Here is a 243,842-nt window from a genome sequence, read left to right on the forward strand (position 1 = left end):
TCACTTGGTTTTTTCCAGCTTGCCTCGACAAAGCTCCTTACAGATAGTTTGAATGGTAGCTCTGACAGTGATGGAAACATGAAGGTTTTGGAATGATTATTATGTAAAGAATGTTTTGAAGAATCCTTAATGCTGCCAGTGTATTTTATCTAAATTTATTTTATATCTAGTTATTCTATACATCGAGGTGGCATTTTTTGGCCAAAATATTGACAGGAACGTGTCTCGCGTCTCCATAACTTAAAATTAACTTTACATCAGTTCATCAGCTTGCCTGTATCGCACCATATGGTACTCAGCTCAATCAAAAACAATAGTTACATGAACTCTTGACTTGTGTTCCCATGTGTTTTATATCCAAACCCAAGAAATCATACAAATTATAGCTGAAAGACATACTAGGTTTATTGCCAGAGCAATGCAGAGCATTCCCTGTAGGGCTTTTTCATGTGTGCTCTGCATTCTAACTCAAATTACTTGAGCAACAGATCTCCCTGTTAAGAAAGCTGTTTCGGTTTTGTACAAATTTCATGGTCAAGAAGCTTTTCCCACTTTGTCTACAATTATCCCACTATTTTTAATTATACTGTCTTTGCAATGCTAAGTAATTACTTGAATTTTGGAGTTTATGGCCTTCAGGTATTTCGAGATGTTTGTTATGTGCCATTTTCTAAGCTAAGACAGCAAAATCTACAAGCATACAGTATCTTTTTATGTGACTTTAATAATGCTGCTGAATAATGCTGCTGATTAATTTTCCTGCCAGTCTTGTCCTGGTTTTTTTTAACTGTAGTTCTGCGAGAAAAGAATTCAATAAACATGCTTTCATATCTGAAAGATTTCAGGAAAATAATTTCTCTCTTTCTGTGTTAGGGATCTTCCACATTTATGAATCATATTAGTTTACATTTAATTACTCTAAATCACTCTTAATACCTTTTGTTGTTTGCTTGAAGACAGCTTTAAGAGAAACCAGCTTATAATTACTGCTGTGCAAATGCAGAAATTTATTTATACTGGAGGATGTGCTTAAAAAGAAACTTTAAATTAAAAATAAAATAATAAAAATATTCTAAAATATTTTTTTCTAATTCAAGGAAAAAAAATGCTTTCAGTTATCACTATTTTGTGTGAATACAGAAGAATCTTGCTTCTTAAACAAGCCTGATTCTTTTTGAGTTTCAGTTCTTTCTGGAACAACTGATATTCATGATACACACAGCAGAGGAACAGAGGTTGGATAGCAGTCATTTTTCCTTTAGGTTTAGTCCTGGCAGCAATGAAAAATAGTACTGCTGTCATTGCTGTCTTGTTTTTCATTTTGGTGTTACATTAGCATACTGCTAAATCCTTGATTCTTAATATGGAAAAGTCATCCATCCATCTACACATAAATAGACAGGTGTGTATGTATACACATACATGTATGCTTGCATGCAATGGATAGTTTTTGTGGGCAAATGCACATGGAGCTTGTATATATTCTTTGGAAGCAAAAGGTGTTTGATTATGTATTCTATTTGGGAGATAAGGTAGTCTATTTGGACAGTATATTAATGAAATTTTTGTTTATTACTGCTGAAAATTGAACACTCAGTTTACCCTCATAGAAAGGTAAAATTCTTAGATTGGTAAAATTTTGAGTGTGTTTGCTAATCTGGAAATGTGCAAATTTTGGCAGATACACTACTATTACTGCGAAAGCTATCTCAGACATCTATCCCTCCAAGTTAGGCATGTGTGTGTAATAGAAAAAGCTGAAGAACAATAAAAAATCTTTGTACACTTGCTATAGTCATTCTCACTGTGGTTGTTAGTGTTATGCAGGCTTGGGGAAGTGTGTCCTTGAAACTATCAGGTCAGTTCATTGCTAGAACATAAGAATAATTGCAGAAAATATGTATGAATGTCCATGAATAACCATGATGGTAGCTACATCTGCCATTGCTTGTTGAAAATTAAGTATAATGTTGAATTAGTCTGGAATCAAGTGTTGGTCCTTTTACATACACAACTTTGGTCAAAAAGTCGATCAAGGCTTGTGTAGTTGGCAGTTCCTTCCTTCTCAAAATAAAGTCATTTTCTAATAGAGAGGCTGAGATGTCTCTAAAAAAGTTGCTCTTTATGGATGTTTTCAGTGTGTTTGGCATAAAACTGAAATTTTCTGGTTTTTTACATGAAACTGAATCAAGTTCTGTATATGTTAAACATACCTGTCATTCTTTCCTTAAGTGAAAAAAAGCTTCTGTTTTATTTTTGAATAGTAGAAACGTATATTTTCTTTTCTTAGAAATTGTAGCCTCATTGTTTAAGATCTGAAAGTGTTCGGAGAATAGTGGCTCATGTCATATCTGATTTGAAATTCTTTTTCTCATGTTTTGTCTTACAGTATGCTCCGTAACTTTCTCTCAGTAAATGTAGAACTACCTGACCTAATAGCCTGGTCTTACACCTTTATGTTTCTCCGTGTAAGAAAACAGGGTCTTCCCTCCAGACCATGCCTTTTTCCAGATACTACAAGTGTGACATTGGGAATAAAGGAAAATTCAAATTCATATCTGGCAGAAAAAAAAATTACTTCAAGGTAATGAATTTGTTTGTTTTTCCACATCCAGGGCCAGGTAAGACAAAGCTATAGCTTTGGGTGTGTTTGCTGGGGGTGCAATCCCTCAGTCTTTCGGCATTAACTTTTTGAATTCCCACACTGCCAAAGAGCTTGTGCTATGAGAATGGGCAAGAATGTTAAGTACTGTCAAGAACAAAGCAGAAAGCATCATGTATTCCAGATATTCATAATTTATGTTCTCTTAAACAGCCATGACCTAAACTGTCTTTGAATTTGTATTTTTAGTGTTGTACAATCAAAAGAACTCTTACTAGAGAAACAAAAACGAGCCTACTGTGCACATCCCTAGACTTTCTCTTTTCTTACTTGGACAGCCAAGTAAATGGGTGGAAAAATGGCAGGAAAAACATGAATATATGCTGCTGGAGATCCTAGTTAGTGACTTTTTAAAGCCCACTTCAGAAAATTTTCTATTGCTTTGAGAAAATACAGTGTTTCCTTAGGAGCAAATTTGACGTTAAACAGAATCAGATCTGAGGTAAGTTTCTAGAGTAGCATTCATCAGCCTGTCCTCAGCTGAGGTAAAACAAACCAGCATGCACGTCTCTGCTGCTTCCTGATGGTGCTTTAAAGCACTTCTGTGTGGTAGCATGCCTCAAAATTGCCTGCTGTGAAGGTTTTAGAGGTGTAAGTCTTTCAGGTGGTTGGTTTCCAAAAGCAAAGCACTGTGGACAAACGATATATACGTGTCTTTGAAGGAGACTGTACACATTAGTAAGGTGGGGTGTGTTAAGCTTGAGGACTGGCAACAAATAGATAAAGTCTAAGGAAAATGCATGTGAAAACAGTAACTGAAAATAAAGATATTAGCTGTTTTTAAATTTATTCATTTGAATATTAGGGAGAAAATATTCCACATATATATTTGTTTAGGGTAAGATGTTTGGGCTACGCTCTGCAGGTATGTAATGAAAAATGAACAGTGGAGCAGATAAAAATGCTTTTAAAGAACATTTAGTTTTATATAAGCATACCACATCTCCTAATATTTCAGAGATAAAATTTATTATTGTTGTTGTTGTTAACAACAGCGCAACAACAACAACAGTAATAACTAGTATTTATTGTTATATGTATTTTCCAAAGTTTTTAGTCCATATGAAACATGATTTTGAGTTCCTTTTGCTCAGGAGTAGATCTCTAACCAAGCAGTAGAGGGCATTCTTTCTTTAGGAGACAGCACTAGTTCCTTCAAAAGACCAGTACTTTATTCCAGAAGTTGGTGTCCTTGAGTCCTTTTCGTCTTTAAATACAGGCCACTCACACACATGGAGATACTGGACATAGGATAAAAGGGTAAATTCTCACATCAAATGTGCAATATATTGCTTAGGGTTGAGTAATTGAGCTACTAAAATTGTATATGTTTTTCATTATTTCATAGAGTGTTTCTCCAGGTTTACATAGTTGAAAGTTTACATACCTTTCATTCAAATTCCCACTGCAGCATTTTTCATAAATTCAGTTCTCTCTAAACCCAAGTTAATTCTTAGGTATGATCAATCAATAAATTATCCTAATAAATGCATTTTTAATAGTACTTACAGTGAACTGTTTACAATGCACCTAGGTATATACAACAACTGAGAGATATTATGGGAGCATATTCAATTGGAGTTGTTGAGGACCATATTAAAATTCCAAATAGCATTTATTTTTTAATGAGTTTTGACACATTTAAGCCAGCCTTGTTTGAAATTAAATTTAGTGTGGTGTGTTCCTTTTCTTCTTGGAAAATGCTACTTCTTCTGGGGAAAATGAGCATTGAGGGATAGACCCTTCCGATTCAACATCTGAAACCTCCCCACTCAGTTGTCTGGAGCCTGTCCAGCCGGAGCCCCACACCGAACAGCAGGATGCATGCTGTACCTGCAGAGCAAGTGTGTGAGGTGACCATGGATGACTCTTCTGGTGCTGTTCAGTGCTGCTTCCCCCAGACCCAAATGCTGGCTGCACATGGGATGCTTTTAAAGTAGCTTTTTAAGTGTTCCTCTGTTGTGAGATTGAAATTCTTTTCTTCTTTTTAACATGAAGTGAAGCCAAGGTGAGTAAATGACCATTAAATGTGGATGTTAGGCAAAGACAGATCCATTATATTCCAGACTCCATTTCAGATGGTGGCTGGCTGTCCTTGTGAGCCTAGCATCTTCTGTGTCACTGGACAGAGCAGAGCCACAGATGAGGTATGAAACAGCATACACCAAGAAATGTTTCAATCTATATGCACTTTAGTAGCATGAGGAAAACAAAAATATCTGATGGCAGATATTAAAATTACATATTAAATTTGGGGCTGCCTATTGCAGTTAGAATCATGATGTTGCAGCTGAATATGTTAAAATAAAACTCCTTCCCAGGGCATTTGCCTAGTGATTCACATCTGCTATTTTATAATTTTCCTCTAATGTTGCCTGGTCATCAACAGTGTGTAAGCTCACTGTGCGTTAAAAAGAAACACCATGGGAGAAATAATAATAAATATAAGAAGAAGCCCAAAGAGACAAACAACAGTGTGATCTGATATATGCTACTCTGCTTATGACATATGAGTTCATTTGAACTCTGGTGAGTTACTGTTTTGCTTTTGCACAAATTTTGCTTCAGAATCAAACCAACTGCTTTGTTTCTGTGTAGCACTCCTGCCAGACCCTTTTTAGAACAAAATTTTTGGTCTCTATTTCAGGATTTTTCTTCACCTTTATGAAAGAAGTTTTACAGATGATATTTTTTTGCTTTAAAAAACCAAATCTAACTAAATCAAGCACAACACATTAGTGATTATTAGTAAAAAATAGCAATCAGTTATGAATAAGAAAAAAACTTTTGTTTTCTGGAAAGGGGAAAGTCCAGCATGTAAGTGCTTTTTCAGCTGCCTAATAGTTCTTCTGGTACTACAAACCTTCAAATAGTTACTTAAGATAGTGTCTGCAAATAAAATACCTTTCCAAGTCACTGGACTACTGTTTGGCATTATATGTCCTGGCTATTTTGATTTTAAATAAATAGCTTTTGCTTGCTTAACTTATCAGATGCAGAGATCTAACTCTGCAAAGCAATCTTTATTTCCAAGGATGACTGTGAGCAGGGAACAAGCAAATTTGGGCATGCCTAGGTGCTAATTAAGTGTAAAATAATAAAATTATCTTGAAAAGTAAGTATCACAGCTTTCTTCAGCTGTGGAATTCTGAAGGTTATTCTGAGGATGGAACTTCTATCGTTTAGCTGGAATATCTGCCCAAAGATTTTCTTTCATATTAATGGCTTGGCAAAGACAACATAAGAGAAGGAACATTTAAGGTCACAAAAGAGTAATGGCAACAAAAGTTATTCCCAGCTCAAAACTGCCATTTTGGCAGAAGGTTCACAGATTTGAAATTAATGAGGGCTTTCTGCGGAGAAAAAGTCAGCAAAGCCCCAAATAAAATCTTTTTTTATCCTTTTCTTTTTTTTTTTTTTTTTTTTTTAATTTAACCATGAAGAAGGGGAATTATGCTTCCAAACGGTTCAGTGAAAAGCCCCAGTAAGAATTTGTGGTGCTAAGAAAGGTGATGGGAGTGCAAAGCAAGACTGGTCAGCCAACAGAAAGCAGGATCTCTTTGAAAAGTAAAGAGCTGTCAGTTGGACCATCTGACTTATCCTCTGGAATAATAAAGAATCACAGAATGAATTAGATTGGAAAAGACATTTGAGATCATCAAGTCCAACCTATGACAAAACACCACCTTTTTGATTAGACCATGGCACTGAATGCCACATCCAGACTTTTCTTAAACCCCTCCAGGGATGGTGACTTCACCAACTTCCTGGGCAGCCCATTCCAATGCCCAGTCACCCTTTCTGTGAAAAACAGAATATGGGTTGGTAAGCTTCATCCTAAAACATTAATCCCAAGTAAGGGAAAAAATGCTAAGGAGCATGGAAAGTTCCTTAGACCAGTTGCCAGACTGGGTGAGACACAGGTGAATTAGACAAAAGAATTCAACATTTATGGGTCTTGGCCTGTTCTAATATCTCTTTGCTTCATCTTGGCAGTTTATATTTGAATGAAACAGTTTTGTTTTCTTAGTGCTTGTATGGGTCCCTATACTGCTCAGTCGCTGAGCAGTAATGTAACATGATTTTTCTTTTTGTACTCGCGTTTTTTGATTTGTGCGCAGATAGGAGAACATGATCTTAAATTGGTCCATGAAAGTCAGTGGGCTGCAGCTGATTTGCTTAAAAACAGAGAAGTAGCCTGGGGTGAGAAGAATATTTAATGCAAGTGTCTCAGGTTCTTCATGTTCTGCTTTAAACACTGATCTTTCTCAGTTTAAATTGTGGCATTCTGCTTTTTTGCTTTGAAGCAGGAAGATTGACATCTTGACTTTGCATTTAGCTGCCTCACCAGCGAATTTAGTACTTTGTAGACTCCAAGCTTTGTGTGGAAAGTATTTAACAGATTAACCAGGAAATGGAAAATTCCCTGATAAAATAAGTTCGAGTCTAATGTTAATGGCACAGAACTTAGAATCATAGAATGGCTTGGGTTGAAAAGGACTTTAAAAATCATCTCCTTCCAAACCAATTGCCATGAGCAGGGACAACTTTCTCTATACCAGGTTGATCAGAGCTCCATCCAGCCTGGCCTTGAACACTTTCAGGGATGGAGCATCCACAACTTTTATGGGCAGCCTGTCCCAATGCCTCACTACTGTCCCAGTAAATAAGTTTTTCTTAATATCTAATCTAATCTGCTGTGTTTCATTTTGAAGCCATTGCCTTTTGTCCAATCACTGCATGCTCTTGTAAAGAGTCCCTCTCCAGAATTCTTGTAGGCTCCCTTCAGGTAATAAAGGCTCCCTTCAGGTGGTTGATTGGTAATCCTTTTTATATGTCAGCAGCTGTCCTCAGAAAAAATGAAAAAGTAAAAAACCAGATAGATTTACAGTTCTGTAGTGTGTCAAGGCTGGCTGCCTTGGGAATCAAAATATATTGTGATCAACTTATAAATAATATTTACTGATGATGAGTAATGATGTTATCTATCCTGAATGCTAACTCAAAATAAGATCTCTAATTATCTGGAAAAGGACAGCATTCTCTATGATACTTGTTTCTTTTTTGGGGGGGAAAAATGTCAACAGAAAACATAAAACATTGTATTTAAATATTAAACATCCTAGTGCACCATAAATTTTTAATGTGCCAATTAACAAAGAAATATCTGTCTCTGTGCAAATGTAAGAGGACTGCAAAGAGTTCAGCAGCTGCAGTGAGAGAAAAAGACAGCATTATAGAGCAAAACTGCAGTTCCCAGAAGAGACATTACTATACCCAAATAATGTTTTGAAGAAACAGGAAGCTTGGGATTTTTAAAAACATCTTAATTTTGGGAAATGCTTGAAGGATATAACAGATTTTAAAAAGCTGGAAGAAATTAGTGTTCCAGCTTGTAAGTGATACAACTTACCTCTAACATTAAGGAAATAAATGTTATAAAAAAACCAGAACAGCAAACTGTCTGTGCAGCTGTCTGTTTTGTTAGCTATTCACAAATGCAAGTGTATTTTCATAGGTAAATACTTCATTAAGATGTTATTGCTGATTCCTGTTGTTGGTACCTGCAGGCCCGTTTGTATGATTGTTTTGTATTGTAAGACTATTTTCAAGATACAGACTCCTTCTCAACTTGGCAAAGTACTATGAAGCTCTACCTCTAGAAAGCTATGCATGTTAAATGGCAGGATGTAGAAAAGCAGGAATTTCTTAAATTTGGCACAATTAACATGGAAATGCCCTGCCTCTAGCTCAGTCTCTTTGAGGATAAGTACTTGTGGAAGAGCTAGATGTTTAATAAGTTGAGCATGAAGTTTATGACAAAACTTGATATGGTAATTTCTGGGCAAAGGACACCTGTTTGGACTGCTTGACAATGTGTGCACATGGCATCATTCCAGGACTGTGTGTTTTCAGAGTTGGAGTTCTGTAGCATTTGGAGGCAAACACAAAGGTCGTAATGTGTAAGAACAGTTCTCTTTCCCACATAAACCCACAGCTTATAGAATAGAATTAAGAAAAGAAGGAATCCCTGGTATTAATTTGTTTATATAGATATATATTTTACCACTGAGTTGGGAAAGATCTGTGCCATGACTGAATTCCAGTAAAAATTGTTACATTCACTGGTGTTTAGCTTGCTAGGAGCGTAAGACTACAGATTTCCTAGTCTGAAAAGATGGTTGCTGTTGTTTATAACCATTTTTAATTCCAGCACCTTTTGGAATTCGCAAAGTCTACTGGACTAGGCTTTATCTAATCTTAGCTTTGAACTTTTTCCCCTTTGTCTCAAGTACACACACATACTATCCTCCTTTCCTAACATCATTTCCAAATAACCCTTCACCTTTCAGGCTGTTAACATTTTAAAGGCAATGGGACATTAAGAACATGAATCAGGTTAGTAGAACGATGCTAGAGTGTCTCTTTTCCTGAACATCCTGCATGAAACAGCCCTGAGAACAAACTGTTCTTTTTTCCTATTGGAGCACAGCTTTTTTTGGCTGGCTCACTGAACTACGCTGATGTTTTACAAGACCTTCAAAAATTCTTATTGTACCTGCTATATTTCTGTCTATGTATCTGCCACATAAGAGCTATAGACCTCAGAGCAGAGTTTTCTGCTGTGCTTTTCTGCTCAAAGCAATCAGTGTCTGCACCTCTCCAAACTGATATTCATTATGTATGAACAACACTTGCATATATATTGAAAATATATTTATTGAGATGGGATCTCAACATGTTCAGAGGGGAGATTTTTCATGTTTTCAAATCATAATTTGTTTAGATTTAAACACAGAGGAATTGACAGACTGGGCTCTGGTTGTACAAATTTTGTAACGTTTGCAAGACCTTCGTGGGTTGTATTCTTCCCTTTTCTTTTTGTGTGTGCCTATGAGATAACCAGAAAGAATTTTTAATTTGTTTCCTCCTCTCAGGTTGTGCTATTGAAATACAGATAGAATTAAGTAGAGATGAATAAGCATGACTGTAGAACCATCAATGTGGTTTAAACAGTTTGGGCTGGTAATTTCCTATTGTATTGATGCTTAGGGCTGACCATGGCTGGGCACCAGATGTTGACCACGGATGCTCTATCCCTCACCTTCCTCAGCTGGGCAGGGGGAGAGAATAAAATATAAGGATTGTGGGTCACAATAAGAACAGGAAGAGACTATTCACCAAAATTGACTCTATTAAGGGAAATTAATTTAATTTATTGCCAATCAAATCAGAGTACAGTCGGGAGAAATAAATCCAAATGTTAAAACAGCTTCCCTCCACCCCTCCCTTCTCCTCAGAATCAACTTCACTCCCAAATTTTCCACTTCTTCCCTGAAGTGGCTCATGTGGACAGGGAATGGGGGTTTTGGTCAGTTCATCACATACTGGTTTTGCTCCTTCTTTCTCCTCATGTTATTCCCCTGGTCCAGTGGGACCCTTCCACAGGATGCAGTCCTTTAGGAACAGACTGCTCCAACATGTATCCATAACGTGACTCAGCAGTCACAGCCTCCTTCCAGCATTAACCTGCTCCACAGTGAGTTCTTCCAAGGGCTGTGGGTGGATCTCTGCATGCCCATGGACCTCCATGGGCTGCAGGCACACAGCTGCCTCACCAGGGGCTGCACCACAGATCTCTGCTTCTGAGCAAGAGAGCAGAGGTGCCTGGATGACTCTTCCCCTTCCTTCTCCACTCACCTCAGTGTCAGAAGGGCTGTTTCTCTGACGTATTCTCAGTCCTCTCTTTTGGCTCCTTTTTTATTGTTTTTTTGCAGCACATTTTTCACCCCCCGCACCCCCCCCTTCATGAAAGTGTTATCCCAGAGGCACCATTACCATTGCTTATGGACTTGGTTCTTTGTGCCACTTGGAACTGGCTCTGTCAGACATGGAGGAAGCTTCTGGCTTCTCTTGTAGAAGACACCCTGTCTCCTTGCTACCAAAACCCCTACCAAACCCAGCATAAGCTGCAAGACATTCTAGCAGAAATCAGTGGTAAAGGTCCCATTACTGTAAACCAGAGATGCAATTCCAGCGTGTTGTTACTGTGATCACTGAGACATAGAACTGGAGTGTAAAGAATGGCATTCAGATGGATACTGTAATTTTCTATCTGTCTATAAATACACATGAGCTGACTGGTTTTCTCATATTCTTTCAACTGAATTTACTTAAATACCTTAGAGTCTCCATTTTAACTAGTTTTGCTCTAGTTATTCATGTTTATATCATGATTTGTTTCCAATAGTTGCTGGGAGTCAAACAGAGGAATCATTTTGTCTTCTATCACAGGTTACTACCAGAGACTTTCAACAAAGAAGTCAATGCTAATTCATTCTGAAAGTTGAAGTTAATATGGAGGACATTTATTTTAATCTTTCAATCAAAAACTCAGCCCTTCTTTTGAGCCTTGAAGCAGAAATTAACTTTCATCACTTTTGTCAATTAATCCACCAGAGTGTAATCCCATGAAACTGCTCGTATATCTCTAAGGTCTATGATGCTGTGTGCCACCAGAGTGGCAATATAAAGACAAGCAGCATGTCCTTCAGCCAAAGAGACAATGAGTCCTTCAGTCTACTAGTCCTAATTCATCCAGTGAAAAATTATTTCATTGCTTTCCCATCACATTTCTGAGACAAATACGTTTCTCATGAATTTTACATGGACTTCCATCACGTAGGCATTGTTACTTCTACTTTAGGAAATCTTGAGACAGAGAGATTAATATAACATGGATCATTTGAAAACACCAACACTGATGTTTTTCTTGTATTGCACAGTCAAATGACATTGTACAGTCAAACGACATGCCAGACTTAGATAATTATGGTACAATTTTTATATGGTGAAAGTGATAATTATTGCTGCTGCTACTGTTATTTTATTATATCAAAAGGAAGAGTAAAATACATTAACTGTGTTTTACTCTGTTATATATCATATCTGATGAATATTTTTAAATAGAAGGGGAAGGGCAACTTCAGTAAACAATACTTGGAATTGAGGCCCTTGTTCAAATAACATAAAAAGATGTGCTCGACCAAACACATGTATTCAATGGACTTAAAAGAATGTTAGTGTTTGTGTGCTTGTGAGATCTGAGCCTTACAAAGGGTTTGAGACAATATTGGTTCTCAAATATTAAAGTAAATGGAAGGAAATGAGATAACCTTTTGTCAGAGCTCAGTGCAGGTAAGGGAATAAAAGGGTAACACCTGCCAGATAATTTTTCTTTTTTTGGTGACTACTGTTATCTCTGATACTAGCAAGAAGGACAAATCACTAAGTGTTAAAATTGGTTATTGTCAGTTAAATCAGAATAATTTCCAAACAGCTACCATTTACAGAAATAACACCTGTTCTACATAAACTAAGATATTTTTGTTGAATAATAAAGAAATAAATTAAGATACGCAATGAGGCATTAGCTTTGGCATTCTGATGACACTTAAAAGCCCAAGGCAGTTTATGTCTAATTGGCTCTCCAAGGTAGAAAACAATTCTATATAGACAGATCCCTTAGCCTCTTATCCTTTATCTTACCCATTTGAAGGAGAGCTAGAGGAGAAGTAGAAGTACAATCTATCTGGAAAAGTGGATAGCTCAGTTTCCTGCCAAACAAATAATTCCTGGGTATCTTGAGATTTGCTATAAAAATCAATAGTGTATTCTTTCTTCTATACTCTGTCCTATTTGAAGCAATTAATACTAATTCAGGAAATGATCCTCAGAAAAAACAGTTGCTGAGATTAATTCAAAGTTGAGCAGCTTCAAAGAAGTTTTGCCCTCATAAAATGATCAGTTTGACTTAGTTTACTTTTACTCAGATTACAAACAGTTACTTTCCTACAGGAAGCTTCTGGACTGTAAATAAACCATGAGAGGCATAAGAATGCCTGTATGCTGTCTTCCAAGAATTACCTTTCTCTGATTCTGCTTACAGAAGCTTTGGGCTGTGAAAAAAAAATCCGATTTTTATGCCTGTAACGACACAGTTCAAATATCTCTTCTCTTCAACAATTGCACATGTTCTGGATAAATATGAGCTCTTCAGAAATTGACTATTGTAAGGTACAATTAGATGAGCAATGAACTGCCAAGGGAAAGGATCCCAAAGGAATCAGGAGCTATAATAACTATAAATATAAAGGAGACCATTTCTAGGACTCTCTTCATAGTGTCATGCACATATGAACCCATACACATGAGAAGATAGAATAATGCTAACAAAGGAAATCAGCATGTATAATTAAATGTTGAGACACTACAAGGAAGATACAGTACCCAATACCAACTTTAAGTTTAATTCAAAAAATGGGAACGTGGCTGTCCAAAAGCACTACAGTGTCTTTGAGCTCTGCTGAAAATGAGCATTTGGTTACTCCTGTATTCTCTTCCTCATTGCTCTATAGAAATGCAATATTTGTGGATTAGACAATTTTTAGGGTTGAAGAGAAAATGAAGATAGGTAAGAAGGAGGAAATCTTGCCCACAGTAATTTGTGTGGAGGAAATTTTCATGACTATAGGAGATGCAGTCATTCATCTTTTATTAAAAAAAAAAAAAAAAGGAAAAAAAAAGAAAAATCGTTGTTGAGAAAGCACAGTCATTTTGTCTTGGTGAGTTATTTCACTTTCAGGTGATAGAACAAAACTCTCCCTCATTCAAGGGAGAAAAGAAATGTAATGTAAAACATCATTTTCCCTTCTTAGAGTAAAAGGGATATCTATGCAGAAGCATAAATACTATCATATTCAGAGGGTCGTGATAAAAGTATATGCGCTCATTCTGCTTTTGCTTCTTAATTCAAAGATTAATTAGATCTGACATCCTCATACACTGATTAGTCTATTCCTTCCATACACATCACTCTTAGTGGTTATTTATTCTACAGCAGTGCAATTTGCCACTAAGATTCCTTTTAGGCTCAGTGTTGGCTCCACACACTACTGTAATTATTGCCATTTTTTAAAAATTATATTTACATTCATGTTTCAATTTTCTCCAAGCTGTAAATATTTATTACAAAAATTGTTCCTGCTAAAGTGAATGGAATTGCCCGATGAGTAAGTAAATAGACTGAACTCAGCATTCCGAAAACCTTTTGAGGTATATATTTAACTGTCTTGCATTTTAATCTTATGATTGCAACTATCTTGTGACTATGAAGTCACTGTTTGGATGCAGTTAGTAGATGAGAAGGGAACAACTTCTAATCTGGACTTTTGGTCTATTTTTATTATACACACTACAATGAGGATTTAGAGGATCCTAAGTACCGTTTTACTCTTCATAATCCCCTTAACCGCTCATTCCTTTCTTCCTAAAAAATTAGGGCAATCTTATCCCACCAGAAACTTGTATTTATTTACTAATTTGGCTTTGCTTCCTTATCATCTGTTTCTGAATAGAGAATAGAAATACTGCTCTATATTTTCAGTAACCAGTATATTTCACTGTACCTGAGTTTATAGCTTAGACTGGGAGATGCTGTCTCATAAGAGCATCCTGGATTGTCTTCCTCTTTCCTGAAGCAAATAAACATCCCCACAGAGAGACAATCCAGAGGAGAATGCACATAAAAGCATAGACCAACATTGCTAACAAAATGTATTCTATCCCTCTGAAAATATCACCGACCGTATGTCAGTTCACAGCTATAAACTCCCCTTGGGAAAGGGCCTAAACAATGTTTTATATTTTTAAAGGATTTTTGGATAATCACCAATCTTTTGAAACAAACAACAAAACAGATTGTTTCTCAAGACCTTAATGCTGTCTTTTAACATCCATTTTTCTGGAATTGTTTTGGAAAAAGCATATTCAATTATATTTCCTAAAAACAAAAGGTGGGCTTCATATGAGGAGAGACAAATGTGATCTTTTTAGCTGTATTAGTGGTCTCTGCTTAGCAATTCTGGAATCAATAATAAACACATTGCTCATACTTCAGCAAAAAGCACACAGTCAATGGACACTGAACTAATGCAAAGACTTTAAAAAATATTCTAAATACATTCTCCTAAAATATTATGCATACATTCATATTTGTTTCTTGATATTTTTTTGTGATTATCTTTATGACAGTTCTACAGTTCGTGTTTTTCTTTTTCTGCCACCATGCTGCCTAAGAGTAAAGCAAGCCTTTTATTTCATCTCTCCAGGGATGTCTTTTTGACATCAAATCTGTTTGTAGATTCTGATACTAGTGTTCTTTATCTTCTAAAAGAAAGAAATGAATAAAATACTCTTTCATATTCTAAAATCTCTTTTTTTCCTGTGGGAAATATACATTAAAAGTGACAAAGTTTTCTTTGCTTGTTTGACTGCTTTTAATCTTTTATTTTGTAATTATGTACTTGCCCAGGAGAAGCTTGAACAGGACATTTTATGATCTACCACAGTTCTTAGACCCTTCTCTACTTCAGCAGCTCTCACCCTTAATACAACTTCACGTATCCAACACCAGTGTTTACCTTACAGTACAAAGATCCACATTATTCTACTCTTTTCTCTATGAGAGTGTCCTTAATTGAAAGAAAACCTCATTTCCAGAGCTGCATAGGGAAGCTTCTACAACAGCTGTCTGCACTGTACTCGTACTGTGGGTAAGTAGGGGAGTTTGAATAAACAAAGTAATTAGGAACATAATAGCACATTTTTATTCCCTTAATAAATAAGACCAACATGAATCTTTTCTTAGCAGTGACACTGATGATCATTAATGGCCAAGCCTGTTACCTTTACAGTATGAATTGTAAGAGTTGAAAAGCCAAAGTCTTGAATACAAGACATACTATTATTGAAGCAGAAAAAAAATGCAAGTCCTTGGTATTAATCCCATTGGTTTATTAATAGTAAAATCATCCATAAAAACATAAACCACAAAAAACAGAAAATACTCAAAAACTGCAGTTTTCATTGGTTTCCATGAAAAAGTAATACATTTTTTTAATTAATATTGCTGCTGTTTCTTATCTCATTGGTGTTTTCAGTAAATTGTTCTTATATCAAGCTGTGATATTCACCATTTGTGCCTCCAATTCTCAGCCATCCTGCCATAGTGGGAAAGGGGAGGGAAAGAGGGAGTGAGAATGGCATTTGATTTTGGACAGTCTTGAGTGTGGGCACTGAATTAAGGAGCACTGTTCTAAACCATGACACTGCTGCCTAATGTCGGGCTCCAACCCACAACCCTGGGTTTAAGAGTCTCATGATCTACTGACTGAGCAAGCAAAGGCATGGGAGGGTACAGAAAAACCTCTGGGTCCTGGCCAAAACTATGACAAGTATACAGAATCAGCAACTGCAAGTCAGACTTGAAGGAAAGACTGTCTATTCTGAGTTCTACGCTCTTCTGCCATAGCCTGGTTTTTAGTCCAAACCAACATTACCTACACATGAATTCCTCTCGCTTCCACCTTCAGATCACTATCAGTTTGTAATTCCACTGTTGCATTTGTGTGTCACTAAAAGAACTGCATTTCTTTTAAAGAAAAAAAAAACCCAATGGTTGGAGGTAATATCCATAAATATCCTTTATTACCTTTTATTAATCATATAGAACACTTTTACTTGTATTTAGGACCTTCATAGTACTGTAGAATCAAAGAATGGCCCGTATTGGAAGGAGCCTTAAAGATCATCATGTTCCAATCCCCTCTTGTGGGCAGGATAAAGAAAATGACCACTCACTTAATTTTCTTATCAGTTTATCTGCTAAACATTCGGCATTGTCTGCAAAGCAAAGGTCCTATGAATTTGCTGAGTATGTGTGAATTTCAAAGGTCAAGGTAAGAACTGTATTCAATCTAATAACATGGTATTTTTTTTTTTAGTAATGTAACTGTAGTTAGCTATGTTACTTGTCTGTGGAATGAGAAGACCTCTCTAAAAGTGATTATATGGTATTCTACTAATTAACTAATTTCTGCCTTAAAAATTATGTCTAGCTGGTCTAGGATAAGCAGTTGCATATTCCGGTCAACTGGCAACTTCTAAACATCTCCAAATGAAAAAATAACACACATACCATATGCAGTTGATTAATGGCAATCTAAAGGGCAGAAGTTTTATGTACTTTTTACTCTGATTTTCTTATAGTTAACTGGAAAATGCCTTGTGCTCACTGCAGCAAAAACTTCTGAGGACTTTGACCCATGTACATGGGAAGCAAATGGTGTTAATGATTTAAGTGAAGTATCTTAAGCCCTTACCCCCTACTTTGACAGAGATTACCCTTGGAAACATGGTTTCTGCCTAGTTTAAATACTACTAGTATATGGCAGCATGATAGGAATAAATTTCCTTCAATTAACTTCCAAGAGATAAGTGGACAGGAGATTTGGTAATAGCTTAAACTGAGCCCATCTACCAGAATTACTTACTTGACCTGGGACTAGCTTCACACAAGTAGCCTGTACTGAGGCTGTGCAAATGACATAATTACATAATCTGTCATTTAGTAGACTGATCATTTGTACAGTTGGGGATGTATTCACATGGCACATGGAATTCGCCTAAATTATCGGCAAACATGGTGTAAGAAAGAGGCAGCAACACAGAAGGTTAACTTCTATAATAACCTGTCTTAGAATACAGCTGTCTTGAAATTTGATGAACAACTTGGGAACTCAGTTTCCATGGACATAGTGCTGATGGAAAATGAATCTGGATTCTGGCTTCTCACACTTAATTTCATGCTTATTTGGTACGAACTGTAGTTTGGGAGGGGACTAAACTGGCAGTTCTATTGTCCACCTTCAGCCTGTTCTTTCTCACACAGAAAGCCATTCAATCATGAATTGTTTGGGATACCTCCAGGTACATTTGATATTGATTCAATATTGCTTTTTGGCTTTGAATTAGCAGCTAGCCTTGGCTCAAAAATGCACACTCTGGTATCTTATTCAGTGTTGCAAGGAGAAACAGAACAGACAATTATTGTAACACAGGAACTGTGTGCTATACACATTTGGTCTTTGAAAACCTCAACAGATCTCTGTATCAGACTTTTAAGAGTCACCTCCTAGCCAGGCATGGCTTCTTTCTTTCCTTTGCCCCTCAAAAAAAGTAGAGGCAATTTCATTTTTCCACAACCAATATTCCACAAAAGAAATAGGGCATGTTATAAAGTTTTACTTTGAAATTTACCTTGAAATTTATTTTACCTTGAAATTTATTTTCGTAAATGAAATAATTGAATAAAAGTAATCCCTCAGAGGACAAAGTTTCTTAACACTACTTTGTTTACATTGGGCAAACTGGAAATGCAAAAGGGACAGTGAGTTCATTACCTCCATTTTCATGGTCACTTTCACGAAAGAAAGATAGGAGGTATTCACAGCATAGAGGTTTTATGCATTGTTGATGGACAGTCTTCATGTTTTGAGAAGAGTCTTCTGATATTTGAAATGGTTTATTTTTGTCTATCTTTATATGGTGACGGGCAACCAGTCACAAGGAGTGTTCCCCAGGGGTCAGTAGTGGGGCCAGTTCCATTTATTATCTCTGTCAATGATCTGGGTGAGGGGCTGACTGAGTGCCCCCTCAGTCAGATTTTAGATGACACCAAGCTGGGTGGGAGTGATCTGCTGAGGGTAGGCAGGCTCTACAGAGGGATCTGGGCAGACTGGATCGATGGGTCAAGGCCAGTGGTATGAGGCTCAAAAAGGCAAAGCACCAGATCCTGCCCTTGGGTCACCAGAACACCATGCAAGAGTGCTACAGGCTGGGGGCAGAGTGCCTGGAAAGCTGCCCAGCAGAAAAGGACCAGAGGCTGTTGGCTGACAGCAGCTGAACATGACCCAGCTGTGCCCAGGTAACCAAAAAGGCCAATGACATCCTGGCATGTATCAGCAACAGTGTGGCCAGCAAGACTAGCAAAGGGAGCAAATGACAGCCCCTCTACTCGTGTGAGGTCTCACCTCAAATTCTGTATCCAGTGCTGGGCCACTCACTCACTTCAGGACAGACACTGAGGGGCTGGAGAGCATCCAGAGAAGGTGAAAAGTCTGGAGCACAAGCCCAATGAGGAGTGGATGAGGTTGTTTAATCTGGAGAAAAGACTTGTCAATGCGGCATTTAGGGACACAGTTTAGTGGAGCACACTGGTGCTGGATTAATGGGTGGACTTGATGATGTAAGGGGTCTTTTCCAAACAAAACAATTCTATGATTCTGGGATCGGGGCAACTGAAACATAAAATCTGTGGAAATACTAAACACAGGAAGTGAAGACACTTGATACCAAAGACTGGATAATTGGTGATTCTAAGGACGTGACATATTGGTAAAGAAAAAAAACAGTAACTTTAATAGGTGTATCTGGAAACCAGAGTGACTCTAAAAGTAAAATGGCTTGAGTGCCAATGTAAATGACTGTCAGCCTACTGCTGCTACACACAGATTTGTTCTGTTTTGTTTCTTTGGGTGGCTGTCTAGAGAACCAGTCTTTCGGTAATTTGTGAAATCACCTTTTTCTTTTCAAACTTCTAAATAATATCCTCTCACAAGAGCTGAGAGCTGTGAACTTCTTTTGTGCTATTATTAAAATGATTATGTTACATTCTCATTCCATGGGCAGGAGCTATTTATTCTTACTGTGGTAATAAAAAAAGCCTTGCCATGGGAACCTCAGCCTTATTTAATATGAAAATGATTGTTAATACATTATTGAAGTGTTTATCATACAAATATATTTTGCTAGAAATGCTAGACAGCTAGATTGCTTTATCATGACAGCTCTTCTATTTCCTTGGTAAACTTAAAACTGCTAAACTGAGTTACAGAGTTTCGTTCTGAGTTGCTCTGAAATGTGTAATCAGTGGTTTTACTTCTCCATTATATAGAATAGAACGATCTGAACTGTATGCCTGGAGAATAAATAAAATGGATATGAACCACAGAAATTATGGAATATCACCAAAGCCTGTATTATTTGGTAGCACACAATATGTATGAGGATATAAGGTCTTACTAGGATAGTTTGTGCATCATACAAATTACTTTTCCCTGGATGGCCACATTGAAAATGGGAGGAGTTTCAGAAGAACATGGAGTGTAAGACATTGTTCATCATTACTAGAGTTACAGGGGTTTTTAAGACAGAGTAAAAAGACGTAGCCAAGTAACATTATATTTCCACATAATTGAATGATGGCTGGAATTAAAAAATGAACTTTGCCACGTGAACAGAGAAACATTTGCTTCCAAACCATACTCTCTGAAGAACCACGACATTATTTGTATTTCCCTTTTCAAAACAACAAAGACATACAAAGCAGAACTCTCAATTCATAGCCTAAATCCCTTCAGTGTGACAAGACATACCGCAAATGTGCTTGTGAACAAGTCAAACAAGTCAAACAAGTCAAACATTGTTCAGCAAGTCTATTTTTCAATAATTTGATTCTATGAATGAGATATTGAGAAAATTCTCACTTCGGGACACATACATGATTCCCACAGATTTAGTAAGGAGATGAGTTGCACACATCAAATGAAGAACACACCTTAGGAAGAGCCTCTGGATGATTGTGAAGTGGTTTTAGCTACTTTAGGAATGAGGATAAAAAAATAATCTGGGTCCTGATTCATCTCTAATTTACCCTTCAGTAAAGTGGAAGTAAATTAGTGGCTAGAAGTGGGGTAGAAAAGAGGAGAATAAGGCTTAGGAATTTCTATTAAATATTAAACAGGTACAAAGATTGGTACTCTGTCCATGGTTTTGCACAATAGGATATGAATAATTAATTATTCAATATGTAACTCATACAATAATTATGGAGGCAAAAAAGTTACTCAAAAAAGCAGTTTCAAAAGCTATCTAGTCCTAATGTTTTCAGGGAGCTCAGGTGCACTCTCTTTTGTTTTCAGTGCAGCTGTACTGAGGCCATCTCTGGAAATCCAGCAGGGGGATCACGAAGTATCCACACGTTCTTCTAGATTCAGTGAAGGACCACTTGGATACTACAATGTAGAGGTATATTTACACACAGAGATCTGTTCAGTGGATGTACAAAGAAGCAATTAATCATCACATTTTATTTACAGTGTATAAGAATGTGCTTTTTTGGTATGAGGCATAAGAACAAAACTTTCCTGCCTGTTCAGCAGGAAATTCAGCTTTTTCATTCAATTATTTGCTGTTCTGACGCTTTTTAAAGATTATTTTTTTAATATACATGCACCAAAAAATAACCTTTTTAAGCATCAATTTTCCAAACTTCAGTTTAGGTCACATAGCAAGGTGGATCTTTTGTTTCGCAGACTTTGCTGAAGTGAGAGATATACTTTACTCCTTTGCTTTGTGCAGGGCATATTGTTTTCATACGTTCCTAGTCAACCTCATCCCCACATCCTAAGTTACACAGCAATTTCTGTATTGTAATACTTCAATTTCAAGTTACAAGTATGACAGTATGTTGTGCAAAACCTGTAATTTTTCAGGAGACCTACTTTTCTGCAGAACAACCAGAAAACCCAAATTCAGACAGAGTTCTGAAATAAATTAGTGGGCAAACAGACAAATGCATTTCAGAAGAAGGAATGTTCCAGTAAATGAAACAGAATTATCTTTTTCCTGTAGAACACTGTCATTTAGAGTACTTTGCTTCATATAATTTGTCTACTCAAGTGTTTTAATGAAGATTTACTATCCAGTTTTAGAGGGTTATGATACAGATGAAGCTTTATTCTTTCTGTTCCCCAGAACAATTTCCAACTGGAAACATATGACTAGGCAGAGCGGATTGATTAGGGCAGGAAACACAGTAACAGGATCTGCAAAATATCATGGAAGAATTAACAAATCAAATGAGAGTAAATTACAATTATAAGAAAAAGTTTGTTAATAAGGAAGCAAGAGCTTTTAGCTCTTACAGTAATATCTTCAATGAGCTGCAAAAAAATACACAAGAGAGAAAAATCCCAGATCTCATAGCACTGAATTTATGAACAATTAGTCATCACTCACTCCTCAGAGAGGCACAATTTGACTGGAATAATAAAACTGCACTGTTCAGGTTAGTTATTTGGAGTGGGAAAAAAACCCACACTGTAGGGAATACTAGTGGTGTGAGAGCACTGGAGATGCTGCAAACCCTACAGTTTATTTTGTGGTCTACTCTGCACTTATTGCATGACCTCCCATTGACTTCTACAGTAGTGGATTCCAGCTCTTTGACGTTTCTCTTTATTTCTCTACGAAGTGGTTTCTAGCCTAGAAGGCTACTTTGTGAACTCTTCAATTGAATATGTATATAAAATGTGACTGTGGGCACAATATTTAGAAAAAATCCTAGGTTTGAGGCACAGGGCAGAGTTCACTGAGGCTTGACTGCGAAACACACAGAATCACAGAATGGCTTGAGTTGGAAGGGACCTTAAAGGACATCTAGTTCCAACTCCCCTGCAGTGGACAGGGACACCTTCCACTAAACCAGGCTCTGCAGAGCTCCATCCAAACTGCTCTTGAGCTCCTCCAGTGATCGGGCATCCCCAACTTCCCTGGGCGGTGCCTCACAACCCTCAGCAGAGGTTTTTCCCTAACATCTAATCTAACCTGCTCTCTTGCAATTTGAACCCACTGCTTGGTTCCCTCCAGACCTTTGACACCATGGGAAGGGGACACCGGAACGGTCACTGCCTCTGACCCCAATACCCTCGAGCCTTCCACTGATGAGTCTTACTAACCGTGAAGTGGGAACTGAGACACCGCCGCCCAAGCAAGCCGCAGCAGCCACCGGCTGATGCCTGTTGCTTGGAGCCCCTGCGTCGGGCGGGTCTCGGCGCGCCCTGTCCTTGGGTCAGGAATTCTTGTCAGAGAGCAAGCCGTCCCTTCCCGGGGCCGGACGCAGGGAGCACGGCCGGGTCCCGGCGCGCCGTGTCCGCTCCGCGGAGCTCCGCGCCGGCCCTTGCGGCACGGGCTGACGTCAGCGCCCGCGGCGGCCAGGGCGGGGCGGGGCGGAGCGGGCGCTCCGCAGCGCAGCGGGGCGCGGGGCAGCCGGGGTGCCGAGCGGGGCAGCGCCGAGCGGGCAGCCCGGCCGCGCTCCTGCCCTGCCCTGCCCTGCCCTGCGCCCGGCCGGAGCCATGGAGGAGTTCCTGCAGCGCGCCCAGTCCCGGCTGGTGAGTCACGGCGGGGACCGGCGGGCGCGGGACTTCGCCTGACTTGCCGGGGACTGCAGCCATCGGCCTCGCCCCCGCAGCCCCGGGTGCGGCGCCCGCGGGCGCTCTTCGAAACTTCTCGGGGCAGTGTTATGGTCCTCCCGGGCGGGCGGCGGGCAGAGGATGGGGCTGGTGACCTTCGCAGCCGCTGGAGCTGCGGCGTGTTTTGGGGGTGCGTTTTCTTCTCGCACCTTGCTGCCCTCTAATTCCTGCTGAATAATGCTGTGCTTTACGAGCCCACGAACCCGTATCTGACAGGCATCGAGGGAGGTGTCAGCGTGCCGTTTGAGGATTATTTGCACATTTCTTGGGACTTTGAGATGCATCAAGTTGCATAGTTGAAGGGAGGGGAATAATACGCGAAGTCGCTGAAGAAGTATTATTTCTATGGTCTAAACGGCACTAGCAGTAGGGGATAAGTTTGGGTGAGCAAGATATTAAATAACTGCACAATATGGAAAGATTACCAAGGTTCAGCATCATAATTGTGTCTCAGTTGTCGTCGGTCGTTAATGCCGTGGTAGGAATCTCGGAGGTAAACTGATGCCGTTCTCAAACGGCTTGTTGGTAGGGCTGTGTTGAAACTGCCGAGTATTTATTTTGTTTACTGGGACTGTTAATCTACCCCAGACAGTTGGGCTCTACCCCCTTATGTGGACTGCAAAAAGCAGGATGTTTTTAAGACTTAGGCCAACTCGTTTTCTATTTTGATTTTCTCTGCAAAACTCAGTTTTACTGACTTCTTACCTTTTATCTGTAGCCTGCATGGCCACTAGCTATCCAGCTCTAAGAAACGTGTTCAGTTGTAGGAGTAGCACTGGGTTTACCCCACGGCTGCTTGTTCTATCCCGTTTGTTTGGATATGTGGTACTTGTAGGTCCTTCTCAGTTTCATAGATCTGTAAAGAATCTCTGGAGGGGGAGCAGTCGTAAGCCCAAGATGCTCTTTCTTTGACAGACATAGTTCTGTATCTAAAATGATTTGTAAAAGATGATTCCTTATACCATCCGTTTTTGGCATGCGTTGTTGGAAACCAGAGAGTCAACTGATTTTTTAGAGGAGTGGAGAAAGAGATGAGAAAATGAATCCCTTGGTGGCTTCCTTAATATATAACTGTGTTGGCAAATAGTAAGGGTAAATAAACACGAAGTGTGTAATTCTGGTCACATGCCAACAGAAGTTGTTTTAGAATGTATTTTTAGGAGTTTTTAAAATTTTTTCTTATGTTTTCATATAGGCAGTTGTAGTTTCGGTAGACCTCTTAAAAGATACTGCACAATACAGTTATAAATTCTTGATATATTTTTCCCATTAGAATTTCATGTATTACAAAATTTGAGATGGAGATGGTGGTTTTGACTAACTTTCTGCTCAAGAACATCATAGGTAGTCTTATTTGGTAGACACTAATTGTGCAGCGATAATGCTTCCCGTTAGTAAGTAGCAAGCAGTAAAAACAATTTGTTTACCTCTAAAATCAAATATGACTCTAATCTTTCTGAGTAGCTTCTGATGATCAGAAAGAAGTTGTCTAGAAAACCAGGATTGAAAGAGGCCCATGGAGAATAGATAAAATTATTTCTTTCATTTAGATCAAAGCAACTGAACACACCACAGCAGCACCTTTATATTCCTGTAATGTGTGTTTTCAAAAGAAATGCAGAATTCTCTTTGTGCCTTCTGAATCGTGGGAAGAAAAGACATGTTTTGGAGGAGGCCTCCTCTACAGGAGTGGCTTTGTGGCAGGAGAGTGTCTTCTGAATCCATGTGTGGCCATGTCAGCTGGTAATGGCTGGGGATGGAGCTTCAGAGTGCTGGTGTGTTCAGTTCAGAACAGATCCATAAATCTTATGGGTTGTCTTCAATTTGCCATTTTACTCTGTACTACAGTGACTCTCTGAAAAGGGTAGCCCAGAGAAATTCAAGATTTGCATTCTGCAGCATGAGAGGCTGATGATGTGTTTTCCTTTCAGCTTGGTTATGTCTTTTGTGGGGAATTGTTCTCAGCTGGTAGCTAAAGGCTGAGTTGAAGCCAAGCAATGAGCAGTCTTTGTTTTAACACTGGTGTAAGGTAAAACTGTGCAGGGGAAGGGGTGAATGACTAAGGAGGAAGGAGTTGCTGCGTGTTGTGCTACTGCAGCCATATCTGTGGAAGATGCTAAAAGGACTACAGTTGTATCTGAGAGGCCTGGTGGTGCCAGTGTCACAGTGCTGGCATTTCACACCACAGGTATTCTTGTTAGCTTAAACAGGTTACAGTGCACTGCATACGCGATTGCTTCTCACCATGAGTAAAGGAAAATTTTCTCCAGAAGAAAAGTTGCTCTAGACCATGCAGGAGAACCTATTACAGGAAGTGCTTTGTCATTCATTTGGGTCTGGATCCAGCCACAGCATTAATCAATCTATTTATCTGCACAGAGGAAATTATAGCCTCAGACTGTGTTGCACAAAGGGCATGCTTGTTTTTTGTTTTCTAAGTCTTTGTATTGTGTACCTCCATCGATTGTTGGAGAGGAAAATTCTCTGTGTATTACCTATTAATAATAAAGTCTCAGCTAGACTATTCCTTCTTAAAAAACAATGGATTTTGCTTTCATAGCTCGTAAAACACCCTCAGTAATTTTCAGTACCAATCTTTGAAGTTGTTATGTATAATCTATGTAAAACCAAGGAGGCAAAAAGTTCTGAAGGCAATACATGACAGGATATAAGAAATGCCATACTGACATTTTTTCACATTTATGGTTCCGTTCTGCAGGCTTTTCTCCATTTTTTTGTAAGTCTGGTAATAAAGCGACAGTAGGTTAGACTAGATGAGATCAAAGATCCTTCTAAACCATTCTACCTTGTCTAGTAGGAGATTATAAACAGTAGACTACACAGGCTGATCAGGTGCTGAAAGCTTAGATCAAAATGTATAGATGAACTAACATGTTAGCCACAGCTAGAACCATCTTCCATACATTTGGCTATGTCATGTGCTTGGTTTTTTTTTTTTATGCTTTGGCTTCAACAAAATCCCTGAGACAGTGAGTTTTACAGTTTTATCCTGTGCTTTGTTTGACAGTGACAATATCCCTCTTTGTTTGCTTTAAATTGCCTGACAGTTTTGATGTGTGGTTTATGATGCTTCTACCTGAGTGAATATTTTATTTCACTTTCTCTCTGGCCTTAATAATTAAGTAGTACCATATCCTCCTTGTCTTCTTTCAGACATTTTTAAGCTAAAGTTTTCTATTGCCTCTTCATACATGAGCATAAGTCTATCACTCTGCTAATCCTTGTGCCCTTTCTCTGAAGACTTTATTTAACCATTTGAAAGCTGAGAGCCCAGAACCGCCTGTCAGGTTTGTCATAACACCATAAAAGACTAACAGTTGTACAGTTGTCTCCTCTGTTTTTTTTGGTTTTTTTCCCCATTTCCTTAAGGGTTCTTGCTATCCTAGTTATTCTGTTTTGCTGTCAGAAGGTATTTTTCTGATGCTTTCAGAGTATCATGTAATGTGAATTCGTGATGTTTTTGCTGCTTAGTAATACTTTTTTTAAAGCTCATCTGACAGTGTACAGTGCCACAGTACAGTTAAAACTGAAGATCGGTTGTTTTCTCACATTTTCCGTAGTCTGCACTTCCTGGCCCTCAATTCCATTTACTGTTTTATTCCCTAGTCCCTCAGTGTCATGAGTCCTTTCTTCAGTTCTTGTAGCCAGTTACAGATTTGACTCTCCTACATAATCTGGTACTGTCTGCAGCTTTTCCCACTCATTATTTGCCTGCCTTTCCTACTAGAAGTGATATTATTTATTATTTATGGAATTGAGAGACAGCACAAATCTAAGCACATACTCTTTTGGAGAATCCTTCATGATTATTCTTCACTGAAAAACTGACCATGTGTTCCTGTCCTTTTTTCCCTGAACTTTTAATCCTGTAGTATGTCATGAAAGGATGACACCCCTTTTTTTCTTGGGTGATTTTGTTTCTTTATTGGCCTGTAGGAAATTTTTCAGTAATATTTTGGAAGATCCAAATACTGTACTTGCTTGTTCTTCTCTGCACGCTTATTGAGTTATTTAAGAACTTCACTTAACTTTAAACAATTTTGTACAAAAAATGTCATTCTTTACTAACACTGTCTTTTCCCCACTGTATTATGTTATTAATCTCTTGGGATTAGACTCTTTCAGGTGCAGGCAAACCATCCAGCTGGAGAAGAGTTACTGATCAGTTAGTATAAAATTTGTATAATTTATTAAAGAAAACAAATCAAAAGCTTAAGGTTTCGATGGTGTAGCTTCAGACTGATTATCAGAGCAGTTATCAAGATGTTAAAGTCAATTAAATAGAGAACTAAACATTCAGAAAGTACTTCCTCAGTAATTCTCTGACAGGGAATACTGTACACTGAGGAAGGTACTTAAATTAGGTATTTTTCAAGTAATCTTATATGCTTCAGACTGTTACAGTGAAGTGGAATGACTGTGAGAAGCTAAATCAAGGGAATATGTCAAGAAAGAAGCTGTAAGAATTTTTAAAACAAATTTACAGGATTGCCTCTGAGATGCTGAAACAAGGACTGCCAGAGAGTGCTTTTTCCCTGGCTTTAGGTCTGTGCCTAATGGAGAACTTAATGCTTTTTATGCTGGCTTCAGGGAAGTCAAGAACAGGATGAACCCCAGAAAGGCTTAATGTACTGATGATATTGAGATAACCACATACTGCAGCAAAGTGCTTCAAACTAGTAATTGAAAGATGGTCCTCCTCCTGCAGAGAATAGCAAATTAGTTGGGGAAATAATCTTTCTAAATGCTATGTCATCTTCAGCAGTTAACAGTATTTGGGGGAAAAAGCCCCAAACCCTCTGAAAGTTGAAGTTCTTTTAATCCCTTGCTGATACAAGGAGACCAGAATGCTAGACCAGTGTTAGACCTGGCAGGGTACACATTGGACAAATGGAGTATTATGATCTCAGAAAGGTGTGCCCAAATAAATACTGGACTGTGTGACTGGACATTTTCCAGTCTGAGGAAAATATAACCGAGGGCCAGACCCTTGACCAGGGAGATGCCCTTGAGAATGCCTTTAAAAAGGCTTTTAAGGCACTGCTTTGATAGATATGAAAAATGAATGTTGTGCTTGTTTCTGAGGCACGGAAGTTCAAAGAACAGTTAGTGATGATGGCATGACTTGAGTAGATTTATGTGACCGCAGTTTAAAAACAAGCTGAGTCACTTACATGCTTATTCATAGTGCCTCTTATTTTCCTATCTGGAGTTTTTTTATCAATGATAGGCAGTGGTTACTTTGAAAATAGTATTTGCTTTAGTTGGAATAATTTTGGCTTTATAGGAAGTGAGAGACACTACAGAAGTGAAGCAGAAATTATTTTCCCAGAAACTGCTGAACATCTTCAAGCTGAGGAGTAAAAAAGCTTTTAAACATTTCGACAGGGAATCAAGTCTTACCCTCTCATGTGTCTTCTTTGCATTCATCCAGCAGCACACAAGGGACTTGACTCCACTTAGCAGGGCACTTATGCTATGTAAGAATTAAAGAGGATGAGTAATGTTATTGACTTCAGTTGGAAAACTCAGATATAGAAGTTGTGCATACACCTGAAATGGTTGCAGAATCAGAGTATTATGCCTGATAAACATTTTATTACTTAAATTTGTCAGAAGAAATCATGCAGCAGCAGCTTGGGAGTCAGTGTTTAGTAATAAGGAAAAAAGAGTAAACATTGCACAAATACAATTCTGATGTAAATTTTTAAACAAAGCAAAGTTATGAGCAGTTACAGTAATACTGAAGGGCTGGTTTTTGTTATCATGCTACAGTTTCAAGTGGAATACTCCCTTTTTTTATAGGCACCACATAATCAGAAATATTTCTTAACTGGAAAAGAATTCAGGGAATCATAATAAAATTATTTAAAGAATCGTGTCCAAAGGAAAAAAAAAGAACTAAACATAAAACTTGATTAAATTACTGCTGCACTGAGACATGAAATCAGTCTGGATCTATGAGGTTGCTAGAAGCAATGCAAAGAAAGGAAGGAATCGTTCATTCAGGTATATGGGAATAAATATATAATTGCTAAACAGTCATCAGAAGTTAAATAAAGAGAATATTTCCAGAAAATTAGGTCTATTAGCGAGGAGGACAGTTTCCTGGAGGAAGAAAATAAAACCTGAATTGGATGAACATACGTAAAACTTCTTTAAAAAGCAACATGTAATTGTAAGGAAAATATATTGGGTAATTTAATAGCCTTTTACGGTTTCTACTAAAGTAAGACAGACTACAAACATGTGGCAGAAATTGGGAATTAAAAATGCTTTTCCCCCAATTGTTTAAGAATGCTATTTCTGTCATCCCAAACCATGATTTTCATGGTTTGGGATGATAGAAATAGCATTCTTAAACAATTACCTACATAACATTTTTTCTTCCATCTCTGGCAGTGTTAAGTGAAGCACACCATATTGGCAATGATTAGGTCAAATTCTGTCCTGGTTAGCTTTTGTTGTGTTGAATCATTGCATATGTAGCTGACACACAAATAAATTCCAAAGGCATTTCATTGCAGTGTAGTAGGGTTTTTACTAGGGTATCACACAGCTATTAATATGTGCCTATTTATTGTTTAATTATTTACATTTAATCTGCTGTGCTAGATTAAATGTAAATAATTAAAAAATCGGTTCAGTTCCTGTCTTAGGGGTCTGTTGGACATACTAGATCGGGCGGATAAATCCAAAGTAGTAGTATGGTGGTAATAGTTGGCTTTATGTTTCCTCACCTATTAGTTAGCATTTTAGCAAATGGCAGTTTTGTGTAGGAGTCAGAAAAAACCAGAAAGTTGCTGTGGTTTGGAAACATGTCTTCAAGCATAAGGACAGCATCACAGCAAAATGAAATCTGACTACTCTTTCTGTTCCTCTGCTATAGACTGTCAGAAGATAAAGCTTACTGTTTCATTATTGAATAGGAAACTATAGATGAAGCAGAGGAGGATTTGAAAAGGTTTCAAGATGTTGTTGAGGCAGTATCTTGAACATGATGGAGCAAGGAGGGTGGGAAGAGGGAGGTCTGTATAGGGAGAGTTGGAATCACTGGCTAGGAGGGGAAGGCTTTCCATAGCATGGCTGTGGAAGCTGGTAGGTTACTTCTGCTGAAACCAAATAATGTTTATGTGATTAAACCATCAGGTCATGATAGCCTGAGTGCTAGCTCTGAGGATAGGCAGGAAAGATTAACGAGCTAGACAGGCCTGCAGGACTTTGCAGTAGGTAAGTAGTGCCTAAACTGAGCATGATGCCAGGATTGCAGGCTGGAGTTATAGGTAGGATACTTTGATGAGTTCCTTCTATATCTGTGATTTATGGTCCTCTGAGAGAGAGGTGTAGTAAAAGGAGAGGGAGTAAAACTTCAGTTTAACCATGCTTGGGTGGACTGTATAATTGTGTTCGTGCTGGGAAGGTGTGAATAGGTGTGGGATTTTAGTTTGGAAAGGGCAGGACTGGAGCAGCATGTAAGTCCTGTTTGCCAGCGTGGAGTCCTGAGGGAGATCAGTCTTAGGATTTAAATGGCTTTGTAACATAATGACTTCAAAGAAGGGAGTCTGTTTCCAAAAACAGTTGGACAGGTCCTTAACAAAAGGTATGATATCACTTGTTCTAACAAGATCCAAATAGATGGTGGCACAGTAAGGACAGAGGATTGACAGTGAAAAGACTGGGAAGATTTCAGAAAATGATGACATCTGGAGGACGTCAGATAGTTCTCCTTCCTTGCTTAATGAATCATTTGACAGTAACTGAATGATGTGTAATCAGCCTAATAGACCTAATGCACTGGCCCAGTTCCATCTTGCACAGTCATAACCTGCTTCTGTACATTTCCTTCTAGCTGTAATTTATTAAACTTAAGCCTCCTTATGACAAATACTGTCTAGACCACAGTTTGATTTTGAAGTGTACCTCTTTTGTTCTACTTTATGATGTACCTGTTTTGTACTACTTAGAAAATTTTGATCTTACTGTATTTTGATAGCAATAATTGTGTTCACGTCTGTTTGTAATTGGCACAGTTTTGGTTTTTGATTTAGTCTTGTGTGTGGAAGTGGCGCCGTGTGCAGCCCCTGATGCTAACTAACCAAGTTAGCTGCTAAACCAGCCCTTGCCTGTGAGACACCATCGTGCTGCAGCAACCTTTTCCCTAATGGTTAATCTCATTGTGCTACATAGCATAAAAATTATCATTCTCAATAAATACTTCTTTGCCCTTGTACAGTACTGATTACAAAATCCTAATCCTAGGGAAGAAGAGAACTCTGAATTTTTTTAGTACTGTCATGCTCTTATAAATCCTGGATATATGTGGAGACTTAAAATCTGGAGGGCTACAGAGACAGCCATGTTCTGCTTGGTGAACCTTGTATTCTAATCTGGAATCAGTGGGATGGGTAGAAAGAGGAAAACTTCCGTTTGATGAAAAACAGAATTCCTCTGGAATTCTGCTTTGAATATATTTGTCTTTTTCTGAAGCAGTGATAAATGGTAAACTTTTGAACACTTGCAGGGACAGTCCTAAATATAGACAGTTGGCAAATAACCAGTTGACTAAGCAGCCTTTCTTTGACTTAGAAAATGTTTCAGCATTCAGTCAAAGTCATTTGCAGGGCTGCCTGTGTTACAGCTGAGTCATAGGGAGTACCGTGGTGGTTTAACCTGCTGGAAAAGTAAGCTACTATGTTTGATTGTGCCTGGATGCAGTCCACTTAAGTTTCATGTATGTTTACTTAGTTTTCTTGCAGAAAACTGTCTCATCTGTTCCAGACTTCATCCTTAGCAGTCTCATTACTTAGAAGAACAAATGGCTTTTTGTGATATATTGGGTATTGTGTCTGCTAAGAGGGTGTTTAGGACTATATGAAATCTTGGAAAGGTTAGTCTGCAGGGTTCCTGCATGTCTGTTTTATGTGTTTAATTAAGCCATATAATGTTAAAAGACCAGATACTATTTACCTCCCCATTTCACTTCCAGTCCTTTTCTGGGTTTGGATTTGGTTCTGTGCTTCTTTGATTTTCTTTTTGAATTTTAAAAAAAATTTAGCTAACATAAAAATGGCAATAACCCATGCAATTTAAATAATTGTAGCTCAGAAAACAAACAAAATTTTCTATTTCTGCAAAGATGGACTTGACTGTTCTTTCTCTTGATTTAGTTGACCTAGGATGTGTGGGAATTTTTTGTCTAGCAAAAATACTGTAATTCAAGTTTACCTGAATTACAGATGTTTTTAAAATTCAAAATTAATTACTCAGTCTGTGAGGGGTTTGGGGACTGAATGGTGTCACTAGGGCATTCATTGTCTGTGGTAAAGAGATGATGTACTACTTCTCTACCACCCTCAAGGAAATTTGTGCATTTGTCTCTGTGACAGGATGGGACTGTAGAGGCTGATGATAGATAAATTGTGCAGTTGCTGCAAACAGCTTTCAAATTCTGGGACTTGGCTACTTTTTAACATAAAATTTATTTTTTTGTATGAAAGGAAGAGATATGGGATGTTTTTGTATGATTTTTTGCTTTCTGCATATTCTAAAAGGCAAACTGCATAAACTTACATAAAGGCAGTTCCATGCTACTGTGAGGATGCCTTCCCTTCCTTGAAAATTTTATGTACACTAGAACTTCAGCACTGACAGTCCTAGGACAAGAATAAAAAGGTTTCACTGATTGAAGTAGTATAACTGTGCACTAAAGCCTTCATTCCAGGGATAAGGGAGTTTTCTAGACTGGAATTCTGGTCCTTGATTTCCAGAGACACTTGGTTATATCCTGTTTAAATCACATGTGAAAATGAATGCAGTATTTGTTAACATCTTAAAGATCATTGCACAGTTTTTACTGTCACCTTTTGTGCAGTGGAAGAGGAGTTTCTGAGGCTGAGTCAGAGGTATTTTACTTGATTTGTTTTGCAAAGTTTGTACAATAGTTGTGGTATGGTATGAGCCTGTGTCAATGTCAAGGTCTTGAAGCTTCATTGGAAAAAACAATTAAAGTAGCCATCAACTTCCCCCACCCCCTTTCCCCATGTGATAATTAAACCAGTTGTAATCTCATGGCCTGAAAAGATCATCGGTTTATATATTCTAAGTAAAACAAAAGTTACAGTTGATAGAGAAAATGAGCTGAACTAAAGAAATATTTTTGTTTTAATTTAGATAAGTGTGAAGACTGAACTCTGCTTGACTAAAAATGCTGGAATCTTGTTTACATTCATACTGGAAATGTAAACAAGGTATATACTGGGTAAAACTGGGTATAAAGGTATATACTGGGTAAAACTGAAGAGAGTGGTGTTGGTATGCAAAAATAGAACACTAAATACAAAAATGCTCTCTTGTAATGTCGACAGCAATAAGCAGGTGAGCTTACCTTCTTGTGTCCTTTTTTCCTCAACTTCGTAGTTTCCAAAGAGGCTGAAGTAATGAGACACTTACTTATATTTTTATTTTGTTTTTCCTTTCCCCCATTTTTTTCTCGCTTCTCATTGTCCTTTCCAAGCACTACAATACTCAACAGGCAGAGCTATGATACTGCCATGTTGCTGTTAAGAGTGGAGGAGTGTACAGTGTGTGTGAAATTAGTATAGACTCTCAGTAAATTTCAAGGATTTCAGAACACTGCAGTGTAAGTACTTTGTGGTTCTTCATCAGTGCTGGTGATAGTGTAGTTTGTCTTTTCCTTCTGTGCCAGCTACAGATGAGCTACAGATGAGCTACAGATGCATTTTGTCATACATCTTATATTTTAGGATAAATTAACCTTTTGGGATGTGATTGTTTCTGAACTGCCACTTTAAGTTCTACCTTACAACATGCTGTCTTCTGCTAAAAAAACAGATCATCCTACCTGCTTCTGCATTTTGCTGCACTGAAAAATAAACAAAGATGCTGAACAGGAGGTGAAATGACATTCTACATAGTTCTACCTCTGCTTGTTTGCATGTGTCCTCCATTTTTACTTGAGTGCTTAATTACCTACCTCTTAAACTAGTTAGAATTTAAGTCTTTGCATATTTCAAATTTTTAGACTCCAAATCAGTGCTACTTGATGATGTTGTGGCAAAAGCGACCTAGTTAGTTGTCCTATTAAGCAGTGTTTAGAATTTAGCTACTTTTCTTCCAACCAGATAGTAATTAGTGATGCTGAATTACCAGCAGTCTGCTGGAGCAGAATCTGCTCTCTGCTTCCATAAATCAGGAGTGGTTATACATCTATGTTTCATATAATTGTTTGAGCCACAGTAAAATATCAGAAGCTACAGCTGGAGTAGTAATCTGATGTATTCTGTCCAATTTAAAAACTCAGAGGATAATTGAATTCCAGGCATTGTAAGGTATAAGCTTATCTCTCAGTTGCATGAAAATCTCAGTTGCAGATCTATTGCTTTGTGAGAATATGGTGCTCACTTTAAAGCACGGGTTTGGATTTTAATGTTTCCAAAGTGACTACATAAATTCTTTAGGAAGAGACTATAAACATAGCCAAAGAAGGCGAGACTGAGGAAGACAGAAAGGGGCTGCAAACACTGAGGGCAGCTGGCAACCTGGCAGGTCAGCCTTAGCAGTTTTACCTTAGTCCACACCATTAAATTACCACTTTCATATAGGTCACTTGTTACATGGTTTTCTGGGGTCCCAGGATGAGGGAAGAGACGAGACAGTTGACTTGAAGGCTTGATTTATTATGATATGATATATAAGATATAAAAACTATACTAACAGAATAGAGAAAAGGATTTCACTACTAAGCTATATCCTAAGAATAGAAAAGAATGTGTAAACAAAAAGTCTTCTCAGCCCGAGACACTGGACAGGTGTTCTGTGATAGGCCCCTAACTGGAAGCAGTCCGACGGGGCCAATCACAGACCTTCCCATCGCATTCCACAGCAGCCGATAAGAATTGTTTACAGTTTGTTCCTGAGGCCTCTCAGCTCTCACCAGAGGAAAATTCCTAAGTAAAGGATTTTTCATAAACTATGTCGGTGACAGTCACTTTGCACTCACACTCTCTGTCACTTGGACACACAGAGAGAAGCACAAACCCTAGGGAATCTGGGGAATCTGTTTCTAGACACTGTTGAGATACACAGGAAAATTCCTGAGGTGATGGGAGTAGAGACCTTAGTGAATAAGACTGGTCAAGTTGGAATCTTTGATATGTATTAGAAACTGACTGACTTCTTCAGTAAGTTTGTACCTCTAAGGAAGGAGGAAGCTAGGCTTTCCTTATGCCCATATGGCATACTATAGCTTTTGGTTTTCTGACAAACACTGTTCAAGAAATAAAGTACTGTTGATACTCTAATTTTGCTTTGATTTGAAGGAGAAATTTGAGGGCCTCGAGGGCAATACTTCAAAGTAATATCTGAGATCACTAGGTTTGGGTGGCTTGAGGGAAGAGAAGGCTGAGGCAAGACATGGGGGTGGTGGCAGGGGAGCTGCTGATCTCTCCTTGTGAGTGGTGATAGATCATAAGGAAAAGGAGTGAACCTGTGCCAGGGGATGTTTAGACTGGACATTAGAAAGGTTCTTCGCTTAAAGAGAGGGTGCTCAGTCACTAGAACAGGCTTCTCATGGAAGTGTTCGTGGCATCAAAGCCTCTCAGAATTCAAAGAGAGTCTGGGTGATGCTCTTAGTAATTTAGTTTAGTGTTGGGTAGCCCTGCAAGAATCAGTCAGTTGGATTTGATGGTCCAATGAATACCTTCCAACTTGAGATATTCAAGGATTTTATGATTCTGTGAAATATTGTCTTGGTTTGAAAGGAAGTGGTTTTTTTTTGGAGACAGTGGTTAGCCCAGTGGGGGCTCAGGTGTGAATATTGGCACCTGTTTGGGCCAATGAGGAGATGGTTCCGCCTCTGAGAACACAGGGTATAAAGGTAGAACTCCCAAGAAGTGACACTCTCTTGCCTGTCGGTCAGCAAAGAGATCAAGTCAGTCCTCTCTCCCCCTCCGGCTGTAGGCCGGGTGGGGGAGGGGAAAAGGCCACGAGGCGCCGTGAGCTAGGCCGGAGGCCTTGGATCTTGGAGAGAGAGAAGAGAGACCGGGGGGGGGAAGTGAAAGGATGGAGGGGTGGAAGTAGTGAAAGCACCGAGCAAATTCCCCCCCCCCTCACCCCGCTTCCTAGAGAGAGAGAGAGAGAGAAGAGAGAAAAGAGATAAGACGCGCCGGGCAGCTCCTGGAAGTCGGCCAAGAGTGAGAAGGGAGAGTCCGGCACCTAGAGATGATTTTAACTTTTTTTCCTTCACGATGGAAACCTTCCAGACGTTGATCCTCCCGGAGGACAGAGATAAGAACAAGAAGAAATGGACAAGTGAAATGAGAGGTTTGTGTGAGTAGGGAGTAGTGGAGTTAATGAGAAGAATTTACTTGGGAAGAGATAAACAGAGGAGCAGGTTTTTTTTCGGCTGTGGACGGACGAACTTTCTATTGTAACACAGAGACTGCGGTTTTGGGGGGAAAGCAATGGCTCAGACCCAAGAAAGGCAGTGAAGAGTAGTGGTAGGCAGAAATCAGAAATGAGAGGATTTCTGTCGTGAAGCCCTTGCCCCGGGGGAAATGGGGGGGATTTTGTTATCCCAAGCAATGGAGAGACTGTCGTTTTGTGGAACTGACCAAAGTATCCTTAAAAAGAGAAACCCCAAAAGCAATCTTCTGGTCCATTTCCATGGTGAGAGCATGGAATATGGAAAGGGGTTAGTCAAGAAATGGCACAAGGAGAAGACTGCTTCCTCTTTAATAGAATGTATTGATTGTTTGAAGAAGGATAATGGACTGAGAATTAAAACCTGGGAGATGGGGACTGAAGGAAGATTTGAGCTTGTATTGTATGTTGTAATGTGGGTTGAGAGGGGGAGGAGAAATGTGATTGAAAGATTTCCATTCTGTTCTTTGTGTGTGTGTGTGTGTGTTAATAAAGTTTTTTTTCCTTTTATTCCTAAATTAGTGTTTGCTTGCTCTGTTTCTGGTCACATCTCACAGTAGACACTACGTAGATGTGTTTTCATAGAGGCACTGGCATTGTGCCCAGTCCAAAACCTAGACAAATATGAAGAGCTTTTATTTCTTCCTTTGAAACAAAAAGCAGTATAGTAAACAATTTTTTCAGGCTCTTCTACAAAATCTAAAATAGATCTGGTTTCTTTGTGGTCATAGTTTGATATACTCTTGCATATATTTTCAAGCCTGAATATTAATAAGTATGTAATTAACAGATTCAGAGCATCAGAGATTCTTGAGAAAGCACTTTAAATCAACTGGCTTGTCATTTTTTGGCGGAAGGACAGGATAAGTTCCATCCCTCAGAGGTCTCGGCAGAATATGCAGCTGCAGTAGGTGATGGGATGACATTGAGACAGTTATAGCTGTAAGACTGTTTATCTTCACATTAAAATATTTAGCCCTCATGATAGACTGTTCATCTGTGGCAGTCCAGAGAAGCTCAGAAGTGGCATGCTTCCTTACTCAAATGTCCTTTTTTTTTTTTTCCCTTTGGAAGAGTAAATCTCCACAGCATTTCTTTTGAGGACTCCTTTACACATTGCTGAATGTTTAGAAAGTAACTAATTTTTGTGATATTTGGTGTGAACTAGTTTGGTATGTGATGGAATCATAGAAGAGCATATTGTCTGCACTGAGAGTTGGAAACCACTTCTGTAATAAAAATAAGCAGAAGTCTGTAGAAAGAGATAACAGACAGGGAAAGGGAATTTGCTTGCACTTTCTGCCTCTTAACAGAAATGCTTGGCTACTTAAAACCCCATTCTCTTCTGTTCGTTAACACTGATTACTGTTTTGAACAAGAACATGGTGTGACACATTTAAGTTAAGAATAGATGGCTGGAAATTATAGAACCTTATTTGACATGATAGGTGAGTAAGACACGGTCTAAGCTGGGGACTGAATATGCACTGAATATACACAGACACAAACACCCTCCCCCCCTCCCACCCAAACGAAAAACAACCAACCAAAGAAACCTCCTACCAAAACAAAAAAGTCCAGCAGAAATATCCCCGTACACTTTCTCCCTGCCCCCCCAACAAATACTTCATAGCAACTAATAAATTGAAACCAGAAAAAAAGATAAAAGTGAAAGTAGAATGGTAAAATTTATTGAATGCGGAAGTGTCGTATTTAGTTTCTGATTCTGTCAAAACTCTAAATAAACTATCAAACTTAAGCTGAATCATGGAAACTTATTTTTACTACACTTCCAATCTTTGTCTGTATATTTTGGTTACTATTGTTAGAGAGTGTTCCAACTTTACATAATTGCAAATGTTTCTTAGGGAATTGAATTAATATAAATCAATGTACATAAAGTTTAAAATAGCTCAAACTCACTGAGCTTTGGTAGCTGGGTCTTTTTCCTTGTTAACTCTTACACAAACACCTGCATAAATTAGATAGTGGTACTGGGAGGCCAGAGAACAATGTAAATCGAGGCAATCAAATAAAGAGTCATAAAGAGATGCTTCCCCTTTCTCTCACCTGTGGTTCTCATACCTTCCCCTGCTGAATGATCTGTGGGAAGAAAAGTTTTTTCTGTTGTTCCTGAAGCCGTGTTCTGCGTGAAGCTGTGTTTCAAGTTTCTGTGACCATGCTGAGCCACAAGATTGTTTCTGTTTTTGGCAGGGTAGTCTGTCATGCAGCACCTAATACTTTTCCCCCTTTTCCTTTCTCCCCTTTTCCTTGTGTTTCAGAATGTTTATACGGAGACTCTGCTGGTTTAATTTTTGGGTACTCTCTTAGTATCATCCATCATCAGATGGATGAAGGAATTACTTATGCAGAGGTGGTATCTGTCTTCTGTGTCCTACTGTTTGCTAAGTATTCCAATATATCCAAAACTGATACCAGTTTTTTTTTCTGAGGTGTTATATATTTATTAAAAATTCTTGTAATTTAAATATTTTGTTCTGCATTCTTTGAATATTGTTTCCAGACTGAAGCATTAAAATTCAGCATTTTATGCTGAAAAGAGAATTCCCTTATGAGGAGCAGTTAGGTGTAGGTTTCATTTAACTATGTTATGAAATTTCCTTGTATACTGTACATTTTTAAATAGAATTTGTAGTTTTGTCTTATTGTTAAATATTGCTTTGTACCACATTGACTTCACAGACTAATTGTCAGCAGGGTAAGAATAGCAGATTTTTTTGCTGGCGTTATGTTAAGCATATTACACAGCACAAATGCTTCATAGCATACCTTTCATAATAAAACAGGTAATTAAAGTCATGCTTTTAGTCATACATGTCATTAAAGCATGCATATATGTTGCTGTTGATATTGACAGGCTGGTTTGAAGTAAAAAATAAATAAAATTTAAACTTTTTATTTTGGTGCTAACTGTGATACTAGCTGCCATGATTGTTAACATCCTAGTTCCCCACATTAATGGACATCATTACAATGTATTTGTAAGGCTGGCCTCTAAATCACTGGATTGTAAAATTCTTGGGGTTTCAGTGAGTGTGGTTCTCCTCAGACAGACATAGCAATCCCTTTTTATAAGTAGACCTCATTCTCAATATTTGCTTCTCATATATTGCTGTGTGTAATAGATGATTCAAATCACCAACCCTCTGTGGTTTTCTCTAAATTTAAACAGCTTACTAAGATTACTTGTAATCTTGTAGTAGAGTATCTCAAATGTCTTTTAGTCAGTATGTTTTTTTATGCTGTTACATGCGTTTTTTTATTCAGAAGTGGCAATATATATGTTGGTGTTCATATAGATGAACTCTGTCTACAGCTGGGGATTAAATGTTCGAATATTACTGAATGTAATTAGGTTGCTATTGTACCAAATCCTCTTTGGCTGATGCTAAGAAAAATCATTGTTTTACTTAGCTGGTGAAAGAAAGGAAAGAATTACGCTTTGTTTATTTTTAACAGACTTTCCTAATTCCATTAATGGTGAACAGATACCCTTTCAACAGCAGTACAAGGCCAGTATATGCTTCCCATATAAGGGAAAGGAAGCTACATGTGGTTATTCCATTTGTCCTTTCAGTGAAAAATACTTACATTACACAAAATACTGTGTAATCGTCCTCTGATATTCTGAGATGTGTGCAATTAACTAAGTAGAAATAATAAGCTAAAAAAATACCAGACTGGGAGCAGAGCGTGACCTTACACTGCAAAGCCGTGAAATCGTCACCAGTTTCTAATGTTACCTACCGCTGCTTGTGTTCTTAAAAGTGTTTATCTGGGTGCTTGTCAGCATCTCCAAGGGCAGTGAATCCCTTTAACATCTTGAACACATTGATAGAGAACACAGGATATAGAGAAATTTTAGTTCACATGTTGTAGCATTCTTATGACTGGAAATACAGGAATTGTCTTATTGGCACAGAATGCATGCCTGTGAGTTGGAGTAAGTTGTGTTGCTAGTTGCTGAGGTGAGGTTATAATTTTAGGTGCCCTACCAGTGTCCTCAGAGTTTACCAGTAGGAAAATCAGCACCTGGATGCTGTGAGCAGCCGTGTGCATAGGTATTTTGGCTTGTGTATGTCCCTTTTATGGACATAGGGGTTTTGGTTTTGTTCATAGGTTTTTTGGTTCATTGCTTTGTTTTGGTTCATGTTTGTGGGGTATGTTTTTGGTTTTTTGGGTTTGGTTTTTTTTGGGTTTGACATTTTTTGGGTATTTTTTGCAGGGGCGGGGGGGGGGTGGGGTGTTTTTTTTGTTTTGGGTTTTTGTTTGTCTCTTAGTTGGTAGAAGGTTTCTTACCCCCACTCCCAGAGACTTAAGACCTAGGGAGGATGTTGTACATTGGATTTATTTACATTTGGAATCAGAGTTTAAGCAAGTTTGAGCTCTGTGGTTTGTTGGAAGTAAGCCAAGCCTGAGAAGAAAACCATTCTTTGCTAGCTTACATACCATTCCTTACCTTTGGATCATTTGTTCTTAAGTACGTGTAGGTGTAGAAATCCGTGGAGGTTTCTTTTCCTGACAGTGTCCTCTTTGATTGAAAACCAAGACCTTGACTGTTGAAGAAAATCTCACAAGTCTCTCTGTGGGGGAGAGCACCGATATCAGTGATTTTCATGGATTAAAAATACATGATAGTGTCTTCTGTGCAAAACTAGGAGATATTGAAAGGTGAAAGTTGAGATATTAATGTAATTTACTTTGTTCTCACCATATATTTTTAAAAATATTTATTGTCTTTTGAATTAGCTAGGGCAGCAGATTTGCCACGGATGATGAATTACCCATTTTGGTGTAAAGTAAGAGGATTCAGCAAAAATCAGTGAGAATGATGTCTTAATCAGTCATTAATGTCTCCTCATATGTGAATTTGTCAATTTATATCTCCTGTTTCCTTCTGCTTAATACATTTTAATTAATACATTGTGAAAACCTTAATGCAAATTAATGAAACTGAGCCAAATCTTAAATTAAAAAAACCTTCAAGTTATGTTTGTAGCTCTTATATTCTGTCCTTTATCAATTTTTATTAACTGAAATAATGTGGTATCCTTAAAAAAAGTTTTATAGCTTATAGTACAAACAATGCTTTAGTTTACCTTGTAACTACAGTTTAAATGTTTTTTTCTAAGATTTTCCATACTTCTAAAGCAGGAGTTGATATGCTTACCATAAAGATAATTTCTAATTCTATATGCTCTCTGATTCTATGGTTCATCTCTCTATAACATATCTCTTAGGAGATGAAATTGAACTACTGTGATGGATAAGAGTTTTTGCAATCAGTATCCTATTTACCCTTACTGCAGTTTTCCTTCCATTCAGGGGGGGATTTTTTGTAGTTAGTAACAATCTGCCTATAATTCTGTATGAGGAAGATGTGTTTATTGTATAGTGGCTCTTGACAGATCTTGGCTGTGCTGGAACATCACTTGATGACTGCAGAGTTAACTTAATTCCTTTTTTTTTCCCCTCTCTACTGCTTGTTCTAGTGTATTAAATTAAAAACTTGGCTCAGTTACCTATATATTCTATGTCAGACTAAGTACTGTGAAATGGAGGTGTGTTTCAGAGTGAAAATAATAATCTTCATCATAAATACTTTTTGCAGGATCATCATATGTGTGTCAGTTTAATGTGTCCTTGGCACAATACAAGAGTAGTAAGATAGGAGTCTTACCCAGAATATGTGACCTCAAGGCTCTTAATTTTTTTTGTAATCTTTCTTATGAGCCCTGTGGTGCCTCGTGGGATTCATGTACTGCAGTGCTGAACTCTGAAGTGAAAGAAGGAATGGGAAATGCAAGTTTGAGCATATTTCCTCTGATCTTTCCCAGCTTGCCTTGGAAATGAAGTAATCATGATTCTACCCTCCCGATAGCTTTTTGCCTTAAAGTGATTGTTATTTCTTCCAATTATTTCACTGGTTTTGCATTGTCAGTTGTGATAGACAGTTGCAAGGATTAGATTCACTGTTTTTCCTGATGCTCAAAATTTTCAGAGAAAAACTTTTAAGTCCCTGCTTAAACTTTTTTCCTTGAAAAATCATATATCTTCAGCAGCATTTGAAATGTTTTTCCTGAAACCCAAACATTCCATTTCAGTTTCCTACCTCTTTTTCATTGAATATTAAAAGAGGAAGTTTTTAAATGGAATTAGGACTAATGTTGCATTACTTCAAATAGGAATATTTGTGGTTTTTTTTTTTTTTTTTTCCAGGAGTGTATTTTACCTGCTTTATCTAATTAGAAAGAAAACTAACATCAGCACAGCAAAAACTAATGTTTTAGATTGCTATTGTATATTGCCTTTCAGCATACTTTAATTAAAGTGACATTTGTTTGTCCTATAATATCACCATTCCCTAATCGATGTACTGAGCAAGCACCATGGTGACAAGATAAGTTGCTTTGTTTTGTTCCATATGTCTGTGTTCCAAATTTTCTATAGTTTTAATTGGTTCCCTGCAGAATAACATTTACAAGCATATGGTATGGAAAATGCTGACTGCATTTATCATATATTTTAGTATATTGGTGGCACTATATCACTAAGCCTTTAAATGTGATTATGAGGTTATTTAATGCAGTCAGTAGTGTACTTAAAACACAGCAAAAATCTGCAGTGAGCCAAATGGTATCAAGGAAATATGTTTGAATATCTTCTTAATGCTTTAGGGATAGATGGGGAAGTCTGCTTCAGAAAAGGTTTTGGGTAATGTTTATGCTAAAACATACTTTGTCACCTGAGAGCAAGTCTGAAAGCTCTGTGAAGTCTACTAGCCATCACAAGAGGAATGTCTGTAGGAACTGCAGAGGCAAAATACTTGATATGTCTAGGCTTATTGTCTTCTGAAGAAATGCAGTGGTATAAGATGATGAAATGAAAGATCAGCTCCTTAATCACATATGTCTGGCTTTGAAGATATCAGTAGCACATTTTTGCATGATACTGCTTTGGAACAAGATGGCCAGTGCAAAAGGAAGGGATCATGAGTGACTGAAAAAACCCCATGTGAGTCTCTAGTTCAATAGTATTGACATAGATTATTCCTCTTTAGTTATGCTGAAGGGGAGGTGTGTCATGGTGGAGAACATCTGAACTGGATTCTTTGCTAAGGCAAATTGATCAAGGTGGTTTCAGACTGCTCCAAGAAGTGATCTGTGGATCATTGTATTAAAGACTTTGGATTTCATGAGCAGACAGGGCACTTGGACACAGCCCAGATGATCAGATGTTCACTCCATATGTGGATATTTCTGATGTATGTATTATATCCTTTGCCTATGTGTTCAAGAGCTAACATACAGTCTCTTTCCCTAGTGTGAACCCAGATGAATTCACTAAATAAATACTTAAAAATTTCTATTGCGGTTGTGTCATGTGTGTAAAAAGGAGCATTAGGCATTAAAGCAACATACTGTTATTAGTGGCTAGCCCTACACTAAAATCATATGCATGTTAAAAGTAATACAGGAATGTAATTATGGGTTTTCTGTTTCTCATTTGTGATATGTCTGTGGCACTGATATTAGTGTTGTAGTGAGGACAGTTCAGAGATCTAAACAGTGTAGACATAACTAATTACTGTATGAATGAAAAGTGCATTCTCATAATATTGCAAATAAAAAATATATTTTTTAAAAAGTCAGGTTTTATTCTGAGTGCACTGTCATTTTATTAATAATCACAGTATTACAGTTTTTATTCTGTGCTCAGCTTTTACTTCAAATCAACCAAATATTTATCTTTCAGAAGGACAACAGGAGTAAAACATAATACAATCATAGAATTCCCTCATGAAGAAAGAAGCTGCCAATGATAATAAAGGCTTTTTTGTGGAGTGATGTATAGAGCAGGCAGAGCAGAGCAGTACTGGCTGCTACGGAGGAATAGGTGTCTGGTTTTCAGTGTGGAATAAGAAAAAGCAACTGATATAATGCTGAACTTAAAAAATGACACAAAAAAAAAAAAAAAAAAAAGGCAAGCCAAAACAAAAACTGTCATCTTTTTAAAATCATTCTTACCAGAGAATGGGTAAAAAACCAAAGACACTTTAGAATTATGGTATGATAAAAAACAAAAAAGGCAAAAGTGGACGTGACTTTGGTCTGATCATCTCTTCCAGCTATGATTTTCTTGCTCACTAATGATTCTTCTACTGAGTTGTTGGCGTACTCCAGGCTATGGTTTCATGTTCAGGTTGGTGCCCATCACTTAAGGGTTACACTGACTTAAGAAAGATGAAGCTTGAGTCCAAAGGCTTCTGTAAAATGCAGTGTTAAAGAGCTACCTGACTCTTGGTAAATTCATTCTCAGTTGCAGAGTTACTTCTTTCATTTTAAAGAAGCAGCTAAACTTGAACAATCCAAGGTGAGATGTTAAGTCTGTGAGAGGCAGGTAAATTAATTACATTGTTTGGATTGCATTCCCCTGCTTCATCAAAACAAACCCACCTTTTCTTGCTCGAATACACTTTCTTTGCTCTGTATTATTTATTTAGCCTCTGCACTGTATGAGGTAGGGGTTTATTGCTACCTGTCACCTTCTGATCACCACCCGAGGGGCACTCTGCTCCTCAGGTAAGTGTACTCCTTTGCTTTTAGTAACTTGTGCCTAATATTTCAAAAAACAGTTTGGTCCTATAGTAAGCCAAACAATTCCTAAGGGAGATAAATACGATCAAGTCCTGTAAACTAGATTAGGCATCCCAGTCTCATTTATGCGTGTTAAGTGGCAGGTGGGGAAGAAGTGGAAAGAGGAGTTATGTAGCTTGAGATGAAAATTCAAAGATTTGCTGTGACTGACTTTAAGCACTAAAGATGACCTGGAATAGTAATATAATTTGCTCTTTGTTGAATTTCTGTGTGCTGAATTTCTAACCTGAATTTCTGTGTGCTCTATACTCAGTTATTAGGTGAGAGCACTAATCCTGTGTAAGACAGGTTAATTTAAACAACAAATGAATTAATGCAGCATAAATGAAAGGAGGATTTGATTTTTATTTTAGTAACTTCTATCATAGAGGATTCCATTGACAGTTTGTTGAAATACTACTCCTTTTTCAGCTGTAGGAGACCATATCCTGTTTTGTCTTTGCAGGAGTGATGTGATGTTCTTACTGAGCCTAAGGCCATTAAAATAAGAATTTGCTTTATCATTTTGTTTATCTTACATCATAAAAACTTAGGTTTCTCTAATTCTCTAAGACAAAACATATTTAATGACTTAAAGCATTTTTTGTCTTGATATAGCAGCGAAGATGGGATCAAAACATGTGATGTCAAAGTCACACTTCCAAAATATGTGTGCAGGTGGGCATATATCTGTACCCCATGTATGATTCAGTTTGAAAACCAGATACTGTTGGGTATTTCAGATTCATACACTCCATGATCTAGTAGGAGTGGTGTCTCAAAAGTTGATCCGGAGGGCAAAATTTTGTAGAAGCAGGAGAATGTGAACATGTAAAGCTTATAAAATGTGATGAAAAATCAATGCCAAACCAATTGGTGGAATAAATCTAATTTTAAAAGTAGACAGCAAGATTTTGATTGATGTACTGAGTTCTATAGTTCTTTTTTATATATTTAAATAGAATTTATGCATTATTTGATTACTCTACATATTCTTTTTCAAGTGAAAACCTGATATAGAAATCATTGTTTATTTCTGGATTTTTGTAATGGGAATGAATGTTCGTAATAAGCTAGAGAGGAGGTATTTCAAAAACAAGCAGAGCAGACTTGCCTACAGTTACAGGCTATAAAATAAACTAAATGTGGAAAAGGAATAAATGTTTGTGCTTCCTTGCAATTCTTTCTTGAATAGTGTTAAGTTTGTCTGCCTGCAGAATTCTGAGTCAGAGCCTGTTGGTAATGGAGAAATACTGAACTGCATTCTCATTAGTAATAGCTGACCATGCCAGTTCTTGATTAGAAATGACTGGAAAAGAGAGTTCCTGACCGGTGGAAATTCCAGAAACAATCTAAAGATAAGACTTCCTTGCCTGGCTGGCATGTCAGAGAGCTACCCTGCCTCATTTAGATTATTAATTTTGAGGGAATGTCACATTTCTGTGGAACATTGTGAATTTGGGAAGCAACATTTTAAAATAAAAAATGAATAAAATTCCTCCTTTTATCAAGAAGTTGACTCTTAAATATAGCTTTTAAAATACTAATTTCAGAAGAGCAGCTGTAATCATAAGGCTGTGTCCAACCTGCTGTGGGAAGTGCACTCATCATCAGAGTGCAAGTAGGACTGTATAAATCATGTGTACAACAGCTAAGGTGTGAAGAAGTTCTCCTAGTCTTTGTTATGGACTAATCATAGTCTTGTCTTAGCATATCTCATTCAAAGCAAAATACCAGATAAAGTTTTATGCCTATCCAGCAGTTTCTGAGGATGGTGTTAAGTTTTTGATCCTTCCATCTTTGTTCATCTTACTGGTGAGGCTGTGTCTCCCACACAAAAGTAGATGGTGTGGAATTAGAAAATTCCCCTTTTGTTTTAGATTTTATTCTGCTAGTGGTATTGGTGTTTGCTGTTACAGTTTTTTTTTTTTTTTCATATTTGTAAGTAAAGCAAGACTGTACAATGGTTATTCAATAGATAATGATTTAAACATGTCACACTTGAAATTTTTGTGGCTACACTTGTGTTCCTTATGGAAGAATCCTTATGTAACCAGGTATTCAACGCTAGTACTTTAGATTACTATCTGTCATATACTCTACATGATAAATGAGATACTACAGGGGCAGAGAAATGCAATAATTTTTTTGACTGACCTCAAAAATGGGAGAAAACAAGGATTCTCTCTTATATCTCTTTTTAGAATAAGAGACAATCTACTTTTTCCAGACCAAAGCTTTCTTGTGAAAAGACTTATGAAGTATTTAACTAACTGGAACTTTGCATGAAATGTTAAATTAACTTTGCTTTGGCTTAAAACCATTTCTTTGACAACAATAATCATGTTAAAAGCCCTCAGGCTGCTGGAAGTGTAATACTGCCTGTTACTATAAGGTAAATGCAAGTTGCACTCCAATGTGACTACTCAATAAATTGTACCTCTGGTTTGAAGGTAGAATTTCAGGTACAGAAATCCTCTTTTATGTGATTTGATTACTTTAAGTATTTAAAGACAGGTTTTTTTTGCTATCTCGGCCTTTGTCCAAACAGGATTTCTCCCTGTGCGCCTCCAGGAAAGCTGTGTCTGTGGAGCACCTGGCTGGTGCTTCAGCCACAAGGCTCAAAAAGTTTTCAGTGCTCTATCTGACCCTGTGTGTTGTTGTTTCTGCAGCTTCTTAGCTTTTAATTTGCTTGTTTCTTCTTCAAAGAATTGCTGTGCTTGACAAGTGCTGTCCAATTCCATGCAGTAAAATGCAGTGATTTCATTACAGTTTAAGGACAGAACTAGTGAAATTTGAGGCAAAAAGCAAATAATGACTCAGAAAGCAAGGCTGTGTGTGGCTGCTGAGTGTGTATTTGTGCAGTGTGTACGTGGGGGGGGTGAATGTGTATGGAGGAAATAGAAAAGGGTTTTTTTGCTACAAAATGCTACATTGAACATTTTGTAGGCATTCCTGTTAATACTAGGATGAGTCTTCAGTGTTTATTACCTTTCGAGGTCACCTCACCTTCTCTATTAACAGAAGAATAGAAGATAGAGACAATGTAATTTTTGACTGGAATATTTTAGTTTGATCAGTCACTGTAATTAACATTTCCTGATCAAAATATTTACAAACCCAATTGGCAATATTGCAGTATGTTTGAATGTATCGGCTGTTTGATGCAGATGGGAACCAGTAAAGGGTATTTTTACTGCAGTTACATAAAGATGCAGTTGTCATACTAATGCTTTTATGTATTAATAGAGAGCAAAACTGAACAGATATGAGAGCTTCTTCATAATAAATATCTGAGAATCAGACCTCTTACAGAAGTAGCCTAATGTTTACAAATCCCTTTCCTGAGCACAGTAAGTGAAAGTTAATCTATGCAAGTCTGATCTAAATTGAGTTATCCTGACTGATGCCATCTGAAAATGACACATAATTTCTTTAATTCATTTTATCCCAGTCATCCTGTGTTTGTGCATTTTACAATTTACCTTTAGTCTAGCTAAACAAAAACTTATAATCATGAAGAGAAATCCCTGATCTCCTATTTAGTTCGATTTAAGAGTTCTAGCTCCATCATTAACCTCCAAATTCTTTAATTCTTAGAGATACTGACAGTTCATGTTTCCTGTCAGGTTTAGCTGTGATAACTGCAGGAGGTAATCCAATTTTAGTCCTATTGTAGCTGAATCTTACTGGGCTTATGGATCTTTGTCTTCTGGATTGTGGTCTTCTCTGCCCAGGTTTTTGCTTGGAAAGACTTGGGAGGAAGCCTTACATCCCCCTGCCTGCTTTTCCTGAAGATGGCTGATTGGCATGCAATAGACTCAGCAAACTAGTTGTATCTGAGATGGTGAAAGAGGAAGCAATCTCAGTCATGTAAGATAAGCAGTATGCTTGGATGGCATACTCCAGGGTTGCATTTATGGACAAGGTATAATGGAGAGTATTTGGAGGGTTATTATTACTAAGTAATAGTGAGATGCTAAAAAGCCATTCACTTAGCTGCATATGGGGAAATGAAATATTGGTGAAACAGTGTATCTTGGATCTACAAGAGGGGAAGGAGAAGAGAAACAAATTCAGCTCAGTGAAGAGAAGAGCAGGAAAGGTGGGGAGAAAAGTATTGCTAGTCGCTGTCACTACAACAGAGAGACCTTGTCAGGCTTGAGAGATGGGCCTGGGTGAACCTCATGAGCCACAAGGCCAGATGCAAGGTGCTCCACCTGGGCCAGGGCAATGCCGAGCACAAACACAGACTGGGTGGAGAGGGACTGAGAGCAGCCCTCAGGACAAAGACTTGTGGGTGTTTGTGGAGAAAAAGTTCATTATAACCTGGCAATGGGTGTCTACATCCCGGACAGCCAGATGTGTCCTGGGCTGCATCCAGAGCAGTGTGGGCAGCAGGGCCAGGGAGGGGATTCTGCCCCTCTGCTCTGCTCTGCTGAGACCCCACCTGCAGGGCTGCATCCAGCTCTGGGGTCCCAGCACAGGAAGGACATGGAACTGATGGAGAGAGTCCAGAGATCTGTTAAGTCAGTCACGGGGCTGGAGCAGCTCTCCTAGGAAGACAGGCTCCGAGAGCTGGGAATGTTCAGACTGGAGGTGACTGCAGTAAGACCTTAGAGCAGCATTCCACTACCTAAAGGGGAAATATAGGAAAGCTGGAGAGGGATTTTCTGACAAGGACGCGTAGTGATAGGACAAGTGTGAATTTTCCAGTTGCCTTAAACTGGAAAAGGGCAGGTTTAGATTAGGTTTTGTGAAGAAATTCTTTACTGAGAGGGTACTAAAAAAAGGATGAGCTCATGAGCTTTATTTTTTTCTTTATTGTAGCAAAACAAGCAGAAATGCATGCTGCAGAAGAACATGTTAGAAAAATTATATTGGAAGGAGTTAATGGAGACAGTTTGTTGCTAGTGAAGACTTAGAGCATAAATTAACACATCCGTTCCAGTCATTGTATTCTTCAGTAAGCTGTTTTTCCTGGAAATGGAGGGAATATAGGGAATGGAGACTGTCTCCTGGATTTATTACCCAAATTTATTTTGATGGCTGTATTCCATTAAGGGAAAGAGAACCTAAGTTTATTCTTTATGTTCAGGTAGATCTAAGACTAGACATAGAGAAAAAAGGTTAGCTTAAGAAGAATTGCACGTTTATAATTATTAAGGGTAGTGTAATAATTACACTATGCTTCTGTTGAAAGATTAAAAGTTTGATACCCAGAATTCCAGTTAAAAGTAGCAGAAACTACATCAGCCTATACATGCCCACAACAAAAATACTTTCATGTGTTCGTTTATGAAACATCTCTTAGAATCAGTCACATATGTTTCGCCAGTTACGAAGCATTGAAAGTAAATAAACTGTAATGTTGCCATGCAGCTACCTTCACAGTAAGGATGTGCACAAGAGAACAACTTAATTTTATATTTTGTGTGTGTAATTATGGAAAAGGTAGATCCTTCCCTTCAATACTTTGCTTTCATACAGTAGGTTTGTCTTCTCTTTTCCTTTTGTTTGGAAGGGTCTTAATTTTATTAAGTGAAAACAATTCAAAACTCATAGTATTATGGCTGTGTTCAGCTTCTGAAGATTCAGGGTGAAAGATTTCTTTGTCTATTTACTGATTTCAGCTAAGTGAGGAAAAAAAGGTAAAATTAAAATTACAACTTGCTACATATTATTTGCTGTATTTCTACACTCTTTTGGACTGGTTTTCTAAATGGATTTGTGAGATGTTTTGAAAAGCTTTTCCGTGTATACCTGAAGTTGCTGCTTATCTGTTACTTTGCTGTGAAAGGGACTTCTGTCAGAGTCAGACCTCATTGGATTCTAAACTATGGTGTCTTAGGATTGGATTCTAAACTATTGTGTCATAGTTTAGGCTTTCTTAGGAGGTCTGAAGCCAAGAAATGTCCTTCCTGTGGACAGGAAGTCCATTCCTTCAGCCAGCAGTGAAAAATGCTACTTCTGAGTACAAAGCCTAATATTTAACTTGTCCTTTGAACTTTTCTCATTTGACTTTTTCTCATCATTTCCACTCATGGCAATTGTCTTCTACTGTGTTACAGAACAGGAGCAAACGCCTGGAAAAAGTCCATGTTGTTCTTGGGAATAAACCCTGTGATTTGGATTCACTTATTTCTACCCTGGCCTATGCCTATTTTCTAGACAAGGTAATGTAAAAATTGGACTGAGTGGTCTTAATTAACTTTTTGCAGGTTGTTACAGATATCGTATTGTTAAGTCAATTATAAAAATATTTTCCTGGACAATGATTTTGTTATTATCGGAAGTGAGTTTTTAAAAGATAAATAATCAACATTTCTTTCCATACAAAAATGAATGAGTGGTTATTAGGTGGCTTATTGAATAACATGAAAAAATCAGTCCTGTGTTTCATTCCTTATCCTTTTCCTCTCCTGGTTTCCAAGATACTCTGTAGGTGGCAAACAGTGACAGGTAAAGTGAAAAAAGTGTGTAATACCTCTTTTTTTTCTTTTTCTTTTAAATAAGTGAAGGGGAGAAAACCTGAAACAGACAATCTAGGCTGTTTCTAATTGCTTACTCTGTTAAAATACCATCCTGATGAAAGACAGGTCCAATTCTCACATATGCACACCTATGTTACAGGTCAGTCCTCCTGATGTTCTCTGCTTACCTGTGTTGAACATACCAAGAAAAGACTTCAGCTACTTCACTGAGACAAGATTTATTTTGGACGAGCTGAAAATCCCAGAGTCATTCCATATCTTCAGAGATGAAATCAATTTGCATCAGCTGAATGCTGAAGGGAAATTGTCTCTAACGCTTGTAAACAGCAACATGCTGACAAGGTATTGTGTTTTATGTACTCTGAGGTGGCTTATGTGAGTTTGATCTGTTTCAAAAATTATGTTTCTTCTGTATTAATATTAATATTGCGATTTTAACACCGACTCAAAAAAAGGAAACTAAAATGTTTTTTGTCTCCCTTTATGTTGAATAAGTGTAACAAGGTGAACGGTCATCATTGCATCACTTTTAATGGAACTTCCACTTTTAAAAACCTTGTGTTTCCACACAAGGTCTTAGATTAGATATTTTAACTTAGTTAAATAGTCTGGAAGTTTTCTGTGGCCAGTAGATAAGAGATCAGAGTGCTTTTTTCCTGCTTCTTAGTTAGCTTTCCTTTGAGGATCTTATATTGACTTGCAGGTGCCCACACACTAGGATATGTGCTATTAAGATGGCCAATGGATTATAGTGGTCTTTTCCAACTACAGCCTTTCAAAAGGCTCGGAGTTGATGTCTGGAAGATCACAGCCGATACCCATCCTTAAGAGGGACCATTTACTGGGCTATTGTGAATCTTTTATGAAGAGCCTCTTGGCTTTTAATGGTCTGCCTGTCTTCCCCAGAGTGAAGGATACTGTTTACTTCCAGCCGTCCTTAGAACTTCATTTAAGACAAGTAGCATCCTGCAGCCCCATTGTACTCTGAGAAGTTTATAGATTAGACTAAAAGTAGGGAAAATGTGAAGAAAAATAAAAATGTGTGAATCTCATGGCTGTTGATGTGTTAAGTGCTGTCAGCATCATTCACTCCTCAGAGCAAAAATTATCTGTAAGATCTGTTTTTTGTTTATTACTATCACTTCCTGTGTTTCTTCTTTCCGAAGAATTACAATTAGTATTTTATTATTAAAATTAGTTTGTCTTGGTTACTGCTATTGTAAACAGAAACATAAAGTACCTAAATGCAAAAAAAAAAATAAAATTTGTAAGTTTTCAGAATATTCAGTTGGGAAAATCCTAAATCTCCTCTATGTAAGGAAGGCTGTTTGCAGTGCATGTAGAAACACTTTTTTTCAATAGTTTTTAATAGATGCTGTACTTAGTGATGTAACAAGCAGTTAAAGAACTCTGTACACTTAATTTAAGAATCACTGATTTAGGACCTCTGTGACATCCTTTGGCTTTATAGCAGATTTCAGGTAACTATAACAGTGCCATTGTACTCCAGAATTTTAAAAAAATATGCTGCACTTTCTTACTGAGTTTTCTATGTAGCTATAAAGATAAATATATGTATAACTTCTGAATTTATTTGATAGTGAGGATAAAAGTTTGGAATCAGCTGTTGTCAAAGTCATCAATCCAGATGAGCAATGTGACAGGAGCCTGGAGTTACAAGCATGTTCTTCCTCTTTAGTCGTAAAAGAGATTCTTCAGAAGGCACCAGAGTTAATCACTCAGCAACTGGCTTATCTCCTCAGAGGTGAGAGATTACTCTTTATATTAAATACTGAAAGGTTTAATGGAGTGTTTCTGAATTTGCTCATGCAGAAAGAGTGTGATCCATTCTTTGGTTAACAATCCCTTTAAAGACCACAGGAAGCTTCATAAAAGAAGCAGGGAGTAAAGAGTTTGTTAAAGAGTAACATTATATTGAATATTAAAAATGTGCATTTAAAAATAGGCATGAGAGGTCTTTGCTGTATCACTAGACAAGAATATTAAATGAAGCTGTCGACATACCAGCTGGGTAGCTGGAAAAGCTGTGCAGTTCGTTGATTCCAGGGGCATTGTGGACAACAATATGGATTGGAATCTAATATTTACAAGTTAAAGCTTCTCCCTCCCAATGGTACTTTTTTATGGAATGATATTTTAATGGCATGATGCAAAACTTTTGCTGTTTAAAAACAGTGTTACCAAATCTACTTTGTGTTCTTCTTTTCTTTTGTAGTGCATGGCCAGCAGAGTACAAAGTAGGGGTGGGCTTCAACAATCAGAAGTATTTTCTTCTCTGTCTTGGAAGTTCATAATTTATATTCATTTGCTTGGTTTATTTGCTGCACATAACTTTCCAGCTGGAAATAAAACTGATGTTGAAAAAAACAGTCACTGCTTTTAAGTTACTTACTGTTTTAATAATTTTCAACGAATTTTATAGATTTTAAGTTTTAATGATATGAAACTGCCAAATGTCCTTTTAAGAGATTAATGTGGGCATGTTTAATGAGGATTATGAAAAGTTGTTTACATTTAGACTTCAGAAGCAGCAAGAATCTTGGCAAATTATTGTACTCATCACTGTGATAACCAATAAACATAAGAAATCAAAAAGATTAATTTTTTTAAATACTCCACAGAATAAGCATTAACAGTAGCACAGCATTTAGCCTGCCCTTACACTATCTTTCCATGCTAACAAGCTTTAGTTAACCTGCCATGAAACGTTTTTGTAAGCTCCAAATTTCTGTTGAGTAACTCTCCAGGAATCTAAGCAAATGACCAAGCATAAGAATTGGTTTTGGAGGCAGAACAAAAAAAGGGTTTTGAACGAATATTGGGATACTTGTTTGTTGGTGAGGAGTCAGAGGGAGAGGTCTGAATAATGTTCAAGAATATGTTTGAGTACTGTATTTGGATGTGTCAGCATGTTTTGTGCCTCTAATATGTATCCAGATTAAAATAAAGTGATTTTATTAGTGCTTGCACTAGAGATAGCACTTACAGTTTTGGGGAAAATAGCATCTAATTCTAATTTTTTTTTAATCAATGAGTAATTATATTTTGATTATTACATTTGGTAGAGCAAATTTGAGGAAGTTAGTGGATAAAAAGTCCCTTTTACATGGTATGAGAAGTGACTGGCAAAGCCTAGGGAACAAAACACAGCTGCACTTGAGACTTGGTGCTGTTCTACTTTTTCCAGCAGTGCAGGGACAGGTATAGAGGCTGCAAAAAGGTTCTATTGTGTTTTTCACATTTTGTTATGTTACTTCCAGTTTAAATGTGTATATGGCTTGCCTAAATTTTAGATGAAGTTCAGGACAGAAAGCCAAAGTAAAAGTTAGAGTGCTAGAGTTGGGATTTTATTTTCATAAAACTGCTCTTATCTGAGTCTCTGACCTGGGAGGTCTTCTTTCATTTTCTGACTTTCCAGTGAGTATTTTGCTAGGAGACTTTTAAAATAAAAGAAAATCTCATGTTTTAATAAATATCATGTGCTGACCAAGACAACCTAATTTGTTGACTGTTTTCGAAACTTTTTTCTTAAAGTCTGTTAGCAGTTTTTAAATTCCAATAGAAAGGCAGATGTTTATGTAAATAAATTTCACCTTTGAGCAAGCGTTACCTGCTTGTCTATGTTTAAAAAAACAAAAAAACCAAAACAAGTCAAGAGAAAAGACATTTCATGTGAAACTGAGCATTACTGATTTAGGCATTTTTATATTTAAAGATTAATTTTATTATTTTTTTTTAGATGAATGCTTTTCTGGTATCTCTATCTCCTTATCAGACATTATAACAAGCTAATTCTACCCTTGGGCTTTTGAGTAGAGCCTGCTTGGAGAATCGGTGTTGTACAGCCATATTTGCCTTAAGTTAGAGCTTGTGCTGTCCATGGATTCGTGCCAGAAGCAAACAATTACAGAACCTGCCAGAGTCCTGGGCCTGTATTATTTTATTTCCCAAGAGATTTTTATAAGGGGACTGTTGCCAAACTCAAGATCCATTAAACTGCTGAATCATTACATTCTCTGTTGCAGCCAGCTGGCAAGGATGTTATTCCAGGCACTTACTGTCAGGTATCCTGGGTCAATGCACTCTCAAAAATGCCTCCTTATGTTTATTTGTATAAGGCCTTGAAGGATGCCACAAGGTGCAAACCACAACATGTAAATATAGACAGATTTCCACCAAAAGCGTCAGCAATATTTTAATGTGAATCTTTTGCTAGTGATGAGCTGCATAGTTGAGGTCTTTTCGTGCCCTGTTGGGGCAGTCTGACTTTCAGTAGAGAAGATTAGTTTGTTATTCTAGCCACCCAGACAAATGTTAAGAAATGTCCTTGTAAGGACTTTGGGAATTAGGCCAGTTTTTTTTTTTGTTCTGTCTTGTACACTGATCAGGTGTTTCACATGCTCCTGCATTGATGCATCCTTAATATATATACCTGGAAGAAAGGATCATTTTGACCTGCACCAAACACTGCACTTACTTGGACTGACACTTCTTTTTAAAATATAGAAGTAGGTTTTTTGGAGGCAGTGCTTTTCCTCTCTTTTCCCCAATTATGTTTTATTCTAGCTTCATTGCATTTCCTGTTAATTACTGTAAAGATTGCTTAATTGGTTATATTTACAATTTTATTTTGGTTTGCAGGGTTTTTTGGGGTGGGTGGGGGTGTGGTGTGGTGTGTGAGGAGTGTTGAAGTATACTTCCCATAAGGGAGTATTGGTTTTCCCCTTTTTCATGTCCTTTATCTTTACAGGTAATGGAAGAAAGCCTTGACAGGAGAAATGCCTGTATTTTCATTGTACTGTTTCTCTCAGCCGTAAATTTATAATTCAGGAGATGCTTGTGCTGTTCTTAATGTTTTCCCAAAACGACTTCTGCCTTCATTAGATCATGTTTAATATTAATGCACAGCAATTGCTTTTGGCAAAACTAATGCTTCGCTTCCAAACTGCTTTGCAAAAAAAAAATAAAATGCACATTTTTAAGAGCCTTAGCCTATTTTCTAGTGACCTCTTCAGAAAAAAAATGTAGTAAAGTGTGATGTACACAAGAAATAATATTGAATCTTGTATTGCCTATTATATTTTTTTTTCTGCTTGTAAGCAGACAGAAGCCACCATTATGCTTTCAGAAACCCTAGGGGAGTTGCACCAACACTCAGTAAAATCTGCAGGAGATTTCTGAGACTGGGTATTGCTGTTACAGCAGGTATTTATAAGACAGCACATGACTAAATGGACTACTGACCTTTGGTCAAGCAAAAGTAACTTAAATGAACTCTTTTTCTTAACTACCTGGAATCTTAACCCTCACAGGAATGCTGAGGATCCCTGAGGGAGAAGAGGTATGCCTTTCTCCCCTGCTGATGAAGATTGAAGACTGATCATACCATTAAAGGACAAGTAAATGTCGATCTTGGGGCTTGCTGACACCCTAGTAATTTGAGAATGATCCTCTTCTGGCTTTCATCCTAGTAGAAAAGTTACCAGTGGCAAGCACTACAGTTTTGGTGTGACTAGTGAGAGCCTTTTAGAAACCTTTCTAAGGTGTCTGCCTATTGTGAATGAAGGTTACATCATGTTGACTTCCAAACTGGTGAGCGTGAGTGGATGTACAACTCACACCTCCTGTTCTTCTGCACCTGCCTGTATGTTTACATTGGGGTTTTGTCTTCTTGTTCTTACTCAGGTATTCATTCCCTGAAGCACACACAGCTGTGGTAGAAATTTCATACATTGTATATCTGAGGTTCTGTGCAGATGGACAGACTGCCTAATTCATCCTTATATTACTGGGAGGCTTTACAGGGTATGCTGCAGCCTTGCTCCAGTAGGTGTGATGAATTTGAGCACACATTGTAGATCCAGCACTTCTGCTGGAGTCTCCATTTCCTTTGTGTGTGCATGAACAATTTCCCTCTCTGTTTCTGGAGGAAGAAAAAAAAGCAGAAAATTGCTGTTGCTAAAATGCTTTATGCAGCCTGGTCCCTGAGCTGCCATTTATCCAGATGCAGCTGACTGAAAGTGTGTTGTGGGGTGTCTCAATCATTCTGGTCACCACTGTTTTCTAGAAAAGTGGAAGCTTTAGAATGTATTTCAAGAGTGTATATGTAGCACAAGCACTATTATCTACTATGGAGTTGAACAACAAATGGATATTTTTAGATGAATTATTGTGGCTGCTGCTGGTAAGAAACTTTCTTCCAGTTAAAGGGACTGAAACCCAGGCCTTGATAATGGGTATAGATATCTGGATACTTTATACATCAGTTATTTACCTGCCGAAGTCTGAAATCAGCTTGTTATGTTGTGTATCTAGTTTTAGAAATATCAGTCTGGATCAGTATGTGGGATTTTCATGCAGTCTGTATTTATTTTTTTTAATACTGTCAAACTGATTGGGAACATTGTCTTAAAGTGATTGAAAGACTGACATAAAGAGCTGCTGTGAATTAAAAGAACATTCGCAGTTACAATATATGTAATAGAAACACAGGATAGAACTTCATGTATTTATTTGTATTTAATTCCAGAAATTAGTATCTGATGGGGAGCAGCTTTTGGCTTGTTAAGCATTATTTATTGTTTAATCCACACAGGATTTGTTTAATAAGGGCATGTTTACTTAGCATGGCACAATGTTTTTTTGTTGCAAGTGGTTTGTGACTTTTGAAGAAATGCTACTTGTTATTTCATATGGTGATATTATAGGAGAAAAGGAAAATGAATATATAGTAGATGTTTGGATTCTAGCTCATCTGTTGAGATTGACGGTGGCAGAGTCAAGATTTTTCATTTACACTTTTTTGCTCTGTGCTGAAGCCTACACACCTTTTTTTGCAGTAACTCTCTTACTCACTTACTGTACTTCATTGCTCATTGACCCAGCAGGATGCAATGAAATCGTACACTTGTTTGAAATTCTTGTGCACAGTAGAGTAATAAATTATTTCAAGGCTGAAGTATAAGATTTTATTATCCTGAATTTACTGTGAGTGATTGGAAGCAAACACTGTCTTTGGATATATTGATAAATGGAATCCCAGTCTCCAGGGAATAAAAGGGGTGACCTGTGCAGCACACAGTTGTCTGAAAATACACGACACTCACTTCTGTATTGTAAGACAGTTCCAGTCACTATGAAGTTATTTACTGGGTGATGTTTCTCTTAAATTTTAAAATTTTGATTGTCTGAATTGGTGTTTTTTTGTGTGTCCGCTGAGAAGAATTATCCAGAGTTAGTTACACCACAATGACTAATGACTTTAATATCATTCAGTTTAAACGCCACTGCCATGAGTGGGGATACCTTTCTCTAGTCCAGGCTGCTCAGAGCCTGGTCCATCCTGACCTTGAACACTTCCAGACATGGGGCATCCCCAGATTCTCTGGGCAGCCTGTTCTGGTGGCTCACTATCCTGACAGTAAAGCATCTCTTCCTTTTCTTCTCCTTATGAACTCCATTGAAGGAGTTCAATGACACATGGCTAGAAGGAAAGTTGGCAGTGTGGATTTGCGTTTCAGAACACAGAAGCACTTGGTCTAATTCCTGGAGAGAGGAGGATATAGGCTGTGCTGCTGGCTGTGCCACACCACTGTGTTAGTGTACAGAAGCATGCTGCACACTGTGGCAGCACTGGCACCAGCCAGTTAGCTCTAGCACAGGCACTAAAGAGGCAGCCAGTTCTGATTTAGGAGCGTCATGTTAGGAAGATGTTTCCATGTGAAACTCTCAGTGAACTCTCAGTGGAAACAACCTCCAAGAAGCAATACAGTAAAACTTCTTGTTTCTGTTGTACCTCTTGGATATCTACAAGAGACATTGATTTTTTTGTCTTTCAATGTTTCAGGGAGCATTCTCTTCAAGTGCATGTCTTTGGAAGCTGACAAAATGACAGAGCACCAGGAGAAAGTACTGTCAGTTTTGGAGGAAAAGTTTCCAGATCTTCCTCCACGAGATGAAATTATCTCTGCTCTCCAAGAGACTCAGTTTAACACCCAAGGTAGCGCAACTTCCTTCCGTTTTTCAGACCTGTTGCAAATTTATTTGTGTAATTGCATCAGAATACTGTTTTATTGTGTATGGTGAAAATAGGTGTAGCATGCTATCTTCATTGACAATTAAGTGTTGTATATTAATTTTAAATTAAGCTCCTTACGTTCTAAATAATGGAATTGTGATTTCTTTTGAGGAAATACATAGCTCATACTACTTAGCACAATACAATCTTGTATTGTTTTTACAGATAAAGTTAACAATTTATTTTACATGTTGGTTTGACAAGTGTATGTTTATCAAGAATTTATGTTGATTCACGTGGACGCAAAAAATGTGTCAGCCCATGGGCAGAAACTGTATTGCAATTGCCTATATTGTGTGGAAGCAGATTTTATGATATGACCTAGATATACTAAGGGCTGTGTACAGGTGAAGTCAATTTGACGTCAGACTCAGATTAAGGAAGCAGTGGGAAAGTTGCAATTATTTTCCTTTCTTCTGAGTAGAAATATTCAGTGATCTAAAGTGGCAATGTTTGAACCCAAAATTTAGTCTCAGGCTTTTGAAGAAACCTGTGAAAGCTTGAAGAAAGCTTGTGAAAGCAGCAAATGCCAAGTTCTTAACAAAGAGTGAGTATCAAATTCCTAGGGGTATTTCTGTGTTAGATATAGCAGGTAAGCATGGGGTCCATAAAGACTCAGGGTCTTTATTTGTTCTCTATCTGCCCATATGCCAAAAGTAGTCATTGAAATTCAGACCATCAGCCTGAGACAGCTGCCCTCTCTGGTAGATAAGGACAAAATTTGAGGTGCTGCTTCTTTTGCCTTTTCTTTGAGTGAGATTACAGAGTAATTTAGTTCGTGTCTATAAAGTTTCACATGAATTCTCTTAAGTTCCTCTACTCAAGTAATCAGTACAGATCAGGAATGAACTGCAGTCTAGATTGGAAAGTGGTGGTGAAAGTAGCTTTTATGGAAGTCAGTTCTTAGTTCTGCAAGTTGCCAGGGAAAACGGTGTAGTACTGTTTGTCATGAAGTTTTCCGTAATAGCAAATGTGAAACTTGGACAAGTATATGTGGTGGGTGTAGTCTGCATAGTACTGGTTGCCAATAATTTATATATGTCAAATGAGGCATGGGGAGGGCACTGTCATTCACTCTTCTTTTTTTTTTTTTTTTTTTTGCTTATAACTCCTGTTTTCTGTGTATTACAAGGCACATATTTACTGTATATTCATATAAATATATTGCATGTGACATTTTTTTAGTAGGGTGCTGCTGAGTTTCAGGAGCCCCTTGTAGGATGTAACCTCTTCTGAGTATTTTACCTAATACACTCATTCTTTGAGGCAATATTAGGACAATGCAGCCAAAATCTTTCTCAGTTTCTGGCAGAAATCATTATTTATTGCCTGAATTAATTTTTTATTTAAAGCGCAATAGGTTGCAGCCCCCAGAAAATTAATAGGTTATATTCAAAATTTTTTAAATGACAGATATGTAAATGTTCATCTTGTCTGACTGCAGTAGCTGGACTCTGTACAGGAACAGTAATGAAAGGATTGATTTCTTTGACTCAGATTGGTATTTGTTTCCATCTTGAAAATAATTTGTACAAACACATGGTGGATCTTAAACTGCTATGCCTTAAAGGCTGGTGGACATTTTAGTTGTTACCCTGCACTGAGATAGGTGGCTTGCAGCATTCTTTGCATAGACATTTGACTATTGTGGCTGTGTTGCAATCATGTGATGTAGTTATGGTCCTCTACATAATACGTATTTGTTTTGAGAATCCTTGCAGCATATAAGGCAAACATGCTGCTTGTTTAGCATGTCCAATGAGGGAAACTCAGTCGCTTGGATTTTCAATACATTGAGCTTAAACATACCTATATGTCTGGTTGCAATACCTGTTTAACACCATTGTTTCTGGTGATCATGTTTCTATGGTACATAAACATATACTTAGTTCATTAATGATTTGAAGGACATAAGAAAAACACATTGGTGTTGTCAATTTGTGAAGAAGGTCAGAAAAGTTGAATGATTGTGTTTACAGAATATCTTAAGTTTCTTGCTTTTGAATTTTAGTCCACAGTTAGTCCACAGGTGCTTTTAAATATATTCATTATTTCAGAAGTAATTTTATATTTGTGATTTCATATTAAGCCATAGAAGTTGCCTAGCTATACATTTATCATCAGCTGGAATTACTTTCACTTAAAAACTTCAGTGTTCACACTGGAACACAGGTGTTGCAGTAGACTGTATTCTTCATACTTATTGTTAGTGTGCATCCTCCCTTAAATCTCTTCCTTTCTTAAAAAAAAAATCCCTCTAGAAACATTAAGCATTGAAATATTTATGTTATCTTTAATTTTCTCATATGATGTCCTGAAATACAGAAAGAAGGTTCAGCATTAAGGCCTGAGCTGTGTTTTTAATTTATGCTCATGCATCTGTCAACTGTAGATAATTGTATATCTGGAAATTTGTTTATTTTCTTAAACAGGTGTGAGCATTGAGGAGATTATGCTCAAGGATCTCAAGGAGATTTCAGATGGAGAAATCAAAGTAGCGATTAGCACCGTGTACATGACACTAGAGGTAAGAGGAACTTAAAACATGTTTAACAGCCTCATTGCATATGGAGATAGCTCTTTTGAACAGAATATGAACCAGTTACTTTCCCAATATTTTTTCCAGTATGAGCAGAATTTTCAGTGATTTAATTAACTTTGAGAGAAAAAGTAGCAATTTGTTATCTGACTTCCATTATTGTGATGCTATAATTATTCCCTTCCTTTAGATTGCCATTGTTAAACAATGGCATAAACAAGTTGGAACCTTTGGGTGAATTTAAGGTGTGAGCTTTCTACTTTGATCTGAAGAGAGTCACATGTTGCGGGATATTATGTAAAAATATTATTTTAAAAATATGAATGCTTAGATCACTGAACAAGTATGACATGATAGTTTTATTTCTGATTGAAGTTTGCATACTGGCATATTGATTAGTAATAAAACCTAAGTGATCTGAAGTAAATATCAATAGAAAAACCAGCTTTATATAGTATATATTTGTAATTTTCAGTCACTTAATTTGCATGAAAGTCACATATACAGAAGTATTTGAAATGTAGAAGAGATACTCATCTACTTTTGCTGTAAATCAAAACTTTTTTTTTTTTACATCAAATGCTGCTAAAAAAAATTTAAATCTCTTGAATGGTTCTCGCCTTGTATATCCTAAGAGATTTCTTATAATATATGTCTTGCGATACACTTTACAGAAAATAAGGTGCTTCTGTGGTTGAACAAGTTTTGGTTATAATCCAGCTGATAATGCCCATAGATTTCTGCTTGCATGCTAAAGTATAGAAAGAAAATTATGTAGCAAAGCTTCAAGAAATGAAGTTGAATCTGTTACTTTTCAATTAGTTGTTAGAATATTAAGCAGTCTTTACCACCAAAACAGCGCTGCTTTATGAACGCTAATTTGATCCTTAAAATTAGGCTGAGGCTGGGCGGAAAGAGTGTTGTAAGATAAATCTCCAGAAAAGAAAATGGGATTTAATAAAGTTCTTAATAAAATCCTCATCTTCTTTTGTTTTAAATCTTTCTCTTTTACTCAGTTTCAGTTAACAGTGGACAGAGTTAGGAGCTAACTTTAGCATTACATTTTCTTTTTGTTTATTTTACATTAAATCATGTTGGATAACTACGTAGAGTACAGACCTTGCGTTCCACAGGTTGAAGCTCCAGGTAAATCTGTTCTGACCTCGTCTTTGCAACTCTATATGCTCAAATTAATTGTAACTCAGAACTTTGTCTTCTTTTTGTCTGGATCTCACAATTTGACTTTGTCAAGGGTAGGTGTTCCTAGTTCTCGAAGTAGGCAAGTTTTCAACCTTTTTTCAGTGAAGTGTAACATGCGATGCTGACTTACCTGGGCAAAGAAGCGTTAAGATCTGGTGGTGTAGCAGTAAATGTTTCATAGTTGTTTTTCTTACATAGCTAGGAGGGCAGAGAAGATTAATTTGCCTGTAAGAATAAACTGAACAGATTTTACTGATGTTAGATAATTTTTTTTCCCAGTCTGTTAAGCAATTTTATTACTAGTATTTCTGATGGGATTTCTTTCTGGAAGTCACAGGTACCTTCCTTTGCTTTTTGCTCTATTGTTGTGCTGTGCATAGTTTGTGCCAGAAAGGACTATGTTTTCAGGGGTGTAACTGCTTTTTTTTTTCCCTAGGTTTAATGTTTGTAAAGTTACTGGGATGGAGATGTGTTTTGCATTTGCTACATTACTGCTCTTTGTTGAAATGAAAACACCCTAATTTTTGGTGCTTAGCCAGCAAAAAATGGTTTTTTACTCAGTTTTTTTAGTGGTAGGGATCACATGTAGTTACTTCACCCAGTGTCAGAAGCACAATACATACAAGAAAATGAATGACAAAACAATCCAGACCTTTCTGTTCACTTTAGAATTCTATTATGAACTCAGAATACAAAGACTTTAATTGAATTCACAATTTTCTCAGCAATGATAGTGGTAGTTTGTTATTCATCCTTAAAGTGCTCCACAGATGTTACCTGATTAAATATTAAGGAAACATGAAGAACAGGCTTTGCAACAAGTGTTGAATCTCTAGTGTTTGTGTTTGTGTTTTTGCTTTTTCAGAAGTATCAAAAGGTCACTTTTTTTTCCTTAATAATCAATAAATATGCAAAAGTATCTTCCATTAAAGTGCTTTCTATAGGGCAGTAATTTTGTGTGAATGTGTTTAGGTTTCTCTAAGAGTCCATATGCAGCTTTGCATTTGTTGAGATAACCACCTTTGGATCTGGTCCTCCTGGATTTAGGTGGCATTAAAGCTGTAAGTTGAAATCAGACCTGTGACTAGCTGTCGGAGTGTATGCTCCTTGAATTTTACATACATAACAACTTTATTTTTGAAGAGAAGGGCAAAATGAAAGTGATGCTTCCCAGATCACAGTTATTTTTGTAGCCTTTGCTGGAAAGTTTCTCCAAGTCATAATAATGCTTACTCATAAGATACTGTCACAAAATTCAATGCATGTGTTACAGTTAGTTTCTGTTACATTTATTATACCCTTAGAGTATCTTTTGCTGCTTCTCTGCTGGAATTCTTTTGGAAATGAGAAATGTCTTCTCAATGTGGCTTTCTGGGAAAGTAATATTATTCCCGAAAAATGAATACTTCTGTTGTAAAGCAAACTCTTTTCTCTGCTTTTTAAAGTGTAGTGCACTGAGAGAACAATCCAGGTTTCATGAATGTTCAGTTCAGCTGAAATGGCTCATTATAACACAGATTAATAATATGCTTGTTGGACTAAATATCTTATCCGTTCTGTCATGAAAATTCATTCTAACTGCTCACAGAACTTATGATTATAGGAAATCAATTACCACCTGAAGAAGCAGATCAGTCAGTTGAAAACAAGTTCTATGATTGTCTCCTACTGACTGTGGCAGACAAGGGGTGTTCTGAAGGTCTGTTGACGTTCATGCCTCTGGCCATGGCATCCACATACTTCCTAAAGACAGTTTCCAGGTAGTAGGGGTTGTATGCCACTTGTAAAAGCTTAGAGAACGTGCCAGAGCTGCAGTGGAGGCTGCTGTCACCAGTGTTGTTTCTTCAAGAAAGTGACCTGCATGTTCATGCTGCTGCAGGAAGCTTGACTGTCCTTAGGTAGCCTCCATAGTCCACATGAGTTTGGGATAGTACCAATAGGAAGTTCTATCTCTTGTAACAACTTCCCCCTTTGTGGCTTTATGCCTCAGAGGAACTTATAGTGGGAGTTCCAGCAACAGAAATTTAAGAATTGTAGAAGTGTTGGGGTGCATGGTTTATCATCTTCCTATGAAAAAATAGTCTTGTCATGGAGAGAGATTTTAATTTTAAAGCTATTTTGTAGTATAGATTTTTAATTTTACAGCTATTTTGTAGTATTAGTAAAAAATGCCACTGTTTCATAATTTGGACAATTTTAATTCTGTGTTTTGAAAAATGATGTTTTTAATACTTCTGTAAAGCAAATCAAGGACCTCTGTCTTAGCTGAACCATGTCAAACAAGTGCTAGGTAAACCATTACACCCAAATAAATGAGATTACAACATATGTCTTTGAAGATTTGTCTGTCTATAATGATTATCTGTATATATTTGGGAACTTTTTTCTCTTGGTATAAATATAAACGTATTTTAAATGGCATATTGGTCCATGAATTTGTTTTTAATGCAAAAGACAAAACAAGAAGCAAACCCCAAGTAAACATGTTAACATTTAATCTTCCAGTAATGGAATTGGAAACAAAATTTTCAGCAACTTACAATAGCAATGCGGTTCAAAAGTATTTTTCTGATGCCTGTTGTGAGAAGTTAGGGTATGTAAAATAAATGATGTATAGAGCTGTAGGAATGCGACTTTTGCAGACTACCTTATGTCTAAGGAACATTAAACATAGGGTTCTCGTTTAGCAAATAAATAACCATTCATTTCAATGGCTGCATAGTCTGGACTTCTGTGCATATTTTTGTAAAGATGAGAAGAGGCCATTAGGGATTTAATATAAAATAAATCGCCACGGGGTCTTCTTGTAGTCCTAGTCTTTCTGCCACATGGTGTGTCACTAATGTGCATAAATGGGCTTAAATGAATTTGTTATCTGTATTACATTTGCAGTATGTATATATTTATATATTATTTTTTAATTGTGTTTAAAAATAAAACATTAAATACATCATTTCTGAGAGTTGAAAACATACCATTTGTAAATAAATCAACCTTAATTAAGGTCTTAAAATGTCAGTGTGTGATATTGCCTTAGGAAAATTTATAACATATATAGTGCAGAAAGCTTGAACATACTTTCACTTGCTTTTTCTGAAGTATTAAGAGGCTAAAGTCATAACCTCATATAACTGAGTAATGCAGCCGCACGTGCATTAACATAAATACCATACTCATGCTTAAACATCAGACTGCTGTCTTCTAGATGACACTAGCTGTCCAGTTGATGCCTCAGGTCATCCAAAGTACTCCAGCTGTAATGAGTACAATCCAAGGTGTGGAGAGGTCAGGCAAGCTGAATTCTCTGTAGTGACTTTTCTCTGAAGATATGAAAGAAGTCTGGTGGGGCAAACTGTTTAAGTGGTGGTTTTGAGTGGTTGGCGTTGCAGCCAACTGGGAAATGAGCCAGGCCAATCAGAGCAGTGACTACTGTTCCTTAGCTGCCTCCCAAGATAAGAATGAGACCTGGCACTTCGCGTGCATTTATAAAAATGTGCAGAGCCAGGAGAATAAACACTAGGAGCTCAACACCCAGTCCGAAATTTAGGGTATCACAGGAGTAACTGAAACATGATAGGACAACTCCCATGGCTGGAGGAATATGATGGATGGCTATAGGCTGTTTTCCAAAGAGAGTCGGGGAAGAAGAGGAGGGGGACTGGCAGTTTAAGTTAAGGAGAACCTCAAATGTACGGAAGTCAGCTACAGTGACCATAGAAGCCCTATCAAATGCCTCTGGGTCAAGGTTAAAAGGGTCATCTCCAAGCAATATTGTGGAGTTTGGGGTCTGGTTATGCACACTGAAGTTTAGCACTAAGGCAGAGGTTTTAGGTTTTAGAAGAGCAAGCTTCAGCTTGCACAGAGCTCAATTGAAAGGGAAGATTCCATGGCAAATAAAGGAGCTAGCGACTGCTGTGAGTTTTTGAACATAGCTCTCATGAAAACACAAAACCAGTTCATCCCCTCAAAGGCAAGGGAAGTAGGTGGAACGTAAGATCCTCTTGGTTTAACTGTGAGCTTCTGAGTCTGTTCAGGACCAATAGAGAAGCACAGCAGAGATGGAAAGGGAGTTATAAATCAATGTATTGAGAACTGCAAGAACATGGCCAGGGCATGAGATAAAAAAGCAAAGGCTCAGCTTGAATTGAAATTGGCAAGAGATGTCAAAAACTACAAGAAAGGGGTCTTTGAGTATGTAAACAACAAGCAGAAACAAGAGGACGCTGCTGGCCAGTGTTTAATGGAGAGGTGAATTAGTCACCAACAGCACCAAGAAGGCAGACGTTCTCAGCACTTCCTTGACCTCTGTTGCCACCAGCACAGCTGGACCCCAGACGCTGGAAGCAAAAATCTGTGTTGATGCAAACCAGACCTGCTGTCAGTGAAAGAAAAATTGCTGTGTAGGCTGTTACAGGAACTTGTCTCCTGCAAATTGATAGCACCTTACAATATCCATGCAAGAGTATTGGAAAGCTGGCTGGGGTCATTGTGAGGCTGTTCTCCATAATCCTAGAGAAATTGTGGAGATCAGGAGATCCCAGAAGACTGGAAGAAGGCTAATGTCACCCCCATCTACAAGAGGTGGGGTGAAAAGAAAAGAGAAACCCAAGAAATTATTATATCCTAGAAAAGTTATGACACAAACCCTTCTGGGAGAATTCATTGCAAGTCAGATGTACCAGGTGATTGGGAAATGCCGACATGGGTTCACTGAGGCCAAATTGTGCCTGACAAACCTGATTGCCTTCCAGGGCAAAGTAACCTGCTTGGTTGATGGGGGCAAGCCATGGATGATGTTTGACTGTGTTTCTCCAAGGCTTTCTCTATGGTCTCCCACAACTTCCTGTCCAGCTGTTGTGTAACAGTGTGGACAAGTTGCCCGTGCAGTGGGTGGGGAACTGACCCACAGGCAGCACCCAGAGTGGGGGTAAATGGCTCCTTTTCCAGCTGGGAACTGGCACAAGTGGGGTCCCCCAGAGGTTGGTGTTGGGCCCAGTGCTGTTTCGTGTCTTCTTATATGGCCATCCAGAGCACTTAAAATCACTCAGGTGTCGAGTGAGCACTTAAAAGGGAGAGCCACGCTGGAGGAAAACCTGTGTAGGCTGGAAAAGTGGGCAAAGAAGAACCTTTTGAAGTTTAGCAAGGGCAGGTGAAAGTCTTACACCTGGGAAAACAAACCCAGGAGGGCAGCACAGGCTGGGAGCACAAAGCTGAGGAGCAATTCTGTGGAAAGGGACCAGGGAGTCCCAGTGAGCAAAAAGCTCAATATGAGTGAGGAGTGTGCTGCTGGAGGAAAGGAGCCCAGTGAGGCCTTGGGCTGCATCAACAGGAGCATCAGCAGCAGAGATTATCCCATTCTTGTCAGTGTTTGTCAGGGCACACCTGGAATACTGTTGTCTATTTTGATCTGTGCTATACCAAAAAGATATGGACAGGCTGGGGAGGGTGGAGAGAAGGGCCACAGAAATGATCAAAGGGCTGAGAAGCCTGACACGTTCAGAAAGAATGCTTAGGTGAGACCTTAACAGCTGGTTCTGGTTTTTAAAGAGTAGCTACAAAAAAGACAGAGACTGTTTTTACAAGGAGTCACATGGAGAAAATGAAGGGTTTTGTATACAGGTTACTTCTGAGGAGATTCTGATTAGACACAAGAGGAAAATTTTTCACAGTTATAACAATCAGTCATTGGAATAATCTCCAGAGAAGTGGTGAATTCCTCAACATTAAGCATTTTAGGGTTTATCTGGGCAGGGTGTTGGACCACCTTGTCAAGAGTGCTTTTGTCAAAAAAGTTTGGACTATGTCATCCTTCAGATTTCTTCTACCTGTTATTCTGTGATTCAAAAGAGTGCTTCCTAATTAGGTATGTGAAATCAAACGGCAGCAAAAATGACATACATTACAGTGATTAGTAGGATTGCTTATAGTTTTCATATTCCTTTCAGAAGGTGATGTGGGGGTGATACGAGCTAAAGTTCCCCCAGCCACTGAGATGCTTCTGCATGAAGTCATGTAGGATGTTACTATGGCTTCTTAAGATTTGAGAAGAATGTGAGCTTGTAAAACTGGCTAAGACCATTATATTTATGAATCTTCTCAAATCAGCATGTACTGATTTATTCAACGGTCATTTTTGCAATGTGTGTTTGATTATTTTATTCTGTAGTACTGTCATAACAGATAGTAAGCCAGAAGCATCAGAATTTTTTTGTACTTGCAGTATCGCTTAAAAAATGTGGGGGGTAAACAGTGGAATCACTGCAAGGTGCACAGTGGTATGTTTTTAGGATTTCATTTTTATTTCACTACGTTAATAAATTGGATAGATGTCATTGGTTATATATAATTTGTGTGACATCTGCTCTAATTTGGTCTGTTCTTGTGCTCACAAGTACATTGTTCAAAAAGATCAACTGTTTCCTTTTGTATATTTTATAAAATGTGTTTAAATTAAGATATTTTCTGTATGAATTACAGTGTAAAATATGCATTATCTTTCAGCTAAGTAAAATGCTATAATCTACCGTGTCATTATTGGCCTGTATTTCTGACTTATACAAAGCTGACTAATTTATCATTTGTGTACTCTTCTAGTTCTTGTCAGTAGCACTCAGCTTAGCTGCTTATGGGGCATAGACATTGACAGCGGGAGGTGCTGTTTTGAGAAACGTTCAGCATAAAGAGTTGTTTCTATGAAATTTAATGCACTTTCAAAAAAAATTCAGTGTAAAACCTAGCGTGAACATTTAACATTTTAAAATCTGGCTGTAATGCATAGGAATATAGGAACTGATAATGGTTAGGGATGACAACTGGAATATTACAGAAATTATATTTTCTGCTATTTAGGTTTTGTTTTTTCTTTGCTATTGTGTGGGAAACAAATCAATTAAAATGTTGAACTGTTGATCCAATATTACAGTGTAACTCTAGCTGTAAGTAAAAAGACATTTTGAGTTTGCTAGTGTTTGTGTTCCAGTACTACAGAAGCCAGCAATTCTGTGGACAAGATGCAGAGAGAGATACAGCGTATTTCTAAACAAAGATTCTTCTTGGTAACTGCTTTTCTGCTTTTAACTTAAAAATCTTAAAATCCCTCCACTTTTAAAATAATGTAATGTTTATTTAGAATAGTGATATTTTGATGCAGAAATTCCATGAAGTTTGTCTGATGTGTCATGAAATACTACTTTTTTCCCATTTGCCAAAGCATGTCCTAAAACATCTTCTGAACTCTAATGTAAAGGAATGCTTAATACTTGTAAACGTTACAGTAGCCTATGTTTCTGTCATGCCCCACTGAATTTTATACCTTCTACTACATATTAGAAGCCCAGACCTGAAACTATTGGGTATTTTAGGATGTAGGAACATTTTTGAATTTTGAATTAGGCAGATCAAGTGCTCTGAAAGATTTTTATGATGCACATGTGTTCTCTGTTTAGATGATGGTGGGTAAGATCCTTTTTTTGACTCTGTAACTGGGTACGCTCTCAGGACTTCAAGTCAAGTGTTTTGTTTAACACTTAAAGTTTTTATACATTTTTTTTATAATACAGAGATTTTCAAAAATTACAAAATAATTCAAGTTAAAAGCCTTCAATCCTTATTTGAATTTTCATATTTTCAAATTAGTTAAGAATACTAATTCTACCAAAGACTGCAAATTTCCTTTCTTTCTTGGAGACATAACATTTCTCAGAAGGATCACCACTTCTATATTCAGAATTATTCATAGCTTCTATGTGTCTCCACCCAAGTGTAGTTTTCATCATAAAGCTGCTGCAAGAATGGTATTCCCCCAAAAATGTAATTTCTTCTGCAACTCCACGGCGGCATTGTTTGGGTACATTAAATACTTTGTGTATTTAAATGAATACATATTAAGTCTAAGCTGCAGGCTCTTTGAGCCAGAAAAACCAACATTCAGAACTCCTGTGTATGTTGTGAGTACTGCAACATCTTACTTTTTTACAATTTTTTTTTCCATATAGACTTGATAAAATGTAAAATGAAAATTCCTTCAGAGTAGTCTTGCATTGCTTTCATGATAAAGACATTTATTATTTTCTCCATAAGAAATTCTGTGCATGAACATATCACTTTTTTTCCTGAAATTGCTGCATTTCTGTAATGAAACAATATCTTTAAGCAAAGTTGCTTAGTACAGATTGAATTTATTAATTACAAAAGAAAGAGAAAGTTTAGTGAGGTCTACATTTCTTGTTTCCTGGCTGTTTTTTTTTTGTTCTTAATTACTTTTTCAGTAGAATAAACCTCAGTATTTTGAGTTTTGTAACTTTCTACTTATTTGTGATTTGTGGTTAATTTAAAACAAAAATCAACCTTTGACTGAAAATTCAGGGATGGAGAGATTTTCATTTCTCATGGTAACATAATTTTTGTACAAAGCCAGTTTTCGTTACTGTTTGGACTAAAAAAAAACCCAAAAAACCCAAAACAAACAAACAAAAAAAACCCCCAAAAAACAACAACAACAACAAAAAAAAAAAAAAAAAAAAACAAACAAAAAAAAAAAAAACCAAAATGAAAGCAGAGCAGGGTACTTTATTGAGCTGTGATCATGTAGTTCTCAGTGTGTCTGAATTTTTTATGCCTATTTGGTGTCTGCCTTCCAGAATTCTTACTTCTAAACAGAATATAAATACAGCCCTTAGGCTGTTGAGGAAAAACCTATTGAGGCCACCAAGTTTATGCCAGAGCACAACAGTAGCAGCTCTTTATTTTATCTTCCCCAAATATGAAAAAAATCACAGTTTTTGCATTAAAACTGTGAGGAATTCTACAACCTTTTCACACTTCAGGAGGATGAGTTCTCTCAGTTCCATGGGAAAGAATCAATGTATCTGAATATGGGCTGCTTTGTTCTGTGGCTCAGGTCAAACAGGATTATAGAGTTGGTAGTAAAACGAAGCAGAGAACCTGATAATTTATCAATTTTCATTTCTGGATGATTTTTCTTCCTCCTTTGCATGAACAACTGAAACCCTTGGAAAAAATCTCTCCTTCCCTGGATGCTACCTTTATGAACAAAATGGATCAGTTGGTATCTGTTACCAGTTCTGGCACTTAAACAGGAGGATAAATGTCACTGGTAGATATATTGTCACTTGGCTGCATATTATCCTTCCTGTCTTGCTGCTGTTGTTGCCTTAGTCACATTCTCAGAGAAATTTTATGAAACTTGTTTCTCTCTCCATCCTTTATGGGGGTCGGGGGGAGAAGGGATGGGAAGACCTAGACTTACAGAAAGAGATAGGTAAAAGTGAGCAAGGTCCACAAGGAATGATTGAACAATGAATCACCTACATTCCATTCTTCATTATTTTCCCCACTGCAAGATTGCCAGAGAGATCTGGTTAGCAATCTGTGCCTGAATTCCACTTGGTTGGTTTTTAGGTTTCATGGATGACAGCCCTCTGTGCCTGCTTGTTTCCTTGTCAGTGTTTGTCACAGTCTAGTAAGGAAAAAAGTTGAAATAGATTAATTTCATACCTTAAATGGGAAGTGTTAGGTCAGCTCTACAGTAGGTAGAACACCACAGATTTAGACTAGTTCTAGATTGTTTCACTGGAAGAAGGATCTGAGGATGAGTTTGAATAAATGGCAGCTGTACAACCAAGAACCTCTGTAACTGTATTTTAGAACCAAAAATCTTAACTGAACACTGATTTAAGTGTAATTTTTTTTTCCTGTTTCATCTCATATTGAATAATATTCTTCTGAAAATATATTGGTTTTGGTCTAAAAGGTATGTTACCTTATTCTTTCTAATATAAACAGTGTAATCTGGGTTGCTTCTGAACATTTGCTAAAGAAGACTTTCTAAATAAACAGGCTAGAAATAATTCAGATATAAAAAAGTGATTTTCCTTTCACATCTCTCAGTTGAGTATTTGCCATATGGGTTGCTCAGCATTACACTCTCAGCAGGTCTAATTTATGGTAAACACACAGTGAGTGAACAGAAAAAAAAGGCAATGAAAATATTCATATTCTCCTGTCATTCCATTTTTTTTAAACCAAAATCAGCTTATTCAGGTTCAGTCCATATAGTTGTGGCACTTAGTTGAGTATGTGTGTATTTCCCACTCTCCTGGGAGTTTGTGAATACTGAAATGCTGCACTTTTCTTGCCATGAGACTGTTTTCCTGGAGCTTGCATGGCAGTGTGTAAATTATACCTTCCTCGCTGTGGTCTGGCATGCTGCCAGCTGCCCCAGGGCTGTGCTTTCTCCATGAAGGGCAGTTGCTGGAAAACATCACTTTTGTTGCTTTGGTGTGGGGTGCTTTAGCTTTTCCCTGTGCTTTTGCAAGAGGATCACCAGCTAAATGAATGTGTTCCTCTTCTGGGCCACTGCTAGGATCAGACACAGAAGGAGGTATAAAATAAATCAAAAATAAATAATGGTAAGTTTTTTTCTCAACCACAGCCATGGAAATCCATAGCATCAATATTTTGAAAACCTCCAATTTCCAGTGAGCTCCTGGGCTTTCTCTTAGTATTGTGTACATGCTTGCTTTCTCTCTGTGGGTTCTCTTCTTCTCTAGGGACTTCACTGCAATTACTGTCCTTCAAGGACTCTTTAGAGCTTGGTCCACCCTAGGCCTTGTATGTATCAGCAACCCAAGTGACCACTCTTCAGTCAGTGCTTCCAGCCCAAAGAATGAGTTTTTCCCCTCAGGTGTGTCTGCATTGCTTTGTTATAAAATACCCCCAAAATACCTGTTTTACATTTTGGAGCAGGCATATCTGAGCAAAAGAAACTCAGTAGCGTAAATGGATGCATTTTTCTGAATAATAGAAATGGCTGCTATTATGCACTTCATATTGTGATTGCAAACAATAAAGCTACAAAAGGAAATACCTTTAAAAGCAGTGTTTTGTGTCCTGCCCTCTGTCATACTGTTATACATTAGACCTTGGTTATGAATATGCTTTTTTTTCTGAAAGCCTGGAAAGCATCTGCATGGATGCTGCCTGTTTCAGCAAGAGACCTGCACAGATGCAGATTCAATTGAGAAGGACTTGTGGGTGCTGGGGGATGAGAGGCTGGACATGACCCAGCCATGGGCACTCCCAGCCCAGAAAGCCAAACATGCCCTGGACTGCATCCAAAGCAGCACGGCCAGCAGGGCCAGGGAGGGGATTCTGCCCCTCTGCTCTGCTGAGACCCCACCTGCAGGGCTGTATCCAGCTCTGGGGTCCTCAGAACAGGAAGGACATGGAACTGATGGAGAGAGTCCAGATAGGGTTACCAAATTGTTTGAGGGATGGTGCATGTCTCCTGTGAGGAAAGGCTGAGATTGGGATTCTTGGGATTGTTCATCCTGGAGAAGAGAAAGCTTTGGGGTGACCCAATTCCAGCCTAAGAGAACTTCCAGAACCTAAGAGAGCTTACAAAAAATATGGAGTGAGACTGTTTACAAGAGCATGTACTGACAGGACAAGGGGAAATGGCTTCAAGCTAAAAGAGAGTATATTTAGGTTAGATACTATGAAGAAATTGTTTCCTTTGAAGGTGACAAGGCGCTGGAACAGGTTGGCCAGAGAAGTCATGGATGTTGTATCTCTGGAAGTGTTCAAGGCCAGTTTGGATGGGGTTCTGAGCAACCTGGTCTAGTGAAATGTGTTCCTGCCCATGGCAGGTAGCTTGGAGCTAGATGATCTTTTAGGTCCATTCCAACCCAGGCCATTCTTGATTATGTGATAATTCAGATTATGTTCATGATTCTGATCTAGAAGAAGGTGCATTGAACACTGAATAATCATGGTACCTTTCCCTATAGGCAACATTTTTCCATGTCTTCAAGATAAAATAGTTAGTTTACACAATTTGGAGGTATTTAGGTTAAGTAAATGCAAAACTGTTTTGTTGGATGCTGCTCAACGTTTGTCTGAGCACAGTCACCACAGATTGCTGGTGTGATCCAGGTTGCGTATTTGGCTTGTATATTAGTGTGTGCAGTTATGTTTGATTTCCCCTTGTTCCATCTTATGGATAGTAGTTAATTGGAATGACAAGGTTTGTTTTTCTGTTTGTTTTTGGGTATTTTGTACTGCTCTGGTGTGCTGGCTCTTGTTGGTCTTCTCCACAAACTAATCCATAAATACTGATACCTAAATAAATAGAAAGCATTGGTTGTTTTATCATCTATTATGAATTCTTCCTTAATGTATATCATTAGCTTAATTGTTTATAGTGTTTCAGTCAGTTACACAGATCCTCTGAGGTAATGGAATTTTGTTTTGTAGTATAAACAATATTTACTCAGAAGCCAAGCCTCAGCCTCTCTTCCAGTGGGATTGGGGTACTATCAGTGTAACTGTTACAGTAAGGTTTTAAAGATGCCCAGCTGAACAGAACCCTGGAGGTAGTAGTTTCATTACTGATGCATTTAAATTTCTACAAGTATCCACTGAAGTCTGGAGCCACTGGTATTCAGACTGTTCAGGAACTGGATTTTATGTCTTAAACTATTTTAGAACAATGTTAATTTAGTTCCATGTGTCAACTGGAAGTAGTTGTGAGGTTAAAGTAAATTAAGTGATGAGTGATCCTTTGTGTACTGTATACTCAGTCATCATAAGCTCACATTCTGAACACATTGAAAGTTACCTAGAATTTGGCTGTATTTTTTTAATCCACATTAAAGACTAATAAAACAAGCCTGCTTTCAAGTGGCCCTCTGCACTGTCAGTGATTACCTGTGCTTGATGTCACTGTCCTTCACAAAATGTGATAATAATGTTACCTGATAACATAAGAACCAAGTTTGACTCCACAGAAGCAGCTGGAAATGAATAACCACATGCTTAAATCTCCTAGGAACACATTGTTTGGCATATACTGCTAAAAGTTTCTCATATTTAGGAGTGACATACTTATGTTGTGTCTCAGCTGGTGTGCATGAGGGAATATTCATTTCTCAGTGGTAACATGGAATTTGATTTTATAAAATGTTTTTATATACATTTAATGGATTGAAACACTTTGAAGAAAACATACATTTCTGGTCTTAATCTACTTCAAAGGGGGTTTATAGTTCTGATGCCAGGCTTTTCTCATGTTTTATGTATAGGTAAATCAAAAGGTTATGTCTTGTCCGTGCTAGCAGAAGCAGTCCTTTTCTGTGACATCCAGGAACATGATCAGTTGAACACTAATAAATGGATGTTTATTGGGTGGATACTGCAGATGATTTGAAAAGGGATTATCTACAGTTTGGGGAAAAGGTTATGTTAACAGCAGTATATGCTAAAACTTTTTTTTTAATAGATGAAAGTTGCAAGGGAATGGTATATGAACCCCATGATATACTGAGTGCTCATGCCTGCAACTCTGGTGTACTTCAAAATTTTCAAGTAGAGTTTTTATTTTGCCATGCTCTTGGCATAGAATCAAGCAAGGTTCCTGCAGAAGAAGTCGGAGATAAAAGTAACTGACAGAAAGGAGCCTTCATGGATTTGGTGTTTGGTCAGAAAGGACATTCCATGAGTCAAAGAAAAAATAAGAAATTATGGCAGTAGAGGGGAGTGAGCTGCTATGGAACAGAACATAAAGACATAAAATAGTATAAGTGTGATATAAACCAGCTTGAAGCTTCCACCAGCATGTGGGCTTCAAGATTATGCCACAATATTTTTCTTAGAGGTGGGGCTGCTGATTTTATATGGCTGCATGCCATGTAAAAGTGTGACACAAACATTTATGCCTGTATGTATATATATGCATATGCACCAGATATATCTGAGACATATGAGCTGTCTATCTGCCATGTAATGTGAAGGTTTTGCTACATGAAAGATGAATTAGGCTCACTCTCTTTAATCTTCATTACCCATCTTCATTATTCTAATGCAGTTTGCTCAATTCTGTCTGTGAGAGTGCATCTGGATTTCTGACTCAAATACTGAGGAATAAATTTTTAACTTTCTGTTTTTCAGAATTGTTCTAAGAAGGTGCCTTATCAAAGTTTCTTGTTCCAAAGAAAGAGAGAAAGGCCAGAAAAGTCTCTGCTGATGTAACTGTTACCAACCAGAAGCACATTTCCCTCTTAATTTTGACCATTTACAAGCTGTAAAACTGATCCAGTTACATTCAGTAGTGAAATATTTTTCCAGAACAGCTTATTTTATGTATGATTTAGCTTAAACTTTGCAATTGACAATGCAGGTTTCAGGGGTGAAAAAAGTACTTGTGGTGAAAGTCTACAGAAAGAAAGGAATTTGCAGGTGCAGAGTGAGTTAACATATTCTGGAGGTGAGATATAGCCCAAATTTCTGTTGAGGAAAAGTATAAATGTAAGAAATGAGTGGCAATGCAGACATAGCCTAAGGCAGCATCTTGAATGGTACCAACAGTAAAATGCTTTAATTTTTGGGACAATGCAGAATGAAGATCAAGATGTGGAAATAACTGCATAATTCCACAGATTAAAAAAAAAAGTACAGGCAGATACAGAAGATATTTCATATTAGGACTTAGTTAATAGCGTTTTGAAATTACAGACAGTAAAGGTGAAACTCTTTACAGAACTGTGCATGATTTAGTTGCAGTGGGCAAATGGTGATTTTAACAGAAAAGACCTTATTTTGGGTCAGAAGATGTAAGCGGTTTTTCAGAAGAAAAAATTGCTTTAGCTTCCTGCTGTCTATATACTACTGGTTTTCTTGGTAGTTTTAAAGATATCCCACTGGTAAAGCTTTAAAAAAGAGAATATCTTGACCTCATGAAAAAGTTAGTTGTTTGGAATGTTGAATGCAATTATATTGACATATGGTGATAATGTGATAAAGCGTAAGGGTTAAAGGTTGAAGGAACCGTGGCTTGGCAATTAGCAATGTAAATGAAACATTCATTATCCAGCATGCTGAGAAGTTGATGAACTGTACAATAAATCTGAGCCCAAGTCACTACTGAGATAACTCATTTCAGACATAACGGTATTTATTAGGATTCTAGACATTGTTTTGCATTCTCTGGTGAAATATCGTGCTCTAGAAAGCATTTTCTCCATTAATTTATGTGAAGTAAATCAATACTAACAGTTATTCAAATAATATAGAATAAAAAACGTAGGAGCATGAAACACATGGAAACTCCTTCTGTCTGAAAAGATGTTTGGTTAGATAGATTGGTATCTCTTCAGTTCATTGGTATTGGTATTGCTCCAATCTAAATTGTCTCCTGTGACTTACATTATCTCATTTGAAGCCATTTTTTCTCATCTTCTGAGATACAGTTGAAATCAGAATCTGACCTAGTAAGTGGACAGGCAGTTATGAGATATTGTAAATTCCATTGATACATAAAAGAGGGCAATTTTGGTGAGAACACAGAACAAAGGCGTGTTTGAGAGATGAATGTAAACAATGTTTACTCAGCATTTATAAGTTCCTTGAAGATGAGGATTGAGTGTTATCCAGATTATTAGTTACCTGTGCTGATATCCCTCTTAAAATAAAGCTTAGTACCAATAAAATTAAGTAGCTAAATTTAATTACTTGATGAAAGCAGAAGTAGATTACCTCCAACTCATTAGATAGTTCTATGAACAGCTTTGAATTAGTTTCTAATAATTAAATAAATAGTGCATAATTTGATCAGTAAAAATAACTGGGAAGGATTTAGTAGAAATCCAAGGCAGAGAAATATGTGTTAGCTTATTTGTTGCTGGCCGCAGGATATATATTTGCTTTGTGTTAAAAAATGTGGAAGTTGTCTGTTCCTTTTAAAGGCTCCCAGTTTATCATGGCCATAGCAAGTAATGCATTATTTTTTTTGCTCCAGCTATGCATCTGTTTGGCATTGTCAGAAATTCTGACTTTTTTTTCTCATTTTACTTTACATATATTTCCGACTAGGGAATAGACAACTTCTTTGCTATTGAGGCAAAACATTTTACATATAAGCTCTGGAGGAGTATCATGTAATATGAAATTTTCATGCTTGTTCTTGGGAATGTTTTTCTTATGGATCATTATGAATCTTGACAGATCACATAATGATTTATGAATTTAGCTCCCAAAAAAATCAGTATTCTCTAAATATTGTCATCTATGAATATCTGATCCACGTAATTCTTATTTTACTCATCAGTGTCAGCAAGAAATGTAGTATTTGTTCAGTAGTACAAGGAAATATAATGCACTGTACAGAAGAATAAGTTAATATTATGTATTTTGTATGGAAGAGATAGCATTCCTAGATGTATATAGTATGATATATTTGGATACTATTCTGCTCAACAGTGAAAGTACAAAGAACACGCAAGGAAAACTCTAAAGAGTACTGGCTCCCCCTCCCTTCCCTTCATTTATTGTACGGAAAAATATTCCAAGAGTAAGCTGATGTGTTAGCACATCCTGGAGAGCTGAAAATTCCTTCTGAGTAGTCATCTCTCTGATACTTTATATCTTCAATTTCTCTTTAGAATCTCTTCGTTTATTTTTCAACTGACATTTCCTTAGGTTAGCATGGTACATGGGTTGGAGAATGCAGGATACCTTTGAGATTGTATGGGAAGCATGTAACAGTGGCAAGAATTAAGTACTCAGAGTTCATCAAAATTGCAATTTAAACTAAAAAGAAAAGGTCTTCTGTCTTCTTGGAATAATTGAGATGGCTGAGTATTATATAATCAGAAAATAGGTTGCAAAACAGTTTCTGTTGCAGGCACTACTTGGTTTCTGCTGTGGTTGTGTCAGAGCATGGCTGTACCTTAAAACCAGAATTATGTGAACGTAGCACTTGGTGAAGCACATCAACCAGAATACTTGTTATAAAGACAAATGCACATACTGTGTTTAGCAGAGCTCTGCCAGAACTGAGAGTGTAGCTACTTACTTATTGTGAATTTGTGAGGAAAACACTATGAAGAAAGTATTTAATAATTCAGAAGTTGTATTTATATCTAATTACCCAGCTTTGAAGGTCTTTGACTGTTTACATAAATTTCACTTCTGTGGTTACTGCTGTGCTTTTCCATAACAGTGGTATCAATTAGGTGAGTTTGAGGCAGCATACTCTAGAATATATTAGAGATTTTCCTTTACCCAGACTTCTAAAACTAAAAATTACCACAAATGAGTTTGTGTTCTGTTGCTTATCTTTACTTTTTGAATATTTCATTGTAACATCTGTAGTATAAATAAACTTGCTGACCAACAGTTTATTATATGACTAAACAGTGTTCTGAATTACGGTGTTTGTAAAGTCTTAATTCCCTGAATAGTTACAGTATTCCCTGAATACTACTGGCAGTACTGGGTCAACTTGAATTGAAGTGCCTAAGCAGTGGTGTGTGACTGTGTTTATGTACAAATATACTATATTGAAAAATACATATATGCATATGGACACTTTGGAAATATGAATTATTCAGTATGTATAGAGTTTATATATGGTATATATAAAATATTATGTGCATATATAATAAAAAATAGATGTACATCAGATCTTTTAAAAAGAAATTTATTTCCACAAGCAGCTCTATCAATAAACAAAAGTAGAGACCTCAGTTCTGAATGTTACCTTTATTAACTTTTAGGTGTTTTCTTTAATTACTGTGCTTTCAGTTTCTCACTTTGAAAACCTATTAAAATTTTGAAAGAAAGCTTTGTGGAGAGGTCTGGTGTTTCATCCCCCATCACACCCTTATTTTAGATTTCTTAAGCTTTCTTTGTCATATTTTTTGCTGCGCTTGACATTTCCTTTTGACTAAAGGTGGAAAATTGACCAGTCACGGTGGTGTCATTCACCAGTCTTGGTGGTGCCAACCCAAGACAAATAGTCCAGAAGACTCAATAGTCTTTGCTAACTTGCTAATGCAGAGACCACTTGTGACGATATCTCAGAATATGTCTCATTTATTGCAAGGTACTTGAACAAATCTTACGGAAAAATCATAGATGAGACCAAGAAAAATTAAGACATTGGGAAGCTTATGGCATACTAAGATGAAGGCACCTGCACATACACCGTGCACTTTTCAGATAGGTTAAGACAATGTTAATTTTTATGGCATCCAGTGAAATTACATAATGCTGTGATCACAGAAGCTCAATTCCAAATAGTTTCTCAGAGTTCCAAAACCAGCAGGTAACTAATATTTCTTCCAAATATTTGTGTATTTCTCAATGAAAACCAATCAAAGATATTCGGTATCAAATTCATAGTCATGTGGTCATTGTGTGATGTAGGGGGGTCCACATACAAACAGCAAAAACACCATTTTGAATCAGTATTTTTCCTTAAGGTTTTCTGCACAGACCTGTCCAAAGTATCACTGCTTGTTCTCAACAAGTAACTTTCCCATGAAAAAATAGTCTCTTTCCAGTATGATGCTCGTGAGTTATGAATAATCAGAGTGAGGCTTTAGATGATGTGTCTGTTTTTATCACAGAATATGTGGAGTTGGAAGGCGCCCGCATGGATCATTGGGTCCAGCTGCTGGCCCTACACAGGACATCCCCAAGAGTCACACCATGTGCCTGAGAGCATTGTCCTAATGTGTCTTAACTCTGGCTGGCTGGTGCTGTGACCACTGCCCTGGGGAGCTGTTCTAGTGCCCACCCATTCTCTGGGTCAAGAACCTTTCCTAATATCCAATGTAACCAGATACAACTCCCTTGGGTCCCGCTAGTCACCACAGAGAAGGAATCAGTGCCTGCTCCTCCTCTTCTTCTCATGAGGAAGTTGTAACTGCAATGAGGGCTCCCTTCAGTCTCTTCCAGGCTGAACAGACCAAGTGACCTCATCCACTCCTCATATGGCTTCCCCTCAGGGCCCTTCACCATCCTTGTTACCCTCCTTTGGATGCTCTCCAACAGCTTTATATCCTTTCTAGTATTGTGGCACCCAAAACTGCCCCCAGCACTCGAGGTGAGGCTGTCCCAGCTCAGGGCAGAGCAGGACAATCTCCTCCCTTGCCCAGCTATGATGCTGTGCCTGATGCCCCCCAGGACAGGGCTGGCCCTCCTGGCTGCCAGAGGGCAGCTGACCCATGTTCAACTTGCCACTGACCAGGACCCCCAGGTCCCTTTCCATGGCACTGCTTACAGCATTTAATACCCAGTCTATCCTTACATCCAGGGTTGCACCATCTCAGAATCCAGCACTTTCTCTTGTTCAGTTTCATATGGCTGGTGATTTCTCAGACCCCTGATTTGTCAAGGCCTCCCTGCAGGGTCTCCCTGCCTTTTGAGAGAGTCAGCAGCTCCTCCCAGTTTTTTGTTTTCTGGGAACTTGCTGAGTATTCCTTCCAGTCCTGCTTCCATGTAGTCTGTGAAGATGTTGAAGAGCAGAGGGCCAAGCATGGGGCCCTGTGGAACCCCACTAATGACAGGTCCCCAGTCTGATGTCACCCCACTCACTGTAACCCTCTGTGTCTGACTTGTGACCCAGCTGCTCACCCATCCCCGGATGTGTTTATCCAGCTGTGGGCTGCACATTTTGTCCAGATGGATTCTGTGAGAGACAGTATTGGAAGCTTTACTGAAATCTAAGATCACATTGACCATTGACTGGCTTCCCTTACTCAGCTGGGAGGGTTACCTTGTTATGAAAGGATATCAAGTTTGATAGAGTGGCTTCTCTCTTGAAGCCATGCTGGCTTTGACCAAAGACTGTGTTGTCCTTCAGGTGTTTTTCAATACCCCCAGAATAACCTTCTCCATAACTACCTGTCCCTGAAGTGAGACTGACAGGCCTGTATTTTCCAGGGTCTTCCTTCTTGGTCTTCTTGAAAATCAGCTTCCAGTCAGCTGGGACTTGTCTGGGTTCCCAAAACTCATTGATCAGGAATAATTGAGAGAGGCTTTGCAATGACAGTAGCTGTTTCAGAAGTATTGCATGAATCGCATCAGGACACAGATTTGTAGGGGTCCATCTGGGGCAGTAGGTCCCTCACAATTTCAGGATCCATTGGGAATTGATTGTCCTTGCAGTCATGATACTTCAGCTCAGAACACTGAGACTGCCTTGGTCAGTCATGAGTGTTGAAGACAGGAATGCATTAAACATCTCTGCCTTCTCCATCTACCTGTTTGTGAGATAACCATCCTTATCCTGTAATGGGACAATGTTATTTTTACACTACATATTGCCATTAGTGTATTTGAAAAAACTGCTTTTATTGTCCCCTACAGTTCTGGCCAGTTGTTTTATGAATATGAGTTACAGTCTAATCTCATTGGTGGTTTTCTGTTAAGCCCAGCTCTTCTACTGTATTGATTTAGAGGTAGAAAGTACTTTTTTTTCAGATGATCATACTTAGATTGTGTTTTCTAGTTGCTTTCCTCATGTCAACTCCATGGCCATAGACCTGACCATAACTCTCTTGGCAGACTTTTTTTTTTTTTTTAACTTTTTAATTCTTCTTCTACCATGAAAATTACTGCTAATAACTCAGCTGTGCAGAATAGATGTGAAAAATCAGAGTAAACAGAATAGTAATGGTAAGTCATGGTATGGTATTGAAATGACTAGGAGGAAAAGGTGGTGCATCTCCGTGTAAAGCACCATAAATGTCAAGGCATTCCAAGAAAAAAACCAACATATTCTTCTTTTAGTAATTTTCCTTACTGCTTGAGATGTTTAAGTGCATATCAGACTACAGAGATTAGCAGGCACAGAGGTAGAATCTGAATCTACAGACATTTACTATGAGCTAATTACCTAGGCAGTACTTGTTTTATGGTTTGTAAAGTGGCTACCTAACACGGCTCACAAATAGCACCCACGTAAGAGCTTTTTTATCCAAAACCTGCTTATTTCATAACAACTCCCCTGTTCTGTATGATGGAAATGAGAGTCCTGGCTGAAAATTTTAGTCATAGCCTTCTTTTGTGGAAAATTAGAGCCATCTGCTGTTTAAAGAGGGCATTTTTTAAGGTGAAGTGTGTGGTCTTTCTGTCTTGTCCTATATCCTTAAAAATTCTCAGTTGCTTGTTGTTAGTTGGGTGTTTGCTAACACCATGGAAGCAAAATTTTTTAGGTCTGGATGTTTCTAGAAAAAATCTTACCCATTAGTAGATATACCAAAAGGCATTTATCCAGACTTCAGTATTAACTGTTACTCAGAAATTTATGTTACATAGGCAGCCTGAGAATCAGGAAGAGAGCTGGACAAACAACCATCTCTAAGTGTGCAACATCAAAAACTCTCATTCAATAAATTTATCAGTTTTTCTTTCCTCAGTTCATAATTAGATCCATTTCTAGTTATCATCTGAATATCAATTTTTAAAAATCCCACTCACTTCACACAGTTCAGCTCTGAATATGACTCAATAGAAAAAGCATAGGGTCCGAGTTTCCTATTTCTTCCTGATTTTGTGTCTAATAAATATAAAAAAATACTTGCTTGTACACAAAAATACCCCAACCAATCAATGAAAAAATGCCCCCAAACAACCAAACTAAACCAAATCATCACAAACCTGGGAAAAAAAATCTTAGTCATGCTTTTGTGGGTTTTGTGTCCAATAGATTTTCCAGATCAGATCAAACTTCATAAGCCTGTAAGATACTTTTCATCTAATGCTTCTCTACCGCTTCTGCAGGCCACATTGAGCCATTGTCTGCTGGCCAGTTGCTCCAGTTATGCCCAGTTATGTGCTATGTTTTAAAATCTATTACAGCTGTAGCTACATGGGACTAAACAAATATGTCAGTTTGCGACATAAAATAGGCTGTAATCCAGGCAGCTCTTCCTTAGTTGCAATGAGCTGTTCAGGAGTGGGAAGAAAGAAACAAGTAAAGCACTTTAATTTGCTGCTAAAGTCAAAAGACACACACTAATTAGTTTAGTTTGTGAAGTTCTCCAGCATTTTCATTGCTGTGGTAGTTGCTCATGTCTTCTCCACATTCACAATCACACCCAGCACAAATAAGACAGCATTTACATGTAGGTTGAACCAAATGATTATAAATGAATTGACGGATGTCTCCTGGGATTGGACATAAAGGTCTTGTAAACTGAAAATTTTATAAACAAACAGCTGTTGGGAAAATACCATTATGTTGTAATAGCTGCTATTAAAATCCATTAGCAATCTTGATGGCCTGTTTGAATTTGATGCATCATTTGCTCTGACAGCCTTTCTTACTAAAGAATTTTGTAAAATATGTGTAGATTACGAAAGACAGTAGTAATAGACTAGGAGATTAACACTGAATACATGATTTACTTCTGTGTGCCAATCAAGCTTTGAAGAATGCTGTGTATCCTTGAATTTAAATGTCAGCAGAGAAACAGGAGCACATTAACCTGAGCAGATGCAAAGCTTTCTCCATCACTGTGGGAGAAATACACAGCTCTGCAGAGATGAAGTATTTCCAGGTTAGAAACCATGTTTCAGGCAACAAAATAAATCTCCAGTGCTTTCTAAGAGTTTGTGTGCTCTCCTAATTGATGCCAAACTGTCATTCTCCTGCTCACAGATCCAGACACCGCAACGGATACCAGCTGCCATAGGGGTAGGTATGGCCTGTAAATCATGCTGCTACTAAAATTAGTCAGACTTCTAATGAGATTTTGAAAAATACGTATGCCAAGAACTATCTGAAAAGTCTCCTCTTTTAAGAACAGTTCAGGTGTCAGTGATACAGCTAAACTGTCCCTTCAGATCCAGGTATGAGAACACATGGAATGATCTGTCTGTGTCTGTAGACAGAGGCAGAGATTGACTTAGCTTGTTCGTGGATGCTGCAAGGGCACCATCTGGTGGGTGGAAAAGAAAGATTAAGTCAGATTTAAACGTCTTTTAATCAAGACTTCTTCTCTGCTCCCTTTATTGATAATGCTCATACTCTGATTACATAATATTTGCTATTGTACATATTTAGTTTCCTGTTTTCTTCCTCTGCCTTGTATTTTTCAATGTTTTACTCAATGAACTCTACCTAACAGGGAATTCTCTACAAGTATTTTTCTGGTATAAACTCATGAGCCAGAGTTATTACTCTTCTCAATTTCTTTACCATATCCTCTCTGTCTTCCCTGATACCTGTGAGCATCTGTTTGCTAAGTCTGGCAAAGAATTACGTGTCTTGTACTATTTCCTCTCATTACTCTCCCTCTTCTTCCTGATGGATGTAGGGTGGTGAAGGTAAACCACACATAACATGTAAAATTGTTGTTCTGCTGAAGAATACAGCAGGACCATGGTCAGTTCCTTTTGTCCGAGGTAGGAACATCAGGGCTTGTGGTTCACTGTAAGGAGAGGTTAAGTCAGTGCCTTTTATGCTCTTTTAGGTCTGGACCATCGTGTCTTGCAATTTGGATGTTTTAAGTTATGTCTTTTTTAAGGTTTATGATACAGGTATATTTACTTAAGGAGCTGTAGGTCTGTGTTACTGCTGTTTATTCTTAACACAGTTGCAAGGAACTAAAACTATATTAATGTAGTAGATACACTATTAAATGATGCACTCTTTTAGTGTTGTTAGAAGAGCCTTTTCTTTATTACTACATGGTTCTGATAATACATTATTGCTGAGAAGTACCTATTTCTTAGTGCGCTAGAAAGATGCTTCAGTCACAATGAATGACTGCAGTCATGATGCAGAGAGTAAGTACATGCTTAGTCTTGGCTGAAGATTGAAGTTAATGGAAGAAAGCTGTAATGGTGTGAGCAGAGCCAGTTGTGCTAGCTGGAGTCACTAGTGCACATGGTTTAATTGTCAGTAAGTTGGTAAAGCCCATTTGAGACTTGTGTTATGCCACAGGGGCAGTACTGATACAGTTGAAGATCATGGAAATTAATTGACCTGGCTGCTGAACATATTGAAAAAAAATTATTTTGCATGCCACTTTTCCTGTAATATTAAATCTTACAGCACATTTTTGTTTACTGACCCCTACAAAATCCCCGTGTTATTGTTCATCAGCAAAAAACTTTTTTATTTTTTGATAAACTCCTAGTTATAATTTCTTTTAAACATTGAGTATTTCATGTTAGTATCAAGTAAAACTAGAATATGGAACATATTCCAGTTCTTTTGGGTGATTGTTTAACTGCATTTACATGCCAGTATCACCAAAGCAGTCTTGTGTCTCGGAGTGGTTAACTTCAAATAGATTTTAGGGTATGGTTTTGCTTTGCATCTCATTTTTCACTTCTGTTTGTCTAGTGAGATGGCAAAGAACAACTTTCTGAAGGATACAACCTGAAAAAAGCATGTATGTTGGAGAATTCCATCCTGTAGTTCCAAAAGCAGCCTTACAGAAAGCTTGTATTGGGTTCTCAGGAAATAGAACCATCTCAGTAGTAAAGCTGCTCTCTTAGTTACTAGTTTTACTTAGTTAGTAAAACAGAGACAAGAGTGTCACAGCTAACCTCAGCCTGGTGTAAACAAGTGTGAGTCCCCTGGCAGGCATCTGCAAGAAACTTTGTTTTATCCTGTTTTGCTTGTGTTGGTAATGACTGTTCTCTCTTCTGAAAGAGCTGACTGTTTAACAAACGAGTTGCCAAAGGCATTTTGTTTGCATAACGGTAAATGCTTATTAGAAGAATCCATAGGAAGTTTAAATGAATAACAAGAAACTGAATTGCTACTCTTATTTGTCTGGGAATTTTTTTAGGTGGAAAATTTTGGTGTACAGCACTTGACCATCTCTGTTCAATTTCTAGTTCCTAGTTCTGTCTCACTGCAGATGAGGCCAAAGTCAGTTGCATTGGTAGTACATTGATCCTTGTTTGTTCATGTGTTTTGGAGGAAGGTGTTCAGCTTCCCACAGCAGAGAGATAAATTGAATAAATAGAAAATTAATTCTCTTTTGTCTTCAGTTGTATTCCAGACAGTTGTTCCATATGGACAAGGCACTATGGGTGGTCAACCAAAGTGCCAGTGATATAGCATACAGTGCAAAAGTGATTTAATCAAAATAATTGAAAATGCATTTCTAAAATACTAAAATATTTAGCAGGGAACTTTTACTTCCAGGAAGGGCTTTTGCTAAACTTGAATGGCTATGCAATACCGTGAACAGCATCATGGATATGATTGGGAGAATTCTTACAGGTAGATTAGTGGCATGTGCTAAATCCTGTGAAACCAGTCAGAGGATTTCCATTAACTTTTAGGTTGTGGAATTCTGAATAGGCCTTTTTGTTCAGGCTTGCAAATTGAACAGCTAAAGGTGAAAATTATGGTTTGAATTTTCCCATATGAAGAGAACCTGTTTAGAATATCGTTTTTCAAAAACGTGGATCTGTGGTGCAGAAAGGGAACATTTGTTGTGAAACACAGGATAAAAGTATAAAAAAGACTGAAGTGTAATTAGAGAGCATTGTGCCTCAATGTGAAACTGTATTTTGCATGTAGAGAGATTTGGGATGATAGGAAGGAGAATAAGAAGTTGAAAGTGGGAACGAGAGTGTTCATGACAAGTAATAGCAAAAGTAAAAATTATGTAAGTCTAGAGTTTTCAGCACTGGAGGAATAAAACGTGTAGGAGAAAATAGTATTTTGGAGTCAAGAGCATGAATGGAAGAAGTAAATTTCTGAGAAAAATTATTTGCAGTCAAAAGACTATGAAGAATCAAACTGTAAAGAATCAAATCTAGCTACATCTGCTTTACAAGGCAGATGTAGCTAGATGAAAGAAAAAGCTTCACCAACTACTGAAATTTGATGAAACAATCCAAAAATTACATACTAACAACTTAGAATGTATTAGAAGTGATATAACTGAATCCTGCACAAGTGGCTCTTTAGATGTATTATCAGCTGATTTTAAAAAATTTTCTGTCAATTGTCTTGCAACATCATTTTCTTGTGAGTTGACAGGGAAAAAAAACAGATAAAGTAAAAGAAAAAAGTAAAATTGCCATGCAACTTTGAATGGCTATGTTGCTGTGTGAGGAACATTGCCTTCCCCAGCAGATTTTGTCATTTTGCCTTTGGTTTTTTTTATTGATAAACTAATAATTTCACAGTCAATACCATTCCCATCCAGAAGCAATTAATAATGCGAGATAGTGTCATCCCCTGAAAATATTTTCACAATTTCTTCTCCTTTTGAATGTTTTACCTGAAAGTTTTTGAGTTCCTTCCAAAAGATTTTTGCTGTTTCTGCAGTAATAATAGTGTTAAAAGCATTGATATTTTGTTATTAAGTGCAAGTCACACTGTATGATTTGTTTAGACTGCTGGAATGTAGGAGGTATCTGCGGGTTTCCTTCTACCTTCTATGCACAAATGAGCTCTCAGGATAGGGATATTAAGGAATTTTGTTGCTGTCAGAGCCGGTGCAATGGAATTCTCCTAGGCCATATTCCACCAGCATCAGGTGGAAACATTTTGTGGCTCTTCTCTTTGGATTACAACAGGAAGTCTGGCAGCATTTTTTCTCTCTGTTACCAGAGAGGGGACAGGCCTGAATGCCACTGTATTAGAAAAGAAGGAAAAAACCCCCACCTTTCCCCCTCAAAAATAACCTCAGAAATAATGATATTCTAAATATACTGTTGGCTGAAGACTGAGAGTTTATTTTTAGTTTGAGTTTAGATAATTTTCAGAGATTAGGAGAAAGTTCTTTCCTGTTATGGAACATAGGATATGTGTGATATCTGCAATATAGAGGGTATCAATGAATATATTTTAGCTTCTTGCTATTGAAAGCGTTTTTTATGGTACATCTAGTCTTGCTGTCTCAAAACAAAAGGAGTGTTGCTAAAAGTAGGAGAGAAAACACTGTTTCATCCCTCTATAGTGGCAGTAACTGAAAAGATCTAGCACTTCTTGCCAGACAAAACTCCATGTTAAGAGAAAATCACAATAGTATTGTCTTGTCCATGCTATAAAAAAAGCAAGTCTCCATTTCCAGTTTAAACTGCAAACATTAAAATTGCACTAAAAATAGCCTGCCATCCTGCCTTGGCATTTTTGGGTTTTTTATTATATTTTCATGAAGAATTAACATTTTGAAACAACATTTGTTCATGGATTTGCAGTGGTTAAATCAATAGTTAATGAGGTTCGTCGTATAATTTGAGCTTGTAGTTTGTTTATGCTAGACCAACTTTATCCATACTCCAAACAAATTATCTCTTATAATCACCAGCCTGAAGATAAATCTCTAAATGTTTTTCTGATGATAGTGCTGTGGTTGGCAGGTGTTAGAAGTGCCTCCCAGGGACAAAGATTGAAGATGGGCTTGTTCTCACAAATCCTTCAGGCGAGGTTGTTTAGCTTTCTATCCTGTCATCTGCAGACGAGCCTTGTATGGTGCCCTGCTAATGAAATCTAATAGGCAAAGGTCATATATCTTTATGAAGAAAAATGCAAAGCTGGTGAGTGATGAATGTGCTTCATGGGGTTCAATGGACGATGCGTAGCAATAAAATCCATGTGCTTCAAATGGCTTGGCAAATCTCTGTCTTTTGTGCCTTAACTACTTTTTATAACAATTCTCATTAATAGTGATGGGAATAGATAAATACAAAAACAGTGGAATATGCATGCAAAGTTGTCTGTGTAATTAAAGAAATAGGTGGGGGTAATTAGTTTTCAGTATTCATAGCCTAGTGAGGAAGATGGCTCACATAATAGTACACAGCAGTATTGTATTTAAATTTGAGAGCTCTGTTGAGTAGCACTAGAAGCATACTAGCTGGCATGAAGATTTGAAGATTTAGGTAGAGTATTACATGAGTTATAAATCAAAAATGCCTTTGTCAAATGTCAAAACGCAATATTGAAAATGTGGGCAGTACAACAAAATGTGCTGGTATAAAGTTGCAGATAGAACTACTAAATAATGCAGTGCCTTTAAGAAATTGCTAATCTGAAGTTAGAAGGAATCAAATAAACCAGATATTGTTGAATCACTGCTGTTTTTTAAGAAGTTACCAGTTCATTTGCTATAGTTACACTGCTGAGCTAAGAGACAGTTCAATAAATCAACTCAGGCTTGATGGATTTTACAAACCATTGCAATGAGTGCGTGAAAGAGGAAAGAAATCTCTTAGTATTCCCTCTTTGACAAAAGGATATGCAAAGAGCCTGAATGGATGAATGGTTGATTAATTTCGCCAGAAATTTTCTTGACAGCCAGAAATGTGTTTTTGCATTATCATGTTTGCATGGGGATTATTTTGTAAGGTATGAATTATTATGTATAACCTTACACCTGAGACTTAGCTGGCTAAAAGAGACTGCTCCTGGTCAGTATATGTATAGTTGTGATGTTTCTTATGTTTTAATTCATCACTCTGTCTATTCAGCCTTTTGCTTGTTACCACTTGCTAATCAGTCAACAGTGAAATCAAATATTGTATGTGACTAAATGAACCTTGTAACTGAAGTGATAGGTTGTGTCTTTTTTGGTATTTTTTAATTGATTTACAAGCTATGGAAAAATCAGATGCAAGTTCTTAACCTAGAATCAGAAAACAGAGTAATGTAAAGGAGAATAAAAAAGTGTATTGTAGGCTTAGTCCACATAGCCTATTGATTAGTAAAAAATAATGCATCTTTTTCTTCTCTAAATTTTTGAGGCAGATGATTATTAGATTGTATAAGAGATGCTGTACTTCAGTGTGGAGATATTTATTTTAATTTTGTACATATTTCGTGCATGTTTTCTGTGGGGGATCTTTGCTTATAAGCATGGTGCATAAGCAGTTGCCTTTAATTTTAGGCTTTGTATACTTGTGGTTTCAAAATAGAAAACTTTCCTCTCCATGTACTTTTGCCAAAAAAAAAAAGAAAGTTCATATTTACCTCAACCTTTAAAATTATCTGGAGGGAGTGCATTTCAACATACTACATTTTTCTGTACTTCTCTACTTGGAGCAAAAGTTGTACTTCTATGATTGCAAGTTTTCTAGTTGGTCCCTTCACTTATTTTACAGAGGCAGAGTTTTAAAGACAGATTAAAAAGGGAGGTGTCCTTTAAGCCTTTAAACTTGAAAATTACTTCTGTATATTTTAATTTATTTTGCATTTTTAGCCACTCAAAACTACTTACCCTTTAACTACCAGAAATGCCCAAAACTGGAAGCTTTATCTTTATCAGTCACGGTTTTCCTGTTACAGAAAACATCCACTAACAACAAGACAAATTGCAAGCACTTTGAATTTCTTCCCTTAGAGATGGAAATAAATGAGTACTTTAATCTCTACACCAGACCACGCAATGTACTTTGATATTCTCTGACTCCTGTTCGGCTGCAAAACTTTTTTTCTTCTAGATATTGAGGCCCCAGCAATCTAATATAATTTTTAGATACACGGGAGCGTGCAGACCATTACCTATGGTTTGTTAATGTCTTCAGGCTATGCACTCAGTGTTTATGTTGTGCAGTAGTGGCAGTGCCTCAACAGGGCTGGTTCCATCTCCAGCCCTTCTGAACTGCCCTGTATTTTGAGTACATGTGCACAAACCCCACTGACACTGGGCCGCATTTTTCACTGTTGTGTTTCAGAGAGTTAGTTGTACACCTCAGCACTCATGGAGGGCTGCCTTGCTTATGGATAAGAAATTGTGTTCCTTAGGTGGGTGGCAGTGATAGACACTGAAGGTAGGTATTCCAGCTCTAGGAGGAATGTTATAAGCCAAATGGGCCATGGTGATATCCTTATGTTACATGTATATCCTATTGTCTTCTAAGACACATGGAGATGCTGTACCCCAGCTACTAAATTCAGAGCTGTCTCAGCTGGTTCTGTAAGTGGGGAATAATGAAACTGCAGTTTGGCAGTACACCTGAGCAAAATTTTTCTACCTCAGGTTTTATGAATGAATTGAGACTTCACAGTCTTGCCCAGAAATCATGTGCTGTGCTAAATACACAAAAACCATGTGAATCTTTATAAGTTCCACTTAAACATAGGTTAAAACGGACAAGCCTGAATTTGAATATACAGAATTTGTACCTGTATCAAATGCAAGTAAAACCTGTTTAGCTTCAATTTGAATTAATAAAGAACGGATCATTGCTAGGACACTATGATGAAGTGCACCCATGCTGTAGAAAAGACATATTATGAACATATCTAAACATGCTTTAATTGAACAAAGCATACAATTTTTTAATTAAAGAGGAATCTCTATTTTTTTTCTTTGCTTTCTTTTTACTTTTTTCTTTTTTTTTTTTTTAGTTACTCTGCATTTAATGAAATACACTGTAAAAACACAGCCATCATCAGTACTAAGAGGTGTGAGTGCTCAGCAGGAACTCACTGCATTATTCAGTATGAGCTTTCCACAATGCTATAGTATTTCCAGTTCAAATTCATTTCAGCATAAATTTTGAATGCCTCAAGTTAAATGTGTGACTGGGGTAGTCATAGAGCAGGATAACAAGGCTCAAAGATGCCCATTCTTCTACTCTTTAGTTTAGGACCTAATACCTTTTTTGTTTTGGAAACTGTTGATGTAAGGAAAGCAGATTTTGCTGCTATTTTTGTTCTTTCTAGAAGAGTGATAAATATCAGTGCAGAAGAGCTGTATTTGGTACATTGAAATGCACAATAGAAAAATGCAGAGAAGGTAGGGATTTCTAATAAAGCATTTTTACCAGTGGTGTTGAAGGAAGAAAAAAAGGGATAAAACAAAAAATACGTTTCTTTGTGTTTCTGGAGTTTGGTAAACATCATACTGTTTACACTGTTGTTTAAATTTTTACTGACCTTTACCTGAAAACTTTTTATAAAAAATTGAGTATTTTTCTGTACTCTTTTGCCTTTCTTTTTAATTTTTTTTTTTTAATAAAGGAAGGGGCTTCTAGTAATTAGCTGGGTTTACAACAAATGGCACACAGCCTGTTAGCTCTGCATGTGTGCTGTATCTTTGGTGTTTACCCTATTATATTGCAATTTAAGTATGTCATAAAGTTTTATCAGTGATCACACAGAAATAAACTGGAATGCAGAAGTACCGACCATGAAATATTAAGAGAATGCAGTAGCAGTATGTATGACTTCTGTATTGTGATAATTGCATCAGTTGTGAAAATTGTAATGGGATACGATATTCCTCATTTATATTTTGTGATGGTTGGGTATTTTTAGCAAATGAGTTGTCAGCAGAAAGGCTTCATTAGACCCATCAGGGTATCTGCCCATGAATAACGAATCCCAAACTGTACTGACAGTTTCCTTGAGCCAAAATGATGGAGCACCTCTGACAAAAGCCATATTGTGCTCCCCATGTGAGAAGTGTGAAGAACAAAAGAGACAGTTTGTTCTTAATTTGGTCAGGTTAATATTGACACAGTTAGCTTAGAAGAGTCAGAAATGTGTGTAATGTACACTTGCAGTGATCACTTGCGTAATTGGCTGTTGATTTCGTGAATCAGTGTTGCAAGAGACAGAGAAGTTACAGATTCTGTTCAGATATTTCTTTGATATTTTGCCTCTTTAAAAGGATCATCCATGTTTTTAGTTACATTATCTGTTAAACTTAAAAAGAAATTCTTAAGAATCAAGAAAGAAAATAGAGTTTCTGAGAAAGAAATTTCCCAGCAAAATAGGACTTACATAAAATAGTATTTCTCAACAAAAATATATAATTACTAAACAGGTCATGTTCAAAAACCCTTCAAAAGTATTTGGATTTCTTCGACTTTCTCATTCTGCTCACCTAACTGATACGAAAAATATTTGTAAATTTTACAATGTTCATTATATTGCTGTGTTACAGCAGAAACTATTTATAGGCATTAGACAAAAGCACCATTTTATTACGTGTTATGATGCTAAATTACTCCAGTAGTTATACTGCTGTTAACTACACAAAATATAGGTACTACTAGATTCTATTTACTTCAAGTATATGTATTTCAAGTAGCTAACAAGTCATTTTTTTGTTTATAAGTTACTTAAAGGGCCTTATAGCAACTAATAATGTTTGCATGCATGTTTATCTGCTGTATACTATGTAAATATTACTTAATACTCAAGCCAGCACATGTTAGTAAAAGAAAAGGAGTGTATAAAAATTACCAGTTAACTGACCTTTGTAATTGTTTAGCTGTGTCAGTATATTTCCTGCTATACTAATTCATCAACAGCATATTTTAAATGCATGTAATTAATTTGGGATGCACTAGCTTAACTGTTGAAATTATTTGCATTTTTTCATTTCTGAAGCAAATTTTTCATTTTCTGTAAGTGTTTGTAATACGTTCTGCTTGTTAATTTGGGTTATCAAATTCATGGGAGAGCCCATATATCTATCCTGTCTTTCAGTACATATATTTGGTAGTTTTTAAGGCTTGTTTGCACCTGTCATTTACTTGAATGTTTGAATGCCTGTGAAGGGAGTATCTGAATTTTGTTGCTGGTACTAGTTTAAAAGAATAAACTTTATGTTGTTTACGTGAGTTATCAGGAATTTTCAGATGGTTTTGAGGCTGCTATATTTCAGATTTTTTATTTGAATAGATTTTAATTGTTCCAATTGCAGTTAGGAATGGGAACAATTGAAGTGACTTCTCCATACTCAAGGACATTTTGGAACTGTTTCTAATCTACCCAATTCTTGTGTCTTCAGAAGTTTTTACTGATTTGCATATTCAAAGCTTTTTCAGAATAATTCCTCACCATAAGCCTCTCTTCAGATTTCACATATGAGTGTCCACCAATAAACTGGCAGCTGACTGTGCATTAATCTGTGTGAATTTCACATAAACTTCATTTTTAGGTGCTATGCAAACATCAAAGGGAAAACTTCATCTCTACTTGCAGAAAGGAATCTACTTCCAAAGCATTTGACAAACAAGATTTTATTTTTTTTAAGTTTAACTTAGAGGGAGGGTGATGCATTTTGTGGACACATTTGAGTAGATTAATAAATAGTGTTTATATATTTGTAACCAAAACAGTAATTCATTAGGTAAGAGACCGATGCAGGGGAATAACATGCCAGTCTGTACATACAGTTGTGCTGTGTTCATGATGAACTGCTGTTTATTCAAGGCCCGTGTAGCTTGGCAGCATCAAAAGAAGTCTTGGCTAGAAGATGACAAAAAATTATTTTAATACAAGCAGCAGAAACATAAAGGAGAAAATGAAATTTCTATGTCTTTGTTGACCAGTAATTATCAGAAGTGAGGGCTGAAAAAAGACATTTATACTTTGTGCATTATGTTCCCAGTTGAGAAAGGTGGATGTGTGATTTATGTTTCAAGTTCTGCATAACTGGGCTAGTCCAAGCATTAATGAGAATGGGAAAAGTAAAATTTACCTCCTGTGTATTTGGAGTGGGGTGTGTGTGAAAGAAGATAACTTTTTTGATACAAGGAGTATAAAAATATTTTGCCTCTGTTCTTACTTGTGTGTGTGTGTGTGTGTGTATTTTTTTTTTTTTTTTTTTTTTTGAGATTTGCACAATTCAGAGAGCAGGAACAAGGGGATCTGTAGGAGCAATCTGTGGTAATTGAGATGCTGCCATAGGGTAACATCATCATGGGTACATATGAAGGGCTGCAAATTAAATTAGCTTGTGGATTTTGTTACTCAGTACTATTTTTGTATCATTTATTTTTTTAGATAAATTTTGGCATGACAAATTTCATAAAGTATTTCTTTTTCTGACAAAAACCCATTGTTTATTCAAGAAAAAGCAATAGACCAGTATCACAAAATCACAGAATTGCTAGGGTTGGAAAGGACCTCTGGAGACCATCCAGTCCAAGCCCCTGCCAAAACAGGGTCACCAAGAGCAGGTGACACAGGAGCACGTGCAGGGGGGGTTTTGAATGTCTCCAGAGAGGGAGACTCCACAGCCTCCCCAGGCAGCTGTTCCAGTGCTCTGCCACCCTCAGTGTAAAGAAATTCTTCCTCTTGTTGAGGTGAAACTTCCTGTACTTCAGTTTATGGCCATTGCTCCTTGTCCCGTCACTGGGCACCACTGAAAAGAGTCCAGCAGCATCCTCCTGACACGCCCTTTGAGATATTTCTATGTATTGGTGAGATCCGCTCTCAGTCTTCTCTTCTCCAGATCAAACAGTCCCAGCTCCTAGAGTCTCTCCTCATGAGAGAGAAGCTCCAGACCCCTGATCATCCTTGGGGCCCTCCACTGGACCCTCTCCAGTAGCTCCTTGTCTCCCTTGTGCTGAGGAGCCCAGAGCTGGACACAGCACTCCAGGAGTGGCCTCACTGGGGCTGAGCAGAGGGGGAGGATCACCTCCCTCCACCTGCTGGCCACACTCCTGCCAATGCACCCCAGGATGACATTGGCCCTCCTGGCCATGGGGACACTGCTGGCCCATGGACACCTTGTGATCCACCAGGAGTCCCAGGTCCTTTCCCACAGAGCTGCTTCTGTAGGAGGTCAGCCCCAGCCTGTGCTGGCACTTGGGGCTGTTCCTCCCCAGGTGCAGGAGCTGGCACTTGCCCTTGTGGAGCCTCACCAGGTTTCTCTCTGCCCAACCCTCCAGCTGATCAAGGTCCCATTGAATGGCAGCAGAGCCTTCAGGTGGATCAGCCACTGTCCCCCAGTTTGGAGTCACCAGCAAACCTGCTGGGGGTGCATTTGATCCCTTCCTCCAGGCCTCTGGAGGAAGGGATCAAAAATAAGATAAATAAGATTGGACCCAGTATTGATCCTTTGGGAATACCCCTGTCTTCAGGCGTCCTGCTGGACTCTGCTGCACTGATCATGACCCCCTGAGCTCTGCCTGCAGCCAGTTCTCACTGTCCATTCCTCTAACCCACATTTCCTGAGCTTACCTATAAGGATGTTATGGCAGACAGCATCAGAAGCCTTGCTGAAGCTGAGGTAGGCAACATCCACTGCTCTCCTCTTGTTGACCATCTTGCTATGCCATCATAGAAGTCTATCACATTGGTCCAATCTGATTTGCCTTCAGTCAATCCATCCTTACTACTCCTGTGTTCCTGATGACCTTGTCTTCTATATGCTTTTTGATGATATCCATAATGATCTGTTCCATCACCTTTCCAGGAACTGAGGTGAGGCTGGCTGGCTGGTAGTTTCCCAGGTCTCTGTGCCATTTTTGAAGACAGGAGTGACATTGGCCTTCCTTGAATCATCAGGCAATTCTCCCATTCTTCAAGATTTTTCAAATATGATGGAAAGCAGCAGATCAACAACATCTGCTGGCTCTCTGAGCACCTCTGGGTGGATCCCATGGATTTAAGGTGTTAAGTCTGCCTAGCTGATCTCTAACCCAACCCTTGACAGCCAAGGGGAAGCCTTCCTTTCTCCAGCCTTCCTCTCTTACCGCTGAGATCTGGGACTCAGGAGAGCTGGTCTCAACAGTAAAGAAAAGCAAAGAAGGCATTCAGTAATTTTAACTTCTCTGTGTCTTGCATCACCAGAACACCCATCTGATTCTGCAGTGGCCCTGCATTTTGCCTAATCTTTCTTTTGCTGCTGATAAAATTGTAGAAGCCCTTCTTGTTGTCCTTGTTGTCCCTTGCCAGACTCAGTTGCAAGTGGGTCTCAGCCTTCCTCATTGTATCCCTGCAATTCGATGTTCCTAGAGTCCTGTATGGCCTGTCCCTTCTTCCATGTTGCATATATTTCTTTCTTGAGTTTGAGTTTTGCTGGAAGTTCCATGCTCATCCATGCAAGTCTCCTGTTCCCTTTGCCCAGTTTCTGTATCATGGGTATACACTAGAACTTGGAATGCTTTTAATCAATGTTGCCAAAGCAGGTAGCAGGAACAAGTAAGAATTATGTTTCACCAGCAGATTAGGAAGGCAAAATCTGCATTTAGTATTCTAGTGTTCTTCTATTACTGTGCTATGGCACTGGTTCTTTATTTTTATTAGGTAAATGGTTGTTGTTTTGACAAGTGAAATGGAATTTTCTTGCTTGTTAGACCTGCTGATGTTTTTGAACATTTACAGCTATTTTCCCAACATATTTGGATGAAAAGAACCAGAAAAGTTGCTGACATTTCTTTTAATTTTTTGATGTTTTTCAGGACTGCATATTACACAGGAGTCTCATTGGTGATCTGAAAGCATTCATAGATAAATATGGGTTCGATGTACTTGTCATTTTGGCCAACTGTTTGACAGATGAGAAGCAGACAAAACAACAAATAGCAGTATACTCGGAAAACCTAGAGCTAGGCAATCAAGTGAGTACCTGGAAAAAGAATCAGATGTTTTTCCTGGAAAAAAATGCTGAGCTTTTTTTTAAGTAGTCTCTTAATCAAGATCTTGATTAATTAAGTAAGGTCAAAATGTAGCAACAGTGGACCAGCAATTGAGCAGCTATTTGAAATGGCTGCATTATTTATATGGTAAGAGAATGAAAGATTATACTATTTATTATTGCTTCAGACCAAGCTAGTTGAAAAAGGTTATGAGAAATACTGAAAGAGGCAAGAATTTTCAATTCAGTTAAAATGTTTTATTCCCCAGTTTTGACCTGGGTTTGTAATGTATATGTTATTCCTAAAGAATTTAAGCTCTGAAATCAAACCAAATTATTATTATTGTGTACATTTTTCCAGAGCTGGGTGCTTTCCATTTTTTAAAACTATATTTCTCCCCAGATGGAAGAGACTATCTCAGTGGCAACTTTTTGAACCTTTTTTCAGTCTTGAAAACTTCTGATTTTTGGAAGGCTAAGTGACTTCATGGTTTTCAAGGCCAATATAAATGCATTTATTTATTAATATAATTACCTCATTCTAGAAATACATTCCTAAATTAATCAATTTTACTCAGATTTCATAAATTTTACTCAGATATCTTAAGGAAACAACCAAACATTTTATTTGGATTTTCTAACAAGAAGTGAAACGAAAAGTCTGATAATTCTGACTGATATAATTTCTGTATAATGACCAGTATGATTTCTGACCAATCATATAACAAATATTTTGTCTTGATCCTCTTTTGTAATACCTCATCTTTTTGGGGACCGTAATAAGGATGCTACAGTGAAATGGCCAAACAGTAGGTTAATAGGAAGAGATAGGTATGGCTGTATTACATGATGAAGTAGTCATTATGTGCCTTATGTCCATGACTGCAGTGACTTCTGAAATACCCCATTTTTCAACAGATCTGCTGTGAATTAGAAGAGTGTCAGAATCCTTGTTTGGAGCTGGATCCTCTAGAATGTGAATGTGACCAAATTCTCATTTATCATCAAGAAAATTCTTCGGTGACCTGTGATCAAATTTTTCTTCTAATTAAGGAAGTTATAAATAGAAGGCAACCAGAAATGGTATCAAACAGTAGAACTTCTTCTACTGAAGCTGTTGCTGGAAGTGCTCCACTTTCACAAGGATCTTCTGGTATTATGGAGTTATATGGTTCTGATGTAGAACCACAGCCCAGTTCTGCCAATTTTATAGAAAATCCTCAAGATCTAAATGGGTCTATGCAAGCCCACATTGATGTTAATGTAGACCTTGTGAGTCCAGACAGTGGCTTGGCTACCATTAGAAGCAGCCGGTCTTCCAAGGAGAGTTCTGTTTTTCTTAGTGATGATAGCCCTGTTGCAGAAGGTGCTGCTTCACATCACAGTCTTTTGCCTGGCTTTGATTCCTACAGCCCTATTCCTGAAGGAGCAATAGCTGAAGAGCAAAAGTCTCAGTCAGGAAGCAATAGCGATAACTTTGATCTTTTCAATTTTGATCTAGCACCCATGGTTACAGCTCCATCTGAGTCATCTTCTCGTTCTGTTGATTGTTCCCCGGCAGATTACTATTTTCTCAATAGTGATTCATCAGAAGGGCATCAGCTAACTCTGAAGAAAAAACTTGATGAGACAAACCTATTAGAAAATGATTCAGGAAAGTATTCAACTGACTTACTTAAAACAAAAATTGAGGAAGACAGTCCAGCAGAATTTGGTGAGAATCCGGGAGAAACGTGTGAGAAAACTTCAAGTTTGATTGATTTAGTTGAAGGTGATTCTTCTTCACCAGAAGCATTGAAATCTGCTGATTCAAGAATTCCACCAACTCCTATGAATAGTCTTGTAGATACTTCACCATTAGATAATGGGGAACCTTTAATTTTCTCACAAGATGTCATTAAAAAAATTAATGAAATAGGTGGCACAAATTACTCTCCATCTCGTGTTAGATATGGGAGCTGGTGGGACGGCTTTGACCTAGATTCCAGAAATGCTGATGCATGGAGTTCAAGTGAACAGGAATCTGTATTTCAGAGTCCTGTCTTATGGAAAGATTCTAAAGAAAGTCCTTTGCTACGAGAACATACTGATAGAAGAGCCTCAGATTCTGTGTTCCTCCAAAAACAGCCCAAGCAAATGGAATATATGAAAGCAGGTCTATGGGACAATCAGTTTAAAGAAGATAATTGGAACCGTGAGAATCAAGAGAAAAACACTGAACATTCATGTTTGCAAACTGCTTCTTTAGATGAGACAAAGCAAGAAGTGGAGAGCTTTACAGACCTGTGGAAGGTCAGCCAACCAACACCTGTGATGTCAGATGCATGGTGTAGTGGTGAAGAAAAAGGTAGCCAGCTAGCTGGAGACTCTTACAAAATCTGGACCGAGTTAGATGAAGGAAATGCTGGTAAACCCTCAGAAAAGGTATGGAACATGCCCAAACTAGATGGAGAGTTAAAATCTGTGAATATTCCTGAGGAATGGGCCTTATCAAAATCTGGTTTATCAGATTCTTCAGAAATCACAGTGGACAATGAAATTGAAAATCCAGAAGTATGGGATAAAGGAAGGTACTATTCAATAGAAGACCATGGAAAACCTGAAAATATAACTTTTGTTTTCAACAATATGCAAAATAATTCCAAGCTGAACACAGAGGAAGAACTTTGTTTGGTGATCCTAAACATAGACAAAAACAATTTGAAAATATAGATACCTGGAGTATGTATGATAAAAACATCAGAAAAGAAGTAACAGAAGTAGTGGTGCCATGGGAGGATACCTTCTTATATAAAAACTCGGATCTTAATTCCTCAAATATAGCGGAAGATTTAGTTGTTTCTCCACCAGACACCAATTATTCAACATCTGATTCATATATATCACCTACATATGTGGAAGATGAAAGAGAAAATGAGGACAAGGATTTTGATGAAGGAACAGTTAATGGTAAATTCATGAACACAAACTTGGCTGAGTCAGAAGTACTTGAGAAATCAAGTAAGGAACCATTGTCTCCTGACAATGTGCCTTTGTCAAATACTAGAAATACAGATATCTGGGACACTCCCCTAAATAACATCACCCAGTTACAAGAAAGAAATTCTGAAATTCCAGTTCTTTCTGCATCTGCTAAGCCTTGCCTTAATTCAGAACAAACAGCTGATCAATGTTTTTCAACTGAAATATGTAGCAGTGAAAATAACTTTCCTGTATCTGAAAGCAGAAGAGTAATGCTGGCATATAGTCAAACAATGAATGACTTATCACCCTCACAGAATGAATTAAATACTAGACAGAGAGCAGCTGACGAGGCAGAAGCAGTGGGCAGTGTTCCTGTAGAAGGCACGAACGTCTCTACACCAACTTCAGAAAATGAGAAAGGTTTGGATCTGAAAACATGTGACTTAGGGAGTGAGATACTTAGTAAGAATGCAGCACAAAACACTGTTGGTATTGAAGAAGAGTTGGGTATTCAGGATTCAGTGCACCAGCTGGACTCGTGGGATTCACAGAGTGAGCAGGGGTGTGAGGAAGGCTGGGATAATGCCACTGTCATCTCTAAGGAAGGAGAAGAATGTAAGAGAACACATGTGACAAGTGGGCAGCAGATAATTAATGACATTTGTAATAAACCGGTGCAAGAGGGCAATGAATCTTCAGGTAAAACAGATTTGGAAGAAAATGAGCCAACAACTGAAGTTCCCACCTCCCCAGAAAAACTGAGAAATTGTGTTAGTTTGGACGTATTAATCACAGAGAATGTGTCATTTTCTAATCAAAGCAATCCAGTTAGTCAGGAAGAGAGAAAAGACGTATTGCAGAACAGTTTAGAATCTTCAACTATTACTGAAGGAGGCAGAGATTATGAATTTTTTGATGACCCCTTACCAAAAAATTACAATTATAGTGAAATGTCACAGCTGCTTTCTGAGGGGGCTGGAAAAGCAGCTGCTGTGACAGAGGATGCAACAAGTCCCAAGATGGAAAATATTTCTGAAAGTTCTGATAAGGGTAGTGATAATCCTGAAAATAATTCTTCTAAAATACTTGGAAGCTCAGGTGTCTGGAATGACTCTGGAAAGAATGATTGTGGCCAAGCCATATCAATTCCTTTGATGGATAAACCACAAGAACCTCTGGGAGAACAGCAAGAATGCTTACATGAAGTGACTTCTAACCATCCAGACATTTGTAATTCTGATTTACTATCTTTTAAAAATAGCTTAGAACTGATGAGGACCAATGAAAATCCTTTCACAGATGAGTTCAAGAAAAATCTTTCTGGATTTGTTAGTGTTCCTGATATTGCACATATGTCTGTGGTGGAAAATTCATTTTCACTTGAAATAGCTTCTGGGAGAAATGAAAACTGTGAAAATGTAGAACCTGCTACTAATCTTTGTGGAGAGCCATTTGCAGTGCCTAATGACAATTTTCCCCAAACTGCTTGGGATTCACAGCCACGTGAAGATTTGCAGTCTCCTGGAACAAGTCCTGAGGCAAGCGAAGTCCTTGAAATAGCAAATACCACAAGCAGCCTTTCAAAAGATATACAGATCAAAAGCTATTTGGAAGAAGATAATATGTGGAGTAATTCAATAAATTATTATACACACTCAAGTGGAACAAGTCCTGACTTAAGTGATACATCTGTGAATGTGTGGGGAGACCTTCCAGTTGCTAGTCATCATGAAAGAAGCAGGGATGTGTGGGAGATGAAAAATAATAAAAATCTTGCAGATTCCTTTAAAAAGCGGGAATTTGGGAATGAATCTGAAGAAGAATTTGAAACAAGTGGTGAAGAGAACAAAGTTCCTAAAAGCTTAGATTTTTGGAATGCCCATGTAGATGATGATACTGTATCTTCTTTGTCAAGTCCTGACATAAATGAGGATTCAGAGAATTCAGAGGCATGTCCAGAAGTGATTCATGAAGATTCAGTGTGTGAAAACAAGCAGCACAGAGCAGCTGAAAATGAAGAGGATTATGATCAGTCCAATGCAACAAGTCCTGAAGCTAATGAAGAGAGTTTAGGTGCAAAAACCAAGGTGGGAGAGAACGTCCTCATAAGCACCTTCAGTGAAAATTCTGAAACAATTGAAGCTGAAAAGGTATTGCAGGAGGATGGAACTAGTGCATTTACTGATCATAAGACTACTCAATCTACTACAGGCCACTGTGAAACACCTGATGAAATAACTCAGGTGACTGTTTTCAATGAAAAACCAGATAGTGGGGAAGACTCATATTTGTATCAAATGAGTGAAGATCCTGCGTCAACTTCTGCTGAAGGTGATAAAGAAGAGCATTCTTCAAAAGCTGTAGATAGGTGGAGTATGTCACTGGAAGCTGATTCAAGAACTAATCCAAAATCCACAATAGGAACATCTGATTTTCTAGATAACAGTTCAGAATGGTGGAGTTTCCAGCCTTGCGAAGAAAAGCAATTGGAAGATCAGTATTCTGGTTCAAGTCACTCTGTAACAAATCAGCTGGGAAATAGTAAGGAGTACTCCTCTGGCTCCCCTTCACAAGATGAAGAACTAAGAGAAGCACATTTCACAGATCCAGGTAATGATGGAAATCCACCTGCCCCCCTGTACTCTGATGAAGAAGAAGATGAAAGACTAGTACATTCTGTCAATAGTCCTGATGGTCAGATTAATGAAGACACTTCACAGTTCAATCAGTTTGACTCTTTCACACTGGATAAAGAAGAAAGAGAGTTGATAGAGCAGTTGTTTTCTACAGATGAGGGAAATCAACTGACTCCACAAAACTCTTTTTCAGATGAGGAACAAGGTATACCAAATACAGCAGTTGAAGCAATCACTGTACTGGATCCACCAAAAGACAATGAGGGAAATGCAAAAGTCACCCCTCAAAGACAGCAGGAGGACACCTGTGAAAGAGTAGAAGTGCACAACTCCATGCCAGGTGCTTTCACTGTAGAAGACTTATCTTTTGAAATGGCAGAAAAGTCAAGTCCAGAGTGGAATATATTAGTTCCCCAAGCTTCACTTATCCCAGATATTTTACAGGATAACACACAAGGAAGTAATCAGCAGTTTTCAGTGGAACCTGACCTGTGGACTAATGCTGAGGAGACTGTCACTTTGAAATCAGATGGTGAAAATCCTGATATTTTAAGTCACTGTGACCAAGACAATGGTTCAGAGTCATCAAGTAGTCCTGATGTGTGCCAGGAATATGGAGCTAAGCATGCCTCAATCCCATCTTCTCAGATTGCAGTGGAGCCTGAAGACAAAGACAGTCAGCCAATTCGTACAAGATCAAATGTGAATAAAGAGGCAGATATTGATTCAAAGTGTCAGTTAGTAATGCAGAGTGAGATGCACTCTGAAAATGGTAGCCTCCAGGACTATGAACCAGTAAAGACCAGTGAATTCTATCAGCTTATCTCTTCTAATTCTCAGGAGCTTCCTGAATTTCCAATTCCAGAAGAATACAGTCTAGAAAATAAGCTGGTTTTTGACCCTGTTGAGTCAACTGAAATTGCCAGTGAAGTTATAAAAGAGACATCCTTAGATGTGAAAGACATGCTCCATGGAAGTTTCACTGATGCAAGCCACCAAGGAGCACCAACTGATACAGCTCAAATCACGACCTCTCAAATGCATTTGCTTCCCATGGATTTCAATCAGCCTGATAGGGAAGAACAAAGCTTAAAAGAAATTAGTGCCTTGGGTGAAGTTGTAAAATATTCTGAAACTGACCATACAGCAATAACTGGTGTTGAGCTAGATAGGTCAGAAGAATGTGTGGATGACTTTGACATAGGGATAGAACATAGTATCAGGGACACCTCAGTGACTAATGTCCTGGCAGGCACATGTGGTGGAGTGAACATACTGACGTTGCTAGGCAGTGAGGCAGCAGAAGATGAACGGACACTCCTTCCCAAATCCTTTCTACCTGGTGGTAATGAAGGTGATGAGTCTGATTCAAATAATCAACTGTTTGATGACATAGCAAAAGAAAATGAAGCTGTAATTGAAAATGATGTTCCTGTGTTCAAGGAAATACCCAATGACCAATCACCAACAGTGTGCACTCCACTATCCTCTGCATCTTTTGATGCTGAACCCTCTGGCAGCAGAGAGAATGCAAACGGTGAGCTCCTGTTACAGCAGCCATTTTATGGCAGTGTTTCTTTGGAAAAACGATTGCCGCTGCCAGCTCCTCTGGAAGGTGCAGAGGACATCCTAATGACCGAAGGTAAGGTGTCTGAGACATCCACAGAGCGTCTTGAGGAAAATTTCACCTCAGTACCATCGCTCTCCATGTCTGAAGTAACTCCCCCAGATTCGGATTTCTTGACAGGAAAATCTGAAACAGACACAGCCGATCCCGACTCACCACCAGGTGGAGATAGAAGATCGTGTGATGGTAAGAAAATCTGCTTTCCAGGGCAAATACGCAGGACAGAGAAAGGAGGAAGTATTTCTATGAAGCCTGTGAGGAGGAGGCTTTGAGTGAAGTGTGGAGTTTGTGTGTCTCCCTAATGTACAGAACATTTATTGTGGAAAGAACTCTAGTGTGGCTCTTTCAGATGATGCCGTGAGAGGCTGCCTGGAACAGAGGTTAGACAGAGTTAAAGGAATAATGTAGATATTTATTAAAAGGCCTTCAAAGGATACATATTGGGCAGCACAAGAGCCTGGCCGTGGCTCCACCCAGGATGGACCTAAGATGGACCCAAAATGGGCAACTGGTCATGAGTTTTCTCACTTTTATAAGTTTTGGTCCATTTACATATTGGGGTGAATTGTCCAATTACAGCTTCACGTTATGAAGTGCCATCCTCCCAGACTGCTCTCCTCAATTTGCAGTTGTGGACACTTTTTGGGACTGAGGCTGCAACAGTGTCCTTGGTTCTTGGGCTGGAAAAGGATTGTTTTGTCTGACTAAACTGTGAGGAGAACTTGCTAACACTTTTTATGAAGTTCAGAGTTATACACTAATGCAGTACAGAATCTGGGAAATATGAAAGCTTAAACTTAAGGCATCACAGACAGATCTAAAGCTTTTAAACAGTGAAGTAGTAATATAATTTCTGTTGTTTGTACAGGGCCTAGCCTATGGGATACTGAATTGTTTGTGCCTTGGGAATGATTGCCTTGTTAATGTATAACCTTTAACAATAATGATGATGGTGATGATGTTATAAAATTCAAGTACACATTAACAGAGCCAAGCAAACTGAAAAGAGCTTTATCTTACAGTACTGATTAAAGCATACTATGGTGACTAAATCAGTAATTCAGAAATTAAAAAGAGTTTCTATTTGCTTCTTCTTTTAGAAGCTGGCACTGACTTCCTACTTTGTAGGGAGGAAAAGCTGACAAATTCCCATAAGAGCCCTGAACTAGAAAGTACAGACAGTAAAGAAGATGTGAGGATGCAGGTGCTCCCAGCTTCACTGGAGATGGATTACATCCTTGTTACTGAGGAAGAAAATACACCTGTAACAAATGATACCCTTGAAAGAAGCAAAATTAATTTTGCATTTCAAGAATCCCATGAGGGCTTTTCACCAGGGTCCTTGGGTGCCCTTCAGGCAATATCAGTTTCAAATGAAAGCAAAGATCATTTTGTTTGTGGGATTGGAGACGCTGTTCACTTAGAAGAGAAAAATTCTTCTGCTGTGCCTCAGAAGCTGGATGGTGAAATGAAATCACAGGAAAGCTGTGGGCAAGACGAGGGCTGGATTATATTGGGACAAAATGAAGTAAGTGACATATCACCTGAAGAAATTTCTGCCAAGACAGAGATGCCAAGATCAGGGTCCGAACATTCTGGTGAAGAGCTGCCACCTATTGCAGCGCAGGAATTGATTGACACTTGGACAGAATTTCAGGTAGAAACTCCCCTTCAGAAATCTTTTGAACATGAAAGCTGTTCTCCTTCAGATGGCCTGGCAGCTGAGAATGTGAGTTCAGGCATTGCAGGAACACCAGAGTTGCAGGTAGTTGGTGGTGATAGTACGTGGGAAGCAAATTCTCAGCAGAGGCTTGGGAATAATGTAGCAACAGAACAAGAAATGAAGGAGGAAACGGTTCTTCTCAACAGTGACAGAGAATTGAATCAAAAATCAGGGTAAGTAAAAATCAACCTATTTTCTTTCAAAAGTTTTCTGTTCATTTGTTACTTATGCTGTTGAAGTGTGTGCCATTATGGACAGACTTTCAAGTCTGAAGTATGCAAAGTACTTATTTACTTATCAATGTATTACTTCCTTTCTGTAAACAGATCGTTGGTTCTTCATTGCTTGATATGAGCCAAATTAGGGTTGTTTTGCAATTGATTTGAAGGTTACTTTCTTGCAGGACTAAATCTGTCTTACTTCTGTGAAGTCCCACTGATTGTATTACCTACTTTAAATCTGAAACAGATCTGGCCAGGGCATACAGGCCCAAGCCAGGTACTGATGATGTTGCCAGTATATGATGAGGTTATGGAGGAATCAAAGTGAAGTGCTATCTCTGCCCAGTGCAAAACTGCTGAGAAGGAAGAGAGGAGGAAGTCAAGGCCCAGAGTCAGAAAAACGTGCTGCTTGTAGAGGAAAGAAAAGCATGAAAGAAAGTTGTGGTCTTTGTGATTATTTTCAAGCTTTAGTCAGAGCAGAGGAGCATTTATGACTGTTGGAATTGAACTGGCGATTGAAGCAGATTGAGGGAGTACATGTGGACCTGGTTTTGGGTGGACATGCAGTCTCTGTGCTGGCAGCATTCCTCCTGCCAAGTGACTCTCTGCTGTGTCATCAGATGGAGTGAGGGGTGGCCCTCCTGACTCCATTTACTGTAGTGTAGTGGAGAGGGTGCTTCTGTTGTTGACCTCTCTTCCTTTGCAAACAGCAGGCTGCCATCAAGGGAGAGGAAAATCCTCAGAAGTTTTAGCAGAAGATGAGTACTCATCAGACCTGTAGAGCCTGAAGTAAACCAAATATCGAGTGCTTGACCTCAAAACTAGCCAAAGTATTGTGGGTTGGCACAGCATTTCTGTGGCACCCAATCCTCTCAGCTTCCAAATTCCACTCCAGAACAAAAGTAGAAATTTTGAAATTTCCTATTAAAGAGAAATCTGGGAGAAGCCAAACAAGCAAAATTTCCAAGCAGCCGTTTTGCATCCATGTTGTGTGGAAGGGTGGCTTAGAATCAGCAAATCTAGGAAAGCTAGATGTCCTTTGACTTGGAGGTGCTTTGTTTGTTAGCCCTGGAAGCCATTCTCTGGTGTTACCACTGCAGGGTTTCACTGGGAGTTCCTTAAAAACAACTAATTTCAATTAGTAGCAATGCTTTTTTGATAAACCATGCAAAAATCATGGAACGGCTACCAGTTCTGCTCACAGCTAGTAATGACCGGGACAGGAAACAGGAGGAGTTGTTTAGAGATGCTGGCTAGTTGCAGGCTTGCAAATCTGACATGAAGAAATTGTCTGTTATTTCCTCTGTCTCCCATAAAGCATTTTAAATTAAAACCAGGCAGATGCTGCCCCAGTCTAAGTCACACTGATTAATTACATGCAGGAAGCATCCTAGGGATTTGGCTTGTCATGCTTACATTCCCATGATGTATAGAGGAAAAGAAAACTCTAGGTATCTGATTTAGAATGATTTGTAAGTAAACCAGCACATTTTCAACTTGAGACAACTTTGATGCAGTAACTCTTAGTTAGACACCTCAGGAAGAAAATCTGATTTTTGAACTTAGACTGGTACTAGAAAAAACATTGCTATGATGTAGATTTACTGGGATGGGTTAACATCTTACTGCTATAAATTGCTATATCCGTTTTGAGAAGAGCTCTGCTGTTGTTTAGGAACTTCTGCAAATCCTGAAATACTACTCAACAACAGTTCACATTGGAATTTTGCATGCAGTACATTCATTATTCTTAGAAATTAGTGTATTTGCTTAGAGGAATTCCCACATTAAAATCCAAAACTGGACCATGTTAATGTTCTTGTGTTTTCAGTAAAAATTTAAATGCATGATGGAATGTGGTGCATCCTGCAAGAAAAAGATAAAATAATTCTTGGTATAGAATATATGTAATCTCTATAGTTTCTAGTTTAGTCTTTTCTCTTATCTTACTTAGAAGTTGTTTAATATTAAATGCCTTTTTAATCAATAGCAGTGGCTTTTTCTGTCCTTTACACTACTAATACTGATGCCCAGAGAAGCAAAGTAAGGAACTTATTCAGCTTCCACATTAACAATTAATTGTGGGAGCATGGAACCAGTAAAATCTACTTTGCTTTGGGTTTAAGTTTTCTTGTTAGATTCTTTCTTGGTAAGTTGTAAACTTTAATGGAAGTTTCTTCAGCATTAATTTTATTAAAAGTAATTAATCCTCTTCTATGAAGATTTTGTTTGTAATAGAGATTGCTTTTGTGGTGTGGGTTTTCCCCTCAGTTTCCCCTCTGCTTGGTAGTTATTCAGTAAACTTGTAGTAAGCTTTTATCTTTGGTCAGTTAGGTAACTGACCTAACCTAAAGACTTCAGACTTCCTAGGAGAAGAGACATATGCATCCCTGTGCATGCCCACAGCATGATCACAGAGGCCTTGATTCCTTTGAAACCAAATCAAACACACACACAAAAAAAATACTATGATGAAACACATACAGGAATCATTTTTTTTCTAGATGATATGCCCATTTAATGAAAGCTCTTACATAAACAGCTGAAAAACTAGCAGCTGACACGGTAGAAGTGTGTAATTAGAAATGCTTTCTTAATGTATTTAATTTACAGTTTTAAAAACAGAAGTTCCTTCTTAAAACATAACTGAATATGCAGCTTTTGACCTTTTTTGTCTGAAATTACCTGCCCTTCGTGGCCAGTGAAGTTTAAAATAATGTGATGCAGCAGAACTGCCAGCCTACAGGAGGTTAGTGAAGAAAAACTGGTGTCATCACATGAGAGAAAAAACTAAGACTTTCTGCTTATTGCAGTACAATTTGTGGAAGATACATGATGGTGCTAGTCATCAGGCTTTGAGTCTGCCAAAGATGTACATCAAAGTAGGATGTAAAGAAACTTCTTTAGTGTGAGGGTGATGAGGCACTGGAGCAGGTTGCCTGGAATAGCTATGAATGCTCCATCCTTGGAAGTGTGCAGAGCCAGGATGGATGGGGCACTGAGCAACCTGATGTAGTGGTACATGGCCCTTCCCCAGTCAAGTGGGTTGGAACCAGGTGATCTTTGATGTCCCTTCCAACCCAAATTCTGTGGTTCCAGCATCTTAGAAAAATAAAGAAATTTATCATTTGTATTCAAACTCAAACCCAACCAATGAACAGCTGAATTAGTTTATGAAGGCACTCATTAGTAACTGTCTTGTAATCCCGTTTATATCCATATTTATATCCCTGTTTAGGAAAAAAAAGAAAAGGTTCCTACTTGCACTGTGCTGAAGTAGGCTCCTTTTGTAGTGGAGTAAGGGTCAGTGAAGGATGCAGCTTGCATTGTTTCCTGCTTTCATCCAGCAGATGTCTGCCACTTCTTCTGATAAAATTGCCTGTTACACAGAAGAGATGATGGAACTCTGACAGCTGAAAACTTCGAGCATTCTGAATTTAAGGGTGCCAAGTAAACACCTTGTTTGACCTGAGACCTTGGAAAAGGCTTCGAAAATTGAGTGATAGCACAGAAACAGTGTGTGTGTAGTTTGGATAGTATTGTGTGATCTCACTGGGTGAAAAAACTTGGATTTGGGATTTTAGGATATGGTGATATATGGGAGCCAAGATGGAGAATTTTGGGTGTGGGTTAGTTGTCTTCATTGCACCTTTTTCCTTCTTCTTCATGAATCTGGGTGGGTTTCCCTGATTGGGTGAAAGGTGTCCGCCTTGCGGGTTTTGGGTGATAATAATTGGGTTGGAGCGTAAATAATATAGATGTGAACTGTTTATTGGATAACTGGGACTTCAATAGCCTCAAATAGAAACCATTTTAGCTGACTTTCTCAACTTCCTCAACTGTTAGAGAGAGCTCACATCTCATGAGTTTGTAATAGATAAGGATAATAAACTTCAGAGTGAGACTTCAAAAACAACCTCTCCTGAGTTTTATTTGCTCTGACCTTGGAGCAAGAAAGAACCTGGTATTCCAACAAAGAGGGAATTAGGGTTTTGAAACAGAAAGCATTAACAAAAACTAGAATGAAGAAGTGCCTTAAAATCTTGATGTTTGCTAGTCACTGCCCTTCATTCCAATGTCACACATAACAACTCTCAAAGGTGTTTTAAGGAAGTCTGTGGCTAGGGGTGAAGTTCTTCCATCCTCTCCTGTTCTATTACTGCAAGGAAAAGCTTCAGCAGGGAGTGAAGAATAAGGATATTTATTAGTATTAAAACACTGGAGAAAAGACATCAGCTTGTCTCAGAAATACAAAAACACCAAAAGTAACAAACCTTGGAGGTTCTTTGGACTCCTAAAAAAAGTACAAAAAGATTTGATAGCTCATTACTAAGGCCAGTCTTTCTGAAAAGAAACAGCTTTTTATACAGCATGTTAGGTGGGCAGGATTACTAACTTTGCTGCTGCTGGCTGGAGGTGTGCCAGCAGTAAAATTTATAAAAATGGGAGGTAATTTTGTTCTTGATAGAAGGTGTCTTGTCTTACAGAGCTATATGGAGGTTAGTGGTGATGAATTGGTCAGGAGACAGAAGGAGAACGCTGCAGATGGCTATGCTAGTTTTTACCCAGCGTATTTGTCAGTATTTTAGTGGCTGTGTATACCAGATCATTCTTCCTTTTACCTTTTCCTTATTAGAAGGAGTTAGAAAGAGCTGAATAAAATACTGTTAAATGATGTATTGACTTGAGGTACAAGAAACCGTGAGAACAGTAGAAATAAGAACAGAGATATTTGGAAGGTTTAGGGAAGAGCTTAGAAAACTGGTGGCAAAACTGAGCAGAAGACAACTAACTTCCTTTGAAGAACTGCCACAATGTATTTAGCCACTAGAACAAGACTTCAAAAGAAAACTTTGTTTGTCTTTCTGATAGCTTTTTCTCAAAGTAACAGGAATAATTATTTTCTGCTCACATGCATAATGATGTTTTGGAAAAGATAGTTCTTCCACTGCCTCTGTCTGAAATATACCTCTTTGACCACTACTATACTGCTGGCTATTAAAATTGCCCAGCAGAGGAAACAATCCAGTGTTTTATTATTAGGAAAGCCTGCTTTCATCACGTTCCCCTGTGCTTGCCAGTGAATAAAGATAATCTAATTTAATTAAAGAAAAATATGTGACTGTTACAAGATTAATAAGAATTCTGAGATGACTCTGCTGTCTCTGTGACTTAGCCAAATACAAATAAATCTCAAAGCCATTAATTATTTGAGTCAATATCAATGCCCAGTACTGAAATTAAATTCTGACAGACTGGAACCCAGGAAGAAATTCACATTGATTCCGATGACCAAAGGTTTCACCACATATTTTCTCAAAAATGTCTCTTCTGTCATCCCAAAGCTAAAACAAGGCAATGAGTTAGAGATCCCAGGTTTACCTTTTTCTTTAATGGGTAAAGCAGGTATGTTATATGTAAGATGCTTAAAGGCTTGAAAATCTATTGTAAGAAAAATGAAGTAACATTTACTTCCCTTTGGATACCTCTTTCCTTTTTTTCCTTGGAAACCTGTGGGGTTGCCATCTTTCACTTCTGTCAGAATTGTTTATTAATTGGCCAGATCCTCTGGAAAGCAGTTCCAGGCACTCTGTGGACCAGGCATGCTGGTTCAGTTGTTTCCAGCTCCTGCTGAACTACAAAATTATGGACTTGAAATGGAAATTGAACTTAGGTCTCCCACTTTGCAGCACAAAGCATGACATTTGACTTAAAACAAAGACCATGCTTTAAAGGTTAAAACCAAATGTAAGTAAAGGAGCAACAACTAAGAAGGTTGCTTGTAGGAAGGTCCTGATGATCTCATTTTTTGTAAAAAACAGCTTTAATATTTACACGGCAAATATCAAGACCTTTATAAAAATCTTTTAAGAAGAAAAGAACAGCATTTCACTGACTGGAAAACAACTTCAAAATGGAAAAAGCCCCACAACTTACTATTATTTACTAATTGTACTGAAATTTTAATTAAATTGTGAGATTGGCCTGATAGAACCACTTTCTTAAAGCAAGAAGACCTGGACTTTGTTAGTATGGTTTAGCAGTTAAATGAAAAAAAATCCCTCGTTATTAAAAATACCGCTGTTTTCTGACCTAATTACTTATATATTCCAATCAATGTGATCAATGACAAGAGATTGCAGCCTAAAGTGTTAACAAGCTTTGAAACTTTAACCCTATTCACACAGACCTGAGTTTGGCAGTGAGCCTCAGTGAGGTAAGGGGTCCCAGCAGAGCATCTGTTAAGGAGTCCATGAACTGGTTCTGGCTTTTGCACAGGGAAGGGCATGGGGAAATGTTGTGCCAGCAAGTGACTGGACACTCAAAGACACAGCAGGGGTGATGGCTCTGCTGGACAACCCCCAGAATTTTGCACACACAGACTGTGAGGGCATAAAAGCACAGAGTTTCCTGTGCAGAGGCACCCAGTTCAGGCTATTCTTTTGTTGTTGCACCATGATTAGGTTACTTTAAGGGTTGAGACTCTGCTATGGGGAGAGTGGGGCTGCACCGGTAAGGAAACCTGGTCACTGTGGAGTCCCAGCTCAGGTGCTCTGAGTGTGACTGCCAGAATGGCTCGTGGATGGTCAGAGAGGCCATAACATCCTAAAATAACAAAATATTCCATGGTGCTCTGCGCATGGAGAATTAAGACCTTGTTTTCTACCGAATTCACAGCTTCTGTAATCTTGCTACTAATAACTTCTATTGTACATGAATGCTTCATAGCTTTATTTCCTGGATACAGGAAGTGTGGGAATTACGGACTTCTGGGTGCATGATTGCTGGGTTTATGGACTTTTGATTTTAAATGAGATAAATCTTGGCCAGTTGAAAAAGTGCTAGAAACATCACCATCACTGGAAATTTTACATACAGCTAGGTGACAGAAACATCAAAGATTACGGGTCTGTGGCACTGTCCTCTTTGGAAGTGTGTTTTCATATCAGTGATGATTTTTAAATTTCTTGAAATGCTTCATATTTATCTGTTTTCCTTTAAAATAGCATCTGGGACTGACTTACCAGAACATGTGTTGCAGATAATGACCACTTGCTCTGTAGGATTACTAATACCATGAAGAACAAGGTGGGAGTCATCGAATTGTAATTTACACTGTGCTGTAGCTGTGCATGGAGCTGTACTGAAAAGAGAAAATGAGGTTAGGCTTTTGTTTGTTTTTAACTGTTTCTAGCTAAGCAGTCTGACATGAAAGCTTCTCCAGTTCTCGTTAATTTTCAGGAGGATCTGTGCAGTATGAAGAGAGAAACCAGATGAGGGTTAGGCTGTCCTAGGGTCTATTGCCTTGCTGTGGGGATTAGGATTGGAAGCTGTTTTGCATTTGGAAAGGAACCTGGATTTTTCAGGGACCCTACTCGCAATAGACTTTTATAAAAGGAGACTGTGAGACTGCACTGCCTGAGAAGAAGCATCCTTTCTTTCCCTGAGAAGCACAGTCAGGACCACAGGCTGTGGGCATTGCTTCCTGCTGCACATAGTTTGTGTTTTCAGAATCTACTGTTCCTTCTGAACTGGTGGTTGTTGGTGTTTTGGTTTTTTTGTTTAAATTTGCTCCTGCATTCCCATTGCTAAATTGCAAACTGAAAAAAATTATGCAAACCGTGTCTGAATGTGCATGTACTCTATAGCCATCAATGCAGACAGAAATGAAGGCTGAGATAAGTTGGATTCATAGGAACTTTTGTCATGCAATCACAGCATAAGCTTTCCTTAGGCAGTGAAATGAAGCAGCAGGGAGCTTTTTGCTGCCACACGCTGCTCGCTGCATCAAAGTTTGATGATGCTCCGATGAAGCTCCACGGGGAACGTGAAAAAGAATCGTAATTTTCACGGCCGAAGCACAGCTCAGCATTTGTTGAAGTGCGCCTGTAACCAAAGCCCAGTAGCTGCTGGTTCACACAGCCGGCTGTGTGAAGGCAGGTGATCACCCTTATTTAGCAGTACCACTGCCCACGTGACAAGAAAATGGTGGAGGATCTGTATTCCTAGTAAACTGCTAGGGAGCGAGGGATGCTGAAGTGCAGCAGTGAAGCATCTTCACTATTTTTGCAGTAGAGAGGCCTTTTCAGCTCTTCAGAAGGTAAGCGTCTCTTGGCTCCGAGCAGCAGATGTGCAGGAGATTTTCTGATTAACAGCTCTTTGTTGCAGTTACTTTAGACAGAAAAAGGATAAATGCTAGTCAGCATGATGCAAAGCGCTCCGGACCTCATTACTGAAAACAGGGCAGCTGTATTTTAATTCTGTTGCAGCTCTTTATGAGAGGAGCTTACATCAGTTCGGAAGGATTTCTTTTGTCTGAGCACAGGCATGGTATTTATAATTAGGAAACAAAACTTCACTGCACAGTCACCTAATGTGCTGGATTATTTTCGGCTTTTTTTGCCTAGCTCTGAGGATACAATGGGCAAAAAGGGATGAAAGCGCATTGCCAGCATATATCTTGCTTTTAAAAGTGCTAAATTACTGGTAGCTTCACTGTTTCTGACAGCTCTCATTGTAGGCTACTTGGCATTATAGTTTTGGGGTTTTTTTCCCTATCAACTGAAGCATATGATTTTTGAATTTTTTTCAGTGTCCTCCTAAAATTTTTGAAGGTTAACTGATGAAGGATGCAGCAGTAATCTCAGTGGTAAGAGATTCAATTACTGCAAAAGTTGGTTTGTGCAGGTAGTATTTTTTTTAATTTAATTATAGGAGCTTGATTCAGCTCATTCAGTTACTTGCTTTTCTGTCTGTGATGAAGGAATGAAAATATTCTTCAGTTCTAAGTATGATAAGCACATAAATGATAGTGATGATAGTGATATGCAGGAGGCATTGAAATATATAGAGTGTAAAAATATTGACTACTTAAAGCAACATTGAAAGGAAATTTATGCCGGCTTGTTTCTTTCTGCAGCCAGAATTCTTCTAAGGGGGCTGGGGAAGGGAAGGATGGGCAGGCAGAGATGTAATTTCTCTATTTAAGTATATTTGCTTGGAAAGCAGAGCTGTTTTGAGAAAGGGAGGATGCACACAGCTCTAACAGCACTATCAGGAGGCATTAAAATAACTGTGGAGGTCAGAGCAGGGAACAGTGCACGCCATTCCTTACCCTGCCAAACATTTCTTTCTTCCAGGGCTGCCATGTTTATTCTTTCACTCTCAGCAACACTCTTCACCCATATCTTATGTGGGGTAGGGATGTACAAAGATCCAAAATAGCCTTTTCTTTCCTGGCTTTGATTAGTCTGGTTTTTTATTTGGCTTTGCATAAATCTGGATAGTAGAAAATTCATGTAGTTAGAGACAAATCTAGTTTTTGCATACATTCACTACTTAAAAAAACTTAGATCCTGCTACAGGCGGTCTGTTGCAGTTTTGTGGCATCTCTGCATAGAATTCAGCAATAATAGTAGAGCAGTGTTATTTACAGCTTGTAATATATCTATAGGAAAAGGCAGATGAAAAAAAACATCTTAAAGCCCTTGTCTTTGTTTGGGCAAAAGTTGCAGCTTGCAAACTTAATAAGAGACAACGTGTAGGTGAGAATATATTTTTGAAAGCACCTCTGAGTATTGATAAGGCTTTTTTTTTTAATCACTGTAGTGTCTTCAGGATTGGAGACACTCCTATCACATCCTGTATAAATACCCAGAAAATGACAGTGCTACTGCAACAACAAATAATACTGAGGCAGAGGAAAGTGAGAGTGCCATTCCAGTTGCTTGACACATTTCATAGCTTATCTACTTTGTTTTTCCTTTGGACATACTGAAGGAAGTGGTTTCGCTGTTTACAGGATTTTAAGAATTAACTTATTATTAGTTCTTAGTGTATCTTGTAGTTTGTGATCTTACCTACAGCCTTGCACCTGTGAAAAACCTATGACAGCAGCAGATGGGACTTTTTTATTCTAGGCTAACAGATGAAACCTGATTGTGTCCTACACACTGGCAGCAGACTCCAAAGAGCTGTCTGCTGGGCAGTACAGCAGAATACACCATTGCCTGCTTGTTGAAAGTAGAGCATATAGCTAACCTTGCCCATATATTTCCCTAGCTGTAATATGTAAGTGCCATATGGAGGAAGGAGGAGCCCCATTTTCTCTCCTTCTGAGTATTTCTTACTCAGTCTGGCATTTCCTGTCACTCTGATTCTTTCACAGCATTTTTGCTGTGGCTGACATTGCTCCTCTTTCCCACACTTGGGCTGGTTTTTATCTTCCCACTGCTTCTTGTGGCACTTCCAACTCAGTGACAGAGTTCGGCTTCTGAAGATAACTGGTGGCTTTCTGTATCTCCCATCTCTCTTTGCACATGCCTTTTAGGCCTGCCAGCTGCAGGGTCTAACAGTCTTTCCTGTTCCTAAAACCTCTTGCCAGAGCAGGCTTGCATGTTTTCCAGTTTTACTGCTTCTGTAAAGCTTGTGTGCCCTGATTAGGAGTCTTCCCTGGCTCATGTTTGGGACTTACTTATTTTTCCCAAGCTGATAATTTCCCCATATGCATAGGAATTCATTTCAGTCACAAATATACACCCAATAGGATATTTCCATTTAAATTTTCTGGCTAAAATTCCCACTCCACATTCTGCAATGTCACTTAAATTCCCCTACTGTTAATTGCATCTCCACCAACTGCAGCTTTAAGGGGAACTAAAGTTTGACATTAACACCTTTTCAGAGCCTTTTCTTTAGGTCATCCATAGCCAAGACAGGGAAAATGTAGCTTGTAGTAGGTCAGCTAGGAATCTAAATTATTATGACAATGAACACTGTAAGTTTTGAAATCATTGATACAGTAATGTTGAAAAGATGGAAAGATAGACATTCGGCAGTACAGTGACAGAGACGTGAGAAAAGAAGACAAAGAATTTCACAATATTTAAGGTATTGAGGAATAGAAATATTTTGAGGATAGGGAATGAGATGATAAATGGGACCAGAGAAAAGCAGTATGAGGGGAGAAAAAGATAGAAGTCGTACAGTATTTAAAAAAAAAGTTGCCATGTATCTTTTCCTATCTATCAACATGTTATCCAAAAGCTGAGCTTGAAATCAGAAGAGTATTAGAAAAGTACTAATGCTTTAATGGATGGATGAAAAAAAAATCTGTACATCTTGATGTTAAGTGAATTCTTGTAATTAGCAGCTCTAAAAGTCACCATCACATTTTGCCATGTGAGCAAGACATACTTAACCTGTTGTAAGATGCTTTGTTGAAGCAATTCTGTTCCAGCCTAGTTTAGGTTGGTGATAAGTGTCATCAGTGCTGTACGTGTCATCATCTGGACGTGCAGAGAAACAAGTCCAGTAAGCAAGGCAAGAAATTGCCAAAATTACAGAAAAACCAAGCGGTGAAGAGAAATAGCCACTGAGGTTCTGGTACTAGCTCAGTTTCAGAACTGATGGTTATGAATAATGGTAAGGAGCAGTGTGAGGCATTTTAGCATGTTCTCATTTGGAAACATAGGTGCTTGATACAGTGTAGATTGTTATAGTTGTAGAGGATTTTCCACAGTCCAGTGGAGAATAGACAAGTCCAGTGGGGTATAAAACTTACAACTTTCTAAAGATTTTTTGGCTTCTTATCCTGCAACCTCTCCCCTATTAACTACTCTCAGATCATTAGCATACTTCCTGAAAGTGCAGATGGCTGCACTGGCTAGAAGGTGCACCCTGCTTTTTCAAGTGCTTCTGATATGACAGTTACATCATTTGGAGCTGCAGGTATTCTGATGGTTGGTCCTGACAGCACGGTATGTCAGGAAAATGGTCACTGTGAGCCACACATTCTGGAAGAGAAACTGGTTTAAAAGTTAGGAAAACCAAAACTGAGTTTTCTCAGGGAATAATTAATCACTCAATGAGAGTGGAAGGCAGGAATCATGCCTCTGGCATCCTAACAAATTTTAAAAGTATAATTTAAAGAGAAAATATATTCTCAGGTTATACTTACAGATATTTTTAGTCAGATTGATTTAATTTCTACTTTCTCTGCTGGTATTACCATGTTGCATTTGTAGTGTTTGTTCAAGAGTGGTTGTTGATTAACAGATCATCCAGATATGTGGAATATTGTCTGTAGAATACTAACAACATCTATTAAGAGGTCAGAAATATGCTTTCTAAATGCTAATACTGCTATGAACCTACACAGCATATTGCTGGACTTTATGATCTTTCAGTGTTGAGGGAGGAGCACCCATAAACTCCACATAAACTCCCCAACTTTGTGTTGTTAATTCTGGTGATTTTCCATTGTTTCAGTAAAGATTGAGGAGCATTGATCTAGGCACCTAACAGAGAACAACCTCTGCTCTGAGGGCAAAACTGTGTGGTGGTGTACAGGTGCAGTGCTAAGCAAAGAAATAGGTGTTAAGTGATACGTTATTTCTGCCTTAGGATTTGTTACTCTCTGCTTTTGCACACAGAATATTGTCTTAAGAGAATATTATTAAAATGGTAGTACTAGGAACCTAGCAGGTTCTGCATTTCTCTGTAAGAGGCATAGTTGGAGACAGTGTGGTTATTTGGATGCTTTCCAAAAGCACCACCTACATAATTGTCTTCTGTCAATGTTCATGCTGTGAAGTTATGTGGTTTTGGAGACTCTGGGATCTGCTGCTGGCAGCATCAGTCTGGCTTGCATTTCTAAGTCCCCATTTCGGCAAGACATCTAGGTTTGGAACTTCCAATTTCCCTCATTTTATATTAAGATGCATTTTTATTTCATGTGTCTGGAAGTCACATATAATTGAAGAAGGCTGGATCCCTGGCTCTGTTCCATAGGCCTTCCTGATCCATGGGCATGTTCATAAGGTTGATGAAATAGCCTAGTGAAATCCATTATCCCTGTTACTTGGATTTGTCCCTTCATGGCTCTCAGCATCCCTCCATGGCTTTTCCTGTTTCTCTTGTGCTGTGACACAGGGAGGGAGCTGGCAAAGGGTCAGGACAGATAGTATGTGCCTGCCTAGCAGCACTGAAAGCAGCAGCATATGCTTAAGAATCACAACTTTTTTTTTTAGCAGTCTTAAGCTGATGCAAGGAGCCAGGAAAGCCTACCACTTTGACAGGCTTCCTGGAATAAAAAGAGGCTTATAGTATAAGTTAAAAACGATGAACAAGGGAAAAGATGGATAGATAAACAGACACTAAACAATTGATTTGATTGAAGACTAGGAAATGTTTTAATAAAGAATGGTTAAAAATGTATTCAGTAGCTCTAAGTGAGAACTTTAACATGTTTTCAAATCTTGTGGCTGTGTAAGGAGTTTTCTACAGAAAGAATATTGCCTCTTATTGTTATGCCTAGCTTTTTCATTCAACTTCCACGCTGAAAATGGATCAAAATGTTAGCACATGAAAACTGAAGTATAAAAACCAAGGAACTTATGATTTTTGCTAATATTTAGCAATGGCTTAGTCTGTGGCTTTCAAAAATGACATATATTTCTGTAAAATATGATTATGAGCATGTAATCTACTAGGCAGCAAGCAGTATGACAATGATGAGTTAGCATTTGCACAGATGTTGATTAATAAACCTTTTGGCTCAAACAAACCACCACAGTTTTTTTATTTTCTTTTCATACAGATGTGGGAGTAAAAGTCTCATGCCATGCATATATTATAGTGCTCAATCTATAGATTTTTCCTAAACTAATTTGTGATTAAGAGCTACAAAATAAATAGCAATAGAAACCCCACTAATTTCTAGCATATGGTTGCTAAATTCAGGTCTTAGGAGGTTATAAAATTAATCCATTTTTACAAGTCACCTGTATACAGTATAATTATTTTACGCAGCTGTGAGTAAAAGTAATTACTTTTTTATAGTCTCAGATATCCTGGAGTGGATTCCTTCCAATATGCTCATTTTCTTGTTATGTGTATAGAGCTGAAGCATAATCTCTGATTGATACTGACTAAATCCTGCACAGTGTATGTCACTTTGATTTGTTGCATACTCTTCTACAGTTTAGGGATCATTAATTCTGCTGAACCTTAAAAAAACACACTGCAGTCTCTTTTATCTCTGAATATGTATCTGCATAAATTCTTGTTTATTGTCTGGAAGTTTTGTAGCAGGGGACTAGTTAGAGGAAGTAATTTTGGGTTTAGTGGGCACATATGCTGATGGGTTTCTTTATCTCTTGGTGCTCAATTCCTTTGGGCTTTTGGGGACTAATGTTCTTGCTTTCTTTCTCTATTTCTTCCTGTGTATTTTCATCAGAGTTTCTTCACACTAAAGCCCATTATTTTGTCAGTTGTTATTTCTGAAATTCATATATTAGCACTGTATTTTCTAAAGCATCTCCTTTTGGCAGTAGACACAGTTAATCCTGAAGTATGTCCAACATTTCTCTGACTTTGCAGAACTTTGCTACCCTTGTAACCTGGAATGACAAGCATCAAAACTCAAACACATGTAGATTATATTAGGATTTGTTGTTAGTCCAGTAGCATTAAAGGTCTCGGAAATAACACATCTCAGTTATAACAGTTTAGGGAGTTATATCTACAACTGGAAATTGATGGTCAGACTGACTTTCTTCTCTGAGCACTCCAAGTAGAAAAAGTAGGAAGTAAACATTTGCTTTCTTTTTAAAAATGCTGTTGTAGTGATGGTCTATAAACCTGTAATATCTTTTCTGAACAGAAATGGCACAGAAATTACAAGCCACAAGTGTGCAGTCTATGAAAGAACACAAAAGACGTGCTGATTGGATATAAATGTGAAACAGCAAAACAGTTTCTTATTTAAAAATGAAATAATATGTGAAGTGTTTAATTGTGCTAACAGAATGGGTTTTGTTGTTCTTTTATATGAGGTGAGGTGAATGTTGGAGTAGTGTCTTGGTTTTGACTGGCATAGAGTTCATTTTTTCACAGCTGGTACAGTGCTGTGTTTTGGATTCAGTATGAGAATAATGTAGATAACCCACTGATGTTTTAGTTGCGGCTAAGTAATGCTTACCCTAAGTCAAGGACAGTTTTGGTGTCTCATGCCCTGCAAGCAAGCAGGTGCACAGGAAGCCGTGAGGAAGCATAGCTGGAACTGCTGACCCAGGCTGATCACAGAACATCGTGCCTGGTGTGTGATCTGGGGAGCTGCCCAGCAAAGGGGGGACTGATCGTGGCTCGGGGATGGAGTTTGGCATGGCTGGGTGAGTGTTGAGCAATTGTATTGTTCCTCACTGAAACCCCAACTCTAACTTTGTGTTCTCCACCCCATCCCACTGGGGTGGGGAAAAATGAATGACTGTCTGTGAGATGCTTAGTTGCCAGCTCAGCTTAAACCATGACAGGTAGCTACAGCATGGGTGAATGCAAAACACCCCTCATAAGTCATGTATTTGGTAGCATATTTTGGCTCTAAATTTATATGCATTTCTTTAATTGTATACTAAAGAGGAATGGAGCAATTAAGAAAACATCTTGTGTAAACACATCCTTGATGTAAGTTGCAGTTTGTGGAACATTTGAACAATTGTTTTAGGTTCTTCTAACCTATGCTTTTAATTGCTTCTGAGTAGGAAGGAATTCTTGTTTTGTCTGAAAGAAGTTAGACATCTTCCATTTGTGGTGATCAGAATTATGTGAGACCCATCGAGCAGGCCAGAGATGGGTTTACAGAAGATACTGCATACTCTGGCAAAAACTTAACCCTCCTTAATGCTAAGGCACTTTGAGACAGAGCTGTGCTGAAACTCAGTAGACAGGCATTACTGGATAAATGCCAAAGGCTTTTTCATGCCTTCCAAGGAAAATAGTCTCATATCCAGTCCCTCAAGCTCTCCTTTCTATTTTCCTGGTCTCAGTACTTGCATAAGGGTGGTGTTTCAGGGTGGGGGTGGGATGGGTTCAAAGGAGAAGAACTTTGTGCTGCTTGTGTGCTGCAAAAGTAACTCAACGAGTTTAAGTTCCCCTACTTGCTTTTGTACCTAAAATTTCACCTCCTGCATTATTCTTCAATGCAGCTCAATTTTTCTGCATAATTAGTGAGAAAGTGGGCCATCATCAGGACTCTTACTTCATCCAAAACCAGGGTATACCTGCATAATGTAGGGAATTTGAGAAGATGAAAAAAGCCTAAATGTCTAGCCTCTGAATAACCTTTCCACTGCACTTCATCTCCCCTCTTCACATTTGGTATCCAAACCAAGCATATATTAATATACACAAAGGTGATTTCATCCATGTCATTTCTTTGACTCATCATGTTTTGAAACTTTATAAAAAAACTTTTAATATCTTGTGAAAATCTAAGAATAAAATTATATTTTTATGTAAAGGGAACAGCATGGAGGAAGCATGATTTACTTATCTAGGGAAAGTGCCTGGCAGTGGTGGGGTCCACTCCACATGAAACATCTGCAATGATGAGTAAAGAAAATGAGAAAATGTTTATATTTTGAAGTCCAGCTGGTGAATAAATTATGGTGACAGTCACAACTGGATTAATGTTAATCTCTTTTGCACGTTGTAGGTATTTATTCAGAGCAGTGCATTAGAAGCATATCTTGTTTTAGATGAAAGAAATAAACTTCTAGATAATAATAGCTGCAGAGCAACTTGGGAAACTGGTGATAGATCACAGATGACACAAGGGTGAGGCAACACAGCCCATAGGGATTATGACATATTGCTGTGAATATTCAAAGCTGCTCTTTCCAAAATAGCAGAATGCTGCTGTACCTAGACAAGTCAGGAAGGATAACTTTAATTTTGAGAAATACTGATTTGAGAGGGCATTAAGAATTATTTAAAGCTCATTATTTTATTGAGCTGTAAGAACATCTGAACCGAAAAAAGAGCAAGGAAAGTATTTCAGCCTCCTGCCTCTCCTTTCAAATGAATTTGGTATCTCTCTCTGATCTGCCTTTGAGAAATGAGGGGGGGTTCAGCTGCTTCTGAACAAAATCATGGACCTGAATATCAGAGCAAATAATCAGTAACTTGATTCCCAGTGCAGCTGATCCTTAAATGACTGGTCTGTGTACAACATAAAAGAAGTCATTTATGACACAAAAAACCTTAATTGACTTTGACCTCTGTTCCAAGATCCTTTTTTTATCAATCCAGTAAATCATACCTGATTAGAATGGGCTTTCTAAAGTAACTTAATTTATTTCTTCAATAGAAGCATTCATAAAAAGGGGATCAAAAAAAAATCTTTCTTTAATATTTTTGTCCACATCATCCATGTTACAAGCTGCACTCTTATGGCAAGGCAAAGACTTTTATAAACCAGAATTTTGAAATAGTCTGTGGGAAAGGAAGAGGAGGTAGTTGCTTATTTTAAAGTTTCTGGAGTCTGACTTCCATTGCTAGGGTTCCTGCTAAGATCTGTTGAGAGCTTCTGCACACCCAAAAATTACTCTGCAAGGTGCTGGGCTGCTCAGCATAAACCCATGAGCTCCTCTCAAAATCCATCAGAAAATGTGAAAGCAATCTTCATCCATATCCTCCTCCTTCTCTTAGTGACAGCAATTCTGAAGCCATATGTTGGGGCGCAATATCACACACATTTAAATATAGTTTTAAATATGCCGTATTTCCCATTAATTTATGAGTGAAATATTGACTGTGGCATATGAAAATGAAGGGCTTTCACTGAACCTAAGGTGTGTGTGTCTGGCAAGGAATCTTTAATGTCTGTGGGTAAAGCAAAAGTATTTGGAAAAACAAGACTAGATCCCAAGGCAGACTTTCTCTTCTCCAAAAAGCCTGTTGACTGGTTTTGACAGTACATAAGAACCTGACACAGTTAAAAAAAAAAAAAAAAAGAGAGAAAACAAAAACCCAGGACCTAGTCTCTGCTAAAAAGCTTCTGAAAGGCAATAGCATTTTCTGTGATTGAAGATAAAATGGAGAACCTTGCGTCAGCAATGCTTTTGGCAACTGGACTTTTTAAATTCCTGCTTTGGTCCAGCTCTTGTAGGACCAGAGAGTCTTACTTTCCAAATTTAATAACCCAGTATGAACAGTACAGATTTTTTGACATTAAAAACACTGTGTCAACAAAATAAAGTTAGAAATTCTCCAACAAATTCTGATGCTGTTTGACTGTAATCCAGTAGGGATATTTTTTGAGTATACTGCTTGTAGCTGAATTTTACAAGAAATTCAAACAAGCGTTTTACATGCAGCTTTTAATACCTAGAAATGTACTGTTCTTCACAAATATGATAAAAAATTCTGGTTTAACTCAGCTGAAGCAGTCCCATTGAAAGCAGAAAAATACTTCAAAATTTTGTTGTGAAAGTGTAAGAGGCCCTAGAGAAAGCAACAATACCAACTCAAGTACATATGTGTTGAAAAAAAAAGTAAAAAGAAGATGCCAAAGGGAGAAAAGCAGTCTTGAGGTTATCCTAGAAACATCATGATTTAGGATAATTCTATTGTGGGCATTGCCAAAATGTTACACAGCTCTAAATTTTTGAATTAATTACTTGTGGGAAATTGCTTTCTTTCAGGTTATAATTGTCACTGTTTCTGTAGGCACAGAGTACATAAAACTCAGTCATGCTTTTTTCATACAGAGGAAAATATGATCTGCATTCTTAAGCAATTATTTTGTTTTATACAGAGAAAAGTATCTCTTTTAAATACAGAAAGCCTGAAATTTCACTGTCCTGCTCTACCTTACTCTTCACACAGCTTTGAATATTTCCTTTCAAATAATTTCCTTCAGTAATTTCCAAAGGCTGTGCAGGTAAGGAATTCCCATTTGGTCTGATAAAGCAGTAAGAAATATCACAAATTAATTGTTTGAATGACAGTACCAAAATTCCATTATTTCCAACCAAAATATAAACCCTTGAGTACCCATAAGTCATCATCTGACTAGTCCTGAGCTGGTTTAATCAAAGAACTCTTCATGGTTTTATTTTTTAAAAGGTTAATAAAGCGCCACATAAAATCCAAATCTGAATTTAGAATGGGTTAGAAATATTCATATTCTCCCCCCCTCCTTTCCACTACAGTTATTTGTCTTAGCCAGCTGTTACTTACAGCACTTCTTTTTAATTAGGATTTCTCTCTAGTTAGATGAGTGTATCAGACTTCATTACACATATTTTACTATGGATTGTATAAAAACAAAAAAAAAGGAAGAAAAAAAAAAGGAAAAAAAAGCCAAATACTCTAATGATTTATTTGCATTATCTGTGTAAGCTGTGGTGGTATTCAGTACTTCTGAATACACATACTTGTACAGAGTAGGGGGAAAAAGAACTGGTACCTTACAGGCAATTTGTGCCTTCATTTTATTCAAGAACAGGATACTTTGATCAAATTTCTTCACTATTCTGTTGTGTATCCTAAGAGAAAGTGTTTCAAGCCTTCTTTAACAGTAATTAAACATATTCCAGAATTGATGTTTTGTAAAAATCATTAAGCTGTTCATCTCTGTGTTTATGAAAGACATATAGTATGTGGGGATAAAATCAAAATTAATAAAATCAGTTTTTATTGAGAGAGAAGTCTTGGTTGTAAGCTGAGCAGCACAAATGTGTTTGATCATAGCTTTAAACTCTGTTCTCTGTGGTCTCATGGAAAATTGGGAGTTCACTAGTTTGCTGGTCTATACTGGAAATTTGATTTCATGCAGCTTGAGGTAAAGATCTTTCCAACTTTAGGCGCAGTGGAGTCTTTGCCAGCCCTAAGCATGCACATTTATGTATAATTTATATGAAATTACTAGAAATCACAGAAACTATACTCCTACTTTGATACAGTTATTGACCAAAGGGTCTTGTCTGGACACAATCAAATAATGAGGGTAGTCCTCCTCACTGGGAAGGTGAGGGCAGGAAGAAACTTCAAGAGCAATAAGCCACACCTATTCAGATCTGTTCAGCTGAGTCACTTGAATCCTTCAAAACATAGCTAGCTGATGCTGTTGCAGGGAAAACTACCAGCTTTGATCTCCTCACAGTTCTGTTGGTCAAAGTTCAGAGGAGGGTCTGTTCTTCAGCTTTTGTGAAGAGAAAAAAAGAAAACAGATTTCGGAACAGTATGCAGAATAAAATGCTACAAGTATTATGATAAAGCAAATAAAGCTCTCTTGAAGTCATACATTTGCAGATAGTTTGGTAGCTGCTGAAAGAGTCCTGAAAATTTAAGATGTTCTTTGCTATTTGTAGTTGAACCATTCTTCCAGCAAGTATTTAGTAAAATATTTAAATAACAAGTAAACATTGAAATGATTCAAGTCAACTTGCTTTAAACATTTAACTATCTTTGTTGCTATTTTCACCACTTAGTGCCTTTTCCTTGTCTAATGTATGTATATAGGTAAGTATGTGTGTGTGTGTATGTATGTATGTGTGTGTGTGTGTGTGTGTGTGTGTATGTATGTATGTAGGTATATATGTATGTATGTAGGTATGTATGTATGTATGTTCAACATAATTTCTTCGTATCTTCCTAAAAATGGGGTCTAGGTAAGAAATATTCAACAATTTAGTCTTTGAAAATCTGTTATGTAGTTTTGGTTCTCACATTTTTACTTTCTGAACTTTTTCATTTATGACAGATTATGCATCAGTACTACTGGTTTGGATCAGAATTGCTGTAAGATACACATGATACCAAAAAAAGGGGAAACCTACTCATTTTTACAGTAACTGTGTGTACAGTCACGAATATACTGTTTTACAAAGAGTAGCTGCAGCTCCTTGCAATGATGTCTCCCATTTGCTTGATAACCGAAGACCAACTTCATTTGTGTAAAATGAGAAATATTGCTGTTTGCAACATCAGTTTTGTAATCAGACTTCTGAACTGGCTATGTTGGAGGAAATTTCTGTTCTGTATAAGATCATGAACTGTACATCTCTTTAAGATCTTACTTTGTATTTACCTTTCAGGTTAGTACAAGAGGATGTGGGAATGGACATCCCCTTAGCTGAGGGTGTACTAAGCCCCAGTTCTACAGAGATGAGACCTGGTGAGAGAAGCTCTTGCTCATTTTCTTCATTGTATCTTACTCCTGTGGCATTTAATTATGCAGTGAGAATGATATTTCTGTGCTGGTAAAGAATCAGTTCAGTGTTAAAAAGAAAAAAGCATTGAGTTTGCTTTATTAAGTCAATTTTTTTCCTCACTTGAGAAGTGATAATTACAGTGTGACATTTTCTCTTGGGCATTGTTACCACTTGTTTGGTCCTTGTAAAGTTTTAATAGTTTTTAATGTATTATTTATTTTATAATTGACCTCTGTCTAAGTAACTAAGTTCTTGAAATGTGCCGGATAAAGCAGAGGCAAGGAGCAGAGGCATATCTAGCTCTCGTCTTGTTGAATACTACTTCTATTTAAGACTGATTAAGAGACTCAGATTTTTATATTTGTTACTGTATTGAGTAAGTTATTATATAGTTAAAGCTAAAAATATAAGTATTTGTAAATCAGCACTGAATGCATAAGAAAATAAATATTTACAATGGCTTTTAACTCATACAGATTTTCCCAGAACTCAGAAATGTCTTGATTAATAACTCAAATTATTTGTATTTGCCCTTTAAACTCTCAAGTATTGTGGGTCAGAGCATGTTCAAAACCTCATTTTTGAAGTTTTGAACATGCTCTGACGCACAATATTGAAAATATTTAATCATTTTCTGATGATTGCAAAAAAGTGAATTTGGATTTAGCGTTAATTTAAGAGCTCTGAACTACATTTACTGCTCCTGTAGATTTTCGTTTCATTTCATTAAACATTAATGCTAATATTTGTGTTTTGTGTTAGATGGTCTTAAGTGTCATGGTGTTACTAGAATTGATCTGTCCCAGTGTGTTTAAAGGTAGTTTTCAAGTGCCTGGGAGGTTAATAGCATGTGGAGTAGACACGGTTTTTTTTCTGTTTTTTGTTTTTTTTTTCTTTTATTCAGAACCTCCAAATTCGCTTGATCTTAATGGTTCCCAGCCCAGAAGGATAAAGCTCACTGCTCCAAACATCAATCTCTCATTGGACCAGAGTGAAGGGTCTATATTGTCTGATGATAATTTGGATACACCCAATGAAATTGACATTAATGTAGATGACCTTGACACTCCTGATGAAGCTGACTCTTTCGAATACACTGGACAAGGTAATTTTCTAGATTGTAAATGTAGGGTTCATCAATGCTAGGCATCCAGGTATTCTTACTATCTGCTATTTTTTTAACTTTTATTCCTTCTGTGTAAAGTATTATCCTTCTGGTTATTCAGAGTGCAGAAAGAAATAGTTCAGCTGAATTAATAAAGTAAGAGCTACCTAGGGAGAATGAAATTCAGAGTCCTGTCTTTGTCCAGTACCATAGGACTTGTCTGAAAACAATTGTTCAAGAAGGAGAGAGCAGCTGACTGTTGCTGTAGCTAGCTGTAGCTCACTGCAGCTTCTTGCATCTCTGGCCAGCTCTAGGTTACAGTTATGTTGGTCATATTTAGGAATATAAATTTGTGCAAAATATGTTGGCTGCAGCAAAGATCTTGCAGGATATAAGTGAGGTAGACACAATGTACTGAGAGGTCTTCTGTTAGGAAGAAAGGTCTGCTCTTGATTCCCATGATTAGAAAGCTGAGATGTGGAAGGTATATGGATGGCATGATAAAGCTAGCTCAGGTGATGGAAGAACAGAATTCCTTGTTCCACTAATTTTAATATCCTTTCTCAGCAGGGCTAGCTGTGCAATATAGAAGCACCCTGAAGTGTGCAATGGAAACTTCACTCTTTCTTCACATATTAATGATTTTCTCTTGGAGAAATGTGATGTAGAAGTTTTACTCAGTTTACTTATTTTCATGATGTTCAAAATAGGGTGTTTCCTGTTCCTTGCTAGTACCTTATAAAACATAAACATGTAAGAATTGTAATTGCTGATGTAAATACAAACAGATCACAAGCTATCTGAGGGGAAAACAGGTGTGAACATTTTACAGCCAAGAGCAGAAAGAAACTTTAAAAATTGATCAGTTCAAACTGAATTTTCCCATGCATTTACTTTCACTAATGCTAGTGAGGTTGCTGGAGCATACAAGAACAGTTGCATTATTTTAAGTGGTTTTGCCAAAGAGGCATTATTGTGTACTCAATCATGCATTAGCATCCTAATGTTACTTCTCATGAGGAGGCTGACTTCCTTATGGGTAGATCAAGAGTGTGGTGATGAGTTGCTTGATAGTAAGAAGATTATATAGTGAAGGTTATAACTAACACACACAGGCTCACATGCTTTGGCTGTTGTCACCACCATGTGAGAGAAAAAGTCTCTCGTCTGCAGTAGAACAGATGTTTCCTTTAAACCCTCAAGTAATTAAATTTAACTCCAGTGATTTTGGTAGCAGTTGTATTGATTGCATTTCCTCCCAGTGGTTATTTTTTTTTTTCTTCTTTCTAAATGTGATGATTTGTTCGGTTCTTAAAGTCATACCAATTTCCCCAAACTCTTAAGTGAAGAGCTCAGGGTCCCTCTGGTTTTGGTGACATTTATACGGTTGTGTAGTTTTGTTTTAGATAGCTAATATAAAAATATCTTCCACTGAGATGAGCTATGAAAAGAATAGAAAAGACCAAAAAAAAAAGGAAAAAACCAAACTCAACATTTAATCAAAATAAGCCTGCAATAAAAGAAGTTGGCTATGTGTAATGTTAATCTGATAGCTAAGATTATAGTCAAAAGAACCAGTGCAGAATGGCTTATTTGCATGGTAAATAACCTTTGTTATCTTTGTACTCCTGTACACTACTATTAGCTGGTGTGCATTCATCATGATATTACCAGCAATCTCCCACAGTTCAATGTTTCTAACTGCTGCCAAACCCAGAAAAGTAAATACTGAGAAAAACATAGCTGCTGAGACCAGAAAGAACAGTGACTTTTGTCATGATCAGACTGCTGAAGGTCCCTTTGAACTACAAAAGACAACTGAGAAAAGCAAGACTGTTACCATTGTTCAGGATTGAACTACAAAAGACAACTGAGAAAAGCAAGACTGTTACCATTGTTCAGGAGTTCACCTCATCACTGAAAAATGTTTCTGTACCATAAGTTAGCACTAAGACCCATTTTGTCAAATGAATGGTGAAGAACAATTATCACAACTGCAATATGCATGAAATATGTGAGCAGAAATACTAAAGTACTTGTCTTGAACAAGCACCTGACTTATTCAGAGTTTGGTTGGTCATCAATTTCATGGGGTGGGGCTTTCTAGTCACTAATACCTTACATTCCAACATTCCCTTTACAAGCCATGCTAGTTTCTGAAATGATCTTTTTATGATTTATTGTTAGATTACATAAAAATTTCATTTCTGAAAACCATATGAAGGCCTTCTCTCCAATAACCATGTTTATAAAGTAATAATGGTTATTATTTTTTCTGCAGATATTTATTTCCTTACTGAATTTCACACTGGTGCTTCTTTTTCTGCAAAATCAACACTCCAGGCAGTAAAGGAGAGCTACTTCATCAGGAAGAGGCAGTCTAGTACCATTTCTATTAAAAAATAATTCATGTATCCAATTTCAACATTGTAAGTCTTATCAGGGTTTTAGTAATTTTTTATTGTCTTAAGTTTCACCTAACAAAAAAAAAAATCTCAACAACAACAACAACAAACTGACCCCAAAAAAACCCAAACAAAAAAACCCAAACAAACAAAAAAAAATCAAACACTAGATACAATTTCAGCATTGGTCAGCCACGTACATAGTCCAGCCTATTTTATTAAAGTTTGTCCTGCCAGCTAGACTTCTCTGCCTCAGTCTTGTTCTTTGTACTTCACAAGGAGTCAGCTGACCAGAGAGGCTTTGTAGGCTGTGTTGGTAATCCCATCTGTCTATTTTAAACGTACCTGAGCTCCATAACAGTGTCCTGTGGAGACCCTGGATAAGGATACAGGATACAGGAATGGGCTGCCCTGCAATGGCCTGTCAAAGTTTGCATAACTTGACTGTATGCATGTTATTTTCTCATTGCTTCCAACAGTACCTAGCAAAACTGACAACATGCAAACTGCATTAAGATACCTGGGTTTGGAGGCTGTGGGGTTATGCATTTTGTAAGGTTTTTCCCAGTGTCACAGAATATATGGAATTTCAAAGCTGAATGCTATTGTTAAACATCATGAGCGTTGTGCCCTGAGAAAGGCATGAAAATGTTCTTCAGTTCCTCATTATATAACCTGCTGAGCAACAGCTGTTAAACTAATTTGAAATACTATACTTGAAAAACCCCACTTTTTGTCAGACTGTCCTTTTTTCCAACCTTAGATCTCCTCAAACTCAATTGGAGTTCTTAAGGAAAAAAAGGCTTACATATATATTTGCATACATATATATATATATGCTTACATATATATATATATATTGCTTACATATATATTTGCACGTATATATGTCTTGATTTTCCATCCCTGTTTCCACCATTAATAAAATTTTATTTGAGTATGTTTTTAATTCATTGACTACTTAGACAGTGAGGAGAGAGGTGAAATATTCCTCCTTTCTTTCAGGATTCCATTAGGCAGGAATTAAGTAAAGCAGAGAATTGTTTATAGACTCAGATTTCATTGCACATGAGAGAATCTACCTTAGAGGGGGCCACCTTCTGTCAGTATAATTCTCTAATAATATTTTGTATTAGGGACAGAAAATACAAGACAGGCAGCAGTGGAAATTGAGACTTTTGTTAGTCCAGTTGTAGCAATAAATATGTGCTCAACCTCTCTTTTTTAGAAACTTTTTTTGTGGGCTTAGAGAAACTTGGTGTTTGTAACAGATCTGGTTAAATTATTGGTAGGATTTTTTGGAGAATTCAGTTTACCAGGTAATAGTACATGTATGTATACGTGCCTGTAGCTTCTGTGTAGATATATGTGGTATACACACAGTATACTATCATATTCCTGATTTCATAGGTAGCTTTTTTAATCCTTAGGACAAACTAGAGTGTCTTGAGGATCATATACTTCGATTTGTATTAGTAGTTCAAGAAGAAGCCTTAATCAGAGAGGCACATCCGTACATAACCCAACACATAGGAAGGTTTGAGAGCACCTATGAAACTTTGTGTTCATTCGTTCTTGTCAAATAAAATTGCTCCTTTGAGTTTATTCTTAATTCTCATAGATCTCGTCAGTATTTTCAAATAGAATGCCGGCAGCTTTTTATCTGCTCTTTTGTATGTCATTATGTATCTCACTCTATCTTTTTTTACTGTTACCTCACTGACTTGTAATTCAATTCTGTACTTAAAACTGCAGAGACAGAATAATGTTTTAGAAAGAACAGTTTACTTCAAATATGTGTCATTCTGCTCTTATTTATACCAGTGAAGTAAAAATGCAGTCAATTTCAGTCATCCATCTCAAATGTATGTAACAGCAAAAATATTTAGAGCTTTAACAGGAGGAGGTAATACATACAGTTCTCATTTTCAGAAGAGCAGACTGCTGCTAAGGATGCTTCCCAGGAGGAGTCTGAATCAATCCCTGAGTACTCTGCTGAAGAGGAGCGAGAGGACAACAGGTTATGGAGAACGGTGGTTATTGGAGAACAAGAACAGAGAATTGATATGAAAGTCATTGAACCATACAAAAAGGTCATTTCACATGGAGGTAGGAGCAGCTATAAGCATTTTTTAAATTGATGTAAAAAATTCATGCTTTATTGATCATGATTTATTTTTATTTTTGTTCCATTATCATATTGACAAGGGGAGAGAAAATTTATTTTTCAGCTTTGGCTGAAGTCAGCCAGGCTTTAAATTCAATGGGGCAATGACTAATAAGAATTTTATATTCAGAGCTATTTTGGAAGCAGCATGCTGACATATATGTGTCAGGAACAATCTGGTCATTGCAGGGTAAAACCGTCTGAGACAAGGAAAAAAGCTTTTGACCTACAGCAAAATAAAATTTTGAAAGCTTAATTTATTGAGTTCTGACAAAACCTTTTGTGTGAAGAAGTATAATGCTCTGTGATTTGCTGAATGATGTATGTGATTGCACAGATCTAAACAAGTAGAGTGGGAAAAGAAAAAATATCCTTTCTCTGGGGCTTCCATTCATATGCTACTCACCTTATGCTGTTTTTCTGCCATTTATAGTTGTCAGCAGCATTTCACCAGGAACTGGTTTATGGGACTTTTTACATGATTTGTTAATAACTATCAAATAACATACCAAAGAAAACATTTAAAGTAGGAAAATGGCCCCGTGTGCTTGCTATATTTTCTCATTTGCTTATCTGCTTCCCATCTTCCTCAGAGAATTCCTTAGAGAATTATAGTTTCAGTGTTACTAGTACACTTCCATATAAATTAATTCAAATGGATGAGTATTACTCTAAGTGCCTTTTCCTTGGTGTCTCGGATTTGGATTATCTTTGGATTCTGTGTTTTTGGGGGACACTCTTTGCTGTACGTTAAGCAAGGTATTAGGTTAAGATGAGTTGATTTATTCCTGCAAAAGCTGAAACAGGCAGCCTAGCATCTCAGAGGTAAGATTTATGAGTTTATATAAGGTTGCTTTTTTCACAGTCTTGTTGATCTGCAGCATCAGTTAAAGATACTAAAATATTGAAGTTGAAATGTTTTCAGTGTTGAGCCTCTGTCTGGTAAAATTACATAAATAAATGATGGTTAATTTTTACATTAAAAGCAGGTAAATGCTAGCCTACCGTATTCATGGTGGCCAGTGTAGAGAAGGTTTAACCAGAATTAATAAAGATGTTTAGGGCTCCATGTATTTTTCTACTACAACACTACCATCAAAGATTTATGAATGTGGTGACACCTCAGGCAGAATTTAGCAAACATTAGGAGACAAACACAAAATATTTTTGGGCCTTGCTAATGTTGTTTTTTTTGGGGTTTTTTTGTTTTTTTGGTTTTTTTTTTGTGTGTGTGCTGTAGTCAATATGCATTTGCAGTAAAAACTTGTATATTTTCTACTAGATGTTGAAGTTTATGTTTATATCAGCTTTTGTGAAAAAGCAGTATTTAATGGGAGACTAGGTAATTCAGCTCAGCTCTCACAGTATGATATAATATGAATTCAAATTTTACATGTCTGATGTTTTGTTAGATCACTCAAATGTAAGATAAAGAGCATTTAGGTTTTTTTTACTTTTGGAAGGCTGTTTTGCTATTAGTCAATAGCATTAGTCATTGTAAAACAAACAGTGTAAGATCTAACAATAAATTTCAGCCTGCTGCTGGCTAAACTGGAAAATTTTCCTGATATCTAGGCAAATCAAAATAAATTAAGGACTGATTTAAATTCTGCATTTATGGACTTGCAGATTGAAGACAAGGAAACAAAATCATATTGTTGCATCTAATGTGGAAAACTTTGGACAACTCAAACAGTTTCGACATTATGGCAGCAAGGCCCATTCCATATGAAGGTCCCTTTGGCAGTACTTCAGGGAGTGTTAGAGGGCCAGGAGTCTTTTCTTTAATCTCAAGAATAATAATAGTTTCTGACTAAAATTAGTCAATAGGAAGTCAAGTCAAGCATTTCTTGATGATTCAGAGATCTATTGAACATTCCTCCCTACCAAATGACAGATAACAGCAAACACAGAATCTTCAGGGTAGCTACAAAATAGGAAAGGGGAGAGTAGATTTGGCAGCCTAGATTTGAGATTGTCTTCAATATATCCTGATGGAGAATTTTTTTAGAGATCTTTTTCTTTGCTTAGACTAACTGAGATTTTGGGCAAATGGCTTTTATTGGCTTTTAATGATGAATGAAATACACTTGTCCCTAGGATGAACATTCCTTCTCTTCAAGCATGTGTGAGAAAAAGTGGCTTCGATTTATCTGTGGATTTTTCTCTGTGTGTTGTTAGTTAGCATCTGCACATAATTGTTTTGCTTTCCATGAACTGCAAACTGTGCTGTGTAATTTAGTGGATGCACCTGCCATAATGCTCTTACTGCCAAATTCCTGTGCCTGCCAGCTGGACAGATTGCTTTATTATAAAGCCTTTTAAAATTTTATTAAATTTATGGAAGGAAGGAAGGAAATGTCCTCCCTATTTGTGAACCTGAGCGGGAGAGAAATACTGCTTTTTCCTGTTGTTGAAACTCAGCTGGCAGCCAAGCCCCACACAGTCAGTTACTCACTCCCAAATGGTGAATCAGAAGAGTAAGAATGAGTCTTGGGTTGAGATAAGGACAATTTAATATATAAGGCAAAACCTGTGCACACAAGCAAAGCGAAATACGAAATTCATTCACTACTTCTCAAAGACAGGCAGGTATTCAGCCATCTCCAGGACAGCAGGTCCTCATCACATAAAACACTTGGGAAGATGAAGGCCATCACTCCAAGTGTCCCCTCCTACTTCCTCCTTATTCTTCTCCTGAGCATGAAGCCATATGGTCTGGAGTATCCCTGTGGTTATTTGGGGTCAGCTGTCTTGGCAGTGTCCCCTTCCCCTTCCAAGTTCTTGTGGATCCTCACCCTGCTCTCTGAGTGGTGAGGGGCAGTATGAAAAGCAGAAAAGGCCTTGGTGCTTTGTGAACACTGCACAGCAATAACAAAAACATCTCTATATTATCAGCCCTCTGGTTTCAGTGCTAATCAAAAATTCAGCCCCGTATTTGCCACTGTGAAGAAAACAAACTCTCTGCCAGCTGAAACCAGCACAGTTCCAAATAATCTAGATGAATAATAACATGTGCTGAAAACAGGACTTGAGTTCCATAAGCACTTTAGATAGGTTTGGATATTGCTCTCTAGTATCCAGAAAGCACTTAGAGTAAAAGTCTTAGAATCTCCTTTTGCAAAGGTTAAGTATTGTTAGTATTAGCCTTTAATTTTTGTCATAAAAACATGTTCCTGAGGGGAATTGAAGTTTCCTTCACAAATATTATGATCTCTCCTTTAGTGTCTGTTTTTTTCTAGACTCAGAAGGGTTTTGAGTGTTCTCTAAGTATATCTGTCTTCTGTCTCTGCATCCCTAGTGCTGTCTGCCTACAGCCATTCCTTCGGCATCTTTATACATTCCCTCCTTGTTGCATGTATCCCTTAAGCAAAACTTTCAACTGAAATGCAGGAGTGTTTTTATTTATTATTTATGATAAATACAGAAAATCCATGGCAGCTGCAAAAGATTGTGGTGAAGATTACCAGCATTGATCCACCCTGAAAAAGAAACATATTCTTTTGGTTAATAAGCTACTGTGTTGGGCCCTGGAGTGGTAGTGCTACAGCTTTGAAGATTACCAGCCTTCATTAGGCAGTGATGCAGCCCAGAGAATGCCAGTATTGGACAACTGGAGTATTGAGGGTTAAAAAGCAATTTATACAAAACTCGCAGCAAAGGATTTAACTGATCCCCAGGAGCTTTTAAGGGACAGTGGAGTGCAGTCATAATTGTAATGTTCTAGAGCCTATGGAGCTGCACAGGCCAACTGAGAATGGATTGCAAACTTAATTCAAGCTATGCAGTACAACAAATGTAGGATATTTTCTTTAGCCCCTTATTTCTCAGTCTGAGGTGAGCATTCAGTACATGATTGCCGTAGAGCAGCAATGAACCAGAAGTAGAAGCCTTAGAAAGGTTTTTTGCTGGTCACTATAAAAAGTTTGCTAGTAGTTTGCTATGTGTGGTTTTTGAGAATTCAGCTTAGCCAACTATCCAACTTCTTTATCACCTTATAATAGTTCATATATTTTCAAACTTTCAGTATGAAGCATTCTGGATTGCTTCAGCAGTAGACATAGTAGCTTTATTACAGGATTTAAAAAAAAAAATATCCTGTTAAAAGCCTTTGACAAAGATAAAAATGCTTTTTGGTTTTTTTTTCCACAGGATACTATGGTGATGGCCTGAATGCCATCATTGTGTTCGCAGCATGCTTCTTGCCAGACAGCAGTCGAACTGACTACAACTATGTCATGGAAAATCTCTTCCTGTGAGTGATATGTGAGCAATGTGGCAAAGTCTTTTGAGTTAGTACTCAGAATTATGCAGTGAGAGGTAACCTGTCTTACCTTAAGAGGTTATTTTGGCCATTAGAAGGTGAGTGACAAGGAAAATAGCAGTTTTAGATAAACAGCTCAGTGGAATATTATTTTGGTAAACTTTACCTACTCACCTTCCCAAATTAAGGTGTATTTGTCAGGACCAAATCTGACTATTAGTATCTCTCTAAAAGCCAAGGAGTGCAATATCTTCACCTTGTTGGGGCTACAGTCTTTACACTATTTCACTAATGATTTCCAGGTCTTGCTGAGAACAATCACCAGGGGCTGAGACTGTTTATCACTGTTCATTGTTTATTGTTATGATAATCCCTGAACATATTTTCAAAGTATGCTGTCTTTGGTTTAGGAGTTACTGGGCCTTTTTTTGACACTTACTTTTTAAAAACAGGATAAATGGCAATTGCTGACACAAGCATCTCTAAATATGCTTCCTGACTCCAACTGCTTCTGATTCTGCTAGAAGTGGCAGGGGCCAGTTGGGCAGGATGCAAATTTGGCCACATAACCCCAAATCTATCACAGGAAAATTATTCCTAATAGCAATTGGTTTGACAGCCCAAAATTTTGAAGGCAACTCTCACCTGAAGTGCCTTTAGCTACTTCCACTTACAGCTGTTAAAAAATCAATCATTCCAATGTTTTCTGTGCTAAAATGCAGTAAGTAATATCTAAAGCCAGCAGGAGACCCAGCCTTTGCCATTTGCATCTTACAAGCCACTGAGAGCACAGACCCAGGTCTCCTTAATATTCCAGCCTGTGAAGATGCACTTGTTGGCAGCCAGTGCCTTTAACATTGTCTCTGTGTGTGAAAATCAAGACTCGGTGTTTTAGTTTCTGGTCAGAACAACTGGTATCATTTGCCTGGTCAAGCCTCTAAGAACTCAGTGTCATCTACAGTAACTGATGCACACAATGCCCAGTGATTTAGAAGAGAAGAATGAATTACTTCAGTGGTTTTAACTTGATAAGTAAGGAACAAAGGTGACTGTAACCATGACTGACATTCAATAGTTGTTCTTTGTCTTCACCCAAGACCCTTCTTCAGATAGAACTGGTGATAAATTAACTTTGCAGAGAAAGCCTTAAGAGCCTTTTCCACATGGCTTAAGTATATTGCCAAAGTCAATTTTGTAAGTCACTTTTTCTGGAGTAGTAATATAAATGTGAGTTCCTGTTGGCTGTGAACTTGCAGCTTATTTTAAGGCTTGTAGCCATTGGGTCTCTCCAAGAAAACAAGAAAAATAATTAAGTTCAACTCTTTCTTTCCATTCTAGGTGTGCATGGAAATGGAGAGAGAGTACAGCAGTTTGTGAATATACAGTAACTGATATCTTTAAATACTTGGGAATTCTTTACTATTGAATTATATAGGGATCTGGAGAGACCTGCAAACCACTCAATTTCTTTTTTTATACGGCATGTTTCTGGTAGCATATAAGCTACCTCTAGCTTCTGATTAACAGCTGTCCTCAATAGCTCCTTTCTCATCTGAGTTCCTTTCACATTTCCAGTTATCCTCTTCCTGTTTTTTAAATTGACTAATTCTGTAACATTATCTTTGAAGGGTTGAATTTGTGGGAAAATGCTTGAACAGCTTCTACAGCAGTTTTTGTAGGTAATGCAGACCCACATTTAAAAAATCTACTGTTCAATTTGTGGCTGCCTGGAAGTCAGATTAAAGTCAGTCCACAGAATAAATTTTTTAAAAATAATCTCAATTTGAAAACTACCCTTTGAAAACAAAACCAGCTCTTTGCTTTCTGAGTGATTCAGTTGTTCTAGTCAATGAGTAAATTTCTGTCCATCTTTTCAATAATGAAGAAATTGCCATTATTATAAAATTATAAGAAATTATTAGATAGGTAAAATTTTCAAGGGAGCTCTTGCTCCCTTGACATTTTTAGACTGTCATGTTCCATAACTGAAAGTCTTATTGTATTTTAATACATACTTACACACAAACGTGTATGTTTCAGTGTTAAGTGCCTTTAAAGCACTAGATGTTCTGCCGTGGGGAAAGGGCTAATCTTACAACCTGTCATATAGTAGCTTTGTTGAAGTAGCTATTAAATGAAGCTTTATGCATTGGAATGTCCATGCAATCCATTGCTTTCCTATATCGCTGTTAGACATAAGCCTTCACAAATGTGGGGCAAAAGCAGGGAGTGCTTTGCCTTACTGCAAGGTAAGAATGAGGAATGGAATGCATTGAGGGCGTAGTGATTTGGATGGGGTTTACCAAATGCATGGAACTGGTCTGGTTAATGATGCCTGCTTTATGCCCAGGTAAAATATCACTCTCTGGTGAGAGCAATATTTCCTACAATTCTTCTAAAGACATTGCATCCTAAGGAATTTAAGGGTCAGATTAGATTGTGAGGCATTCCCATACAACTCTGAAAGGGGCCATTATGCTTAGGGATAGAGATGCCTTTTGTAGTGAGTGCACTCAGGCATTCAGGTTTTAAAAGGTGTGACTTGTGGTTTTGCATTCTAGTTTTTACATAGGCATGCCTTGAGGCTGGATAATAGAGAGAACAATTTGAACATTCCTGTGATGATCAGCTTCCAAATGGAGTACTAACTTCAGTGGATCATCTGCATAGATAGCCCCAAACAAGAATTTAAAACCATCTTGTTATTTGAATGACTAGTGTACTCACTTGGTAGAATGCATTTGGCCCCAAGAGCACTGTCTGAAATGGGTGCTGGGAGTGTTTTGCTCACAAAATGAAGTGATGTCATGGAGTGCTCTGTTCCATCAGATGTCAGGTTGATGGACAGGTTTTCTTGGGCTTGAGTGTCAAAGGATTTGTATTTTGCAGTCACAGACTCAATAGCAGGACTGTAAGGATCACATGAAGTAAAAACAAGTATCTTCTGACACCTTTTATTATTGAATTGAACGAAATTAGTGATTATAATAGTGAATAGAAGTTCCTCAAGAGTTAATTTCAGAAGTTCCTAGGACTTCACAGGATGTTCTCCCTTGCAAAATCTCCTGATTTCATTACTTTTTAAGAAAAAGCAAATTCACCAGTGATACTTGAAAACTCATTACAAAACTCTGTTGTTGTAAGGAAGCTACATATTTTTGAAGACACGGTTAATACTGTGGTTTTCTAGCTGTGTATGTACAGGTACCATGGTGATCAGTGCTAAATGTTTGCTCTTGTTTAAAGGAAAAGAAAAGCCTGTCTTGTCATAAACTGTTCAATCTGCCTTCATTTATTCCTAAAAGCCTGATTTAGTTTGGGATCAATGAAATAGTGTACAGTAAATGCTCACTGACATCTGTACTTTTATCAGATATGTAATCAGTACCTTAGAGCTGATGGTAGCTGAAGACTATATGATTGTCTACTTGAATGGAGCAACACCAAGAAGAAGGATGCCTGGATTGGGTTGGATGAAAAAATGCTATCAGATGATTGATCGACGGTAAGTAGTGTTTTCCTGTCTGATCCACAACCATTATTTTAAATAGTGTCCATTTCTGTAACTCTCCTGTATGCCAGGGTTTACAGTTTATGATCTTTCTTTATTTTTTGTGGTTTTTCTGTTTTTCTAAGAAACTGTTGCTTTTGTTACTTAGATTACGGAAGAATTTGAAGTCATTTATAATTGTTCATCCCTCGTGGTTTATCAGGACAATTCTGGCTGTAACACGACCTTTTATAAGGTATGTAGTAAATACCTGTGATTTTCTGTGTCCTTGAGAATACGTAAGCACCCTAAATCATCAAACCTGGCTGTTAATCTTTCACTGAATAGTGCCCATTTTACAGCTCATGTTGGGATTTTGGAAGTTGAATTTCACTTTCCAAAGGTGAATAGGGGAAAAAAAGTGATTTATGTGAGTATCTAGTTGGGGAATTCATAAGGCATGGTTTTCTAAACCTGTATGTCCAGAGAATTTAGTTCCTTAAAATAGTCTTTGTTCAGAATCCAGATAAAAGGCATATAGGAACAGGGACTGCATGTAATTATAAACACCTTATTTTAAAAATCCTGGCTATGGAACAAAATTAGGCTATGGTTCTGGGTTTTTAAAATACCATTGCTCCTCAAAGCACATAGAAGAGGAACTGCCTGCACAGTGAGGTGTTTGAATGCATTTGCATTCAAAAAATGTTTCATGCTCTCAAAAATAATGGCTAGATTAATAAAACAATTTTTAAAAAGTTACTATCTTCAAAGACCTCACATTTAATGCCTAAGATAGGCAAGTATGAAGTCAGGGAGAGCAGACTGGCAGGTGTAAAAAAAGAGTTGCTTCAGGCAAGAGAAGAAAGCTTCAGCTACAAAAGCCACACCTGTGTCATGACAGATCTTGGGGAGTTCTGCTCACAGTCTGCAGATGAAGACACTGGAGATTTCTGTGGAGATCACAGTCCCAGGGTGCTCTGTCCTGGTAGAGTGATGGGGTTGGGGACACACATGATTTGTCCCATTGCTACCAAAGTGCAGCAGGCAGAATGTCGTAACGGACCTTCTTCTTACCTGTGGTATCTTAAAGACCAAGCTGAAAGTTACTATTCAAAATACCAGAGTAAAATCAAAACATTATTTGGAATTATCACCAGTAGTTACAAGGATTTGGTGAGTTGCATTTCATACCTGAGATATTTCTGTTGCCATCCTGTTTGCTCCCAGAAATGACAGTTTGGTCTGTTTTAAAAGTCATGTCTGTTTCAATTCATTAGTCATTTATCCAAAGTAACCATATTAAGCAGCAGTGGTTAGGGCTTTTTCATTGTGAAACAGGATAAAATGTTCACTCTAGATAGTCTGGCAAAGCAGATTAGCAGTGTGGAGCAAGACACACTAGAGACCACCTCAGCCAGGTAGACTGAGTCTTGGTGCAAGAAGAAAGTGAAGGGCAAATAGAAGCTGAAAAAGGTGGGCAGGACACATGGCTAGTGTGACTTTTGTGTAGGATGACATGAGATATTTGGACCTTTTCCAAGGACAGAAGAACATTATGAGTTCCCTTCCCTTTCTTCAGGAGTTAAGGAGATAAAAACGTGATTGGATTGAAAACCAGTGACTATGGCTTAGTTTGCTAGCCCTCAGCTCTTCCCTGAACCCATGACAGGCACAGTGGGAATTTTAGAGTAAGAAATTAATTGGCCAAAAGGCAAGCAGAGATTTCAGTGAGATAGCTGAAGGCAAGCAACATATCTTTAGTTGTATATCAGCTGAGATGTGGGGTTAAACAGTAGAAATCAAAAACCTGAAAGACGACAAAATGTGAAGGGACAGTCAAGTGACTGAGTGTAGGCTACCTCACACAATTCTACCTCAGCTCTATCTTTTTTCTACCTCAAAAACTGGCAAGATAATTCAGTGGAGTGTGGGACCCATCCTGACTGACAAAGCATTGTCTGAATATATAGAATAAAGAGCTAGAAGTAGCAGATATAGATCTTAGATACTCTTTTAGAATCCCTATAAATATTCACGCCAAAAATTATTTGAGCTGTGTTAGGTAAGAAATCAGATTTCAAAGGGGTTTTTCAAGTGGTGAAACATGCTTGGCATTTGACAGAAATACTTAAATGATGGAAAGTTACCGCTATTGGCAGCATGCTTTCCCTAAAGTCTGAAAGAAACTGTGTCTGGGATGCCCATACACTGACTCCCACATGAAGGAATTAGAAATCTGTCACTGTAGGGGAATTAGTGGACCCAGAAGAATCCTCAGGAAGAAAAATTACCAATTGAAAGATTTCTTTTTTAATCCCTTCCCACCATCTTTAGAATCTTATGATTGGCTTACCATTTTCCATGTTACTTTAGATGGCAGTGTTGATGCTGTAGACTATGATAACAATTTGGATAAAATGCTAAGAATCTGTATGTTATGTGGGTGATTCTTGCATCTAAAATGTGACCACTCTGTGTGCCTAGTGATGCTAATTGGGTGCAGAGAGAAATTACAATGAATGAGCTTAAACAACTGTTCACAGCACCTTCATGTATTCCTGTTCATTTGTCTCACTTTGCGTTATTGGGAAGATAAGTCTGTTGAGGAGAGGGGCAGTAACCTGCTCAGAGCTATTTCAGAGGCTTCATGTTGTCTGGCTGTACCTGCAGGTCAGCAGTAAATAGAACGAATATGTTCTGTTTTTCAAGACCTCCTTAACATGAATAGTTAAGATGAGCTTGCCACTATTACTGATGTTATAAGACGATCTAAATACAACCAGGGCTAAATGCGAAAAATTGCTTTATAAGCCAAATGAGAAAGATTTCTCATAACCTCACCCTTATCAAATAACTTAGGTTAGACAAGTAAATAGCCTTGTGTTTTAAGTGTGTTTTCTGAACAATTTAGTCTTTTTACCAAGTGATCATTTTACAAGCGCAATAAATGAATCATATATTACAGCTGAAATAAACACATTATTTCATCATAGCAAGGCACTGCAGTAAGAATAGACACAATCAGCTCTGTGCTCTTCTGAATAAATGATGAAATTCAGTTTTATGTGTTTGATTGAGAACTGGTGTAAAATAGAAATGCTGAGTCATTACAATCCCTTGATAACTCTCTTTAGGCTTAAATCCATGTACAGTAATGCTTCCCATTTCTTTTTACATGTAAGTAATCTGTAAGGGGTTTGAATCTTTTCCAAATTTTTACACATCTCCTTCCAACTGTAAAACTAATCACTTTGTCTAGTATGTAGGAATTACAATTTATGATGTTGGCTTAATAATGTGATTCAGGTAGGCTCATAATCAGATGAACTGCGTTAAGATACGATTATTAAAATTATTAGATAACTCTGAGTTAAGGTGTGAACAAGGCCATATGCTGAAGCACAGACTTTTATTTAGCAGTAATTGTGAGGGAGAGGAATAGAGTGGGTGGGAGGAGAGGAGAAAGAGCATGACAAGCACAGACAAACTAAGTAGAAAAAATATCATCACTCTGTGATCCTGATGGCATCTCCTTGGTCCTCTTCTTCTGGTCTTCTTGGTGATGAGGTTTCCAGTCTTGTCAAAGTTATGGTCACTGTTTTCATGGAGTGGGGGAAGCCCACAAAGCACAGAGTCCATTGCATGTATATTCACTCAAGTTCAGGTGGGAATGCCCAGGTTCCATCTCTGAGATGTTAGAGCTGCCTCTTAAGTCAGTGAAGCTGAATCTTCGACCAGTTATGTCAGGGATGAATGCCTTTAGGCTGTGTGAAAGTCCTGGTTCTTCCCCACAGGGAAATTTTCACACCTGAGCCATTATGTAAGAGAGGACTGGCATGATAAAAAGTGTTATCTCACCTCACAGGACTTGCCTCTTACCAGCCTTATTTAGCTGCGGCAGGTGGATTGTTTGAGTCATTAATCATTAACAGTCCAGTCTCTCAGTCTGTAATTGAAATATCAATATCCAAATGCTTAATTATTTAATACATTCAATACATTTCTTCATTTGGTTTTCACGTGTCAAAAAAGACTGGGGGACAAAGTCAATTAATACCTTTTTTCCTGTGTTTCAGCTCTAAGTTCAGCAGTAAGATACAGTACGTCAACACATTGGCAGAGCTTCGTGAGATGATTCCAATGGAATATGTGCATATACCAGACAGTATTGTCAAGTAAGTGATGTACAGTAGCCTGTACTTGTTTTAATGGAAACTATTTCCACAAACTGGTAATAGTGTTAAAGACTGTAAGAAAAACAGAAAGCACTTTCCTGATGTTTTTAAAAATGATTATATGTTGTTCCTCAAACATTTCACTGTCAGACTCAGTGGCAGGAGACCACTGTGTAAGGTAAACTCAAAACACAGTAACTATTTACTTCAAGGGGGTGGGAAAATTGTTTGGCCTTTCCCATCATCTGTGCTGTATTTTTTCATAACTTTTACCTCTGTTTAAGTGGAAGTGTTTTCAAGTTTCAGTCATCCAGGGCTTTTAGCAGAAACATTAATTAAAAAATAGCCTAATCAATAGAAGACTAGTGAAATCTATAGGTTTACTGGTCCTTGCCTTGTCAGTTCTTGTGGTTAAATTCACAACTGCTGAAAGACAGTTTCTTAGTTCTTGCTGCTTATGTGAAGAGGTTTTTTAAATGCAGGCATTTCCAGAGGAAAATATCTGTTAAAAAATTGTAGGAAGTTGATTGGCATTGCTCACCTCAACTGACTTCTTTTCAGACGTGAAAACAGCAAAAAGAAGTGGTATACCAAGACTGAAAGCATAACTGAAAAAAATCATGGTTTTCATTAGTCATTATTAAAAAGATGTTCTGTTCAGGAATTTTTTTTAAATTGTTCTCTTTAGCAAATGTCCCAGGTTTTGAATAGCCTATTCTAGAAGGTAGTTTGAAGAGTAGATGGGCAAGTATGATTGTATTTTCATTATGACTGGTCAGTGACAGCTTTTGAAGTTGTCATAGCTCTCCTCAACCCAAGCAGGAGTTTTTACACCTGTTTCACAGTAGTTGTAAAGCAATTTCCTTTGCCAAGCTGTTGATGCAATTCCAGGGAGCAAGTGGGAAGCTCAGGTCTGGCAATAGCAGTTGAGAAAACAGTAAATTACTGTTGCAAAATGGGGGTCACAGAGACTTTCACTCAGGTTCATCTGCTGCTGTAACTTCTTTAGAGGTGGAGTGATGATAAGAATGTGGAGCACAAGCCGTTGGTCAGCTGACAAAGAGTTGTCCATAATGTTCTAACATCCCTAACAAATTTTCTTTTGATTCCTGTAAACATTTTAGTTTCTTACGGTTTCCTTTGATATAAACCTAACCTTTGATAGAAACCTTACCTGTGTTTTGCTGTTACACTGTGGCAGTACACACATCTGCATTGCAGACATTTTTTTCTTCCCTGTAAACTTAAGAATGTTCAAAAAGTCCATTCACCTCTCAGACTTCATGTCACCAGCAGCCAGATGAGAGATCATGATTTTGCTGGAAAAGACAGACCTGGAAAGATGACAGTTGCACCCATTGGTGGCAAGCATTTTAAGATGCTGTAATAAGAAGATTTAGTGGCTGTGTGCACTCAGGTGGCACCTGTGAGTGCCTATTCCCATACCACAGGGAGAAGAGCAGTGTTCAGTTCATAGCTTCCCTTCTGCTGCAAATTTGGAGAGATTCCCATAGAAAAAGGCAACTCATCTTTTGTCTTCATAATTGGTCAATTGCCAAGAACATGAATACCACCTATGGGCAAGAAAAATCCCACCTTTAGAAAGTACATAGTGTCATGTCAGAATTTGGGTTATGTAGTTTTCAGTGAAGCACTATATAATATGATTGTTGTGTATGAACTTGTACATCTTTTCTCTTCCTTCATCCATTCTTATCTTGTAAGGTATGATGAAGATAAGTGTATTAAGAGAAGAATGAGGTAAAATTTGCTTTCTAGCCCATGCTGCTGCTCATGATAGAGTGAATCTGTGTGACAGCCTTTCACCTGCAGGCGACCTCAACAGCTGAATGAGAGAGGACTTGCAGTGACATGGCATCTTTCTTTCCCCTTCAAGCTGTTGAGATCAGCCTCCCCTGCAAATAAAACTCACTGAACTGTAAATGCCCTTGACTTGGCCCAGGCTGCAGCTAGTTTAACATTACCTGATAGGGCAACTGAATGCTTTCAGCTCTGTCCACTGGGCATGCCTCAGACCCCTGCTGCTTCTCTGTCTCTGCCTCCAAGAGAGCTAAATAAAGACTTACAAATTTAAAGTGGGTTGAGCACAGGGATAAATGGAATTATACTGAACTGAAGAGTTATAGGGTTAGCCCTAAATCATACTGGGTGCCTATTAAAAAAGCATGTACTGTATTTGTTCTTTGCTCTGCTATTGCTCTGCTTCACTCTTATGCTCTGCTTGCTTCTCTGTTTCTTTATATCAATAACTTTTACTCATGCAGACTGGATGAAGAGCTGAGGGAAGCTTCAGAAACAGCTAAGTAAGATAGCTTTCAGCTGAATCCTGGCATTATGTTGTTTCACAGGAATAGCTTGAATGCAGTAATACATTGTGTTTGGTACAACAGGTAGCTTGTAGTTTAAATTACTGTGTAAGTTGCCCCATTTGAGAATTGACTTCCCCTCTCACTTGCTTTTGTACTGCTGAATCTCAGTAATACATAATCATACCCTTACACTATAAAAAATTTTTGCTGTTTTTTGATGATTGTTTCTATAGTCATGGGAATGACTGATATCACATACTCCATTAAAATGGATCCTTAAACATTTTCTACTCTTATCCTCTTATGTTGGAAGATTTATAAAATTTTTAAGAGGTATTTCTTTCTATAACTTATTTTTTTTACAATTTACTAAATCAGGGTTAGGTATTTCAGTTTAGGTAGGTATGTAAATTCTTCTGTCTTTCCAATGTTAGCTGGGTAGGCTGGGGAATTAATACTTGATAATAATGCTGTATTGTCTATGGTTACTTAATAAACCAGGGGCACATGGTGACCAGATACTTTAAAATGATAACTTTGTGCTTTGGCTTGAACATGATGTGGAAGTATGGTGTTGAGTGCCAAAGAAATCCTTAAGAAGTGCACAGTCCATGACTCACTAAGCAGAGCTTTTGAGAGTGTACAGTGCACTTTCCTCATGTGAGTATTGTACACAAATTCCTGAGGAGGAGTCTGTGTCTGTTGGTTCTAGCATAATATTCTCCCTTGCAATTTTTGTAACTAAAATTTTTGAGTTTTGAAGTTTCTTTCCAGTCACTTACCTTTTACTTATGCACTTCAGGATTTTCAACTTAGAGCTTTGCTGTATTTTTCCAAAAGTTCCTTCTTTTGCAGTACACATTTTCCTTCAGTTCTTCTGAGGTTAGTTTTTAAAACAACTACAGAGAAATACCTAAAAATCTGGCCACTGATGTTTGATTCTAGAAGTTAACACTGCCTCAGAAGCAATACATTCACATAAGTAGTTATCTGATACCACCTGACTATTTTGTTAAACTAAGAGGCCTAGCCACCCTTGAAATGCAACTTCTATCCCTCCTGTTCAAACATTTTCAAATGCATTGTGTATGAAATGTTGTCATACAAACATATGCATATGACACTGAGAACTCTGTTGAAAAAACCTGCTTTCTTGGTATTCCATTTAAAATAGTAGAGGCAGCAGTGTAGCAAGTGAAAGGGGAATGAAATATTCATATGAGGCATCACTGATTATTGTTACTGTTGGATGTATGAGATCACTGTAGTGCATTTCCCTTCCCCTGCTTAAAAAATTGTTACTCAAACTAATGTGTGTTTTGGGCAATAAGATCCCTACATTCCTAAAAACAACAACATTTGTGTGTTTGTGCTATCAAAGATAGTCACTACAGTTAGTTATAACATCCCCAGATTTGATGGTATATTTTAAAAGAGAAAGAAATCAACACAGAAAAAATGTTTACTCATCTTTTTCCTTGTATCCAGAACTAGCTGCCTCTCAAATGATCCAGAAATGGCTTCAGTGGAGCAGGAGTAAGAATTTATGCCTTATGCTGTCATTACATTTTAACATTACTTTGCAACCATACTGCTAGGATCTGAGGCTGGGTAGACTCCTTAAAGTTTTTTTGAGACCTAAATACTTTTATGGTACTATTCAGGAGCAATGTGGTACAAGCAGACAAAGCACTGAAGCTTTGTTATATTTTATATACTTTATATATGTGTTATATACTGAAGATTTGTTATATTTGTGTTGCATTGGGAATGTGTTTGAAGTGTCCTTAACCATTTCCAGGCACAGAGAGATATAATTGTTGGCCTGAGAATATCTGATTAAATTATACTAAAAACAGATAGAAAAAGTGGAGTGTGATCACAGTGAAGATGGTTGCATGCATTATCCTAAATTTTAAACTTGCTATTCTCATTCAGAGATTAAAAAGTGTTATCTTTTACTTTGATTTCTGCGCCATACTCTTTAAATGTGCCTTGTCTTTGCTTTTCTGCTTCTCAGCTTGTTTCATAATTATTTTCCTGATTAAATCTCAAGCAGCTTTACGCCTTTTCCTTTCAAAGATGGACTTGTTCCCTTGGAAATGGGAACATGTCAGTCCCCCAGTGTGCCATTGCTCTGTCTGATACCATAACTGTAGTGTGCAAGTGGAGGACCCTGCAGTGCTGCTCTTCCTGTTGATCAGTGGGAGTGTTTGTAGGAGGAGTGTGTTGCAGGAGCGCTTACACTTCCTTGCTGGAACAGCGGGTCAGGAGAGCCAGCTCTGCAGCAACTGGAGTGTGTGTCCTGGCCAGTGTGACCAGGGCAGAAGGACTGAGGCCTCTGCTCCCCCTGCCCATCTGATGGGTCTGCAGAAATGCAGAAATACACTGTCTCACACTGTACAGGAAATACTATACAGTGAACCTGAATCCTCAACAAAAGATTCCACCAATTACATGAGTATTAATAAACACTTCTAATCTTAATGATTTGAAGCAAATCATTAAGCAAAAAGTTGCATAAATTAGTTGAAGCTTTGGTTTTCACTTAAAAAAAGAAAAAACAAAACAGGGCTCTAATAAACTATCACTCTGTCATACCTTATGCACGGGTTAGAACCATAAGCTAAATGCCTGATTCTTGAACTGATGTTATGCCTCATCTCTTTTTTCTCAGACACTGTTTTATTCTGTAATGAGTCAATATGAGAACTGTTTTTCAAAGTAAGAAAAAAAGATGACAGAAGAACAAAAAATGACATGTTAAAGACCGTTTGTGTATGATTTTGACCTTTTGTGGCTTGAACAGCTTTCCTGTTTTTCTCAAACAATAAGCTGGGCAGCAAAAAGCAATATGAGAAGAGAATTTACATTTATGTAAAATCAATATAGTTAAGGCCAAATTAATGTTAATTCATGGCATTTATTTTTTCTGCATAAATATGAATCTGTCTTCAGAAGTGGCAATAGTTTTCTTGTGATCATATCCCTTATTTCTTGTGTAATTTCTTCAGGAAATAGCATCCTATGCAAATCCCTTCACTCTAAGAACAGCTGTTTTACATAGACTTTTTTTCCGCATGCTTTCTGCTGAAACACCTCTGGAGTCTGCCCAGCACTTAGTTCGCTTCTGTTGTCTCTTTCATTTTGTTCCAAATGCTTTTGTCTATTGCCATGCTCCCTTGTGTTCTATTTTGTTCAATTCCTTGCACTTCTTCATGACTTTAAAAGAAATACTGGGAAATAATTCGTAGTGGAAGAACCATTATGTAACAGTTCATAAATATTGAGGAAATTTTAAATTATGTATTCTTTAAGGAAGACTGTGTATTGAGGCAACATTTATGAAGACAACTTTTTACTCTAAAGAATACTTCTAAAGTTTTGATGACATGTGCTTTGCACTAAGTAGCAAAACTGTATGCTTAGGAACATTTTTAGGCGTACCCATTCCTGCCACACTGTTATGTCATTCCACCAGTGGATCTTCCCACAGCTGATACACTTCAGATTGGAATTGCTGAAAAAGTAGTTGTTAATTTCAGTAAAACAGTAACAGAACTTAGATGTGTACTTTCATAGATGTACATAGGATGTAAGTTATTTCACACTACTGCATTTAAGTAAATGAGAGATAATGATACTCAACATTATGTGGGAGCTCAGGCTTTAGCTCTGTGTTTTCAGAGCACTCATTAATTTTTTGTTGTTGTTCTTTGTCATTTTTTCTTTTATAAATAGCATCGACATGACCTTGAAATAAGAAGCATCACTGCCAGGCATTTGAAGAAGAGGGGTTCACGTGGATTTTCGTCCCCCAGACAATCGCAACCACGCTGTACAATAAGTGATTTGATCAATTGTGTTAGGTTTATAAGTTTCCCCTGTCATTCAGCAGTTCAAGAAGACCAAAAGGGTTTGTCCTATGGTCTTGGAAACAGCAGAATTTTGGGTCCTGGTTATTTTTGTTGTTTTCAGAAACAGTTTTCATTAGGAAAGCTGTATCACCTAGCATTGGTTTCTCTGTGTGTGCCATTTCTGTTAAAAAGGATACCATCTTACCAACACTGTGCCTCATGAATAGGTCAATGAGGATGGGGATTTTTTAATTTTTGTCTTCAGCATATTAATGTTTATGCATAGCTGAACGCAATAGTTATTGTTACAATAAGTGTTAGTTTGCTTGTGTCACAGAGCAGCAGCAATTTTACTGTTCAAAAATAACTTCAGAAATTATGCAGGATTTTCTTGAATTTGACAGGCTTTGTTAGATCAGGCTTTGGGTAGCCTGTCGTAGTGAAGGGTGCGAGCCCCTGCTCAAGGCAAAGGGGCTGGAGCTAGGTGATTCCTCAGGGCCCTTCCAACTCAGAGTATTCTTGCTTTTATGAATTTGTGTTTCTTGAGGTCTGAAAAGTCTTCCCATCTGCATTAAATTACTTTTTTGTTTGATCAGAGAGAAGTGTGATATACTAAAAAATAATAATTAGGAACTAAAAAATAATAATTAGACTTCCCAGAGGATGAATGAGTAACTGAAATTAATTTTATTTTAATAATTTGGTTTAGTATATTTATTTTAGGCATAATTTCATAGAAGCAGCTAATCCTGTAAATTACTTTCATATATTCTAAAATCCTTGGAGCATTAATTTATTGCTGCTTTCTAAGTCTGTTTCTTCCAGAACAATTTTTATAAGTTGTGAGTCTTCAAGTGACATCCTGTCTCCAGTTGTATAGGCTGTTAATTCTCTGAATATTAATCAAATATTCTTTCCTACTGGGAGCTGAAAGCTGGGAGTCATAATCATTTGTTAGGAATATTTGTTAAAATCTTGCTCCAAGAGTTTCTATTAGATAAAAAAAATAAGTCTTAAAATAGTATTTGTTGTCTGTGTCACAGAGCACACCAGTAAAAACACAAAAAGGGAAAAACCCTAAGCATCTTTTGTTTACCGGGGTCCTATTTATTTGCACAAAATATACTACAGTAAGTCCTACTCCTTACTGGGAAATACAAGCTTCAGTTTCTCAGATAATGCTTCTACAGGAGTGTGCAAATTAATTATCTAGAGATTTCTTTTTGTCTGCTTTAAAAAGATGAGAGTCAGGAAAATTACCAATGTTTTCTCTTACTCTAGTGAATGCACACAGGCACTTTCCAAACCTCCTGACTTGCCTGCCTGTTGGGAAGTCTGAATGGAAGTCTTATTATTACATACTCTCTTATTCTTTTTTCACAAGATTCTTGTATGGCCTAGAATTACGTCTGTGGATTCTTTACTTTGTAAAGAAATCCTTAGACAGGACAATTCAAGGTAAGTTGCACCTTATTAGTATGGTCTAGTCCTGCTTTCAGTTCAGAGTTATTGATGAAAGAGGAAACAAGCAAAGTATTTCTTGGGGCATAAAGTTTAAGCAGAGGCAGTAGAGCATGAGCCTTCATTTTTTCAGCAGGATCTAAACTGAAAGTTCTATTCTGTCCTTCATTTAAAAGTTTGATAGTTTTGGGGGTTTTTTTTGTACATTTCCAGCTCTGTCAGTTTCTGTCTTGTATTTGCAAGGTAGTCTGCAAGCAGTGAAGCAAATTTTTGTCATTGTGAGCATAGTTGTTCAGCTACTGTAATGAAGGCTGAGAAAATTGTCAGAAGGGCAGAAGAGTGCTTTCTTATTGGCCATGAAAACCAAAATATGTGCCCTCTGCTCAGTGCTGGTATCCCTGTCCTACTTGCTAGTCTGCTGTATCACATTTTTCTGTCAGTTCCTGTAAATTTTCACAAAGGAAGGGCCTAATCTTACTGACCATTGTTGCTGCTCTGTAACCTTGTCCTAAACTAGAGTCTGGTAGTGTCCACCTTTTCTCAGATATTTGAATCCTGGCTTGTGTCTGCCTTATAAAAGTGCTGTCACTTAGTATTGGGGATAATGTTTTATGTACAGATTAATATTTGTATTGACTTCCAGATGCTAATTAAGCTTCATTAAGATCTAAACTATTAAAAGCATTTAGTAGCATGAAGTTGCATCATTTGTAGACCTGTAGTTGAAGCCTCTTAAGAAAAGCCACATGACCTGTGTTATGCAATAGATGGGGCAAGTTTCCACTAGAAGAGAAGTTCACCACAAAGTAGAGGTTCAGCACAAATCTTCATTCACTCTTTGGGACTTATGTGTGGTATAAGAGATTTGTGATTTTAATGGTGGACATCAGATCAGAGTTGAATTTAATTCTACTTGGCTTGTGTGAAGTTACCAAGCAGCAAAGTTACAAATTAATATTATTATTATTATGGGCAGAATAATGGTGGCAGCCTGAGATGAAAGGAATTTGTTTAAGCCAGATGGCACATTAAAACAAAATGGGGCATTGATGTGATAGTTAAAAAATGATTGCAGGATCAAAGTGTGGTTATCTTTGCTTATTAATATATTTTGAAAAGTTTTTTAATGTAATGATAAGGCAATTCTATGTTATACTAACAATAACATATCAATATTACTAAATCAGTAGTTTGTTGAAAGAGAAATATAGTACATATGATTGCACAGATACAAGCTTTTATATATGGATTTTTTCTACTGTGTATCAGAGTGCTCAGATGAAATATAAATTAGTAGTTGCAAATTTTTTGTTAAAATACCTATGCTGACTTCAATTATAGATTAAGCAATACAAGGATATCTAATAGCATTGTATGAATATATATACTTATGAATCAGAAATAAAGAATTGCAACCCACCACTGGACATTCTTCCTTTCAGCTTCAAATTGCAGGGGTTTTTATTCCCTGGGTGCATGGAAACACTTGATTGGTTTAGATGACTTCTTTCTATAGTATAGAAATATTTTGTTTTGTTTTGCATTCCCTGTCTGTCCTTCCAAAAACTGAAACGGAGTCCATTTTTTGTCTCATGGTTTTATTCCCCATCTCCATGTATTAAAATCCTGGCTTTGTTGATACTAGCAATATTGTTCCTGAAAGAAAGGAGAAGGAACTCTTTAATTTGTGTCTGTGCTATTAAGTAAAATCAAATCCACAGACAGTCCATCTTATATGTCAGAAAGTCAAAAGCTGAGGGGCAGAAGGAGATGGACTGTGAAACCACCCTGAGCAGGTTAACAACCTAATAGACTTCACTGAAGGAAGGGTCAGAGCTGCTGGTGGGCGTGGAGTCCTCTCACCTGCCTGGTACACTGGTTGCCACTCTACATCTGTGTCAAATGGGCCAATTTGTACTGTCACTAAGTGAACCTGGCTGATTTTTGGAGCTATCATGATCATTGTCCAGTAGGCACCACATACAAGATTAAAGGGGATGAGCTGTGGCTTCTTAATTGCCACCTGAAAGCAGCTCTGTGAGTGCTCCTACACCTTTTCAGAGTCAAAGAAGTTGGATTAAACAAACCTTTCATACTTGTTGAAAATAGGTTTCTTGACTTCTGATAGGTTTGGAGATTTATCAGATGTTGACCAAATTATCAGTTTAAGTGTAAGAAGTGACCCTCAATTTCCTACTAGTGGGAATAACTGACAGGTCAGATTGTGTTGGCTGTGCAGCCAAATTTATTTCTTTATAGTAACAAGAGGGATGTCTGTGTATTGCCTGGCACAGATGAAGCCAATTGAGCAAGCATCAGGAGATCAGCAGTTTAACTTCTCATTAAGTGTCCCTTTCCTCCAGTCATGGAACCCTCTGGCACGCTGTTCCCATTGCGAAATGCAGCTGCCATGCAGGCAGTTATCTCCTGTGCTCAGCAGAAGACCAGAGAACGGCACTGTGAAGTTAAAATGTCAGGTCTTTCTGTTTGCACTGTCATGATTTAACAGTTCTGTAGTCTTTGCTTGACAAAAGGCCAACCACTGCAAAATACAAACTGTCCTCCTAAAAAATTGCTTGGCAAAGGTACTAAGTCTCTTCAAAAACTATGTGCTTGGTTCTTACACCCGTTTCAGAAGAAATGATCGCTTACTGCTCACACTGTGAATTCTGTCAGCAGTCCTAGTGACTGGTTTGTCTATTCAGCCCAAGCAGTAGAATTGACTGGGCTGTGCTCTGAGAAATAATTTGAGAATCTGAAAGGAACTGCAGCCTAAGCTTGACACATTTTTTTTATTCCTGGTTGTTTTCCTACATTTGCGATAACCCTCTTCAATATAGCTTTGTGGAAATAAGGCAGAACCTGTCTCAAGACTTTTGGTAGATGGTAGTACATTTAAAAGTGCAGACTGCTGTAGGCTTTCTGATGTATCTGTGCTGGTTGATCCTGCAGCAAAAGAAAACCACACAGGACTGATTTTGCAAGTACATTTGCAATCTCCTTTTTTTATTTTCCATTTTGGAAAATCCAGTGTCTTGGTATTTTATATAAAACAGGAATCAAAAGGCAAAATTTCTTGTTTTATTTTTAATTAAACTAATACTATTATTATTAGAATAAAATCAATTTTGTGTGCTAGTATGTGCATATATGTTAGCATTATTAGCAAGGTCATTGTTGGCTTCAAAGCATGAAGGTTTTGGTCTTGAAACCAGAATTATGTTAAGTGTGAAAATGCACTGTACTGTCACCACTATAGTACATCATATTTGGATTGTAAAGAGAGAAGAAATGTCATTTCAATCCAATATCATGTATTATGAACAAGTAGTTTGAATGCAGCACAGCACTGTTTCTGAATGATTTTAAAACGCTTTGAGGGTCATACCAGCAGACCCATGTCCCTGTCTTGACACTACAATAGTGACCTATGAACAGTCCTAGGAGTTTACTGACTCCAAATACTGAGGTTTCTGTTGTGTTTGAGTTGACCAGCTGTGACCTCTGGGGGGGGGCTGCTGCAGAAAAAAAAAAAGTGCAATGTTTCTGACACAGTATCTAGTCTGTCAGAAAAACTGATAGACTCTAAGCATTTCAAGGCACAGTTCAAAGGAATTAAATTTATTCCTTTATTTCACTTCTCAGTATTGTCTGTTTAGATGCTTTTAAGTCCAAACTCACTGCTAAAATATAAGGAGTTAAAAGAAAATTCAAATATGCCATGTCGAAACTTTTATCTTCTTATCTGTATTGTGTATTTCAGTAGGCAGCAAGCAAAGCAGCCTTTAGCAATGGTAAGAAAATAATCCACAGAGTACTTCTCATTCTGCTCCCTGAGGCCTGGTATGTAAAGCAGACTCTCTCCATGAGAGAGTGACTCCCAAAATGAAATGCTGGCTTTCTAGCACAGACCTATGTTAAGCCATCAAGACTATAAAATTTCGTCTGTCTTCATCCCTTTGAAGTATGAGTAACGTTGTCTTAAACAGTCAGCTGAAAGAACACACAGAATATTAATGTGAAATTTGGCCTTTATGATGTGAAAAGTAAGAATAAGGAACACAGCTAAAATTATCAGTCAGTGAAAGTAAAACTAGGGGAGGAAAGGACAGGTCAGGGAAATGACTGGGGCAGGGTGGGGCTACAGACATCTTTTTGCTTGAGGCTCCAGTCTCCTTTCAAATTCTGATTCTCCTTGGGGAGAGCTTCTGAAGCACAGCAGATCTGGAGCTGTTTGCCTGGAGCTGTTGCTTAAAAGAAGCACAAGTGAGCTCTGTTCCAAATGTTATTTTCCCCCCTTATTTAAAGAAATGGTGGAATACCTAGAGCTAAGTGGCTTAATCTGGTGTTCATTCAGTTTAGAATAAATCCCACTCAGACAGTGTAGACAGCACAGGGGAGAAAGCTGAAGAAATGGGAAATATTGCACGAATTTAGAAAATTAAATTTTGCACGTTTCTTAGTGACTTGCACAGAATAAGCATGAGTCAGAAGACGTCATAAGTGTGAATTAGGAAATAAATTAAATATAGAAAGGAAAGCGCAAGGTGGAATAGGGGGGGCATATGGAACATGGTGTTTCATAGTGGAAAATAGCTGCAGGAGAGAAATGACAGAATAGAAGATGAACTATGCCAAAGAGGAAAAATGGAGACCAGAAAAGCAATGTGAAATAATAAAAAAGAAAGCTTATCACCTCAGGAGAGAATTCTTGTATTACTTGATGGATCAGTTACAGTGCTCAGATAAGAGGCTGCCATCTCCCAAGGGTGTCACAGTGGTACATGATGGCGTAGGTTTATACAGCAATAAAAGACCTCAAGTTTTCTGCTGGCTCACTTCCAACTGAATTGCCACTGGAGCAGGAAAGAAAATCATTATGGTGAAAGAAGTGAATTGAACACTGCAGGTTTTGAGAGCAAGCAGCAAAATTAGTGAGACCTTGGTGATCCACTAAAGTTGGTCTGTTACTCTTTAAGTAGAAGAGTTCGTTTTGGTGGAGTTCCATCACTGATACGATCATACTGAACAGATGAACCCAGAACATGGTCCACCAATATGGTTACACTATCCAGGTGGTCACTGTACTCCCAGGAGACAAGATTCATAGATACTGGCTGCTGCTGTTTTCTCTGGAATCAATTTTCCTTGGAAAAAATTCCTTTAAAATTAAATTTTGTTTAGTTTTCAGTAATTGGAGACTTGGAATCTCTGTTCTGTCTGGTAGGCTGTGACACACAATAACTGTGAGAAGTGTCTCTCATTGACAGCTCGCATTAGATGGAGAGAAAAACTATGAACACACCCCTTCCTTCTTTTTCTCCCCAGCTCTGTATGCTGAGCACGTTGCCTTATGGCCAGGTTGTGATATCCCTTTTATCAGTTGGGTTCAGCAGTTCCAACTGTGTCCCCTCCTGACTCCTTGTGCGCTCCCAGTTGCTGGTGGGGTGGGTGGTGGAGCAGAAGGTGGCTTGACTCTGTGTTAGCCTGCTTAGCAGTGACTAAAAATCATTACTGGCAGGTTGGTGAGGCAGTGGAGTGGATTGTCCAGAGAAGTTGTGGATGCCCCACCTCTGGTTAAGGCCAGACTGGATGGGGGTTTGAGCACCCTGTTCTAGTGGAAGGTGTGCCTGTCCATGGCAGGTGGGTTGGAACTAGGTGATCTTTAAATTCCCTTCCAACTCAGACTGTTCTATGGTTCTGTGGTTTATTTGCTATCAATGTCATTTTGGCCACAAATCCAAAACAGAACCATACAAACTACTTACTATGAAGTGAGCTTGTATCCCAGCCAAAACCAGTACACCAGCTCAAAACCAAGCTGCTCTTAATAATCATGATTTTGGCCTGCTGAATCTGAATTCGTGTTTAGCCTAGAATGTTGTGCCATTAACAGAGCAGTGATCAGCTAGACACTTGTCTAGATGCTGTTGGTGTTCTGAGGTTTTCAGTCATGGGAGGCTTGTCAGACAGGTTCAGTACCTGCTGTGGAGCACTTCCTCAATTGCCAGAGTATGAAGGGAGTAAAAGTGCCTCAGGCTAGTGATGTAAAACCACAGAAACAATGTTGTCACCAATTTTGTTGACTTACTTGTCCAATCTAGCAGGTCCCAGGGGGCAGTGGGTGGGTGGTGGGGGAAAAGCACTCTCTTGTGCCAAATCAGACAGGGACAAAGAGGGGTAAAGGGGTAAAGTCTCCTCAGAATTACTCTTCTGATGCTGCCTAGACACCCTTCTCATTTTCAACTGCACATTTTGCAAAGCTGGTTCTCTATTTGAGCAGGAACAGCCCAGGAAAAAGGTGGGGTTTTTTTGTGAGTGCTGAAAAGAACCCTGAAGAGTCACTCTTTTCATTCGCAATAGCTTACTCTGGTTTTTTTCCTCTGTGGTTTGCTCAGCCTTGTAAGTTGTTCTTACCTTTATTATCATCATTATCAATATTATTACTACTGCTACTACTACTACTACTAATAATATACTAGTAAAAATACTACTACTAGGAATAATAATAAAAATAATCCATGTTAGGTGTTTTAACTTGCCTGTTGCCATTCACCAGCACTTCTTCCATTTATAATCTTCCTAACTGTATGACAACTTCAAATGAATAATTACTATGGATGAACAGCTTAGTTTTTCCATGTTTCTGAATCAAACAGCACTTTTTAAAAGTGCCTTCTCTTGATGTAGGAATGTGGTGCAGTGGAATCTTGAGGAAGCACAAAAAGGTTTCTCAGAATCTTTAGTGACCTGAAGCTCAAAGATTGCGAAACAGAGTGGTGACAACTCACCTAGGTAGACAGGTGTGATATGACAGTAGACACATATTAATAAATATATATGCATGTGTATAGCTGCATAAATTTATGAGCAAAGCCAGAGTTGAGAAAGATTATACTGCATTCAAGTTTTTATGTTGCATTCAAGCTTTGAAAGATTTGTATCTGTTGCTCTGCTGCCTTATGGTGTGCTGGATGTTAGGTTAGCTGTCCCAGGGATAAAGCCATTTTTATGCCCAACAGAATAAATTACAAATTTCTTCAGGTACTCTGCAAAAATGCAGAGTCTGTGGTTCTTTTAGTTTTAACTTTATTTCAGTGATAATTCTTCATCTGTTGACACAACGTCTGCCTGCTATTTACCTTTTTTTTTTTTTTTCATTCTTAGTGTGAATTGTAGGAAGATTTTTTAAATTCAGGGGGAAGAAATACCTTTGGAGGGTCTGCCTGTTTTGGTTTCTTTTCACTTCCCTGCATCCAGATCTGAAGTCCGTATCGCTCCAGCACCTCCTCTTTTCCCCACGGGAGAAGCATGGAGGCCACGTAGCCTCTGCAAGAGTTTCCCCCGTGCTAGGTGTTCTTTGTCACGGAGGCTGTAAGGAACCTCCCCATATACTGGCACCTGGTTTTACCAGCTTGATTTGTCCTTCCACTAATCCCCTCGTGGCGTGGGGTGCATGGAGGAGCAGATGAGTGACAGCCTTTCAGAGTTACTGGTGAAGACTCATAGAGATGTGCAAGAGCTACAGCCCTAGGCAGCACAGAATCTGAAGAACATGAAAGCTAAAACTTAAGGCAACATTTGTGAGAGAAAATCTCGAGTTATGTTGTGCTGCTTTCACCTAGGATTTTGTTTTTGTTAATTACTGAGCTTGCTGGGTGCCTGGACATTTTGTCTTGATTAAAGAAACACAAATAAGGAAGTCAACACAAGTGTCCCTGACAATGCCTGATGAAACAGGAGAAGAGAGCAAACAAGTCTAATTGCTTCATTAAAAAAAGGGGCAAACCTAAAAACATTTTAATGTATTTAGAAAACTTCAGATTTTCGAAACATCAATATTGCTATGAATATTTATATGAATAACTTGGAAATTCTGTGGGTCTCCAGTGGGTTTTTTTAATATTCAGTAAGCTCTATCCAAGAAGTTGAACAAGCTTTGACTGCACATAATTTTTGAACATGCAGGTGTTACAGGGTGCCTGTTCAGTGCCTCTGCTTGGGAAACACGAGTTTTTGAATGTAGTGGTCATTAGCAGCCAGACTTATCAGAGAGACATTTCTGTCAGCTGTTCCAAGATCACTCAAGAGTTAGAAACTGGTTTCAGATGGGAAATCAAAAATAAAAATTAGTCATTTCGAGATCCAGGTTGAGAAGATGAGATTTTTCTGAGTATATGAACAAGAAAAGTGAAAACCTGTCCATGTCTGTTTTTTGGTGGCTTCTTCCTGTAGAGCCAGATCACAGTTTAAAAGTAAATACATATTTAAAGGAATGTGTTTTTCCTTGTTCCTAGGAATTCTCTCTCAAGACCCTGCAGTGGCTCAGAAAGACAGAAGCCTAATTCACTCTGCTCTCAGCTGATGGCAGCAAATGCCTTTCCCTCACCATCAGTTCATGTAAGCTAGGCTTGGGCAGTTTCTGCTTCCCAAGATAGCTTGCTGAGAGGCTGCTGTTTAAAGTGAGCACTTTATCTGAGCAGCTCTTTGCCAGCTGCCAGGTTCATTCCTGCCTGTGGCTGTCCTGCTGCTGCTGTCCCACAGCACACCCTTCCCTCTCGAGCTCTCTGGCCTCCTGGATTAGCCTTCTTCCTGTTCTTGCATTTCTGAGACTGTATGCAATAGGTTGTAACTATTTGCATAAGCAGAATAACAGCCCAGGGCCAGTACTCTTACACACCTACATTCTCTGGCTGTTCTATTAACAATGCAATCTCTATCCTAACTGCAGTGAAACATGGGAATGACTGTTTTAGCTATTATTGCAATGCTCCTTAGGGAGAAAACTGCTACTTGATAGGAGCTAGTTCTGAACTGGTCTGGATGATACAAATAGTCTGCTACCTAGTAAAAATATTATTGCAAGACTTATATATGAGGCTTTCTTATACACCTTCATTTGAAACATTACCTGGTATTTATAAAATTGAATTTAGCTCAGGAAATAGCTTTTGTAAAAGTAACTGAGCTCTTGTAAGTTTGAAGTTTTGCTGAAGTGTATTTCTACCTGGGACAAGCAGGTCATTATGAGGTAGGGAAATTGCAATAAGTAACAAATTTGTGGTAGCTACTGGCAACAATGTTGAATTCAAGCTGTTTGGCTCAATTTCTGCAGATATATAAATCCCCCAGGAAAAGTCTGGTTGCAGGTTTTTCTGCCCTTCCCCAGTGAGACTTTTCAGTTTCAGAAGTCTTACTTCTTGATACTGGCTACATAGTTTTGCAGTTATTCTGTGTATTACCTTCACTTTTACTTCCTTACCCTTTCTATTAAGTGTCCTTTAAATGTTTATTTTTTTACTTCTCTTCTGGGGAGAGGAACGTTTGTGGAAATCCAAACCCACTAGCAGTATTCAGCCTTTGAAGGCCTCAGTGTTTGATAAGCATTTGGTGTATTATTCTTATAAAATTATTATTCTTATTATTCTTTAAAAAATCTTTGTGTGATAAGTAGGTCTGTAGCTATTCTAGTGGCATAACAAATGGGATAGCACAGCTTAAGCCAAAACCTTAAAAATGTGACTGTGTGAAAATATTACAAATTTTCCCCTTGCCTTGGTCTCAGACTGGAGGATGGATTCCTCTTCCTCTTTTCCTTAAGGTAGCATTTGAACAATGTGGGAGGGAAAGTTCAAGTAAAAAGTAAAGTCAGAGAATAAAAGAGCTTGTAATTTTTGTCAGCAATATGCTTTACTGCATTTATAAGCAGCTATACCTGCCTTTGATGATCAGCAGCATACCACCATGAGCAAAGGTGAACTAGGTAACTCAGCACTTTGTTTAGCACCAGATTAAATGTAGTCTGGAAAAACAAACACAGTGTATTTCAAATTGCCTACTAATCTGCAGACTTACTTTGACATTTTTTAAGAAGAGATTGCTTAACTGGAACAGTGAACTCAGACTCTTTTAGCTCAAAGGTGAATCATATTGTTATTTTTATGTGTTCATCTAGTCCTACTGCAGTCCCCTAACAATTTAGTCATTCTTTTTATTAATAATCCTCTATTTCAAAGATAGGAGGAGCCATCTGTTACTACTGTTAATAGAAAAGCTAACATTCTCTAAAGTGTTTTGCTAGCATTTCTAGTACTAGTAGGTGGTAGGTACCTGATAAGTAGTACAAGTTAGTATGGGTATACTCATCTTGACAAAAACTTTTCAGAATGAGTCAGTGCAGCTGTGTGCAGCTGAAAACAACCTGCTAACCTCTCCCATTTCCTAAATTGTGAACACTTATATTAGTGACCAGAAGCTCTTTCTATGAATGCTAGGACCAAGTTTGCTTCATGTATTACGTTTACTACATCTAGAGTTCTGCTTCTTTTGTTTTTGTGACTTTGACCAAATAATTAATTGAATTTAATTTCTAGCCACACTGGTCATAACTTCAGTTGTGATGGAGTGGTCAGCTAACATCTTTTAAAGGTTAAATGTCTCTGCGTGGATTGTAGTGTATAGTTTTTAAAAAGTTACATGTGGACTTTTATTCTTTGCTGTAAATGGGGTGACATCAGTTGTGTGAAAATAGAATTAAACAATCCATTCTGGGGTTTCTTGACATTCATAGTTTATTTGTTTTCTAAGTACTAACCAGTTTAGGATGGGAAATGCAGAGAAGATGCCACATGTTGGCAAAATGCCAATATCCTTGCATTGTGATGTACTCTGTTTTTAAAAGTCAGCAGCATTTTAAAAGGTGAGTTTATTGTCTTGGAGGTTGTGGCAGGAGGGTGAGCCCACTGACTGCTGCTGTTCACTAGCATAAAGGCAACCTCAGCTTGCTTACTTATCTCAGTACCTGCCTCCAGACATTCTTGGTATGCATACATTTTTTCCACAGTTTAGCTGGCTTTCTCTTCAGAGATTTCCTGTCTTCTCTTTGCTGTTCTGTTCATCAAATGTGGAAAGTAGTTCTTCAAGCTGGCAGATACAATTACCTTTTAAGTCCTTTTTCATTCATTTGGTGCTCTCACCAAGTCAATATACAGTATTAATCACACACTAGCTAAAGCTTTTACTTCAGAACAGCAGTAACTACTACTAAATGAGAGAGTTCAGTTCTGTTGAGAGTGCCTGATACTAATTTGGCTAGGTATCAGTTTCACCCACTGCAGTCTCAAGCCGAGAATAAAAGCCTCTTTCACTCAGATGGTCTTATTTATTAGCCTCTTAAAAGTTTCCATGGGCATGTGCTCAGGGCTTTTCAACAGAACTGTTATTTTTCTCCAGTTTTACTCTTGTTCACATTCATTTAGACAGGAGGAAAGTCTGTGTCATTTTAGTCAGGCCTGTATAATTGCTTTGCTTTGAATCCTCGTTTCCAGATTGAAGTGAACAGAAGTGACTTTAGGATCATGTCATAGTTAGTTGAGACGCCCTTTACATCAGTGAATTCCCTTTGGATGGATGAAGTGAGCTGTCTGGGCTAGAGCCTCAGACTAGGGAGAGCCAAGGTATTTACAAATGTTAAACATATTTAAAAAGAGAGTTGCAAAAACTGATCTACTCCATGAAAACAGACAAAAAACAATGAGAATTCACTCAATGTGATAAGCATTTCTTGAGGGCTGCCCATGCTAATTCAGGCCACTTGCTTTAAAGTCAGTGGTTCTTTTTCATCCTGTGGGGATTGGACATGGAGAACTTGTATTCCAAAACCAAACCCAGAGCAGTAAGTTGGGTGTTATTTCTCACATCCAAACAGAGTACTGTTAGGTTGGCTCTCCTGTTTCCTTGGAGGGTTCACAGTCACAGCATGTGGCAGATGTTTGTGATGCTGTGCCCTGAACAGCCGAGCATGACAGGGCGCTGTGTGTCAGTACAGACAGGTGGGATGCCAAAATGATTAAAAAGGATACAATTGCTACCCATCTTTGCCATGACTAATCCCTTACAGGGGAAGTAGTGCATAATAAACAGGTATTTCTCCTCCAGACAGTTACAATTCCTTGAGAATAGACCTGACAAAATAATGGGTAGCCTATGGCTTAAACTTAAAGGTAAAATCCAGTATCCAGGAAAGCTTCTGCAGAAACACAGGTAGAATTTTTTAAAAATCTAGGAAAGAAATGTTTCACATTTGGGTACAAAAACTTCAGAAAGCCCAGTGTGTCAGTGAGCAAACGAGAACTGGGATGGTTCATGACACATTCCCCTTCTTGAAGGGCACTATGACTGCCTCTTGTTTACTAAAGCTGTGACAGAAATAGTTGCCATTTGCTATAAACACGTGTATTTAAAACGCTACTGTAGTATATTATGTTGTGCACAATTAATTTTAAAGCCCATTTGCAGCTTGCAAATTCTGATTAAAAGCTTACTTAAATAGCATTTTATTTCACATTTACATTCGGTTTCTTCCTTCTCTGGGCATCCTGCTGCTGCTCCAATCCTCAGCTCTGCTGCTGTCCATGTTTTTCTTCTTGTTGCTGGCATTACCAGTGCTACTGCCCTTGTCTGGTGTTGTGCTGAGAAGGGAGAGGGAAGATGTGGCAATGGCAGCAGCTGTGGAGGCAGTGGCAGTGGAAGTGCTGGGATGAGCCTTAGCAAGCAGGTTTGTGCCATGGCCCTGCAGCTTTCTGGACAGCTGAAAAGGGTTAGATAATCAGGGGTCATTTCACTGATGGCAGAATCCTTTCACTTGGAAAAGACTTCCAAGATTATCACCAGTTTCATGGTTTTGTGGCCAAAGTGCTACTATTGAGTGAACATTTGGGGTGGGAGTTATCTTTGTTTTTGAGTACAGAAAAGGAACTGGCTTGTAATGAGGACAATAAAATAACCTACAGTGGCTTAAAATTTAGCACCTAAAATCTAAATATTCTATTGTTTTTTCTGCAGTCAGCATGTTCAGCAGCATTCAGAAACACTGACTGAAGCCAGTGAAGTTACAGTGAAGTTACAGTGAAGTTACAGTGAAGGAGTGAAATGATCTATTACAGATGGCTAGCACTGAGATAAAGTTCATCATTAAAATAAATTCATATAGTTCATAGAAATATATATCTGAAAAAATTACCCTAGAAAGATAGAATGCTCTAAAAAATTAGATCAATAAAATGTTTAAGAAGGTATACACATTTATTTAGCATTTCCCCACAGCTTAAAAAGTGAAACATAAATGTTGATTAATAAATGTAAAAAGCTACTACATCCCTTTTAAAGCTAAAAGGATGTTAAAGAAAATAGAGTGGCCCTTCCGGCACTTGTGGAACATCTGTGGATCTGGAATTTCCTGATAACTCTTGGTTTGTAACTTACCAAACAGGTCTTCTTTCTTTTTCATAACCCTGTCAGTCATGAAAATTAGCCTAAACTTTAAACATTTTTAAAATTTAAATTAATTTTTTTTCTGACCTCTACTCTCCTATGAGCCTTAAACAAACATGCCTTATGATTTCTGGACTGAACTGATAATCAAATGTTCAGCCAAGAAAAGCAGTTTTTTCTCAGCTTTCATTAACGAAGTTAAATGCAGGACAGGGTCCTTTTCTGGGAAACCAGCGTTGTATGGACGTCAGGAAGTACAACAGGAAGTACTGCTACAGAGGGAGGTTCCATTTCCAGTGAAACCACTATGAAAAGAAAAATAGCGTGTGATTGATATCAATAGAGGCAGATCTGGGACAAATCTGTTACATGCTATATATAAATCAGATGCTTCATGGAAAACTTGATGGGAAGTGAACAACATTTTGCAATTTAAAGCTCTTTTTGACCACTCCTTTATCAAGACTTTTTTCGTAAGATAAAGAAACTGATGGTGTCTACTGTCTACTGATGGTGATATTCCAGATGCAAAATCATGGAAAAACTAAGAACAAAGCAAGAATTATTTATCTCAGATATGTTGACATATCACAGAATCATAGAATGGTTTGGGTTATAAGAGACCTTAAAGATCATCTACTTCTTACCCACAGGGACACTTCACCAGGTTGCTCAGTGTTTCCAACCTTGCCTTGAACACTTTCAGGGGTGGGACATCCACAACTTCTCTGGGCAACTTGCTCCTGTGCCTCACCACCCTCACAGTGATGAGTTTTTTCCTAATACCTGAACTGTATCTATTCTCTTTCAGTTTAAAGCCACTACTTCTTATCCTCCCAGTACATGACCTTTTTTCATGGTTGCCCTTGAATTTTTTTAAAAATTTACTTAATTCTTTAATATTAATACTTCTTTTCTGCCATGTTAAGTTCTGTCTTCTCTTGGGGTTTTTTTGTGATTTTTTTTTTTATTTTTGTGTTTTGTTTTGTTTTGTTTTTTTCTTTAGCTGTGTGAGTAATTGTGATGGTTTAACCCCAGTCAACAGCCAAGCTCCACACAGCCACTCACTCATTCCCCCACCAGCAGGACTGGGAAGAGAATCAGAGGAGTAAAAGCTTGAGAACTCATGTATTGAGATAAAAAGAGTTTAAAGTCACACACACAGGTAAGGCAAAACAATTCATTCAGCCCCACCCAAGGGCAGGCAGGTATTCAGTCATCCCTAGGAGATGTGACTTGGGAGGACAAACACCCTCAGTCCCAACATACCCCAGTTCCACCTTCCTTCCCCCACTTTATATTCTGAACATGATGCCATATCATCTGCAATGTCCCTTTGGTCAGTTTGGGTCACCTGTCCCGGCTGTGTCTCCTCCCAGCCTGCCAGGCACCCCCAGCTTCCTTCCCCCAGCTTGGAGCACAAGAAGCAGAAAAGGCCTTGGCTGTGTGTAAGCCCTTCTCAGCAATAACAAAAACATCTCTGTATTATCAACCTCATGTTCAGCACAAATCCAAAACACAGCGCCATATCGGCTGCTGGGAAGAAAATTAACTCTATCCCAGCCAAAACCAGCACAGTAATTCTTTCAGTTTGTGAATGGCACAAAGCCTGCTGAATACAAAGTACTGCTACCCAGATGGAGTTAGTCAAGTTATTGATCTTATTCCCTGTAGAAAACATCTGCAGGTACATTTCTTTACCCTGGATTTATAAATAGGGTTGGGATTATTTTATGAACCTGCACAGGAGACAGGATGAATCCCTATTCTGTTCAGCCTGTTGCTATGAGTGTTAGAGTGCTGGAGTGCAAGTAGTTGAGCCTAGAAGGTCTTTGAATAAGTCATCAGTCATCATAACAAATTACAAGTGGGTAATATACATGACACAAATTATAGGCATCAAACTTCCCAAAGGTATTGCAACTGCTGGCAGGACTTCCCATTATTTATTACCAGATGGGGAGAGAAAGGGAGCTGGAAATAAACAAATGTTCAACAATTGGAAGAATGAAATTAAGCTACATAGTGTTCTCTGAGGCTGCTAGTATGTAAAGACAAAGGAAGATGCAAAGCTTAAAGTAAGTGGAGCTTAAATAACCCGTAGTATCTAGGCTAGCCTAAAGTCCTCTTGTGCACCATGCTACAGCCAACTAATGTGACTTTTGAAGCCAAAAATACACTACAGGTGGCCTCAGCAGTCCAAATGAGGTGACAAATGAGATGGTGTCCGAGACCAGTTTGTTCCAGACAGCTTTTTCCTGTGTCCAGAACAAGGCCAGTAAACAGATGACTGAAGAAATGTGAACGGAAAACATGTTTGAACTAGAAGATACTTCCTGATTCAAAGTAAGATAGGTGAAAAGGGCTTGGCATGTTTGTGGGTTTGGGATGGTATTTCCTCTGAGGACTGTCAGTTTGGCCTTGAATTAGAGCCACTAAATGATGCACATAGGTAAAGCAAGATTCAGATACCTTGTTGTCGGATGATCCCTTAACTGCCATTTGTTTGTTCCTACAACCTGGCCTCAAAAATACTACCTGCTACTCAGTTGCTACCCAAAACTACCTGATTTTGAGCTGCTCAATACTTGCCTGTTGCTTGAGTGAGGATCCAGATATAGGTGAGACAAGTAAATCCCTATGGATAGGGCTAAAGGAGATTTTCTTTTGCTTCACAGCTTGGCTTCCTTAATATGCAAGCTTGAATGTCTGCTCTGTGAACACATATTCACCTACAAATGTCCTTTTCAGGCTTTGAACATTAAGTTCATATGTCCTCTTCCCTGGAAAGTTGGGGTGGGGGGGAAACTTGGGAACACAGGACTCTTCTGTCAGTCTTGTTTGTATGTGAAATCAAATGTTGCATGTGAAATAAAAAACAGTGCAGTGGGCATTAGGGAAAGATTTTATCTTCTTCCTTTTATTTTGTTCTTTTGGGGATTTCTTAACCAGTAGCGTGACCCTCTCTGGCATTTGAAAAATTATGCATTATACAGTGCATGAAACCTCTCTTTGTTACCAAGGCATTGTGCCTGTTCTTTTATTTGTGTATGTGTTTGCACAGGTTTGTGTCTAACTAAACATTGCTGTGCAGGTCTATGTTGAATGAAGGCATAAGACTGTGCAAATAATGTACTATTCTATTTTAAAATGCCTAATTTTTAAGTTTTATAAAAGTCTGACATTGCAAAAAGTGCACATGCCTGCATGTGAGGCTACATGATGCTGGAAGAATTAGGATAAAGATAAAATGGAGGAACTTGAGAAAATTTCAGTGGTGAAAGAATAGTCAAATGAGGGCACCTGGTTCCTGTTAGCTAAAAGACTTCTGTTTGAAAATTTTCTGGTAAATAAGACAGATCTTACTTGGCTCTGTTGAAGTCAGTCAGTCACCCTCTCTAAAGAAATGTTCAGTGGGTTTTAACATATCTTTACTTGTGGTTACAAGAATGTACAACTCTGCAATCCTTGTGGCAATGCTACTGTTAAAGATTAGCAAGCCTAGCAGAGAAAAGCACTGTGATACACGAATTAAAATATGTTTGGTTGTTTGGCTTAAACTAGTTGTTAAGATATCTAGAACTCTCTGATTTTTAAATCTAACAAGATATGTGCATTTTTGAGTGGAGATAGCTGAAATCAATCTTAACCATCACACCAAGAGTAACTCAGCATAAAATGCAGAAAAAATACAAAGCACATTGTTCCCCAGCCTGGGGCACTCCTGCCTCATCCCTGTTCACTCTCCCCTCTGGCTGCCCCCGGGGACAAGGTCACTGAGTGTTTCTCCAGTGCCCCCTGTGCCTGACTGACCACCATCAAACTTGTGTGCAGCCCCAGGAGACCACTGTGCTGGGAGGCAGTCGCCTCACCCAAAGCTGGAGGCTAAATCTGCAGAGCTGGCAGTAGCAGGAGGACTAGGGCAGTGTTGCTATTCCCCACAACTCTCCCTCAGTCCTGCTTTGCTATGACAGTGCATTTCCATATCTATATGCAATAGGAAGGAATCTTGAGATCTCTTGCACTGATTCAAGTCTTTGCTGGGGCTGGTTTGTACTCTTCTTATTATATATCTTATTATTATATTAAATATTATTGTACTCATTAACCTTGGAGTGACATCTTGAAATCACCCCTGTGCTGAGGTTACAGAGGATAAAATTGTTTTCTTGTAGTATAAACATAGAATGTAGTTTGATCTCCATGTACTGCTTCTGAATCTATTCTCTCTGGAATCTATTCTAATGCTAGTTATAGTGATTGTGTGTCTCATGACAGAAATGTCTGGGTTACAGCATTTCATAAATCGCTGTGGTAAACAGGGCAGGTTCACCCAAATGAAGAAAAGCATTCTTAGCTGTCTGGTAGTAGTAAACACAAAAATTCAATTTATTTTACTTTTAGGCCCAAAGATCAGACCAAGTGGGTGCTACAAAAATACCAGAGGACTTCCTGTTACGGGTTAAACAAGATAATGCATGATTTGTGAGAAAACACTGGGATAGGACTTTGTGCAAGAGATATGTAATTGTTTAAGATGATTGATGTGTGATGCTTAACTTCCTGTTCTTTCAACTGTCAGATGGAGATGAGCATCCTGATCTGCATTTATCTGTTTGTGAAGCTATCTCAGACTTGTTTGTTTAGTAGAAGTCAGTGTGGATGGGCTTGTTTCAGAATTAGATTCTAAAAAGTACAAAGGCATTTTTACATTGAATTAATTTTCCACCAGGAAAGATTTTCCCAAACAGTTGTTTCATTTTAGGCAAGCTAGAAGTTTAAATTTCCAGGGAGGAGAAGCCCCTGGTGCCTGTAAAAAAGATTTTATTTCACTTTACTGCCAAATCTCTTTACACTGCCTGATGTCATTTATACTGAATGCATGCATACTACTTTGCAGGTGAGAGGAGATGGTGTTAGTTGTTTTGGGGAGGTTAGTGGAAAGATTTTAGCTTGATTATATTTTAGTTTTTTAACTATGTGCTGATTTTAGTTCCTTAGAGTGATTTTCACTTAGAGCTTCTGGTTTTGCCTTGGAGGTGCAGGTCTGTTGCCATCCCCATAAGAAAAAAGCCACTCAGAGATCTTGTAAGATATCATTCAAAATGGTATTTCTTAGCAAGACACTCCACAGACCCTATTTATGACACAGAGAGCAAGCAAGTCACCCCTGGCAGTCATCCAAGCTGTTGCAGGATTTCCTAACGAGAAAGCAACTATATTCATCATTTCTACGGTCAAAAAAGAAATTAAATTCTCCACAGAATTTCTTGTGCCCTGTTAAAAGGCAGGTCTTTACCAACAGTGCTGAGTGGGAGCTGCCCACAGGCCCCTCCAGCACCACACAAAGGCTGTGGTGGAGGAAGGTGTGTGGCACACTGACATGGCACGGAGTGGCTCTGACCACCAGCCTGGCATGCAGCACCCGCCAGGTGTGATGCACCAGAGCTGTGGTGTGAATCGCTGCTCCTAAATCAGCAGTGGTGTCCCAGTCAAAACTGGCAGTTTCCCACAAGTACAATATCAAGTCATTTATAATGCTTCACCACTGCTGTGGTGGACAGGATGGGTAAAGACAGAATAGACAACTTAAAATGTCAAAATTTCATTGGAACAGTGTCTTCTACCATATCCTGCCATTTTTTTTTCTTACTATATTTTTTTGTTCCTCCTTTTGTCAGCCTTCCTGTTTTCCTGGTTTGGGGTTGTTGGGTTTTTTCCTATTTTTCTAGTTCCAGTCTATTTATGATTTTATTATACATTATTTTCTCATTCTGTTTTTCTCAGTATAACAAAATATATTCTTCACGTCCCTTACCTTTTAGTGCAGTGCCCTGTGATTTTTTTTTTTAAATTTTTTTTTTTTTTATGTAATTTCTTTGGAGGAAGTGGTCTGTCTTCCCATTTGTTTACTTTACACTGGCCACAGTAGGGTGCTTGGATAAAGTTACTCTGAAATCAATAACCGTGTGCTATTTTGCTGCCTTTTACTTCCTCTGGACAAGTTAATATTTAACTCCAGCAAAAAGTCATACTGAGGATTTTTTTTCCTTCTTTTTCCCCTCACTATGTGTCCACTCAGTGGGTCTGCTGCCAGGACTCCAGAAAAAGTGAACAGATCTGTGCCGTTTTCTTTTCTATACTTTTGTGTTCCCAAGGTTTTCATGGGCTTCCCTAGCCACTTCACTACTTCACATCTAACACTGAATTCTCTGTCCCTTCTTACCATCTCCCTGCTGTGTGGAAAAAAGCAAGTACAGCAAGTGCTGCTCTGCTAAGCAGAGTCTCATCACTAGTTCTGCTTTTCAAAGCTTATTTTTAAGACATTTTTGGTCTCTAAGTTAATGTAGATAATTTCAATTTCCCTAGAAGTCACTATGTTTTGCAAGCCTCTGCTGATGTACTCTGTCTAACAAAAAATATACCATGTGAACCTCCATAAAATACACTGTAGAACTGGATGGCAGCAGAGTCCCAAATCTGCCCAGCAGCTGGACTCCCTGTATGGCAGAAATAATGTGATAATGTGGACTGAGCAGCTCTGAACCAGGATTTACATATTGAACTGCAGCATTGGAATAAATACTGTGAGGAAAAATGCCAAGGGCCTCTTGACATATATTTCAGTGTTATTTGAGAGTGTTTTATCCAACAGCCTAATCCTTATTTGCAGATTTTAACACCAAGTCTGAAAATTTATTCTACCATTATTATTTTGCCATTTTAAAAATAAAGATGGAGGATCTTCTGTCTGGTAACTAGAGATGTTTAAAAGGGAGGGTAGTGAAGGTTGGTTTTTTTTCTCCAGCTGAGGTTTATTTGCTTCAGCTTTTTGAGTTTGATAACTTGCATTGCTTTGTTGTGTTTTCCTGACTTCTCCTGCCTGGCATTCTTCAGATGTCAGTCCTTGAGACTTGCCATCACTCTGAGCCACCCTTCCAGCTTAGCAGTGGGCCTCTGATATTGATTGGTTTGTGCCACAACCTCAGAGAAAGATTAAAGGAATGTGGTATCAGAGGAGCACAGTGACGCTTCCTCCTTAGCAGTTACAAAATGTAAATAGCATGCAGTATCTGCAAAGATCTGCAAACATCAGTGAAGATGTACACAGTGGGCTGCATTTAAAATGTTTTCCCAAAGGGATGTTGGCATTATGTGCCTGATTCCCTATCTGAGATTACACACAAAGCTACGGTAAACTTCATGAACAGCCAGCAGAGGAGATTACCAACTGCATGGGGCTGGCCAAGGCAGTGGAGAGTATGGAGAAGGATTTGTCTTTAACCCACTTGGAATTACAGAACTGCTGACTTCTTCAGTGAAGAGATCAAGTTCTGGTGTAGACAGCAACATGTATTTCACATTCTTTTCAAAAAATGAATGTGTGTGCTGTTCTCACACAGGGAGGGGAAGAAAAGGAAAGCCTTCTGAGTGTGCTTTCAGCATATGTCTTTGTGCAAACTTTAAAACTAATCAGCTGCTGGGCTGTGCAGTATGGGCTAAGCCAGATGGGAGATGTGTAAATGCACATGTGAAGGATCATAGAGCAAATATAAGATGGTGAGGCAAACATGATGCCTCTAACTTGAGGTATGGTGGGGTATGGATGCAATTTTGAACATAAGTATTGTGTACATTAGGTGCTTTCATTTCTTTTTAAGAATTGGCCTAGGCTAACAGCATGAAATATGTATTCTATCATAGTCCTTTCCTACTATTCTAGCAGTAACAAATATGGGAAAGAAAATTTGAGCCAATGCTGTTAATTTTAAAAAAACATTTCATGGTCACTTTTTGTTGCTGATATTTTTCCTTCCATTACCTTTGCCAACAAATGACACAGAGCACTCAGCAGAAACTGAAATAATTTTGGTGGATTTTTTTTTCCTTTTTTTTAACCCAGCAGTTAAAGAGAGTAGCACTTAACAAACATTAACCAAATACTGCCTTCAGCCAAAAGCCATTTATACTACTATAACCCTAATGCCTTTATATAAATAATAATACCACCGCTGATGTATTCAGATGTACAGACTTTATGACAAGATTTTCCTTGAGATTGTTAGACTATATATCAGATAGTAAATTCCCATCAAAGGTCTCTATAATGTGGTTTCTCAGGCTAAACTAGTTTATGCACCAGCTTCTGTCCAAAGAGAGAGCAAGCTACACAATCAAGCAAGTATCTAGCCTTTCTTACAGTTGTTTATAAAAGTGCAAGTCCAGACATACAGACCTTCTGGAGCAAGATGGAGTACACATGAAAATAATTACACAAAACAGAATTGCTTTCCTACAGTTCATTATCACAGCTACTTTGATGAAATAACAACTTCATCATTATAGCTACTAACAACACGTAAGTAGCCAAAAGCCAAATACCTTCTTAAAGACATATATAGAAGATTGACTTGCTTGTGCAGATTCCTGTTCATGTCCAAGTGAGATTTGTACAAGTGCAGACTCATTTTCCTTCTAACTGCACTCCAAGAAAGAGTGAGGAAATATTTCCTATCATCCCATTGTTGTATCCCACAAATGGATTAGTTTGTGACTTCATTTGGCGGTGTGAGCAAAGCCAGAAAGTTACAAGAGAACCAGAAAGTGCTATGTGTTTACATTGTTCAAAAAATACCCTGCTTCAACTGGGCTATCTATGTGAGCCTCTGAAATGTGACTGCCAGTATGGGGAGACACCATCACATCACATGTAGCAAGCACCCTGGGCCTCTCTGAGTGAAACTGTCATTCATCTAAGCAATCATTTGACCAAATTTAACCCCAGACAGATATGGCAGTATTCTTGTGAAAGGAACACTGAGTTAAAAATAAGACAACAGGTGAAAACCAATATGCTGGGACTTTGTGGGGACTGATACTTGGGGGGTGACAAAGTGGATATGTGCAACATGGAAAAATGAGTTACTGCAAACCTCTGGTATTACATATTATTTAAAACATTTGGTTCATAAGTAATAGGTTATCTGACTCTGAAAATATTTTTCTTCGGCTCTTGCTTCTCTGGGGTGGTTTTGTAACTGTATAACTACTGGAAGAATATAGGAAAACAGTTATATGGAATCATGTGGAGTGCAGCAGGTCTCCAAACTCAACAAACAGGCTTAGCTGTGGGGTCAGACATGGTTGCTCAGGGCTTTGTCTCACTGGGGTTTGAAGTCCATGAAGTACAGAGATGGTACATACAGCCTCTCCAGGTAGCTTGTCCCAGTGTTAGTTATCCTGCCATGGAAATTCTTGAGGCCTGCTTTCTGTAGCTGAAAACTCCTGTTTCTACTTGTGGCAACTCTTGTAAAAAAATCCTAGCCCCTGGTAACCTCCCTGTGGGCAGAGACACCTCAAAGCTGCCCTCCTCCAGTCCAGCTTGCTGCCTTTCCTCACAGTGTCTGCTGAAGTCTTAGTCATGTACAACCAGGGCAGCATCATCTACTACGCTTGCCTCATCCACAAACCCAGTCATTTTGTCATAGGTGACCATCAGATCAGGCATCACTTAGTCTCCATCTTCTGCCTGGTGTGCTTGTACTTGCCTAAGGGTTTTTCTTTCAGAGATGGCTTTCCCAGGGGCTGAAAATGAGACAATCAGCCTGTAGTTCTTTAGATTGTTCCACTTCCTTTAGATGGGTATGACATCTGTTTTACCTTGGCCATCTGGGGCCTTCTCCAGTCTCTGTGATTCATCAGAGCTGAAGGAGAACAGCCTTTTGAGGATAGCAGACAGCATCCTCAGCACCCTTGGGTGCAGACCAGCTGGGTGGGTTGACAGCTCACTTGAAAGTCACCAAGTACCTCATCATCTGTCACTAAATCACTGCCCTCCCTCGAGCAGCTGGTTCAAATTTGCTTTTTAACCTCCACTGGCTGTAAAGCAACTGGTGACTGTAGCATCTTGGAAAGAGCTATGTAAAGTGTTCTGGTATTTTGACTGTCATTCTGTTCTGCTCTGACTGTCACTTTCTTTTCAGTGTTTTCTGCTCTTAGCATACTTCCAATTTTTTGAAAGACTGTTCCAGTCTGTGTTATTCATCTTAAGATTGTGAAAGTAGCCTTATGGAGGATTTCCCACATTTAAAAAATTGCTATGTGTGACTATTTTAATGCTAGAAAGATGCTCAGTTGATGGAAATAGGTTTGTGTTCTCATAGTTTCATCCAAATTAACTGAATACATGAATTACATGGCTGCACTGCCAGTCTGGCAGATACAGAATTTTCTGAAGATTCTTCAGGCTACTAGTAAAAATTCAACCTTCAAGGTCAAGTTCTCTATATATTGACTGCATTAATAGGTAAAAGCAACATGACTTCAAAAATAAATCCTAGCAGAATGTAGTTTGCCAAATAAAAGGCAGACATATAAAAGCAATTATTCTAAGAGGGTTTGAGATGCTGAATTTACTAAAAAATTAAATAGCTAAAAATAGCTACCGAGTTGAGAAACAGAGCCACCCCCCACATGCTAGATCTAATTAATCTGAAACTAGTTTCTCTGAAACTTCACTTTGTACCTTGGCCAGCTGAAGCAATGTTTAGAAGGTCTCTTAGTGTTTCTTTCACGTGTCCTCTCTTCACAGATCATGGCAGGAGGAGAAAAGAAGGTAGGAAACTCTGAAGGAGGCAAAGGTGGTAGAAGTCTTGTGTTTTAAGGGAGGGGGAAGCCCAGGAGACTGGAGATACTGAGACTGGAGGAACAGAACTCCTTCTCTGTGCCCTTAGTTACACAAGCAGGCAGAAATGTTTAAAAACCAGCAAAGGAAAATGCTTTGAGTAATTGCTGTGAAAACAAAGTGAAGTTTCTCGTTGGCCCTTCTGATTTTGGTCATTTGAAGAGAACAAGAGCTCTCCAAAGGTCCGTTGCCCTGGGGAGCAGGGACATTATCTCAGTGAAATATTTTATTTGCAGGGTTTCCTGGCATAGCAGCTATTTGAATTTAGTGGGGAGGAAGGAAGAAAAGAGGGAGGGAAGAATATGTGCGGTACTTGTATTTTGCCTTCTATTAGAAATGCTTGGAGAAGATATAAATTATTGTAGAGTCTGGATACTTATTTTTTCATTGCTCTCACACTGCTGTCTCTTTGCTGAGGATTTATATATCTCACAGGCAGCAGCTGCTCAGTGCTACAGTGCCCACAGGCACAGCAGAAAGAATAAATGCTTTTGGTCTCACTGTCACAATTTAGGTTCACCTGGGTTTGCTCTGGTGTAAAAGCAAAGCCCTTGTAGCAACAGGAATTGAAGGTGCCAGTATGCAAGGCTTACAAGGCTTTTCATACTTTAACTCTTAAGAGCACCTCCTTGTTCTGCATGCCCAGCAAAGACGTGCCACGTGGGTAACATCACTGCTAGGTGTGTTGTTAAAAACAGGTTTGCTATTTCTGCAGAACTTGAAAAGGCTTAAAGGGTGGCTCGGACTAACTCAAAATTAAGGTCAACAGCATTTCAACTCCTGATTGTAGATGAGGTATTACAAAATCATCCTAGTAATCTAGTGGTTCAAAGGGGTAATTTAACTGCCGAGTGAAAGCAACACGTTTAATTAACAACAGTCTGTTGTTAAATGAGATTATGAACATTACCATGACAGCAGACCTGTCATGTGCACTCTTCCAGTACATTTTCCATACTAACATGATTTCACATCAACACTGGGGAATCTCTATTTCCAGCATCACTAATGCAATTCACACAGCTCTTTCCAAAATATACTAAAGACTCAGTCACAACTGTTGATGCTAAGCCACAGTTTTCACTTTTCCTATCACACACCAGTCAGTAAAGCCTTTTGAATATTTCTGCTCTTTCGAAGCCTTATGAATATTTCTGCTCCCCACCACTATGTGTACCAAAGGAAAGGAAAAGAGATAAAGGGTTTTGATGGTAGACAAATTACCTTCATCAAAGATATTGAAGATTTTTGTAATTAAGTATTTTCCGCTAAAAGATTTCTGAAATATCACTTGTTTAAATGAGAGAATTAAGGGGATCATATCTCTGAAAAATTAAAAAAAAATAAGATATGCAAGATTAATATGTTTTCATGGTACAGAATAAAACACTCTTAGTTGTATGTGACTAGATCTCCCAGAAGGCTACGTTTCCAAGTCCAAAGGAGTTGCATCTGTGAGAAAAGAGTTCTAGCATCCTGTCTTGGAGTAGGTGATATGGATTTTAAAAGATGGCATCTGCTCAAGGCTCATCCTGACATGTCCTTAGCAGAATTTTTTTCATCTTTTACACAGATTAGTAATTTCCTTAAGCAACTTCAAAAACTTCAGGTTTTTTGAAGAAAACAATGTATTTTTAAATATACTGTTTTACTTCAATGATTTGGTTGTGTTCTTAACTTTTTATTGTCAAGCTCTATTATACGTACAGAAAACAGACAAACTAAAACAAATACTGGCAGATCCTAGAAGAATGCAACCATGTTTAAGACTCCAACAGCAAAGCTCAGTTTGAGAGGCATAGTATTTAAATGAGGGCACTGAACAGAGAATTTCCCACTTTGAAGATGCTGTACATAAGGCACAGCAAATAAGGCAGACAATGATGCAAGCACAGACATCTGTAGGAAGAACTGTCAGATCCAGAAAATGGAAGGGGGTAAAAAAACAGGTGAAAAAAAAAAGAGGGGGGGGAGGGAGGAAGGGGGAGCCAAGAAGAAAAAATATCCAAACTAGTATCTGTATGCCAAGAATGTATGCAAAACCAACTCATTTCAGCTACAAAACAAAAGAATTAGGATACATATTCCAGAAAGATATAGTAATGTCTTGAAATAACTTAAAAGATCAGATTATTTGGATTCTTAGAAACTGAGTAAGTATATCCGTAAAAAGTCTGCTGGCTTGATTTCAAATAAAAAACCCTAATCTAAAGGTTATTGCTTTTCATGTCTGTTAAGGCACCTGGAAGGCTGGTGTCTGTCAAAAGCAAATTACTGGTAATTTATCACACTATAGTCTAGGGCATTAAAATGCACTAAAATGATCAACTGAAAAGAAGATAATTTGAAAACTGTGGAAACTTACCTAGATTACTGAAACATTAAGCTAACAATGAATGGTATTGCTAGCTGGAATTTGGAAACCATTTTACATTACAAAATTTTCCTTATTTAAGTTGACTGAAGAGGTACTCCCTACAATATCAGCTCTTCTAGTTATTCTATGACTGAAAGAAAACCACCACTATCATTTTCAAAAAAAGCAGACAGAAATCTAAAAAGTGAAGTATTGTGGCAGAAGTTATATTAAATCATGTTTATTACTTTTAATGACTGATGCAGCAATTCAGAACTGGCAACAGTGCTGAATCTGGAGGGATTAAATCCTCCTGCTCAGCATAGTATTTGTATGTTGAAGCAGGTGACCTCTTCTTTCATTTTTATCTTGTATTGCATTCATGTTATGACCTAGGTCAATTTTTAATTGTCAGACCACTTGAAAATGCACCAAGTAATGGTGATCTAACTGGTCCTTGATTATAACTGCAGTGCTGTAGGTTTTCTGTCATTTTTTCTTGTGCTCGATAGGAAGGAGCAAGATCCAAACACATGCTCCCTTGTCAAACCAAACTTCAGGCAGGCAAGAGATAAAAGCACAAGTATTGTGTTTCTGGGATCAAATCACCCTTTGATCCTAAAGGCTTTTAGCCGGGTGATCCTTAGTGTTACAGGATACTTTGTTACCAAAGTTATCATCAGTAAACCAAGTAAATACTTATTATTATTAATGCCACTCAAAATCCTTATGTAGTGTCTTCAATGCACTGAGCTCTTTTAGAAAGCTCTGCTATGGAAAATTAAATTATATTAGAGGACTTTCAGTAGCATACATGGTACTTCAGCAACAATTTCAGTGGCTACTCATTGCTTCCCAGCAATGGTGGTGAGCTGAACTGAGAAACTGAACCAGCTTTAAACCACAGAAAAAAAATTTAAAAAAAGAAATATAAGAAGAAAGAAAAAAAAAAAAAGCTATTCAGTAGGCAGAATGCAAACCAGTTTCCCTCCTAGCTGCCCACAGGATGATAGGATCATGGTGTGAAGGCTGGTGTAAGCAGGGTATGTGACTTGGGCATTTAAATTCTATCAGAGCAGGGTGACTCTTCTCTAGTCAGTTTTAGAGGTTTTTTTTTTGTAGCTCAGTTTTCCCAGAAGAAATTCTTCCTTATCTTATGGCAAATGTATCCTAAACAGCTATGCTCTCTTACTTTTCCTTCTGTACACAAGATTTTCTCTTGACTCCATTTAAACAGTACAAGCAGCATCTTCGCCACCTATAGCAGTAGTACTATTAACAACAGAAATACAGACAGGGTGTTACACAAATGACTAAGTACAAAACAGGCTGAAAGAGGTAAGGTAAAGATCCTCTGACTGACAAGATTTCAAGCAACTGAGTCAGCAGTTCTGGTATCATAGAAGATACTCATGTACGTTGTTTTTAGATGCAAATCCTTAAAAACTGCTTTCTACTAAAAAAGACTTCCTAGAAATTCCCAGTACTATATGCAGTGAAGTTTGTTGTTGCTTGTGCAAAGGTGGTAAAGCACAACTGTTGGCAAGAGCATTCTTGTAGAAAAGTCAGAGGCTGGGGCAGATGGGGTATTTCCCTCAACTGCATTGCTCACAGGCTTTAATTACCTGTTATTATGAAAGTCTCTGAAGACTCCCTGAACAACGTTCAGATGGCTCTGAAGACAGAGGTTGGCAAAAACAGGCCATTTTAATCCATTTCAGATTAAACTGCTTGCCTCCCTAGCTGTTTCCATGATCAACAGCAAGCAGTCCCTTATGTTAATGCTCAAGTAAGAAAAACTTCAGAACGAACTGCCTTTGTAAGAAATACATGCTGCAATTAAAAAAATTTAGTCTGTTTTGCCATTTTCTAATACTTGTAATGAATTCCACTGCCATCTCAGGAATGAGACAGCTGGCAGTAACTATGCATGACAAACCTGAACTGATGCAGAAGGAAATAATATTATCCCTCACAGTGTCCTCATCTTTTATCCCCAAGCTTCTGTGCCACACTGCAGCAGCTAAATTATTAGAATTGAAATTCAGATGAACAAGTCAAACCTAAACAAGCACAGACACATGAACAAATGACCATATGGATGTAAGGTAGGGCTTATCTTCAGTCATGTATGGAAAACTACAGTCATATGGAAACTTCAGTCATACATGGAAAAATATCTTCAGCCTTCATCATTAGGAATTATTTGTGATATTTTCAGAGAGGACTTCAGTTGTAGGAAGAGACAATATCATTTAAAAAAATAATTTTATTTTTTCCGGACTTAGTATTAAAATAATCTGGAATGCAAGCTGAGCTTGACAGAAAGCAGAAACCAGCAGTTCCATCAGTAATATTTAGACGCTACTGCAGTTCTTTAAGTTTTTCAGAAACTTCATCGATTTTGGATACAAAAGCAAAACTCCCTATAGAGTAAGAAATGTAAAGATACAATTCTAAATCTCATTAGGCACAAAACTGAAGTTTCCCTGAGAAGATGTAATTACAAACTAGTGTATTAACTTTATATCACAATATCAGGGTGCTTTAAGAATACAAAAGATTTGAATTCTTTAATACTCCATGCTGAAGACAAAATTTTCAGGAGGACTAAGAATTACATGTAACAGAACTGCAGCAAACAGATCTAAGTAAAATGGTAACAGCTGGCTTTGCATATCCCCTTTTGCATAGCTTTTAGATAACTTCTAATGTTATATTCCTGAGATCTTTTAGTATTCAGTATGAAATGCAGTCCAGCTGCTTTGTACCCCAGCCCTTCATCTTTCTCTTTCCAGTTATCATTACCTTCATGGGAAAAAAAAATTTGAGAATAACTATGAACAACATGCATTTTCTATGGCTTAAAACAGTTTAGCCAAAGGAAGTCCATTAATTATACCTTCTAGATAATAAATATTCCAAATAGTTGGCTTTCCTGCTGTCTGATTTTGTACCTAAAGTTCCAAACTTCAGTGTGCCACAAGGCATACTCAAGACATGTTTTCTCCCTCTCGTCCATGGACAGGGCAGGGCAGGAGCAGCACCACACCAACATGGTGAGAGTCATTATACCCATTATCAGCATCACCATGACTGCTGTAACACAATAAAGTACATTGCAGTAGAATATCTGTACTTATGTTTCCTAACAGCAGCACACATTTCAGTTCTTTTGCAGATACAGAGCTTTGTGTCGCAAATACTCTTCCAAGCATTTCACTGCAAAAGGGTCGACATCAGTGTCAAACTTATTAGCAAATAAGTGGTGGTTTCGTAGTATCCAGTTCAAGTCCCCTACTCCAAAAACACAAACAGAGCGAATGTGAACTCCACTGCACGGTGGGTAGGGTGCACCTTTGGACACATCACCTTCAAAGTACTGCCATTTGACAAACCTGGCCAGGGCATTCATGTCAGAAACGTCATACTTGTCACTGGAAGAAAACGCGCCTGGGACTTCAGGGATTCTCTGAATCGTTGCCCACAGGTACTCATCTGGGCTGTAAGTATCTTTCGCCCACTCAATGAACTTAAGTATTTTGCTGTTTTCTAGTACATATTCTACAAAGCTCCTGCTAACTACAAAATAGGCACTGCCAGAAAAAACCGGAGTACTGAGAGGTGGTAGTTGTTTGTCTATGCCTGTGTTCTTTATTTTACCGTCAATAATCTCATGGTGTTTCTTCCATCTTACTTCTTTATAAACAGGCATTTTTTCTGTTTCCAAGCTGTTTTCACCCTTAAGGGCTTTTAATTTCTCTACTATTTCCTTGTTGGTCTTTATAGGAAAGTCCATACCACATAGGTTTATTAGGTATTTCCAGTTTGAACTTCTTCTGTGGAGATCTTTCATGCAGTTAATGTCTGCCTGCACTCTGCTCCATGAAGCATATACCACACTCTCTAACTGGCTGGAAATAAAGACATTATCAAAACATGAGACTATTCCCTTCACAGCAGCAAAAAAGGATTCTGGAGACTTTTTGTCTACATGAATGCAGTAAAAATTCTGTGGAGCATAGATTGATCTTAGAAGTCTATCAAGCATCTCAATTTTGTGATAAACCACTATTGAGTAAGCAATTGGAAATTCTGCTTCTTCATCACTGAGAGGTTCCATAATGTATTTCCTAGTCTTGGTGAAGGAGGCACAGTCTGCAGTCATGTTAATATAATCATCTGTTGTTAGTCTGGGACGTTTCTTAAATGACACTGATAATACCTCAAGCTGTACCTTTTGTATTTCTTCTATATCCCCCTCAATAATCTTGGTGCAGTTAACATTGCTAACAGGATCTTCTTTTGTTAGCTCCAGATGTTTCCGATTTAGGAAGTCTTCTTTCTGGTTAACTTTCAAAACCGAAATTATTACTAGAATGAGAGTTAGACCCAAGAAAAGCCTGAAGCGTGAGTTGTAGCAAAACCGTAATTTCCTCTTCAGCATTTCAAAAACCAGGTAGCTTGCAGGGCTAAAAAAAAATGTCCTCTTCTCTGTTCATATGAGCTTCAACAACTTCAGAAAAAAATTCTGTTTTTCAGGAATTTGGCAAGGTTCTCAGGGAAATGGAAGGAAAAATCCTAAAACAAAATGGAATATGATAGTCATTCTTAGACTAAAAGGTTTCTTAAAAAAATAGCAATTAATGAAGTCAGATACACTACTGAGAAGCAAGTATTTCTTGTTAATTCATTGCTTTAGAGCTTGACAAGAATGTTTAATGCTCACTTCAGGGCTGACATAGATTTCTTTACCATTAAGACTTACCACTCACTTCCTGGATGGCAGTCATGCTTTAGTTCTCAATAGCAAAGAAGTCCCTGCAGCCTTTCAAGACCTTTATTTGAGACAGTCTCTTCAACATCCTTCATATAAGCTTTGAAATACCACCAGGGAAGAGCTGATGAGAAGGATGAGGGAAAAAAGTTACTACAGCAGGGCACCTCAGTTTTCAGAGTTGTGAGAAAAACTGTTACTGAATTTCTGAAATAGGTTTATAAGGTAAGAGGCAATACTTACAACCTGTATATCAAGCTGACTTGTATCAAGTCACTGCAAGTGCACAGCAATATTGCATTACCATCATTTAAACACAATTGTTTTTAATATTCAGCAATTACTTTTATGTGGAGGTATGCTGCAGTGCTGGATTGCAACAAGATTTCTAGCCAGTTTTATTTTCTACTTTACTGTACAAGAACTAGATAATTTTTGTTTGTTCTGTTACTCTTTAAGCATCTTTTTTCCTGTTTCAGTACTCTGTGAACAGAATCACTACAGTTGTGCAGCAGCTACAGCTGTAGCTGTTGAGAAAACTACACTGCAGAACTGTATGTCTTTTTTTTCTTTTTTTTTAAAGTACTATCTCATGCAGATAAATTGATCAAGAACAGGATATCCTTAAATAACTTATACTGCTACTCAGATGCCACTTCTAATCACAAATTCTATGCCAAATAATTTAGAGCAGGTTTAGATTTCAAACCAACCTCTAATTGCAAAAGCCAACACAGTTTACAGATAATGTCTTCCAAAATGTGACTCTGTAAGTTTATGAAACAAAGTACTTGAGAGATACAAGGCTTCTTATGCTTTTACTACTTTCAAGAAAAAAGATAGTGCCTCAGAATGACTTTTTGAATAGCTCTAAGAATAAGAGCTACTCAGAAAAACTGGTAAGAAACTCTGTTTAAGAAAAATAAGTGTGTATTGTGTCCACTGCTCTGTTTTGCCATAGGTTGTTCAGTGTTAAGAATTTCCATTTTCCCCCTATTTTCTTTAAGCTACCCCAGTATAATTTTAAGTTTTAATTCCTAAACTGTGGCTCTTAAGCGGCTACTTGCAGATCTCAGAACAGGTGCATTTAGGAAACCGAGGCATGGCATTACAGAGTTTTTCATTAATAATGCTGCCCAGGATGCACTACACATTGGTCCACCACTTTGCCCATGACACTGCAGACTGACTGGGGGAAGCAGGGGAGGAAGGTGTGGAACACTGCACAAGTGTCTAGCACAGATATGAGAATCAGGAAGTACTAAAGTCAAATATTTTGTGTTTCAAGCCAACAGCAGGCAGAGACCACAAACTAGTCACAAATTTGTCACTAACTGCATCATGTAAATGTTTTATTTACACTGAAGTGTACTTAGTTTTCCGAATTACAATTGTAAGTATTTTATCCTGCATTTCTAATTTATTTTAAGGAAGGCAGACATTTGTTCACAGAGTATTTTTTATGTACAGTGAAGTGAAAGAAAATTTAAAACTTAAAACTTAAAGAAAGTAGCCCAGTGAGCTAGCATGCAATTACAGCAGGTTGCACACAGAGGGAAATTTTAACAATGAGGTCTTGCATTTTGAATTAAAAAAGAAATTTAAAAGGAAAATTCCAGAATTCTCTTTCAATTTGCAATGTGACATTGAACCCAACAACATAATTTAGAACATGTTTTAACATACTTTGTAACTTAACACGAACTTTTGTGCTTGATGCCCTGCTTGTTTTCACTAGTAAATCTAATCCTGCAAAAACAATACTCATTGCATAATAAATTAACAGAGGAAGGAGACTAAATATGTGATAATGTCCATTGGGTATATAGTTTCATAGGATGAAGCCTGTGATACTGCTTAACCTTCAATTACTGTATTCTGCCAACAAACTTAAAGATTACAACTTTTCTAGAACTTAAAGTACACTTCAAATACAGTTATATTTGTGATACTTTAGCTCATAGACATTGGAATCCTTTATTTAGGCTGTTGGCACTATTATTTTATCCTATTCTTAGTTTTTATAGGAGCACTAGCATTGAGAAATAACACACACTCAAGAGATTACCAACCTGTCACTGTTCCAATGGAGGGAGATGGTCTTAATTGAAAGTGATCATGCCAGTTTTCACCTTCTAAAATTTTCAAAGAATAAGGCTTGCTAAGAGGTCCTTCCCGCTCCCACTTTAGAATAAAACTTAGTTAAGTGTAGGATAAAGAATCCCATTCAGAAAGACCCAGCCGTATACCCAACTGGGTGCAATTCCTCTATTGTTCAGAGCTCAGAATAATCAGACCCAGCATTTTTATTATACCAAAATGAGAGATATGCAAACATTTACACATTAACATGGCTCTTATCTTTATGTGGAATTTTTTTCCCTGTAAATTTCTCTCACTGGCATGATTCTTCCTCAGACCAATTTTAACAGTAAGTTACTATTTGCTTATGCTCAAAATTTTAAAGTCCTAAAATTAGATCATATCCCATTCACAAAAGCTGATCTTTACAGGGTAAGATTTGTTGCCTTTCATCTCATAATACATCTCATACACTTACTGAGCCCAGAACACTCATTAATATAGTTTCAGACTGCATTCAGTTAAGCTTTTAACATCACTAAAGCTTTAGCTCTGCACAGCCTTAGTGGGCACACTAGAGAATTACCTTGTCAGAGGCAGCACTTTCCACTATGGGAGAGGTGGAGGAAGGTTTGCAAGGCTATGGAGGAAATGCTCTATTTGGCAGCCTTCAGTTTGCTCTCAACTGAGGTTCAGTTGCAGAATTTACATACATGACCCACTTCCTTTTTTTACTGCTTTCTCCTCAAGTCAAAATCTGTATTTCTGAAGCAGTCATCATTAAAAGGGGAAACTTACAGCCGTTGCTGGTAGCTGAGGGAGTTGGTACAAAGGCTGAGTTAGTGGCCCACTTTCCTCTTTCCTGCCAAAATTATTCTTTATTGCTGTCTTCAAACTGTATGGTATGACTAAACAAAACCAAGGTAATTTCAGCTTGATTTCTAGAAAACACAAAATTCCATAAGAAACCTAGGTCTTCAAAAGGAAAACTACCCAAAATCTCCAAAACAAAGGAAAAAAACCCCACCAAACAGAACACTTCTACAATAGCACTTCACAGCTTGGAGGGAGACCAGAGCTAGCATGGAGGTTTTGTGCAGACAGGCTGGACTGGAGCTGCTGGTCCTACAATGAGGATGCTTGTGAGGGTGCACAGCCAGCAGGGCACTGCTATTGCAGGACAGCAGCCTCTGGCCATTGGCATAGCACAACCTCTGCTCCGGCACCGTGATGTGCTGCTGGTGCAAGGAGCAACCCCACTCCCATCTCTGGCACCCACACATTGGGCCAGGAGAGGTGCAACAATAGATTCAACCAGACGGCCTCTGGGGAGCTCTCCAGCCAGTGGAGCCATGAAGATGGATATTCTGGGAAGTCCTAACATTTTACAAAGGCATATCCAGGATGCTTCAAAGCACACACATCCTGTAGTTACTACAATTACCATGTTTCCATTCAGATTCAGTTATGCAGAACATTCATTCTGATGAGGAACTGATTTTCAAAGCAGTAAGCAGCTTGTATAAACACAAACATGCATAAACACAAAGAGAGACTGCAACTGCATGGACTGCAGTGTCATCTGCAAAGATCTGCCAGACACAGATCGATCTGCCAGACACAGAAGTCATTTTACTCCGCTTTCCATAACACCAAGCAGCATAATCTTGAAAGTAGATATATGCCTGTCAATGAATCAAAGAACTCATATTTGTTCTGTAGGTAGTATTGAGTCTTGGGTCTTAGTGAAAACGAGAACTGGCCATAAGCCACATAGCTGGCTTACCATAAGCCTTTATGACACTCTTAATTCTGAAATCGTATGCAACAGGGTTTCGTGTGGGCACAGTTGTCTGCAACTCCTACAACACTCTGTAGGAGTAGATGCTTTTCCCTCAGAGTTGCTCAAGAAAACAATAAAAAAGGGAAATACACTCCCTTTTTACAGAGAAAACCCTAACACATTTATAGTCCTTTGTCAACTTGGAAGATGGCTTTAAACAAAACTCCACAAGTGACTAGTACTGCTACATCCACCACTACAAAGAAATTCATAGTCAGAGTAGCTAAAAGTAGACAACTGTTTTTTCAGAGCTAAAAAAAACCAGATGAAAATAAATTCAAACCTCCAGGTTATCTGAAGATATTATATTCAATTGTTAGGAATCTTACTCTCTAAAACATTTCTGTTTCAAAAAATGAGTAACGCTCACACAAACATACACTCTATGTAGATTGTAAATTGAAAAAGCAGTCAGTTTTACTAGCCTTTCTAGTACTCTCCTATACTACTGTATCATGTAAACCTTCTGCAGAACAGTTCAAAGCCTTATTACTATTTCCAATGCTGTCTGTCCTTAGAGGCCCCACAGAGCTAACAGTAAGGAATTTCAGCTAAGGAGAGTAAAGATGTTATGGCAAAGTCATTCAGGAACCAGTTCCTACCTCAAGAAGCCTGTGACTCTTAATATGGGCAAAAAGATAGGTTTTACCTTAAGGTTACTAACACTGACAGTACAAATCACAAAACAAAAAATAATGAAATCTTTCAATTGATGCTGGCTAATTTATCATGCGGTAGAACTGCCCGGTGTTCCTCAAGGTAATTTGTACACTTTGGCTGCTTCGAGGTAAAACAGGCACCTATTTTCTTCACATTATTCTAAACTAGGACCTATAATCACCAGAAAGAGCAGATGCTGCACTCCCCATGCCCACATAAAAAGTTCTGCTCATGGCTGCCGTGTGACAATGCTGTATTTCATAACGGGACACACTGACAGGAAAGGTTATCCATAAAACCTGAAGGAAGGCAGAAGTTAGAAGCTGTCAAATTTTTGGATCCCTCTTCAAGCACAACATAGAAAATATTCTGAGATTTTTCTTTAGCCATGTGGAGAAGCCAGCATTTTAAAGCCATACCTACAGTTATAGTTCATCAGTGAGCTAAAGAATCATCAGTGAACTTCCTGAGACACTCTATCACAGTTTTCCAAGTTTGTTTTATTAAGCTCCTCTAACAGCACCACAATTACCCTATGTATAACAATGCTGCACATTGCAAAAAGTGATGTCTCTGGAGCTAGGAAGTAAATCTAACACTGAAAGTTACTTCACTTATACTACTGGGTAGGATACATTTCTGTGGCACTACATTTTTTCGCCTTTTCTAGGACAGAATTCTATGTTGATAGGTGTTTTCCACTTTCAGGAGCTTATGAACCAGTGTAAAGGGAGAACTTTTGAATTATGTTGAAATCCAAAGCAAAACTAAGAGGGATTTCAAAAAACCGAAATTAACTCTTTTAATAAGACAAGCAGTGGGTTTTCTAATGTGGAAACGAAATTGGAGAGCAGGATTTTGCTCAGTAAACATAGTATTTTCAACAAATAGACTGTAAATCTTTAGCTTGTATGTTTGCCTTGCATTTGGTTTATGTTAGAAATAAAGACAGACTTGGCAAAGGTATTCACCAGGTTTTTTAGCAATTTTTGGCTCGTCTGGCCTCAGGAAGGGAGTATTTCTTCACATAATTCAGATTTTGAAGGAAAAGCACTATGCTGGTAACTGGTATACACTATAGGCAGAATAGCTAATCATTGAGGAGAGAAAATATTTTCTTTTTGTATACACCTACTTTCAAAAGCAATCTAAGTGACCTCCAACTTGAGCTACAAATACTGGACTATTTTTCACAAAGATTATCAAGCTGAAAGACAGAAAAGCTACATTTGTCCCCTCTTCTCCTACTGCCATTTCTGACTCTCATTCTTGCCAGCTCTGTGGTCAAATACTTCATATTCCATTAAAAATTAAATTTAAAATAGCAGACTCCAGAATGGCAATTCCCTCCTGCTGCCACACCTCCTTTTTCCCACAAAGAAGTCCACTTTTCTGAGTAACGCTTAAAGAAGGCAAAGCGCCAGAGCATAACTGAGCCTCCTGTCAGCCCTCTTTCTCAGTCCTCTCACCCAACCTGGGCCACAAAAATCTATTTACAACCTTCTAAACAGCCTTTTTAAATTTTTTTTATTCCGACCAAAAAAAACTTTTTTCAGGGTTTTCCCAGTTACACTGAGTTAAAGAGAGAGAGAGAAGAGAAAAAGCACCACAAAATACTGTAGCATCACAACCTACTGCAGCACCTCAGGAGCATCATGAACCCTAGACCCTGTTATCGCTAGCAGATTCCCCACCAAGCCAACACCCTGCCCGGAGGGCAACAGCCTGCAGGGCATGCAGGGAATCCCGGCAGGGCATGCAGGGATTCCCTGCATGCCCTGCCGCGGGAAAGCCGAACGGAGGGTCCCGGGGCAGGCAGACAAAAAGCGGGGAAACACAGCAAAAGAAGAAAAAAGAAGGTGTGACAGGAAAAAAGAAAAAAAGCAGGGGAAGAAGGGGAACAGGGAAGTAAGAAGAACAGGGGAAAGAAAGAAGAAAAAGGACATAAGTGGAACCAAAAAGGAGAGGAGAAAGGGGAAGTGGGGGCGGGGGGAGTGAGAGGAGAGGAAAGAGGGGAAAGAGTGAGAGGAGAGGAAAGAGGGGAAGGAGGGGAAGAGGTAAGGAAAGAAAAAAGAGGTGGGGGAAAAAAAGAAGGAAAGTAGGGGGGGGAAAGGGCAGAGGCACAACAGATGCGTCTCCCTGCCCTCCAGTGCAGCACCTGCCTGACGATACGGCGGCTCCCGGAGTAATAGTGCGAGGCTCCGCAGGGTACGGCACCCGGGAAGAGCGACGGTCCAGACCAGCCCGCGCGGCCACCCCCTCCGGGACCGCTCCCGGTACGCCCACAGCGCCAGGTGCGGCGCAGCCCAGGGGCAGGCACGGAGTCCGGCCACCTCCCCGGCGGGCGCGGCCCCGAGCCGGACTCCGGCTCCGGCCCTGGGCTGCGAGTCCCGCCCGGCCCCGCGCCCCTCCCGGCGCCCACGCGCGGGTCCTGCCGACCCGGCCCTCCGCGGCCGCGCCCAGCGTCCCGCCCCTGCCTCTCCGCCCGGCCCCGATCTCGGCCACACGGAGCCCTCGGCGGCGCTCGTTTGTCCTTTTTGTTGCTTTCTTTAACGCTTCCTGCAGTACCGGTAACGTTGGAACCCACGTAGGACCAACTCCTCTGCGGCCCATGGGATCGAAGGGCTGTCTCGTGGTTCCCAGCCCCAAACGACCGCGCAGCCAGCGGGGCCGGGGGCCGGGTGCCCCGGGGGCGAAGGCGCTGGGCGGGCTCGGGGTGGCTGTAGCAGCTGCGCCTTGGTGAGCTGGGAGCCGGCGGGGCCGGGGCTCCTGAGGCGGCACCGCGCAGCCCTGCAGCTCCATGTGGGCTTGGAAGAGCTCCGTGAGGGAGCATCGAGAGACGGAAGGGACGGTGGGGTGGAAGGGGAGCAGACATGGCTGGGAAGTGTTGCACGAAACTTTCAGCGGTGAAGAGTAAGACGTGTCCAGGCAGAGTTTGAAGAAGACTGAGATTTCTTGTTCGCTTTGTCACTTCAGATATCTGTCGGACGATAAACATGGTCCACAGGGTTTGAAGAGCTGTGAAAGATGAAGGTGGAGCTTAGGGGAAAGCCCCTTCTTATTTAAGCGAAGTACTTTGAAAGAAAATAGAAAATTAAATTTCAAGGAAATAGAGAGTTCAAAGAGAGAGTGTGCCTCATTAAAAAACCCCAAGTACTGCAGCCTGCAGCAGCTTGAACAGTGCTTACAGAATTCCCCAAAAATCCTTGCACATCAGCATTATCTAGCGTGCAGCTTGATTTGGCGGCTGGAGGCACACTTAATGGAATTGTCTCCTGGCCAATTCTCATTGCAGTCGTGAGATTGTACCGAGACGTCTCGCATCTGCACTGATAAAGAGACTGGAAGCTAACAAGAAAATGAGATTAGCTTTCAAGGCTCTTACTGTAACACACTACCAGCAGAAGAGGGAATTGTGTCCACACATCAGATCCATCCACATGGATCAGACAGCTTATTTTAGGAATGGACTGCAAGATCTCAAATTTTCTTCATCATGTTGTCAAGATAACGTTCAATGTGTGTATGTGTGTGTGTGTGTGTATATATATATATATATATAATATATACATATATGCTGGGTAAAGAATTATTGTGTAACTGCAAGCCAGCTTGGCAGTTCTCCCTTTTCCCCCTTTCTTTTTCCCCTTTTCCTGACAGATGTGGGGGGTAAAGCTGGTTTTCTAGTGTGTCTGTTATTTATAGGCCTGAACTTCTTGTTCACTTCTGATTGTTAATGGAGCACCATGCCAAAAAGGCCTTTTATCTGTAAATCCAGCAGAGGATGGTAAGAGAAGTTTATAGCAGGAGACAGAAATCTGGGGGAGTGGGTAAGATTTCCTATTCGCTTTCCCCATGAAGAGGAATGCTTTATAGTTACTCATAATTTGTGATTATAGACAGGGACTGTGTCTTGTTTGTCTTCCATGTAAATGAGAAAAATAAATCATAAATAAATTTAAGTGTTTGTTCACTTGCTAACCACCTGCTTAAGATCACAGTATTACAATCGCAGTACAAGCAGCAGATACAATACACCAGTATTCTTAAGAGATTGAATTGGGTATGCTTTAGGGGCAGATGTTTGCTCTCACTGTTTGCCATCCACCCTGCCCTAATTACTTACAAAGCTACAGATGCAAAGATGTGTGATGCAAAGTCACCAACTAGAGTTGCTATATATTGGTGCACTAACAAAGTATTGTCTAATAAGTGCTTCCTATGGAGAGAAAAAAAAAAGGCAATAAAGTCATTATTGCATGTAGTTATTTCAGGTAGAGGACTGAAGTTAAGAAGTCTCTTATTCTGTTTTTGGCAAAAGTAAAAATGGAGTTCTCTATTCACTGACATAATTACAGAGGTTGTGATCCTTGGCTGACCATGCTGGCAGAGACCCATCATGTTTTTAGTGCAGCTTTGTGACTTTTCAAGGACTGTGTTTCCCTTACGTTTCTGTTCATGGATAGTTATTGTTAGCTGTTCCTGAAAAAAAAAATAGATTAAATGAGTTTGTGCCTAGTTTTTACTCTTTTAACCTTGAGTCTGGAAAATGAAGAAGACAGGCTCCACAAGCTGCACTTTCTGCCATGTGACAGGCCAGTAACAGATGTCACTGTATGGCAGCTGTAAAACAAAAGAAAAAAGCTATGTTATTCACAATTTTGGAATTACTGACAGATAAAATAATAGAAAAAGTGGAACTTAGAGGCAAAATAAAGACAAAAGTGAACAAAAATCAAGTTACAAATATGGGAAATTTAAAATATGATTTTTCTGTGAATTTTGATTGGTTTGAATGAAATCTGTTTGTACATGAATATTTGATGAGGTAAGACTAACAACCCAGTGAGAACAAGTACATGCAAACAACATTGAGAAAGCTTCAAAGTTTTCTGTGCATGGCTAAACTTACACAGTTATGGTGCAGGAGAATACAGCTTAAGTGTATTTTGAATAAGGAGGACAGCTGTCTCACAGATATGCTTTCTCATATGATATTAGTATCTCATATGTAATTTGACAGCTGCTTCCAGGATTTTAGGCTTTTTCTTGGAAAACAAAGTATACAAAATGTTTCTGAATATCTTGGATTTTGTCCGATCGGCTGTGTGTCTCTGTCGGACATGCGTGGGGTGGTTCGCGTGGGACGGTTCGCAGGCAGCCCGCGATGAACAGACGAGTCTGGACTCCTCTATAGTTCAGTCTTCAGGTTGTTTATTAAAGCTTATCTCTAAGGTTTTTGTTCTGCCCAGCCGAGATCTGACCAGCAAGGCAGCCACAAGCACTCTCTGCCCCTTTAGGGCGGTCGCACATTCTTATACTGATAATTGCGTATGTGATATTTTCTCCAATAATTTTTCTCCAATACCCATCACCTTTATTAAACAGTGCACCTTTAGTATGAACCAATCTAAAATGCACACATCACAGAGAAGATGGATGACAAGAAGAAGGAGAAAAGCCACGAGGTCGGGCCTGAATCCTCCATCTTGCCTCCATTAGACCCCCCTGTACCAAAACCTTAAAACCTATATTCTATTCTATAAAAACACCTGCCCTACACCATTCAAACCTCTGAAACTTCCATACCCTCATGCTTTGATAGCACGACCCTTGAAGGGTCAAAATCAAGCCACCAGGTGCCCTTGGCTACATTCCAGGACTTCTGAGCCCCCCAAGGGGCCTCCCTGGGACTCAGAGCATCCGAGGTGATGCGCTGAGTTCCCACAGATTTCTTATGCTATGTAAAAAGTTTAAGTGGTAGGGAATTTTTTAAACCTCATATTTATTGCTAATTCTTGTAATTTTACTAGCTTTAAGGAAGTAAAGTTTTCTTTTTCTGAAAAGTGAGACAGTGGTCTAGCATTTTGTAGTAAGACTTTCCCTACTAACCTTTGTAAAAAATTACTTGTCTTAATTTTTCTGTCATGTAAGTATAACCCAAATACCAATTTTTTCTCATAGTTCAGACCTGACATTAGAAAGATTCAAAGTCCTAATATCTACCCTCAGACAGAGGATCCTAACCTCAGTTTTGAATCCTGCTAGGGCCTGAAGGTTTCTTCATAAAGAGACTGTGATCTTACTGCATTAGCCTTCTCTAAGGAAAGAGTTGCTCCAATCCAGAAATTTTTATTATCTTCTCAATAACCATCCCTAGCAATATTTACCTTTGTTGTAAAGTTTATGAGACTTAATATTCTTGTCCTAGATTCCCAATTCTGCTTGCTCTGTACCTTAGTAGGGAAAAAAAGTAATCCTCAATTTGCAGATGAACTCTTGAAGGCTGAGCCTCCACATAAATTGGGGGTGGGGGTGGAGTGTGCCAAAAATGCAAACACCATGTGCTGAAGTAAAAGGTCCAGAGAAGATGATTGCAGCTGCCAAAACCATTTAAACACAAAATATTGTCTGACAGAAGGAAGACAGTGAACCCATTTTTGAAAATAAAGAAAAGCATGTCTAAAGCACATTGTAGTGTGCTTCTCTATGGAACAAAATGTCTACTGATGTGGGTCAGTATTAATTTGGAGGGACAAGAGTGGCTCATGCCTAAAATTCATTAGGGAAGGTCATGTTTTCTTCCTCAGACTATGTGTAATACATATTGAAAGTACTATTTCACTTTACTTGTGTGCTTACACAGAATTCTGATACTGTTTGAGAGGCAAATTTTTCAGGTAAGTTTAAAATAAGTTTAACATGAATAGACTATGTCAGTACTGCATGGTCAAGGACATGCTAGGACAAATTTCTTCCAAGACACTAGCTGGCAGTTAGTACTAATTACAGAATCAAAAATAATATGGAGTGGATTGCAACCCTGAGTTGCCAAAATTACTGTAAAACATACACTGGGTAAAATAGGGGCCTCTTGTCCTACCACTGTGGTGGGTTTGACCTTGGCTTGCTGCCAGATGCCTACCCAGCTCTCTTACTTTTCTTCCTTCACAGAATAGGATGAGAAAATAAGATGGAAAAGCTCATGTATTGGAATAAAGCCAGAGAGATTACTCACCTGTTACTATCATGGTCAAAACAGACTCAACTTGGGAAAGATTAATTTGCTGTCAATTAAAAATAGAATGCAATGGTGAGAGGAAAACAAAAGGACATAACTAAAAACACCTTCCCATTAATCACTCTGGCTTTTCCTCAAGTTCAACTTCACCCCTTCATTTCTGACTCTTCCTACTTCTTCCCTCCAGAGTGCTGCAGGGGCAGGAAGAGTGATGATTGTCAATGTCATTGGCCCATAACTGCTCCTTTCTGCCAGTCCTCCCTCCTGGTGCTGTTTTTCCCTTCACAAACTGCTCTAGTGTGGGTCCTTTCAATGCACTGCTGACCTTCAGGGACAGACTGCTCCAGCAGGGGTTCCCGCCCCAGGTAGCTGCTCATGCCAGGAGTCTCCTCCTGAATGAGCTTTCTACTGCCTACAGCTTTCTTCAAAACACTCACCCAGCTGCTCCTTATGAGATCTTCCATGGGCTGCATGTGGTTATCTGTTCAACTGCAGTCATCCATAGGCTGCAGGGGGACAACTGCTCCATTATGTTTTTCGCCAGGCCCTGCAGAGAAACCTCTGCTCCAGCATCTGAAGCACCTCCCTTGCCCTCCTTCACTGCTGGCATTGGTGTCCATAGGGCTATTTTTTCCATATTTTTCTCACTCTTATCTCTCACAGCTGCTGTAGAGTGGTTGTTACACTTTTTGAAATACATTATCACAGAGGTGCCACCAGTATCACTGACAGCAGTGGGTCCATCTTGGAACTGTCTGGAACAAGCTGTGTCCCATCCGTGGTGTCCCCTGAACTGTTCTTGCAGAGGCTTCCCACCTCATCCCACCAATTTTACCAAATAAACCAAATTTAACCACTTAGATTATTTTTTGTTACTCTGATCTAGTTAAGAAGTATCACTTGCTGATTTCACTGAAAAGGTGAGAAGCAAGCCTGATGCTACCATGTCTGTTGGGGGAATGAACAACTCTTCCTGCTGACTGCTTTGGCAAGGGTGGTGAAAGCTCAGCCTGGTATAGCCTGACAAAGACAGTATTTTGAGCAGAAGGAGAATCAGTCAAGATCCTCCTAAGACACTAACAAATGAGAAAAACTTCAACCCTCTGCACTATTTCAAATGTTATTTATGAAAATTATAATTTACCTTAGAAAGCCCCCTCTCCCAAAGTAATAATAAATCAGTACTAATATTATGTATATAACCATAAATAAGTACATACTTATATGCAGATCTATGTGTATGTATATGTCAGGAATTCTGAACTAATGTTTGAATTGGTTTCACTTGTTCTCTACACTTTTGAAACATTTCATAAATATCAGAGCTTGGTCTCATAATTGCTTACAGGGGGTCCAACTGCAAACTTCTGAAAGGACTGCAGACCGTGTATCCACAGTGGTCTGCTCAAGCCCTTCCTTTGATTGTCTATTGACAGTTTCACAAGTCAGCTTTCTGAAAGAAGTTTGTTTCATTTTTCCTTCTTCACTTTATTGAAGCTGCTGCCTTGGGTTTTAGCTTTCAAATTTTTCAATTTCTGTGCTGCCTAGGTGTGTAGCTCTGAGTTTCATATTAAGTGTTAGTAAGTTCTCTTCACAAGGTGGGTAGACAAAACAATCCCTTTCCAGCTTGAGACCAGGGACAACCATTAAAAGTTTCAGGCCCAAAAGGTATAAACAACAGAGCACTGAAGATAGGAACAAGGAGGATGGAACTTAATAACCTGAAGCTGTAATTAGACAATTAACTATAATATGCAAATGGGCCAAAAAAAGAGTGTGAGACCTCATGACTGGTCATCCATTTCTGTGACCATTCTGGGTCCATCTTGAGTGTAGCCCTGGCCAGGCTCTTGTACTGCCCAAGGTGTATCCATTGAGGCCTTCTAATAAATTCCTACTTTATTCCTTTAAGTCTGTCTAGTCTCTGTTCCAGGTTCAGCCTCTCAAGGCATCAAAGCTGTTGTTGCAGCTGCATGGTGGGTTGATCTTGGCTGGATGCCAGGTGCCCACCAAAGCTGCTCCATCACTCCCTTACTTTAGCTGGACAGGGAGAGAAAAAAATATAACAAAAAGCTTGTGGTTTGAAGAAGGGCAGGGAGACATCGCTCAGTAATTACTGTTACAGGAAAAACATACCCAACTTGAGGAATAAGTTTATTACTGACAAAATCAGAGTAATGTCATGTTAATGAGAAATAAAACTAAATCTAAAAAACACCTTTTTGCTTTCCTTCTTCCCATGATCAGATTCACTCCTGATTTTCTCTATCTTCTCTCTCAGGTGAGACAGGGGACAAGGAATGGAGGCTGTGGTCAGTTCATGTGTTGTTTCTGCCATTCCTTCCTCCTCAGGAGGAGGATTCCTCACAGTCTGTCCCTGCTCCAGTGTGGGGTCCCTGCCATGGGAGACAGTCCTCCATAAACTTCTCCACTGTGAGTTGTTCCATGCCCTGCAGTTCTTTGCAAACTGCCCCAGCATAGGTCCCTTCCACAGAGCCCAGTCCTTCAGGAGCAGACTGCTCCTTCGTGGGCCGCCTGTGGAGTCCCAAGTCCTGCCAACCTGCTCCAGTGTGGGCTTCTTTCCATGGGGTCACAGCCTCTCTCAGGCATTCACAGGCTCTGGTGTGGGATTCTCCATGGGCCGTTGTTACCTCGTTCAGAGGGGTCCCAGGATGAGGGAAGAGACGAGACAGTTGACTCCATGCATCAGAAGGCTTGATTTATTATTATATGATATATAAGATATAAAAACTATACTAAAAGAATAAAGCTAGAGATTTCTCTACCAAGGCTATGCTAAGAATAGAAAAGAATCTGTCAACTAAACTCTTCTCAGACTGAGATCCGCTGGACAGGTGAACTGTGATAGGCTCTTAATTGGAAACAGTCCGACGGGGCCAATCACAGACCTTCCCGTCGCATTCCACAGCAGCAGATAAGAATTGTTTACAGTTTGTTCCTGAGGCTTCTCAGCTCTCAGGAGAAGAAAATTCCTAAGTAAAGGATTTTTCATAAACTATGTCGGTGACAGGCCGTAGGTGAGTATTTGCTCCACCACGGGTATCCATGGGCTGCAGGGGCACAGCTGCTTCACTGTTGTATAAGATCTATAGTTAATGTGATTTCATGCTATATTGTAGACAGAAGCTTTCATGCTTCTTGTAGACAGAAGAAAAAAGGAATTCTCTATCAACACTTTTTTCCAGCATATCCAAACATAAATGTTAGCTTAGGACCATGAACCTAAAGTTCCTTTAAATGTTATTTGTAAATTCTGTAAAAAATGCAGTATTTTTGTTATTTCTGGATTTTTTTTTTCAGTTAAACTTTCACTGTTTCTTATCTATTGTTGTGGGTTCCTTTTTTTAGCAGGGTTGCTCTATGGGTGTCAGTTGAAAATTTTTCAAGATTTCAATTTTAAAGATTTTTTTACTAAAACTTGTTGTGCAGGAAACAGAATGGCCTTGCCTGACCCTCTGGACAGTCAGTCTCTATATAACGTTCATAAAAGTACTGTTTATGTGATTCCTAGAGACTGCATGGGAGGATGAAATCTGAACACATGAATTTTCCAGTACTCCCATGGGAATTCTTTTGTATCATGTAAATTGCAGATAAAATTCATAGTCTGATATTTTCCATCCCTGAACTAGGTGCTCCATTCCCTAAGGAAATAATAAACTTTGTTTTTCCAAGTGTTGAGAATTGTTAGGATTAATAGCCTTGCATAGCACTTGAAGCTAAAGTACTTGAGGTCTTAGGCTGCAACAACTCTCTGTGAGTAAACATTCTGATAAAGCTAATGATGCAACCACCAAACTAGATGAAAGTGGCAGATGCAATCAGAATGAAGCTAGGAACCAAGGAAATATTTCTAAGGGAACATGGTAATTTTTCAGACAAATGTCAGCCCAGCAACCAAAGTATAGCTGGGGTATGTGGTCTGGAATGGGGATCCCTCCTTGTACCACACAGCTCAAGCTCCTCTGTATGTCAGATAAAGAAACAAGTTATTTACTCAGCAGATTGGTGGCCTGTCTCTTTCAGGTAGGAACCTAGGGCTGAGCCCTGCTGAGGTGGCATCTGCAAAATTCCTAACATGGACTAGGTGGCAGCTGCATAATTCCTGCAACACAAGACTGCCTTTCACTTGTATATTTAGTAACTTGAATCTATAATAAGAATTGTTCCCTGGTATGTGATTCAGTTCTTTTCTCTTTTGGGACTTAACTGTAAGCTCATCACATAATCGTATAAACTGCACATTACCATAAATTACAATGAGTTTATTCATACAAATGGATGCAGCTGCTTTTTGAGTAGTTCCTAGAGTGGTGTACTGCAGCATAAGAGCCTAATTTAATTTTTATTAGGAATTTCATTGTTGTCCACAGGCTTTTGAAGATGGTGTAAATTCTAGGAAATGGAGAAATTTTGTCAAAAGGATGGATGTGTATTTTATTGTACCTTTATACAGTCTTTCACATGGCCCTTTCCAAACTTGTCCCTGTTGAATTTCCAGACTGCAGTTTCCAAATCTGCCTTGTTTCTTTATGTTCCCAGGAGTTAGTGGTCTGGTTATTGTTCTGCCCTGGAGGGTACATGCGAGGTCCTAATTACAGACTAGTCAGTTTATGTTCTGCATTTCCCCACTCCTTTTCTTTTTTGTTTTCTTAAGTTTAAATCTGTGTCTTATGTAAATACTTTATTCAGGTTTGCCTGTCTCATGTCTGTCACAGACAGATGCTGAACAAGAACTTCCCTAAGATATTCAAGCTGCCTATAAAATTGAGGTCTCTTGTAAGAATTTCCTAAATTTCTCCTTCATATATCATACCTTTTAACAGTTTCATACTTTCTAAGTCAAGAATACTTAGTACTTTTCCTTAGTACAGTCTGATGAACATGTAGTTCCATTTATATATCAATTAGTAATATAATTTCAACATTCAGGACAAAACAAGTTTCTTCATGTTGTAGTTTAACCCCGGCTTGGAACCAAACTCCATCTAATGCTCACTTACTTCCTTACAGCATGACAGGGGAGAAGATCAGAAGGGTACAAGTGAGAAAACACATGGGTTGAGATAAAGACAGTTTAATAGGTAAAAACTTCGCAGATAAGCAAAGCAAAACCAAGAATTTGCTCCCCTCTTCCCATGGGCAGGCAGGTGTTCAGCCATTTCCAGGAAAGCAGGGCCCTCATAAGAGGGACTTGAGAAAATCAAATGCCATCTCTCCAAACGCTGGCCCCTTTATTCTTCTTCTCTTAGGTTTATATCCTTAGTACGATGCCATATAAGCTGTGGTATCCCTTGGGTCAGCTGGAGTTAGCTCTCTCAGATGTGTCCCTCTCAACTCTTTGTGCCCGCCCAGCTGAATCGCTGGGGGGTGAGGAGCAGAAAAGACCTTGACACTGTGTAAGTGCTGCTCATGAAAACACTCCTGAGCTGCCAACACTGTTTCCAGCACAAATCCAAAGCACAGCGCCATGCAAGCCAGTGGGGAAAAAAAGCAGACTTCTCGCATTTTGGGGTTTTTTTCTGTCAGCTTTAGTAAACCTTCCTGAGGGACAAAATTCCTGATGGTTCTCTCTGGGTTTTTCCATTGATCCTTTTATTTCTAAGACTTATATTATCCTGTAGTGCTCTGATAAGCATAAGTGGTGGTGTTTTGTGGTATAAGTAAATATTTTTAAAAAGAAAATAACAACAACAAAAAAAAAAAAAAGCAGTAAGTATTTATCTCTTGAAGATGAGTTAAGGTCAGAACCCTGTCAGAAAGAAAGTGTTTAATTTCTTGTTATCAACGTTGTACTTCGTCCTCAGTAGCAGTTCAGTTATCTTAAAACCTCAAAAGAATGAAACTTTTGAATAAAATAGCAAAAATGTGTTTCTAATGCAAACCAAGACAAAAGAGGACTTGATGTATGGATTTTCTTGTATCTGTAGTTTCCGAATTAAATAGAGAGGGAAGTTATTTCTTCAGAAAGTGCTTTTAGATTTACTGATTAAATGTTCTGCAGAGATGTAGAGAATGCATTGCTGCAGTCATTGACATTAGTGTCCAAATATTTTGCAGCTTTTGCTTCTTGCAGCCACTTCCTAAATAATATTTCAAAATATGATCAAGACAATTTATGGTCTGAACACAAAATACAGAAATATTAATTTAAATCTCAGAACTAGGTCCAATTGACAGTTCTGTTTCTTTGGCATACTGCTGCGGGTTTCTGTATGAAGTAGTGTATTGATAGACTGTTCTGGGAAACTGGTTTGGTGCTCTCACAAAAATAAAGACACAAGCATGTATCATTCATCCTATTACTCTTTTTGTATGCACGCATGGCAAGAGCTATGTTCAAAGAAAAAAAGATTTTAAGAAATCCTCGTTCCTCCCACAGCAAAATAGAACATTGTACGTTCTAATTGTGAAGAGTCATAAAGTGTAGAAGTAGATGGTTCATGCTGAACATACTAAGGATTTGGTAATAAAGCAAGTACATGTTATAGGATCTTTTCTGTTTTAGTCATAATTCTTCAGAAATTGCTTCAGGATCAAAAGTTGATTAAATAAAAATCACTATATATAATACCAAATAATGCACAGGAAATAATTACCTCAACTTTGGAATTTATGAATAACAATCACTGTTTTTTTTTTACCAGTTTGAAACTGAAAAATCCATATCCCTGGGAAACATGGACATGGACAAATAGCCCACAGGAGCAAAACTGATGTGGTTTCATTATAACGAAAAAAGTGAAAAGTGAAAAAGTGAAGTAGTGAAGTACAAAGGGAGGTACTCCTGTAATTTATTTTTACTCACACAATTATTGTTCAATTGATTTTTTAAAAATCTACTGATTATTTAAACTAATCTACTGATTATGTATCTGAAATCAGAATTAGCTGGATCTTTAAGTGTCCTTATGTCAGTCAGTGCAATCTTTTTGGATTTCAGTAAAGATTCAGGAGTGATGTGGAGAGTGAGGTGTCAGAAACAGGGGAGTGTGGTGGACTGGAAAACTAGAAAAAGTGTAACTGCATTTGCTGATGCTGCGTGTTATTTCACAGCTCTCAAATATTTTTCAAAATATATCAAACTTCTGGGTCATTTGGTATTAAGTCAGCAAGTCTGCTGACAACACCAAGCTGTGTGGTGTTATCAACACAGTGGAGGGCAGGGATGCCATCCAGAGGGACTTTGATAAGCTTGAGAGGTGGGCCCATGCAAACCTTATGAAGTTCAACAAGGCCAAGAACTATGTCCTGCACTTGGATCAGGGCAATCCTAAACACAAATACAGGCTGGGAGGAGAATGGATTGACAACAGCCCAGAGAAGAAATTGGGTGTGTTGGCTGACAAGAAACTTTAAGTGACATAGCAACGTGTGCTTGCTGCCCAGAAAGCCAACTGTATCCTGGGCTACAACAAAAGCAGCATGGCCAGCAGGGCAAGGCAGGGGATTCTGCCCCCCACCTCTGCTCTTATGAGACTCCACTTGGAGTGCTGCATCTAGCTCTGGGGCCCCCAACATAAGAACCTTTTGTAGCATTTGCAAGGGGGGCCACTTAGAAGATCAAAGGGCTGCAGCACCTCTCCTGTGAATGACAGGCTGGGAGAGTGGGTGTCAATCAGGCTGGAAAAGAAAAGACTATAGAGAGACCTAAGAACAGCCTTTCAATTCCTAAAGCAGACTTATAAAAAAGGGTGAGAGTGACTTAACAGGAATATTTAGTGATAGGATGGGGAGTGATGGTTTTAAACTGTTGATATATATTAGATAGGAAGTAATTCTTTACTGTGAGGCTGCTGAGGTGCTGAAACAGGTTGCCCAGAGAAGCTGTGAATGACTCATCCCTGTAAGTATTTAATGCCAGGTTGGATGGGGCTCTGAATAATCTGGTCAAGTGGAAAGTGTCCCCTCCCATGTTGGAGGCTGGAACTAGAGGATTTTAAAGGTCCTTTTCAACCCAAGACATTTTATGAATCTATGTTCTTTCACAAGGCAACAGATTCAGAAACCTATTCTACTTATAGGCTTACTATGGGCTGTAAACATTTATTAAATATTTGGCATAAAAACAAATGTGTAGATCAAAACAGATAATTATACAGATTCTCTTCCGTGGCTTGATTTCCCCTTAAAAGAAGGGTGTTAGTTGGCTCAGTTGGTTTTGGTTTTTTTAAATATTCTTGGCTATCAGATAAAACATTTTGAGTACTTTTGTGCCACTTCCTTACTTATCTACAGTGACAGTTAATGATAGTTGAAGTCACTTGTCTGATGTGAGAAAATACTATTTCTTCTCTGTCAAGGAAGGAAGTAGAAGATCATTCAAACCACCCCAGGATATGATGTCCTTTCTCACTCACTAGTAAATGTTTTGCAATATCTCAAAATATCTGTTCCATGCTCATACAGTCTGGTTGCCAAGTACATGTACAAGTACAGGGTTGACAGCATGCATGAATCTCTAGTTTATTTTTTAGGCAATGAAGGATTATATTGATCTTTTTATTAAATGTGTCTGATACATTGATGATGACTATGAAAAACCTTAGTTTTGAGGGTCATTACTTCTGTTATGTAAAGCAGGCTCTACTGAATTTTCTGCTCAACCTGTTTTGTAGCACAAATTAAGGGTTCTCACTGCTATTTCTTTGCCAAGGTAAACAGCGTGGGGCAAAATGAGTGATCCATGTGCAGAAGGTAGGGATATTAATAATGTGGAAAAACTGGTTAGAACATCTCCATATGAAGCTAGTACTGATTTAGATAACTTGTTTGAACCTCTGCAGCTTAGGATACCCTTGATAAAGTAAGTGGAATAGGAGTAGTGGAATAGGAGATGTCCTAAAATAAGAGCATCTGAGCTTTGGGGTTTTTTAAGGGTTTTTTTTTGTTGTTGTTTGGGGTTTTTTTTTGTTTGTTTGGTTGGTTTTTGTTTTGTTTTGTTTTGTTTTGTTTTGTTTTGTTTTGTTTTGTTTTGTTTTGTTTTGTTTTGTTTTGTTTTGTTTTGTTTTGTTTTGTTTTGTTTGGATGGGAAGGTTTTGTTGGTGCATTTTTTGGTGGTAATTTTTTTTTGAGGGGTGGGGGTGGGGGGGAGAGAATGATTTTTAATTGTAACTCCCAAGGAGAAAAATAAGTCATTTTCATTGTGTTTGGATGCAGCTGAACTGGGAAAATTGAAGAAGCAGCACACAGCATTATATTTCCACAAAATAATTGATTTAGCAACATACCCGCTGTGTTATTCAGAGCAAGCCTTGTATTACTTCTGGGATTCTTCTTTGTACATGTATTTTGTGTTCATAGCTTTGGTGTGATTAGAAAAATGAGTAGAGCAGCACCCAGCTAGGCTTACTAGCAAGGACAAGTGATGGCACTCTGCCCATATTGAGGCAATTTGTGGGAGACTGATGCAGCCTTACTCTTCTGTCCTCAGCACTGTTGTGTCTCGCACCGGCTGCTTGCAGGATTACTGGGATTGTGTGCACGGCAAATGGGATGGAGCCCAAAAATCAAGGAAATTATGGCTAACACTTTTCTGTTTTTTATTGTGCAAACTATTCCATTTTCTCTTGTGCAAATACTTCCTGTGTTTAGAAAACATGAGTTTGCACGCAAATGGCACATTTGAAGAGAGAAGGATTTCTTTGTAGTGGCAGACATGAGTGATGATTAGGGCTATTTCTTCATTAGGCAATATTAAGAAGATTGCTATTGAAGGAGTGGTTGCCTTATACAGATGGCAGTGCTGTCACAAATGCAGGCGTGCCTTGAACATGCATCATGTAGTGGTGGCAGCAGGAGTATTACAAACTACAGGTTCCTTTTAGCAATGAGAAATTTTCATCAGAATCTTTCTTGTTTGCTCACCTGTTGCTTACTCTGTGATAAAGGTTGGAACAGCAAGCCCAGAGAAGGAAAGTAAATGATCATAAAAATGACAATTAGCGTGCAAGGAAAAACATTGTAGCTACTTCCTTCATTACATCCCCCCTGCAATGTCAGTCACTACAACAATAATTTTCATTTTCTGCTCTTTCTGATGTTACTGCATAGGTGAAATACTTTTATCCCTCATAGGCTGAAAACTAACAAAATGTCTTCTGTAAAGACAACAGAGGTCAGTGCCTAAACATGGTATTTCTGGACATAAAAAAAGCAAATCTACCACTGAGGCAATACATCTCCTGTGGTTTTGAGAGGGTACTGATGTTCTTTGTGGCATTTCCGTGAATCAATTCAGTGGTCACTGATTCAATCTTTTTATTCTTTATGTTATGGTGAAACTAATTCCTGCAGTAAAGACAAACTGATTTGACAAACTGATTTACTTTCTTTTGTAAAGTGTTCCCAAACTTAAGAAGCTTCATGAACATCAAAAATCTGCTCCTTTTATCTCCACACTCATTCCCATTTGAGCTTATGCCCTTCTAAAAGGCTTTTTCATCTGAGTGATTGCCTTTTTCTGTAAACCTTTAGCACCATTGTCTTCTATTCTTTCCCATGAAAAGAAGAACACAAGAGCCATGTCGTATTCTAGGTCAGAAGATATTTTGGTATCTAATTTTTGTTTGCTTTACAACTCATGAAAAGCAGATATTATGCAGATTCACCAAAATTTCTAATTAAGCTATTTGTGGTATTAAATTTATTGAGCTTTATTTTTATTAAGCTTTTTAAAACTTTATTTATTTTATTGAAAAATCCATTGCTTGTCCCATTGTTTATTACTTTCTTAATAGATCTCATATTTCTCAGTTACTTCCTGTAACACATTCCTTACATGCCATTTCCTACATTTCTTGCACACCATTTCTGCAGAAGTAGCTTGGCACTGACCTCCAAGTTGCCTAACATCTATTCATGAGCAAACCTCATGACAATACAGTAAACATCACCTAACTTCTCACCTAGATTCCCAGTCTTGTTCTTCTACATTCCATTGCGAGGCTTCTGAGAGCAATTTGTATTCATTGTTTGAGAAATGCAAGATACTTTGGACCAGAATCTGTCAAACATACAAGAATCTAATTTTGTTATCTTCAAAGTGGTGAGCTGCCTGAGCTGCCTTGCCCTGTATTAACTTTTTTTATGCTGCCAAAGTCTCTATAGGTAAGATTCTCCTAAATATTTAACCAAACAATTACCCGAAGGTTGCTTTTATAATAAGGGACAGACTGGTCACAAACATTTTGATCTGGGTCAACTGCAGCTGCAAAAATAAAGGTATGACAATACATCATATAATCCAACCTTATCAGTTAATTACAGATATTTAATCTGAGACACCTGTTAAACCATTTTAGGAAAATGGACAAAGAGGGAAGGACTTAAAATGCATTTAAAAGCTTTTTTTTAGAGCACTAAACATGAAGCATGTCCACATGGCACAAAACAATGATGTGTAGAGATAATGGGAAGCTAGCTGAAAGCAACGCTTTATATTTTTCAAGGAGATAACTGAGGACTTGGTGCGGAGAAAACACCAGAAAGAGAAACAGGGATTCAAAAGCTGGAGGAATTCTAAAGAATTGACATAAACTTTCAAAGAGCATCAAATTCTACACTTTTATATAATATTTCTGTAATATCTGAAATGCACCAGTTTTGTCTTTCACACACAGTTTACTAACATACAAATGGTAGTTTTTAGAATTTTATGTAATTATCAGATGGTGAGGAGATAATATCAGCTATGCCTTATTAAACAGACATTCATAGTACCTGTTGCTTCACTGTAATCTAACACAGTCTCAGTACCATCATACTAATGTGCAGGAATTTTTCCTAGAAGAAAGTAGTCTATTCAACTAGAACAAAACTTCAGACTACTAAAAATAAAGGGTTGGTTTTTTTTTTTTTTTTTTTTTTTTTTTTAAAGTAAAAGAATAACTTCTGTGGTTTTCTATTCCAGACTAAAATACAGAAAAATTCCTTTCAAAGCAGGTATTTATTAGACATTCTAGTAAGAGTGTTTTGTACATATCTGTGATTTCATCACCTGGTTTCAGCATACTAAAAGTAAGGAGTGCCAGAGCGTCCTTGAATTGAACTCCTGAATCAATGAGTGTTTTGTCATGCTGGGAATGGAAACTTCCAAGGAACAGGCTAAAATGCTACTAGTTTTACTACATGTCACTCTTTTCTGAGTCAGCTCCTGAATATTTCACTGAGCCTGGTGTAACCAGAATTTCCAGTTTGGTTGGGACAGCCCTAAAATATTCCAGTATCCAGCAGATACGGTTCTGCTGTTTTTCCACACCACATGAAGGAAACATGATATTCCTGCTCTCACCTTAGGCTTTGCATAGGAATGCAGGCTTTTGCAGCATAGTGGTAAGAGACAGGGACTCTGGCACAGGCTTATCTTGAGATACAAATCTTTTGTTTTACTGAAAAACAAGATGAACAGAGTCTGTTCCACTCTGCATTAAATGTTGGTTAGTATGATGAGTCCTCGAAGCTTATGTTCAGTTTGGTAACCTGACATGGAACCTATACAGGTGACATAACACATGCTCTCTTTTCTTTATTCTGGTTTCTGTGGCTCTAGGAAAAAAGAAAAATACTTTTCACTGACAATAACTGTAGCTAAAGTAGCATAATTAGGGAACAGAAGTTCTTCCCTAGCTGCCTGAAATGGCACCTGAGTTTTCTCACTGGAGGTAGGAACTCTCAAATAGTTCTTCATTTGACTGACAGTGCTAAAAGACATATTCATCACTAAAATTTAATGATGGTTTTGGAAGAATCATGTCTACTAACTCTGCTAAATTTTAGTAGAGCTAACCACTGTAAATGTCAGTAAAAGTAATTAAATTCTACTTAAGGTCCACCCCCCTCCAATATGAAGTAGTATACTTAATAACAAAAGAAAAATGAGGACATATGGCTAATGAAGGATGGCTAATATTTTGGCTGGATCATGGCAGCCCATCATAATTACTGATAAAAAACAACTATTTGAGACAATGAGATAGAAGTCGTCAGCAAGACTTCTGTGAAATTACTTAACCACATGGTCCTTAAACAAATACTTCCTTGATTTAGTAATTTTCAAGGTCTTCTCAGTTACTGAGATTGTAAACCTTTTGCCCAAACCTACACTCTGAGAAAGAAGTGCCTGTGTGCCATCGTGCGGATATCACAAGAACAGCAAGTTCTGAAAAGATGGAATCGTTAAAAAAAAAAAAAAAAAAAAAAAAAGCAAAAAAGCGTGGGGACGAGGGGGAAGAACACCAATGTGTATGTCCTCGAATACAAATATCGCGAGGAAACTCATTCCAGAAAATAGAGGGGTTTTGTTTTCGTTTCTTTCTTCTCAGTTAAAATAAACTAGCAGTGCTAATGGCTGTGATGCCACACCGTCAACTGTTAACGGTCTGTCATTAGTTAAGCAACTAGGCAATGACTTCAAGATTTAGACTTCATATCCAAGACACTACCATTACAAAACCTTTAAACACCCTTTATAGCATAATTCTCTACCCACTCAGAGACAGCAGAACAGAATTGACCTGCTAATAGCATACTTAGAATACCTTCCTTTTTTTTTTTCTTACATATATACCATCACCACTCTGTTGCAAGTTCCAGCTACACATATGGTCATTCCCTTAGACAGTCAAAGCTACTCAAGCTGAAGTAATGAATTTAAATGTTATGATGAAAAGGATGACAGAGAATTAAGAGAAATTAAAGAAGGAAAGAAGAGGATAAGTTTGAGGCAAAATCACGTATAATTTTTTTTTGCCTTTTTATCTAAAACCGCTTGTGCCCACAGCTTCCATGAACAGTCAGTTGTTCATAATGTGATATATAAGTCCACTTCTCCAAACAATTCCAATTTGAAAAAGTTATTTACTTGGAACACAATTAAATACAAACACAAGCCATAGATGTTCACATTGCTTTTCCACATTAAAAAAATAACAAACCAAATTAGAGGTAAGTCCTGAAATATTTTTATGGCTCATATCAAACCGGTGAAATTAGAAACTGTTCTAGAAGGGGGAAAAAAAAAAAAGAAAGTGCCAATTTACCTCAGGAGATTTTCTGGATGGTGTTTCTGGATAACAGTTACAAGTTTAAACACAAATATGCTTATGTGCAGCACAGCAGTGCTGAGTGAGACTCCAGAACTCAAATGGCCTATAGTATCACTGATACAGAGACTGTCTGCTGGTGGGCTGGCTGTTCTGTAAATTACCAAGATTATGGATGTCTTTCACATAATACTATTTTGAGCTCACGCTATCTCAAATTTATTGAAGTTGGATCAGGCAGGGCAATAGAAAAAAGAGCACTAATCATCTAATTACATTAATAAGCTTTATCAACATGAAGAGACAGGAAGCGAAGGAAGAGAAATGCTGAACCCTTCATTTTCCTGTGAGCGAACACAGAACGAGCACTGCTCTCCTGGTGTTTTTCCAAAGGAGATCCCTGCACTAGCAGGGGTGATGGCAGCACGGGAGACGTGGGCACGTTGGTAAAAGCAGAGGCTGGGTAAAAATGGTTTGGGTTTTTGGTTTGGTTTTAGTTTAGTTTGCTGTTGGGGCTTGGTTGTTTGGATTATTGCTTTTGTTTTGAGCAAGGAACTGCAGTTGGCTAGAGCATGTCACAAAAAGACCTGTTCTCGCGGCTTTCCTGAATGTCTGCTGTGCACTGAAGCATTTTGTCTTTTCTGAGCGAAAAGGTAAATCTAGGGCTACCTAGATAGGGAGCAACAATCCCTATCTACACGCGTGGGCGCGGGGTGCAAGCCTTTCAGGTAAGAGGGTCGGGATGTCGCAGCTGGAGCACAGCAGTCGCTGCTATTACTGCACTGCATAGAAGAAACTGCAGGACTGCCCAGACCCAGCTGCCCTCGGAGTGCCGAGTGTGACGAACCCCGCGGGCAGGAGCAAAGGGCACGGAGGCGGCCCCGACGAGTGACACCACCCCGCTGCGCACGGCAGCGCTCACGGCCCTCAGCAAGCACCGCCTGCCGCGCCGCGCCGCGGCCAGACCGCCGTGCAGCTCCGCCCCGCTGCGGCCGGGACGGCCAACCCTGGCCAGGGAGGGCACGCTGGGCATGCGGCGCGGGCACGTCCACTCCGGAGGGTGGGCAGGAGGCGCGGGGGCGCTGTGTGGCTCGCAGACTTGAGCGGTTCCTCCCCTGTCGTTGGTAGCGCCCCGTGCGGGAGGCGGTGGAGAGCGGCGCAGCGGCACGGCGGGCTCTGGGCGCCGGTACCTCCCCCTCCGCGCATGGCCATGAGGCAGCTGCCGTACTTCTGCCGCGGGGAGGTGGTGAAGGGCTTCGGCAGGGGCTCCAAGGAGCTGGGCATCCCCACCGGTGAGCGGGCGCGGAGGGCACTTTTTCCCGGAACAACACGGGCGGGTTGTCCGCGGGGCTGGGCCCAGCCGTGGGGTTGAGGGTCCGCGCAGGGTCCCTGGAGCGCTCCCGCCGGCGACATGCTGGGCCGGGGGTTCTGCAGCCGGTGTCTGTCGCGCCCCCCGGGACCGTGCTCCTGCCGGGCAGCGGTGCGGCCGCGCTTTGACCAAGCTCGCCTGACCTCGGCGGCCGCCCGGCTGCCCTGAAAAGCTGCGCTTTTGCTATGATTTGTGGTTTACAAAAACGGCCCTGCCTTGTTACCTAATACTGTTTTGCTGGCGCCTTCTTCCCCCTCTCCTGCAGTGCTTAGAGTCTTGCGCCTTCCCTTGTGTTATTCCCTGCAACCCAATCTGTAAAGAGGTTTTCCTGAATCTTGATGTTTGTTTATTTTCTCATCTAGTGATCGTCATGATGTACAGGATGTAGATGAGTGGTGTCACATTCTCGATGCAGTGGTGTAGCAGCCTGAGAAAAATATCCCTTCTCATAAATCTCCGATAGTAATAGGAAAGGGAGTAGGCATTGGGAATCGCTGCAAGGAAGCAGAGTTTGAAACAGAGCAGGTGGGCTTGGCCGACAGAGAATATATTTTCTTATTGCCCATCTCTGCTTCAGATGCCTAAATGCAGGCAGATGAATACTGCAAGAAAATTTTGACTTTTCTCAAGCAGACACTGAAGTCAGTAGTCATATTGTACTACATCTTACAGAGATAAAACTTTATAAGACCACTCTTGTAGTGCTGGATTTCTGACATCTGTTTCTGAGAATGTTTCACGTTTATCTCTTGGTTGTTTACAAATAATGTGTTGGTATTAGAGAACAGGGAAAGGGAGCTGTAACTATCTGTGAGCTTTGGTAAAAATTTGGTAACCATCCATTCTTTCAAATCAGTTTAGTATCTTGTCAAATCAGTTTAATATCAGTCTTGTGTGAAGAGATCTATTCAGCTTGGAAATAGAGGTAGGATAGTAATTTTGAGAGAAGATTCAATTCAGTTAAAAGGAAATTTTATTTTATCGTAACTACATAGTTTTCAAAGGAAATCTCAAGTCCACAGGTGCCTCTGAAAGGGAACTTGTGCAAAACTGACAGATGACTAAACAATGATTACCGTTTCTTCTGCATAGTTTATTTCATCAGTAAATAGTTTACTAATAAATAGTTTGGAGATGCTGTTTTATAGCGTAGAAGAAAGTTGACTTTTTCCCTCTCATTTTTCCTCATGGTAAATTTGTGGTAGTTGTGTTAAGAATGAAATGTTTTCTGGCTGTATGTGTGACGTATTTATTAATTATTACTGCAGAAGAGAAAGAAAACTATACAATACATTGTGTGTGTGTAGGAGATGTAATAACTCTGGTATTGCCACAGTAACTGAATTTTATGAAGCTGTTTTATACTTTGCTGATGATATGTTTCATTATTCCTATCATCACCAGTGTTCTGTTTGTAAATAGTATGTAGGCAGAGTTTGGCTTTTAAGTATTTGAAGATCGTGTTGTATACTTGATTTACACAAATTGACTCACACTTTGTAAAATTTTTACAGCTAACTTTTCTGAGCAAGTAGTTGAAAGCTTTCCATCTGATATTCCTACTGGTATATACTATGGATGGGCCTGTGTTGGAAATGGAGATGTGCATAAAATGGTTTTGAGCATAGGATGGAATCCCTTCTATAAGAATACTAAGAAATCAGTGGTAAGAATTTTGCTTTTTGTGGGATTTTTATTGTAATAAAAGACTGGATGAATTTTAACAAGATACTCAGAATTTGATTGATGAATGGTATCTAGGAATTTGTGTGCCATTAGAAATGCATTTGTTATCTATTTAATATTTATATTCTGAAAAGAATGTACTCTCTGTAACCAGAGAGTATGCAGAGGAAGTTGAATAAAGTTTTGCTTTCTTCTATTCCACCATTTCTTAACTACTTCCAAAATTAAAATATAATAGTACTTGCAATGATGGTTGCTTGGCTTCCTGAGAGCAAATTAAGCATGAAATGGGTAAAAACATTGAGTTTCCTGGTTATGGGACCCTTGCATAAGCTGGAACATGGTAATAATCTATTGTTCTCTGCAATGTATCTGCATTTAATATAGGAGATGTTGGGGCAGCTTAATTTGTAATGAATTTTTAATTAATTCTTCTCTTAAATAATGAAATGGATACATAGGATGCTGCAGCTTAATGTGCTAAATAAATACTTGAAGGCATATAAGGATGTAAGGATGGAGAAGTTAAAATCCTGAGCTGTGACAGCTGTGGGTTTTTTTTGCTCACAGGTGCTGGTGCTTTTCCTGAGTCTTGCAAAGCTCTCTTTTATTTGTTGAAAACAATTTTATTTGTACATAAATCTCTACTTCTAAGTGTTTGTCTTAGGCAAATCTATACTTTAAATTTTTTTTTTGCAGACAGCTTTTCTGAGCAAGTAGTTAAAAGCTTCCCAAATGATAGCTTTGCTGGTAAATAGGTTGGCCTGTTTTGGAGATCAAGATACACATAAAAAAGTTTTGAGTGTCAGGTCTGTGTCTTAGTCTGGACTTGCTCTTTAATTTTATCATTCAGTTCCCTTAGGAGGTAGTTGTAAAAGCTCTCCTCAAAGCAGCTACTTCTATCAAAATCTTCATAGTTATTTTAATGTATTCACTTGTTGATGAAACACTAACATTTCCTGCCTTGGAAATCTTAACTCTGAGAAGTTTTGAAGCACTTCTGATGTCTGGGGGTGTGGGTTTTGGGTTTTTTTTGATTGGTTTGTTGGGTCTTTTTATTTGATTTGGGGGCTTTTTGTTGTTTTGGTTTTGTTGGGTTTTTTTTCATTCCTTTTCTCTTTAAACACTTTTTACTCTTTAAGGAAGTAATTTTTTCAATTCCATGCAGAATGCAATTCTACTTCCTAATACAAACTAAAGCCCTGGCCTTTTAATTTTGGATTATACATGCTATACTAAATGTCCCTTTTATTTTTTTGTCTGTTAAGGAGAATTTGAATATTGGATATTAGGCCTTCATGCTTACAGAGAGAAAAATAAACTCTTAAGCTCATAGTAATTATCCACTTACTTCTCTTCCTTTAGGAAACACACATTATCCACACCTTCAAAGAAGACTTTTATGGAGAAATTCTTAGTATAGTCATAACTGGATACATTCGACCGGAAAAAAACTTTGATTCCTTAGGTCAGTATTGAAGGTCTCCCTCAGACTAGTTTCTTTTTTGCCTTACTCATGCAAGTTCTGTGTCTTCACTCTACCTGCTTCCATCCTGAGATGTTTTACCAGTTAACCTTTAAAATGTCAGTAGAATGTTTTTGTAATTTAAAAACAAAAACACATACTCCCACATCATCTTATGTATCACACTAAAAACCTGCTCTTTTCTTGCGCTTCTCTGAGGAGTAACGTTAAAATCATAGGCTTGCCGTAAAAGTCAAGTGTACTAAACTCTTCTTGAAATGCGGTTTTGTCAGTATTGAAACAGAGCTGCTAATGTGTCTTTTGGCAAACAAAGAGGATAGTGCTGGTAACAGGTATTTAGCATGTTAGAAAAAACATTTTCTAAGCAGAGAATTCTGCCTTTCAGACCTCTAGTTACATTCTACTTCTGTGATTGTTGTTTGATATTTTGTGGTGCCTTATTTACACTTGTTATTGTATTCAGAATACAAAACAATTTTTAAATATCCCTATTTTTACCTTTTTCAGATGCACTCATTTCAGCAATTCAGGAAGACATTGAAGAAGCAAAAAGACAGCTAGATCTACCAGAACATCTTAAACTCAAAGAAGATAACTTTTTCATCTGCCAGAAGGCAAAATAGTAAACAATCGCTGAGAAAAACCAAACAGCCTTTTTTTTCTTTTTTTTTTAATTATTGAATTTCTTTCTTTCTTTCTTTTATATTATTTTTTCCCCTGTCATGGAGCTTTTGTATTTGCACTGCTCTCCTAGATACTTTTGTGTCAAATGTGTGTTAGGTGACTGAGATCAGAACCAACCATACAAGATGACTTCAGTTTTCTTTGGTTAAGTCATCATTAGCGCAGTCATACAAAAGAGCTAGGAGGCTGTACTACCTGTTTACAGATAAACAATATACGATGTATCCTGATGTTACCAGGTCTTTGGAGATCAGAGCGCATTTAGAACTTGACCAAAGTTAATTGTAATCGTGAGGTGTGGTTGGCTCATTTAATGAAGAATGTCTGTTCTTAACATAATCTTGACCCATTTTCTATGTCATTCTTAGATCTGAGTATTAGCTTAGAAAATGTTGGTGTTGATTGACTCAGAAAATTCCTGTGGTTAGATTTGATTAGATAACAATAGCAAGATTAATTCCCTATAGTTCTTGCTTTTTTAGACGCTACACAGCTGTTATGGTTGAAGCTATTTTAATTGAAATTATTTATTTTAAGTTTATTTGAAATTGAAGAAATTGCTGTTGCTCATTATGTTGCTAGAATTTGAACTATATCTTGACTGAACATATGATAACATATGATTGTGTAGTTTAATTCTGAAGAGGTGTTTCACTTAATTTCAAAAAAATGAGTAAAAGTGTGAAAGCTGATAAACTTTAAGGTTCAGGCATAAAAGATACAGAAACAATATAACAAGACTGCTGCTCATTGCACCTTAAAGGAAAATAGGTAGTGAGACACAGATTTGCATTTTATGTGCTGCTGGTATTTTTGATAGGAAAATCTTGAGGTTATTTACTGCACTGGCAATAAAATGTCTGACTTCAAGACTGGCTTATTGTAAGGCACAGAAAAATCTCATTAACACTCTGCACTAAATGCAGGTAAGAGCCAAGGTTTTGGCAGATCAAGTAGATAAATACATGAATGAAAACCTTTGGGGATTTATTACGTAGTGTATCAACACTGTAAAGAATATTGGTTATTTTTTAAAACTAGTTGCTGACAGTCCTACTCTGAAATATGGGGATACAAGTGAGGGTTGGACTAGATGATCTCTGAAGGTCCCTTACAATCCTAACTATTCTGTGATAGATTAGTGGAAGGAGTACAGTGAGAGTTGATGGTAATTTGAAAAATACTTTGAAAAAGTACCTCCTTAAATATGTCTCAGCTGTGATTCTCTGTCTGAGCTATGATATTCAATACGGAGCGCACAGTCTCTCTAGTGAAGTTTGATGAATTTCCTCCTAGGATTTTTCTAATCCTACTTTTCACTCTAGAATTTGAAAGAGTTTTAGCAAGGTAGCTGTTTTGGTCTTTGTGGCAGGTGCTGTCAAGATGATAGTTTCACTTCATATTGCTTTAAATTGTAGTAACATTAAAATCATATCTTTTACTACTCATTGTAGAGAATAAACAGAAGCCACACTAGTCAACAGAGAATGCTGTCAGCATGAGATTGTTGTTCATCGTGGTACTGTAGCTAAACACTCATAGCTGCCTTTAAAATTGATTTTTGCCAGTGATGTCTTGGGTTGTTGTGGAAACTATGGTGCCTTAGCCTGTTCTGTGTAAGACTTTTCTGTATCTGCTAATACATGCCACTATCAAAAATTCAACTCTTCATTTGATTGTAGAACTGCTGTGCTATGGATAAAGAACAGTAACAAAGGGAAAACTTGAAAGACTTACCTTGCTCTCAAATCCTAGCTGAGGTATGATATATGGATACACTGAACTAAGAAACTGCTCTCTATGTGTTTGTCTTTAAAGAGAGTGTGCTAGTACATTCATTTGGCTGAGTGTACCCGACCATGTTATTTAAGAGAAAATGTTATACATCACTCTTTAAGCTCAATACATAATTTCTGGCACAGTATAAAATTTATTTTGTATTATGTACAAGTAGCTGTATTTTGGTTGATGTTGTTGCACTGTACTATTACTAAAGAAATTGTAATTGACAAAGTTATCCTTCTTGTCTTGGATTTCCTTTCCTTTGCCACTCCTAGCAATGTTACTTGTTTCAGTTTTAGGCAAGGCTTTATGGGGGTGACTGCCGTATTTTGAACTTCTATATCTTCACATGATTTTGTATTCCCCTTTGTTACTGAAGGTGCAATGATGTAATCCACAGAACAATGTCAAAGTTACAGGGTGATCCTGAGGTCTTTAGGAGTATCTAACACACACACAAAAAAAATCCACTCAAGAATTATGGCTTAAAAATTAGCCCTTCTCAAAATTAATTCATTTGTAAAGATAAGTCTTAAGTGGTTAACAGCTCTAGAACTGTTTATTATCAAAAACGTCAAGGAGCTGTTTTAAGGCTCAGTCTATCATTGTAGCAATCAGACCATGCTGACAACAAATAACAGCACTTCTGTGCACTTCTGTGTGAAGACTTTGTTCTTCATAGCAAGGGGGTATAAAGAGCATCCTCCTCTAGTATTATGCATCCAGCAATGCTAAAAGAGTGCTTTGTTGTGTCCCTTTAAGGTAGATTACCTGCTGAGTGCTATTTATTCCCCTTGGCATTGTTTGAAAGTGCTGAACCTCTTTAAAAGATAAGTGGAAAAATTCTGTTGTAAATGCTCTCTGCTTTTTCAGTTCCCTATAGCCCAAGAAGATCCTAAAGGAGACAGAAGTAGTCCTTTTTGCCAGTGTACTTCTGGACATATTTCATTTCGCATAAATTCAAACTCTCTGTTTGTGATTAAACACTATTTAAACCATTGGAATTAGATTAATTAGGTGGTGATGATATATAGAATATTTCTGATATTTTTTAAACAAATGAGGAATACTGTGGAGGTACTTGGCGGAAGAACTCATGTCATAAATGCAGTTCCATTGGGAAAACTTACTAGAAGATTATGACAAAAACCATCAGCTTTGGGGAACACAGATGCACCAGATGATACCTACAAGTCTGGGTATAAGAGCTAGTGTATTATGAATTGCTTTCTAACTATAATTCCATCATAGTAAACTATTGGCACCCATCCAGTGGCATTATTTAATTCTTGTTTATCCCTGTGTTTTGGTAGTGATTGGCATGGTTCTTGGTAAAAGTGCAAGGGCACTATGTGAGTGGATGGTTGTAGTAGTTACAAATGCATTCACATGCATATTGGCAAAGGATTTGCTCTCTAAAGAGTGGACAGAAATACATTTTCCTAAAGCAGTATGCATCTGAAAGCTTGCAAAATAGTCAGTTAAAGCTTTAGAAAAACTGCCCTTGTCACATTTTAGGAACCATGCCCTTGTCATGGTTTTTGTTGTCCTAAGTCTCGAGCTCAGTGTGCTAGGAAAGTGTTAAATACAGTGCAGTAATTCTGTAAGAAAGACACCATAGAAAATCCATAAAATAGTAAGAATTTCTCTAAAACTCTGATTTCCATCCTATTCACACACATCTTCCTTGCCCCCCAGAAGTCCGTTTTGAAATATACAATTGAACTGTTGCCATCTTATCCCATATATGCTATGTCTTCATCTCCAGTCTCAATCACTTCATGTTCCTGCAGGAGTTGCTTATGTGGGAACGAAAGGCTTCAGATTGATTTACAGTCTTATATACTCTCCTCCATTAACAGCTGTGCATTTGCCTTGCTTTATTCTCCAGATCCATGGTTCCAAGTAAAAGGAAAGCCAAATAAGCTGGTAAGGAAGTAAGTGATTTGGATTTTCCTCTCTGGTGGTAGAATGGATTATAGTACGCAGTCATAACAGCAATTTTAAAAACTGAAATTATGTGAACTTGAGTAGGAGGAGCCTTTGTTTTAAATGACCTGGTGAGTAATTTAAATCAAAGTGTAGGTTAGAGTGCCATTTTTAATGTTTTGGAGATACTGTCTTACCCTTCCGATACTACAGTGGTATTCTCATAGCTGTGGTTATATAAGACTAAAGAAAAGGGAGATGGTAGGGCAGCTATACGGTTTTTTATTAGGTTAAGAATAGTCAGAGGCAGAGAAGCTAACAAGGACACAAATACAACTCACTTCTAACCTTAGGCTAGAAACACAAAACTCTCAAACATTTTTAAGTTTAGAAAAAAATTGCAGAGTGCTTGTGTGCCCGGAGCCTGCTTTTCCCGGTTGTATCCGTTTGGTTTAATAATTTTTTTCACTCCACAAATCTGTGTGTGAGATGCTATAGGTGTTTCAAAGCCAATGAGGTAGTTTTGGCATGATGATACTATCATTGAAATAGGTACTTTCTAGTCAAGTGTTTTATAAAAGCACAGATGTTTTTAAAAATGTAGTAGGAAAGATGACATGTTGCGAATCAGCTTCCAGTAAGCCTGGCCTGTTCCGGTGCAGAGGCATTATGTTGTGTGCTTTCAGCTCAGCCTCACACTTTGGCTTTTTTCTGCTTTTCAATTTAAATGTCAGCGTAACCAGTCATAAAGCCCTTAAATGCCAATACTGCTCTTTTGCCAGGTCATACCTTGGGATTTTTGCTATAATTAAAGCAACCTGGGCTGTCTGCCAGTTTGAAGTCAACACAGCAGGGTGGGCAGCAGCCTTCTTCACTGCACAGTGGCATGTTAGCTGGACACAAGAGAAATATCAAAAGACAGCCTATCCCTACAGAAAATTCTCCATTGTTCACATTGTGTTCTATAGTTAAAAGTTCAGTGTACAAATTACAGGAAAAATACCTCCAAGTGGTCACCTGTTATCCTCGTGCCTCTTGGACTTTGTATTCATCTGCAAAACAGCCTGAGTTGCACATTACACCCAGTAAACTTTATCTGTATGCACAAGGTACACACCCAAATGCTCTCTTTCCTAGGAAAAAAGTTAAGACAATATCACAACACAAAAAAAAGTCATCTAACTTCCTTTCAAATATACACTGAGCACTTTTGTTTGTTTTCACAAAGAATCACATGTGAGATCTCTAGCAGGAAAAGGTCTGAATTAAAAAAAATTGAATGCTGAGCCTCATCTTGAAACTCTGTGTACCTACAAAGCAGATTTTGTTGGTTTTTTGAAATTTGTGAAACAGCTCTTCATGTACTGCAAGGACTGTGATGGACTTTTGCCTTTTTTCTTTTTCCATGTTATCATCATTCTATCATCTGCTCTGAAGAGGGATCCCAGAGAATTTGCCAAGTCCTGGCAGGGTTATATAATGCACATAAGAGAAGAAGTATGCAGACTGTCAGGGCAAATGTGGAACAGGAAACCCTGGCTGAAGTGCTGACACCAGCAAAATGTCAGCTGTTACAGCCTGTGCTGCATAATTGAGGGTCTGAAAGGAAGAGTGAGCAATGGACAGATATAAATATCTTGGTCAGTAAGCTATACTAAACACATTTAATACTTCTATTTGATGTGCTTCATTGACTTTTTAACTTTGTTCAAGGAAATAAATTGACACAGACATTTAGTGTGAGAAACTATTGGCCATTCTCTCCTCTAAGCTGATTGCTCAGCTTTCTTATTTGCTCTTGTCAGCTCCGGTTTCTCCTGGCAGCCACAGCTAACTGTGGTTAAAAGGGGGGACCTTTAAGGGCAAGCGAACCAGGTGTCTGCCTCTCACAGTGATGTCAAAGACAAAAGAAAAGCAGAGTGGGACGCCCAAAACTTGAAGTCAGTTTCAGTGAGCTACAAGAGCATCCAGGAGCTGGACTGCACCTCTCTGGAGTCACCCTGCCATGGAGTCACCTCAACGCAGACGTAGTGGAGCAAGATGAGCCAGAAGACGCTGGCTTGAGCAGGAGGATGTAGTGGGGCAGGAAGGAAAAGCAGTAATTCAGGTCCCTGAGATAGGAAACAGTCATCTAAATCACTTTGTCGAGGTGCAGCGTATTTTCTTGGATGTTGGTGAGGACGTCTGATTGAAGAGCTGCTGGCAAATTTTTGTGAGAGGTAGAAATCAGGATTGTTAGAAAGGGCTGCAGTTAAGGCAAGTATCCAGCACATGGGAGCCCAAAACCTCATCCTCACTCTTACACTTTTTTTTTCTATTTCTCCTTTCTGAAGTGTTGAAATCCTTTTCAGCTGACCATACCAGCCAGTCAGGCGAGGAAAAATAATGGCTACAGATGCGCAGTATCTTGACTAGTTTCAAGGTCTCCCTTTTCAGAGATTATAGTGCAAATACAAGATTAGTGCATCTTTATAGTCAGAGTGTTAGCAAAATTATTACAGACTACCCTAGGAAAAAAAAAAAAAACCAGTACTATTCAGTATGGTCTGTCCCACTAACTCATTCTGCCTTCTGAACTTCAGCCTAGTGCAGGTGGAGAGGTGTGCCTCATCTCCAGCTGCCAGGGGCTGCAGAGGCCACTCCAGTGCTCCATGATTTCTTGAAGAAAGCTTCGACTAGCCTCTTTATTTTATCTATTTATTAGTTAAATATTTAGGTATGGATTAGTAGTACCACTAGCTACTCCACTAGCAGAGTGAAGAACAAGAAACACAAAGACTTTTTAAAATGCCTTTTCCATTTTCCTGTAAGTTTCATCCTTCTTGGGGAGAATGATAATTTTGTTCTGCTTTCCTTAGCTGTTTTCAGTGGAAGGATGTGGATGTCTTGAAAGGCTTCTTGCACTGGCAAGGTCCTAAGAGTTTAGCTGACTTCTTTCTCTCACTGACATTTTTCTTTCTTGCTGAAGATCCATTTTTCTACAGGACAGATTAAAACATGCAGCAGCCCAGTCTGTCTCAATGTCCCTGGGGCTAGAGTGTAGTCCAAGCCTCTCTCAAGCCTCTACATGTACCTAGCTGTGCTAGCACACAAATATTTTACCTTGCTTATACACTTAACTGTCAAAGCAGCTTGCTGATGACCTCTTATCACTCTCATGAGATGCAAAAATTCACTTTCTCCAGACTTTGAGAGACAATTTTCTAGCTTCATATTTTTTCATTACTATTATTGAACAAATTTTTGCAGAGTATCCTACTTGGTGTCATCTCAAAGAATATAAGGAATAGTCTAAGAAAGCTAGATGTTTGATCTTAACTTTGTTGAGTTGAGCAGTACTCACATTTTCTATTCTTCTATCCCCACTGTTTTGTAAATCCTTAAGTTTTTTTCCCATTTTAGACACTGATCATTTGGCATGCTCTGAAAAACTGTTGAGTAGTTGATGGTATATTGGACAGCCATATAGTTTTAAGGAATGTGTTTCACTTTACTCCAAAACCCTAGCTGAAGTAAAGACCCTTCTCTTTCTGTTGTCTGCCTGCAGTTGGACATCCTCCATTCTGTTGTCAGAGATTTCTAAAATCTATGTAATATATAGTAGTTCTCATTTTTCTTCTTTGCATTTACCTACTTTACCCTGGCTTATGTTTCATTTAATTTCAGTCTAGTTTTAAAAATTTACTCTCGTTAAAGAAGAACTAAACCAAAAGCATAGCTGAATTACAGTTAAAATTAACCTTGGTCCTGATAAGGTAATGGTTGTAATAGAAAGAAAAATAGCAATAAAATAGGCTTCTTATCTTGTTATATTGAGAATAGATTAAGTACTGCTGAAGAATACAATTTCAAGAACATCTAAAGTCTTGCAAGTAAAAACAAAGTTTTTTTTTAAGGTAAAGTACAGGCTCCCTGCCTTTAATATTTGCTCCTTTAGCAGCTTTTGTTGTTTTCTGTAATGGTTGCCAGCCACCTGCAGAGGGGAATGTACACAAGCAGGTGGTCTTAATATGCTTCACAAGTGGCAGCTTATAATGTTACAATCAGATATAAATTTTTAAATGCCTCAATTTATACACTTCTGTTGCCAACAAAAGGAGTGGATTACACTTTCTTTTATTTAAAACCTTTTTTTTAATGTATAAATCTTCGTAGAATGAGCAGTTGTGATACACAAGATTTTCTTACTGAAATCTGTGCAGGGCATTACTTCTAGTAATATAACTGGAGGTTCCCCCCAAACAGACTCACAAAGTTGCAAAGAAAATCAGTCATAAAAAGGTAAAATGTTTATCTTTGGCCTTTGAACCACTGCTAAATGAAAACCGCAAATGACTGGGTTTAGTCATATAAAGATCTTTACTTGTCAGTTAATATTTTACTCAGGAAAGTATGACAGGTTGTTGCAAAAATGCTGCAGGAGAACTAATTAATTAATAACAGAGTTTCTTGCCTTCATGGGAAGACTGCCACTTTGGAGACTTCATCTCTTCTGCATCTCCTGCGCCTGGTCCTTGCATAAAAACAAGTCTTATGTAAACACAAATGCTTACTCATGTCTTGTTGTTGAACTGTTTTGTTGTACTTTTTTCTGGTCTAATGTCTACTTCCATGCTGTACTTGAGGATCCTGTAAGTCTCTGTTTAAAAATTTCAGTCTGTAGCTCTTCTGGTTTAAAGTGAAACATGTAGAAGTCTCCCCTGCTTATGATGTGTGAATCTGAAATTTTTATGGAATCATGGGTCAGAGGCTACTGTAAACTAATCATATTCTATAAATGGAGCATTTACTCCAGATGAACCACTCACTAGATTATTGTTATGCTCCTGTGGATTTTTAAAGACAAATATTTACTGTTTCAGACCTTCGGAGCTGGTTTTACCAATATGTGTACTTTCTTGGTTGGTGTTTGTTTCTTTGGGCATTTCTATATACTTTCTTTCACCTAAACTTAAACATCTTCTCTTTAAAAATCCTGTTCAGGCCAGGCTGTGCCTCATAATGTCACATTGACTCTTGCAACTGTGTCTACTTTATGACTACTTTGTCATACATCCAGCTCATCTCCTCTATTTCTGGAAACCAAGAAACTGATCACAATATGCCATTTCTTGAGCTAAGGCTTAATTAATTTAAGAAGCTACTGTTGTGCTCTACCCATTCAGTCTATTCCAGCACTAAAAATCTTCATAGTTCTTGGAAATCTTAGGTACCAAACTTGAAAATTGCTACAGGATTTGTTAATGGGAAGACAGTAATAGCCTTCCAAATGGTCACAGAGATCTCATTACTGATGAGTTGTAGGTGTAGGTGACTAGGTCTGATGGCACTATGAATACATCCTTTTTTTAGACCTTTATTTTTTTCAGATACCTCCATGAAAGCACACAAAATGGGTGACAAGGAAACACCTTTAGTCTAATTTAATGCAATTCTGAGCTGGAAAAATTAAGTCCCCAGTCCCCAAATCTGCCCATACTTCCTGCGCTAATCTTTTTTCCATTGAAACATACCTTCAATCAGAACTGGTTTTTTAGCTGTGATTTTTTTCTGTACTCTGCAGGGTTTTATCACAGTCTGATCATAGATATTTTTATTGTAAATCGTGGAATTTTTTCTTTTGTTGTTTGGGGTTTTTTTCTCTGTGCAGAAATATATCTCACAGGATGACTCCAATTTCATTCTAGGAAAAAATCCTAGTCTGTCATATCCTGATATTCTACTACACCACAAGCTAAAAATAGGTTAATAGCAAAGGAAATCATCACCTCTTTCTGCAACAGCAGTTTTCTTTGAAGCCTCCTAAGTGAAAGTTGGTTCCAAGTGACTAGAGAGATTTGTCCAGATTACAGCTGGAGGTGTTCCACCTGCAGGCACATTTGAGACAGAACTCAGAAGAGTCACATGGAGAAAAAGAAAAGCATGGTCGTGTTTCTGTGTTTTGGGTAAACATTTATGCTTCCATGTGCCTACAGCAATTCTTTTTTGAAGCTAGTACTGCCACATTTGGTATCTTCTGCAAAGCCAGATTCTATGAATTTTTTTTACCTTTTCTGCTAGGATCACGAGGTTATTCATTCGCTCATAAAAGTGCTTCAAATGTGTACTGCTGCTTTATGGGTTTTACCTGTTTAAAATTGAATGTCAGTTCCCCTGCCAACAAGGAACATTTGCTCTTTTTTATACTCTGCACAACAGAACAGTAATAGAATTCAGAGTTAGATACATGACAGGAGTGAATGACTGGGTGTGTGAAGTAACAACAGAGATCAGAAAATACTCCAGACCAGTATTAATGGGGAAAAGTACACATGAAATTAGGTGGACCAAGAAAAACTGAAATAAGTCCTGGAATGGTCAACTGCACGCACATGTCCTGTCACATTTTCAAGCACTCAGTGAGAATTTCAGCTGATGTTTCTTTGTGTGTCTATTTTTCATGTAGTAGAAACAATAGAAATAATTACATTTTTTGATGCTCTTTCAAATAGTTCTAGTGACGTCCAATAACCTATACATCTAAGCATTCTTAAAAATCCCCTACTGTTAATTTCACATTATGATTAATGTGTATATTTTATGGCTTCAAATACCTTGTTGTAAGTAAACATCAAAGTCTTAAAATTCAGAATTATTTTGTTGGGAAATAAGTAAGGCTGACTGTTTTGTGCCTGAAGTGATTATTTAGCTGCCTGAAGTGTAATATGCCTTGTAATTCAGCAAATTATAAATTAATAATTAAAAAGTAATGTTATGGCAGTGTAAAATGTTTCCTAGTAGAAGTCTTATTTTTAAATGCGAGGAAGTAGTAATTTTCTTGATTTGTCCCTTCTGATGTAATACTGTTTCTGAGATGCTATTCAGCCAGGTATGAGGACTATGTGTTCATTTTGCCTTACTCATAATTTGCAGTATTTAATAGTATTCATCTCTCTAAAAAGTGTATTTTAAATAAATTCAGTGTTCATACTTAAACAGTTTTATTTTTGTCTGTATATAGATCTCTTTCAAAATATATCTCAAGGCTGAAATGTTCAGGAAGCAATTTTACACTTATCTCCCATAACCAGCTTTTAGAAATACCCACTCCTGTGACGTTCTTACGAAAGTCTTTCCTTCAATCTTGATTTTTTTTTTTAAAGTTTTCATACTGAAGTAAATGAAACTGAAGTGTGCAGTGGTAATTAAAAGCATCAAGCATCCCAAGGGTACTAAGATGCCTCAGTTTAGGTAGCTGGTTTAGCCCCGATAGATAGGAGGTAGGTTAAATTTGCCCTCAGTACTTTTGTTCTCTATACTTTCAGGGCTTTTATCCAATGCAGATGCATGTGTATTTATTAATATTTTTAAAGTAAGTTGCATGGGATTTGAAAGGCTTACAAAGAAATGAATTATTTCAATTATGTAAAGTAATTGCTATCCTCAGATAAAATTAACTGCCTGTATGGGTCAGTAAGTGACACATAGGCTTCTGAACTGTCAAGCAAATTGAAGTTGCCACATGCCACCCTGAATAAGACAAAAAGTCTGGGGAATATTGTGTGCTATTGTGAGATTGAAACTGCCAACATAACACATACTTGCAGTGGCAAATATATACTGTGAAGAAACCTTTATAAGGAGGTACAAAAGGTAATCTCTAAAAGGTCTCTAAAACCTCTTAATTTTAAATGTAGAGATATTTGTTTTTAAACAAGTAAACTCCCAAAGTATAATAAGAAATGTGTCTGTTATTTGGTTTCTTGTTACCTGCCATTACCTGGAATCTATTTTATTCTTGACATATGTAGAACTCATAAACTCATACCACAGTGCCATGAATTATTTATTGTGCTGTAATTATTATACTCAATTTCCCTTCAAAACAATTTGATTCCTTAGAGTATGGTATGACCCAATAAGGAAATATAAAGGAGTTTAATTTTCCTCTGGTGAAATTCAGAGTGAAATTTTTTTTTTAAAATGTGATTAGATAAAACTGAAAAATATCCCTATGACATCTCACTGTAGCAAAGAAACATGCACCAAATACTGAAATGCTTTATTAATGTAAAAAAAAGCCCAAGCCCCCCTCAATTTATGTGGGTTTGACACATTAATCCTTTTAATATCCAGATAATACAATATTACATGTATGTATATTTGCATTAACTCTGAACTGACTAATATACCTTTGGGAGCTACAATGTTTTTTTAGTTGCATAAGCAGCAGAGAAGTGAAATACTTCAAATTTTTGAGGGAAAATAAAGAACTTGTCTTAAATAAAACCTTTTAGATGTAAGAGATTGTTGGTGGTTTGTGGTTTTTTTTTTTAATCATATATTTTGAAGTATCAGCTATTTATTTTAATTTTGTATTATACAGTATATAGTAAATATATGACATTATACTTCTTATTATAGTATGCAGGGAATAGCATATCAATTTATTTTTTAATAGATGTCAAATATTAAAACTTACTTCTGTGTTTTGGCTCAAAATAGAGTAATATTAGGAGACTAGCAGGCATAATCTGCATTCTGCTTTGTGCAACATTTGATCCAGGACTTTAACATTAAAAAGAGGAGTAGCCACTCATAGGATTGAGTTGTGAATTTGGAGAGCCTTGTGAGTACTTGATCAGCATTAAAGACAGATGTCCTCCAATGTTGCTGCTCTTTTTCTTCCCTCACATTGATTTCTCCAATTGTGTCTCATGTATGGGAGACCACATTATTAACCGGCATAACTGGGTTATAGTCTAAAATTTTAAATAAAGGAGTTTATTTAATTTTTAAAATTCTGTAGTGAAAATAGCTGTTCACTTTCTTAGTTTTCTTCTCACATCCTCTTCTTCTGCTTTGTGGAAATGAAGAGAGGAAACTACTCCACTGAAAGCCCAAAAAGCAACTTATAACAACAGGTGAGGGAGAAAAGGATTTAGATGATTAAGAGTTATAGGTAGTCATCTTTTCCTGCACATGCATGGGACATTTCTTCTGGATCTTGAAACCACAATAATTTTGTGGTGTAAGAGACCCATTTCTCAGCCATCTCCTGCTTAGATCCTGGTAAATGTGATTGTCCTCATAAAGTTTAATGTTCTACATGCTTAAGTGTTATAGGTATGCATAGTTATTTAAACCTTTAGAAGGTAGGAAAAATCCAAGTATTTTGTTTATAGTAGCCAATTCAGAGCTGTCTCAATATTATGTCATGTTTTGAAAATTACTGACATTTTGGAAATAACATGTCAGCTTATAAGAAGGGTGCTAGGTGAGCACTATTGTTTAATGTGTTAGAAGACCACAGCAGAAGTAGTTGGAAAAACCACTATATTCAGTCATGAATAACCAATCCCTTCCTTTCTTGATAATAGTATTCCCAGAAACTGGGCAGGACATAAGAAGTTTATTGCCTCAGTCAAAGGAGATTTTTATTGTGTGCTATAGAGTCCCATAATGTATTCAAACCACTGAACTTCCTTGGGCCTTCCTCAAACCTATATATGTTCAGTACTCTTAGTCCACAAATGGACAATTCTTAAAAGTAAAGGTTTTTATTTGCAGTTCTGCTTCCTTGCTCCAAGCTCAGAAACCTTATGTCTCAGAGGAGATGGTGGTGTGCCCTAGGTGTATCTGGTATGCTGGATACCATCTGTCCAGTTCTGCACACCCTTACTGCCTTCCAGACCTCAAGCTGCATCTGCTTCTGTCGCTCACACTTCTCCTGATGTGGAATGGCAGAGAGATACATGGTGACCTTTGTCATCATAGCAGAGTTTCTTTCTCAGCTAAATTGTTCCTTTAGATGATGGGCTGTTGTGGTGTGGGGCTGCTTGTGTCGGGTGCTCTGCAATGTGCCAAAGGTGTTTGGGTCAGTTACCTTGTGTCTCTACATTATGGCAGAAGTAGCAGAGTTAGCAGTGGTAGGAATAGCACATACTGAAAACCAAGAAAAAATAAGTCTTATGCTTGGGGAAATTGTGCAAGTCTGTAAGGCTCTAACTGGGATGAGCATTAGCTTTATAGTACATAATTTATTTTATTAATCCAGGCAAAAGGTCACATGAATTCAGGGAATCGTACAGTAGGGAGGTATTCCCTCACATAAGTGCAGACTTGTTTGATTTTTAAATGAAACCAGGTATGTATACTCAACTAAAGTACATCCAGCAGGTATGCTGTTATATTCTCTGATCTGATTCTGCCTTTGAAACTTTCTAGCTCCATTTATGAGTTTCTAGGTGTTCACTTCCAGTAAAAGCTATAGTAAATTTTGTCCCATTTTCATGAGAACTCAGCTTCAAGAATACGACAACTTGTAAGTAAAAGAAGAGATAATGTGCCATCAGGAATGAATTTTTGCAAATAATCTGCGTTCTGGTGTAAATTGTAGAAAATTATATACACTAAATACTACAAGTATATTTCACCACTGAACATTTATTTTCCATAAAAGTCTGAAGTTGAGCATGATGTAAAATACTGCAATTAAATATTACATTGTATAATTATCAAACATTGAGCAGAGGTTTACATGCAGTGCTTGAGCAGTATTTTGCTTATATTTCTGATGGCTCACTTTATTAAAGCCTAGAACATTATTGATCTAATTATTTATTAATTTTAAAAGCAGAGTCAGAAGAAAATGTAGGTGTGTAAAATATTCAGCTAGGTTAAGATAATGGTGGCTCAGACAAAAATAATTTGAATCAGTGAGAAATGTAAAATAAAAATTTGCATATGTGAGCCCATGTATGAGGAAATAATATGAGCAGATGCAGTGCAGCCTACACAATGCACATAACTATTGTGTCTGTATCTTTGGAAGCAACAGATTTTATTACCATAAGATAAATTTTAATATCTTGTATTTTTAAAACAAATACTGCATAGTGGCACCTGCTGAAGTGGTTTCAGGAGTATATATGAAATTTTCTGTATTATAGAGTAAATTTATTTCTATGCTTTATAAACGTATTTCACCAGAAACCACCTTATGGTATATCTCTCTTGTCATAGGGATATAGGAACATGCAGGTTCATACATGAAATACAGAGGTTCTGATATAATTTCTGGATTAAATCCTTCATTTGCCAGATGCATTTTCTGATGCTTGAAAGTTGCAGTAGTTTGCATAACACCCTACAAAAGAAATAATTCAAGTAAGGTGCAATATTCCATTTCAGTCTATACCAGTGAAATTATGATGTACATACTGAATAAAATAGATCATACAATTTACTGTAGAATTTCTTCAGTTAAACAATTATCAGATTCACAAGTACAGTGAAATCTAAATCTAAATGAGTATTTTATTTCTTATTCATTTTCCTACTAAAGCAACACACAAGATGACAAGTTTCTGTTTCAACATATGCATTTTCTTTTAACTTTCCTTAGGGCAGTCCACCACAAAATCAGCAGAGTATGGAACACTTAGTGACACTCTGCAAAAGAGCTGACTGATTTTTTGGTATTGGCTCTCTTCTGATTTCCTACTGCTAAACTTAATTTAAAACATTCAACCTGACAATGTTAAGTGCCTTCCTGTCTTATTTGCCTATATAAGGAGTTTCTATACAGCAATTATTAAAATGCCAATTCATGAATGAGTTGTTCTGCACACAATGGTTGGTGTATTTGAGCAGAAGTGGTATATAAATAAATTGCCTTTCCAATGATGTTTACATTAAGAGAAAAGTTTAAAGCAGACTGTTCCCATCATTGTTATTACTTATATGGTGTTTTCAGTGTAGGGAAGGTTTTGTTTTAGTTCCCACACTGAAAAGATCCACTTTTTAGTTCTTGTTGGAAGGAAGTTAAAAAAACTCAGGTGGAAGACATAACAGAGCCCTGGAGTTCCCTGGTTTTTTGCATCCTTGTCCCCATGCCTGTGTTATCTCTTCAGAATGAATTAGGAGATACTGATAACAGAAAATCATTCTGTTTGATTTGCACAAACCAGTCAACTATAATTGCAAGTCATATTGGAAAAAACCTACATACTGACTGCTGAAAATTTTTCAAGAATGATTTTGGTTTTAATCCAATATTGCATGAGAATTTCAAGTATTTCTTTGTCAGTCTTGATTAGGGTGACCTCTTTCTCAGGACCTAGAGGAGGGACTGAATTTTCTTCCAAACAGAAAATTGTGAGTTTGGCATTCATCCTGTTATACTCCCCTAAGGCATTTTATAAAGCCACAACAACTTTTTCTCATTTTGATTTTTTAAAAATAAAATTGAATTTATTTCCTTTAATAAAAATGTGCACATGTGTAAATATTAGTTAATTAGTACTGCTAGTAACTTTGTTTACTTTGGCTCCTCCTCAGTTACTCAGAAAAAGATTTAGTCAGAGAACAAATAAATGCAAACTGGTTTAATTAGTTCCACATATATAAACCTTGATGCTCTGTATAGATTTGCTCAGTCTAGTGGAACTGTAAAGACAGATCTGTTCCAAAAGCTTTCCTGGAAGACACTGCTAATGTCCTTGAGCTCCATCGATAGTATAACCTATGCTTACTGCATGTGAAGGTACATTTACTTAGTGCAGGAATCTGTTAGTGGAAAAAAAAAAATATTCTCAATCTCTATATTCTTCAATTTGTACCTTTTTGACAATGTCTCAGTATTTAAGGAAAACTGCCAAATGCCTCTCAGCATCCCTAACAGTAGCAAATGTGAGCCACAAACTTTTAGAAGATGTAATGTGGAGCCTTTTCCTACCTTTTGCAGTTCATTCTCTTCCTGCCTGGTTGCAGATCAGCCTGCGGGGTGTTCACAAGGGGTATAATCCTTGTACTTTTAAAGTGGACATTAAAAAGAACTGAATCCCAGTTCTGCTTTTGTACTTTAAAACATGTGAGTGCATTTTAATTCTCACGTTAGGAAATCTCCATAAACCTTTTCCTATCTGTTGTAAATAACCTGGTATTTCTTTGGTGCCTTGTCAGTAACAGTGGATAATAATCACTTCAAGAACAGCCACAACAGCAAAAGGTTTGAAATGGATCATGTCACCCTGTTATAAGAAGACACTCTTATGAGTAAGGCTACACATGTGTTTGCTTAGTCTTCTATTGACTAGAAGAAGACACTGGTTAAAGAACTTTGAAGCAAAATCCAACAGCAAAGTTATTAATCCCTACCAGGATTCTTAGGTACGGATGGATCCATGAAAAAACCCTGAAGTTTAATTTATCATATATTTGCTAAAATTCATCATAGTAACAATCATAGGAACAGTAATTTAGGCTACTATTTCCTTTTGTTTTCAACTATCTAAACTGTTAGTCAAATGCATTCTGCATTACATGTTTGAAGTGACCAATTTTCAAGTCAGACAGAAGATAAATACAAGTGGCAGACACCTGGTTGTCTTACCATGATTCTCACAAAGCGTGGTTGGGCATAACTTGGAAGGAAGTCCTCAACATGCTTATAAAGTCTTTCTCCATTAAAGTTGTGGTTATGTTTAAGCACAATAGCTGCCATCCCTGTTCTTCCTTCATAATCTAAAAAAATTGAAAAATAGTATGACAAGTAAGAGTATATGTGAATGTTTTATAACATTTGGGGGGATTTAGTAATATTCAGAACAATTAAATTGATATTGTGAAATATCCATCCTATTTTCTCTGACATCACTGAGTATAAAGTATATGATATTTTATTTATAAGGGATATTATATTTTATTTACTTATTTTATTTATACATGGTATTGGAGAACTTTAAAAGTTACTTTAAGTGGGTTTATTCAATTTAAAAATGTCACCGATGCCTTTTTATTGGGAATTCTCTGTAGCTGGAACTGCCTGCTAGGTTTTATTCCTACCTGAACACTGGCAACATAATGGCCTAAGTAAATCTGAGGGAGTATCAATTTAAAAAAAACCTGAATGCACCCACATAAAGACTAATGCAATAGATGGACATGAGACTGTACTTATTCTATATACAGTTAAATGCCTATTGTACACTGTAAAGGCAGTGCTGAGTGCTTTGCACTCTGTCCCACAGAAAAATTTATGACCAAAAATGTGACTCCTAATAAATTACAGCCATCAAACTGTGTTTGACATGCAAATTGAAACAAAGCCCTTTTCAAAAATATGTACCAGACATAGTTCCTGCATTCTATTTATTGAAACACAAGAAAAAAATTTAAGTGGAGAAAATATCTGAGTTGTAAGAAATCAGCAGCCATAGTTAAATCTGTTCAGAAAAAAAGAGCAGGCTTGAGATCTGCCTAAAGGCACTGGAAAGAAAAAATATGGTACTCCTTTTCCTGAAAATAAATCTGCTGTTACTGAACTGGTGATATGCTGTGAAGTTTGTTATGGCAATAGTTGAGACTCAAGTCAATATAGAAATATGAAAGACCATGCTATCTAGATGTTATTGACACTACAACCAAAAATTGATGTGAATCATGAGGCATTTTTAATGTGCTATTTACTGCCTGAGGTGGCAATAACCCTTTCGAGGAGCTCCAGCTGTAGATGATAATGAGAAATGCTTTGAATATTAGACTACAGTTTTATTTGCATGCACTGCATGACTGCCACCTGCTGATCAACCATTCAGATGATGGCCTTTTAATTTTATTTTTATGTATCCTTTTTCCTTGAACCCATTGCATTTCCCATCTCTCAGTGCTGTCTCTTGACAGCTTCTTCTTCATGTGACTAGTTCCTTCTAATACTAGACTTTATTTGCTTCCAAAGGAAATTATGAACAGTTACTCAGCACCACAAAAAGTTTGTCCTCCTCAAACTGTTTCTTCAGTGGCTGCATCTGCTGAGAAATTTTTTAATTTTGTAATTAGGTTTCCTACAGCTTTTCAGCATGATATTGTATATTTTTCTGAAGCATCATATATGATTGAGAACATTCCAATTATGAAAAAATATATGTGTTCTTGGACAGTACTCATAAGATTGTGGTTTCAGACGTTATCTTTTAATATACTCTGTATTACCATTTTTCAGATGAAAGCGTTTAGCATAAGAGGAGTCTTGTGTAGTTCATACCTTTGTATTTCTCACTTCATATTTCTCACTTCTGTGTTACAATTTTTAATTTATCCAAATTTTTCTTCCTTTCATTACAAAATTTCCTTTCATTACAAAATTTCAGCATGTCATGTTTATTAAATGCAGCATTTTGCTGAAACTGAAATTTCAAAACACTGTAGAAAAGCCTGAATTGCCAAGCTGAAATCACTTATATACTTACATGTACTTGTGCATGCAGTCACTAGACAGAAAAGTTACAGTAAGAAATTAGTAACTTCATTTTATGTTCTTAAACTATAGGGAATGACTTACTTTTTACGCTTACACCATAAACGTTAACTTCTTGGACAAAATCCATCATTCCAATGATCTCTGCAACTTCTAAAGTGGCAACATTTTCTCCTTTCCACCTGTGGAAAATATTTCTTATATTAATATATTAATATGTTAGCTCGTACATGTTTTATTCTATATGTGACAGAGGACTACTTTTAATGTGGGCTACATTCTTAACTGAAGAATCATTTTCTGGTTCAGTGCCGTCTTATATTTGAGATCCCAGTGATACAAGAATTACCAAATTTGAAAAATTCCAATAAGTTGGAGTGAACTCTGTAGGACTCGATTCCTATACTTGGTGGTTTTGTTTAAACAAAGTTGACATTCCTCATGTCTGAGTCTGATCTGTGTCATCCAGGCCTGCCTGTGTGATTTCTTCCAAGCTCCCTGGATTTACTATTAACTTTGTGCTATACCTGAAAGTGTCTCCCACCCGGTCAGTGAAGTAGAGGAACCCATCCTCATCCATCACTAGGAGATCCCCTGTGTCAAGATACACATCTCCTTCCACAAACACATTACGCAGCAGTTTCTTCTCTGAGGCTTCTTTATTTCCAACATACCCAGAAAATGGGCCATCCTCAGTAACTTGAAAAACTAGAAGACCAGGTTTACCTGCAAGTCATGAAAAGGGGAAACTAAACATATATAGAGTAAGCTATTAAGAGCATAAATTATCATATTAAAAATCCTTTGGGAAGCCACATTGGTTTTATGTGTCTTATTGCTACATTACCGTAGTTCTTTCCTGAACAGAAGAAATGGGTGAGTGGAAAAGGGAACATAATTTTGCTTCCTTCTTTTCCAATAATCTGGACCACAGGGAAGAAATTTTTGGAGTGTGTGATACATCACTTACCTGGTAAAAGCATTTGCCCATAGAAAAGATGATTTATCTTTATGTATCCTTTATCTTTATGTTGTTTGAAAAGGGTGATTGTAGTCAAACAATACAGGTAGAGGCAATATGTATAGTACCTAAGGGTATTATACATATTGCCTCTACATGTATTGTTTGTATTTTTGAAGGCTTTGAGGTTTTCCAGAGGATAGGGATGTTACTGCCTTAGCACTGGTGTGCTGCTGTGACAAAACAAGTAATCTACAAATGTGCACCCCTGATCATCAAGGGGTCTCTGGGGTCTGAAGCATATCCCTACTGGGCATCACTCCTTGTTGCAGCCTAAGTCCTATCTGTAACAAGGACAAAATTTCCATTGACTGCACTGGAACTGATTCAGAATGGCCTTTAAACGTGTTTCTTTTACTATTCTTTATCTGTGATAAGTATTGGCTTTGTTCTCAATGTACTGCTGAGGTTAAAAGATAATCCCATCTTCGAAAACCTTTTATTTTACCCCTTCAGCAGATGTAAGGAGATATTTTGAAACAAATAATTTTCTTCATAGCTGTATTTCTGCTTCCTAAATTTAATCCTCTTCATTTTTTTGAACACTCAACATGGCAAATGGAATAAAAGCTCATACTACGTTTCAGAAGCGGAGCTGGCACTGCTGCAAATACAATGCATAATTTATAACAAAGAACAACCAAACAAAAATATTGAATTTAAAAAAGGACTTGCTCTAACCTCAAGTCAGTTTTACAGGAGGATCCCATAGTCCAATGTGTGAATTTCCTGTCATTACTATCTCACGTTGCATCAAGTGACAGATTCAGGGTTGTTAAAAAATATGGTAATAACCTGCAAATTGTTTCAGTGTGTCATGAAACTGGGAATTTTATCAATTGCACTGAGAACCCAAGAATTGTTTGTGCAGTGGTCGAATGAGTGGACGGGAGGAAGAAGCAAGCTCTGGTGCAAGGAAAAAAAATAGAAGACTTTTCGGGATGGGGAGATGTGGCAGCAAATACTAGCTGAGTAGAAAAAAGAGAAGAGGGCGAAGGGGCCAGACGACGACAAGAGAGGAGAGGAGAGAGAGGAAGGAGAGAAGGAGAGTAGCGGAGGGGGAGAGAGGAGAGGAGAGAGGAGCGGAGAGGAGAGGAGAGGAGAGAGAGGAGAGGAGAGGAGAGGAGAGGAGAGGAGAGAGAGGAGAGGAGAGGAGAGAGAGGAGAGGAGAGGAGAGGAAGGAGAGGAGAGGAGAGGAGAGGAGAGTATGGTAAGAAGGTATGTAGGAGATGGTAGGAGATGGGAGGAGCGGGAGGAGAGGAGTTAGAGGAGAGTAGAGGAGAGGGGGAGGAGATGTTAGAGGTGAGGAGGAGATGAGAGTAGGCATGGTATATGGAGAGGCATGAGGAGGGAGAGGATGGAGGAGGAGTATAGGAGTAGGTGAGTAGAGGAGAGGATATCGCTGAGGATGTATTGAGGAGGATGAGGGAGGAGAGTATATTATAGTATATGATATTGTAGTATATATGTATTTATTGATATGATAGTATATTATATGGTATTATCGTATATTATATTATATTATATTGTATTATATTGGATTATATGTATTAATTGTATTATATTGTTTTAGATTGCATTAGATGGCATTATCGTGTATTTATTGATTATTGGTGGTATTATATTATATGGTATTATATTATATAATATGGTATTATATGGTATTATATGGTATTACATTATATAACATTATATAATATTATATAATACATAATATGCAATGTAATGTTATGTTATACGTTATATTTTCAAAGATAAGCAATAATAATTGTTGATTTCATGTCCAGTACTGCTGTGTGTCATTGAGATCTGACATTATCATAACCTGTTATAATTTAGGTCATCTGTACAAGCCTCTCTTCTACCTTCAGGATTTTTATCTCTATGATAATTAAATCTACATACTAAAACAAGTGATGTAAAGACCTTTTCCCCAGAATTGATAACTTTGACACGGATGATTCCTGCATGTGTACACAGACACATGAATGTTTGATGTGGCTTTGATAGATGCAGTGCTCTTTTTTGAGACTCAGTTTTCAGGATTTTTCTCAAGGATATTCTCAACTAGGAGACTACCTTATTTTTAGTCTGAGAGCTTCAACTCTTTGAGTATTCCATTTTAAGTAGGAGTTTGGAAAGTCTGTGCAACTCTAGGTACCAAAATGATAAGTCTGGTTTCGTCACTAATTTTAAAAATATGATCCACAATTTGAAATTTTGCTGTTCTTCATCAGAATTTTAAATCTGAAACTTAGAAAGCATCTTGAAACATCTGGTCTCAGAGCACAACATACCTGGGAATTACGGTATCTTTTTTTTTCTTTAAAAAATAAAAAGCATTAAAAAATTTGATTTTTCCAGTAATAGGAACAAGTTCTCCTCAAGTGAGAATAAAAATATTATGGGTGCCAAATATTACTAATGTTCTGATATGATTGTAATTTTTTCTTTTAGATTAATTTACAAATAATTGGATATATTATTGCATGTATTAGCAACAGATCTCTATTTGGATCAATTTTCCTATTTTTTCTATTTTGAAGTTCTAGGCATATGACAAAAATCTATTGCTCACAGAAATATCACCATCTAAATTGAGCTATCTGTTAGTTAATAGATGACTAATATTTTTCCTTACCTGTGGGTGCTTTCTTACCCCTTCCATTTTCATCTTTTATAAGTTCTTGTTTGCAGACATCATATTTCAACAACTCAAAAGAATGTAGAAACTAAAAGAAAAACAAAAAAGCACATATGCATACTTAAAACCACCTGTTTCTTACTAATTTTCTAGCTTTGATAAAATTGCTTTGAATTAATGAATAGTCCCTACTGACTTTTGGAGACTTGAGACAGCCTGAAATAAACTGGCAGTATTCTGAGGCAATTGTCAGAAAGTGTTTCTATCATGGTAAGCCACACCAAGTATACATATACAGGTAAATGTTCATCTCCTTTATTGTCAAAAAGAAGCCCATTTTCTAAGAGTAGGGTCAGATTAAAATAATTTATATCAAGGATAAAGTGTATTTGATCAAATTGTCAGATTTGCTTTAAAAACTGCCATCCATTTATAATATCTCTGGAATGCAAATCAAGATGATTCTCTGTCAAAAAAAATCTATAATAAATTTACAGACATATCAAAAATTACACCAGACAGGTGCAAATGGAAACTTTCACTTAATGACTTAATTAGACTTTCCTGCCTCAATCCTCCATCCACGTGGTTAAGATTGCTAGAAGACTGAAAGTCTTGCAGAGATGTCATCGTCATGTCAAAGCATTTTTGACATCTCAGATATAAATAGAAATCATTTGGAAGTCGTTAATCGGTCTTGATCTTAAATGATCTGGATGTTTAATATTGTTTGAATAGTATTTCATGGTAGTATAATATTCATGATTCACAGAAACTGTACAATTTGGAAAAGCATTTGAGACTGTCAAGGGGTTTTTATGGTAGAAACATGAAGAGTTTCAACAGTGGTTGTATATGTAAATGTACAGCTTGGATATTTTGAGATTAATATTTTTCTCCTTTGTTTGCTGAGAGTTTAGAATTTTTTGTTTTGTTAATCTTATTTCAGAGAAAGTGTGACACTAGTTTTAATGAGCTGAGATGCAGCAAAAGAACAAATTTTGTGAAAGTTTGCTTTGGAATATCTATCTCCCGATTCATACCAAAACTCAAATCAAAACTAGTTTCTGGCCTCATCATTTGTTCTATGTGGGTTTTCAGGATGATAAGTAAACTTTAATAAAAATCATTACCCAGTCCTGTGGGTAGTCTCTTCTACACAGTCAGTTTGGTTTTTTTAATATATTCTGGGGGAAAAGTTGGGTACACAAGCTCCTATGTACTCATAGTGTAACATTTACTGTGGCTTCAAAATAAATGTACAGAGAATAGAGTCAAGGAAGTGGCTAAGAATAAGTCTTCTGTTTTCATGAACCAATTATTATTGTACCTGGAAAGAAGGAAGCATTTTCTTCCTTCCTGTTCTTTATGATTTCCGCCTTTCCCATGCGTTTTCACTTTTGTTTTTTTAATTGTTGTATGGTTAATTGGTTGGTTGATTTGATAACTCTTACCTTTGAGAAGATGCCAGCACGGCCCACAGCTCCTATTTTATTAGTGTAGTTCAGGAAACCAAGACTTCCTTCCGTGGACCCATAGAATTCAAATATTTTAACTGGGCCAAACCTCATCAGAAATTCTTTCCATACAGAAGGTCTAATACCATTTCCAAGGGCAATGCGCACTTCATGAACTCTGTCCTCTTCTTTCTGTGAACAGACAATAAGAAACATTCTGTGGCTGGGAAAAGAGGATCTAAATGCCTAAAATTGACCTAACAGAACAGAATGTTTCCAACAGATCAATTTTCATTTGTGAACTGCCACCTTGACTAAAATACTTCACAGAAAGAGGTTTTATTTGCTGCTGTTGTTGTTGTTTTTTAAAATAAAACAGAAAAGCATAAGAAATCTTGATCTGAGGTTGAGGGGTTTTTGCAGGGTGAAAACTTTATTGCTGTAATTCTTTGAATTTTCACTTATGAACTCTATAAAGAGGAAGTATATTACAAAGTTTAAAAGATTTTAGCTGTAAATAAATAGGTTTTAAGGAAGTGCCATTTCCCATAGAATAGAAGTTTTTTTCCCACCAAAAAGAGAAGTTTTTCTGTATCAACAAAATTGTGCCTTAGAAAACTCTTGTGATACACAAAGATTGATTCTTTTTGTTATGATACTTGATAGAAAAGTTTGCACATCTGCCATGTTCCTTATGGAACCTGAAAAAGCAGCAGAATAAACTCAAAGCTATTTAAAATACCTTGCATTATTAGGTTCAACTTTAATCTTAAATCCAGAGTCATCAAAAGATAGTAATAAAATCTGCAGTAAAAACATAGTTGCTAATGTGTTATTGCTACATGTTAGTGATATATTATTGTGGTAAACTATTCAAAAGTTTACTTACACAAGTGCTTTCTGCATAGGAGCAGACTGCCCTGTTTATAGGATTATGGTCAAGACTCTCAGAAGCCCTCACTTTTTTGGATGTGTAGCTGGGATTCAGTAATTAAGTTACTGTTATGGCTAAATGTCAGCAGAAAATAAACTTATTTCAGGTCAACAGGAATGGTTCCTTCAAATCAAATAAATACCTTTTGGTTTTGTTGCAGTGTTATTCTGATCTTTAAAACTGTAAAATTATGTTTGATTTAAAGATGGAGCTTTGCCTTGTAATTACACTGAAATATTTTAGCAGAGATTCAAACTTTTGACTTTCAAAAATATTCACATAAAATTGTTTTGTGAAAACAAAAATGTATTAGCAGACAACTTAATTTGATCCAGACCTGCATTTTATGGCAGATTAATTATTTGCCATGACAGGATGAACCGTAATGCAGACTAAACCTCACTGTTAAACACAGGGGTCAAACCAGAGTTTGATATTCCCTGCTTCTGCCTAATGAGATGTGTTTTCTTTTGCAATTTTAATGGTAACTCTGAAGGAATAGATGTTTTGATCACGTGTATACAATCCAACTCAATTTTAAACCAGCTGGGAGGCTGACTGGGAGACTTCCTTCATGCATAATGTTGTCCCTTCTTCAACACTTTGTCTTCAGGATGAAATGACAGGTTTTGATTTTTTTCCCCAAGGTATTTTGTGATACTGTAAGACTTGAAGTAAATCTCAAGAGTTTGAGAGATTACAAGCAATAGGAGAAACTGTTATTCTTACCTTAGTTCAGACCTGGTTCAACAATCTGCAGCATTTCCCTAAACTACCTTGAATCTTAAATGTCTTTATTTAAAAGTTATATGGTTCCCTTTAAAAACATTATTTGACTTACTTTCTCAGTATTTTGTTACATTCTATGGGCTTAATATTTACTTCTGATAGGTACGTGAGGCTGGTTATCTTGCAGTAGATGTAATTAGTCACAGAGTTTCTGGCCACATGAAGAAATCCCGAAGTGCCCAAATCCTAGTTTCCAAATCCATGTCCTTTCTCAAATTGTGAGACCTGGGCATGCTCAGTGAAAGGAGGGAAGGACAGACACCCTGTGTATGATGTAGAGCATGCTGGAACAGGTTCCTCATGTTCAGTCCTAGTCCTGAACAACACCAGACCTATTACCCTGCATGGCTTTCTTCCAGTGTAGGTGAACTGGTGTGGTGCAGTAGAGGTTAAATGTTATGTGCAGATATAACATCTGGTTAGATGTTATATGTGGTCACAGTCTAGCAGGGTCATGTAAGTAAGATCCAGTAAGACGTAAATTGACAGAGCTCCTGATGTACCTGATCCACTCCTGCTAGCAACCTCACCTTCCTCAACTCACCCAGGCCATCTCTGTTTTTCCCTCTTACCAGCTGCCAGTTAAGTATCTATTTCTTCTCTGTTAAATTTTTGTTATTGAGTCAAGGAAAGATAGTTCTCATTGCTTTTTTCCTGCAGGAGAAACCTTTATACAACTGGTTTGGCCTAGCTAATTATTCCTTTGTGGCTTCTTGACCCATGGACTACTGGTACAGTAGTAGCTGTTGGCCAGGCTTGAGTCCTGTTTCAGGCTTGTTTGTACAGGCTTGAGTTCTGGCAACAGCTATCCTGTCTTGTACCCTTTAGCACTTTTTGTCTTTGATCCCTCTCCTACATCCAGACCACCCATTAAGAAGATTCTGTTCAAAGCATCTGGAGAATTCTTTCAGATATTTCCTTGTTCCTAGTCCTTGCATCAATCTCTGACCAATGCCTTTGAGATCATTTGAACTTTGTGCTTGTACATGAGGCTTTCTGAGGTAGGCAGGAATACTTCTTGTCATCTCCCTTCAGTAATATCCTAACTCCTGAGCATAAAATTTAAAAAATTAACCAAACTTTTCCAAAAAATTCCAACCAAATGTTGTCATTGAGGAATGAGAGTTGCAACTTAGTAAGTATGTTCAGACTTACTTGTCACTGTTTGGTAACACTTTACTTTGTTTCAAATCTAATCATGATA

General features: G+C 38.0%; 4 protein-coding genes across 5 annotated transcripts in view; 2 read left to right on the forward strand and 2 right to left on the reverse strand.

Moving 5' to 3' along the window:
- Positions 1–22,668: 22,668 nt before the first annotated feature.
- PRUNE2 (prune homolog 2 with BCH domain) lies at positions 22,669–156,258 on the forward strand. Its single transcript, XM_050987200.1, is given in 19 exon segments — positions 22,669–22,794; positions 51,065–51,169; positions 51,627–51,829; positions 53,089–53,252; positions 59,355–59,507; positions 62,018–62,112; positions 99,259–99,417; positions 100,353–102,096; positions 102,099–106,847; positions 107,762–108,557; positions 129,488–129,567; positions 130,509–130,709; positions 135,047–135,223; positions 139,434–139,536; positions 142,919–143,050; positions 143,205–143,291; positions 147,115–147,213; positions 148,939–148,974; positions 153,285–156,258. Coding segments are annotated over 19 exon segments (9,141 nt in total). The 5' UTR covers positions 22,669–22,758; the 3' UTR covers positions 153,307–156,258.
- Positions 156,259–183,424: 27,166 nt separating this feature from the next.
- Positions 183,425–192,906, reverse strand: GCNT1 (glucosaminyl (N-acetyl) transferase 1). Of its 2 annotated transcripts, XM_050987183.1 has the most exons (3): positions 192,694–192,906; positions 185,942–186,074; positions 183,425–185,754 (listed from the first exon to the last, which is right to left on the reverse strand). In XM_050987183.1, exon 3 carries the CDS (start codon positions 185,618–185,620, stop codon positions 184,340–184,342), a length of 1,281 nt encoding a protein of 426 aa, XP_050843140.1. In that variant the 5' UTR covers positions 185,621–185,754; positions 185,942–186,074; positions 192,694–192,906; the 3' UTR covers positions 183,425–184,339. The 2 variants fall into 2 exon arrangements, with proteins under 2 accessions (XP_050843140.1, XP_050843141.1); XM_050987184.1 differs by lacking the exon at positions 185,942–186,074.
- A 19,702-nt stretch (positions 192,907–212,608) lies between these two features.
- RFK (riboflavin kinase) lies at positions 212,609–218,861 on the forward strand. Its single transcript, XM_009093935.4, is given in 5 exon segments — positions 212,609–212,911; positions 214,503–214,654; positions 216,040–216,142; positions 216,668–216,760; positions 216,763–218,861. Coding segments are annotated over 5 exon segments (471 nt in total). The 5' UTR covers positions 212,609–212,823; the 3' UTR covers positions 216,798–218,861.
- Positions 218,862–231,506: 12,645 nt separating this feature from the next.
- The window catches only part of LOC103819438 (long-chain fatty acid transport protein 6-like), a 17,368-nt gene continuing 5,032 nt past the window's right edge, over positions 231,507–243,842 (reverse strand). The window contains exons 5-10 of the mRNA XM_009093936.4: positions 240,913–241,107; positions 239,456–239,546; positions 236,321–236,519; positions 235,878–235,975; positions 233,931–234,061; positions 231,507–231,683 (exon numbers count right to left, since the gene is read on the reverse strand). Coding sequence (XP_009092184.3) covers positions 231,507–231,683; positions 233,931–234,061; positions 235,878–235,975; positions 236,321–236,519; positions 239,456–239,546; positions 240,913–241,107 — 891 coding nt within the window. The remainder of the gene's footprint in view (positions 231,684–233,930; positions 234,062–235,877; positions 235,976–236,320; positions 236,520–239,455; positions 239,547–240,912; positions 241,108–243,842) is intronic.

Source organism: Serinus canaria, chromosome Z, assembly GCF_022539315.1.
Source record: "Serinus canaria isolate serCan28SL12 chromosome Z, serCan2020, whole genome shotgun sequence".
NCBI lineage: Eukaryota > Metazoa > Chordata > Aves > Passeriformes > Fringillidae > Serinus > Serinus canaria.

Excerpts from the sequence above, each read along its gene's own strand:
- GCNT1 (XM_050987184.1), bottom strand. The coding sequence starts at position 185,620 with ATGCTGAAGAGGAAATTACGGTTTTGCTACAACTCACGCTTCAGGCTT.